At 37.2% G+C, this 288,358-nt stretch overlaps 20 protein-coding genes across 40 annotated transcripts in view; 10 read left to right on the top strand and 10 right to left on the bottom strand.

The window, feature by feature from the left end:
* Positions 1–3,052, bottom strand: part of lasp1 (LIM and SH3 protein 1) — a 21,081-nt gene extending 18,029 nt beyond the window's left edge. Inside the window, exon 1 of the mRNA XM_079413183.1 lies at positions 2,582–3,052. Coding sequence (XP_079269309.1) covers positions 2,582–2,650 — 69 coding nt within the window. The 5' untranslated portion in view covers positions 2,651–3,052. The remainder of the gene's footprint in view (positions 1–2,581) is intronic.
* Positions 3,053–8,495: 5,443 nt separating this feature from the next.
* LOC306862839 (ADP-ribosylation factor-like protein 5B) lies at positions 8,496–12,446 on the bottom strand. 4 transcript variants are annotated; one of them, XM_079405857.1, is made up of 6 exons: positions 12,120–12,446; positions 11,094–11,154; positions 10,840–10,987; positions 10,624–10,707; positions 9,493–9,644; positions 8,496–9,366 (listed from the first exon to the last, which is right to left on the bottom strand). In XM_079405857.1, the coding sequence occupies exons 1-6, from the start codon at positions 12,163–12,165 to the stop codon at positions 9,318–9,320; spliced, it is 540 nt and encodes a 179-aa protein (XP_079261983.1). In that variant the 5' UTR covers positions 12,166–12,446; the 3' UTR covers positions 8,496–9,317. The 4 variants fall into 4 exon arrangements, with proteins under 4 accessions (XP_079261983.1, XP_079261981.1, XP_079261982.1 ...); XM_079405855.1 differs by lacking the exon at positions 12,120–12,446 and having other exon boundaries at positions 8,690–9,366; positions 11,094–11,377; XM_079405856.1 differs by having other exon boundaries at positions 9,278–9,644; positions 12,120–12,302.
* Positions 12,447–14,943: 2,497 nt separating this feature from the next.
* cacnb1 (calcium channel, voltage-dependent, beta 1 subunit) lies at positions 14,944–52,535 on the bottom strand. Its single transcript, XM_079402714.1, has 14 exons — positions 52,232–52,535; positions 44,827–44,913; positions 30,277–30,396; positions 29,164–29,286; positions 28,821–28,957; positions 28,255–28,322; positions 25,126–25,154; positions 23,431–23,511; positions 23,260–23,318; positions 22,945–23,054; positions 20,527–20,678; positions 19,844–19,939; positions 19,350–19,535; positions 14,944–17,818 (listed from the first exon to the last, which is right to left on the bottom strand). Exons 1-14 carry the CDS (start codon positions 52,322–52,324, stop codon positions 17,348–17,350), a joined length of 1,812 nt encoding a protein of 603 aa, XP_079258840.1. The 5' UTR covers positions 52,325–52,535; the 3' UTR covers positions 14,944–17,347.
* A 1,585-nt stretch (positions 52,536–54,120) lies between these two features.
* rpl19 (ribosomal protein L19) lies at positions 54,121–59,026 on the top strand. The gene is made up of 6 exons (XM_079413369.1): positions 54,121–54,382; positions 57,724–57,830; positions 57,927–58,049; positions 58,249–58,369; positions 58,535–58,645; positions 58,833–59,026. Exons 1-6 carry the CDS (start codon positions 54,378–54,380, stop codon positions 58,954–58,956), a joined length of 591 nt encoding a protein of 196 aa, XP_079269495.1. The 5' UTR covers positions 54,121–54,377; the 3' UTR covers positions 58,957–59,026.
* Positions 59,027–59,029: 3 nt separating this feature from the next.
* Positions 59,030–62,925, bottom strand: bckdhbl (branched chain keto acid dehydrogenase E1 subunit beta, like). Of its 3 annotated transcripts, XM_079413341.1 has the most exons (8): positions 62,866–62,925; positions 62,421–62,557; positions 62,271–62,341; positions 61,857–62,183; positions 60,363–60,662; positions 60,000–60,272; positions 59,754–59,838; positions 59,031–59,575 (listed from the first exon to the last, which is right to left on the bottom strand). In XM_079413341.1, the coding sequence occupies exons 2-8, from the start codon at positions 62,429–62,431 to the stop codon at positions 59,476–59,478; spliced, it is 1,167 nt and encodes a 388-aa protein (XP_079269467.1). In that variant the 5' UTR covers positions 62,432–62,557; positions 62,866–62,925; the 3' UTR covers positions 59,031–59,475. The 3 variants fall into 3 exon arrangements, with proteins under 3 accessions (XP_079269468.1, XP_079269467.1, XP_079269466.1); XM_079413342.1 differs by lacking the exon at positions 59,754–59,838 and having other exon boundaries at positions 59,030–59,575; XM_079413340.1 differs by having other exon boundaries at positions 62,421–62,877.
* Positions 62,926–73,934: 11,009 nt separating this feature from the next.
* LOC306869119 (alpha-2,8-sialyltransferase 8F-like) lies at positions 73,935–85,162 on the top strand. Its single transcript, XM_079415733.1, has 7 exons — positions 73,935–74,698; positions 79,065–79,139; positions 79,454–79,534; positions 81,010–81,154; positions 81,239–81,351; positions 81,598–81,690; positions 82,611–85,162. Exons 1-7 carry the CDS (start codon positions 74,604–74,606, stop codon positions 83,089–83,091), a joined length of 1,083 nt encoding a protein of 360 aa, XP_079271859.1. The 5' UTR covers positions 73,935–74,603; the 3' UTR covers positions 83,092–85,162.
* Positions 85,163–87,878: 2,716 nt separating this feature from the next.
* Positions 87,879–96,289, bottom strand: gjc1 (gap junction protein gamma 1). Its single transcript, XM_079405196.1, has 2 exons — positions 96,168–96,289; positions 87,879–91,874 (listed from the first exon to the last, which is right to left on the bottom strand). The coding sequence occupies exon 2, from the start codon at positions 91,818–91,820 to the stop codon at positions 90,384–90,386; it is 1,437 nt and encodes a 478-aa protein (XP_079261322.1). The 5' UTR covers positions 91,821–91,874; positions 96,168–96,289; the 3' UTR covers positions 87,879–90,383.
* Positions 96,290–120,869: 24,580 nt separating this feature from the next.
* LOC306868968 (116 kDa U5 small nuclear ribonucleoprotein component-like) lies at positions 120,870–134,692 on the bottom strand. Its single transcript, XM_079415470.1, has 28 exons — positions 134,590–134,692; positions 133,992–134,101; positions 133,668–133,836; positions 133,507–133,585; positions 133,353–133,428; positions 133,163–133,228; positions 132,796–132,831; positions 132,619–132,709; positions 132,392–132,474; positions 132,043–132,209; positions 131,775–131,899; positions 131,599–131,662; positions 131,408–131,498; positions 131,208–131,343; positions 130,977–131,104; positions 128,792–128,985; positions 128,103–128,214; positions 127,873–128,013; positions 127,579–127,680; positions 127,406–127,488; positions 127,170–127,256; positions 126,725–126,851; positions 126,384–126,471; positions 124,547–124,665; positions 124,227–124,321; positions 123,893–124,046; positions 121,411–121,518; positions 120,870–121,314 (listed from the first exon to the last, which is right to left on the bottom strand). The coding sequence occupies exons 2-28, from the start codon at positions 134,088–134,090 to the stop codon at positions 121,219–121,221; spliced, it is 2,916 nt and encodes a 971-aa protein (XP_079271596.1). The 5' UTR covers positions 134,091–134,101; positions 134,590–134,692; the 3' UTR covers positions 120,870–121,218.
* Positions 134,693–151,537: 16,845 nt separating this feature from the next.
* Positions 151,538–152,806, top strand: LOC306866004 (ATP-sensitive inward rectifier potassium channel 12-like; the record flags this gene model as incomplete). Its single annotated transcript, XM_079410940.1, has 1 exon — positions 151,538–152,806. The coding sequence occupies one exon, from the start codon at positions 151,538–151,540 to the stop codon at positions 152,804–152,806; it is 1,269 nt and encodes a 422-aa protein (XP_079267066.1).
* Positions 152,807–159,758: 6,952 nt separating this feature from the next.
* LOC306868496 (uncharacterized protein) lies at positions 159,759–172,040 on the bottom strand (the record flags this gene model as incomplete). Its single annotated transcript, XM_079414696.1, has 23 exons — positions 159,759–160,146; positions 160,236–160,309; positions 160,394–160,499; positions 160,785–160,871; positions 161,134–161,241; positions 161,333–161,492; positions 161,607–161,712; positions 162,103–162,250; positions 162,337–164,775; positions 164,891–165,398; positions 165,729–165,838; positions 165,913–166,002; positions 166,088–166,156; positions 166,243–166,299; positions 166,461–166,683; positions 167,244–167,447; positions 167,517–167,610; positions 168,482–168,896; positions 170,469–170,550; positions 171,147–171,304; positions 171,621–171,686; positions 171,792–171,869; positions 171,918–172,040. The coding sequence occupies 23 exons, from the start codon at positions 172,038–172,040 to the stop codon at positions 160,141–160,143; spliced, it is 5,511 nt and encodes a 1,836-aa protein (XP_079270822.1). The 3' UTR covers positions 159,759–160,140.
* An 831-nt stretch (positions 172,041–172,871) lies between these two features.
* Positions 172,872–183,903, bottom strand: LOC306860927 (epidermal growth factor receptor kinase substrate 8-like protein 1). Of its 12 annotated transcripts, none has more exons than XM_079402958.1 (16): positions 183,854–183,903; positions 183,623–183,698; positions 183,466–183,503; positions 181,542–181,629; positions 181,079–181,137; positions 178,914–179,067; positions 178,733–178,821; positions 178,474–178,548; positions 178,082–178,230; positions 176,943–177,083; positions 176,745–176,853; positions 176,117–176,254; positions 175,903–176,032; positions 173,981–174,146; positions 173,764–173,896; positions 172,872–173,202 (listed from the first exon to the last, which is right to left on the bottom strand). In XM_079402958.1, exons 4-16 carry the CDS (start codon positions 181,627–181,629, stop codon positions 173,116–173,118), a joined length of 1,518 nt encoding a protein of 505 aa, XP_079259084.1. In that variant the 5' UTR covers positions 183,466–183,503; positions 183,623–183,698; positions 183,854–183,903; the 3' UTR covers positions 172,872–173,115. The 12 variants fall into 12 exon arrangements, with proteins under 12 accessions (XP_079259084.1, XP_079259086.1, XP_079259082.1 ...); XM_079402960.1 differs by having other exon boundaries at positions 183,623–183,675; XM_079402956.1 differs by having other exon boundaries at positions 183,466–183,698.
* A 7,896-nt stretch (positions 183,904–191,799) lies between these two features.
* LOC306865992 (sodium-dependent neutral amino acid transporter B(0)AT2-like) lies at positions 191,800–206,278 on the top strand. The gene is made up of 12 exons (XM_079410917.1): positions 191,800–192,037; positions 196,291–196,522; positions 196,600–196,757; positions 199,618–199,744; positions 200,716–200,891; positions 201,235–201,345; positions 201,454–201,695; positions 202,632–202,812; positions 202,939–203,140; positions 203,234–203,393; positions 203,496–203,658; positions 204,238–206,278. The coding sequence occupies exons 2-12, from the start codon at positions 196,291–196,293 to the stop codon at positions 204,565–204,567; spliced, it is 2,082 nt and encodes a 693-aa protein (XP_079267043.1). The 5' UTR covers positions 191,800–192,037; the 3' UTR covers positions 204,568–206,278.
* Positions 206,279–208,280: 2,002 nt separating this feature from the next.
* On the top strand, positions 208,281–227,381 carry LOC306869134 (vesicular glutamate transporter 1-like). The gene is made up of 13 exons (XM_079415756.1): positions 208,281–208,408; positions 220,144–220,396; positions 221,232–221,350; positions 221,776–221,890; positions 222,048–222,135; positions 222,337–222,423; positions 222,640–222,782; positions 222,947–223,096; positions 223,453–223,585; positions 224,371–224,481; positions 225,255–225,382; positions 225,477–225,546; positions 225,680–227,381. The coding sequence occupies exons 1-13, from the start codon at positions 208,347–208,349 to the stop codon at positions 226,027–226,029; spliced, it is 1,809 nt and encodes a 602-aa protein (XP_079271882.1). The 5' UTR covers positions 208,281–208,346; the 3' UTR covers positions 226,030–227,381.
* A 2,318-nt stretch (positions 227,382–229,699) lies between these two features.
* Positions 229,700–235,173, top strand: LOC306868820 (GTPase KRas). Its single transcript, XM_079415201.1, has 5 exons — positions 229,700–230,019; positions 230,639–230,750; positions 231,179–231,357; positions 231,953–232,112; positions 233,317–235,173. The coding sequence occupies exons 2-5, from the start codon at positions 230,640–230,642 to the stop codon at positions 233,428–233,430; spliced, it is 564 nt and encodes a 187-aa protein (XP_079271327.1). The 5' UTR covers positions 229,700–230,019; position 230,639; the 3' UTR covers positions 233,431–235,173.
* A 650-nt stretch (positions 235,174–235,823) lies between these two features.
* Positions 235,824–249,382, bottom strand: pold1 (polymerase (DNA directed), delta 1, catalytic subunit). Its single transcript, XM_079415228.1, has 27 exons — positions 249,255–249,382; positions 248,050–248,248; positions 247,707–247,820; positions 247,479–247,619; positions 247,260–247,385; positions 246,574–246,742; positions 246,358–246,472; positions 246,133–246,262; positions 245,304–245,470; positions 245,080–245,184; positions 244,775–244,915; positions 244,589–244,699; positions 244,282–244,473; positions 244,103–244,191; positions 241,608–241,724; positions 241,398–241,511; positions 239,643–239,790; positions 239,455–239,550; positions 239,245–239,382; positions 238,989–239,164; positions 238,639–238,791; positions 237,629–237,731; positions 237,418–237,550; positions 236,494–236,607; positions 236,351–236,403; positions 236,172–236,269; positions 235,824–236,054 (listed from the first exon to the last, which is right to left on the bottom strand). The coding sequence occupies exons 2-27, from the start codon at positions 248,234–248,236 to the stop codon at positions 235,967–235,969; spliced, it is 3,318 nt and encodes a 1,105-aa protein (XP_079271354.1). The 5' UTR covers positions 248,237–248,248; positions 249,255–249,382; the 3' UTR covers positions 235,824–235,966.
* Positions 249,383–252,969: 3,587 nt separating this feature from the next.
* On the top strand, positions 252,970–264,729 carry LOC306868831 (glycogen [starch] synthase, muscle-like). 2 transcript variants are annotated; one of them, XM_079415222.1, is made up of 16 exons: positions 252,970–253,057; positions 254,144–254,262; positions 256,184–256,365; positions 257,004–257,195; positions 258,079–258,264; positions 258,696–258,840; positions 259,061–259,178; positions 259,268–259,388; positions 259,499–259,605; positions 260,202–260,261; positions 260,339–260,531; positions 260,633–260,759; positions 262,375–262,470; positions 262,594–262,757; positions 262,898–262,978; positions 263,439–264,729. In XM_079415222.1, exons 2-16 carry the CDS (start codon positions 254,145–254,147, stop codon positions 263,649–263,651), a joined length of 2,103 nt encoding a protein of 700 aa, XP_079271348.1. In that variant the 5' UTR covers positions 252,970–253,057; position 254,144; the 3' UTR covers positions 263,652–264,729. The 2 variants fall into 2 exon arrangements, with proteins under 2 accessions (XP_079271348.1, XP_079271349.1); XM_079415223.1 differs by lacking the exon at positions 252,970–253,057 and adding an exon at positions 253,550–253,676.
* Positions 264,719–267,723, bottom strand: LOC306868832 (aspartate dehydrogenase domain-containing protein). 4 transcript variants are annotated; one of them, XM_079415227.1, is made up of 8 exons: positions 267,639–267,723; positions 267,270–267,320; positions 266,783–266,927; positions 266,556–266,640; positions 266,266–266,415; positions 265,842–266,065; positions 265,066–265,205; positions 264,719–264,852 (listed from the first exon to the last, which is right to left on the bottom strand). In XM_079415227.1, the coding sequence occupies exons 2-8, from the start codon at positions 267,316–267,318 to the stop codon at positions 264,815–264,817; spliced, it is 831 nt and encodes a 276-aa protein (XP_079271353.1). In that variant the 5' UTR covers positions 267,319–267,320; positions 267,639–267,723; the 3' UTR covers positions 264,719–264,814. The 4 variants fall into 4 exon arrangements, with proteins under 4 accessions (XP_079271353.1, XP_079271352.1, XP_079271351.1 ...); XM_079415226.1 differs by lacking the exon at positions 264,719–264,852 and having other exon boundaries at positions 264,888–265,205; positions 267,654–267,710; XM_079415224.1 differs by lacking the exon at positions 264,719–264,852 and having other exon boundaries at positions 264,890–265,205.
* A 964-nt stretch (positions 267,724–268,687) lies between these two features.
* tmem86b (transmembrane protein 86B) lies at positions 268,688–271,168 on the top strand. Its single transcript, XM_079402412.1, has 3 exons — positions 268,688–268,825; positions 269,123–269,366; positions 270,141–271,168. Exons 1-3 carry the CDS (start codon positions 268,775–268,777, stop codon positions 270,593–270,595), a joined length of 750 nt encoding a protein of 249 aa, XP_079258538.1. The 5' UTR covers positions 268,688–268,774; the 3' UTR covers positions 270,596–271,168.
* A 1,304-nt stretch (positions 271,169–272,472) lies between these two features.
* On the top strand, positions 272,473–273,276 carry lrrc3cb (leucine rich repeat containing 3Cb; the record flags this gene model as incomplete). The annotated part of the gene is made up of 1 exon (XM_079414683.1): positions 272,473–273,276. One exon carries the CDS (start codon positions 272,473–272,475, stop codon positions 273,274–273,276), a length of 804 nt encoding a protein of 267 aa, XP_079270809.1.
* Positions 273,277–282,897: 9,621 nt separating this feature from the next.
* LOC306866269 (uncharacterized protein) lies at positions 282,898–285,707 on the top strand. Its single transcript, XM_079411362.1, has 2 exons — positions 282,898–282,948; positions 284,575–285,707. Exon 2 carries the CDS (start codon positions 284,608–284,610, stop codon positions 285,490–285,492), a length of 885 nt encoding a protein of 294 aa, XP_079267488.1. The 5' UTR covers positions 282,898–282,948; positions 284,575–284,607; the 3' UTR covers positions 285,493–285,707.
* Positions 285,708–288,358: the final 2,651 nt, after the last annotated feature.

Here is a 288,358-nt window from a genome sequence, read left to right as displayed (position 1 = left end):
CAGAGATTCCGTTCATAACCTAAAATAACTACCCCCCGCCCCCACCTCCACACATGTACTTCAAAATGAAGTTTTTTTTAGGTATCTAGTCTGTTGCTAACATTTTACATGGAAGGAGCAGGGAAAATATAAGAAAACAGAACAGAAGCAGCACATGAGGGAAGATCTGTAGAGAGGTATAAGAGATTCCTAATGTATTACAATGGAATAATTAATGGAATATTCTATCTATAGACTATGCACTAAAAATAGCTTACAATTGTATAGCGCACAGTATTTTACTGATGGATAAATATAAAGCATTGTGCAAAATTGACAATCAAGTCCTTGAAAGTGACTGGTTATTCGTAATCTTAGAACAATGTGTATGATCTTCAAACATTTTCTGCAATGATCTTTATAATAATAATAATTTGTTACATTTATATAGCGCTTCTCTGGGTACTCAAAGCACTTTACATGGAAGGGGGGAAATCTCCTCATCCACCACCATTATTTCATGCTGTTCTGCATGGTAGCATCTTTGCATTATACTAAAAACATCTGCTTTAAGCCCACTAATACAATTTACTCATAAGTGCACTAGTACTGTGTACATTTGATATTCAGTTACACTACCATTCAAAGGTCAGTACAATTTGTTTTCATGTTTTCAAGCATCTTGTGCTCACTGAGGCTGCATTTATTTATTCAAAAATACATTAAATGCACAGTAATACTGTGAAATATTTTTAGTTTAAAATAACTTTTCTAGTGTCATTTATTTTAAAATGTAATTAATTCCTGTGATGACAAAGCTGAATGTTCAGCATCATTACTCAAGTGATCCTTCAGAAATCATTCTAATGTACTTATTACATTATTACACTCAAGAAACATTTCTTATTATCAAAGTTGAGTACAATTAGGCTGCTTAATATTTTTGTGCAAAAAAGTGTGATACATTTTTTTTAGGATTCATTGAAAGTTCAAAATAATTTTTTTTTTAATGGAAATATTTTGTAGCATTTTAAATCTGTTTACTACCATTTTAGATCAATTTAATGCCTCCTAGCTGAATAAAAGAATAAATTTCTAAAAAAAAAAAAAAAAGAAGAAATTTACTGACCTATATTAGTATTTTAAAATGTTTTTCTTTTTGAAGCTTGATATTCATTATCTACTGCTATTGTCTGGACATTCTCTTTCTGTGTGCCACACCAAAAATCCTATGCTTATTGAACAAGGCAAGGATAAGTTAATATTAATTTTTGGGGGGCACTCTCCCTTAAAATGACACAGAAGTACCCAGACCACCTCTCTTGCGGTTCTTCTGAGATGTTCTCCAGAGTGACAGCTGATGAGCTCAAGCACTGAAGCAGAATGACAAGCGATGGTTGGCCTCTCTTCAAGCTGAGCGAAGCATTGGCGTGCCTCAACAAAACTACAGTATGAAGCAACTTATGCGCGCGAGGCCTCTCCTCCAGGCAATGAATGGGAACTAACTTGTGTACGTGTGTAGGGTCAATGCTGTTTGTGACACAACATCTGTGGGAGGTGTGCCATCAAACGCCCTCACGTTTACTCTTACATACACTGCACGTCTCATTCACGCATTACAGGTCTGTATAGTCATTCCTCATGCTGCCTCGTTCAAGGCCAATCGATTAATGTGCTCTTAACGCCCATTACGCGCGTTATCACTCCGCCCCAGTTTCTCTCCCTCGCAAATACTTGCGCTGCATGAAAATAAATGAAGGCGACCCCACCCTCTGGAGCATCTAAAGCAATTCAAAACTCAAGATTTCATCACACTCAAAACCAGAGCGATAAGGATATGGGTTAAGAGGGGGTGGGGTCTGGATAGAAAACGTTTCTCAAGCGTGTCGAGAAGCAACACTTCCTCTGGCCAGTTGGTAAACATGTTAAATGTGCACATCATGTAAACGTTAGGGTGAAATTTAATCAATGTAATATTTTCCCTAAAATCGCATGTTTTTTTTTTGTTTTTTTTACAGGCCTCAACGTTATACACCCTCGAAGTTGCACATCTGCAAACCAGGCTGGATGACATCGTGCAAAACCCAAGCGCGCGTATAAACCCGTTTTGGGGCTGTTGTGATAGGAGTATAATATCCACGTTAGCTTTTGACATGACTTGGGCTGTTTTGGGTTTTTGGGTCCGTCCATGTCGCCCACAGGACAGACTGACACGTCATAAACAAACCTCCTCCTCCTCCTCGCGACAGAGGCCAAGAACAAGCGTTGGTTTGAAAAATAACGACTCCCGCCGCGCATTTCTGTCGATATCACACGATATTAGCACTGAGAAAAACCAATAAACCATAGACAACTTGTAGCGTGCTGTGAAGTTATCACAATCGAGGCTTTTTCATGGCTAGTCCGTTCGCTTAACGTTACGCGTTTCCGCTCTGCCTACATTCTCCCTACTCATCGGAAACGGTCTCTTTTACGACACATTTTTAAACAAATCTCTATTATACACAAATAAATCCACACACATATATATATACCCCATCCTCACAGCCAGGGGTGTAACGTTAAGCTTTGCTAGCGAATGCTAAGTTTCGCTTAGCCTTACCTTGTCAAGGCAATTCACTTTTTCCGTGGGATACACCACTCGGTTACATCTGCCACACAGTGGATTCATTTCGGAGGAATTGTAGGGCGACGGAACGAGAAGAGGAGCCGGTTCGCAGAGCACTGTTTGGGTTGATACCGATCGCTGTCCGTTGATGAAGTCCGGTTCGCACCGCTGGCTGACTGTCAGCGAACCAATCAGACGCGGAAGGCGCGCGCACGCACTGCCGCTGTGTCCTGCTGCGCGCGCCCGTGCAAGGGCACTCCGCGGAAGACTTTCTTATACTCTCGAGTATTTTCTAGAATTCGAAACATCATTCTTGAGCATTCGAATAGAATGCTAATGAGTTAAATGACTAAAGCTGATCTTATCTTGCATTTATCTTTGGCTTGATCTGTTTTAAAGCCACCATCATCAAGCGGATGTTAGTGATAGTGATAGACTTGTTGGGAGTGTACCTGCCCTCGCACTGTCTATTCAGTCAAACTATCACCTCCTAGAATAAACACTGGTAACATAATGTTTTTACATAATGTGCGTTCAGCATATTCAAACTTTGAGAAATACTGACACAGTTAAACACTTTGATCATCGTGGCGTATTTGCTGATGTTTGCTCATGTAAATCAGTTTTCACACGAGCCGTTCAAATTCTACCCAAAGCGGTGAAACACACCATTGTTTCGGTTTCGAATCGGATGCGCCAAAAATACTTTAGCGTAGTAGTTGCAGTTTATGTCGCCCTTTGTTCGAGCGATACCTGGTGGCTATATGTGCAACTACATGCATTTCAGTGCAAGAAGACCTACCTACATGGCCGTTTATCTCATTAACATCTGTCTGTTTTGTGTTTTTGTCATTCTCACGGTTCAGTAAATGTGGGTATTGCTCACTTAGCTAGTATATTTTCATTTGCATTTTCCTGTTGTAGGGGAGAGTTGTCACACAGGGATCTTGTCACAGTGGCTACATCTCAGTAACTATAAGGTTAAGGGGCTATAAGACAAACGTGTGTCATCTTTTACTTACTTTACTTTTACTTTTAGTCTTTTAGCAGACGCTTTTATCCAAAGCGACTTACAAATAAGAAAAAGTAACTAAAACTAAATGTTAACACTCTGTAAATACTCTATACACACCCATTTAAGAAAATACAGAAATTAAATAAAATTGACAAATGCATACAACAACAACATTTCAATAGTAAACATATAAAGGAAAAAAAATAAAAATAAAAAGCGATACTTATATCCTTTGCCGGTGTCCTAGCCCGGTGCCGTGGAGTCGCACGGTAGAGTCGATGGTCTTTAAATGATGGTCTGCTAAATGACTAAAAAGTGTGGTGGCATGAGCATGGCTTCCAGTGGTGTTTACTGATGACGTGACAGAAGACAGAAGCAGCCGGAAGAAACCTGAAGTGGATAGGGATATACTCTCTGCCCAGATTCAGTCAAATGGTGAGAGTTGATTGGGCGGAGCGTCATAGTACAAATGGATGATGACCCAAAACATACAGCAAAAGCAGCCCAGTTTTTGAAGGTAAAAAAGTGGGATATTCTGCAATGGCCAAGTCAATCTCTTGATCTCAACCTGATTGAGCATGCATTTCACTTGCTGAAGATAAAATTAAAGGCCCACAAGACCCACAAACAAACAATAGCTGAAGTCACAGCAAAGGCCTGGCAAAGCATCACAAAAGTGGAAACCCAGTCTCTGGTCATGTCCATGAGTTCCAGACTAAAGGCAGTCTTTGCCTGCAAAAGATTCTCAACAAAATATTAAAAATGAACATTAAATTTATTATTACATTTATTTGTCAAATTTTGAGCCCCTGAAAATGGTGGTGGGGTTGTAAATGGTTGTAATTCCTAAGCATTTTATGTTATATTTTGTTCAACCCCTTGATTTAAAGTTTAAAGTCTGTACTTCTATCAAATCTTGATTATTTTATTTCAAATCCATTGCAGTGGTGCACAGGCAAAGGCACTAAAACTCATATACATCATATATATCAGATCCGAAAACTTTCTGACCTGACTGTACATGTCAATTGTGTAAAGAAATAGATATTAACTGTGTAAAGGTATTTATTTCAGGACATGGGTATTTTTCATAAATGTCACAAAATTTTATAGGGACAATTGCCCTATCAAAAAATTAGGCCTTAAATTTTTGGATGTAGAATTTGTTCAGCAAACACAGATTGTGTTGTAATTTGTAATTTGTAATTGTGTTGGGTCATTTTTGTAAAGTTATTTATTATTCATTTATTTATTTTTTAGCAAAGATTTAGTGACCAATGCTGATCTTACATGGGGATAATGTGTGACAACTAGCCCCAGCCCCTTACCTGAAAAAAAAAAAAATTACAGTCATAAGTGGACAGCATAGCATATGGCAACACTACTGCATATTATCGTTGTTTATCAGATTTCAGTATACTTTGTGGCCTCAACCACATTCAAACGAACAAACAAAACATTACCCTGGTTATTACAGTCATTTCTGAGTATCGCAACAGGAGGAGGGCACACAGCTATATAGGCTCAGAACATACAGAAAACACACTCACACCTGCATACACACCCGTTATATACACACCGGGCCTGAGTGACTAATCATTTAACTGCAGATCAAGAGGTCCCCGGTTCAAATCCGGGTGCCCCCTCTTTTCCCCAGAACTCTTAAGAATTAAAAAACTTCTAGTAGAGCGTTTTCAAATAGACTTTGGGGATAACATAGGCCAGACATATGAAACCTGCCATGAATATTAATTAGCAATAACACAAAGACAGTATCTGCTTTGCTTACCAGAAACAAACCTGGATCCTTTCACAGCTGCATAAAGTTTTTTTCTCTCTCTGTTTTTTAGATTTTACTTAAAAAGTTTTGAAACTCAAGCCAACAGTTTGTTGTTGTTTAGGCTAAAAAGCACAATAGTAAGATAACAATGAAAGTTATGTGAATATTATTGCACAGAATCGAACCCGGGACAAACTGCTTTTCAAAAAGTAAACAGGCACAGGCAAACTCACTGAGCTAAATACAGTTAACTATAATCATGCACAACTTAATCTGACGAAAGTGTCATGAAATCAAAATATTTACTGTATTTCGAGAGGATTGGATGTAGTTGTGTATTTCGCCACTAGATGTCACCCCAAACAAAGTGAAACAGATCAGAGAACGCTGATTAGCAGGAATCTGGTGGAAGGTCTGAATATTAAAAAACAAATAGACGACATTTTATAACATTTTCACTTAATCTTACTTCAAGCAAGAGCTATTGGTGTGGCCATACCAGAGTAATCGGAATATTGCAGTCATTTGGCTATTTGCGTTGCTGAGGACAATGCAGAATAAAAGCTCAGTAATCTATTTAGGCTATCTAGAGGTTTTTGTAAACTTAAAGGCTGGAATACACTGTGCATCATAAATGACTGAGGATCAAACCACCAGACTTCAAGTTGTTCTGAGTACAACAAATTCTAAAGTCTAAAATCGCCCCAAAAATTAGATGGTCCTCACTGCAGAACACAAGATCCAGGGAGTGTGGCTGGATCTAGATTCAACTCATCCCACCTTACATGTACCTAAACCTACCCGTCTCCACCCCCTGATCCCTAAACCCACCCATGTCCACCTCTAAACCCACCCATCTCCATCCCTAAACCTACCCGTCTCCACCCCCTGATCCCTAAACCCACCCATGTCCACCTCTAAACCCACCCATCTCCATCCCTAAACCTACCCGTCTCCACCCCCTGATCCCTAAACCCACCCATGTCCACCTCTAAACCCACCCATCTCCATCCCTAAACCTACCCGTCTCCACCCCCTGATCCCTAAACCCACCCATGTCCACCTCTAAACCCACCCATCTCCATCCCTAAACCTACCCGTCTCCACCCCCTGATCCCTAAACCCACCCATGTCCACCTCTAAACCCACCCATCTCCATCCCTAAACCTACCCGTCTCCACCCCCTGATCCCTAAACCCACCCATGTCCACCCCTAAACCTACCATCTCCACCCCCTAGATCTTTGTTCTGCAGTGAGAGGCTACTGGAAAAAATATCAAACATGTTTGCTACACTGATCTATCTAATGATATAATAATAGGTATTATAGATCAGTGGTATGATATCATGTTTTATTTTTCAGTTACTTGAAGCTAAAAGTCAGAGTCTGTGCCATCATACTTACATGATGAAATTTTTTTGTGAAATCTGTTCACCATCAATCTGTCGACTGTTCCAGAGTCCGGACTGAAAATCAGGGTAAAAGTATTGTATTCAAGGCTTTACGTTGTCGTGCTTGAGAAAGGTGATCACAAAACAATGTTTTAGTTGGTTTCCTCATGTTTAGTGCGATTTACTTGCTCATTCTAACGCCATAAAAATCTCGGCCTTTATTATGATCTTACCAAACTCGATATTTAACTACACTAGAAAAGCTTGACTGTGACTGACATAAATGAACTGGATTTCTTGTCTTTTTGCAGCCAGTATTGCTGTCAGTATGCAGTATTACTTCCCAATATTGTCCCAATTGATATTTCCTGAAAAGATGTTTCACTCACATTTCTAAGTAGTATATTTTTTGGGGTCCTTGATAAGATGTGCTACTCATGTGGTCATGTTCACAGTAGCTTGTCCCGATAAAGAAGAGAATTTAAACAGGCAAGCATGCCATCTTTAACAGTAGATCATCAGTAGATGATCCTGAACCTGCAGGTCTGATAATCAGAACAGTGAATTGCAGCACAAATACCCCAAGCCAAGGTATTTCTGTAGCAGTGGTGGCCATGAAGACCAGATCATTGCAGGCCTCTTGCAATGATCTGGTCCTTTCCAGAGAGGAGTAACACACAGCGCTGAACTAGAAGAGTTTTAGGCCTGGAATCCCGTATTAATCTATCTGAATGGAAAGAAAATAAAACAAACTCAGACTGTCATACACCCCTTTAAATACATTGTTATAGATGCACCATTAAGGGACTGACCTGTGAGCTGTTATTGTGTGTGGAGGTATAGTTCAGTGGTAGAGCATTTATCTGCAGATCAAGAGGTCCCTGGTTCAAATGTGGGTGGCCTATATGCAAGACAAGCTCTTCTTTATAGTAATCAGACCACATGGTTAGATGCAAGAAACCAATAAGAATATGCATATAAATAATCCCAAATCTGAACAATAATATAAGCAAAGAACCTAAAGCCTTCCATGAACCTTCATGACCTTAAATCTCACCTACCAGTAACACGCAGATACAGGGTCACACACCCTAACTGACTACATAAGCAATTATTTCATTATTTTGCACTCACTTAATGACACAGCAGAAGGAGAAAGCATGGATAGACTGTCATCAGCTTTGCTCACTCAACAAGCCCACACTGTCATCAATAGGAGCAGCAACTCCCACTTATCCCATAGACACCTCATTTGAAATAATGAGACATGCTCATTTTAATGATTGTTCTTTAAGTTTTTAAGTAAACACTAAGTACAGCTTTATTTGTATGCATTTTATATGTCAAACGGTTTCATATTTAGTTACAATAGAATCTATGATATTTTGTGAGGGTAGGCATAAAAATATTGTGTCCTAATTTAAAGAGAATATATTATACTTATTACAAATTTTCTCATACTTATCAATGCTAATACATAAGAAAATGTATTTTGACTTTTGAACCATTCTAAAACAGAAAATCTGTGGTGCTCCTGTAAAGATTTACTAAGTTTAGCACATCACCTATAAAGGAGTGCAAATTAGATCTCACCTTTGTGAGGTATAAAAAAAACAAGCTATTCAGAAACCTAGATTAATATAAAACACTGGGCAGATCGTCCAATGACAATGATATATACCTTAAAACATTAGCAAATCAAAATGAACACAACATGCATTGCAAATAGGTCTATTGTTGGCTTTAATGCATTTGCATATTGATCTATAAAAGGTCAGGGCTGATTATCATCTGAATGATCAATGCAAATTGAGCTGTAGTCAGCTTCTGTTTGATCTGATAATCATCGATTGTCTTTCTCTCGCTTGGTCTGCATCTCTATTTTACCTACTCCAACAGTCAAAGGCATGTTTTTAGTAGATTTTTATTTGTACAAAACCTTTTTTTGTACAAAATTACATAAGAAAACATACTATGAATATCCAGTATACTTTCAAAAATAAAACACTTGCACACTTCTGCATGCTCACATCTCTAGAACATACACAAATCAGTTCCCTTTAAATACTTCAAGTAATGCTTGTTCAATAGCTTAGTGGCTCATCGTGAATCAGTACAGGAATGTGAACCGTCACCCCCCACCACCCCTTTGAGATGGATGCCTGTAGACAATAACTCCACGTGAGAAGCGGAGCCGTCAGCACAGCCGGAGGTGAATACAGTGGCGAAAACACATCACGATCAGGTCAGATCATTTCAAAAGTCAGTAATGTAAACAATGTGGACCTCTAGAACGGAGTCACATAATGTACAAACACAAACGTTTATACAGACACACACACACACTCTCTCTCTCACACACACACACACAGAGACAGAGTCTGTTCTGGTATCCAGAGTCAGTGGATGAAGCGTGATTCTCCAGGATTCAGTATTTGAAGATTACTCAGACAGAGGCACTGAGAGCTGGATGAAAGTCTTAAAAGTAGGCCTGATCTCTCTTTTAGCAGTTCCAGAGGTTTAAAAGAAGCACCGTTGCTGGACTAATTCTCCACAACACGGGAGTGCATCCAATCCAGACTGGCTGGTAAGCTGTAGGGGGAAGAGAAAGGCATGGGTACAAATTAAATACATAGGCTTTCACTCAGATCAGGGACTTGGAAACATTTTAAACAAGCAAAACACTTAAATATACACACTCCTAGAAAACACACATACCCTTCTCCAGTGAGTGCACAGCAGGCCTGGACATGCCAGGAGCGAGCGTTGAGCGAGCTGAGAGTCAGACTCTGAGAGATCTCTGCCGCAGACATGCTGTTCTTCATGTCCTGCTTATTCGCCAAAACCAGCACAGATGCATTCTGCAGATCCTGTGTGGACACATAGGACGGAAAAGCAATGAAATTAAACTGTTAACATTAAAGAATAATGTTCATACATCTAAGACTAGGGCTAGTCTCACTTAGGCTGGTCTAACCCAACCCGAAAAGCCTGATTCAATCATTTGTTTGCATATTTAAAAAGTACACAAAGTCCCTAGATGACATTTTAAATCACATGTTAAAATGTTGGCCAAAAAAAAAAAAAAAGTTTGTTGTTATATTAGTGAATATAAATGAAAAAATATGAAATAGCATACAACATTCTTTCATGTCCATTTAGTGAAAAAAACAACAACAACATGGAAACCATGCATTATTTGCATGGTTTTATCAAAATTGCAAAGTATTTTAGTACCAAATAGGCTATGGTTTCTCCTGATATGGATTATGCTTTCTCTGATTGGAAACAATGCCTTTTTAAGTAGAGATGTTATTTTGAATCAGGAAGATTATTGTTAAATAAAACTACTAATAACTTTTTTTTATTGAAATAAAGCTGAAATAATAATAAAACAAATATTTGATGGAAAAACAAACTAAATGAAAATGATAAACGTTGCTTTGGCAACTAAATGAAACAAGTTTAAGTTGAAGCACTAAAATGACTAACTTTAAATAAAGTAACTACAGCTAAAACTGAAATAAAAATAAATGAGCCCTAAATAATAATAATATAAAGAGGAAAACATTTTATAAAAATGACAAAAGCATGACAAAATTACAAAAAATTCAACTACAATTAAAACTTAGAAATATAAGTAACAATTCAAAATATTGAAGAAAAAAAAAACGATATAGTTACACTGTTTTGAACATACTCAAAGTCTAAATAAGTAAACTCACGTAAAATAAACAAACATTTTTTTATTAAACCCAGACCCTGATACTACACATGCAAAGTGCATGAAATACCCATCATGAAATATTCATAACAACTGTTTCATGAAGCAGCTGAATGCAAACTAACCTCATGTGCAAGCATGCGGTGAAGCTCCTCTTTAGTTATAGTCAGGCGTTCTCGGTCAGTGCTGTCAACCACCAGGATGACAATCTGTTACATTTAGAGATGCAGATTATACATTTTATAAAGACTATAAAGTTGCCTCTAAGCAGAAGGGAAAGAACAATCATGAGAATTTGACATATTTCCTGTCACACAGGCACGCAGGTTAATGACACACACCTCGGTATTGCAGTAATACGAGTTCCAGGTAGCTCGGAGACTCTCCTGACCACCAATGTCCCAGACGAGGAAGCGCGTTTTCTTTACAGCAATTTCCTCAACGTTGCTGCCAATTGTGGGAGAAGTCTGCACGGCTTCTTTGGTTAAACTGGAAAGAACACAGTGTACAAGGTTCAAAAGCTGAGTGGAAACAGGTAACATGTAATAACAGACTGACAAGAGTCATTATGCTTTCAAAAAGAAAAAACACTTACAACTGGTAGAGGATGGTGGTCTTCCCGGCATTGTCCAAACCGACAATAATTACTTTGTGTTCTAAAAAGAGAGAGAGAGAGAGAAAAGAGACATGTTTTAATCTATTCTGTATGACATTAATGTCACCTGATAACATCGACCCGGTTATCATCCATGCAATGCATTTCTAAGAACAGTGTTCAGTGATCTATATCTGTTTGAGTTTAACGAAGTCCAGAAAAGTTGGGTATTTTGTTCCAGAATACCTCTAAGTGAGCAAAGTACCTACGATCTTTGAACCTCACTGGCATGTACAATCTTATCTGACATATGTACAAACAGAACAAACACAGACTTGCATAAACATATGCATTTGTCAATGACATGTTATTAGTGCCACTAAAATGGGCTTTTAACATTCGAACCCGGGGTCAGTATTAACCCTGGGTAATCTTGTTTCACATCTCATCCTGTACTTTGCTAAAGTTGAAAAAAATGTACATTTATAAACATTCTGGATTTACTTATGTCAAGATCCGTAGCATCGACTGGACTAAGAGTACAATTAATGAGACTATATTAACTTATTATTCATATGTGAAAGTTTTAAGTAGAAGTCATTTTAAATCTGAAACATAACACAAGTTAAGACTAATTAGTGTCGCTGTTAAACAATAAACAACGCGTGCGAGTTTTAGAAAACAAACCAAGCTAATGAATATTCAACAAATACGAGCTGAGGGCGTTTATGATTGGTTGTGTTTCTAAACAAAATCGTAACCCAGTTAAAAGTGTCTACAAAATGACAAAAGTGAAACTAATGTTCACAAACACGTTAACCCACAATAACTATTAATAAAAGCCCTCAAGTGAACAAACATGTGAAGTTTCCCAAAAGCCAAGACAGATGTTACCTGTGACTGAAAACAAGTGAACCATCTCGACTACAGCCATAATAACATCGTATTAAACGCTGCTAAAATACTTGCCTTGCAAAATCAGAATAATAAAAAACATAAATGCACATCATTTTTAATTTGTCTCACCTCGGTCTCCGAACACAGTCATGAGTTTGGCGAACAGAAGCCCCATCTCCGAAGGCAGCGAGTATGTTTGTCAGTCGATCACACCGAGATTTCTGAACTCGCCGAGCGCTGGAGTGAATCTGATCTTCTGGATCCTTTCTGGGCTGTAAATACTTTACTAGCTTAAAACTACGATCGATAGTGTTCTTGTTGCTCTGTATTCTCACACAGATCGTTAAAATGCGCGAGTTTATGTTAGGAGAGTCTTTCCCTGAGCGTCTGGTGTCTGTTTAATTACCCCTCTGCTCCGATACAGTGAGTCTCGTCGTGTTTTCCGTGGGCGTCTGCACTCCGCGCATTTAAACGACGAGTGCTGACGCAGAGGGTAGACTGAACCACAAACCCTCATTGGACGCACATGGCGATGACGCAGTGTTCCGCACCGTTCCTTTTACCCGTATTTGGAACGGGGCGGGCGTTCTTCGACAGTGTGGCGTTTTATTTTCGCATTACAGGGGACTTTGAGAGGAAGTGTAATAGAACTCTAATCAGAAAGTAAAAGAGAGCTCAAGGAATTCCCTGGACTCTCTTTAAATTCGTTTCTGTCACGTGATCATCTTTCTGATATAAAATCTGATAGTGCCTTATATAACTGACTCAAATCAATAACCTTACTTGACATTGTCTTCTGACCTTCTGAGTGATTCTTTATCAACCCTTATACAACCAGAAATCAGTCACAGACAGAACAAAACACCAACCAAAACAATACTATTGACTAGTATATTGATTTGAAATGTTGAACTTCAAAGAACTAAATCAAATATATGTGACCATAGAACACAAAACCAGTCACAAGTTTTTTTTAAATTGAGATTTATACACAATTTTGGCCGATATACAACTATTTGAAAATGTAGAATCTGCAAAAAAAAAATATATATATATATATATATATAACATAATAATTAAAAATATATAATATTGAGAAAATCGCCTTTAAAGTTGTCCAAATGAAGTTCTTAGCAATGCATATTACTAAGTTTTGATATATTTACAGTAGGAAATTTACTAAATATCTTTATGGAACATGATTTTTACTTAATATCCTAATGATTTTTGGCATAAAATAAAAATTGATAATTTTGACCCATACAATGTATTGCTGACTATTGCTACAAATATACCCCAGCGACTTATGATTGTTATTTTTTGTGGTCCAGGGTCACATATTATCACCAGAATAGAGCAAGTTATGAAACCACATCGTTTCCACAATGTCATGTGTTCTGCTCTTTCTGTTCCTCTTGATGTGATCTGAGCAAGATGAGTTTCCTGTTGTCACTGTTCTTCTAAGAGTGTTGAGCTGAATCAGGTTTCTTGCACACCCATCCACCTGAGCCCAGGCCTTGTGTTTTCACAGAATGAGTCTGTGTTTTGATCACTTCGGGTAGCCGACTGAAATGCTATGGTATGTGGAATAATGTGACACAATGTGTGAACATCTGCTGCAGGAAGAACAGAAGCATGCAACGCACAGAGTGCATGCAGATCAACGCGCAAATGCACGAGTGTGGTTAAGTGTCTTCTGCACGTCTGGGCAAGAATTGTGTAAAGTCTTGTTGTGGTGTGGTGTTTTTTCATGTACCCACCTGTGAACAGAAACCGTTGTTGGTTCAGGTGAAGATGTTTGTGTTCAGACAAAATGAAGGAAGAAAATATCTCTTATGCATAATCACAATTTCCAGACAATGCAATCATATTTTGCATGTTATGAAATAAATATATTAATGAAAATTGTGTCATCATTTGTTCCAAACCTTTATGAACCAAACAGTAGCCACTGACTTCCAGAGAATTATAAAAAATAAAGTGGAAGTCAATGGCTACCGTCAACTGTTTGGTTACCAACATTCTTCAACATCTTCCTTTGTGTTCAACAGAAGAAAGAATCTCACACAGATTTGGAACAAGTGGAGAGTGAGTAAATGATGTCAATTTTCAGTTTTGGGTGAACTATCCCTTTAAGATGGTTTGATCAGAAACTTTGCATGATCAGTTGACTTGTGAATTTGACTGTAAACCAGGATTGCCCCCATAAATGAGAGGTGATAGCCATCTTTTCAGTACTTCTTCGCACCCCGCTGTCTCTATCCTGCATTGTTTCCTTGCTCCTTCCTTTTTGTATTCTTCCTGACCCCCCACCACCACATACTCTTTCTCACCCTGTCCACCCCCATCACTTCACACCATTACCTCAATACCCTCTATTTAATCACTTCACTTTGTCATCCCTTCTTCTCATGTTTCTCACAAGTCCCTAGTGGATATATACCAGTGTTTCTCAGCAACACGATATTTTAAGGCCTCCCCTGCATATACGCTAAGATACTTCTGGTATCTCTGTTGTAATTAAGACAAAGTTGCAGTTTTCATTGATATATTAAATGTATAAATGTGGCTAATTAGTTAAACATATTAAAATACTTAATATTTTATTTTTAGTATATTTAAAATTTCATGTAATATACCAAATTGCGGAACCATTATAATTCCAAAAGTTATATTCTGTATTCAACAACTGAATGTACTTCAATAAAACCAAAAGTTATTGAAGGAAAATAAAAATAAATTTGATTTCAGCTTACATCTTGATTTTTTTTTAGCATTTCAATTTGGATTAGAGTTTGACAATTTTATTATATTAATCTATAAGGTAAACTCATTTTAAGCCATCCTTGGATGTTCACCGAGGCCCCCTGGTTGAGAATTAATGATGCTTTTCATCCATATTTATAGGTGACCTAAAGAAATGAAAATAGCAAAGGCACAGGAAAAAATTGATCCAGATTAAAATCTTTAATTAAAATATGAATTTATCCACAGATTAAAAACAAAGAGTAAAATGGAGCTACAATCAGGCACCAAAGAATACATCGGTTTTCCTTATATTTTGAAACAATTGCGATAATGCAACAATAACATTATTTAGTAAGATATCTACTTGTATATTTAGCGATCTTTCAAACATAGGTGAGGGTAAAAAGAGGCTCAAAGACATTCACCAAGGCTCTGGTTACATAAAATAGTAAAGACTCCAGATGTTCTCCCATTTCATACACACACACATACATACAGTCCTGGCTTAGAAATTGGCCACAGAGATAACAACACAAATAGCAGTAGCATTAGCATGAGTTTGGCAGTAGGACGTGTGTATGTGCGTCAGTGTTGAGTTTATATTCAGCTTCTCAGCCTGTGAAGTGAATCCTTAAACTGTCATGCAATAAACAGCTTGTTTATTCTTCAAATGGCTAGCAGTGCAAACATGTTGCTATGATAAGGTAAATGCAGTGTAGACTACTATCACACAACAACAACAACAATTATATGTGTTGCACTGAGTTAAGACAACCCACCATGTTTATGGTGGGAGTGGCCTGATGAGAGATTATGGCACTTGTGATTGGTTGATGTGTGTGACTGACGTGCAAATAAGGCAGAACATGTTTCCAACGGCAGTGGTACACTAGTGGCACAAATGCTAAAAGCCCTTGAGCAGGCACAGAAGACGGGACAGAGCCTGTTACAATCAACACAGAGCTATTTGTGTTCGACTTTAGCGGTGGTCTCAAATATTTTGGGCTTTTAGTTCTAAAATTTGACCCTCTTAATAGTCTTATTTATATTTGCATATTAGCCTTTTAGAACTGCTAGCGGATCTGGATTAACATCTGTTGATGCACATTAGCGCTTATTAAACTATAGCACGTGAGCACCACAGCACCCCTTGTGGATTGGAGGAGTACACAGCAGCGGTGGAGCTCTGTAAAGGTTTTAGCAGGCTAAAATCTGGATAGACCTTTTGAGACTCAATAAATAAAATAAATAGAATCAAATACGAAACACAATCACGCTCTGCAGTAGTGTAGTCTGGGAAAACGAATTGGTGAATCACTCCCAAGACTACTGTGTATCAGAAAGACCCTGTTTAAGACTACAGAGGATGCACACGCACACACACACACACACATACGCACCCGACCACCGAACCATATGAACACACACATAGGTTTGCAAGATTTTGGTTATACATTCTGAATCGTGTTTAATGCTCAACAGTTACTGACCTTATAATGATTAGGAGTCATGCAGTACTATACAAAAGTAAAATAGAAATGAAGAAAGGTACTCCTGCTTATTCTCCTCAAACAACAGATTTAAACTTAATTAGGGTGACCATACGTCCTTATTTTCCCAGACATGTCCTGGCTGGGATTTCTAAAGTCAGATTCCGATATTTTGGCTTCAGACTATCATTCCATTCAGTAAGCGGATATCAAACATGTTTAATATTTTGAGTCAATTTAAAACAAAACAAAACAATGCTTTCATTTTTCATGCACCTGCTAGCAACAATGTGCGAGTTGATGCCTGGTTTTTCCTCTGTAACTATTTACAAAGTCGCCAAGTCTATGACGCTTACCCCCGGTTTCACAGACACGGCTTAAGCCTAGTCCTAGACTAAAATGTAAATCTGAGCTCTTTCAAATGAAAGAAACTTGCAATGACTGATCATAAACCATGTCAGTGCCTTTGTTTTGTCTCAAGATGCACCCCAGTAATGTTTTTTTCCTAAGCACGTTTATAAAAATGACCTAAATGTCCTAATTGAACTATGGCCTAATCCTGGCTTAATCTAAACCCTGTCTGTGAAACCGGGCCTTTGTGTTTTAAAATCTGTTCAGATTCTAAAAGTTGTGTAGTGTATTCAAGCCTTTATTTAAAAAATAAAATGTACTTTCTTTTTTATTTACTTTATTTAGAAATCCTGGCCAAACCGATAGCCTCGTGGTTAATGCATCGACATATAGCGCAACTTTGCCCACGGCGAACAGAGTTCGATTCCCACCTTGAGGTCCTTTGCCGACCCCACTCCCCTCTCTCCACCCAATACTTTCCGGTCATCTCTCCACTGTCCTCTCAGAATAAAGGCAGAAAAAAGCCCAAAAATATAACTTAAAAAAAAAAAAGATATCCTGGCCAAGAAGAAAGAATTGCAGAGAAAAAGAGGACATGAGGTCACCCTCAAATATGTAATGACCGAGAGCTTTGTTAGCGTAATGTGAATGTCGTGAGTGCTAGTCAATGATTGTGTGTTTCTCTGGGTTGTAAACAGATCCAACTATAGAGATTCTATTTAGTGTCGCTCTAAACAACTCCTCACCCTCGTCTCAGGTAAACCTGCTCTAGCGAATGTACACATCTCTGCTCCACTCCTCCTGGTTATGGTTGCGGCCCATCGTCGCTCCACCGCCTTCTGCGTCTTGAGAGTAGCGCTCTCTCAGCTTGCCTCGTCCACGCTGGTGCTGATTGGCTGGTGGTGGGACCATGTTGAGGTTCTCCTGGTCAGGCTCCGCCCCTTCATCCTCCCAGGAGGCCTGGCGAGGAGCGTGGTGGGCGGGGTTTAGACGGTACGAGCGGCACGGGTCCGGCTCCTCGTACGGGTCGGTCTCCATGTCGTCGGTGTAGGCGGAATCGCGGCTGCCCTGGGTCTCAGAATCGAATGTATCCTGCCGTGACAGACCTCGGCCACCGGTTTGCAACTGGCTGCGTGAAGAGCGCAGCGGCTGCTTGCCACCCAGGTCACTCTGGTAGTCTTGGATACTGCCACGTTCAGGCCCTTCCCTCTTCTGTTCTCCATGCACCAGGAATGGCCCCTACAGCAACCCCAAAACACACCACAACATGCCAATGTACATGAACACACACACACACAAAACAGAGCAAGCAGCATGTTAATACAAAGGTTAGAAGTCAGCTATTTACCTAACAAGTTATTTCAGCACAACCCAAGCAATACTATAACCTCAATACCAAATGGCATACATAAAATACATTCTTCACTCATGCTATTATGGGAAAAGGCCATTTTGGTAGTGAGATACAGGGCTCATAGTATTTTCTAAGTGCAATTTCTACATTCCATAAAATGCAATTTTAGTATGCGATCATTAATATAATTCTCTTGCTTTACTTTAAAATACCTTAAATACCGTTTTGATTTTCAAAAACAATAGAAAGTTAAATGTATCTGATAAACTGCTGACATAAACGCACACCATGCACGTAATGTAAAAAATATTAATCATGAGTGCCCTCTAGTGGCCATATCAAACACACCACACAATAAATACAGTTCCTTTCAACATTTATAGTGATGATTCAAAAATTTGGGGCTAGATTAGCTCATATTAGATAATCTAAATTAGATCAGTCATCTTTGGAGTTAAAAAGCATCTCATATTGCAACTCTCTTTTGAAAAAATTACGTACAAAAATATTGCCCAATTATATATTTTTTATAATAATAATAATAATAATACTATATATATATATATATAATTTAACAAAAAACTCTAATTAACAAGTGAATTCATTCAAATGTCTTAATATTTGAGGTGCCCTGTGACAAAAAGAGGATAAACTGACTTTTATTAAAAGAGCATCTCAAAGCTACATAACTTTGGTCTCCTAGACAACCGTGTAATGGTGAAGACTGAGCAGATGGATGCTCATTTTTTCTTGTTCAGATTGCAGTGAGATAGTTGCAAAAACGCACAGGCACTGATCTATCCTCGGTCTCCCTCACTGATTCACTTTTGCACTCGCTGTCTCTCACTTCTGCACGCAGACACACAAACACACACTTTTGTTTAACTTGGGTAAACAACACTGGCATCAATGCACATACACAAGCTTCTGTTAGAATTTCGGCTCAGTGTTAATAGGACAATGGAGATGAGTGTGTTTTTCAGAGCTGGTGCCATGGCAGCCTGGAAGAGGGTAGCGATCTGAACTATATTTCCCAGACAGCAAGAGGACACTGTAAAGTCCAGCAGGTGTTTCAAATGAGGGGACACTGTGTGGACTGTGGAGGACTCATGATTATGTTGATCACATATGGGATATTTTGTTCGTATGTATGTGTGTTGCATTATTTTTATCACTGAGAGATCAGTCAAAGGAGAGGAGCAGAGACAGACAACAGAATTACAGTCGGGCATTTCTATCTCTTGAGCAGCCATCGTTAATTTTCTGTGATTGGGAGACGGGTATGGGACCCTTCAAAATCCCATTGTAATCCTGGCCCTGTCTTTAGAGGGCATGTTCTTCCTGTTGCCCTTGCCCTGTAGCAGGGGAGCCATCGAGGAGCTCCAAGTTGCGACGTAGGGAAGTGAGCACCTGTACCTGCAGGTTGGAGACGGGTTCAGGCGAAGCTGCCAGGGCGGCCGTGGCCATGGTGCGATTGAGCAGAGGGTTGGGTGGGTTGCTGCTCGGAGGGTGTGTAGCCTTCCAGTAGGCCTCCAGATATTCAGCCAGGTGTTCACATGCATCCTCCAGTTGATTCTCATCTAATATTATGTCAAAAAGCTCCTGAAAAGAAAAAAGGATGTGTTTTAAAAAGAAAGCAAATATGCGGTCTACATGTTGGAGATAGTAACTTTGCATATGACTAGATAAGACTGAATCTATGAGAACCCAAATTTAAAAAATCCTGTATGTGCCTAAGAAACAAAGAATAAAGAAGGAATTGAAAAATAATCACTTGGGTATCAAACGTGAGCAAAAAGCTTAGCGCAGCTTTCACAACTTTCCAACCACATTAAAACCAAAAGCAAATTATCCAAATCTAAAAGTGTACATAAATGTTCATCAGTAGAAATCAAAAGTCATATTCTCACAGGAGGACACTGTGCAAGTTTATCAGCTGCCACCATTTGGACGTTGAGATGTTTGGCCTGAGATTTACCCCTGGACTTTATCAGCCTCTGCAACACCTGATCACGAGGGGGACACAGAAACACAAATATACATCCAATAAACATGTTCAAATACATTATGATGTACACATTGAAATGTTTTAACAAAAAAAAGCATATTTTTGAGACAAATGTACTGAAAACATAAAAAAAAATGCTGGGTTGTTTCAACTCAACTTTGGGTCAAATATGGACTAACCCAAGTTCAGTTGGGTTGAAACAACCCAGCATTTTTTAGAGTACTGTTTTGTGGTCAGTAAGTTTTTCTTTGAAAGAAATTAATACATTTATTCAGCAAGGATGCTTTATTGATATTAAATTGATCAAAAGTGATAGCAAAGACATTTATAATGTAACAAAAGAAAAAAAAAAGGTTCCAGAAAAATATAGGTTCGTGTGACACTGAGGACTGTAGTAATGGCTGCTGAAACTTCAACTTTGCATCACAGGGATAAATATATTCAAATAGAAAACACTTATATTAACTGTAATAATATTTCACAAAATGACTGTGAGCCATCGTGAGCATAACAGACTTTTCTTAAAAAACATTACACCGACCACAAAGGTTTGAATAGTAATGTGTATATTCAGCTAATATATACCTTTGGAGAGGCAATCTTGATGTAGACTATGATAGGTGCCAGTGACGTCTTGGCCAGTTGAGATGGGTGGTTGATTGTGTCGGCATCCAGAGCCACTAACTGGAGTGTCCGGGCCAGCTCAAAGATTCTCTCGATTTCACTCTGTACCTCAGCTGCCAGATGAAAGAAAAATTCATAAGAATATGTCATTATTAATGGATATACAATATATCATAACTACATCCAAGCACAGAAATCTCCACTTAGCGTTCAACTATTGCACATATTTGCTAACCAAAGTTCATTTATACACTGCAAAATTAATATTCTTGATTTGTATCTCGTCTTGTTTTCTAATTAAAATCCTAAAAGGATAATAAAACAACCGAGAAACCAAATTTTCTACTAGTATTTTCATTTAATTTAGCCATACGTCACTACATTTTTTTTGCAGTGTATAGCAGAGAATACTGAATGCACACACAAACACACCTCCATTTGTAATAAACAAGATGAATATCAGGAAGACTTACCTCACAATTCCATTTCATACTCAAAACTATGTTAGTATATATGTGCATGTGGGGGTTATTATGGTCTGCTCGAATATATGCATGTGTGAGCGTGTGCTCATGTGCTAGTTTAGTTCCATTTAACTTTAAGTAAATGGAACGCTGAACAGGATGACAGTAGTCTGCAGAAGAGCGGTTACATGCCATGTGCAGCTTTCTGCATTGATCTATGGAAGTCTGTAGAAAGCTTCAGTTATGTAGATCAGTATGTGTGCTTGCGTATGTGGGTGTGAAGTGCTATATGAGAAGTGGCATCACACTTCCTACAGTGAGTCACAATCTATGCATTCAGTTAATTTGAAAAAGCAGAAAGCCATCAACCTTTTTAGTCCAAGTTACATTTAAAAAACATAATAAAATGTAGTTGAACTACTTTGAAGCTATTTAAGGGGCATCATCTTTTAAACTAACCTATTACACATTTTACTAAAACTAAATCAGAACAATGTTTTCCCGAACAAAATAATGAAGAGCTCAATTAGGGTGACAGAATCATTAAAACATAAATACACAGCATACTAAGTACTACTAACTGCAAAACACCTTAATAAATAGGACTGAATGAAAAACACTGATAAACAACAGTGTTTAACTGGTCCCCAAGCGTATACACCATGAGAGGAACACCTGGATTCCTCAGAGAGTACAGCGCAATCGAAACACTCTGCACACAAACTGCACATATAATGAAAATATACTTTTCTGGTCAAATGCTATCCAGAATCTATCACTTAATTTACATATACACTAATATTTTTGAATGAAGATTCCTGGGTTTACCAAAACTGCATTTATTTGATTAAAAATTAAGTAAAACAGTAATAATGTGAAATATTCTTACAATATAACCGTTTTCTGTTGTAACATATTTTAAAATGTAATTTATTCCAGAATTTTCAGCATCATTTCTCCTGTCTTCAGTGTCACATAATTAATATTTTTTTGGAAACCAAAATTTTTTTTTTTTTTTTTCAGGATTCTATGATGAATAGAAAGTTCAGAATGCTGTCACTTTTGCTTAATTTAATGCACCTTTGCTGAATAAAAGTATTGATATTGTGTGCAACATAATGGGGGAAAAGCTACACCACTATTTTACACTGCCATGTGTTGGCAACAATAGCTTGTTATTAGAAAAACTAGTGTTTTCAAAACAGTTGAGCTACTGAAAAGTGCTGATAAGTTAGTAGTGTTCTTTTTTTTAGTTAATAACACCACAACTTTGCCAATAAATTAAGACTGTTCACTCCAAACTCAAGGAAGAGGGTTAAGTACAGGGACAGATAGATGGAGAGTTAGATGAATGGATGAGGACATGAATGAACTGACAGATGGATGGCCGCAAAGGGGAAAAGGGTGGGATGATAAGATACGTACCCAGTACGTCTGAGGAGAAGAGAAAGAGAGGAGGAGGAAATGTGTGGTGGGAAGGAGTGTCAGGAGAACGCAAGATGAAAAAGAGAAAAAAGGCAGATCAGACATGACATAACAGAGCAAGAGGAGGGAACACTAAGAAAAATGTTCAGGAAACAGAGAGAATGTGTACCAATGTACACTAGTGAAAACTGACAGGGCTTGACAAGTGAATTTTCATCCCTCCAAAAGTCGTCTAACAGCCTATTCGCACAGAGAGCGCATCTTTGCAAAACGTTTTTTTTGTCTACAAAATCAGAATGAATTTGCATTTCATTCATCCCAACAAACAGGCTATTTGTCCTGCTCTCGATGTGAATAGTTCTGTATTTTGAAATTTGCTTTGTTCAGAACATTTGTTATTTGTTGCTAAACCACATGTTCAGCCTGCTCCGGCTTTCTGCCCACATGAGGGAGCTCTTTCAGTAGCAGTGTGTGCAGGTGTGTTTCATACCCAGACTGGATCTGGTGCTGGAGCGCTCGATGATCGTGTGTTTGCTGGGGTTGTTTAGGACGGAACGTTTGGCAAGTGAGATGTCTGCTGTCACCCTGGTGATGGATATTCTGGGACAAACAACAAACCATAACCATGGTATGCAATTATAGCTTGAGCGTATTGTGATATTTCCAGCATTAATAATCTACACAGACCTTTGCCATTTATATTAACAGCTTCTTTAACAACAAATCTTGCCAAATTTCAAAACTATTAACTATTTTCTTTTTTAAATCTTTATTATATGACCATAACGTATATTTTGGTACCCACCTGCCTTCGAATTTGTGTTTTAGAAAATCAAAGAGAGCTTTCTGCATCATATCTGTCACCTGCAATGACACACACATACACACACACACACACACACACACAACTGAGCAAGATGAAGAACATTACTAAAATTTTTAAAATGCATTTTTTGAGAGAGATATATTGTCTTGCCTCGTAGCCTTTAAGGGACGGTCCCACCAAAATAATGGGTCTCATGGAAGGCACCACATCATAAGGAGGAACATGTTCCATCTGAAAGTTCAACACACAAAATAAAACATCTTCAGTGAAATCATGATGCATACATTTGCCAAAACTGCCCTCAAACATCTGGATTTAAAAACAGCATTCACACCCATGTTAAAGTGTTTTTTTCTTCAACTTATGCTTCAGGTTTTTTTTAACCGCTTTCTTCTTTGTTTTCCCTCTCTAACCCTCTCTGATATTCTTAGCAATGACGGTCCATGAAGGAATTTTCTGGGTAGCTGATTATTATAGGCTAATATATGAATTTAGTGTAAATTTCAAAACCTTATTTTGATTTTTATTTGATTTCTTATTATTTCAGTCATGAATTTTGTTTAAAATGTATGCTTATATCTTAAAATGGTCTTTATATATAATGTAGATTTAAAATTTATTATTATCAATATGTGTATTATATATATATATATATATATATATATATATATATATATATATAGGTTAATATATAATATATACACACACAAGTTAATTTAATAAAGTTATGGCTGTCAATATAAAAAAATATAAAAAAAGAGTGAACTTATAATAATATAGGTGGTTTATTTACAAAAGATTTAACCATTTAATAATATAATTTTTTTTCAACAAAGACAGTGTGTAGATGAACAAATCATTCAATAGACATGACAAAAATAGGCTTTAGGATTAATATACTGTGTTTACTTCCATATCATGTGAATAGCTCCTCATTTCACTTGCTTGGAATATGAAAAATACATTTCTAATAAAATATATCTTAATACATTATATGCAGAACTGAATTAATAAACGTCAGTTAATTAAAACATTTTACATGCCAAATTAAATCACACTTTTTTTTTTGTTACACTGGATGCTTAGCTTCTCTTTCCTCCTCAGACAGACCATCACTTTAACCTAAGATATGACCTCTTCATGTTCTGCTGAGTGTCCTACACTCCATGAAGTGTGTGAGAAAAACAGAGACAGAGATCTTTTGCTCAATCGACCCCATTTGCTGTGGCTCCTCCCACTCCTCTGGTCCCGTTATATAATACATAACTGACCAAAAGTTTCAGATGGGTAGCTAAAAACAATACATCTACAATCTAACGTCATCATTTTCAACTCTAATTCACCCAGTCGGGCGTCTGTGCATGTGAGATTGTGTGACGGTAGCCATTGTGACAGCAGTAACAAGCGTGGGCTACTCTCTATGTCACAGACCCATAATGGAAACGGAAACCGTGGAAACCTGTCAGGGTGTTTCTGCCTCATCGTGTGTGCATGTGCAAGAGGATGGCAGACTCCCCGTGTGCCTACACGAGTGAGTGGACACATGGGCCGGATTCATTCATTTCTCGATTCAATCTGAATGAGATGTGCGTGTCCTATAGAGCTAATAAACCCTGACAGTTTTTTCCTTTCTGAACTGTTTTTTGTAAACAGGACTGGTCCAGAAATCCTGTCTGTTGCCACAACAATTCACATTCAATCCTTTAGAGAAACAAACTAGCATAGAAAAAATGTGAAATATATGCACATGCTCAGCTGATGACAATAGCCTTAAGACTCAGACCTCTTCATAGCAATACAAAGACAGAAACACGAAACAGAAAGTTTCTTGTTGTTATGACTCACCGATTTCTGTTTCTGTTTGGCAGGCCCACCTATCATTCCACACACGCACACACAGCAAGAGAGAGAGGGCAAGCAAGCAAACAAACAGAAGCTTGTTAGTGACAAATTGTTAAAACATTTAGGATGCTGGGAGAGAATGAATCAACAAATCAGAGGTGGCCAAATGAAGACGAGATGGAACCACAAAGGTATTAGATAAACTTTCCTGATTAATCATCCAGGTTGATGTGTAGTAAAATTCTCCCAGCATGAACACGGTCTCATGAGGATTCATTTAAATGACTGGATTTGTGAGTTTAGATTCACCCAAGAATACACATTCTGTCATTATTTATTCACCCTCATGCCGTTCTAAACATCTATGACTTGCTCTCATCCATGAAACACAAAAAAATGAGAAAGCATCATTGAAGGACCACAAAAGTATTCCATATGAATTTGAAATATTATTTATCAATAAATCTCTTCTCTGGTGCAATTCTCAGATCTCATTCATGTCATTCACAATAGACCAAATATGAATATGCACATATTAAATTAAACAAATTGGATTTAGAAGCTAAAATGGAGTCAGTTTTTCAGTTTTCAAAATATATGGCTTCAACAGACTTGAAATTTTATAACTGGTGTAGTACTTTTGTGTTGTTATTTGCAGAACATTCTTCCTAATATCTTATATATTTTATATTTATTCAATATATTGTGTATATGTGTGTGTGTATGTATATATGTCTGTTATGGGTTGGTAGGGGAGCAATTGAAAATGTAAAATGCATTGTGTCTGTACAAATATATAAACTTATTCTTGCAAATAATCATACAGGGTGAGTAAATGTTAACACTAAATGAACTACCCCAGTAAAAAAATAATATATTTAAAATACATTTATTTCACACTAAGTATAGTTCAAAACTATTAACATATTAACTGATATATCACTCAAGTCTTACAGATATAAAAATCATAAACTTTATTTGGAGTAGGCCTACTACTAGTGAACAATGCACATTTCATAATATTATACCTGAGATGTCTTTTATGTTAATATTCTTTATATATTTTTATTAAGCATATAAATATGTAAATGTATTTGTAGTATACTTAGCATGATATAAATGTATTTCAAATACTTTTTAGTATATTTATTTTTCACTAGGATATACCTGTAATAATGCATTTACTTCATCCCCTGGATGTGAATTCTAACACAAACAAACACACACAAACAGCAAAGACTCCCCTAAAGCTTCGAAGACTCAGAAGGTGCTTGGTTAGGAACGAGTCTCTGATTATTAGTCACATCTGAAGGAGGCTGTCTATTGATGCATTCTGGGTTATCACCAGGGTTACCTTCTTAAAGAAAGGGAGGCGGGGTAGGTTGCCTTGAGGGGAGGTGACACTTCCGCCCACACCCTTTTGGTCACGGGTGTTGGCAGGCTCCACCTCCTCAACTTCCGAATCCGAATCGTCATAAAGCCCAGAGGACAAGTCAGCTAGGGGACCAATTGGGAGGTGGACGGGTTTTAATGAAAGGATAGAACAAAAGAGGATGGGGGGTGGAAGAGAGAAATAGAGAAGGAAACGAGGGTGAAAGAACAGGGAAACAAGGGTAACGGACAGAAAAGGAGAGAGGAGGAAGAGAGGAAGAACAGCAGCATGATGTACAGACTTCAGTCAGAAAGGTGATGAGAACAAAGAAGGTGTTTTAAAAAGGACAAGCAAAATTATAAAAGAAATGACCTTTTCAAGAAATGCAAACAAGTCTTATGGTTTAAAGTCCTTCTCTGAGTTGGGGCTTTTAAATTAATTTGAAATTCCAGTTTCATTTGATGTTTATGGTTTATGGGTTAAAGGAATATCATTTACCTACACTAACAAAAAGTAAACAATACTATATATTTTTTTCATTTAGTTATTTACTTATTAAAGCAATCCACATGGAAGTCAAGTTTTTTTTACACTGACTCCAAAACAGTAATAATAACTGAAAAACGGAAATATGTTTGTAATTTCCACAGAAAAAAGCTACAGTAAAACATGTCAACAACAGTAAGTTACCTCACTATATACTGTGAGAAACCGCAAATATTTTAACATTGCACTGTTTGTAATTTTACTGTGAAATCAAATGTACACCCCCCACCCCCAAGACATCCCTGGGTGACGCAGCATGATTCTATTTTACATAATTAATTTTGTTTCTCCTTATTGTGTACATTATTTGTACAATATTAATTCCATTACTTTAGAGTGATGTATCTACTACTTACGATAAACATACTTTCTATAGAAAGGCCACTTACAAATAACTCTGATTCATCATGTGGCTTTCTGTTTTACCACTGGTATCATTATGTTTGTTATTAGTACATTTCCAGGTACAACAAAGATTTTATTGGTATATTAATATATATTTAAAGTAATATATGATTATAAGTAAGCTATAAGCTGATTATATTTTACAGTGAATTTCTGGCAACCACAGCTGCCATATTTTTACTGCACTGTATATTTAACAAGATATTTTTTACAGTGTCAAGTATCAATTAAAATTGGCATTATTTGGTTTATACTTAAACGAAAGTCACGTTAAAATTAAATAAGTTAAAAGAGATGCTTCCCTCCTTTAAAAATGTACCTGCTGGTGTACAATGTTATTTTAGTAACCTGAATTATTGGCACACTCATGTGTGTTTTATTTTTGGGTACTGCTTTTGTTTTTTGTACTTTAAATTTGTCATTCAATTATATTATGGACCTCACTTGCCTCCTGAGAAAATGCCCCTGATTACAAATGAATCAAACTCCCATAGCTGACACAGCCATGACAGATCGCATAAACCACAGGTAGCTCAGTGTAAGAAAGATATGGAACTACAATTACAGATGATGATGAAAAAGAGAAAAGGAAGAAAAAAAAAAGACTGGAAGACTAGAAGAATGAGCAATAAGAGGGACAAGAGGACGGCAGAGGGGGTTCCTAAAGGGGCGCTCTAACTGTCATTGTGTTCAGTGACTACCCAGTGTCAAAGTAACGGGATTATGTTCTGTATATGTGTGTGTCTTGAGGGATTTCATAACCCATCCCAACAGAACAAAAACCTCACAGCATTACTGTCTGATCATACCTGTTCCAGGTGGAGTGGGCCTCCGGGCACCAGTGGCAACATCCAGATTAGAGCTTCCACCAGACTTACTAGTAAATAGATAGAGAGACCAATGGAAAGTAGTTAAGACAACAATATGGTCAGTGGCTACATACATCACCTTTCAAATGTTTCTGCTTGGTAAATAATGCTTACATATGTTTTTGAAAGAACTCGCTAATGCTCACCAAGGTTGCGTTTTATTTTATCAAAAATACATGAAAAACAATGTCATTTTGAAATGTAATTTATTAATGTGCTTTTTAATACATATATAGAAACCGTGATACATTTTGTTCAAGATTCTTTAATTAATAGAAAGTTTAAAAGAACAGCATTTATTTGAAATAGTTTTTAACATCATAAATGTCTTTGCTGTTACTTGTAATCAATTTAATGCATCTTTGCTGAATACAAATATTAATTTCTTTCAAAAACAATCATGACTGACCGCCAACTTTTGAATGGAGGACTAGCTCGTAAGGCATTGAGTATATGTGTGTTTCACACAGCAAAAACAGCATAAGGCTCATGTGATTGGCTGTTACCTGGAGCTAAGGCGGTTCTGTCTCATTCTCTGTTCTTGTAATTGACGGGTGCTCTCAAGCTTCACTGGACTGGGAATAAACCCCACCTCACACCCTTCCTTCACTAAACGCCCAATCCACCAATCATTATTATACTTCTGTTAACAGAAAAACACAAACACACAAAAAATGCACAAGCGAACAGTTTCCGCTTATTAGCTTTTGAATCATGTAAGCCAAAGGTACAGTAACCGTCCTTATGATTACACATACATCATCATACTGAAGATCTATATATTGTTGAAGGATTACATTATATATCAGATTACACTAACACTTTCAAAGGGAAATATGGCTGTCTGACCTCTTTGATGTGCAGGAAGTCTTTGGGTTCGAAAGAGATAGCCATGCCCTGAACTGGCACATCATCATTAGGGCCTGGGTTATAGCCAACATTTGTCCTCACAGCAAACGCTACAGGCTTGGTCTTCAGAGAGAAAAGGGATGAGAGAGATAAATGGGGAGAATTAAAACAGAGAGAACTGACACAAAAGAAAGAGAGCTCCAGTGAAATACTTCAGAGTGGAAGAAAGAACCATGGTCATGTGATCAGTTTTGCAGCTAACATATGGACTGATATTGTATGTATAGTCAAGAAGGTGGAATAATACTGCAGAACAGTATAATGCTTCTGAACTCATATCCCAGTGGAGCAGCAAGCAACATGTTTTGTGCGGCAATCCTCAATCAACACTTTTGATTATGTTGTTAATTCATTACAGCCAAATGATTTACCCAGGTGTTTCTCCATGACTGAGGTGTGGGACCACAATATAACCATTTGTAATAAATTACTGTCCTTTTTCTGTGAAAAAAGCCCTAATAAAGTTTAAGTACACTTTGTGTTTTTTAAAAAGTGTCCTTAAAGGTAAAGTGTGCAATTGTTAAGATTCTCTTTTAACATAATCTTATAATGCTTGCATTGATGTTCCTCAAACTTTCTGGTTAGAGAATAGTAAACTTCTGTTATTAAATAATAACACTCAGATGTACAAGCTTTGCTTTGTAGATTATTTCAGCTTTATGTTCTATAATTTGTATAGATCATAAAGGCTGAAATAATCAGTTTTTGTTATTATTTAAATTAAATTCAGTTTAAAAATGCCCAATTAACTTACAGATGGATTGACTGATCAACAGAGTGCCATTAAAAATTACAGCTGAATGTGATGACATAATCATAATACTGGATACTGAATTCTAAATTCAATGCTAAAACAAAATGTAACTTTAACTTTCACACTTTTTTGCTGCCTTGTGCCGTAACATTAATAAAGTCCTAATATTTCCATAAATCTAGTTAATCGTACAGGTATTTTTCAGGGGTTCAGCCTCTCAAAAAATTTAAATAACAGACCAATGAGAAATTGAAAGAAACTGGAACAGTAAAAGTAAGTAACATGAAAAAGTAAGACACCTTAGCCTTCTCTAGGGTGGCGAGAGCTTGTCTATCGGCTTCTTTCCTGAGAGCCTCAGGATCCTCCTCCAGAGACACGTCAGAGTCTGAAGGACGACTGGTGTAGGAGTCTGCTGAGCCCTGCCAAAGAACAGAGAGGGGGAGTGAGAGGGAGGCAGGGACGAGGGTGAATCTGTGTTAACACCCTTTGGCACAGTGTTTGAAAAAGCTCTTTTTTCAATTAGTATTCCTTATCTAAAATCAAACACAATAACAATTTTATATCTCTTCTTCCACCAGGCCAAAAGAGAAGTGGCACACAGTGAGTTATCGTACGACGTGCAAACAATTTATGAATGAAGAACAGGTTGAAGGAGAGGCCAGGAACAGTGTGGGAGGAAGTGAAAGGGAGCAGAAGGTACAGTACAAACACGAGAAAAGAGTTTCTAAGAATATAAGAGGAGCAAAACAGAAAGAAACAAATGTTTAGAGCAGCTGAATCAAAGGAGATGAGCTTCCCATGATTCTTACAGTTTGTGTATGTACAAGGATGTAAACACACATTCAAGATACTGGTGTGTCCTCAACTACATGAACTTGTTTGTCCCAGGGGTTGATTCTTATTTTATTGTTTGTTATATTACAATCATCATAGAAACTTTTCATCATGCCTTAATCATTTATTCATGCTATTTTTAAAATTCTTTTGCTTTTCATATGTAGGCATCGATTTTATGGTTTTCCCATTAAAATCCATCATAAGGTACAAGTGTATATTGTAATGATTACAATAAAAACACTGATCATTTAAAATTAAAAATGCTTTTTACATTAAATTACACATCACTCCCATCACGATTAACAAATTAGCAAATAATAAAGTGTGATCGAAGTTAGTGTTACCAAGGTGACAAAAAGAGCTTATATGACATGAGAAAATGTGATTAAAAAGTGAATGTGTGCAGACTATTTTTATTTCCATCATCATCATTTTCACTGCAAAATACTATCAAGCACAATATATAATTTGAGATTATGATTAAAATGGATACATACACACTGCTAAATGTTAGTCTACAGGGCCAGCTGAAGAAACAAACATATGTCTGTATTGATTTGTACTTTCTTTAGAGTCTGGGTAAGTTCACGAAGATACTAAAAGCAGACAAAAACACATACACAAATCGTCGTGGCATTGACTCTCACAGTACAGTAAGGTGTCAAAACCTTTATATAAGCCTCCCACTCCTCTCATCTCTTTTTTTCCCTATTTTCCTCTCGTTTCCCTGTCTATGTTTCAGGTGTCGAGCGGACTCTTATTCGTGGGAGGTGTGGACGGCGTGTAGACAGCTGCAAGAATGACTCATTGGATGGATGCGCTTTGCGTGTGTGAACATGAGTGCATTAGGTTTGTCACATATTTGTGAGTATGTGTGTGTGCATGTGTGTTTTAAATAGAAATGAGAATGTGTCAGGCTGACATATGCCATATGTAATGATGTTAAATTATTCATTGTGAAACAGAGGGTCACAGGAACCCAGCGCACACACTAAATATCACCGGCAGCAACAGATTGTACACACACACTTTGCCTGCCAGACTATCACTTTTACAGCAGAGATGTTATATTTGTAATTGTTAGTACAGCGGTCATAAAGAGGGCTAAATCCGAATCCTGGCAGAAACAAATCACAAACACACGTTTTTCAATCATGGTAGGGATTTTCCACTGACACCTACTGACCTAATGATATTTTTGTCTTCATATCCTAAACCAAACCTGTTCTGAGTGATCATTAAATCATAATTCTGTATGTTCATTAAGTAAAACCACATTGGATCTGTTGGCTGGTCCCACAATGTAAGTAATTTCAGGTTTATGATCCTTGCTGGGAAATTTGATGACTAAAATGTTGGGAACCTGACACACACAAATGTTTACTGAGCTATTTAAATGGGGACATTCCATAGATGTCTTTGATTTTAATAAACAGCAAGTTGAAAATACAATATCCTAACCCTTAGTACTAATCTGTCTCCAAAATATGGTTAAGTATTTTACTGTTTCAGTTTTGAAAAATAAAATCTGACTTCACAGGGCAAAAATATTCCAAATTACATTTTCCACTAGCAGCCAAACGTTTAAAATTTCAAATAAAACCATTTCCCTCAGACCAGAAGGTTGAGGACAATACAGTATCATATCACTGTATAACCAGTATAACCAAGGCTAAAGCAACAATTAATTAATTAAAAAAAGCAAATCACTTAAGAAGATATGCCTCTATTGTGACCACATAACGAGGAAATTCATTACACAGCAGTTAGAAATTTGTATTATTAATATCAACAGAAAAGACCTTTCAGGCACAGTGCTGAGCAATGCACTGTAAACTAGGTAAAGGAAAAGATCCAGGGAATTTATTTAGGGTATTAAGGAATTAAAAATCTTTCATTTAATACCTAAATTAATAGCACACTTAAACTACTTAATCGCAATTTAAATAACCCCAGATATCACTCATTTGCGGATTTTTGTGCACATAAAGGGATAGAACAAAAAGTATTCTCGTAGTCAAATCTCGTAATCAAATAGTCAAATGGACTATTTTAATGATGTCCTTACTACCTTTCTGGACATTGAATGTGTCAGTTGCATTGCTGTCTATGCAGGATCAGAAAGCTCTCAGATTTAATCAAAAATATCTTAATTTGTGTTCTGAAGATGACCAAAGGTCTTACGGGTTTGGAATGACATGAGGATGAGTAATTAAATGACAGCATTTTAATTTTTGGGTGAACTATCCCTTTAAGATTCTTCATGCATTCTCTCACTGCATTTTAATTCTGGTATTTGCACCTCAGTCCTGTTTTGTGTAACTGTCAGCCGCCTATGTGCTTGGCAGTTTTCAAGGTCGGTACCAGGTCACCTCAGTAAAGGTCTACGACATACATTCTCTTCAAACAGCACCAAGAACTTCACAGTAATATCACAGGCCTAAATGTTATGAAGTTCGCTCCATTGTAGTAGCAATGTATTAACAATAATATTAGCTTAGGTTCTGCAGAGCTCGTAAACAAAGTTGACATTTTCCGTCTTCCAGCGTGTAAAGTTCCCCAGGCTGTGTAGAAAGCAGCCGTGAACACAATACACATCAATAACATTGTCAGACTCGCGCTAGTCAAGCGGCGGCAAAACAGGAACACGGAGCGAGGAAGGAAACAAAAGACATGCCAGAAGATGATGGCTGATCGAGAGAGAAAAAAGCGAGAAATGGGACGAAATGAAAAGGACTGTGTGGGAGAGGTGGAGAGGAAGGATTAGTACTAGCTCTGAAAAAAAAAAAGAAAGTCTCCCACACACACATTGTGGGATGATCAACTGTAACAACTACGCCTCTCTGTATGAAATCAACAATAAATGACTGGCAGATTATTCTGATGTTTTTCCTCTTATAATTCCTTTCCCAGGTTTTTAATAAGACAATTTCAGTTTAAAGGAATGTTGTGTTCAGTATATGTTAAGATCAAAAATGCAGATTACATAAAATAACTTCTTTTTTAAAAAACTCATTGTTACAGTCCTTACAGTTATAATGGAAGTATACAGGAACATTCAAAACACATTACAGCCATATTATACATTATATAAGCTTCATATTTTTCCTTTTTTCTTCTTCGGGTTTATACTAACTAACAGTACACTAATGGTCAGCAGAAAAATGTTCAGTAACATTTTAGTATTGGGACCAATTCTCACTATTAACTAATTGGTTATTTGCATGCCTATTATTAACATATTGACTGTTTATTAGTACTTATAATACTAGCATAGATATAGATAGCATATATTCTGCATGATTATATTCAACATCCCTAATCATATACCTAAACTTAACAACTACCTTACTAACTATTAATAAGCAGCAAACTAGGAGTTTGAGCCAAAAATCTTAGTTAATGGTTTGTTAATACCATTAACTAAGGGGGGTGATGATGGCGCAGTGGATAAGACACATGCCTTTGGTGTGAGAGACCCGGGTTCGAATCCACTGTGAGACACCAATGTGTCCCTGAGCAAGACACTTAACCCCTAGTTGCTCCAGAGGCGTGCGACCTCTGACATATATAGCAATTGTAAGTCGCTTTGGATAAAAACGTCAGCTAAATGAATAAATGTAAATGTTAATAGCGAGAATTTGGACCTTAAAATAAAGTGTGACCAAATATACAGTGTAAGTTCTTTCCAAATAATATTTTAGTTATAATATTTCTGTTTTTCACATCCAGGTGGATGTTGCACACTGGTGATGGTTGAGGAGATTTCTTCCTTCAAAAATGTATAAAGCAATTTGTAAAGCAAAGTGTAAAGAAAAGCGCTATACAAACACAATGAATTATTATTGTTAAAAAAACACAAGTCAGATAATATGAAGTAAAACCAATATTATGGTTTATTCTGCTTTCTAAATAACCATCAAAAACACAAAAATCATAAGATTAATCACAATAATTTGAATCTATTGACAGCCATAGCTTTATGCTTCACTGAAGGTTTACCAGTATGCCGGTGAGCAAAAATATACAGTCATATTGTTACATTTTTCACATAAAAATGTGCCTTTTACAATTCAGAAAAGGGGGCATGTGTATCATTATATCTGGGGGTTCATAAGCATCAAAGTGTGTAAAACCCCCAGTGAATGAGAAAGAGAAAGTGCACCGTCTCTTTGATAAAAGAAACAAACCGAGGAACATACAACATATACTGCTTCTTTCAATGATTTTTAATATTTTGAATAATGTGGATGTTTACGTACTTTTACTGTTTACAGAGTTCAGTGAGTGTAACGTGAGAGAGTCACAAATGCATGTTGCTTCTGTGAATGTGCAACAAAGCCATATGCTTCTGAATTCATTTGTTCCCAAAGCACTACATGGATCAGAATATGCATTATTTGTCCTTAGGACAGCTGAATTGTTCAGGGTATTAAGTGAACAGTCTACACAGAATGACAAATAATGGTAAGCACAAGCACACAAGCAGATAATGTTCATGTATGAATGCATTGCCCCTGGAGCAAAGATTAGGATAATGTTTGCATCTGATACCATCCTCACAATCTGCATCAATCTGATCCTAGACACTCAAACATCTTCAAGTCACTTAAGCAATAAATCACAGCTTTATTATGCCACAGAATCTGACCATCAAACTTAAAAAGACACATTCAATGCCAGATCACATTTTAGAGACGTACTGTATATCTTACAGCTATAAATCTGACAAGCCAAATACCCTGCTGTGAAAACACAGTGAGACTAAACCTGTTGATGACACAAAAGACGACATTTTACACATTTTCTCTGCATATTTCTAATCACAAATGATGCCTATCAGCAGCCTTCAAATTCAACTGAACCACATAATTTTACAATTTACAGTGCCAGATATGATTCAGTCAACCAGTCATCATAACACTGATTTTTACCAAACACAGAGCTATTTTCCATCAGCATTTCACCTGCTCTTTCATATTACACAATTTCATATTATATTTTTAGCGTTTAAAAGCTCAAGACACTTAAGAAAGGCTCATCTAGCCTGAAAAAGCACATGCAAAAGTTAGGTTTTCACCCTTATTTCTTGTTCTACCTCCTCAAAAAGCTCCTTTAAAAGTTTATAATTTAAGAACATAATGAAGAAACATAATTAATCACATCTGATGCAGTTCCATGACAACTTTATGAATAACTCTGTTAGTTACATATAATTTGGTTGAATAATCACACTCCATGGGTGCCAAGACCAGACAGAAACCCCGACAAAGGGCCCTATGACAGGATGGCCAGCACCAGCAAGGTCCCTGAGCAGTGCTGGAGGTCTAATTTAAACCCAGCAGGCCTAAGCAGCTGCCCAGCCCAAAATGGAATCAAACGGCAGCATGAGAGAGAGAGAAGGAGAGAGAGAGGGAGAAAATAAAAGTAGAGAGAAGGTGCAAATAAGACATATGGATAAAAAAAGATCCATGTGTCTGAGGCATTTTTTGGACGCAGTCGTTAGTACGCTTAATTAACCACCACACAAACTCACACGCACATTTCCGGGTGTTTCTTACCATTGCGGGCCTCTGAATCCGTGCGTTGGTCTCCATGGCATTCGCTCCTTGCCACGGTAACACAGAGTCACACCCAAAGATCCGAGTCCACGCCGAACACGATGTGTGTGTCACACGAGGGTTTGTATTAATGTGTGTGTTGCCGTGATGGGTGTGTGTGTTGCAAAAGTTAGCCAGAGGATTATACGTGTGTCAGGGACTGACCAATTGCTCTGCTAACCTCATCACCCCCTCCTGGCTCATTCTTACACTCACAAACACACACACACACACGCAAACACACAGCTGAAACCTGTACTCAGTTTCTAAGTTGAAGGGGGTAAAGAGAGAGCGAGGGAATTGGGGTGGGGGGGTCAAATTGCAGGACTTGTGCTACATTTGCAGACTGAGGGGTTAAATTTAGCTGTGACAGGCAGCGGCAGATCTCCCTCTCTCTCAGCCTCTCTCGTGTTTAGCTCCGGTATAGAGTGGCGAGTGCCAGAAAGAGTGGGAATGTAAACGCCAAAGACAGAAAGAAAGACATAAAGATCGAAAGAAAGAATGAAAGAAAGACAGACAGATAGATAAGATAGATAGAGCAGCCGGAGTTAGTAAGAGACCCTTTTGAACAATCCCCTCTCTGACAGAAGGCCACTTGACTCATTGTGTCTGTTACCAGTGGATCCCACACATCCGTTTAGTCAGTCACTCCACCTGAGGTTGACTCACACAAGTAGAACAGCTTCATTTAGTTTAAAATCACCTGCGTGTGACCTTGTTAATAGTGATAAACTGATATATATATCGGTCAGGCTGATAACCGGCCAGTATTTGAACATTTTCACATTATCGGCCAGTAACTGTGCTTGCAGAAGTGTTCCTTCTTTTTTGTGCTATTTCCAAAATATACTAACAGGGAGGTCAATCAGTGGTTAATGCACAGTTTCGGTTTTCATATATTTTCACTGAAAAAAGTTTTTTTTTAAATTTCACCATATGTGTGTATATCTCAACTGCTAAACTGTATTGGTACACCACTGTGCAAAAGTTTGGGGTCTTTAATGATTTTTAAATATATTTCTTCTGCTCACAACTGATTTTTTTTTAAATACAGTAAAAAGTGTTATATTGTGAAATATTAGTACAATTTAAATTGTTTTTTAAAATATATTTTGAAATGTTATTTATTCCTGTGATGCCAAAGCTGATTTTTCAGTATCATTACTTGTCTTCAGTGTCACAAAATCCTTCAGAAATCACTCTAATATGCTGATTTACTCTTCAATAAACATTTATTATTAGTTTCAATGTTGAAAACAGGTTGCTTACAGTTTTTCTCGATTGCTAAAACACTATAACCAGGCTTTTGAGCTAAAATTTCAAAACCATAATGCCGTTTTTCAAAAAGCACACCCATTTTGCTGAACTATAAACGCTATTCCCCTGCTTTGACACGAGTCAGATTTGGTGCACTGTTCCTGCAAAACTCTACACACAAATCCCTACATTTCTCAGTGCTTACACCATGTGGTCATTTAGAAAGCACTAACATTCAATATTGTTCACTCAAGTCTGCACAGTTTGAGCTCAATTAGCATACAATTACCCAAGTGGAAAAACTAGGAGTATAAAACTTATCACACACCAATCAGAACCTTCGATGGATAAAGGACCAAAGTCAGCTTACAGTGTTTCTCAGAGGCTTTGGTGCATTTCTCGAATCAGAAATTAAATTCTCAAAACTACTCGTTCAACCTCCACATCATCTAGTCACTTGTGCACATCATAAAAAGTGTATTATTCTTTTGAACAAGTTGCGATTGCTTTGGTACATTCAAGCAACAGATTACTGAATGTACATTTGTCTGTGGTTTCCTACATTATCAGTTGCTTATGTCATGTTGCTCAAAATGTATAGTTCTCTGTGTTATAGACTTACCCCTCAAAACCTCAAGTCATTAGTTCATCGTATAAATCATTACGGTAAATGCAAAATGGTTGATCTAGTTGTCAAACATATTTTCTACACATTTCTATTAGACTTTTTATAAATTTGCCATGAATTGTTCAAGTGAATCTTGACTTTCACTAATGAAGAGAATATAGATCAACCAATGACAAACCAGTTCTCTGAAATAGCTCAAAGGTACATCTCATGAACCTTCAATTGGAAAGCATATAGAAAGAGGACAACACAAGACTTACAAATTCTGATAGTGGACTTTAGTGAACTCCAAACTGTTGCCATAGTTTACATCATGTAATACTAACTGAGTGCACTGTTATATTGACAACATGACTAAGCATTTTGCCTATCTTGTTTGTGAACAATGACACAAGGACATCAGGCATGTGAGAGGATTTTACCCCCGCTGCCTGGCCAGGGCCAGTATAGCCCGTGATGTTGAAGAGGTTCTTTGGCCTGTCCCAGACCAAAGACGGGATACTGGGGCAGAATAATTATTTTTGTTGTTTGCTGTATTGTACTGTACTCTACACTACATTAAATTGAGGAATAAAACATTTGGGGAGTACCACAAGCAACACTTAGTACCGGTTTTTGTAGTATTGTTTTGAATTTATCTCATCAGTGTGTAAAACTGTGTTGTAGTGTGTGTTTGTGTGTCATGTCACAAAGTTGTGTGTTTTGTGTGTCATGTCACAGAGCAAAGTTAGGTTTTTCAGCGAGATTGAGTTGTTTTGAGTGGATAGCTTCATTTTGACCTGAATACAGGAAGTTTGGGGAATTGAATTAGAAGTTATGGATTTGTGTTTACTGTTTTGATAATATGAGGCATAGTTTCAAGAAATGTGTTTAAGCAATCGAGAAAAACTGCAATATGTTTGGAAAGTGTTTCAGGACTCTTTGATGAATAGAAAGTTCAAAAGAACAGCTTTTATTTGAAATAGAAATATTTTGTTACATTATAAAGATATTTATAAATATAGTCACTTTTGAGTATTAAATTTGTTTTACTCCCCCTAAACATTTGATTGGTAGCGTTTATCAAATACAGTTGCAGGAAAACATTTGTTGTAGTAAAACAATGAATAATTCTTAGTCTTTCATGTTTTCTTACATGCATGTTTGAGGCGTGGTTAAAATCAGGCATTACTTCTAGAAAACAGCATAGTCAAAATTTGTTGAACTAAGAACAGAGTGAATCTGACCAATACCTGCAATCTTGTTTGGACTCCCAACTCCCGAAGTGTTCATGATAATGCATCATTGTTTTCTACTATCTGCTTAAGCCTATTGTTGTGAAGTAATTGAAAATCCTATCAAATTTTATATCCAATTTATGCAGAAATGTATGGTAAATCCACATCACATACCCACATTTTCTGCAAACCTCAAATGTTCACATAATGTTTCCTGCAACTGTGTATAATCTATCGCAGTCCAGTTACTGTCTTGTAATAGATTTAGTGCTTGTCAGCTGAACAAACGCTCACATGTAATAGTATCTGCTCAATGAATCAATGCAAATGTCAGCACCAATAAATAAAGGAAATAAAAATAAATAAATAAATAAGATACAACATAAATTTGAGCTTTAAGAGTCCCAGACACTGTTGCATATACTGACATCCTTAAGTGGTATGTGTTTGTCAGAACCACAAGAGGGCGACCTTTGACCCGCAGGAACAGCCTGTCCAGCACCACTCACCCACCCATCACCTCACCATAATACTCTGACTGTCACCACTCACCATCTTTGTTATGTTCTCTCGCATTTATGGCTCAGTGAGAACTCAGAAAAATGTTTTGTGGATATGTATGTTTGTGTATCCGTTATTAAAAACAATGAAGAATAAAGTTTGTTTTGATACAAAAGAGCTTGATGAAATATGAAAACAGACTTAAACTTGAAACAAAAATGACATTTAACATTTAAAGGGGCATATTTCTTAAAGGGGTCATGAACTGAGAAATCAGAATATATGAGGTCATTGAGGAAAACATCCTGTACGTTTCAGAACTCAAATCTTTCTTGTTAGTCTAAAAACAGCTTATATTGAAGCCAATCTGCAAAAACGACAGCTATGATGTAATAGTGTGGCTAAACACTGCCTCTGCAGAAGATCAAAGCCTGCTTCTACATCGCTGCCTGTTTAGCCCCGCCCACCAATTCATGACACGTATGTAGTGTAAAGGACAAAACTTAATTTGATGAACTGATGAAGTGCCAGACCGCATCAGTAAGAACTTGGTCCTTTGTTCACTTAATTTACCGCTGATTTCGTTCACAAACAAGGCAAAATTCGATGCTGTGCCGACTATATTGGATCCAACAGTAATGCTGCAACACACAAGTTTGAGTAACTGTTTTCATTACGTGATCACTATTGCTTTGTCTCTTGTAACAGATCGTTTGATATGTTCTGAGTATTTATGTGGTTTTGACCTAAAATCACAGCAGCGTCCATCTATGAGGAATGCAGGCAGTCAAACATACACAACTGTTAGCCAATCATAGCAGTGGGCATTTACTTCTGAGTCTACAATCCGCCACACCTATTCAAACAGAGCGTTCTGATGAAGGGGTTAAAAACAGGACAGAAAATATCCTATAATCTCTAAATCAGTGGTCGGCAACAGGCGGCCCGCGAGCCAAAAGTGGCCCGTAGCCAGAGTTTTTTTGATAGCGCCTGGTTCTGAAATAAATCTGTCATGACAGCAACCGTTACTCACAATCAAAGTATGTGAGCGGAGCGGTGTGATTTTGAATGGAGCGAGGAGCGGATTTTTTAAAAGTCGGAGTGTCTGGTTTTCACTCGCTCCAAGAGCGCTCCATCACCGCTCCATCACGAGTACAATTCATGCCAACGACCCGTAATATAACTGCACATTTAGCAAGAACTCACAGGTTAAACATATTTAGCTAGCTAGATAGAAAAGGATCACTCAAATCAGAAAGAATGTGAAGGCTATATGACTGCAGTGGACATGAGCGGGAAGTTATATTTCTGAAGGAATTTATTTGTTCCTTCTGAATTTTTCAGCTGACAGCTGACTTTTTTTCTCAGAATTGCGTGATTTAAACTCGTACTTGTGAGTTAAAAAGTTATAATTCTGAGATATAAACTCGCAACTCTGAGAACATATCAGTCTTTTTCCCCCGTCAAAACTGGACCTTATCTCGCAATTCTAACTTTATAACTTGCAATTGCGAGTTTATATCTCACAATTCTGTGGGAAAAAAAAGTCAGAATTGTGAGATAAAAAGTCGCAATAACCTTTTTTTTTTTTTTATTTAGTGGCGGAAACGGTCTTCCATAGAACTGATATTTCAAACATAATGAAATACTTTAGACGCGGAGCGGTGTTTCTGATATCAATGAGCGTGGAGTAATTATTAAATGCTCGGAGCGCGGAGGGGAAATTGTTGACGCTCCACTCCACTTACACACTCTGTTCGGACACTGCCACACAAATTGGCTTTTTGTTAATGACTGTGGCAGGATTTTAAACAGTAACAGCTCACTACCAGTTACAAAATACACGGTAACAGTCAGTCATAGGCAATTCTGGTTGCATTTTTCATACATTTTTCTTAAATTATTCTTTGACTATGTTCTGGTCCGCCATCTAGTGGTGAATTCTTTTTTTGGCCCGATGCCAAATTTACTTGCTGACCCCTGCTCTAAATTATGATGTTTTTGATGTAAATATCTTGATAACATTATAAGTGGACCTCAGAGAATAGTACAAAATAAAAAACAAAGACAGTTCATGACCCCTTTAAAGGAATAGTTCACATAAAACTTTCACTTCAACACGTTAAGTGATGGACTGGGCTTGTGTGGGTTATTGTGATTGTGGTAATTGTGATGTTTTTATCAGCTGTTTGGACTCATTCTTACGGCACCCATTCACTGCAGAGGATCCATTGGTGAGCAAGTGATGTAATTGCAAATTTCTCCAAATCTGTTCTGAGAAAGAAACTAACTCAGAGGTACAGAGAGAAGGTGGAAAGAAGTAACGTAAAACTAAATTATAATACAAAAACCAACAACAACTTCATAAATGGACCACAGGAAATCCTCTTTAAACCTGATTCAAGACATCAAAACATTCTATAAATCTTCCTTATCCTCTTTCATACACCTCCTGCATGCTACGCTTTTATTTTGTCCATGCTTGTATTTATCCAGCAATAAAACCATAGAAATAAACATAAAAATGCTACTCCAGACAAAACAGATATAACCCAAACAAACAAACAAACACGGTAAACAACTCGCGCAAACACACACACATGCACTGAAGCAGAAAGCACGCAGCGGCTTTTGTGTGGCATCAGGTGTGACCGTGGCATAAAGGGAAATGTGAGGGGATGTTCTGTTGTGCAGCTGCCATTTGAAGCCATGATCAAACACACCAGCCGGTCCCCAGAGAGCCAAGAAGCACTCAACCTCAGTGCCAAAACCCTGGAGGTCTGATCTAATGGCTCCCAAACTAATGGGAAAATTAGAAAGTGATCCATCAGGAGAGCCCGCAGGGATAAGGGGGTCAATTATTCAGGGGCCTCATCCTAATACACACTGGCTTGAGAGCCACACCCATTAACTCACAACACAATACTGTGTGTGTATGTGTGTTTGTGTGCACGTCTGACAGTGGGACTGATACACGACCCCGGCTGGTTGCAAGCACACATTTTTGTCAGCAATCAACACATCGGCCTGTACGCTTCCACACACACGCACGCACGCACGCACGCACCTATATACACAAGCACACTAATCCATTTGCCTCCTCCTCTTCCGACTGTGCAGCATGCTGCGGGGAGATTCGGGGCCCTGTCACCATGGAAACCTGGCCAGTATAAGAGCACAACTGTGTATGTGTGTGTGTATATTTGTTCATATGTGTATATGAGTGGGTGTGTATGAGACCAAGGCCAACACAGGTTTTCATACTTTCGGCTGCCAAAGTGGGGGCAGACACGCGCGGAAACGTACTATATAATCATAAATATTCATGAATCTTGTATGTCCTTACAGGACCATTTAATATCGTCATCTTTAAAAGGTACACAAGTTTCTGAGCCTATGTAAGAGGAATGGGGTGGGGGGTTAAAGGCAAGGAGGAGGTACTTCAGCATGAAACCCCTTGGTGGGCAAATGTCGTTCAGCAGAGGCTACGAGGAGGGCTTTGGGAGAGGACACATTTCAGCATGACACAGGAACCTTTCTTAAAATGTCAAGAGGGACATGAGGGGAGGAAAAAGAAAAACTTGATACTAACTATGTATTATATACTGCCTTACAGGACCTGATTACATTTAGGGTTGCAAGGATATTAAAATTCAGACCAAAATGATAAGCCGGTTATTATTTCCATGCCCGATAACTGATACAGGGCTCATTTAAAAATTCTGTTTTTTTTTTGTCTAAATAAAAAACCACAACCTTAAACCTAAAATCAATTGTTCAAAAGTTATAACTGAATTTATACATCGCAACATTATAAAGTAGTATGACAAATGGATATTCATTTTGAGATTTGCTGAAGAATGAGATAAAGAATGATTTAAATGAGATCCTATTTAACAGAGCTATTCAATTATTAATTAATTAAAAATAGGAGAAATAGGCATGCACAGTTATCCAATATTGATTGAAATATACTACTTTTCGAAGGTTTATACAAATATTTTTAGTAGAAGTGAATGCTCAATTAACGCATTAAATTGATCGAAGACATTTAAACTTTACAAAGGATTTAAATATAAATGCTGTTCTTTTAAACAGTGTATCACAATTTCCACAGAAATATTAAGAGGCAGATCTGTTTTCAACATAGCTAAAAAATAAGTAATGTTTCTGGAGCATAAAATATTAAAGAGATTTAAGAGATTCAAAAGATTTAAAAAAATCTTACCAACCCCAAACTTTTGAATGGTAGTGTACAATACCAAGCAATGCAGATAAAGTAATATGACATGTACTTTTGCAAATGGCAAGTATACCATGCATGCACAAAATTTGCATAACAGACAATATACATACTGCAAAAATAGAACCATATTTATGTTAGTATACTATTTCAAACATACCCACTGTGCGCTTCTCTGAACAACATATTTATTTGTTCCTATTTTAAAATAAATCTTGAAATAACATGAAACAACGAAAATAATGGCTGAACTGCATCCTGCAGACATGAAGAATAGAGATGTTCCAATGAAAAGGAGAAGTGCACAAACACCCACAGACCAACAGCAGAAACTACAGGCCAGTGCCTTTGACCTCACACTGTCCGCACAGGAAGGCTTGTATGGAGATGACTGGAGCTACTGTACATGCAGCTATAAGTTGGCATGTAACTGTTTTAAAATGGATGCTGAGAACCTGAAAACTAAATTTCATGGTGCATGATGGTTCCAAAAGGGGAATTATACCTTACAATGACTTCTGCGACTGAGGCAAGAGTGGAAGACACAAGACATTTGAGCGTCTTACCTGTCGGACGAAGCTGTTAGAGGTTGTGTCTGAGGAGGTACTGCCATCTGAACGTTTGAAACGGCTCTTCCTCTTTGCATACTTCCCCTGAATCACGAGAGAGAAAGAAATTAGAAAAGAACGGACACTTTTTCACTCACACACACACAGAAAATGTGGATACTGGGCCCTGTCTCTGTGTCCAGATAAGATTACCCATAATTACTCATGTCTGCCAGTGTTCTCTGGGAATCAGTAATCTGATTGCCCTTAACTTTGGCCAATGGCCTGGCTGCCCTCGGCAGGGCCCTCTATGTGGTATTCATAAGCGCCAGACTCCGTTGCCATGGAGATCAGAAGAAGGCTAATTGGGTTTGGTGGCACTAAAAGACCCCGATGGATCAGGCAACACTGTAATATCCTCAAAACCAGCATTCACAGCGATGCACACAAGCTTTCTGACATAAATGCTTGCAAAACCATTGTTTTTCTTCACCTGAGACCCACAACTCCTTCCCCTTTCCATCAGGCAATCAACTACAACAACCTGCAGACAGTTTCAGTTTAAAGTAAAATGTGCAAAAGTGTGTCAAATAATGATTGTTGTCAAATTGTATGACCTTGTATGACACCTCATTTGACAAACAGCTAGTGTCTCCCCAAACTCACACCATGCTATATGTTGGGCTGGTTGAGCTGCGCAAACAGACAGATCAATGTTTTGAATAGGTTTAGACCTTTCAGGGAATCAACTATGAATTACTTGCTTATAGTTCGGATGTGATAAAGCACTTTAACAGAAAAAAAAATTAACATCTAAATGAGACTGTAAAGTTATTATCTAGGGGTCATACAGGGTCCAGACTGTTAACACTGACATAATTGCTACATAGGGAAGAACATCTGAAAGGTGCCGAGTAATAATTTTGTGCTTGAATGCCTCCAATATACAAATATGAAATCTATTTTTGTGGTTAAAGGGTTACTCCACCCCAAAATGAACATTTTGTCATTGATCACTTACCCCCATGTCGTTCCAAACCCGTAAAAGCTTCTTTCGTCTTCGGAACACAATTTAAGATATTTTTGATGCTTTCTGACAGCTCTCTGACCCTCCTTTAGACAGCAATGTAATTAACACGATCAACGTCCAGAAACATAGCAAGGAGATCGGTAAAATAATCCATGTGACATCAGGGGTTCAACTGTAATTTTACGAAGCTACGGGAATACTTTTGTATGCAAAAAAAACTAAAATAACTTTATTCAACATTTTGTTTCCTCCGTGTCACCCTAGCACCATTTTGGAGAGTATCCAAATACAAAAAGTATTCTCGTAGCTTCGTAAATTCACGGTTGAACCCCTGATGTCACATGGATTATTTTTACCGATCTCCTTGCTACGTTTAAATTGTGTTCCGAAGATGAACAAAGCTTTTACAGGTTTGGAACGGCATGGGGGTAAGTGATTAATGACAAAATTTTCATTTTGGGGTGGAGTAACCCTTTAAGGAAATAAAATATATAAAACCTGTCTTCTGCTGTGTAGTTGATTTTGGGAACAAACGGACAGAAAACAAGTCTCAACAACAAAGATTTTATGCACTGGTTACTCTAACTGCTCAATATTAAGTTTACAGACACAAACCATGTTGCAAGCTTACTGGAAACTATTGAATAAATCAAACCACAATGCCATTGCTTTCCCAATATTGGTAATATCCCAAGTTCTTGCCTCGAAGAGTGCCAGTGAAATCATAAAATATTAATTTAAAACCATAGAGAAGGACAGAATCGCACTGCATTGCTATTGCGTCATCATAAAGGGTTCATAATAGACATTATGGTCACAAAAAAGGCATAATTGAGCACTGCCATTGCAAGTTACTGGTATATGTCAGACACAAGAAATACTTCTTTACCTTAGATAATGCATTTCAGTATTATTAAAGTCAACATAAAATAATTTAACCCAATTTACTTCCTTTAAGCACAATCCTGTTTTGCTGTGCAAGTGTGCATATCACTTGTTTGCATCATTCCCAGTAAAGAAATACTTAAAATAATGCAGAACTAAAATGTAAACAATTTATTAAAAATTTAAGGGGGGGGGGCCCTAATGCTATTTCATTCTGACTTATTTGCACTGCAAAAGAGATTTTCATGCGAAACATAACCAAAGTCTCAAAAAACGAGTTGGACGTGCCAAATACAGTTTGTAAATATAGTTTGTGTAAGTTTTGGAAAGTTTTTTTTTCGAGTATGGCCCTGTATGATGTCATAAAGGCCATAATTCCTTGTATGGGCACTTCTCCCGGAAGAGTGACACCCATCAACGTGCTTCATTAAGGTTACGGAAGATGCTGGAATCCGATTCTGGATAGAATATGGCCTATAACTATTAGCCATAGTTAATTTAAGTCAATAAACTTTTTGTTCCTGTTTTATTTGTGTCGATGTTACAGTTTGCAGATGATCTATAAGATTATCATGAGAAACTGAGTGTTATGTCCTCTTTAGAAAAACTTGAAATGCAACTACTTGACAGGATTCTTGTTTGTAATGATCCAATCTATTGCTACAGGATAAAATCAAGTCCTGCACTACATTTTCCTTCTTGAATGTGTTTCACTCAGAAATACATCTGATTATGGAAGTAAAATGGTTTAAAAACAACATTTGACATTGACTTTAGCCTGTTACGTTTGAGACTTGTTTTTAATTATTTGTTACTCTCTTGTTCCTTTTAATCATAACTGGTCTGGAACCTTATAATGTTATTTTAGTAATACTTACATAATAATAATAATACAACCTCGAATTAGCCTTTATGTTTATATCGAGTTTTTATTTTACGTTTAAGTCAAGTTTAGCTTTAGTTAAGTTTGTCATTTTGTTGTGTTCTTTTATCTATATATATATATATATATATTTTTTTTTTTTTTTCAGTTTTAGTTTCAGTAATTTTAGTTCTTCACCCTAAACTTGTTTCAGTTAGTAATCATTTTTCATTACATTTTTTAAGCTTAATTTTCATGTACTATTTAAATAATTTTATTTAATCTTTATTTCAATAACTGCAACAGTTTTAGTTCACAATAACAATACTGAAAATAACCTTCTTGTATTTTTGCCATCACCTGTACTTTTAACACATCATCCAAAGACATATAATAGACACACAAAATGGTTTAATCTAACAACCATCTTTAAACACCATGAACTGGTTAATGTGGAAGGTTTGTGAGAGGCTGGAGATGCTCGTATACTGCAAAACCAGATCTGAGAAAGGCCAGCAAAATGTCAAGGGAGGGAGGAGGGATGTATTGCTATGGTGATGAGAGATTTCCTGTTGACAAACAGCCTCTGAGGCTAATTAGGTAATTAAGGAGGAAAAGCTGTGCCACGGGGCAGGGAGAAGGATTTTAAGAGTTGCACAGTGGCACCACTCATCACAGGAAGAGAAGAGAAGAGAAGAGAAGAGAAGAGAAGAGAAGAGAAGAGAAGAGAAGAGAAGAGAAGAGAAGAGAAGAGAAGAGAAGAGAAGAGAAGAGAAGAGAAGAGAAGAGGCTTAATGAAGTTTAAACACAGTGTCCTTAATTGACCATGTGTGGCTAATGATATCAATCCAAATAAAAACTAAATTAAAAACTCACTTATGGTCTTATTCTTAACAAAAATTAAACAAAACTAGGAAATGCACTTTTTTCTGTACTCAACCGGTTTGCTCTCACACACATACACACTCGCTTCTCAACACTCCGCCTCCTCACAGCTATGTATAGACATGATTCAGATAGAGCACCTCTCCACAGCACAGGTCACACACATTCACACTACCGCATTATATAAAGACCATTATATAAATACAGCCCTAGCCATCAGAAACAGTACTGAAACATCCATCCACACAGCGCACGCAGTAATAAGCCGTGCTGAACAGGATGACTGAGTGGCCTGTATGGAACAGGTGTACATTCATACACCAACCGTCTTCCGAAAAAATTCACATACAGAAAACAGGGCAGAGCCAGAGAGAGGCATCAGTAAATGTTTTTTACATTTTGTAATAGTTGTGTATGAGTTCCTCAGTTGTCCTTTCGTGTAAAAATATGGATCTCAAAATCAGTCACTGATAAAGGGGTCAAATATGCACAAGATGCTGGAAAAACAAAGAATGTGCAGGACCTGGAGGATTTTTTTTATTTTCTGAAGAACAGCAGGCAGTTGAACTGCTCAGGACAAACAAGGGAGTCGTAAATAATTATCACAAAATATAAACACTTGTGGATCATCCAGGGGCCCGTTTCAGAAAAGAGGTTAAGTGAAAACTCTGAGTATGTTAACCCTGAAATGAGGGAAACTCTGGGTTTTCCGTTTCAAAATGGGAGGTTTATCAAACCCGAGAAAGCAGGGTAAGTCAAGCCCGTTTCTGAAAGAGAGGTAACTTATACTCAGAGTCAGTTACCGTAGTTAGTAACTTACTCTGTGAACCTAACCTGGTCAGGAGCAGGTTTTCTTCGGTAAACCCAGAGTTTCTTTCGGTCTCCTCCCCCTTTTTATAGTGTTAGCGAAGTTTAAATACCTTATTCATTCATTCGCCCTGCAAAATAGATTTTCTTACTGAGTATTTTTGTCTTATTTCAAGTACAAATATAAAAAAAAATTCTTAATATGCATTATATATGAAAATTGTTCTATATTTAGTCTTGTTTCCTGGGGGATTTTCCTTTTAAGTGCATTTTACATAAAACAAGTAAAATTGTCCGCCATAGAGTAAGAAAAATAATCTTAATGCAAACGGAAACAAGAATATTTTTAATTTCTTACCCCACTGGAAGATAATTTGCAAAATAAGAAAAATGCACTTTAAAACATCGGAGATGCAGAGCACATTAAGTCCGCTGTATACAGATTCTAAGGAAAGTGTGCATCCCTCTCATACTCATTCTGAGAATGTTTTCCTGGGCACAAATCCGTCAAAGAGGGGTTTCACAGGACTGTAAGTCAGTGGTGTAAAAATCGGTTTAAATGAGGCTGATCTGATAAATGACGTTCACTTCATAACATCTTTCTGTGACTTTTGGAAGTAACCCAATAATCAGAATTTCCTTCAGGATTTCCAGTGTGGAAGCTTGGATGCATTGATGACAAGCATGTCCCCACCATCACACCTTCTGAAAATGAAACTGATTACTGTATAGAATGGAAGGATGCAAGATGGAAGGGTAGTACAAGCCATAACCACCACCACAGCTGTTATATAAACAAATTATTCACCATTTTTTTGGTCATCTCTATTCCCTAATACAAAAGCAAAAGTTCTTTTTTTTTACTTTTGGATTTTAGAAATCTTCCAATACTTGACCATCTCCTCTTCATCTGTCAGTGGTGCTGGTGCAGGTTCTCCCTCCCTGCCTTCTTGCTGTCGACAAGTCAGTAGTTAATTTTATTACTCTAATTAAGAAATGTTGGATTAGAGAATATTTAATTATGTGAAAAGAATGTTAGACTATGTGGAAAAAGCTGCAGTGCATTGAAATAGACATTTAATGATATTTAATGTCAAATGTTTGTAAAGTCATTTAGGCCCCACACCCATGAACCTTTCATGTTTAAAGCTTTACCATGATTGAATTGTGTTTTTATACTTCATTTTTAGCTGCTGCCACGTTCTTGTTTCTTTTTTCTGTCTTTTTCCTTTTTTCTTTGTGGCCATGGGATACCATTAAAATGAATATCAATTCAAATATTTACAGTTTTCACCTCTGATATTATAAAAGTTATTAAGTTATTGGCAGTTATTAAGAATTAAAGTTACGCATTGCAGGAAGTACGCACACTGAAGGTTTTTTGACGGGAGCTGTTGCCATGGTGAATCATAATTTCGGCGCTCTGCTGATTGACTTTTCATAGTCATGGTGCACGCGCTTAACTCAGAGTCAACCTACTTAGAGTTGAGTAAACTAACTCAGTTCAGCTGTTCTGTAACCAAAAACTCAGAGTTTCCCATCTCAGAGTAAATCAACTCTGAGTTCAAGTTTAAACTCAGAGTTGGTTGAACCTACTTATTGAAACGGGCCCCTGGTAACGACTCAGTATTACTATTCAAGGGTGTGTAAACTTTTGATCAGGCTAATTTTTATAAATTCAGTTATTATTTTGTCTTGTGAAGGATATGTAAACATCTGAAATCGCTTATTCAGGACAGCGCCAAATAAAAAAATAACATGCAATCCCTCATATTTGGTAAAAAATAAAAAAATAAAAATTATTATTAACATTTTGCATATTCTGCAATGGATATGTAAGCTTGTGAGCAGAACGGAATCCAACTAAATGGTGATTGGGAAGCTGTTTGGGGCATTTTTGTTACTTTTTTGGCAGCAAATGGTAATTTTGCACACTTGCTGCAGTAAGAGATGATAGATAGATAGATTCCACTGTCCTTCAAACCACTAGGTTTTACCCATTTTTAGCAAGAAGTTTTTAATCATTTTAAAGTACAGGTCAGAATAAGTATGTTGTTTCATTTTTACAACACTGAATTCAGTGGCTACACTGAATGACGCTGGAACATCATTTCACCCATATTTTGACATTTTATTTTCACAAAGGTTATTTGAAACAGACACTTCACTTGCATTTAAAACGCTGTATATAAAATCAGTTTGGTAAATTTTATTAGATGCAGTTACCAAAATGGGACATCTGATCTTTCACCAATAGATAGATAGATAAAGACGATCTGGTAAATCTTATATATATATATATATATATATATATATATATATATATATATATATGTGCTATATGTGGGCGTGGTTTGGGGTAAAATCCCCGCGGACGCGCTGTAATGACATTACGTTTTATATCTTACGTTGACATCATCTTTCCAGCACTGTGTGTCAGACACCACTTTTAATCAACTTTAACGTTAAACGGCTCATGAGATCAGCCCTGCTCTAATATCAGTACTTTAAACTAAAAAAAAAAGAGAAAAGCGATCTTGTTTAACAGTGATGGTTCATAACTTATCAACAGAATAGACTGTCATAAAAAATGCAAGACTCTAGTAGGCCAGCTGTCTAGAGGGGCTAGGTGATGAAATAATGTTATCCCACTAATTACCAGAGGAAATGCACTTTATACCCCAACAAATATCCGTATTAAAGACAAAGTAGCTCATACATAAACAACTTTGAGTCGCAGCGCACTTTTAAAAGATCTTGTAGCGAAGAGCAAAGATGCTGTCTTGTTGCTAAGTAACCACTACAAGAGCAACGGATGTTAACGGCTAATCCTCGCCGTAAACAAAATCTGTGTTTTTCACTCAGTTATTCTTAAATAACGGACGGCGGGTTGTATTTTGTATTCTACTGGTTGCATGCACTCGTCTATGAGCAGTACAGTGTCTCTCTCTTACCTGAGCGTGAGAGCCGTGGTGGTCAAACATGTCCATTTGGATTTCCTGGGTTGAGGTGGAAGGCGTCCTGGACATAATACCCTCCTGTACCATTGATTTAAACTTTAAATTCGGTTTTATGATTTCATTTAGAGCCTGCTTTCATCTTATTATGCATTGTAAAATAATTAAAGGTAAAATAAAAGAGCCGAAGGTGGTTTTCCTCCTTCCTGTGGCTTCCAGATGGCTTGTCACTGCGCTGTTGCGCCCCCAGCTCTGGCGGCGTTGAGCTCAAACACTCTCCCTTTGCAAATACAACGAGCCTAGTCTCCAGCTGTTCAGCGGAGGGACAAGCCCCGCCCTCCTTCTCTTATCAAGCAATCAGATAGGGATGGGGCGGGGCTAGTTGACTGTCTGCGCACCGATTGGTTGATCGAATCGAAATTACTATGAGATGGACGATGGCTGCTCTGCTCCGCACTCTACTGTGCATAATGGCATCGGCACAATGCTGCTCCATATGAACGATAAATGACCACACCCATTGATTCTGTATATTAAGGAAAATCACAATATGCCATTTTTGCTGTTTTTATATACTATATGGACAAGTATTGGGACACCGCCTTCTAATTGACAGGTTTGACTACTTTACAAATCTTAATGCTAATAATGATATGCTAGAGACTTGTGTGCTTCTAATTTTACAACAACAGTTTGGACAGGACCCTTTTCTATTCTAACATGACAGTGCCTCTGTGTATAAGGCAAGGTTAAAAAAGAAATGATTGATTCAGTCAGTGTGGAAGAACTTGACTGGTCTGCATAAAGCAAAGTCCTAATCTCAGCTGAACTCCTCCGGTGTGATTTTAAATGCAGACCTTGAGCCGAAAACTCATCACCAAACACTATTGACCTGTATATGGGTACAGTCATTTTAGACTCTTCCAAAACTGTTGCAACAGAGATAGATGGAAAAAAGTTTTAAAGACATGAATTATGTTTCCATCTTTGTTGCCACAGTTTTGTTATTGCGTTCTTCTGTTCTATAGAAGGGGGTGTCCCAATACTTTTGTCCATATAGTGTACGTACAAGTCATTGGTGTGGTGATGAGTTTTGGGCTCAAGATCTGCATTTAAAGTCACACCGGAGGTGTTCAGCTGAGATTAGGACTTTGCTTTATATGCAGACCAGTCAAGTTCTTCCACACTGACTGAATCAACCATTTCTTTTTGAACCGTGCCTTATACACAGAGGCACTGTCATGTTAGAATAGAAAAGGGTCCAGTCCAAACTGTTGCAATAAAATTAGAAGCACACAATTCCATAGAATATCATTATATGCTTAAACATTAAGATTTGTACTTATGGAAATTACTAAAGTAGTCAAACCTGTTCATTAGAAGGGGGTGACCCAATACTTTTGGCAATATAGTGTATGCAATATATTATATTGTTAATCAGTCTAAGTATTTGGAAAACTGTATTCCTGTTTGCTAAAAATGGCTCGGTTATTGTAAGATTTTTTTTTGGTAGCCTAGTCTACCAACTTGGTTTCCTGCATTGCCCTTTCATTCATTCAACAGTCAAAGACGAATAAAAAGCGACTAAACAGAATATTCAAATAACCAGTAACCAAAGACGGAAACTACCCAGACTTTTCTAATAATTGGCACATTCTCATTCATTCTTCTAATCCTGCACTTTGCATTTATTATCTCATCATCACCAATCTATGTCAAATATGAATTCACTACAATATACTACAAGTCAAGTTCTCATTTTCCAACAGGTAAAACGCTGTCGTCGTGTGGCCTTTTCATGAAAGAGCGCTCAAAAATTAGCCTACAAATACCACTGCCTACAGTTCCCAGCAGTCTCAGTTGTGGACCGTACCATCATTCCTGTTGCCGAGGTAAGCATATCATGCCTTAAACATATATCATTACTCTTACCTGAAGACGTTATAATAGAATTGTGTAAAGTACTGAATGTACATCGAATAAATACGTTTAATAGCTTTGTCATAACCATCTACTTTTGTATTAATCTTGTGGTAATCGCTTCCCTGTGTAGTAGTCGCACCCCTCCTCCCCGGAATATAACTGTATAATCGCAAAGTCTCCTGCATTGACAGCCTCTTTCAACTTCCGCTGAGTAGCAGCCATGAGGTAAATTTCTTTACACGTGTAATACTCGATTTTTATCGTCAATCTAACTAAGAAAAACGTTCTATCTTGAGGTAGACGTTCTTTAAACTTTTTAATAAACAGGTAATGAAACGTCTGAAGACGATTTATGGTGTGAGGTTGCTATAAGCGTATAATCGCCATGTTGCGTCGTGGTATTAGCAATCGCCTGGATTCTGTTACACTACACACACTAAAAGGTTTCTCACGAACGTGTATCACTGTGTGTTACTTTGTTTTAATGTGCATTTCTTGTACATTACTATGTTGTATTTTTGTTTATCGGAGTCGGTAAAAGCCCATATTATCTGTAAGTTAGCCCAGTTAGCAAATGTGCTCAACATGCCCCGAATAAAGACTAGGGTCACTTCGACGGCCTGCATATCCTAAAAACAGGAGCAGATGCAAGGACACTTGGCCTCATCGTTCCATATTTTGATAGATTAGAGTTAGATGACTGGTTTATTTAGTTATATTCATATAATAGTAAATTTATAATAAATACCCTTGATACGTGTAGTGCGTTAGGCCAACTGAGACTTGTTATAGCACTTGCATATCATTGCTCTTTTGTTGATTTTGATTACTTTCGTTGTCCTCATTTGTAAGTCGCTTTGGATAAAAACGTCTGTTAAATGACTAAATCTAAATGCAATGCGGTGGCATGTTCATAGAAAGGAAAGACTTGTTAGGCAGTAGTGTATATTATGTTATTAACCTGTTACCCTGCGCCCCTATTTTTGAGCATTTTGTAAAAAACGATATAACCAAATAAAAATGTCTGTAGCTCTTGAACCCTAAGGTCTATATTTAAAAATCTGGTGTTGTTTGAAACTAGACACTTGATCCTTTGTTACTCTAGAGTCATAATAACTCAAAATTAGTATAGCAATAGAGTAAAACAAGGTAAAATATACATGAAATTGACTCGCGATATGTTTTAATGAAGCTCACTAAGGGAAAAATGGATGAGACTTTCATGCCAAAGGCCTGAAAACACCATAAAGATAAAGCTGAACATCTGACCATGTTTTGATTCAAATTTGAGGATGATACTCCCAAAAATGTAGTTTCTGTAAGCTTTTATTTAAAAAAAATCTAGGCGTCCTTTCAAAAAAGCCATTTGGAGACCCCAAATAGACACTTTGTAAACAAATGTCCAAATGAGTCAAAACTACATAATACATATATGTATATCAATTCAGAACTGCTCTGCCCACCAAAACACACAATAAAAAACTATTTCTGAACAGCATTTGTAGTGCTGACTCATTTAGTCATTTGGTTAGTCTACAAATGGCATTTTTGAAAAAAAACGCCTAAATATTTCCTGAAATAAAATATGAAATAATAATTTTTTTATAGGTAAAGACTTACAGAAAGTACATCTTTATGGTATTTCATTTCAAGAAAAGCTTTGGAAAAGTCATTTGGATATTTTATTTCAAGAAAAGTCTAGGAATCCTTTCAAAAATGCTATTTAGAGACTCCATAAGACACTGCATACTACATATGTATATCAATTCAGAACTGCTCTACCAATGAAACCACAAAAAAACACAAAACTATTTCAGAATTTGAACATAACTAAACAGTCTTTATTCTGAACAATTCCAATAATGAAAACAGTGAACCAAAACAGATTTGATCATTTTTGAACTAGTGAAAACACAAAACATGCAAAATACATTGTTTTTACAACATTTGTATTTTTTATTTATTTTATATGGTGAATATTATGAATATTACTATTTTACTAATATAGTAATAGATTACTATTACTAATATTACTAAATAATTAAAAAAAAAAACTATTTACAGTATTTACAGTGGAGGAAGACGCTCTAGCAGCCACTAAAATTGTTTTTTTTCTGACCATCTGGATTAACCAGACCTCTGAAAAGACAGGGAAGAGTGAGAGAAAAAGAGTGAGAAAGTGTGTAAGCAAAACAAATCAAACTTGCAACACTGTTTACATTTTGTACACACACACACACACACACGCGCGCACGCACACACACACAATAACCGGGACATACCCACAAACAAACACACCCACCCACCCACACGAACAAAACTCATGTAATCCCCTCATATTATCCCTCTCCGTTGTCATTTTTAGAATCTAAAACAGCTAACATGAAACAAAAGCTGCAAATACATGATAAAGACACATAAACATTCAAGAGGAGGGTGGAGACACTTACGTGCTAATGCTATCCACGCTTCCCAGCGATCTCAGCGCGTATTCGGCTACTAAATTAGCCATTTTTCTCCCCACGTCCTCCAAAACACCACCAAACGCCACAGAAACACTTCTCAAGTCGAAGATCCACGATGGAGAGATTCAGATGTGAGCTTTGGACAACATCTGTTCGCTGATAGCCAGTCTGTGTAGCGCCGCGACGCCATTATGTGTACGCTTCATGCGTAACCCGAGAGCGCACGAAAACACACGGACAATACGCCGAGCTATTCTCTAAACAATCTTACGTAAACTATTCAAACTGTCAATCACTTTAAACGTCCTTGTGGTTGGCTAACACTTCCATCCATCAAAACTGTGCTGGCGAGGCATTGGCTGGGTTCAAACACCCCTATTGTGATGTGTCCGGATTGACACCTCGCTGACCCATTCACGGACGCGCTTACTGTCCCGGGTTATAACAGCTCCTGCGATTGAAGGAGAGAGACGAGGGAGGGCTATTCTTACTCGGAAGAGACTATTCTGCTGGAAATAGATGGCGTTTCAAAGCTGGAATACGAATTATAATCGATATTTATTGGAAAATGGACGCTATCGATAACTATAACTCGAATCGCTTATGTAAACAAAGGAGGATCTATCGTGTTTTCCCCTATTTTTTCGTTGTTTTGGATTAAAAAGTGGATGCATTTTGAAGAGTGGACCCTTCTCTTGAAATGTATGCTGGTGTGTCTTGGAATAGTCTGAGCTGACCAGCGCTATTGGCGATCAAACGTGAGTACTGCGGTTCGCTTTGTTCATTTTAAATGGCCGGTCTTTCAGCATTTCTGTTAACCCTTTCCTCTCTGGTGTATTGATTTCAAAAACAAGCTCACATCGTTAATCTTGAGTGTTTTAGCTTTCAAATGATATATAGTTAATGATAATTGATTGAATATTGTTCTAAAACAAAGGTAATAAAAAGTCCGACCACGCCCGACCACGCCCTTCCGGCCCGCCCGCGGGCCGATGCGGGTTAACAGGTTAATGTTAAAGTTAAATTTATGAAATTTTGTACTCCATAACCCAAGTTTATATGATTGGTCTTTTTTTTTTATACATTTTTTTTCTTCTCCAGCATGCTCAGGCTTCAGAAGAGGTTGGCGTCCAGCGTTTTGCGCTGTGGCAAGAAGAAAGTTTGGTTGGACCCAAATGAAACCAATGAGATTGCCAATGCCAACTCTCGTACGTAATTAGGACCTCCTTCAGTACTTTTCTCTGCATTGTTGCAAACACAGTTTTTGGCATGGAGTAGTAAATTTCTTCCTTTCAATCTTTTAGGGCAGCAGATTCGCAAGTTGGTGAAGGATGGGTTGATCATCAAGAAGCCTGTTACTGTTCACTCTCGTGCTCGATGCCGCAAGAATACCCTGGCACGGCGAAAGGGTCGTCATATGGGCGTTGGTGTGTACTAGTTTAATTGCATTTTGTTATTAGTTACTATTAACATGAGAACGGGAATTATGTCAATCCAAAGGGTGACTTTGCAGTCTTGTGAATTAAAGGGGAAAAAGATAGTTCTGGAATCTAGGGCAGTAAAAAGTGGGCATTCATACTTGAGCTCTTTTCTGGCTGTGTTGTGATTGGCTGTGTTTGCATGCAGGTAAGAGAAAGGGTACGGCAAATGCTCGTATGCCAGAGAAGCTGTGCTGGATGAGACGTATGCGTATTCTGCGACGACTTCTGAGACGTTACAGAGAGGCCAAGAAGATCGACAGGCACATGTAAGCTCTTGTTTTCATTTTAAGTTTTATGCGGTGATACTCGGTAATTGTATAGCAGGATTTTATAACTACTATTGTGAACGCATTGATTTGGCAAGAACTAAGTGAACATACAGTCTGAAAATGTGGATCGATCCATAAATGTATAACAATTTTCTCCTTCAGGTACCACAGCTTGTATCTGAGGGCAAAGGGTAACGTATTCAAGAACAAACGTATCCTGATGGAGCACATTCACAAGCTCAAGGCAGACAAGGCCCGCAAGAAGCTCTTGTCGTAAGTGTCCAAATAACATTACCCAGTGTGCACCACATCAATCTACTGTCCAGTTGCTTCATCTCAAATTGTTTGAATTGAGTGGAAAATTGAGAAATTCCATGGCAATAAGCTGTAAATGTGTTAAAACATGGTCTGACTCTGCTGTAAAGAGCAGTGCTAATCTGTGTGTCCCTTCACCCTGCAGTGATCAGGCGGAGGCTCGTCGTACGAAGACCCGTGAGGCACGTAAACGTCGTGAGGAGAGACAGCAGGCTAAGAAAGAGGAAATCATTAAAACTCTTTCCAAGGAAGAAGAGACCAAGAAATAAGATCGTCGTCTTTTCCTGCCCCAAATGTTCTTCAGCTCACCTAAGTGATAATAAATACTTTGCTACAGCTCTTTGGTCTCCAGAGTGTGTTTATGGATGTATATGCATACGGAGGGGCCATTTTGAGGGTCAACACAGCATATTAAGCTTTAGAAATTCTTACAACACTGTCAAAGGAACACAATTTCCAAATGGCACAATTTTTTTACATAGAATTGTTACAGCACATTTCACACAGCACTGCTGCCCCTAAGAATTTAACCTTTTTTTAGATTAATCAACTTGGCAGGCTACCAGCATAAGAAATGACTCCACATCAGTCTAAAGCTCTGAACACAAACAACGGTATTAGTCATTTAAAGAAAGGTAGGCTGAAAATACCAGGAGGTCATCACCATTTTAAAGAATTACAGAACTAAACCAATTGTCAAGAATTTAAGTGCCTTATTAATCAGAGTCGAGCAGATCTCTGAAAATATCAGCATAAATGCAGTTCAAGGAAACCAGTCCAGTGTTGATTCATGGTGTTTTTATGTCATTTTCAGTGTTAAGTGTGTCTTCTCTTTCTTCGAGTGAGCTGTAGGGCACCTCTTCTAGTTTCTGGTGTTTTGCTTTCATCCTGCAGAAACAGCAATACATTGTCATGTTGAAGTGGGCAGTTATATTTGGAAATTCAAAAGTAATGAGATAATGAACAGAAATGCCTAATAAAAACCCTACATTGATTTTTAGTGTCAGCACTGTATGATAGCATTAAAAAGTTGTTATAAGCAAACTGAATGATAAAGACTACTTGCCCAAAATAAATCGCACATAATGTCAGTGTAATGAATAATGCAATCACCAGGCCTTTGATTGTCCACCTATATGCATTTCTAAGACCTATGTGACCAAAGATGCAAAGATTTTAAAACAGATCAAGCACTGGACATTTTAGATTAAATCAAAGAGAAATGCTAAATGTGTTTTGAGTAATATTGTAAAACAGTAGAAAAAAATCTGTTTTCCAGCGAGTTACCTTATTGACATTTAAATCAGCTCACCTTCAATGAAGTTGATTGGAAGAGTCATATTTGTCTGACCAAGGTAGTTTCTGCTGACACACATGACGGTGCTGTTAATTGTGAAGTTCACAACAGTCATTGTGAAGGAACTGCTTACAGTGGTGTACGATGCTCTGGCTTTAGTAAGATGGTCTTTGTTTTGTAGCAGAGGCCAGTGAATATCAGGCAAAGGCACTCCCTGACTGACACACACACAAGTGAGCTGATCTTTTTGCAGAGAGCATGCAGAGCTGTTCAGTATCTGAGGATGAACTGCAAGAAACACAATCATGAAATATTATCAGAGAGAGAGTTATCAAAAGCTTTTCAGTGTGATAAATCAGAAAGTGAAATACAACTCACAGTGAACCGTCAACATTGTTTTAGCACTTGCACTCAGATTTTTCCCAAACGTTGCTTCACATGTGATCTCTGCTTGATGATCCTCAGGTAAGGGTACATATAGGAGCTGTTCAGAATATCCTGAATTTTCATGCATTTCTTTTTTAGATTTTTGTGTTACAAGTGGTTTTGAGTTGAGCCCTGTCCAGGTTATTTTTGGATCAATACCAGGGCAGTGATTTGAAAGGCTACAGTTGAAAACAGTCTCCTCTCCAGCCAAAAGGTCCTTGGAATAAGTGCTTGGAGTCAGCTCCACTTTCGCTACAGAAAATGAAGACATACGAAGTTTATAGCATAATAACATTTAATTGTATAAACACTAAATAAGCAATATTAATGCAAAACACTGCAGGTGATTAGGGATTAAAATTTGAACTAATTTGAACATGTTTCCCCAGTTGATTAATCATAGTACTGCTGAAACGTTACATTTAAATATGTAAATGAAGCACTAATTAAATATGCACACATCTGCAATTATTTCGAACCCTAATCTAAACATTGGATAAAGCCAGATTCAAAATTCTTGTTTCATTTTGTTCACATTTTAGCATTAAAAGTTTTTACAGAGGGGATTTCGTAATTGTATTAAACATGTAGTATTAAAAAATACTGCACACAACCAGAAAAATACGCCATATTTTTAGGAATACAGTATTACATAAATCAGGTTAATGTTATTTGAAACGTCTTTAAAAACCTTCAGAATATAGACACGAATATAACTGTAAAGCAAGTGGAGATTTCTGGCTCAGTGCAAATATAGCTCAGAATAACTAAAAATTGACCAGTGCATCTTGCCTTCAAAATAAATTTGAAATACCTATAAAATCTTTGAAAATACCCATAGAAGAATTTTAAAATTAAATAATAATAGGACCTACATGACATAGTAATTTAATACACTGAAATACAATTGCCTACGAGTTTTTAAATGAAGAATTAATGCAATCAAGTCAGATTAAATAAATATATTAAATAACAATAAAAGTTGTTGTGGTGCTGTCAGTGTTGTCATATGTCAAAGCAATGCATGACTCAGCAATACCAAATTACCCTGCTGAAAATAGTAATAGAAACCATCACAGAATTTGTAATGGTTATAATGGGAATTGTACTGGTTTTAATGACAAATGGTGCCTGCTGGTCTCTTCTGGTAATTTGTCGCCTTCTATTGGTGGCTTGTTAAAACCATTAAATCTTAATGGAATATGTCCCAAAACATACTTTACGAAACCATTTTTTAAATGGGTTTAATGGTTAAAAGTTGATGGTTTGTAATGGTAGGCTATATAGTAGAAACCATTACAATTTCTGATGATTTCTATTGTTTTTTTTCAGCGGGGTACACAATTAGTAAACCGCCCCATGTTATTAAGTGTCAAACATAAGTAAACAAATATTCATGAAACATTATTAATCATTCAGACATTGTTGTAGTTTCCACTTACATACCAACACATGAGGCCACTTTAACCCTCTCAGGGAAGACGTGTCTTTCGTTCGCTCCCCATTCCAACATGAACCCGTACTCCTCGGGTGCGTCCCGCGCGTCCCGCAAAACAACGCTGCATTCTGATTCCGTGGAAATCATAGGTGTCATCAGTCCATGCTTCTTCTGCACCTCGACGGGGCTGAGGGGGGACTCAGGACTGCCTCTGAACCAGACCTGTCGGCCGGAGAGAGCTCTCATTGGAGCAGTAAACGCGCAGGGGATCCAAGCACGTCCTCTCTCAGTGCCGACAAGATTTTTTGTCAGTCGTAATCTGAATTTATAATCTCCTAAACACAACACTTAGTGTTAAAATGTTTTATAATGGACACAATTCGTTAAAAAGAGCAAATGCAAGATTTATGTTTTGGTCTCACCCCCTGGCGCTAGGCATCCATTACATAATCCAGCCAAGAACGGAACACAAAGCAGAACAGACAGCGATCTCCTGTAATGTGTTGTTAGAACAGTATTAGATTTCACACAGACTGAACATTGGCTTACAAAATGTCTAAAAATGTACCTACCATTTCATCATTTTTGTGCTGACCTCGATCTCTTTGACTTTAATGTGTTGTCTTCTTGTTGTAAAGAAAACTTTTTAGAAACCAGTTCCTCATAATATCCAGGCTTGTGAGATCATGTCCTGTGTCATCACGCATACCTTAACAAATCGTAAGGGTGAGAAGGAACCCTTCCCAAAACAATTAAATGCAAATATGCAGCAACATAAACTTGGTATACACAGGTCTGGAAACTGACACTTTTAAATCTACAATCTCAGCATGTCTCAAGAACCTCAGAAGAAAATGAAATATGATTGACCAGGAACTGCGTAGCTAGTGTTAATCTTAATTCAACAGTATAGACAACATCACTGCGTATGTATCAGTCATGACAAATCTAAGAGCAAATTACAAAATATATATAAACACAGTGCTATCCACTGGACTTAGTGTCAGCTTTACTCACCAGAATCAAGGGAGTGGACAACTGAGCCAGAGACGCATTATAACCAATCACACATGATGCTGTTGAGTTTATGAATGCAATGACCAATCAGAGGTGTTCAGATGAGTCACTTTGTTCACTTGCTCGCTGACTGAATACCTCTTTCTGGCGAATGCTAGAAACAACAACAGAGTGCAGATGTGTGTATGAATCTGTAAGTTAGATATTCATTTCACAGTGTAAACAGCTTCAGTGATTTTAATATGAGTTTTTGAGACTCTAGACTGTCATGTTCTGTGATAATGTAAATGTTCTTTGCTCTCTTTCTGTGAATGTGTTAGCCTAATTTACATTGTTTTTATTCACTTTCAATGTTAAATTCACATTAAATTTAAAGTCAGTCGTATTAAAACTATATTATGGCATGACACCCATATCTGTTACCTAAGTAAACAGACAGGTTTGTATGCATAGTATTAGGCTTTGGCCATCGCCCACTATAGATCAACATAATAAAGGTATCCTCATTGATAGTTCATGATGCCATAATCAGTGTTGGGCTACTTGGAAAATGTAGTGAGCTACAGTAACTCATTAAATGAAGCGTCATTAAAGCTACAGCCCTGGGAAATGTAGCAAGCTAAGCTACAGCAACATGGCAAAAGTAGTTTACTACATCCAAGCTATTAAAATAAAAAAATTAAAAATGATATCGATCGAACCTCAATGCTCTATCAGTGATCAATAAAACTGTCAGTCAAGCAGATAGATAGGCATAATAGTTCAGTTTAATTGTTTATTCAACAACTGTTCCATACCAATTTGGCAACAAAAATCAGTATCATGTACAGGGCCAGATTTACCTTATATTGTGACATACTAGGCAAAATAAATGTTTGCTGTCGGCCGGAAACCTCCTATTGGTAGTTGGTATTGTGGCTTTATTGTATACAGATACATTTATATAAATGGTAACACTTCACAATAAGGTTCATTAGTTAACATTAGTTAACGTGTAGTGAACTAAGAATGAACTACTTCTGCAGCATTTATTAATGTTAATTTCAACATTTACTAATGCATTACAGTTTTTCTCAGTCGCTTTGGTGCATTTCTCAGATCAGAAATGAAATTCATCGAGTCACTTGTGCACATGATAAAAGCAGTTTCTCATTCTTTTGATCAAGTTGCGATTGCTTTGGTACATTCATGCAACTGATTATGTACATTTGTCTGCGGTTTCCTACATTATCAGTTGCTAATGTCATGTTGCTCATTAAGTATTATATATTTCTCTGTGCAATAGTCTTACCCCTCAAAACATCCAGTCATTAGTTCATCGTATAAGTCATTAGATGCAAAATGGTTGATTTAGTTGTCATAAACTGTCAAGCACATTGTCTACACATTTCTATTAGTCTTTTTATAAATTTAAATATATAAATTTACCATGGATTGTGCAGGTGAATCTTGACTTTCACTAATGAAGAGAATGTAGATCAACCAATGAAAAATAAGTTCTCTGAAATTCCTCATACAGTGCTGCATGCAAAAGCAAAGCTCTGCCTGTGTTTGCCTTTCTAATTTTGTATTTTCGCCTTTGTGCCCATATTTCTTTTTCTTTTCTATGTCACAATGATGTTGTAATGTCAGACCACTAGTAAAAGTGTAATCCTATCCAGTCCCTTTCAATAAATATCCCACATACAGTAATGTGTACATTTGTACTTTTGAAATGGATATATGGCATAAATAAGAAGTACAGCCTTCTGCATTTCAGTACAGTAACTGTCATCCAAACTGTTGCCATATTTCTATCAGGTAATACTAACAGTCACTGTTATATTGACAACAAGACTAAGCACTTTGACTATCTTGTGTGTGAACAATGACTCAAGGACTTTTCATTCTCATGCCACATGAAAGGATAACAGTAGAGTTCCTTCCACCATATTCTCCATTCCTAAATCCAATAGTAGAGTTTTTTTCAGCATGGAGGTGGAAAGTATATGATCATAGACCACAAGATCAGATGTCTCTGTTGGATGCCATGAATGCTGCATGTCAAGTCAAGTCACCTTTATTTATATAGCGCTTTTAACAATACAGATTGTGTCAAAGCACTTAACAGTATCAAAGTGGAGGATGGAGTGTCAGTAATGCATAAAAATAAGATTAAACACTCAATTTTCAGTTAAGACATTTCATTATTGAGTTCAGAGATGTCAGTTTAGTTTAAATAGTATATGCAAAATCAAATTGACGATAATCACTAGAAATGAAGTGTCCCCAACTGAGCAAGCCAGAGGCAACAGCGGCAAAGAAACCAAAACTCCCTCTGTGACAGAATGGAGAAAAAAAAAACCTTGGGAGAAACCAGGCTCAGTTGGGGGGCCAGTTCTCCTCTGGCCAGGAGATAATTGTTTATTTATTGTTTTAATAAAAATTTTAAATGTATAAATCTATTTATTTCTATTTTATATTGTTGCAATTTCTAACAATAATAGTATTATGTAGTTAGGTATTTTATTATATGTTTAGTTATTTTCTTTTCTTTTTAGTTTTATTGTATTTAAGTCGAGGTCTTCACTGGGGGTATGTCCCCGGGGCTCATCCAGGTGTCTGGCCTCTGCCGATGATCAGGGAGACATCATCTCCCGGCGCCGATCCACCATCTGATCCGGACACGGACTGAGAAACAGAATAAGAAAGAAACAGACAAATATTAGCATAGATGCCATTCTTCTTACGATGTAACGAGTACATCGTGTGTTATGGGGAGCGTTCCTGGTTCCGGTTGATCTAATTAATGCAGTCCTTTAATGGATTTGAATAACAGAAGCGTATTAGTGTGTTATGTGTAAGCCAGGTTAAAGAATTGTGTCTTTAATCTAGATTTAAACTGACAGAGTGAGGACATCACAGCTGATGATTGCAGGGGATGGGTGCAGCATTCAAGGAGAATTTTTCCCCGGTGCATCAGATGTGATGTTGATGAAAATCTTTGGCCTGGCCAACAAGAGCGACAGGATGTCCACCAAGAATAATTTTTTTCATGGATGTTATTTTGTATTTTTGTATATTTGTGGTAACATAAGAAATATGAAATGTACAGTAATTGGACAAGCAATATTTCACTTTACATGTAATACATTCGTACAAAAATAAATGTACTGTATAAATACAAATGTTCATATACTTTTTTTTCTATGTACTATTGACTCTTCTCAACAAATATCAGATTTTTTTATAAAACCTTAATTTCCATGGTTGACTGTCATGGTGAAAAAACAACTTAACATTTTGACCAGTGTGGCTCACACGATGACAAAAATACTTTATATTTTGGTGGCCTTGGCCAAATTACTGACACAATAAATAGGTTTTGAAGCATGAATGAAATGTTTTGGGTGAGTAACTACATTTTGCAGACATGCAATAAAGTTCTGAAGTTCCAGCAAACAGTTGTGACATTTGCACTCACAGTTTAGAGAATGTTAAGACTGTTTCGAGAATGTTAAGACTGTTCTTTGAGAGATCAACTAAAGATTTTGAATAAGTTACAGGCTTTTACATTGTGTGGTGCTGTTTGTACAAATTGTTTTGAGAAATGCACATACTTTGCAAATATTAAGGATGATTCAAGAAATGCACGAAAGTGACTGAGAAAAACTGTAAAATCAAAAGTTGTGTTTGTTAACATTAGTTAATGCACTGTGAACTAACATGAACTACCAATGAACGACTGTATTTTCATTAACTAACATTAACAAAGATGAATAAATAGGCCTGGCCTACTGTAATAAATGTATTGTTCATTGTATGCTCATAGTTAATACATTTAGCAAACATGAATGAAATCTTATTGTATATTGTTACTATATAGATGTATAGGCCTGGCTACATTTATTTGTATGTGTCATAACATTTCACCAAAATCAAGTTCAAATGCAAATGTTTTTTTTCCCATCCTTACCGCCACATCAAAGGCATTACTGGCATCACATTTACATTTTCATGAACTTGCAGGTCATACAGTTTTCTGTCGCTTTGTGGGCGCTCAGTTTTTTCAGTTATTTGCCCAAAGTATCATATTATAAAAGATTCAGCGCTTCGCACAAGCTATTTGGCTGTGACTTGACAACAAATGCTAGACTAAGAAGCTTGAGCTTCAGAATGCTTTGTATAATGTAACGTTAGCTTTTGCTGACACTACCGCGCTACTTGATCAAAAAACGAGCTTCGCTACTGAAAAGCTATTTGATTCAGAAAACAGCGACGCTACCACCACGCTACTGAGAATTGTAGTTAAACTAGTAGCGCTACTGCCCAACACTGACCATAATGCATTAACTAACCTTAATAAATGGAACTTTATTTAAATTGTAACCAGGTTAACATCTTAGACAAAGTAGTCTTTGTCTGACATTTTCTGTCAAGTCTAAGGCATTGTTTGTCATGCAACCTACAAAAAATGGTCACGTGTCTCACTCTGAGTAATCTTGATACTTTCATAACCACAGATACTTCCTTAATTTTCCTTGCAAACCTAATGAGAAAAAATAAATAAATAAATGAAATAAATAAATAAAAACAGACAGAAGGGCGATAAATGCGGTCTTGGCGATGATTCTATGAGCAACGTAATTTTGGACACACAGTGTTTAATGTTTGTCTCCATCTTGTCGTTCTTTTTTTGTTACATAATCACCACATCTAAAAAAAAAAAAAAAAAAAACTTAACACACACTATAGCATCCTGTTTCAACAGACAACATTTCTTCTAGTGACATTTGGTATTTCTCCTGAGATTTGGCTGAAATTTCATGAAAATTTGAATACATGTGGACAGAATGTGATAAATTTTTACTAATGGTGCAAATAGTATTGTGGGCTTTAAGAGACACAGTTCAGACAGGCAGTAACATTTCACCATATAAAGCATCATGAGTGTCTGTGTGTTTGCATGAGCAACGTGTTGTTTTCAGTTCTCCATTTTATTCTTAGATTACCCATCTTATGATTCATCTTTTAAGGTAAACACATCACAAACACACAAAAATTCATGCTGGAACACTGAAATATGCCTCAAAACCAACTCTAAAAATACAACAGTGTCTGCTTATCAGCTGGCTTACCTTCATTCATATTTAGTGGAAGAGTCATATTTGTCTGAACAAGTTCATTTCTGCTGATGCACACTGGAGAACTGATTCTGGTAAGGTCCTCAGCAGTCATTGTGATGGTGCTTTTTACAGTGATGTAACCATCTGACGCTCTGACCATGTTCAAATCAGCATTGTTTTGTAGAGGCCAGTGAATATCAGGCAAAGGCACTCCCTGACTGACACACACTAGTGAGCAGATCCTGTTGCAGAGAGCATGCAGAGCTGTTCAGTATCTGAGGATGAGCTGCAAGAAACACAATCATGAAACATAATCAGCACAAGATGTGAAATGTATAATGGCACTCACAGTGAACCTTCAAAGTCACCTTTTTTCCCAAATGTAGCTTCACATGTGATCTCTGCTTGATCCTCAGGGACAGGTGTGTAAAGGAGCTGTTGGCTGAATATCAAATATGTATTCATTTTCCTGGGATATCTGATATCATAAAACTTCTTTGAGCTGAGTCCCTTCCAGGTTACTTTTGGATCACTACCAAGGCAGAGATCTTGAAGTTTGCAAGTTATAAAAGTCTGCTTTCCTGCTACAAGGACCTCGGTGTTCAGACTGATGTTCAGTTATACTGAAAAAATAAGAAGAGCTAACTGTTATTTACCTCAATGCAGACACTCACTTATATTGCAACATGACAACTAAATACAACCCGAATTCCGGGAAATGTTGGGACGCTTTTTAAATTTGAATAAAATGAAAACTAAAAGAATTTCAAATCACATGAGATCCAAATCACAAATCAAACCAATTATTGTATTTTATTTTTATTTTATTATAATTTAGGCGTGTCAGTCCTAAATTAAGGACTCTTAAATTTTTGCTCTAAGAGTATTTCACAAAGCATTTTAGCACTGAAACTTACTCCTAAATCTGTGAAACGTTAGGAGTAGTGAAGAGGACTCCTAAGTCACTAAGACCAAACCACAAACTATCCTAAAATGGCTGTTGCGGGCAATCTGGCTCTGAATGTAAACATTTTAGAAACATTTGATGATAACGACCTTTTAAAAAGGTATCGCCTTTGGTTTTGGAAGCTACCCCAACTCCAAATTTTCCCTTGATTATATCCTTTTTTTCATTAACCAGTTGCATCCAGGTTTTTTACATTTTTTAATTTTATTTAATTTTATTTTACTTTTGCATGTATTACTATCAGCTATGATTATTGTACTCTGTTAATTAAAAGGCTGTTTATATGCATATCTGCTAATTGTTGCTGAAGATATACTTGTTTAATTAGTGACACTAAGCCTGCATTTTAAAACCTTTATTTGAATATGGCAACATAATATTGCGCTCTACAATTTTTCAATGAATAAATCTCTGACAGAGACCCCTCCCCTATCAGTCAATCACTGTGTGCATAGTTAGTGTGCATGCTGACATCATCCATAGCAACGAGGTCAACCCCTCCCTTACTCTTAGTTAAGACTTCTCTCTATTCCTTAGTACAAGTTTATCTCAGCAGCTTTGTGAATAGGTTTTAAGAGAAAACTCTTAGCTAAAATCTTTTACTGCTATTTAGGAGAACTCTTAGTGGTAAGATAACGTGTTTTGTGAATACGGGCCCTGATGTCAATTAACTTAATTAGTTGCTAGATGTTCTCCCAGCTGAATCTTCAAAATTTCTTGCTTTTTCAGCTCTTTGTTGCCCCCGTGCCAACTTTTTTTTAAACCTGTAGCAGGCATCAAATTTGAAATGAGCTCATTTAGTGGATAAAAGTGTAAAATTTCTCCATTCTATTGTGAGTAAAATATTGGCTCATGAGATTTGAAAGTCTTTTAGTTTTCATTTTTCAAAAAACATCCCAACATTTCCGGGAATTCGGGTTGTAGCTGAAACATTTCTAAAAATGTCCATAAATAAAAGTGGTCAAGAATGCGACAAAAATTAATAGTCTAGTCGACACTGATGGCAGTCAGATTCTTTAGAGCCCACTGAAATCCCACAGAATAACGCTGCATTCATTTTCAGGGGAAAGTAATGACCACATCAAATGGTCCTTTTCCTCCACCATTGGTGGGCTGAGGGGGATCTCAGGGCTGCCTCTGAACCAGATCTTTTGGGCAGAATACACTCTCACTGGAGTAGTAAATGCAGAGGGTATCTGGGCACATCCCGCCATGGCAGTGATGATGAGGTTCTTTTCCAGTCGCAATTCAAAGTTATAAACATCTGCATAAAACAGTTATCAAAGCAAATCTGAAACTTCATGACTACATTGTGAATCATGGTCTCTCATTAAGTGACTGCTTGATTTCACCTCCTGGAGCAAGCAACCCATTACTTGATCCAATCCACAGGTGAACAAGGAGCAAAACCAGCCATGTTTCATGATGAACAGCTGGAAACTTCATCCTGTTTTTTTTTTTTTTTTAAAGAACAGTATTATGAGATTTTGCACTTAAGAAATTCTAAGGCTGTGTTGATCTTGATCTCCCCACACTGAACCTGGATATTCCTCTTTCAGTGCATACTGATGCTGGATTTCAGTTTGGTGGGCTGGAGATCAACTTATGTATGTGTGCATGTGTTTTTGAAGGAAGAGCTGCAAAGACCAGTTAATAAATAACTGCGCTTATGCGTCACATAGAGGTTTCTAGATTTAAATAAAAAGAGACATGACCTGACGTTTTATTCGTATCTAAAATGATGAGATGTGAATATCAGGAGAGCTGAACACTCTCGTGCAGTGCATGTTTCATTCACACTCGAAGCCAGAGGGTGCTCTAGCAGAAACGTTTGACGTGCAAGAAATCCCTAATATGGACAAACTCACACGGCTATGCTGTAGCTGAGCTGAATAAAAAGCAGAAACATTTTTACTGATGAAACGTGAAGAAAATAAACACACGATTGTAGCTCCTTGCTGCAGCTAACATTGTTTCCACAGGCTGCACACAGCAATATAAACAACAGCTGTGCATGATCTCTTCACGCCTTTCTCGTAACAATAATAATTCAATAAAAAGTTTTCACCCGTTAATGTATTGTGTATCCTTCTGGAGCATCAGTAAGCGTTTTTCACCTCCAGTTCTTGTTGATAATATAATTATAATATATGATCATAAACAAAATTAACAGTAGTTATTATGATTGATGTGGTTTGGAATTGGTAAAAGTGCTTAAAAAATATGATCAGAATATTGACTCGCCTAATAATTATGCATGCACTGTATATGCTTTTCCACATCATAAATGTTATCCATGGTTAACATTTTTTATTTTTCCTGTAATGGAGTAATTTTGTCCTGCTTTGTGTGTAACAAAGATAATATTCATTCTGCTTACTGCCCATAGGTGTGACGTATAATAACTGATATAACAGAAGAAAAGCAAGGGGAAAAATGCCACCTGTTTTATATATTAAAAAATACACAACTAATTGAATATTACACATATGTCATGAACGTATTGGTTTCATTTCGTTTTACAAAGCAAGGAAGGCAATGTTTAAGCCTTACACAAAAAAGTCACAGTTTATTAACATGCTCCACTGTGGTAATTAGTGCACGTGACATCATGTCATACACACTTCCTTGAATCACTGACTTGAGATGACAAAGGGTTTGCACCCAAATTACACACAGACTATAGCATTGCTAGAGGACTATGACTGTCATGACAGGTATATTGTTCAGGATTGTTCAGTCATGAAAATGGAATGTTACGCGGAATGTCATGGAATTTGTCAAACTTTGGATGATTTAATCAAAAGTAGGTCCTTTCATTTAAATCAAATTGGAATACGGACCAGTAGCATACGATAATTAAGCCGCAATAAGAATTCTTTATGTTCTGTGAGTCTCTGTATGAATGAATGGTGCAGAGGAGCTGTTTCGTTTACTACACTCATACTGAAGCCCGCGTGATGCTCATGGTGTTTTCAGCATCTGCCATCTCACTAAATCAGGACATAAATACATGTACAACATCTCCAGAATCACTCCATGAGCATTTTACCATTTCATTTGAGAGAAACTACATCATATACACTTACAAGGTATTCATGGCAAACCGTCAAAAAAAATAGGGCTCCAGTTTAGCTCCAACCCTAATTAAACTCCTGAACCAGCGACAGTCCTGAAACAAGGGTTGCATTTGAATATGCATGCTTCTGTTACAGTACATCCTACCTGTGTGTGTTCTGCCCCTGTATGCTGTGTGTAATTTGTTTGTCTGTTCATTGGACCACACCCACTTCCTCTTAGTTCCAATAGTAACTCACTGGTTCCTTTTGTTCTCCCTTGTGTATATACAGCCCTAGTGTTTCCCTTGACCTTTGTCAGTCATTGTTTCCTGTAATTCTCTTGTTCCCCTGTGCTTTTCTTGTTCTTGTTTTTGTTTTGATTTCATTTATTAAAATCCTGTGTCTAGATTCATGTCTCTGCCTGCCTTCCTTGCCTGCACAGTACAGCTTCCCTACTATACAGCAATAAAAGAGTAGTCTGAATTATACTATATAGAGTACATAAAGTATTTTTTTAATACAAAGTAAAAAGTTGTACTCAGAAGAATATGATTTCAGACACCCAATATCTTTATTCATTGGAACATGTGTTTATATTCATGTCTAAACTAACCTTGCATGTTTTGACAATTCAAATGGCAGCGTGGAAATTAACTAATATTTTATGTGTGCCAAAAACAAAAAGCAATTTATGTAAACTGCTTGTACATTCTGTTCATCGCTAAGCTTCTCTCATGTCTGTGCAACTGATAAACATCCTTCAGGCATCAAGGATAAAGAAACGCCAACTATAGAACTTCATAAAAAATTCTATTTAATCACCATGCATCTTTGTGCAACCAAAGAAACACTTTTTATTTTAGTTTAATTCACTGCTAGCCAAGATCAAGAACATAGCAGCAGCAAAAAGCTTGAAAAGCTGTTATGTGTGTGGTCAAGCAGATAAAAAATTCAAAGCACTTACTGATGGTTCACATAAAAGAAATATCATTCAGAATCACAATTAGGATTAATCAGTATTTGTACTGTGATGCAACAGGCTTTTACCAGGCTATTTATCAGTGACTTGTTTTAAAGTGATGGATTTTCTGAGGTCTCAGTGTGGTAAACTGTTATACACTCTTAGATGAAGTTTGTCGCATTGTCACACTGCTCAAAATATCAACCACTCAACATCAGTAAATTACGATTCAGTACAATAATTGAGCTGTACAGTAATTTCTGTTCTCTTTAACATTTTACCATCAGTCATGAATCACACGAAGACCACAAAGAAAATGTCTCACAGTGCGTCATGAGCTTTTCCTCCAGCTCACGCATACAAGAAGTTTCTTTATTCATTCTCAATTCTTAAGACGTATTCATCTAATTTTTTTTCAGCCTGATTGCATTAAAATCCATATTTATGACATCCATAGATATGACTTCCATGAAGGTCCTGTGTTTTCGTGGATAAGAACATTGATCCGATGGAATTTTTTCATCATTTAGCATCATAATTTACTCGCCATGTCTTTCCAAACCTATATGACTTTGCTTTTTTTTTTCAGTCTGAATATCATTTCATATAAAGGTAGTCAATGACTTGCATAGTATGGAAAAACTTATTTTGTGTTCAACAGAAGACAGAAAGTCAGAAAGGTTTGGAATGAGAAAGGTGAGTAAATGAATGGGTAAACTATCCCTTTAAGTCTCTAGTGTGCAATGCACAAAGTTTTATTCACTACTAGCACCACTGACTTGTTCCCTTTCTCAAATTCAGAAGAAAGTGAGGGAGCTGGGCAGGGTGGTGTTGGGGTCACATCAGACAAGCATTTGATTGGCCGCTGCCCTTTGCATTCTTTGACCATCATTGGCTAAAATGAAGGGGGAAAACCCTTCTCTAGTGCACACAACCCTTCCTCCCAGTCATGAGGTGCAGCCACGGGCTAATTCTGTACTCAGCACTCGTATTACCCAGAGAGAGAATGAAAAAGAGTGTGTGTGAGAGTGAGATAGCAGGGAGGGAGAGGCAAGCAAGTTGTGCCCAGGGTGAGCGAGAGGGGGAGGGGATTGAGAATGCAGAAGAAGCAACAGCTTGAGATTGCTAGGGAACCGGACGAAAGGAAAGTCTGAGCAGCTCCTACAAAACAAGGAAGTACAGAGGGAAGGATGAGTTGGAGAAGCATGGAAAAATAACAAAGAAGCCTTAAAGGAACATAGCGGCCAAGAAAGGAGCGGAGGAATTTGTTCTTGTGCGAGACAAGAAGACATGAGAAGAAAGTGGACTGATAGATTAAGAGAAGAGCAAAGCAGCAGAGAAGTGATAAAAAGCCAGGCCTGTCAGTAGAGAAAAGAGAGGGAAAAAGAAAGCAAGTGGAAGTTAAATTAAGAGGAGGGAGGGAGGGTGAGGAGATTAACAGTCTGAGAGAAAAAGAGAGAGAGAGAGAGAGAGTAAAGAAAAGGGTGCAGTAGTCAAGAAACAGACTCAGAGATAAAATTAGGAGAGGAAGGCAGAGCACAAGAGGAAGTCGTTGGGCGCGAGAACATCTGCATTTAAATGAGAGTTTACGAGAGCACATGCATGTCAGCGGCTATGTGTGCGCCAAAGCTTGTGTGTGAGAGTGGATGCGCGTTATGAGGACTCTTATGCTCTGGCTCCTTCCTATCATCCTTCTGTGTTCCTTCTGCAGTGTGGCCTTCTGGATATTCCTCTCTAACAAGTGAGTATATCCATTTCAGTCTGTGTGTGTATCTTATCTGTCCTTCTATTTGGAGAGTGAACTTTAAAAGGCCTGAGTGTTACAGCACATCGAGACACCAAGACTTCAAAATGAAGTTTTTTTTCTGTCAAGATAGTTACCAATAATTTTTAGTACGCAAAAGCCATTTTAATCTTTGTACTGTCAGACACATGCAGACATCTGATTTGTAAAAGATTACATTACTTTGTTACGAAGGGATTTTCATGAAAGCAAAGCAAGACGATACTTTTGGAAAAATGGTTCAATGTTTTAGAATGCTTGAAAGGTCTTAAAGTTGGACTTTAGATGTTTGTTGTTTACCCTGTTTCAGTAAAGTTGTGTATCACATTTCACATGAGTAAATAATTGAAAGTTTCTTTTGCTTGTCTGAACATTGATCTCAAAAATTCAAATGCTTATAAAGTCATTACACTTGATCACTAACTTTAGCTATTCAAAAGCTTCATTTATTCTTTCAGAGACATCTCTCTCTCTATGTATATACAGCCAAAATATATTGCATATAATGTGTATCAATTGTTAACGATTTAGTTGCCTTTTTAAACACCAACTGACCTTTAAAAAATAAATAAAAATAATAAATTTTGAATATTTAATAAATTAAAAGAACCTTTAACTCAATCCACAAGTAAATCATGATTTATAGGCTACAGGCTGCAATATAGTTTTGCATTTCATGTGACAGAACATTTACTGACTGAAACATAATCAATTCTATTATGAATAACTACCATCTTCAAATTATCCAAGATAATTAAATTAATAACTAAATGGCATCTATTACATGGCTCTCTGTAAAACATAATTATGATTGCATGGCAGTGCTGTAACTCTTGTTTTATACAAAAACAACTTGCATTTAATTTACTAATTGGAATGATATTCAGTATTAATATGAATATTATTAATTTAATATTGTTGCATCCCATCAAAGGTTTATTTTGCGATAATAACCGGCTGATTGCAAATGATCTCTTAACACTATAACAATAAACAGTGTATTTTCTCCAAATATTCCTATTTATGCATAATATACTGCAACTGCATGGGAATAAAAAGAAAATTAACTTAAAAATTGATGCATATGAATGCAGAACAGGTCTTCTGGCAGGATGATCTTAATTTATTTTGTACATTTGTTTTCTCAATCTTTGAGACAGCCTCTGTAACACATTGGGTATTATCACAGTCATAATAATCGATTATCAAGTTTCATAATAAATGTAACTGATTTACATTCTCGCTCTCAAGTCAGCTGGAACACAATACGTGACTGAACAGCCGATAAGCACGGTTTGCGTTAGGTTAGAGCATTCTGAATCTTGAAATGTTAATGATATGAAAATACTGTGAGAAGTTGGATCAGGCAAAAATAGAAAAGTTCAGTGAAGGTGGATCAGCTAAAAAATAGCTCTTCAAAGTAACATTTTCAGGTTACTATTTTGTCAGTCAAACTGACATTACATTTTGAAATGTGGTTTCTAGTGTAATATTATATTGTGTGTCTATTTCATAGCCAGTTATTTAACATGCTTTAAAACTTGCTTTACATTGCTTGAGGAAATATATAAATGATTATCTAGGGCATTACTGAGGGTAATGTTGGGCTTTGTTTCTGTCATGGCTGTGACCTTTCCCTTATTATGTGCTGTTACATTGCCAACAGCAGCCTTTAATCGCAACAAGGCATGCGGGAGATTAAGCTCGCTGAGAACTTCACGGTGGCACAGAATCATTGTGTGTTCCACCATAGGTAATGTGAATCAGGCTATTGTTATGTAGATGCTAAATTATAGGAAACAAACTTAAGTCTTTAATTTTTACTTGAAGATTAGTATTATAAAAGTGGATTTTGGTGAATCACCTCTGTAATGCTAAAATGTTAAATAGCTACATAGGCTTCATGAAGAGTAAATAGATTCTATCCTGAGTTTGGAAGGTCAAAGGTCACCTGTGGCACTCAACAACTCACAGTAGTTTGTCAGTAGTTTGAAGGTAATTTTAGGATTCTTTTCAACAAGGATGTTTGTGTTTAGATATACTTAAGTTTAGATATGTGAACTGCTCAAGAATTTTCTTTTTAAATTTTTTTTTAATACATCTTTCTTGAAATGTAAAATTAAATACTTCAAACTAATTTGCAAAATACTACATTTACACCACAGGATCACTCTCAGCTCTTATCAGCGTAGTTTAACCACGCTTAAGGGTTCAACTCAAAGACGTCTGACTCTATTTTGCAAACAGCGTGCAAGGGAGGCAGAAAGTGATATGTGTGATATCGGTGTTTCCTAGGATTTTTTCCGGTTGTGGTGGCAGGACAGTTTTCTGTGGATCACGTCTCCTTCCCCCTGGTGGTTAAACCTCCTCACCCTAGAATCACGTGCACTCAAACTCATAATTGATTTTATTTTAAATAAAAAAGACATGTAAAAAGTAAGTAATAAAACATTAACAAGATACAAATGAAACTAACAGTACTTTAAGTTTTCCAGGTAGGTCTAAAAGTAATATATAGGTACAGAATTACTACAATTCACCTGTAAAATAACACTGGATATTCTTCACTGTATAAATAAACAGTAATGACACAGACCGCAGCAGGTTTATTTAGGCTGCTGTCTCTTTTAAGACCTCATGCATGGATCTAATATACTGTTACACATGCGTATTGCTTCTCAATGATTTGCATTCACTTAATAGCCTATATACAGACTTTGTTTAATATAAACTGAAATTCAAGTCCTGCTTGGTCTCCTCCACTAATTACCTGACTGTGAATGATGTGAGCGGCGTCACTATGATGTCACTGAAAAGCTGCAGCCGTGGCTGGGATGATTTTTAGTGTGGCGGCCCGCCACGGCAAAATGAATGCAGTGGAAACACTGTGATATGGTGTAACAGAACTAAGGGACAGAAAGTGAAAACTAAGATAGGGAGATAAAGGGAGAAATATGTAGTGAGACAGAGACAGGTTGCCTGCAGCACACAAAATATTTGTGCTCTCTCACAGTCTGTCAAATTCAAGGACACGGGAACTAACTGTTGTTAATGCTCTCCTGATAAAGCCAATAGTTACTGATATTTTATCTGCCGTTATGTGAGCTGCAAACATGGCCGTAGCCAGGCTTTGATAATGAGTGAAGTCTGAGGTGGGGTTGAAAACTGTGCTAAAATAACCCCTACAAGTCAAGTCAAGTCACCTTCATTTACATAGCGCTTTTAACAATACGCATTGTGTCAAAGCAGCTTTACAGTATCAAATAGGAAAGTAGTGTGTCAATAATGCAAAAGGACAATAATAAACATTTAATTTTCAGTTAAAGGCAGTTCATTATTGAATTCAGAGATGTGATTGTCCAGCTCAGTTCAGTTTAAATAGTATCTGTGCAATCAAGTCGACGATAACACTGGAAATTAAGTGTCCCCAACTAAGCAAGCCAGTGGCGACAGCTGCAAGGAACCAAAACTACATCGGTGACAGAATGGAGAAAAAAACCCTTGCAAGAAACCAGGTTCAGTCGGGGGCGAGTTCTCCTCTGGCCAGACGAAACAGCAGTTTGTTCCATGCTGCAGCAAAGTTAGATTGTGCAGAGGACTTATCTGGTTCCCGTGGTCTTGTCCCAGTGGCCGTCTAGGTGACAAGGTCTTCACTGGGGATCTGACTCTGGGGCTCATCTAGTTGTCCTGGTCTCTGCTGACATTCAGGGAGTTGTATACAAATACAACTCATTACAGACATATAGATGTTTGTGAAAGATGTTTTCTCTGTTTTGGAGGGATGAACACTGTTAAATCATACCATATTTATTGCATCAAAATTTTTAATACTTTACTATAGGTTAGGGGTGGAAAATTTGATAAAGTGTTTATTATTCATGCAACAATACATAGACTATTACTGTTATAGTTTTCATAACCATTGCTTTATGATATCTTTGTCTAGTGCTCTTATGAAAGTTTTTAGCATGATTTTGTGAAAATCTTTTGTAAATAAGATAAGAAAAAGATATAGCTAACCATAAACTTAAACTTTCCACTTTATAAACTTTCTGAAGTGTCAAATTAAGTATAAAAGACAAGTCCAAAGACGTTTATCTTAACACGGTGGAGGATGCTCTCAAGACTTGTTCACTCCAGTGTTTCGCAGAGATCAGTTTCATTCCACGGCATGCCAAACATTCTTACGAACTGTCTAAACTGAATTATTTTGAACAGCAAATTAGTCATTCAGAGAACAAATTTTATGTTTAAACATGAAAATTTGGCTGCAAGCATGCAAATGTATCCTAAATGTACATTTTAAATCTCTTTCTCTCTACAGTAATGTAATCCTTCACCCTTCATCTAGGATTCCTCAAAAAAGCCCAGAAACACAATCTTGCAAGGGATGCAGCAAGTAAGCTTTCACAGCACATAATGTCTGTTTTTTCCACATAGCAGATACCAAACATAAATGCCTCCAGATCGTTAATGTTTTATACATTTTATTTATTTTCATATTTTAATTGATTAATTTCAGTCATATTAGAATATAATTATTTCAGGCTTGTGTCTATAAATTAATTGTTCATGTTTACATTTCTGTCATTTCTCATAGAAATTCAAGAAACAATTAAACCTGAAATCACTTTATGAATCTCTATCTCATGAAACATGTTTGTGAACCACCACAGTATGTCATTTCTGTTTGTATGCCTTTAATTCTTTCAGAGACAATGCATTAATTGCCAAGGCACTGGAGAACTCCTCACACAAATGGAAAAAACATGAGGCAAACTTTAAAAGATTCAGGTAAAACAGTAGCCCAGAGCGGACCATGAGATGTTCTCATAAAGGTTAAACTGAGGCATCTGTGGCAAAGCTTTCTTGGATAAGAGTAAAAGTATTGTTCTGTTGATTATGGATCACATGAACCAGACAAATATGCTACAGAAATGCTTACTTGAAGGGGTCATGAACTGAGAAACAAAAATTCCCTTGATTTTTTGCATATAAGAGGTCATAGATGTAAAACATCCTGTAAGTTTCAAAACTCAAAACTTTCTCATTAGTCTAAAAACAGCTTATATTGAAGCCAATCTGCCAAAACGACAGCTTGTGGAATGTGCCACTCTATTATGTAATAGAGTGCTAAACACCGCCTCCACAGAAGAAGAACGCCTGCTTCTACACCACTGCTTTAGCTCCGCCCACTGATTCATGCATGTATTGGAAATAGCGAGAGAGGCAAACGCAGGTCTACGCAGAAAACAAACGATAAAGATGCTCTGAAGACAACAAGCTGTACAGTGCCAAGTTGTGGAAAAACAGTCTTTGCATTGCCTTCCCTCTGATCCCAAAAGAGCTTTTTAATGAAGTTCCAGACCGTGTCACTAAGAACTTGGTCCTTTGTTCACTTAATTTTTTACCACGGATTTGTTTACAAACAAGGCAGCATTCGACATGGGATTTTCAGAAAGATTGAAACTAAAAGACGATGCTGTGCTTACTATATTGGATTCTAATAATGTCACAACGTTATTTGACATTAATATAAGACTATTGATTGGTCTGTTATTACAGATTGTTTGATACGTATTGAATATTTATGCGTTATTTGACCTAAATCAGTGGTTCTCAAACCTGTCCTGGAGTACCCCCAGTCCTGCACATTTTGTATGTCTCCCTCATCTATCACACCTGATTCAACTCATCAGCTCATTAGTGGAGACTGCAAGACCTGAAGTGGGTGTGTCAGATATAGGGAGACATGCAAAAATATGCAGTACTGGGGGTACTTCATGGAGAGGTTTGAAAACCACTGACCTAAATCACAGCAGCGTTCATCTGTGAAGAACGTTGGCTGTCAAACATACAACTATTAGCCAATCATAGCAGTGGGTGTTTACTTCTGAGTCTACGATCCACCACACCTATTCAAACAGAGCGTTCTGATGAAGGGGGTTAAAACAGGAGAGAAAATATCCTATAATCTTTAAATTATGATGTTTTTGATGTAAATACCTTGCTAACATTATAAGTGGACCTCAGAGAACAGTACAAATTAAAAAAAAGAGGCAGTTCATGACCCCTTTAAAGAAACAGTTCACCCAAAAACGAAAACTATTATCAAAGGATATGTTTCTTTGAGGTTAAAGTTTAAGTCTTTATTACACAAAAACACATGGGTATTTTCTGGCCTATAAACTATAAAGGCTTCTTTTTGTCTATTTATTCGATTTTCACATGACTGCAACACATCAGACTGAGCATCTGTTTCTTTCCAGGTCATTACTGAGTAGCAAATGCCATGCTGTGTCAAAGGCTGTGGTCACACAGAATAACACCCCACTGGGGTCAAATGTTATCTATGATGGAGAGAGGAGAAAGCCGCTACAGGTGACACAAGCCCTGTTCAACATCTTAGCTAAGGTAGTGTACCAGCATTAAAACACTGGGTGAATTACTGTATGGTTTCTCTAAATGAATGTGGAGTTACAGTGTGTGTGTTTGTAGGAGCAGCCCCTTGGAAATGCAACATGGGAGTCATGTGCCGTGGTGGGGAATGGAGGTATTTTGGCCAACAGCAGCTGTGGAGAAGAAATTAATTCAGTCCAGTTTGTCATTAGGTATGTATTAGATCAACCCATGTTACCTATTGGCCAGATTAGAGTCAAAATTATCAGAATATAAATTTACATTATATTATTCCTATAATATTGGTGGAACAATAATTATTCATGTTTTTATGCTCCTAAGTGTAGATACAAGACATAACACTGTATTTGATATAGACCACAGGAAAAAATGGTAGGTCTCTCATTTTATTTCAGCAACGATGGCCTAATCAATCTCTGTCTACCCTTGCATTTTAGATGCAACCTTCCGCCATTGGATAAGAGATATGAGAAAGATGTGGGCAACAAAACCAACCTGGTGACTGCAAATCCCAGCATCCTCCATGAGAAGTGAGTCTGTGATTGTGGGTTTGACTTTTAGTGACAAATAAGATGTCAATCTTTTTTGACAAAGAATCAGTTTCTTGCTGCTGTAAATGCAGCAGTGCCTAATACATCGTGAACAGGATGAATGATTATCAATCCGTGATTTAAACTCACTCAAAGAAGGGCTTTCCATGCTTCATTTTTCTATGCAATTTGTTCTGTGGACAGATGAATTACCGTGATTAAGGCTGAGCGATATATCAGATACGGTTTGTCGTACGTGTATTTTTCTCCTATGCAGACAGAAGTACTTCCTCTTATCTCACACTCCACGGTGCATCAACACTGACACTTATGAGCCAGTGAATCAAAACCTAAAGCTCCAAAAGCCTGTGTAGTTCAACTAAAGAACGAATGACCCTAAGAGCAGCTTGTTTTAATGAATTGTAAAAACGTATAGTGCAAACCGTGTACAATAACTGAAATGAGTCGGTTCCCTTTATTGAATCAAACACAGAGGTGAATTTAGATTAGTTTTGACAATTTTTGCCATCGAAATTAGTGGCTTACAACTATGGGATCAATTGATAGATTGATACTTTATTGATCGCCAAGGGGAAATCCTTTAATATCAAATTACCTGCAAAAAGTATATAAATAAATTATAAATATACATTATATTATAAAATTATAAATAGTGGTGTTGTGTTGTATGTAGTTAAGGCCATTTATGGCACCTCTAAAAAGTACAAGTCTTCAAAAAGTTTCTGTAAACACAATTTTTAATGTACTTATTATTGGGTTTCTCTTTGGCAATGAAATTGCATTTCTTTTTTCACAGATAGTTATTCCTTACTAAACCTAAATACTAAACACATTGTTAACAGGACCAAATTACTGCGAGAAATATTTAAGCTTTTCTTTCTCCTCCTCATCTGTTACAGGTACAGTGGACTGATGGAGCGCCGTCGTCCATTTGTGGAAAGCCTTCGTCCTTATGGACAAGCCTTATTGCTGTTGCCAGCCTTCTCCTACGGTCACAACACACCTGTATCCCTGCGTGCCTTTTACACACTGGAGGACTTTGGCAGCAACAGCCCACTGCCCGCTTTCCTGAATCCAGAATACTTGAGGAGGTTGTCGAAGTTTTGGCGTGAGAGAGGCCTTAACTCGGTTCGTCCCAGCACAGGACTCATCATGGCCAGCTTAGCACTAGAAATCTGTTCGAATGTCCATTTGTATGGTTTTTGGCCCTTCAATAAACATCCAAATGACAGTCGGCCGATCACCAACCATTACTACGATAATCGGGAGAGCAAGAAGAACGTGCATTCTATGCCGACTGAATTCGAACATTTATTAAAACTTCACAAGCAAGGTGTGATTCGCATACACCTGAGCGAGTGTCAAGCCACTCATAGTTAAAGGCCTTGCCTGCAGTGTACTGCGCACCCCTAAAGAATACCTCACAGTTTGATTAAGGACTACAACAGCCCACCTGGATGGGTGTCTGGAAAGACACAGCTGTGAATGCGCACTGAATTTATATTGCCTATATTGCTGTGCACATTTGCTCAAAGCAGCAACCACGACCATGCACAAAAAAAATCACGTTTTTTAAGTTACTTTGACATAATATTAGCTGAAAACGAATGTAATTATTTTAGCCTTGGTATACCGTGAAAAAATGTAACTAAGAAAACGACTTCTAGAGCAGCACCCCTAAACACTCCTTAAGCCGACTTGCCTTGCTTTTTCCAGCTCAGTTGCATTCATCAAGTGCCAGTCTGTCCTCTTTAGCAGTTGTTAGCAGTGAATGTGAATTTGATCTCAGGTGTGCAGAAACAGCTGTAATAGCAGCACTGGATTATAACTCTAGACCTTGAATCCAGGACTCACTGACTCATATCTCAGCAAGGAGATCACAGAAATGTCTGGATGATTGGAAACATGACGCTACATGAGAAACAATTAGGGTTGGTCCGAATACCATTTTTTGAGCTTCGAAGCTTCGGTAGTAATCAACACAGAATATTCGGAGGGAGGGGGCTGAACATATTGTTCTCTCTGATAAAAGCAGGAATCTCTGTGCGTCTGTCTGTCTGTTTGCATTTGTATTGTGTCGAGAACCGTAAACTTTTAATAAACTACAGAACAGCGCGAGCCGGAAGCGGCGCGCTTCACGCGGGCAGGGCTTATATGCTCCGAGAACAGACACTGCACTAGAGATACAAAACACACAGGTCTGTTAAGAGCAATACTTCTAATAAGGTAGCCCAGTGCTTCATTTGTAAATTGAGAGGGCCGTTCACATGTCGCGTCTTTTGCGTGCTTAAGTTCATTATTTCAAATGTAGATGTGCTGCAAGCGCGCTCATAATATGAAATAGATATGCATGCTATAGGTCAGCACGAACGTCTTTCATTGGCGAACGGTCTGTTGCTGGAGCAGATGTTCAGCCAGGCGGACAAGTTGAGAACCGTTTCGCGGGGGATGCCAGGTATTCGAGAGAAAGAAAAGTTGAATAATCGACTTAAAATAAAAAAAACTAATCGAATATTCTGGTCAAGTCCTAGAAACAATAGGAAGCATGAATGTGGGTTAGCATAACTAAGAGTAAAAATAGGAGAGTTGTAAAAGCTGACAATAGTGTCAAATTTCAAATGTGCCAATTTTGAATGCCCTGTCTGAGCACGATATATCCTCTTACAGCAATCACTGTAAAGTAAAATTTGCTTTGAATTATTAAATATAAATTTGTTTGATTTTTTTTCTCCTTTACCTTTAAACCTTGAAGGGATTTCACCCAAAAATGTATTTTTGTCAACATTTACTGCACCCTCATGTCGGAACATAAAATATATTTTGAAGAATGTTGGTAACCAGACTATTTTGGTTACCTTTGACTTTCAATATACTTGTTGTTGACTGAAAACACTCCTTGATGCATTTGTGAGTTTAGACATGAGTAAATGACAAAATATTTTTTTTTTCTGTGAAATATTCCTTTAAATCATCTGCAGAATTATTAGACTCATTTGTTCCAGTTTTAAAACTCATGCTGACTCTTTCCATTTGAAGGGGAACAAACACTGAGGCATTCAGGGATAGACTGATGACTTAGGCTTTTTGTGGTCAGATGTTCTCACTGGAGCTTGTTATGATAGAACAGCTTGGCAATTTGTGCCTTCTGAAATTCCTCTGTGTGTGAATAAAAGTGGGTGTTGACGGATGGGCCCCTATTACATAAAACTGTACCATCAAACTACAACGGACAAGAAACGAGTGGAAGCCCATTCTTTTGGAAAAGTTTGTACAGATAAAAAGTCATCGAAGAGATGCCTTTGCAGAATCAACTAATCAAGACTCTCAAACAGCAAGACACAATATACATCTGTGAGATGACAGAGTCAGTTTAATTCAATGTGTAATGTTGATTCCAAAGACAAAGAACAATACATTTTCATGAAAATAAGCAGTTTTGTTAATACTGTTTACTGCTGATTAATTGACTCTTTATTATATTGTTATATATATATAAAAAATGAATACATGAAAATGTACACTATGCACACAAAAATAATTAACTATTTAAAGGAATAGTTCATCTGAAAATGAACATTTCTGTTATACTCACCCTCATTCTTCCAAACCTGTATGAATTTCTTTATTCTGTGTAACACAAAAGAAGAACTGTTGTCCATATAATTAAAGTCAAAAGGGTCAACAACACTGGACCCCACTGACTTTTACTATACGGCCACAAAATTTTTAACTTTTTTAAATTGTTAAATATAAATTATTTTGTGTTCCACAGAATAAAAAATATTTTGGGGTGAACAATCCCTATAATATTTGAATATGTGTTGTTGTAACCCTTTAAAGGGATAGTTCCCCCTAAAATGATTAATGAGTTTGCACTTACATATAATCAGATGGAACGAATATGTATATTTGGCATGCCGTCTGAGGGAAGGGCTTCGAGCTCGGAATTCAGCCCGAACACAGACAACTCCCCCATATCCCCAAGCTGGAATAGGAATAGTTAGGAGTGAGGAGTTGGGGTGTAGGAGGAATGCCCACAAAATTAAAGATCCAGCAGTATATTTAACAGTGGGCATGGGATATTTTTTCATCTCTGTTTGTATTAAACTCATCTGGTGGGTTTGCTGCCGAAAAGCTTTTTTTCAGTTTCATCTGACCATAGAAGCCAGTCCCATTTGAACTTCCAGTCATGTCTGACAACTGAATATGCTGGAGATTGTTTTTGGATGAGCTAGGAGAATTTTCCTTGAAACCCTCCCAAACAACTTGTGGTGATGTAGGGGATGTTTGACATATTTTTTTAGGTTTCTAAAATTCTCCAGCTGTGATCCTTGGAGAGTCTTTAGCCACTAAAGTTCTCCTCCTCACTGTGCATTAGGACGATATAGACACACGTCCTCTTCCAGGCAGATTTTTAACATCTTTAGTTGATTGGAACCTCTTAATTATTGCCCTGATGGTGGAAATGGGGATTTTCAGTGCTTTAACTTTTCTTACAGCCACTTTCTATTTTGTGATGCTCAACAATCTTGTTCCGCACATCAGAACTATATTCTTAGGTATTACTCATTGTGATGGATGATTAAGGTAATTGGGCCTTTGTGTTCCTCATATTTATAATCCTGTGGAACAGGAAGTCATGGCTAGATAATTTCATGCTCCTAGTCACCCTGGTGTACTAAAAAATGTAAATATGAATGGGAATATACTTCAGAGATATTTTACTCATAAGAATTTCTAGGGGTGCCAAAAATTGTGGCCAAAACTCACTGGAGAAAAACATTTCATCATGAGATTTCCCCCCACTTTCAATTGTTTTACTTCAATGATAGGTTGGAATTTTGTGAATTCTTTGAGTGAAAGATCAAAAAGATAAACAATGCAGATTTATTTTCACAGCCGCCTTTGCTCATATTTATAAAGTGTGCCAATATTAGTGGAGGGCACTGTATATTTATTTATATTAGTGCTGTCAAGCGATTATTCACATCCAAAATAAAGGTTTTTGTTTACATAATATATGTTTACTGTGTATATTTACTGTATATATATATATGAAACAAAATTTGAAATGCAACGCAGGGAATTCTTGGAATTTTTTCCCTGTAAATTTTACAGGAACTTACTGTTAACTCAACAGGTTTTTACTGTAGCATTCTCACATTTTTTTTTACTGTTAAAATCACGGTCATTTTTTACAGTGTAGGATTAAGGATGTAGAAGATGGTCATGCAGAGTATGCGCTTTAGAAGCAATAATAAATAGCTAATGATCATTATAACGCATGCTAATAAGCAACTACTTAATAGTGAGAATTGGTCCCTATTTGAAGTGTTACCAGAAAATCGTACAGGTTTCGAACGATGAGTAAATGACAGATTTTTCATTTTAACACATTTTTAGGCAGTGTTGCTAAAAACAGGCAACAGAATTTCCTTGAATTAAATCTTGTGTGAAAATTTCATTAAATTAAACAAATTTATGTATTTGTGTCATAATATTTTGGCCAACTCAAGCAGATATTCGCTGTCTACAACTACGGGAAACATATCTGTTCATCAGGTGTGTTAATTAGGCCGAAGATGAGAAACCTTCTGCCCCCTTCTTCTAATATTATCTCTCCTCCTAACTCTTGTGCTCTGTTGTCTGTGTTTTATCAATTTGCTGTCAATTTCGCGACCCTACAGAGGATAAGCGGTTTGGGGAATGGATGCACTGTGTACACTTTTGTTTTCTGAAATGTTTTGCAAGCTGTTCTGCACACACTCGGATTCCACTCATGTTGGCCCAGCGACCCGATTTTTCTGCATCTGTGTTACACCCTTTTAAGGGAAAGACATTCCCATTGGGAACCACATTTGACACTACTGTTTTTTTTCTCCTATGACCTGTTTATGGTTCATCAGCCAATCTGATGCCTTATGGAATACATTCCGAGAGTAAACCTGCTCAAATAAATTCCAAGAAACAATGTTCTGGACATGAGTAAGAGTGACAAACGTGGCTCGCCCCCGTGTTTCTCGCGCAAACACATAATCTGTAAAAATAGAGATGAATAATAGGCTGACTCCTTCACAAACCATCAAAATCACTCAAACAAAGAGACAATCGACACAGGTTCCTTTAAATGCCAAATGCACATATTCTCTCTCAGACACACAGCATTGCCATTTATCTCATTTTATTAACAAAATAGCTCTGAACATGCATTTTCAAATCCAAAGAGAGGGTTTTCCAAATTTGGAAATAACTGTACATTGCTGGACAATCCAGCTTGGCACATTAAAAGCTTTTTTTTTTCTCCCTCATTTCAAACACAGTGACAACATTTATAGAAACACACACCAGTCAGGACAAACAAAGGTCTTATAAAACACATAAGTGGCTTGATGATAACTAGGAAAGGGCAATAAATAGAAACGCATGCTTCCACATTCACACATGCTCGTCAGTAAGAATGCCATCAGACATCATTGTGACCTGCTGAGAAGGCTTGCTTTCAAAGCGATGTGTCAAACTCTGAAGTAAAGTAGCTTACTGCTTCAGTTTCTTTCTCAGACAGCTGACAAAAGTACGAGAGTTTTTCTTGAGGATCGCCTCGGCTAACCCCGACTCCGCAAATGCTCACACATTAAATGTAAACATGCGCAGTGGTGCTCAGATGTGGGGCAGAGGGGTCTCTTATACTCACTCCATCTGGAGCGCTCCAGTATACAGCTGTTAGAAACTCCAACACACATCCACACAGAAAATGTCAAAGTAGTTCCATTGCAGAATCCTTTCTGTTTAGAGTTTTCCATTGGAAATTGCCCTAAAACATTCCTATTTTCCCTCCCATGCAAAATCCTATTCGATCATGACTAGGAAAAAAAGGATTCACTGAGCACACTGGGAAACATATTTGCACTGATTGACTACAAATACATCACATAAGTTGTTTTTACTACGAGTAAAGGCAACAAAATAAAAATAAAAAATCCTAAAAAAACTATTTTGTAATAATCAAATCATACGGGCACTGTTGAATAGAATTCCGTGTATTAAAAAAGGTAATAAAAAAGAAACCAAATCAATGTTTAAAAATACAAACAAGTCAAGTCTAGCTTAGAAACCACAAATCTAATGCCACAATCTTCAGCATCAATAAACACTGCTGAAATGCTGATATGTAAAGGGTTTTTTCTTTTCTTTAATTCATTAATCAAATACTAGTCACATGCACTCATGCAATCACTCCCCGCTGCCTCGTTCTCAAGTGCACACACACAGGCACACACAATGGTGTTCTATGGCGTGTTTTCCTCAGTCCGCATGACTGCATAGTAGCTCGATGTCGTGACAAACAGTATTTGGTCTCCCATGGCAATTGTCACAAATTGAAACATCCTACATAAAGGCAAAAGTCTCACAAGTTGGAATGTGGCAGTAAGAGAGAATGGAAGACTCTTCCCTCAGTGAGTATGAATCTGTCTGTGTGTACCTTAGATATCTACATTGTATGATCTGAAGAGTGTCACGGTTAAATTTTCAACTTCCATTTGAACCAAGTTAGACCTGCTACTTGGATTGGCTATATCAAGTCTGTTAGACCCAGAGGATGTTCCTTCCTATAAAAACAGGTTCATAAGAGCAGTACCAACTATACACCGTAAAATAGTTTCATATGCACCTAAAAATGACAGGATTTCCACACTTTATGTGCAATGAATTTCCATGATTTTTTCCTCAACTTATTCACCATTCAATTACTGGATAAAGAATTTTAAAAATTATTTCATAATGACTGAACTCACAAAGAGTAATTTATATCTAAAGAAACAACCAAGAAAACTGAGCAATGAAATTAATTGACCTTTCTTTTAATTTTTAAATTAAATTCCTCTTTTTTTTCAGGTCTGGAAATAACACTTTGAAAATTCAATATTATTTCCAGGACTGTGGGGACCCTGTATATATTTATATGCCTTATAAGACTAGACTGCAAATGCTTTCTTCACCAGTAGGGGATAGTACAAGAACAGAGTAGGATAGTGGATCCATCAATGGAATATCCCAAGTCTTGGTGACTAGAAATACAACAGAGAAAATTAGAGAATCTCTAGAACTGAAAGACATTGCACTGCTTCCTCAAACACCCATTGCTATGAAAACATTTGCACTGGATGTGTTTGTAAATGTAGAATTACAGCTTATTTCACAGGACTATTTGTTGGGTCTTAAAGACCACAGTGTACCACCACAGAATTGGTGTGGCATTGCATTGTTATAGCTTGGCATCATGATGCAAAAGTCATTGTTTAACACTGGCAAAAGGAAGACAGCTGGTTTGGAATCAGATTGTAGCGTCATCACTCTTACAGAAAAATACGATAGGAAGACTTTCTCAACTCACTGAATAGTTCTGAACTTTGAAAACGGATGGGTTTTTATGGATTATGAGGGAATGTTTTTAGAGCTCGACATAATCTTGAGCGCACAAGATTATTTTAGGAAGATCAAGAAATAGTACGAAAAAAATCCATCTCATTCATGGAGTTTCTTTAAGGCACCGAAATCACTTAAAAAAAACAGCATTTTTCGAATCACGTGTTAACATTTTGTGTCTAAAAAACTTGCAGAAATGGATGATAGTGTGCACCACTGAGTGTAATGTTCAGGTATGCGTGCAAATGTCAGATCCAGACAGATGGTTTGCCTTCTCCGGACTTGCTGCTGCTGCTGCTGCTCCCAGCGCTTCCAGATTTTCCATGCTTGGACCGTTGCTTTCGCTCCTTCTGTGGTGCAGTGGAGATGTTGCTCTGAGGCTTCTCGTCGATGTCATTGGTGTCATTCATCTCGTCGTGGTTATTGCTAGCATGGTGCTGCAAGGTATAGGCTTGAATCGCCGCCTCTAATTGTATCACATCTTTGTTGATGGGAGGCGGTCTCGCCTCACCTGCAGATGGGAAGTTGTCCTCATTGGAGCCGTACTGCTGCTGCTCCTCCTGGGCAATGTTGGCACGGTTTTGCTTGCACGCCATCTTGGCGTTGCTCAGGTCTGTGTACGGCATTGTCTCGGGCTTCACCACAATGTTATACCCTGGCGGCGCAGAAGGAGTATTCCAGGAGAAGGGATAACCAACATAGTCTGCTTCTCGCACGCCGCCCCCAACTCCGCCTCCTGGTTCCCCTTCGCTGAGCGAAGGCCCACCAACACCGACGGACACGCCCCCTGCCGCAAGCAAGCCAAGCTGGTACTCATCATCGGCGGCTGATTCGGTTCGTTTGCGCAGTGCATCACGGATAGTTCCCACTCCGAGGTGAATCATTTCCCACAGGTTTAGCAGCAGGCAAAGGCAGCTGACACCGTACATGATTCGGAGGAAGATGGTTTTTTCGGTGGGGCGTGAGATGAAGCAGTCCACATGGTGCGGGCAGGGTTTATCCGAGCACACAAAGATCGGTTGCACTCGAAAGCCATATAACAGGTACTGTCCTGCCAGAAAGCCCGCCTCCAATGCGGATCGTGTCAGCAGCTGTAACACATACACTCGCATCAGACCATCGTCTCGTATTCGCCGGCGCCCATCGTGGCGCACTTTGGGTTTGGGACGTGGTGGCACCAGCTCACGACGTCTGTCGTCTATCTCAGGCACTTCATAGATCATGGGGTCGTCCTCGCGTTCCTCTTCCCCATCCTCATGTCCTGGCCGATGCTGCCGAGCACCAAAATACATCTTTCTCGGTCTACGCTGGGTGTATCCGTCCCCCGCTGTGTCACTTGCGGCTGGAGCCCCGGCTCCCGCACCGCCCCTCAATTCCTCGTTGTAGGAGATCTTATTGGCCGCGTAGCCCATATAGAGCAGTGAGGGCATGGCAGACAGGATGATCTGAAAGACCCAGAATCGTACGTGCGAGAGTGGCGCGAAGGCATCGTAGCAGACGTTCTCACATCCGGGTTGGCCCGAGTTGCAGACAAACTTGCTTTGCTCATCGTAGTATATGGACTCGCCGCCCACCGCAGTCAGTACGATGCGGAAGACAACTAGCGCAGTGAGCCAGAGTTTCCCCACCGACGTGGAGTGGTGCTGGATCTCCTCCAGCAGACGCGTCAGGAAGCTCCAGCTCATGACGTCTGATGACAACGGGGCAGACAGCGTCCCACACTACACAGCTCACAGACTCTGTGGACAAACACAGAGAGTTTCAAATATAATTAAAAGTACATACCTTAAAACAATTACATACAGTGCATTGACGGTTAATAAAATATATATTGTGCAAGAAGGACATTTCATTAAAAACAACCACTCAATATGGTAGACGCAGGAATGAAAGTCCAATCTTTTAACTAAAAGAGCCATTAAAAGAACCAGATCTTTTAGATATTAAGCTATAAAGGAAAAATGTATGATACTGATTTTCATTGTCATTTTAATGATGATTTGACTAGTTATTGAAACATTAGCTGGGTTTTCATCCAAATGTGAAGCAAATATTTTTTAAAAACAAAAACAAATTCGAAAGTTGGAAACCGCCAACTTGTTTTGTGGGTTTAATGTTCACTACGTCAATTTATTTGGTAAATATGTTTCCATCTCCCATTATTCGCATTAACTCTTTTTCTCACAAGTCAAAAACTACCTCAAGCGAGCATAAATTCAAGCGATGCTTCAAAATGCACATAAAAACAGGGTGATGGAAACATAGTTATTGTTTTGAATATTACATTTTTCTAAATTAAATATTAAAAACTAAAATAAACAGTTTTAAACGCTACAGGCCTCACACCATGACAGTATAGGCTACATTATGAAAAATAGATATTAATTTTGAGATTTGCTTAAGATTATATTAAGTGTCTTTAAAGTATAAAATTAAAGTGTTTTTAAAGAATAAATTAGTGAACGTTGACATTCGTGACGTCGTTAGTGACAACAAAGTCAAAATATCAATTTAGCACTATTAAATATCCAATAATTTTATATCCAAAATGAGAATAAGACCGATAACAGACATGGTACCAATATATACCAATATTAATCCATATATAGTTCATTGTGTATTCTGCTAGATATATTGTTCGATAAAAGGTCAACCTAGTGTTAACAGACTCAATGAACGGAACTCTCTCTTTCTCACACACATACAATTATCTTGAGCAGTGAGCCTGAACCACACAAATCTTCCCTGAGGGAGAACAGCTGTGGTGAGCGGGTGAGTGTGTGACCTCTCAGGTTTGGCTCTTGTTTTGTTTTTTAAATGAATGTTTGAATTTCTTCTTCAAGCAGGTAGTGATTGTTAGGACCATATTAAGGGGAAGTCGTGGCCTAATGGTTAGAGAGTCGGACTCGTAATCGAAAGGTTGCGGGTTCGAGTCCCCGGCCAGCAGGGATTGTAGGTGGGGGGAGTGAATGTACAGCGCTCTCTCCACCCTCAATACCACGACTGAGGTGCCCTTGAGCAAGGCACCGAACCCCCAATTGCTCCCCGGGCGCTGCAGCATGGCTGCCCACTGCTCCGGGTGTGTGTTCACTGTGTGTGTGTGTGTGTGTGCGTGCATTTGTTCACTACTCACTGCTGTGTGTGTGCACTTGGATGGGTTAAACGCAGAGCACCAATTTCGAGTATGGGTCACCATACTTGACAATACGTCACGACTTTTTACGACTTATTAGGACAGGTGGTGATGGCACAGTGGATAAGACACATGCCTTTGGTGTGAGAGACCCGGGTTCGAATCCACTGTGAGACACCAATGTGTCCCTGAGCAAGACACTTAACCCCTAGTTGCTCCAGAGGCGTGCGACCTCTGACATATATAGCAATTGTAAGTCGCTTTGGATAAAAGCGTCAGCTAAATGAATAAATGTAAATGTATATTAGTCCACGTCTTAGCAAAGACAAGGGAGACATATAATATTATAATATCTCATTTAATGTGCCCAAGTATTAGTATGCATGTTTGAGAGAAGAGAACAGACTAATTTATTTCTTCTCAAAGGTCACCGTTATCCAACTCAACAGGACCAGAGGGTCCAGGACTTTCCTGTTCCTCCTGCCCAGAAGAGGACCTCAACAGTGGGCATGCGCTCATGTGTACTAGCCCTTCACCTTTAATCTGTGTCTCACTATGCTGGTAGAGGCACTAGGGGTGAGGAACATAGACTTAGAAGGTGACTCATACGTAGGCACACAAACAAAGTACACACACATACTGAAAATACAAAAGACGTACAGAAAACGAGAGGGATCCACTGGTCACTCTGGAGCATCTGTCCTTGAATGACTGCTGTTGCTGTTATGCCCCCATCATCTCACCATCACTCTTTTATTTTCTCTTTCTCTATCATGCTCTCTCACTCTCTCACTCTCTCAAGGTTGAAATAGCACTCACTCCCAAAGGGAATAAAGGACTTTGTTTTGTATCTGTGCCTGTTGAACACACTCACACACACACAGGCTTTAGCCACAGGGACTCGACTAACAACCATAAAAATAATAGAAAAATGTTCCCGTGTGAGTATTAGACATGCTCAAACAAAGTAAATTGTGCCTCAGCATTAGTATTGTGTCACTTTTCTGATATGTCAAAGGACTCTCGGGGGCAAGACATCCCTTTTGGTTTCATGCCAAGTTCAAAAAAACTCTCTTTGTTTTGCTTTAATTCATAACATTACCTAATAAGAGCTAAAAGTTATCTATTGTAAAAACAATTATCAACATAATTTTTTCAAATTATTTTTATTCAAATAAATTATTACTTGTTTAACAAGGACGCGTTAAATTGAATTGATCAAAAGTGTCAGCAAAGACATTTGCAATGTTACAAAAGACTTCCATTCCAAATAAATTGGTTTCTAAAAAAAAAATAATCAGGACAACTATTTTCAACATTGATAATGTTTCTTGAGCAGCAAATCAACATATTGATTTCTAAAGGATTATGTGACACTGAAGACTGGAGCAATGATGCTGAAAATTCAGATTTGCCGTCTCAGGAATAAATGACATTTTATAAAAAAAAAAATATTAAAATGGTTACTTTAAATAGTAGTATATTATAAAATATTATTATAATTTTTACTGTATTTTTGAGCAAATACATGCATCCTTGGTGAGCATAAATGGTACAGACCCCAAACTTTTAAACAATAGTGTCTATGTTTTTTTCCTATAGAAAGAAAAAGCTCATGCCGCACAAAGCAAAACATTTGGTCCTGAATACATTAAGGCATTCCTGCTATAATTGTTGATCCTATTCACTGATTAAAGCCTGAGTCCCCTCTTACTCATGTGGTTTTCTAGCTCCACACACACACTCAGTTCTCATGCCCTGCCCCTTGGCAGGGCCAGACAGTGTACAGATTCAGCAAAATGCCCCTGTGACCACGTCAAAGCCAATCTATACCCTTCATCCATCCATCCATCCACACTCCCTCTCTCTCGGTCTGCCATCTCATTTGTTTACAATGTGTCCCAGCCTTTTTGGCTTATGTTTTCAAGAGCCCCTTTGCACCCCTTCACAAATTTTCATCCAGAAATGTGCCCTTTTCATTACATAACAGTGAATATCATTTAGTATTTTCATTAGTATTATTACAAGATTAGTTCACAAACAAATAAATCCTTTGAGAGCTCCAATATTACTAAAACTGTAAATTTTATTAATATTGTTTTATAGGATTGGCTGGGTTAATATTTGATGTAGTCCAAACATTAAACCAAAAAAAGTGTTAATTTTGCCAATTATACAGTTGATATCATTAAGCATTTTCATTATTATATGAATAGTTCACAAACTAACAAATTAAAAACAATTCAAACAGACAGAAAGCGAGAGATGGATAGATGGATCAATAGATCGATAGTTATCCTTTGACAGCCAGAATTTTAATAATGTTTCATAGATTTGGCAATTTTACCTCATGATATAGTGGATATCATTTTCATTAGTATTATTATAGGAATAGTTTACAAACAAGTAAACAAAGAAAGAAAGAAATTTATAAAAAATATATCATTTGACAGACCTAAAATTATAAACCTCAAATTTTTTAATAATATTTTTTCACAGGTTTGGAAAGGCAAAATAAATCCCAAACATTAAACCAGAAATGTGCTCCTCCTGCCTCATAATATAATGAATATCATTTAGCATTTTCATTAGCATTATTACATGAATAGTTCACTCATAAATAAATAAACAAATGAAAAAAAGAATCCTTTGACAACCCTTACATTATTAAAATACTAATTTTATGGTTTTGGGAAAGCAAGATGTATCCCCAGCCTGGAATTCACTGGTTCACAGTGAGCAGTGTCACATACCATAACACATGCCATATCTACAGACACACATAAGGTAAAAGTCCCATCCAGTTCACAGAAATACTTGAAGTCAAGTCAGGTCAAACAGCACTGACGTATTCGCCTGTTATAGTCACACAAGCACATGCCGTGAAAGTTGTACTCACACATACTCAACAGCCTGTCTTTCCCTGTCTGCTTTCCCTCTTCTCATTTCTGTATCCTCCTCCTTTCTTCTCTTTTGAAGAGCAGCCCTGGAATCAGAGACCACTGACCTTACAGCAGCACCAGAGACCCACTCACACATACTGTATGCGCACATAAAGCGTGTGTCGCCATGAAGAATGCGCGACGGGGAGACTCTCAGCAAAGCGCACAATAGCCCTTTACCCCAAAATCTGGGTCAAAGAGGGTTGTGGTTTGAGGGGGGGAAGTGTTATGGTTTTGATGTGGGAGGCTGGGTGGGTTAATATCCCTGACGGCAGGGGAACAGACAATGATGAGGGGAGAACAAGAGAGGAAAGCCAAAATCAAGGGTGATGTTCAGCGTGTAACAAGAAACCAGAAGATTTCCACAACCTCCTTCCTCAACGCATACACACACACAAACACAAAGACATGCACACTTGTCATAAATAAGCGAGTAAACAATATCTCTCCCATAACCTTATCGCCTACCCCCTCCACTTCCTCTCTGAAACCCCCCCCCCCCCCCCTCCTCTCTTTCTAGCACTTTCACAGCACACTGCTGGAAGGAAGGGAACTTCTTAATGCTTGCTCTTGTATTCATCTGCCCATCTTTGGTCATGGCTTAAATTAGAGCTTCCAGTGATCTCCAGCGCTCACATTCTTATCCATACCGGGTTTTCCCTTTCGTTCTTATCGCTTCCCACTCTCTCTTTATGTGTTTCTCTCACAGTAAAGAGTGAGGCGAGATGACAATCACAGGATTTCACAGCTACTTCCACAGTGAGTGGGAAAAATCTAATTCAAATTCGACACACATTTCCCAAGTGCGATAAGGAAACAATCGTTTAATGTGACTACGTTAGTTTGTAAAGAGAGAGAGGCATTTCTGTGCTGGAATTTGCAATGATAATTAGCATTTTCCCAGTAATTATGATTTGTTACGGAAGAAGTTTGTTGTAGATTATGGCTCGGGTATCGATGTGAAAGATTTCTCTGTTAAGTCAACGTGAAATATGATTGATTAATTTATGACAGAATCTGAAAACAGCCTAAGGTATCTTCATTTTATCCTGCACAATAAAGATCTTAGGTTTTGCTCATAAAGTCCCTTGTTCTGTGTGCTTGTGACTCTTTGGGAGGACCATCTCTTTAAATTCGAAGCTCTTAAAATAAGCAGATGCAAAAAGACTTTGAAATTAAAATTCAGTTGGTGAGTTCAAAGTTTAACTTAAAACAATCCTTGCACAGTGTAGAACTGCACAGTCAGAAAAACCAAAACCAATAAAAATTTATTATAAAAATATATTATTATATAGAAAACTAAAATACAAATTAAATAAACATTAAATTTGTATTCATTAATTGGTATTCATTTGTATTTATAAAATACTACTGACAAATAAAAGTAATATACATATGAATTACACATTGTTAAATGATCAACAAGATCACTAAAAACCAACTAATTGTCAAACTCTTAGTTATTGGACTGTATTGGCCACGGTCTGTGCGTCCGATTCTGAACTGACTCAACACTCATTGTGGTGTATGTTTTTGATTTAATAACAACTGGAGTCATTCTGTAATTGAACTACCAACTACACTGATGCAAGATTAAATAGCAGTGTTGCAGCATCACTGAATAAGTACCTACTTAATGGTATAGGTGATGATTTAGGACACAGCCTAAGAGTGTGTCAGTTCATAAAGTTTCATATTAAGTTTATTTCTACACACTGCAAGTAAGGTACAGTGAAATATGTATTTGATATGCGCCAGTTTGAGTCAGCTGTAAATTTAATTGTACAGCCTACTATGCACATGAACACAATGTAAAAGCCTTAATTTAGTGTTCAATCGTCCAAGGTGAACCTTTAACATATATGTTATTTTGATAGATGACGAGCGCTGTGGTTGAATCAGGTTTAGACTAGTCTTGAATATACAATGCATGCTTATCAGAGGGAAATACTTTGCATATGATTATGTATGTATAGGGAGGTGTACTGGAGTGGAAACAATGTGTTGGAGCACAGCTTGAGGCATTTGTAAGTGTCATGAATACGCAGTTACTCACACATAAACCTTGCTAAATACATAACTAAGAGAGAGAGAGAGAAAAAGGTTGTCATACCTCAACCTCCCCAGGCATCCCAGCACCCGCCTGTGTACCGAACACTTTTTAATTAGTGGTGGGAGGGCAGATATTTAATTAGTTTTAAGAAGGCAGACAGTGCTGTGAAGAACAAATTGGGAGGTAAGATTAAAATGTTTACTGTTACGATAAGAGATAAATGCGGCATCTATTTTGCGATGAAATTAATCTGAAGGAAAGTCTTATATTCTTCCCACAGAGGCAAAAAAAAGAGTCATTTTAAATCTTAACATTGTGTCATATTTTCCATATAAAGTTAATCTGACCTGAAGAAGCAAACCCAAGGACGCAGATTACACCTATATGGGGGACGGGGAAATTGCATAGAATAATTTACCAGCATTTGGTATGGAGGCTTGCTAGCATGGTGTGCTTATTAAGGCACAATTAAACCAGCTGGAGTTTACTGCTAGAGCTCATTACCATGCACCACCTATTATGTGTATAATCCCTGATAAAACCCACAGCACACAGCAGTTAATCATAAAGCGTCTTGCAGCTAAATTAGAGGCAGGATGTTAAAACTTTAGAGTCTAATTATAGGCCATCAGTGTATTCAATCATCTAATGTTAATTTAATGATTAAAACAATATACATGCAGAGAAATTCTACAGACTTTCTTTTTTATGTAAGCAAGAGGCACATAATTTTTCCCTTATTTTGTTTATACAATAAGGTTCATTAGTTAACATTAAGAATGAACAATACTTCTACAGCATTTAATAATCTTAGTTCATATTAATTTCAGCTAATGCATTATTAAAATAGCAAGTTGTGTTTGTTAACAGTAGTTAATGCTCTGTGAACTAACAGGTACAAACAATGAATGATTATTTTCATTAACTAACATTAAAAAAAGATTAATAGAGTAATAAATGTATTGTTCATTCATGTTAATGTATTAACTAATGTTAACAAAATCACACCTTATTGTAAAGTGCTACCAAGTATTTTAGATTTGTTTCTTCCTACTAGCTAAAATATTTTGATTGTACTCACTAAAAGTCTATAAAAGTTAAATTAAAAATGAAAAGTTTTTAAATGTCTATATGTTAAGATTTTTTATTTTTTTGGTTGTGCTTTTAACCAGTTTGTTTATCAAACTAATGATATGCTTCTTTCCAGACCACCCTGTAAAACCTACATTAATGCTATTAGTCTTAATTAGACAGGGAATTTGGGTAAAATGAGACACTTTCTAACAGACTGTGATTTTTTTTAAAGAATATGATTTGTCTGTATGCCATACCAGTTTATTATTACCTTAAGGCATTTACATTTATAATAATGATAAATGATTAACCTTAAAGGGATAGTTCACCCAAAAAGGAAAATTTGCTTATAGGATGTAGGTTACTTTTTTCTTCAGTAGAACAGCAAGGAAGATTTTTAGTAAATTAACAACAACTTTTCATTTTTGGGTGAACTATCCCTTTAAGTGTCCCACCCAATGCAGCCTCTGCCCAAAGAGACTTCATTACATTGAAAACAGCAGTATATGTGAAAGACTATATTGTGCATTAAATTATCCCAAAGATTTATTCAAAAAGATATTAGCTTTTTTGGCCAGATTTATTTCCAAATGACATCAACCCTTTTATCGATTTCGCCTTAAGTATATTGATGCCTTTATACTTGGTAGTTAAAACACACACACACACACACACACACTCTCTCATTCTCCTTTTTCTTGCTCTCTCTCTCTAACACACAGATACTTGCAAAAAATTTTAGACAGAATGCCAAAGATGTCATCTGAACATTTATTGATGACTTTAAAAGAAGTAAATAGTAAACCCTTCCCAGAAAACATTCTTTACACTTCAACACTATGAAATGAGGTGAGATATTAGGTACATGTTGACTATAGCAGACACCTCCACACTGAACCTAGAAGATTAATGAAAACGCCTTCAGAGGAAACATAGCTGTAGATTACATCATGAAAATACCTTATAAATGGCAATGGTTGAGTCAGCTAAATGCATTTTTCTTCAAGAAAGACTATTTTTCATACTGACACCCTGACAGCCTTGATTACTGTGGGGCTTTTAGGCAAAAAGATATACATATAGGAGATGAAATTATAAAAGTGTTTAAGGGGAAAGGAGTCAGAGAATGAAAGGGGAGATATCTTGAGCACAAGCGTGAAAGGGAGGGGTAGGCATGCTGGAAAGGTGAGATAAAGAGGACTGGCAGAAGGCGACAATGCACAAAATGAAGAGAAAAAAGATGAAGAAAAGAACATGTTGAAGAGCATGCAAATTCTCTGATGCTTGAGGCTGTGTGGTCCACATTTAGAGTCCCACTTCTAGCAAATATACCTATATGTTTAGTGACTCATCTATGAAAGCTGGTTTCTGCCACAGAAAAAAATAAAAAGGTAATTTTGATTTTTACCGCATAATTCTAATGTTCTTGTTTAGAATTGTAAGTTTATATCCAATGTGTTTTCATTTAAAACGATCGATCAGTTCCAGAGAGAAATACAAAACTTGTGTTAATTTAAAGAAAACAAGCTGACAAAATGATCCAAGATTTGATGATTTTTAAAAGGTCGCCCATTTTTGAACAGGAACACCAAATTAGGTATAGGATTTTCAGCACAACACAAGGGTTACGTGAGGGCTGCAGATAAGAAGTGAGAGGTGTTGCAGTGGAAGTTCTCATTAAGGATAATCAAGATCTTTTTGTGTGGGAACATCTGCTTGGTTTTACCTAATGTAGGGTTAAAGTGATTAGTGATCCCCTACGGGAGTTTTGCGAAGTCACACACACAGCGTTTACACGTCTGGTGTGTTTTGTGTTCCACTGTTGTATGCGTAATATGCTGAATCCCCTAAGAGACACTGTTAATTAAACAGACAGTCTGGCATGTCCTGCTGAAGCTCTGGGGGAAGCGGGAAGTGTACAATGTATCATTGCACAACTATGTGAATGGAGTGCCGTAAACCGGAAAGAGATCCAGGATGCAAATCACACATAAGGCATAAAGCGGTGTTGAGAACTCGCAGAGACTGGTTGTGCCATCAGAGAAAGACGGCGCCACAAAGTAATAAAAAGAAATTAACACAACCGTCTTTCACATTGTTCTGGCTAAGTGTATGATAAACAAACATGTGCTTCTGAGGCCAGTTCTTTTGAATGAATTTGGTTCACAAATCCGTCTGAATCAAACTCATGAGTTTCACTGGTCTGAATCGTGGTCTGATTCAGTCAGACTGAATCATTGACCGAATCAACTCAGAGAGTTAACAACTGACTAAAGATATTGGCTGTGTCTGAAAGCTGATAGAAGTTGCCTTCTGAGGATGCACTGCCAGGTAGGAAGGCATCGAGGCATGTCCGAATCCAATGTCAGCTTCACTTCCCCTCTGAGATGCTTTCATCTGATGGATTTTTGAAAGCAGCAGAGATGCTAAATTAGAGAAATCTAATTTAGTCATTTAATATTTGCTTGGTTATCACCAAAACTTGTTCTATTTTGTTGTAGATTAAGCCGTCACACTGCCTCAGAAGCCTGTCCGAAATCCGTTTTGTGAGGTTCCTTTGTGTACAAACACTGCCTGCGAAGTCATTGCCTGATAAAGCAGTGAGGCAACAAGCCTAAGGTTTCAGACCCAGTTATTTCCGACTTAAATTGCATCAATGACTGTTAATATTCCTTTCTAAAAGTAACAATAAATGCAACAATAGAAGCGCTCTTCATTTTGTGTTAATATCACAAAATATATATTTTTTTGTTTATTAATTTAATTTATTCAAAGCATTTATTTTATAATTCCTGATGTTACGCCACTGAAATTAAAATATGACTACCAATATCTTTCCAATATTTTCTTATTTATATTTGGTCATTTTTGGTTTAATGCACACCACACTACAGTTTAAAATTTTAGCTTCAAATTCTTTTATTCAGCAAGAATTTATTAAATGAGAAAAGTGACAGTATAGATGTTTATACTGTCATAAAAAAAATCTATTTTAAAATAAATGCTGCAAGAGCAGTAGGGGTGTGCAAGGCACAAACTAATGCAGGGTTAACAAACATGGTTTAAATATTTGGCCACAGCAAAAGTACATTTCTGACATTTTTCTGTAAATATTTCATCTCAGTTTTTAGTGTTCATTTAAAATGAGAAAAATCTCTCGCGTGTTACAACATGCCATTCAGATATTACAATGCACCCCACCTACGGGGCATGTTATCACATTTCAGTTCCATTCTTTTGGGGTAAATAAAGAAACATATACATTGCAATGATGAAAAAAACATGTATTTGTACTAGACAAGTGTGAAATTAATGTGGGAAAAAAAATTATACTCTGAACCCCATGTGGATTTACACAAACCGAGAAAGTCAAAATGTGTTAGTGTTATGCCCCACTCTCCCCTAGTGCTCTTGTGGTTCAAAATAACTAGCTTCACAATCATTACACTTGGAAGTGTGTGTACATGTGTTTGTGTGTGTTTTTGGAAAACCCAGCTAAGGCAGTGTGCTCTTTACAGCTGAGCTCCTTCAGGCAGAAGATTTAAATGGCATAATTCACATTACTAAACAGAAAACACACACACACACACACACACACACACACACACACACACACACACACCATGCATCCAGGCAGTTTTTGAAGCTTTGTCGTACAGCTGCTGAGTCCATTTGTAAGACAGCAGTGAGGTGACAGAGGCAATCCAGAGGCAAGAGGAGAATGCCAGCACAAGCGCTCCAGAGGAGGATTTGTTATAAATGAATGCAATAATAATGTTGCCCAGCATTTCTATGAATGGTAATGTACTCTGATGAAAAAACAAACAAACAAATGGCCTGCAGAGATGTCCTTTTTAAACACGGAGTGGACAGAGCATGGGCGAAGATAGCAGAGAGGTCAAACCCACCCTCGCTCCCTCATCTATCAATACACACACACACAAACACTGTAGCATATTCATCAAACCATGCAGAAATTGTAAATGACTTGAGGGAAGAGAGACAGACTGCTCTGAATACACACACGCTACAGCCATTTACATACAATACTGCTCACATTCATGCACAGTACACAGAAAAGGCCAGTATTTCACAATCTTCAAATGCATCATACACATATACGTGCTTCATCTTAAAACTGTTGAGAAACGGATCATAGACTGTTTATGTGTGTGTCCATGTAAAAGGGTGAACGGGATTAATCTCCCCAGCAGCCCTTCCCCCAATCCTGTCTTTCCCTCGGCTCTCCATCTTCTCTTACTCATCTGTTCATCTGCGCCTGTGTGTCACTGTTAACTTCATCCATCCTCATCCTCCCGCCTTCATCTTTTCCATCAAACAGGATTTTTGGGGGTTATGCCAAGCATGTTTGGTAGCTTCTCAACTGAACTGTATAAGTCAAATTATAGACACTACACTTTCCCCAAAACCCTGAGATTACGAGCCCTTCACCCACTTTTCAAATCCAGTTTCCTACTGTTTCATGATAGACATCTATTGATGATACAGTGAATGACCAGTGTAAGCACATCCCAAGAAGGTGTGCAGTTCAGCAAAAATATGACTTGAACGAGTAAGAGAAAAGAGATTACAACAAAACAAAAGTTCAGACAAAAGCCACTCAAAAGGATATCCTCATTACACTGTGAGAGCCAACATAATTCATTCGTCTTTAGCAGGTTTATATACATACACTGCTGTTCAAACGTTTAGGGTCTTGGGATATTTTAATGATTTGAAATAAGTACTCACCAAGGAATATTTTATTTGATAAAAATACAGTAAACATTGTAAAATATTATACATTTAAACAACCATTTTCTCTTTTAATGTTTTTATATGTAGCTAATTTATTCCTGATGCAAAACTGAATATTCAGCGGTCTTCAGTGTCACATGATCCTTCAAAAATCATTATAATATCCTGATCTGCTGCTCAAGAAATGTATTATGACCCAAATTAAAACTAGTTGTGCTGCTTAATATTTTTGTGAAAACTGTGATATTTTTTTTCAGGATTCTTTACTGACACTCGGAAATCTGACTATTGTAATTCACTATAATGTTACTATTCTAGTGAAAAGTCAATCCGTTGTTCATCCTCAAAGACAATTTTTACTTGCATTTGGCACTTAGGATGTGTTAATCTCAGACCCTGTTCACGTCCTTCATCTTCATCATCCTATCTCACCCTAGACATCTATTATCATCTGCAGCTCCACCCTGACCTCTGCCTCTCTGATCATTATTCAGCCACTTTAGACACATACTGTGGTCTTATCAACTAAGAGGAACAGTTCATTAATATATACAGTAGGCCTATATGTGCATGTCTTTGTGCCTCCAACTTAAAAATGGATTAACTGTGGGTAGGATTTTAATTCTTATACATAAACTCAGGTGCTATTATTGGAGAAAATGGTTCATGATGCAAGGATCAAGAATACACAAACACTTACAGAGATTATGGTATTGATTGCTGTCATTTCTGGAGTTTTCGTCTTTATTAGACTGCTGTTAAATTAATGAGAATCAAAGTGATAATTGTTACCGGATATACTTTTACTTACTTACTTTACTTTTGTCATTTAGCAGACGCTTTTGTCCAAAGCGACTTACAAATAAGAAAAAGTAACTAAAACTAAAAAGTTACAACTCTATAAATATTATCTACCCACATATTTAAGAAAATAAAGAAATTAAATAAAATTAACATGCATATAACAACAACATTTCAATAATAAACATATCAATGAACAAATTAAATAAAAAGCTACTACTATCCCTTGCCGGTATCCCTGCCCGGTGGAGTCGATGGTCTTTACACTCTTTACTTTTTTACTTTTGTAATTTAGCAGATACAAATGCACTTAAACACTCACACTGCTACACAAGCTGGTGGCTCCAATTTGGAAAGCCCAATGTTTGAAAGTATTAATATGGTAAATATAATAATACAACATAATCCTCTTGTAATGATACACATGCAAGCATTTGACATTATGTTTAAGATCCATCATCTCCTAATTACAGATTTAGAATAAATTGCTTACAATACTGCCCAAGTATGTGTTCAGAGCCCACTGCATGGATTAAAAGGATGAGATCATTCTTTTTTCAGATTGCAACATCATACCCTTATATTATGCATAAAGAATGAAATAAGCAAACATAGTTTAAATGATCCGTAAAAACTAATTGATCTTTTAATCTACAAGTGTAAATGAGGAAGGTTATGAACTGCACCGTAAAATTGTTACTGACCTGAGAAGCCATTTCTGACACCCCATGAGTTTTTGACCAACGGGGCTGATGAGACAGAACAAAAAATGTTGCTGTAGTGAGTCAACAAGCTATTACATCACCAATTTAGTATATAAATATGTATATTAAAATCTGGCCATAAAAACATGCATGAACAGCAGGGCGATAAAGCTTAATTTTTTGTGAATGTGTATCTTTAACCACACAATGGTCATTCACTACTGTTCAGAAATCTGTCAGTAAATTGTTTCTTCAGCACAGATGCATTAAATTGGTTGAAAGTGACAGTAAAGACATTTATAAGATTTAGCTATATTTCAAATAAATACTATTTTTGAACTTTCTATTTATAAAAAAAATTAAAAGATCATGTGACACTGAATACTGGAGTAATGATGCTGAAAATACAGCGTTGCCATCACAGGAATAAATTACAACTCAAAATACAGCAAATTACAATAGACAACATAACGTCATAATATTTTACAATCTCATTAAATCAATACAGCTTTGGTGAGCATGAGAGACTTTTCAAAAACATAATGTTACTGGCCTAAAACAAATTAAATGAGTAATTCATTCGACTGATTCAATGCAATAACTTCTAGGTCTTTTTGGAGTGATGCAGTAAAAGAAATGGCTAAAAAGAGTCATTTTTTTATAAATCAGACTAATGTTTGAGCACAATATTTTTGTATGCAGCCAGTAAAGACATGTTTCTTATTGACTTCGTATTTTTTTCTTGAGCTATACTCATCTCATCACATTCAACTTGGACTGCAAACATACAAACTGGGTAATATCTTTTTTCCTTTGTCGTGGCGTAGCACTGCCACTAAATAGCGATGTAGGAAACAATGCTGTATATAAACCCATGCACACATAATTAATCAACACACACAGGGAGTGAATTAACTCAGGGGAACTGTGAATATTACCTCAGCTCACCTCATTATCTCTCTTCTTTTACTCACTCATGGACTCTCTCTCTTCTACTTGTCACCTATGCTTTTGTTATTTGGCCTGCCTATTCATTTCTTCATTCCAGTCTTTTTACACCTGGAATTAACATCTGTCTCAGTTGATCAGAGTGGCCAAGTGGTCAGCTGAAACAGATTTAATTTACACTTAAAACAACATGAATCTCAAATGCGCCTCTGAGTATAAAACCTATGTTTCTGAGCAGTGATTACATTACGTGCTAAGCAGAGGTGACACTAAAGCTTTAAACAAGCTTGTGTTCACCAGTTCATGATGGAGTAAAGATTTATTGAGGGTCCACAACTACAGCTTTGCTTTGAAGGCAAATTCAGCAAGACTGCACTATGTTTGACAATCTATTCTGCCTTGCAGACTTAAAATAAATAAATAAATAAATTCTCCACTGGACCTTGTGCATAAATGTGGCCAATAACCTGATATTCCAAACACATTGTTGGAAATATTTGCCCTTGCACGTCAACACTAATATATACACAGCGTGGCCATAAAACATCTTTCACACAGATGTAAACAGTAGAGCTACACATGGCTGTTTGCCTTGACCTCAAGCCGTAGATGCTGGTCTAAAACACACAGCGCCATTATTGGTGACATCATCTTCTAGTAGGTACTGCAGGAAAGCCCCCTGCTGAAGTAGGATAATAATATTTACAGACATTTTTCACCTTTGTACTAACTGCAGGAAAGAGCAAGTCAGGTCTCTGATGATCCTCTACACTTTTGTGAGGTAAATGATATGGAGCACATCAAATCCCAAACCCGTAGACTCCACAGATACATGAATTATGTATAAACTTAGTGTGCCATCTTGCACCTTGACTGCTAAAGCAAATCCTCAGCTGAAGCATATTAGTGCAGCATCTGCTGGTTATGTGACATATTAATGCTTGCATGTGCTCTACCGCACCTTCCTCTCAACCTCCATAACGGTGTCTTAAAGCTGATTCTTGCTCTAAAGCTTCTTATGCTGAAGTATCTGTCACAGGTGTTTAATATTCAAATTGCATAAATCCATTTTTATGCCTTGCTAAATGAATAAAAACATTGTCGTTTTGACCTGTCGGATCTTCCTCTTTCCAGGTGCAAAATCTTCCAAGAACACTGCAAAAAATAATTTTCTTATTCATTGTCTTGTTTTCCCATACAAACATTTAAAAAAAAATTAAAACATACGCTGTAAAAATTATTTTTCGAAGCTTATTGGAGTGTGTTGTAAAGAAAATACAATTTCAGTCTATTTCAATAAACAATGACCCTCGTACACCTGTAGGTAATCGATAGGCGTGTAGGAAAAACGACCAAAAATCAGGTCCAACCTCAAAACAAAAAAATAATAAATCCCACACACTACCCACACCTGCAAATGTTTCAAAATATGAATTTATTCACTCACAACGTTTCGAAGACCATCCTAAATATTTTTGGTGTACATTTATTTGAGAAGCAAACTTTTTATTAAGTTTTTATACTTAAAATAAGAAACAATATCTGCTAGTGAGGTGACAAAAAAATAAAAAAAAACGTTTGTACTGCACCTGTTATGGCTAATTTTTTCTTAAGCATAAAGTCACTTAATTAAATTTTTAAAAAAAAAATAATTGTTTTCTTACGTTCACTTGAGATATGAAATAACTTATCTTCATTTAAGATACATTTAAGATAAAGATCATTCATTTAGATATTTGTGCTGGAAAACAAGACAAAAATACTGAGTTAGAAAATCATTTTTGCAGTGAAAGGATGAAGAGAAGAGGAGGAACATAACAGTAACATGAAGTGAGAAACAGCTTAATATGAGTAAAGGACAAATATTGTAGTCTCCATGGAAACGATGACTTGCCAAAGAGGAGATTTCTCCCAAATCTGAGCTTTAAGCCTTTGATCAAGGTGTGTGCGAGCATGTGTGTCTGTGAGCGTGTTTGAGAGAGCGAGCGCTGCAGCTATGTGTTCCTCCACTGGCGACTCACAATGCCATATACCTGCAGATGATCCCACAGTAAATAAAAACCATGTCTGAATAAAAACTGAGATTAGACTCGAACAATGGAATTCCATTTCCACGGACACAATCATTCCCAAAGGCAAACAATGCAATTCCATTACAGTTTAGAGCGCATTAAACCCTAGGAAAATTCAGTTGTTGGCCTGAAGAAAAAAACCTTTACAGGAATTGCCCTCTATGCTGCAATAAATCCTCTGGCAAATGCTTTCTTTTTATCTCTTTCCTCTTTACCTTACACACTCTTAGAGCATAAACACTCTGGCAGACAAACATTGTTGATTTATATTGTAGGTAGGAGAAACTCCACGGAATACGTCTCACCTCATTTTCTATTTTTAAATGCTGAGTTAAAGGTTGTTTGTCAGAGGGGCACTTGTCCTGTTTCCTCTACTTCTGTCCATCTTTCCTTTTCCCTCATTATTCTTGTCTTAGGAATAAACCAAGAAGAAAAAAGTGACAACATAAAGAGAAGAAGAGAAGAGAAGGCCAGGGAGGAAGAGCCGTGGAGCAGACGCAAAGATGCTGGGTTAGCGTTAGCACGCTAGCATATGTGTCGCCAGCGGGCTTTTTCCTCATCTGGAGCACATGGTGGCCCTGCGCTCTGATTGGCTCAGTCCTTGTGGCCATGGAAACCCAGCCATGGGTGAACGATACCCCCTCTGAACATGACTTGGGGAAAAGACAGGAAACAAGGACATCTCTCTCTCACACACACATCCAGTCCAATATTTTCTGACCTGTGTTGGGAGGACTCATGTTTCGTGTTGATGATGTAACCAAGGGCTCTGTCACTGCGCTCATGGCAGGATCACTGAGGGAGTGTTAGAGGTGAACGGAAAGGAGAAACAGATCACACAGAAATGAAAAAGTGCAAGAGCAGCTTGTTGTGCAAGACTCCTTTCTTGTACTTTGTTCTTGATTTACTCTTGCTGTAAAAGGAAAGTGTTGAGCTAGAAGAGACAGCCCCAGTAAAATACTAAACAAAACAATACTTTTCCTTTCATGGGCCAGTTTTCAGTCACGTTCAATTCAGGTGTAAAACTAACAAAAGAAAGTCAGGGCTTCAGATTCTGAGGAAACACTTTGGGATACATCAAATTGTCACTTTAACTATAAAACATTCTTTTTGTTGTGCCTCCAATTGGGTATGAGATCTACACTCCCAGGCAAGAGAGGAAGAAATTGAGCCCAGTATTCAACCTAGTAGATGTCCTTAGTGTTTCTGTTTTCCTCTGTCTGTCTCTCACAGGACCCAGACCTGGCTGGGTCAACAGAGCCCATGTACTTGTCTTTGACACAGGTTGTGTGTCAGCACAGAGACTTGTGCACGAGAAAGAGAAAGTTTTGAAAAAGATGATGTTGGGCAGGCCATGGGAGGGAAGGCTGTAAATCAGGATGGCTTGTGTGTGTGTGTGTTTTATGTGGCCTCTGTTGTCTCCATGTGTCCTGTCTTTGTAGTCATCCCTCGCTGTCACAAAGCATTAATACTGACTGCAGATTTACTCACTCAGCCACAGAAGCTGAGAACGCACACTCACGTGTGTGTTTGGATGGCAAAGGTTCACTTCAGCACTGAGCTGTGTGGAAGAAAAGAATCACATAAGACTCCTTCCCACTGGGAATGTCACTGAGGATCTATAACCACACGCATACACACAAAACAAAACAAAAAACATGCTGTGTGCATCACACAGAATGATGGAGTCATTATGAATCATCATAATGATAAGGACAGCACTCCTTTGTAGAAAACACGAGTACACACGCAAAAACCATAACACATCATTAAAGACTCTCTTTATATGTGTGTGTGTATGGGTGAGGTTTTGCTTAGACTGTGGTTGCCAAATGTTACAAATCTATCGTTCAATGTTTGCCACCATTCATTTGAAACTCCATATGGATAACAGATTGACAGACTTTGCAACAGACTTACTGAGAGGCTTCAGAGCCTCCCCACTTATCTGATGCTGTCTCGATCTGGGTGGTCAAAACTGGCCTTGACCAGCCGGAACGAAGCAGTCTGTTTTGTCTCTATGTGTGTGTATGTTCACATTAGAAAGCTGTACACAGGCCAGGTTCCTCAGATCAGGCTCCTGGACTTTAGCGCATGAGCATGTGTGTAATTGCATGCCAGGCAGAATGTGCTCCTCATCGCTCTTTCTCCCAGGTGAAGCACAATTCCCATTCCTTTCTTTACTATTTTCTTTCTGCCATTAGGTCTAAATGTCTACTGTGTGCGTGTAATAAGTCACATAGAAACACTGTTGTATCACACACACATGCCTAAAAAACTTGATGAAAGAAGTTTAATAGAAAGCGAAGAACAGAAAATAGGATTTGGTGAATGCATGAAAGAGGGGGTCTTGACATGCCATCGGTGACATGTCAAAAACATGACATTTAAGCACAAAAAGTAAAAAAAACAAAACAAAAAACCTTTTTAAAAAGGATGCATTTGAGAAATCCAGACATAAGGCATCTACATAGCAACTTCACAAAAGAAGAGAGAAAGAATGCAGAATAAAAGCACAGGCATCCTTGGAGTGAATGCATGATTAAAAAACTATAAAGTATCTACATCTTACATTGGACTATTTCAATATCACTCTCCAGTGTAAAGACACCATGTCAAAACACCTGGAATGTTTTTGATGGTTTTAAGATGACTGATTGGGTTGTAGTTTCCTTGAGTGTCTGACATATTACAGACTGATATGAATTTGTATAATTGTACTAAATCCTATTAACAGTTGTTTAACAAAAAAAAAAAAAAAAAAAAAAAAAAAAAAGTGTTACAGTACAAAAGCATTACACACAAATGCTAGAAAACGTTAGTAAAAACACTCTGTACATCTACGCATCACCTCACCTCTACTAATGAAACACTTTATGCTCTAATATCAGCTAATTGCTTTAATCAGATGTTTTGGTGCATAATTGTGACAAATACCTGCAAGGCTTGTTGCTGTGGAGCAGTGAGCCGAACAGATACAGTACAGCGTACATTTAACTGGAAAACATGGTGTCCGCTTAGCAGACATTAAACAGACAGACTTGGACCAAACACTGAATAAAAATAGCTGGACACTAACAGTATGAAAGCAATACAAAAAATACATTTAACTGCCAGTCCCAAGACAATTTCAAGAACAATCCTCTTTAAAACAAAGATGCTTTTATGGACATTATCTGATCCCAGTGTAGCTATAATCTGATAATAGTGAAGGAGGGACTTTCCTGGAGATCTCTGCTTTTTTGAGGGTGACTTTAACAAGTATCTTCTGCTTTCAATCATTACTTTTTTCAGCTGTTTGTTTTTATGCTTATCCTTTATAAAAAATAAGAAACAAAGAAAGGAGAGAAAAAGAGACAAATATTGTCTTATTAACTACTTATTAGAAGAATTGAACTACATTAAGGTTAGTGATCAATACAAATCATGAAGGCTACAAACACGTTCAGTTTCATCAGGAGTCTTCGCTTAGGTTCACAATTAAGAAAACCGTTACTAAAACCTAACCTAAATCCTCAATGTCAGCTTTGCCTGGTTAAAACCAAACAAAAGCAATGCAGGCAGAAAATGTGAAGTCTATTGTTTCTGTCAGCAAAAAACGCTGAACCAAACCAGTGGATAAAAGTGTCATTAATTCCGCTCGATAAAGTCTCACAGTTGTGACCACACTATCAATGTGCTGCTTTTTACACAAAAGCACATGCAATTGTATTACATTTTAAGCATTAAGTATCTAATTGATTGACACTCATTATAACCTCGCCAAAATATGGTACGCGCTGCAGTTCTGTCATGCACGTGCACACAAAACATCTTGTTAGTAAAACACAAATGTGACTCTTACCGCTCTGCGAGTCTGTGATGATTATTTAAAGGAGAAGGATGCCCGGTCAAATGACGGAAGGTCCCAGAGTCTTAATCGCTGCCCAAGTCCTCCGTTAACGGGCTCGCCTCCGCCTCTGTCTCGTCTTCGCTGAAGACTTCACGAGACCTCGGAGCGCGACTCAAATCGTCCGATTTTAACATGCTGCTCGGTAACAAATGCGGTTTTATTGCGAGTGTTGTTGATATTCGCTTGCAGTCGGTAGTTCTGTTCATAAACTCAGCTGGATAAATGCAGTCATTGAGAAGAAACGCTCAAACACTCGCCGCGGAATTAATTTTTATTTAACGTTACCTGGCGAAATATTCTCGCGCGCTTGCGGTGTCGTTTTCAATCGCGCGCCTGAAGTCACCCGTTACAGCGAACACGTGCGAACCGGCCATCCTACTATCTGTCAACAATAAATGACTGCGATTTCAAGCTGTGTCCGCGTCTCCGTCCTCGTGGGGAGGCTGGGAGACGATGACTGCTTCCGCGGCTCACCCACGCGACTTTTTTGGTTGTTTATCAATGTGAAAGGCGAAAGTGCACGACCTTGTCTGAGGGATGCTACCCTGAGGGAGAAGCCTGACGGATGCTTGCTCACTGACTAGAGGAATTTCTGACGCTCACAGAAGGCGAAGGATGATCGACTTGCGCGCGCGAGCTCGCTCTCATGCGTGGTTTTCTTTGGACATAAAAAGGCATTCTTCTAAGCCAGTGGTTCCCAACCCTGGCCCTGGAGGCACACCAACACTGCACGTTTTGAATGTCTCCTGAATCAAACACACCTGATTCAGGTCATCAGCTCATTAGTAGAGACTCAAAGACCTGAAATTGGTGTCACACTCTTACAAATAAAGGTGCTTAAAATGCTCTTCAAGCGGTGCCATAGAAAAACCATTTTTGGTTCCACAAAGAACCGTTCAGTCAAAGGTTCTTTAAAGAACCATCTCTTTCTGACCTTTTTATAATCTGAAGAAACTTCATTCGCCACAAATAACTTTTTGTGAAACAGAAAGGTTCTTTATGGAACCATTTAGCTAAAAAATGTTCTTCTGTGGCATCGTGAAGCACTTTTATTTTTAAGAGTGCAGAGGAGACATTGTTGGGGTGCCTCCAGGATCAGGATTCGGAACCACTGGTCGAACCTAATGTTAGCCTAATATATATTTCGATAACTTCTTTTATACTTATTTTATTTTAGACATAAAAAGGATATGTCAAGAAATAAACAGTTTTAATATTAGAAGCTCTGTAGTGAAATATAAGACAAAACGTGGAACATGGACCCTTTTCATAAGTCTGTGATGATGTGTTTAACAGTCATCAGCATTGTAAATCCTCAAGTTTTTTTTTTTATATTTAGATTTTTTTTTAATGTATGTACATATATAACACTATACTTTGTACTATATCACCTTTGCATTAAATTACAAAAAAATAGTTAACGCTAATGCGAGGGTGTTTCTAATGCAGCGTCTGTGGGAGGGATAGAAATTTGACATCATTCTCTCTTCTGATTGCCGATATCAGTCTCTCAATTTTTTTTCATTTTTTTTCAAAGACGTGAAAATACTATCGTACAGTTTTTTTTTTTTTTTTTTTTTTTTTTTTTTTTTTTTACTATTTCAGCAAATGGGAATGCAAAAAAAAATATTTGTGGTACTCTCCCATTCACTGCTCTTGTAACCCAACTATGATGACTTCTGCTGCCGAGAAACCCAGAAATGTGAAAAAGGTCCATTGGATTGGGTTTTTTCCAAAACCCCTAAATTTAGTTTTTACGATAGCTTCCTACACTCACTTATTGGAGAATCTGCTGTTTATTAAAGCTGAATTTTTATTCACATCAGCCCTTCAACTTATTTAAGCCAGACTTCTAATACCTGCCCAGCCCTGTACCCTCTTACAAAATTTGAGTTGATTGTTCTTACCCTGAAACCGTGTTCCATCAGCCTGAAATCTGAAGGAGCCATTATAACCTCTCTGTCTGCTCTCAACTCTGACATTCAGACACTCTGACAGGAACTTTGATGGGCGGACTGGTTCAGGTGCACAGGCTAACATCTTATACAGACAGTGACATTGGAAATGGGGTTTCCTCCTAACCAGAGGCATCGCTCTCTCTCTCCCTCTCTTGTCTTTGTGTTCTGTCTCTCTCTCCATTTCTCACTTGTCAAATGATGGCATGGCTTAGGCTGGTTAGAGTCCAGGAGCATGAAATAATTATGGATGCTATGGATGGCATGGATCCGATCAAACTGTTCTGATAGTTGTGACTGGGAGGCAGGGGGAAATCAGGCTCCCAAAGTTTGTGCACTCTGGGTGGTTTTGGTTTTCGGCATATGGTGCTCAAAAACAGCCTGAAGTGACACAAAGTGCTCCAATACTTCTGTTTGTCAAATCATCTCATGGTGTCTGCCAGAAATTCCCTGGTGTCCTGTTTAACTCAAATCTCTCGCTCCAACTTGTGGGAAAGGAGAAGAGTAACACTGAGCTGTCGGATCAAGATGGTGACAATGTCACATTAAATCAGTCCCTTAATCAGTCAGTCAGTGTGATTGAACAAATGATCGGACAGCCACAACTCATTATTTTCTCACTATAAGAGACTTTTCAGTCAGGATTCAGAAAACTTCACAGTACTGAATCTGCTCTATTGACAGTTACTAATGACATTATGCTGGCTACAGATAATGGGTGTGCTGTTGCTCTGGTCCTTTTAGATCTCAGCTCAGCTTTCGATATGGTTGATCATACAATTCTTATTTCCCGACTGGAAAATCTTGTAGGCATGCAGGACACAGTTTTAAAATGGTTTCAGTCCTTTTTAAATAACAGGAAGTTTTCTGTATGTATTGGAAAACACACTTCCCCAGCAGCACATCTCTCCTGTGGTGTTCCGCAGGGATCTATTCTTGCTCCAACATTGTTCTCTTTATACCTGCTGCCATTGGGCTCCATCTTTTTAAAATATGGCGTATCTTTTCACTTATACGCTGATGACACCCAATTGTACCTGCCCTTTAAACATAAAGATTCAAGCTCCATAGAGGTCCTGCTGGCCTGTTTACAGGAAGTGAAATTATGGCTTACACAAAATTTTCTGGCCCTAAATGATAATAAAACCGAAATAGTACTGTTTGGTCCAAGTGATTTCTATGATTTAGGTGACCTTGTCCTTGGCGACTTAAGTTCTTATGTCTCCCCATGTGTGAAAAATCTGGGTGTGTTGTTTGATTCTGGTCTCAAGTTCGATAAACAGATTAATTCTGTTGTGAAGTCATGTTTTTATCATTTACGACGTCTCACAAAAGTTAAACCATTTCTTTCTCTAAAGAATTTTGAAATAGTTATCCATGCATTTATTACTTCACGCCTTGACTACTGCAATTCACTCTATTATCACTTTTTATTATGGAGCTAACCAATCTTCGATTAGACGCCTTCAAATGGTTCAAAATGCTGCAGCCAGGCTGCTGACTGGTAGTCGCAAATTCGATCGAATTTCTCCCATTTTAACTTCTCTGCACTGGCTACCAGTTAAACAGAGAATACAATTTAAAATTTTAGTTTTTGTTTTTAAAGCATTACGCGGCCTCGCTCCAACTTATTTATCAGATCTTTTGCACTTAGATCCGGCAACCTTGGAGTGCTTTCTGTTCGTCGATCGAGGTTAAAACATCGTGGAGACCGTGCTTTTGCGATAGCGGGTCCTAAACTCTGGAATAGTCTCCCGTTATCAATCCGAATGGCGTCATCACTCTCCTCTTTCAAATCTAAACTTAAAACACATCTTCTGATTGTGGGTTTTTAATGTATTACTCAAATTTCATGTATGCTGTCTTATAAATAGTTATAGATCCTGTTTTTTATTTGAGCTTACTGATCTGTACAGCACTTTGGTCAACCTTGGGTTGTGTTTAAATGTGCTTTATAAATAAACAATGAATGAATGAATTAGAAGAAACTTTTTATTTAGCATTGTGAACACAAAATGCCAGAGTTAAGAACTAAAACTTTTTTCAGTCACATTACGGTGAAATTTCATTTAATATCACAATATACTATAGTCATCATAACCCATATTTTAACAACATCACCTTTTCTTTCAATGCCTCTAAAACAGGTCTGTTGCTAGCGATTCACAAAGTTTAGCAATTCCTTTCCACTGTATTTAGGATAGACTTTCCCTTTTTCCATTACTTCTGTTAAACATTAGTGTCTCTTACATAGACTGAAAATCTGGTCTGACTTGCCATGCTATTGATTCTTCAAGAGGCTTTTTGAAAATTTTTGGATTAATGGCAGTTTTTTTTTCAACTCTCAATTTCCCCTGAGATTTATCTATTGTCACGATCAGGAAGTCTGAGTCTGATTCATGATTCCACTCCCTGCTGCTGCTGCTGTGGAGTGGCAGTATCATGTCTGTGTTTATGTACTGACTGCATGACAATATCCAAAAAAGCATATATGATAGTAATCATACTATTATTTGAATATATATCCTGCACGTTTTCTTCCATTTCTAGTATGATGAGTTTTATTGGTTGTGAGAAACGCTGCCCTCATGTGGTGTCATGACCTGGTTCTTTGCCATTCTTTTGACAAAGAGTCATGAGAAGGTTATGGTTTGAAAGTGTAATGGGATGACGTATTATTTTGTTCCAAACATGGAAAGGAGTTAGCATTTTAGCACTTCCAGTTCCATCATCCCAAAGTCAATACATTTTTTTAAATATTATTATTTATTGGTTAAATGCCTGAAATAAAGTCTGTGGTTTCAGTACTTTTAATCAAGCTCAAGATATTTTCACATTTTATTCTATCACATAAAATACATCTGTAATGAAAACTTGTGATAATAGGCTGTTTTGAAATAGGTGGTTGCTAACTGGGACTACAGAGGTTGTCACACACACACACACACACACACACACACACACACACATACACAAAATCTACTTTTTACATCCTTGTGTCTATAATCACACTCTTGCAAACTGTTCTAACTCAAAGCTTAACAGTGGTGATATAATAATAGTGTAGTTTGTTTATAGTCTTCATTTAGCTGTTTACTTCTGGTGATTTATTTAGGCTTCAAAATTGTGTCAGAAAATTCAACTTTTGTTGGTAGAGCATATTTTCTGCAATAATCCAAAACGAATGGAATATTCCAATTGGGTTATTGTTGAGGAAACCAGGATGATGCTAATTTATGGGTTGGCCTATCAATAAAACAAGCTCCAAAAATGACAAAAAACTAATAAAAGTCAGTAACAGCAGCACATAATTACTGCACTTATACAGGTCATATAATCATACAGGATTAGATCATAATGTTGAGTAAACAATGACAGAATTGTTATTTTTTGGGTTAAGTATTGTTTTAAGCAGATACTATGAAATTCTAATACCAAGAAATATGAACAAAAAAACAAAAAATGAACCAAAAACCAATACCAGTTGGGCAACAACATGCTCAAAAGAGGTCACTTTTGATTCATTGGGATGGAGCAGAGGTGACACTTGAGTAACCAAAGAAAACGTCTGGAGCACGTTGCCAGAGATAAATGTGGCTGCCTAACAGAACATGCTAAAATGATAAATCTTATTAAGGCATCAAGGTGAATGTCTATAAAGTCAGTATTTGGCTTAGAACTCAGAAATAAGCCGCATGCACATCTTTTGATGTTGTGGCGATCATGAAGTGTGTATTACAAGATTTCTGACTCATAATGTGATTGTATTATGACAGTTTTCTGACTCTGAGGCAGAATGTGTGTGTGTACATGCAGTGTGACTGTGCAGAGCCCACGGCATCTGGTCTGATGGCAGCGAATGTGAAACATGCCGAAACACACACACACTAACACAGACATTCACACAACCTTTGAGCACAATTTGAAAATCCCTGCTAAATATAGAAAAAACACACCAGTAAGCCAAGACCTTGGGAGAAGACTTTCACTCAGAATATTATTTCACCATTTATTCTGCTAGAAAGGGACCCTGGTATTCAGTCCTTCCTCCCCTTTCTCTCATTATCCTTTTGCCTTGACAGGCAGGTTAGATTTTCAATAATGAGACCACCTCTGAGCTGTCTGACAATCTTAGCTGAGTAGCAAAGTACTTTCTACAGGAGCATTATGTATTTCTGTTTGGTGAAATTAAGATTACCTTGTTTAAAAAGGAGACACGTTTCTGGTGACTATAGCTTTAAGTGTTGACAGATATATTGTATTATGCAAGTGGTATGTGATGTGAATGAGAGCATCACTTAAAAATCCTGTCACTCATGCTGCCACAGCCATCTCACATATTTATATCACACACACACACACACACACACACACACACACACACACACACACACACACACACACACACACACTTCATCAAGGGACTCAGCAATGTAGTCCTAACTGATTTTTCATCACTATTTTACCCACAGACATGCGTACAAACACCCGTTTCTGAATTAAAATTATGATTCCATCTGACACACACAAACTTCAGCCAGACTTTGATTAGATAAATGTCAGAAAAGTTCTGAATTATATAAAACATTTGTGTAGTTTACTATTTTTAGGCTATACTTTTGTTTTTCTAGCATTCCTTTTTATTTTAGCATTATCGTTTATGGGATAGTTAAAAAAAAGAAAAGCCATTATTCCCTTATTCTCATGTTGACATATGACTTACCCCCCGGTTTCACAGACAAGGCTTAAGCCTAGTCCTAGACTAAAATGTAAATCTGCACTGTTTCAACTGAAGGAAACTTGCTCTGACTGATTTTAAAACATGTCAGTGCTTTTATTGTGACTTAAAACCAGTAATGCTTTTTTTCTAAGGTGTGTTTATAAAAATGACTTAAATGTCCTAATTAAACAATGGCCTAATCCTTGTTTAAGCTAAGCCCCTGTCTATTAAACCGGGCTGTTATGTTTTTTAAATGCAATCCTTTAAATGTTAATCTGGCACTTGGTGCTAATTTCCTTAATTATATGACAAACCCTATTTAACTGGCAGCATTCCTCCAATGTTCACTGCGATTGCAAGATGGCGGGCAGGAGGTGGTCCAGCTGAAGACCAAGGGATGAACCTTTCAGCCACTGCAAGAGAATTTCCAGATCTGTGATTTCTCCAATATTACAGGTTTACAATGACACCAATTTATTGAAGTCCCACCAAAAAGACTCTCATTGGGAAATGGGTTCAACACTGCAGCTGGAATTGCTTGCTAGTTCAGGGCCGAAAGGGGTATGGATCTATCTCGGGACATTTAAGAGAACTGAGACTGAAAGCACTCTCTAATGACCAAACCTCTCATCAGCAGAAATAATCAAAAGGCTAAGCTCACCTTTGCTGAGGAGTATATTATGTGGAGAGAGAACTGCTCCAAAGTTCACTTTAGTGAAGAAAGCAAGTTAAATTTATTTGGGTTTGATTGGAAACATTCAAACTGGGGAAAGACTGAAGCCCAAGTCCATGAAGCAGTCAGTGAAAGGTGGAGGAGGAAGTGTCATTGTTTGAGGGATGTTTTCTTCAGCAGGAGTTGGGCCTCTTATACAGATACATGGCAGGTGAATGCAAATGTTTATTGTAACGTCTTTCAGCAACATGTGGTACTTTCCCTACAAGCATCCTCCAAACCTTTTGTAGTAATCTTTCGTGCAACAGTGGCTACCGTTCTCAAATTTTTATCACCGTTTTCCACAAAATAAAGGTTTTTGTTGAAATGTCTTGGATATTTTGTCAAACATGTTAGTAGTACAGTGGCATACCTACAGCTAATACATTGAGTAAAGATGAAATATTTACAGATTCTGTCATTTTGATCCCCACTGTGTGTATGTATTTATAACAGTTTTTTATTATAGGGATAGTTTAATCAAAAACAAATTATGTATATTCATGAATAAACTTCTTACATTTTTCCACTTTATTCCTATATATTTCTTAATTTCTGGTTTAGGTTATTTTAAATGTTAAATTCAGAACTGAACTGAAGTATAATTTTTTTTTTTAAGAAAAGGGCACAACAACAAAGACATCTGTGACATTCACTAAAATGTCAGACTTGTGTCTGTTGAATGGCCTTCACTCATGTCAACTTTACTTTGTCTATTATACGGATCTGTTTTACCTGCATGCATGCAGACGCATGTCTCCTGCCCTTTACATGCTCTTCACGTTTATTCTGTATTATTCAGTGAATGTTCTCGAAGTTTCCCCTTCTTTGAAAATTCTCTTCCAAAGTTTGAGCATACTTTCATACTGCATACCAAAACCATCTTTTCCTTCACATCAAAGAGTCCTCAAGCCTTGCGAAGTGCTATGGCTATCACCTTCAGCAATATCATAAAGAATGTCCTCAACCTCAGATCCACAGGCCAAATCCTTTTAATCACACTTACACAAATGCAAGATTTTAAAAGAGATTTCAGACACGTTTCAAAAAGACTTGCATGTGCTTTACATTATCTTATAATACAAAAAACTTGTCAAATATAAAAATAAAGAACAAAATTATAAGGGAGCTCCTGGAGGTCACAGGTTAATTTAGGAAAGTCTGTGACAATAGTAATCGATCTGGATGTTTCTAGCACTTTACATATAAAAAAGAGATGTTTTTAAATTCCATCATACAGAACTGCATTGATTTGTAGAAGGGGCAAGTCTGGTGAAGCTGAAGGGGAATGATGGGACGAGTTAAGTTCATTTGTCGCATCACATTGGGTAATTGAGCACGACATCTTGTTTGGCCAGCTCCAACAACATAGGGTCATCAAAGAACTTGCTGATACTGACATCCTCGCTCAAACCCTGGAGGAAGAGAGAGATGATTATGACGATGATATAGGATGCATATTGAAACTAAACAAGTTGATTGACATTTCAGAGATCTCAAACGTGTCTTACTTTGCGCCTGCGGGTCTTGATCATAAACTCTCTGGCCAGATGAGGGGCCGGCTGAGGCTCTAGAGGACGAATCACAATGCTCTTATCCAGAGGATCACCGGGAACAATCTAGAGTGAGGGGCAGAGACAATAATTACTCAGGACAGTGGCGAAAATCTAATACCATGTGACAAACACACACACACACACACACAGTGTTAAAGGCAAGGGAGTCCAAGATAAGCTGCTGCTGACTCAATTTTCTGCTACTCAACATCAAACACATCAGAACAAATCCACTCAAACACGGCTGAATCTTACGCAAGTCACATTTTCCCCCAAATTAAAAAAAGATAGAAGATATTATATTTTGCATAAATTAAACCAAGCTTATTTTTAATTAAATACTAATTGCATTTTTACATTGTAAAAATTTTTTTTTTTTTTACATAATTCTTAGATTATCTGTTTAAAATACTGTAATAATTAATAATGATTTTAAAAATTTTAATCACCAAACATTAGAGTACAATAAATACTATTGTGTCTAAATACATTGCTATATTTTCTTCCCCAAATTCCCACTTTTTAAATTCACCAATTCAGATTTTTTTTTATCATTAATGTTGAATGTTAAATCTAATTATGAGTAAAAACACTGTAATAAAACTTTTAAATGCAATAATTCATGAATTAATTTAATAGCAATTTTATTAATAATTTACAAATTGAATTTACAAAATAAATTAATAATTAATAGGCTTTGATTTCTTTAACCAAATTTTCTATTATTAATTTTCAAAAGGTGATCAATTTTTTTCCCCAAAAAAACAAAAAAACAAACCAAATAAGCATACATTAATCAATTTATAAATCAATTTATAAGTTATATTAATAATAATTTTACTTAATTTTAACAAATTAATGTAAATATAATTTCTTTATATACAAATCCTCACACTACTGTATTAATTAAATGCAATTAAAATAAAAAATAATGAAAAAGCCAATGGTCGCAAAATAAAATGAAAATTAGAAATCATATTTTGCTAAAAGAAAATGAAAAATATGATTTACTATTTTAATTTTCTTTTCATTGTAAGGTGAAATGTGACCTGGTGTGTTTTTGACAGGTTTTGTAAGATTCACTTACACACAATACTCTTACCCTCATTTAAACACACATACACACAAGAAAGGAACAAGAAAAAAAAAAAAGATATGTGGGTGCGTTTGTACCTGCCAGTAGGGGTGGGCGATATGGGAAAAATATCATATCACGATTTTTTATAGAAATATCACGATTCACGATTTTTATCACGATTCTTTGTTAGTTTTACTATTTTGGTTTTACAAGTTGTCTGAGCATTACAGCCAAACTAGAAAGACAAAGATGCATGGCAGATATTTAGGCCAAAGTGGGCGAAGATAAAAAATCTGTCATTATTTTTGTTTTTCTTTTTAAAAAATAAGAACAAAGATACACATTACAAATACACATAATATACAAATAAAGCAAACAGTGCTTTATTTCCAGGTACAATAGGTGTATTTAGCAGAGCATTCAATGAAATTGAATGAACAAATATAAAAATAAAACACTAGATAGACTGATTCCTAAAGCAACTGTATTAAAGTTTTTCAGTCAAGAATAGTGAGTGATTTTTCTCTTTTGCGTTTTGTTGTTTTGTTAATGTTAAATGAATAGTTCCCCCACAAATTAATATTCTGTCATCTGTCTGTCAATTCTGTCATAATGTTGTATTTTTATATCATCATTTACTCAAAAGTTGTTTTAAACCGGAATGAGTTTCTTTCTTGTGCTGAACATTTATAAATGCTATTTTGAAGAAGCATTTGCTGGTCCTCAGTGACTTCCATAGGATTTTTCTTTCCTACTATCAAAGTCAATGTGGACCAGCAACTGTTTGGTTTTCCACTGAGTAAATAATGACAGAAATTAAATTTTAGGGTGAACTATCCCTTTAATGACAGTCGACAGCACGTTTAGTGTCCTGTCCCTTTAAGAGCTGCACGCATCTAATATACAGTACAGGCACGCATCCGTTTCTCTCTTAACTATTTACTTTCATTTTAGAGATAACCAACTCAGTCTGTATGTAAACCTTGTGCGTTTTGACAGTATTAGCGCAAAATATAACTTAGTTGAGTAATCAGGCGCTGTTAGACAGGCGTTTTAGTGCGCGTGCTTCAGGTGTATGCGCTCAGAACAAGCGCACGTCAAACCAGCGCGCGAATTAAACATTTAACCAGCAAGGCTTGTGTGCAAATAATGTACTTTTGCGATCGCGAATAAGTGCAGTGTCCTGTCAGAGTAACTCTACTGCTGTTTGTCGTGTTGTACAGTACATAGAGACGGCGGCGCCAGAACTGTATTTGACAATGTGCGCGGTAGCGCGATACTACGATATTTCTTAAAAAGCAGATCGTGGAGACATTTTTATCGTCCACGATCAAAAATCGTCATATCGCACACCCCTACCTGCCAGTGGTGGAACACACTGAGCGCAAAGGCCTGGCCCTGAGTGTGTGTGCGGAGATCAGTTTCAAAGCCAAACGAGTCAATAGCAGGAATGAAAGCCTTGATGGCGTAGAGAGGAGAGCCAGGGATTGGTGCATCCTGCGTCACATGACCTCTACGGGACACACAGACAAGAGATCAGTCAGAGGCTTGTTCTAAAAGGAGACTTCTTTATTAGAGACTTGCTGACTTTTGCTGCCTTCAGCTCCAATCTGCTTAATGTGAGTGAGTGAGTGTATGTGTGTTAAGAGACGAGGAGTCAGCACTGTCCTCATTCTGTTTGTGTGCATTGTACCTCCTGCGTGCCAGCACCGTGTAAACAGCAGAAACACAGTCAGCAGGGGCCTGAACCTCCACAAAGTAATAGGGTTCCATCAGCCTGGGCGTGGCCTACAGAAACCAACCAATCACAAAGCGAGGAAAATGAGAGCGTGAGCAAGTGAGAAACCAATTACGATAATCAACTTAATCTACTGAACTGAGCTAATGGATCACGTAATTGAATGAAACAATCCAATAAGACTAATGGAAACAATGATTAGGCAGAGAAAGGAAACGGAGGAAGATGGGGGAAGAAGAGAGGTGGCTAAATAGACCTATGGAAGGATAGATTACCATCAGGAAGGCAGAGTACACGACTCTGCGAGCTGTAGGGATGACCTGTCCTCCTCCTCTATGCAGCGGTTCCTGTGCGATCACTGCGTCCAGGATCTTAAACTTCACGTTGCGGATTGCTGAATGCAGGGAACAACAAGGAGATAGATTTGTTATTTGGTACAAACACAAACTGTCGCCATTTACAAAGAGGTCATTTGCATATGAAAAACTTAAAAGGCACAGTAGCAAAAACAGACGTTTTAATTGTGAGGGTAGAAGACAGCAATGAAAGGAAAAGAGGGGAAGAAAATTTAACGCTACAAATGTGCAAGTTTCGTTAAAAATTGAGATCCATGACTTTAACTTAGTCATGCACTGATATTAACATTCTAGACGATAATTACTGTCATTTTATGGCTGATAAACAATAAAATTGCTAATACAAAATTTCTTTATGTCGTCTAAAAACGTTAAAGGCATCGAAAGCTAAAATCACTAATTCAGCTAAAAGTGAACCTAAACATCACAACATTTTAATGTATGTTACGAAAAATGGACATTCATTTGGAAATTTGATAAAGATTACATTTAACAGTGTTATTAAATGATCAGTGTTTTTAAAGTTTAACTTTATGTGAGCGTTCAATGACGGCAAAGGCAAACTAAATGTAAAAACATAAAACATCCAATGTTGGCTTATATTAAGGTCCAATTCTCGCTATTAATGAGACATTAACTTTTGCTTATTAATAGTTAGTAAGGTAGTTGTTAAGTTTAGGTATTGGGGAGGATTAGGGTTGTTGAATATAATAATGCAGAATCTCTGCTTCATAAGCACTAATAAACACTCAATATGTTAATAACAGGCATGCTAATAAGCAACTAGTTAATAGTGAAAATTGGTCCCTACACTAAAGTGTTACCTTGGCTGATATATATCAGATATCAACCGATACCAATATACAGAGCAACCTAATTTAAAGTGTCACAAAACCCCCGTTTTAGCACTGGTCATTCAAATTTGAAAAAGACTCAAGAAATGGGCGTGTAAAACTGTGGAAACGTGACAGTGTAGAGGGTGGGAAGAGGGGAGAAAACACCAATAAAACACAGACCTACAACACATTCATGAATATTAAAATGTGAGCAGAGAAAGAAAGAAAAACCATCAACAACGGAGAGAGGGGCACACAAATGACACGTCAGTTTTAAACAGAAAGAATAAAGGCATAGTTGCTTAACGTTCACTCTTCTTTGAATTTGCTGGGTGATGGTTCATATTTGGAGCACGAGAGAGTATGAAATATGTTCACATAACCTTAAGAGACGCTTTCTCCTGTCCAGATATGATCCGTGCAGCTAGTGTTGTTAAACTCATTGCGGCATTCAGCGCAGAAACCGCTCTCTCATGCGAGCTCCACGTGTTGTCATATTAAATATTGTTATGGTTATACTTACAGAGGTGAACTGACAGCGTGATAAGAGTTCATTCTCATAAATAATGCTGAGAAAAGCTCAGAAAATTGATGAGGCAGACACATACTCTCCAGCCACAGCAGCCAATCGCCACTGCAAATTAAGGCATGCGTGTCACTTTTCGTGACACTGGTTCAACTTTGCTTTTTGAACCGGAAGAACAAAATTGCTCCAAAAAAAACAGACATAATGGCTGCTATTATTGGTTTCAATGATGTGCAACGTGTACATATATGTATTTCAGGGTTTCGTGACCCTTTAGATAAGTAAATTTACCCTAAGAACAATTTATTCATTCTGTGGTGCTTTTTAGAGTGTTCAGCCTTCATAACCATTGAAAATTCTCAAATAAAATATCATGCACTGTCTATTGTCTTACGTTCATCACACAAAGGACCCTCGCGTGTGCCCCACTGGAAGCCCTGTACAATGCTGTCCTTCACTGAGCTGAGAAGAGCTTTATCTACCTACAACACACACAGAAAAAGAAAACAGATCATTTATCAAGTTATGTAGCTGTCAACAAGTTAAGTACGCCAGTGCACGACCTCTCACAATAACAGACACACCGTGTCACATGCAATCATATGCGACATGCCAATTTTTTTTCACACCTCTTATTGCCTGGCAAGCACACACCAAACAATGACACACCAACACATTCTTACCGACCGACCTACCCGACCTACCCTGATTAATGTCTGCTTATATGCAAATTACCTCAGAGGGCAAAGTGTCATCTACTAAAATGTTGGGTCCGGTTGTGTCAGGTCCAAAAGCCCAAATGGAACGAGCTGCTAGCAAATCCCAGTCATACTTCGTCTGGAAAAACTCTCCCAACTTTTTTCTATCGCAAGAAAAAGAGAAATACATTTATTGGTTTTAAACAGTCTTGTTGGTTGAACTGCACCACATAACCAACCACTTGAAAGTTTAATGTGGTCGTTAAATATTTTAATGTCTCTTATGCTCACCAAGGCTGCATATATGTGATTAAAAATACAGTTAATACTATGAAACATTTTGGTGATGATTTGGTGCACAAGAAACATTTATCATTATCAGTGTTAAAACAGTTATGCATCTTAATATTTAATATTAAGAAAGACATCTTTGTGTAACATATAACCCATAAGTTCTCTACAGTTCTGACATGTTATTTTACCTGTTCCATGTGATCTGCACCACCTCATTCTCAATGTCTTCAGCTAGACCCTTCTCCAATGGCTCGGCAATCATGGTAATCTTATTCCTGCCAATCACACACACAGAGTTACAAATCACACATTCTTATATAAACACTGATGCATGTCAAGACTTTTACAGGTCACATTTAAAAACAAATCTTCACAACTCAAGTTCTAAATGGTGGTGCTGAGATACAGGAAGTTTGTTCCTTACTTTTTATTGGGCGTTTCGGCAAAACACTTCAGGGAAGACGTCTCTACCACAGTCTCACAGAAGGTCACTACTGGATCAGCCACCTATTGTGAGAGATCAAAGAGGAATCACATTAGCACAAAAAGCATAGGCAAAAAGAGAGGAAAGAAATTTGTATGACAGCAAAAGAGCACCTTGATATCGATCTCAGAGTACATCTTCCGCAGGTCGTGCATTACACAGTCCAGGTACAGCTCACCTGTACCAAGAATCACATGTTCGCCTGACTCTTCCACCTGAACACACACAAACCAGCACAGATTAATAAGAAACAAGTTAGTAAAAATCTCATGAATCTTGATAAAGTGACCCTGCTGATTGCCAGTGCAAGTATATGTAACATCTGGTTTGGTTCAGAGGCTTAAAACATGAAAAAGATATGGTTTTAAAACAAAATTGGTACCGTGGGTTGTTCTAGGGAGTGTTACCTTTGTTGTAAGTGACGGATAGCTTTTGTTGACTTTTCTGAGTCCATCCAACATCTTGGGCAGTTCTGAGGGATTGACCGGCTCCACAGCAATTTTTATCACTGACGCGGTATTAAACTTCAATGGCCTGAAGATCTGAGCCTACTCACACCAATACAAAGCACATTCAACTTCCAAAGTCTCATAAAGAAAGACTGCTTTGTTTTTGAATAGAGATCTCTCTTTCCTACCTCTTCATTTCCACGGGGCTCTGTGATTGTGGCCGTTTTAACAATAGGCTGGTCGCATCCTTCGATCAACACCCAGTTACCAGCAGGGACACGATTCACTTCAATCTGATACCTTACATAAACACATAAAACATAACATTTATAAAGACTACAGTGGAAAAAAACTGATATATGATTTACTTTGAAACAATTTTCACTCGGAAATAGTCAATTTTTTTTAAAACATTACAAAGAAACAACAAATAATACATTGAAATAAGCTTGAAATGTTTAAATAGATATTATTGGAGTACGTTTTAAAAGAAAATACTATCTTAGTCTTTCTATTTTACTTTTATCTTTGGATCTCAAGATAATAGACATAAAATGATTTACAATAAAACAAAACAAGCATTATAATAATAATAGTCTTGAAGAACCCTAATTTTTAAAGTGCGACTTCTAGAACCAAATTAATAAAATCATATAACGGCATGGGCATTTTTATAATAATATAATTTTTCGCTAGTTATGTCAATCTCAATTTTTTTATGGGGTATACACTGAAAACAGGAAAACTGAAATCCTTATCCTTAAATCCTCAACAAATAGAAAAGACACGGGGCCTTAAAGTATTTTTGTGGAAAATGGGGGACTAATAATGCTAGCAAAAAAAATGACCAATCAGAAAGACAGAGTGTGACGGACACCTTGCGACAGAAATCCACAGGCGTCCGATAGTGCAGATCTGTGAGTCCTCCTCATCCTCCAGGCTGTAGTTCTCTCCCAGAACCTTCACCGGCTGGCCCGCCTGCAGGGTTCCACTCAGGACTCGACCAAACGCGTGGAACTGCACGCCGTCATCTGTGCTGTACATCTTGGTAGTGTGGCACATCAGTGGACCCTAAGAAAGAATAAAGGAGTTTGACTTACTTCTCTGGGCCTGTGTCAATGAGCTATTTACATTTTTAGGCTTGTTAGAGGTGGACATTTTTATTTGGTAAGACAATATGTCCAATTCTAAAATGCCCACCAAAAAAAGTCATGTGAAGGAATAATTCATTTCATTTCAGAGTAGAAAAGAAAACATTTTGCTTTGGTCATTCTGAAATGCCAGAGCCAAAGCTTGTTATCAAAATGATCGTCTACTCCCAGAATTGTCTGACACACTGTTGCTCCCAGACATAAAGCATCTGCGAGACCATTTTGTCTGTATGCTCTAAACCGCAAGTTATCTATTATTATTTATCTAATAAAAGAACTACAGTGGCAATGGCAACAACTTCTATTTCCATTTATATTTTGTGCCGGTTCATATTCATGTATACACTACCATGCAAATTTTTGGGGTCAGTAAGATTTTTGGTAACGCTTTAAAATAGGGAACACTTATTCATTATTAACTATGACTTTTCCCTCAATAAATTCCTAATTTGCTACTTATTAATAGTTAGTAAGGTAGTTGTTACTTTTAGGTACTGTGTAGGATTAGGGATGTAGAATAAGGTCATGTAGAATAAGGCTTTAATATGTGCTTAATTAGTACTAATAAATGGCTAATATTCTAGTGATATGCATGCTAATAAGCAACTAGTTAAGAGACCCTAAAATAAAGTGTTACTGATTTTTTGATCACACTTTATTTTAAGGTCCAATTCTTGCTATTAACAAACCATTAACTATGACTTTTGCCTGAATAATCTCCTAATTTGCTGCTTATTAATAGTTAGTAAGGTAGTTGTTAAAGGGGTCATATGATGCGATTTCAAGTTTTCCTTTCTCTTTGGAAGCTGTTCATGCATAGACAAGATCCCTGAAGTTGCAAAGACTAAAGTCTCAAAACCAGAGATGTTCTTTATAAAAGTTAAGACTCGACCACGCCCCCCTAAAACGGCTCATTTAAACACGCCCCCACATGTCTACGTCATGGTGTGGGGAGATTTGCCAAACACCGCCCAAATGTTTATGCAATGAAAGAGGGCGTGATTTTTAATCTGGCTGTAGTATTGTTGCTGCCACCGGTGCCATGTCGTGGAACCTGCGGACTATTTCCTGAACCTGGGAGCAGCCTGCCAGCTATGCTCAAATAAAGTCACTTCTATAAAGTGGGGCAATTCCAACTTTGTAAGGACAGTCTGGCGCTTCTGACTCACAGCCTGTAAGTACGTTTCTGCTACTGACGTTTCAAACGCGAGTTTTGAGCAGTGTAGAGTAGTGCTTGTTTGTCGTTTCTCCGATCACAAATGCAGACATGGTAATGTTTACGCAGCGCAATACAACGTGACGCGTAAAAAAATGCACGAGTCATTATAATCATTAATTATGTCCCCACTGGATGCAACAAATGCCTCGTTTGTAATGGGTTTTATTGTTTTAGTCTCGTCGCGCCGGGACACAGCATCACAATACGGTGAGGGGCGTAACATTTCCGTCTCACGCTTGCGGTATTTGGCCAATCACAACGCACAGGATAGCTGGCCAATCAGAGCACGCCTCGTTTGTCGAACGATGAGCTTTGTAAAAATCGGCGCGTTTCAGAAAGGCGGGGCATAGAGGAGTAATAATAATGTACAGTATGTGGAAAATAATGTGTTTTTTGAACTTTAAACCAAAAGACATTGCATTACACAAAATTCACAAAATTATGTTCTTTTTAGCAACATCATATGACCCCTTTAAGTTTAGGTATTGGGTAGGATTATGGATGTAGAATATGATCATGCAGAATATGTGATTTATAAGCACTAATAAACAGCCAATATGTTGATTATGGGCAGGCTAATAAGCAACTAGTTAATAGTGAGAATTAGTCCCGATCTATTGGTACCTATTTTTTTTTTAAATAAAAATAAAAGAATACTTTAAAACATTTTACAAGCTGAATGTCACACTTACATCAGGGTCACACTCAGACATTGTCTCTCCGAGGTCTGAGTCCAGTCCACCCGTGTAGCTGTGCTCTATCTTGGCTCTGGCACCTCCCTGAGGAGATGGTATGTGTTGCACACACATGTCCACAAAGCCTGTTGAATTAGCACATATTATTAGATTGAACGAACCTGACACGTGTGCTAGAATTATGATTTATTGCAACAACACAAGAGCACAAAAATAAAAGACACTTGCCTGTAAACTCTCCAAAAAAGCGGTTACAGACAAGGCGCAGCAGAGGTTTGATGTTGAGCTTTAATTCCTCTTTAGTCAGATGAATGCCGAGCTCATCCAACACACGAGGCAGAGACGTATCCACATCCCCTACCACCTACAGACACCACAGTTATACAGCCTGCTTGTTTGACTGCCTATGTCTGCAGTGTATTTCTCACCTGTGAAAGAATCTTGTACAGCGGCTCTAGTACGAACTCAACAAAGCTGCGCTGAGAGTTGCTGTTGGGGGCCTTCTTTGTGAATTTCCTCCTGACATGCACAAAACATGACAGTTACATTCGAGAATTAAAAAAAACACGCTGTCATTCAGCAAACTGTCTGTGAAATAAAATTAGCTTGAGATTCTCACGTTTTAGGGTTGAAGTAAATGTCTCCCCACAGTCTTTTAGCAAACTCCATGTAGTTGATGTCACCTGTAAAACAATTGAGAGTTTAAAAAAAAAAAAAAAAAAAAAAGTTTATGTTTTTAGACAGAAGCATTGAGGATGCATTTGAATTAGTTTTTTTTATTTGTGCGTGTCTCACCGTAGGTGTCTGAATAGATTTTGGCAAAGGAGCCAAGAGTGAAGCAGATGCTGTATTTTGAGGAAGCAAAACACACATTCCCCAACAGGGGAGACACAATCAGAGACTCATCGGTGGAGTATGTGCTGCCAGAGAGAGAGAGAGAGAAAAAAAAGTGTGCTAAAAACAATTATCAATAAGCAAGTTAAAGACAAACAGTAGATCTACGATTTGTCTCAACATCATGTTGAATCTACAAAAACCTCTTCCTTTAAACACAGTGGGGTACCTCAGCAAGCCGTTGACCTCATCCACAATGTGGCGCAGTTTGTAGTAGGCATCAGTAGGGGGCAGCTTGAGCTCCCCGATCAGACGATCCACTTTATTAATACAGATAGTGATGGCCAACTTCTCCTGCACTGCATGCTTGATCAGTCGCTCAGTGTTTAGCATCACCTAAACACATTCAAATGTTTATACTTGCATAACAGTTAATTTAATTTGACAAATATAAGATTACAAAAAACAATATGTTAAGACAGTGATTTACATAAACAGTGTATTACGATGACAAAACATAAGCAGTCCTGGAGCCGAAAGCCTGACATTAGCAGTAGACTGTGTATGTGTGAACTCACCCCCTCAGCAGCATCAATAAAAAGCACAATGCCGTCAGACAGTCTGACTGCTGATGTCACCTCATCAGAGAAATTCACATGACCTGAGGACAAGTTCAAGAGATAAATCTCCTGCTTTTGCACAGCAAACTGTGTGCTCTCATATTTTTCTAAGTAATATTTTAAACATATGTCAGCTATTTTTTAATGTGTGAAAAGATGAGCACAGGGAAGAGGGCAGGAAGTACCTGGAGTGTCCATGATGTTAAAAAGGTAAGATTTGCCCCGGGAGTCAGGCAGAACCATGGTTACAGGTGCACTCTTGATGCCAACTCCCCTCTGTGAGAAAACACAAAAACTTACATGAGATAAATGCTCTGAATGCACAGCTTGCTTGTGATCAGACGCTGTAGTTGATTTCTTACCTCTTGCTCGGTGAAGAGGATATCGGTGTATCGTAACTGTAAAAATGTAAAAGATCATTATTGTAACATATTCAGTGTAAGTGTAGAGCAAAATAAACAGTGAATGTCATCTTGTCTGCTCAACAAAACACCTCAGTCTGCATGTGATAAGCTATAGCAGTGTTTTTTTTTATACACAGACATATATACACATAATAGGAAAAAAGTTACATATACACATATACATATACATATGCACACACACACACACACATGCAGTATATTTATTTATTTATGTACACAACTGAAATTAAGTGCATATTTTTGTCATATTCATATGCTTAATATAAACAAAAACACTTTTAATATTTAATAACTATATACTTACGTCAGAGTCATCTCTCTTGCGGATTTCAGGATGTGTCTGTTCAATGAGGCAATCCACAAAGCAAGTCTGTGGGGACAAACAAATGCATTTTACTTTGTCCTCAAGATTAATTTAATCAAACTCAGCACATATAGAAACCACCACATTATGCACATTTATTTATTAGACAAAACTGAAAAGTGTTCTTTACCTTTCCATGGTGTAAGTGTCCACACAAGGTGACATTTCTGATCAGTTCTGAGCTGTCCATCAAATCAGCAAGGAACCTGCAGACAGACATGCATGTAACAATATGCAATTCTAACAAACAGGAAGAGAGAGAAACAACACAACAGTGAACTCACTCCATGTCATAGACGGTGGCGGGAAGCTCTTGCTCCATCAGAGTAAACCGCTTCATCTTCACAGGTTTTATGATGGGCTCTGAGGAGGAAATTAAATGAGATACACTTGATTTTGTGCAGATGTAGTACATGTACTAGTATTCCACCAGCATGTCTGTTACCTGTCAATGGTTGTGTATCTTCTTCTTGAACGATAGTCTCCACCTCAGGACCATAAACTTCCTCAGCTGTGGGATAATACTTTTTATCCTCATGCAGAACCACCTCCATACTGCCAACATCCTCCTCATCAACCTCAGCCTGGTCTTCATCATCCTCCTCCTCATCCGCCTGTAATAAGATAAACTGCACTCATATCCCACTCATACTGTATATGCTGCAACTTGCACAAAAAAAAAGGTTTTTGGGGGCAGTTTCTAGATGATTTGTGTAATTTACAGGTTTCTGCTGTAATAAACACAGGTGATAAAACATCTCAGACGCACCTCATCAGCCTCCCGGTCGTCTGCATCTACTTCATCATCATCAGAGTCCAGCTCTGGTCCAATATAGTTTCCAAACTCATCATAAAGATCTGCCTCCATGCTGACGAGCTCTGATGGGACAAAACAGACTGGAATGACATTTTCCTACCAGCCCTGATACAGAGAAGTATGCAGCATGCATGAAGAACGTGCAAAGCTGTAATCTCTAGACAAAATGTGACTACTTTGGAAAAAAGTTTAAGTATAAGATGGTTTTACTTTCACTCTCATGATTCTATTTAGGTTGTTTAGGTTAGATTATTGCTCACAATGCTATCTACAGCAGCTCCACGAGTTTATTTTAAGAGCCTAGTAAACACTGAGAATATCACAGACGCAGAATGTGCATGTGCAACACGATGAAACAAATTACCAACTTACTGACAATCACAATACATATAAAAGTTAAGGATTCAGAAACGCCTCAAATAAAGCTGTTAGCACATCTAAACGCGCAACAGACGTCCGACAGAATATGAATGAATGGCTCATTTAAATAATCTTTACTTTCTGTCTATCACATGTAAATGCACTATGTAACGTTATAATAGCTGTATACCTGTATGCGACTCTTTATGCCTGGGGTGACTTTATTATCGTTTCAAAGTTATTCCTCGCACTGTTTTCAAACCATGCACCGCGAGGTCCTCCTCACTCTGAGCAACGTATGTCGTACGTTGTTGACGTCAGCGTCAGTAGCCCTGTACATCGCCCGTTCGAAAAACAAATCTCGGGTACAAACGGGTGTTATGTAAGTTTAAAAAAATTAACTGCTTTAAATGTATACATTTATTGTAGAATTATGTTCGCTCTTGTTACATGTTGGTGTAAAACACTACAGAAATTAATGAGAACATTCAGTGTTCAATACATAATGTACACATGCACAAAAGTGCAAAAAATGTACTTCTTGGCTTCAAAAATTATCATTATGATTATTAAGGAATAGGATTAATGCATTTTATTTAATAATTGCATTATAATTTTGGTTAAACTCCATTTGCATGTTACTAATAGAAACCCCAACTTCATGGTAGGCCATTAGAGACTCTTTGATTAAGACTTAAAATATTTCTCATATATTTTTAATATAAAAATAGTGCATACTTCTTTCCACAATTAATAAGATATATCCTCTCAAGAAAACTATCCAACAGGTCAAATAATAAAATGTACTGACAGAAGATGGCACCATAACACTTGTGTGTGCTTGTATGTACAGAATATCTTAGTTCCTCTTTGGGTTTCACTCATTGGGCATCTCTAATATTTTCAATCCCACATAGTTTACAATGTCCTAGTATGACTCAGGCTCCATTTGTTGATACAGGGGTCTCATATGGCACTTGAACATTGGCAGGACTACAGAGGTCAACATCCACTGTTACAGACTAGGCAAATAGCCTACAGGTACATGTTAATGTTCAATTGAATACAACTGACATGTACAATAGTGCTGTATTCTCACTGCTAACATATTGTATTCAAAGTTCTGATGAGGAAATTCATAGGTGCAATTTGCACAGAGACAAACATTTACATAAAACTTACATGATACTCACAATTTACTGTGCTTTTAGAATGGTTATCTCAAAAGCCTTCTGAAGATGACTTTGTTTATAGTAAGAAGGGGATTTTATTTATCAGTCCAAACGTAATATCAACAGTCTCTAAAGACACTCTTTCCTTAAAAGAAAATTGAATGCGATCTTTTATGTGTAAGAGAAAGCCAAGGAGAACTTACTGGAAGAAAGGAAAACAAAAGGGAAGTCAAACATGATGCTGTGAGGCGAAGAATTGCTGAGAAGAACTGTATGTCGATACAGTTTAATTGAATTAATTAAATGAAGAAGAAGATGAATAATAGGAAGATATTAAGAAATCAGAGAAAAATAAATATTTGTAATTTTAATGTACAATGTTACAGTAATAAAAAGTGAATTGGTAATCATTACCCGACATAAAATATAACATTAGAATTAAATTGGATGCAATAGTTGGAATTTTACTGTAAAATAACATATATTTGGACAATAAAATGCATGAATTATTACATAAATGTAAATGTATTCTACTGTTTAAATGTTTGGGACCAGGAATGTATTTTTTCTGAAAGAAACTGATAATTTTATTCAGCAAGGATGCATTAAATTGATCAAAACATATATTAAAGGAGAACTGTTATGCCCTTTTTACAACATGTAATATAAATCCCAGAATGTGTCTCAAAATACCCCACTGATCATTTATTATACAACCCGAATTCCGGAAATGTTAGGACATTTTTTTAATTTGAGTAAAATGAAAACTAAAAGACTTTCAAATCACATGAGCCACTATTTTATTCACAATAGAACAGATAACATTGAAAAAAAAATTAAACTGAGAAATTTTACACTTTTATTCACTAAATGAGCTTATTTCAAATTTGATGCCTGCTACAGGTCCAAAGTTGAAGATTCATCTGGGAGAACATCTAGCAACTAATTAAGTTAATTGACATCAGGTCTGTAACATGATTAGTTATAAAAAGGGATTTCTTAGAGAGGCAGAGTCTCTCAGAAGTAAAGATGGGCAGAGGCTCTCCAATCTGTGAAAGAGTGCGTAAAAAGATTGTGGAATACTTTAAAAACAAAGTTCCTCAACATCAAATCTCATCATCTACAGTGCATAACATCATCTAAAGATTCAGAGAAACTGGAGAAATCTCTGTGCGTAAGGGACAAGGCCGAAGACCTTTGTTGGATGCCTGTGGTCTTCAGGCCCTCAGACGACACTGTATCACTCATCGGCATGATTCTGTCATTGACATTACTAAATGGGCCCAGGAATACTTCCAGAAACCACTGTCGGTAAACACAATCGGTAGCCAACTAAAGCTCTATCATGCAAAAAGGAAGCCATATGTGAACATGGTCCAGAAGCGCCGTCATGTCTTGTGGGCCAAGGCTCATTTAAAATGGACTGTTTCAAAGTGGAAAAGTGTTCTATGGTCAGACGAGTCCAAATTTGACATTCTTGTTGGAAATCACAGACGCCGTGTCCGCCGGGCTAAAGAGGAGGGAGACCTTCCAGTGAGTGATCAGCATTCAGTTCAAAAGCCAGCATCTCTGATGATATGGGGGGGGGGGAGGGGGGGGGGGGGCATAAGTGCATACGGTATGGGCAGCTTGTATGTTTTGGAAGGCACTATGAATGCTGAAATGTATATAAAGGTTTTAGAGCAACATATGCTCCCATCCAAACAACATCTATTTCAGGGAAGGCCTTGTGTATTTCAGCAGGACAATGCAAAACCACATACTGCAGCTATTACAACAGCATGGCTTCGTAGTAGACGAGTCCAGGTGCTGAATTGGCCTGCCTGCAGTCCAGATCTTTCACCTGTAGAGAACATTTGGTGCATCATTAAACGAAAAATACATCAAAGACAACCACAAACTCTTCAGTAGCTGGAAACCTATATCTATAACCAACACCAAAACTCCAGAAACTCATAACCTCAATGCTCAGACGTCTTCAAACTGTTTTGAAAAGAAGAGGAGAAGCTACCATGGTAAACATGCCCCCGTCCCAACTATTTTGAGACCTGTAGCAGGCATCAAATTTGAAATGAGCTCATTTTTTGCATAAAATTGTAAAATTTCTCAGTTTAAACATTTGTAATGTTATTTATGTTCTATTGTGAATAAAATATTGGCTCATGTGATTTGAAATTCTTTTAGTTTTAATTTTATTCAAATGTAAAAAATGTCCCAACATTTCAGGAATTCAGGTTGTATCATTTTTAAAATGCCTATTTTGAGTGGAAGCAGAAACGCATTGTTTTCGTGCATTGTCTCTTTAAATGCGAATGAGCTGCTGCTCCGTGGCCCCTTTTCCAGAATGGGACTGTGTCTTTACAGCTGGTAACTCATATACTCTGCTAAAAAACACACATTTGGTTTTGATTATCATGTCTATTGCGCTGAAATCATGCGTTTTAAATCATATCAGTTTAAACTTATGACATAGGGTTTTCTGAGCGCACACATCTGAAGCACATGCACAGAAAGCGGCTGTCACATGGCATGTGAGTACTAAACTAAGCTCTCTTTCATGTCTTATTGTGCATAAACTGTCAAATACACACACGTTTATGTTAAAAACAAACAAGTTACAAAAACAGTCGGTTATGTCTGTGAAGGGAAAAACAGGTTTTATATTAGATCTGTGTGGCAGCAGCGTAATTATACAGTTAAGAAATCAATAGATCCACTGCTCTTGTCTCCTCTGAGGCTAAGACTCTAAATGGTGTTCTGTACTCTACAGTGCAGCCAAAGACAGAACAGTTAGCAAGCTTTGCTCCAACTTTTGCCATGGTGTTAGAACTGGTACACTGTTGTCGCTTGCAAAAACATAATGGCAGCACTATAATAAATAACTGTAATATTGTAATAAAATTCTACGTCACGGGGGGTGGGGAGGGGGGCGCTCATCAAATCTGAGCGGCTCATTTTTTCATAAGCTTGCAGAGAAAGGCTTACCAAAACAAAGTTACTAGGTTGTCCTTTTTCATGTTTTCTGTGTTGGTAGATGCACCGGAGACCCGATTATAGCACTTTCGTGATATGTCACCTTTAAAGACATCTACAATGTTATAATAAATCCTGTTCTTTTGAACTCGCTATTAATCAATGAATCTTATAAATTCATTGATTAATAGAAAGTAAAAAAAAATACGTAACAGTTTTCACAAAAGTATTAAGCAGCACAACTATTTTCAACATTGATTATATTACTTAAGCAACAACAAAAAAATCAGCATATTAGAATGATTTCTGAAGGATCATGTGACACTGAAGACTGGAGTAATGATGTGGAAAATTAAGTTTTGCATCACAGGAATAAATTACATTTTTAAATATATTCAAATAGAAAACAGTTATGGTAAATTATATTTATATGAAATATTTAACAGCATTACTGATTTACTGTATTTTTGATCAAATAAATGCAGCCTTGGTGAGAATAAGTGACTTCTTTCAAAACAGTTACAAATCTTACATTGTAAAATCTTATTAAAATTGTTCCAATTTTTGTTATTTGCAATTGACAGTAAACTTGTGAAGCATTAAATGTGATAAGACAAAGTAGCTGTGTAGTGCTTTATATTACACTTGTTGCATTGTATGTCTATCAGCAATTCTTCATGGAAATGCCAGTTTTAGTTCCATTTTACCACCTGTACTATTATGGTGGTTATCAGTAAATTTTATTAAACGGAGCAGCTTTTTGTAATTGATGTTGATATATTAACGCATAACAATTAAAGAAATACACATTTCTGTACTGTAAAATATCCAGGCACCAAACTGCCACCCCAGAGAATTTCTGGCATAGTTGCCAGTTTGCATTTAACAGGATTTCTTTTACAGTGAAGGATGAGGCAGAGAGAGAGAGAGAGAGAGAGAGAGAGGAGCCTACACAGAAATTCGTTCTGATCGTGTTTCATGAATGAGTCCCAATGTGTTTCTAATGATAGCAGTTGGCCTCAGTGAAGCATAAAGCACCTTACTGTCCATGTTTTCTGAGGAAATCAAACTGAACATAATCTCGTCCATGCAGTTGCATCACTTACAAAATGCAGGAGAAACAAATAAATTCACAGAACCCTCTTCTGTATGAGTGCATGTCTTTACAAATCAGCAACATGTTGCATAACAGACTTTATCATGTAGTCTTCAACATTATGTGACACTACATGGCAAATATGCATGAGTGGTTTATACTTTATTTTCAGGCTGAATTAACAATCACATATCAACTGCGTATCTTAATAAAGCTATTGTTATGTGATGACATCATTCATGCAATATAATATGTGTCTACGTGATAGCATGTGACCCCTCATATCTTCAAAAATAGATCTCTGCATGGAATAAATCATTTTAAGTGCACGGTTGGAATAACAGATGATGTTTTCCACCAGCCCGATCTGTTCGTGCAGAGGTTTTGGAGCGGGTCGATGCTGAAACGTGTGTAAGAAAGGAAGCACCCATGCTTATTTGCAGCAGGGCTTATGTGTACCATCAAAAATCTATCTGAGGAAATGGCGAGGAGACCTAAAGACCTCTTAGGTGCAAGAGATCCATTTTCCAGGGGCTTGATGCCAAATGTCACAAACACAAACAGAATGGTGCCAAATGCACAGACCATGGATCATGAGCGTAAATACTCTGGCATAAAGAAGAAATTTAGAAATGCTGTAGCAGACATAATGGACACACAGGGTTACTGCAGCTAAGCTGGTAGAGGATGGCGCTGCAACACCAAGTTCATGGGTTCAATTCCTCTGAAACGTGCAAACTTTCTTGAATGTATTAATAAATATCTTAATTCAAGTATTTGCCATAAAAATAGCTGATGCTCTCTCCTTCTTAGCAGAAGTCTTGTATTTGTTTTATAATTCTGTTTTGTGAGTTTTGTGTTTGCATGCATGCATGGTATGTGAGGATATTCTCTGAGGTGCTGCTCTACTAACTCGCTCATTACTCATTTTGATCCACACACCTGGGCAGCGGCAAAAATAAACGACACACTTTCCCCCGTGGGCAATCCCACTATTCTGTTCCGTATCAAACACTAATGTCTGTTCCAGTACAGCTACATGTTCATTTTCTGTTGCTTCTGCCTGTCTTTGGAGCAACCTCATCTCTAACATTATGTATATAGGATACAGTAGATTTTGGTTTATATCTCAGATCGCTCCATCTACTGTATCAGGATTGATTACTTATGTCTGTGATGTATCTACTCAATTACTGGACACACACACACACACACACACACACACCTGTTAATCAGCAGTTGGTCCTTGTGCTGTAGTTGATGAGACTCTTGATTGTCGGTGGAGAGCGAGGAGAAAATAGCAGAAGAGCTCGTCAACCCCCATTTACATAATGAAAACACAACAAGAGGCTCAATTAATGCTTGTTATTTCATTATTTTGTGAAACTGAGGCATTATGTAAAGCTATTTTGTGTATTTTGCGATTTCTATTTGCTTTACTACCTCTAAACAGAAACACAGTATACTGAATTCTCCCTAATTCCTCTTTTTCCTTTTTAAAATAGCCTGCCGCTTATATGCACTCAGAAAGTCTTATGGACTTTCACACAGAGATCAGTCACTAGTGGCAACACAGCATTTGTCCACTGGATTTAAAAAAATCATTTCAGATTTAAGAAGCGTTTCAACACTGCATCAACAACTGATGAACACATTCATGTTCATTTCATTTTTATGATTTAATTCATTTTTAGCTTTTAATTAAACTCACGACCCCTCTGCATTTTGGGAAACCTTTATGCAATATAATGTTTAATTGCACTTCATGTTATTAATAACAACAAATGGAATATATTTTCTTGCTGTTTGTATTTTTGTATCAACATGGTAAAAGAATATCCTATTTAAATCAATGTGATAAACAAGTTAGGTCAGAGGTCATCTAAAAGTAGTCTGATTATATTACCTAAAATGTGTAATAATGGATTATGTTACTAAATACAATTTTTGTAATGTAATTTGGAATCAGCCATACACCATACTAGACTTTCTTTCTTTCTTTCTTTCTTTCTTTCTTTCTTTCTTTCTTTCTTTCTTTCTTTTATTCAGCAAGGATGCATTAATATGATGAAAAAGTCTGACAAAACGACTCATTTATGTAAATAGATTTATAATGTCACAAATGGTTTCGGTTATAATTGATCTTTCTATTCATCAAAGTGTCCTAAATTTTTTTATCATGGTTTGCACAAAAATATTAAGCAGCACAACATTGATAATATATTATAGTATTATTATAATAAGAAATGTTTCTTAAGGACCAAATATGAGTATATTAGAATGATTTCTGAAGGATCATGTGACACTGAAGACTGGAGTAATGATGCAACCTGTAATTTTTTTTAAATATATTGAATTAGAAAACAGTTATTTTAAATTGTGCTTATATTTCACAATATTATGCTTTTTTTTTTCGATAAACAAAATGCAGCCTTGGTGAGCATAAGAGACCTCTTTCAAAAACATTACAAAATCTCATAACCCCAAACTTTTAAACAGTACTGTATGCTGTATGTGTTTTAAAACAGTAGCACTGAAACAATGACCTTCATTTTTAGTAGAAAGAAAGAGAGAGAGACAGAAACAGATACAGTTAGAGACTTTGTTGCACTTAGTGTTTTGCGTTTATGTTGCACATTTTCGGTTGTTATTCCTGCAGATGTAATTTTTTACTTATGATTAAGCAGGATGAATGCAGGTCTGTCAGAAAGATGGAGAGAAAGATGAATGGCAAACAAGGTGTGAAACTAGTTTACAGGAAGGAGGAGAAACAGAACAGCATATTTGAGGTCACGCACTCACACACTTCTCTACTCTAAGTAGATCACGCTCAGTGCACTCTGTGTGTGCGTGATATTTATCAAATTCACATTGTATAAATGGGTCTGTGTGCTCTTTAAATTTGGTATCATTCCCTGTGTGATGCATACCTACTGTACTCCATTTATCTTTAAAAAGAAACATGTGAGAACATCTCAAACAGGGCTACAGTGATTAAACACACAGCAAACAAAAATGAGTGTAAGTGGCAACACATAAGAGAGTCTGTGGCCTAAATTCCAAACATGATAAATATTGTCCCATGTGCCTCTGTATGGCATCAACATGTGTGTTGTGTTTGTTTGTAACGACTACACAATAAAATCACACAAGCTCCTGTAAAAAGGCAAACAACTCAGTCAACTGACCCTTGACTAAGCTTGGTTACTCTTGCTAGTTCAGGCAAGCTTTACATTCCCATAGGAATGAACGCTAAATGTCTAAAAGAGCAAAAAATTTGCTCGAGAAGTGGAAAAAAAAATTAATAGATATTCTTGTGTGGGCTGGAATGAAGCATGACATTGGCAAAACATCTTTATCTGCCATTATTCTTTAAAGAAATTGGTAGATTACACAGTAATATGATTAAAAGGTGGTGGCTGTGAATCAAAATGGAAGCAAATGGTTATTTAAAGCCTCATTTAATAGCAGTAACATTCATGTAAGTGACCTGAATTAATATGTAAATTAATTAACATAATTTAGGGCTTGATTAACAATTTACCTTTGAGAAAATAGGTGTGATATTACATTTGAATTTGGTAATGAAGGAACCCACATAGTTTAATACAAAGCAAGAACATTTCATGATTTATTTAAAAATCCTGAAATGGGAAAAATACTATGCAACAATGTTTATGCATATGGATAATTGTTTTTAAACTATACTCCATATATTTTCAGAAAAAAGCTGTCAAGTGCAAAAGCTAAAAGATACATCTTTGTACCTGATTTTCCCTCAAATGGTACATATTAATATCTTAAAAGTACCTGTTATACTTCAAAAGTACTGAAGTATACATATTAGTACCTCAACGTTTTTGTTTTTCCTAAAAGTGCAGACTTATATTATAAAAGAACAAAAGCTGGACTAATAAAGCAGACGGCAACAGTTGTTAAGGTATAATTGGTCAACAGCTTTTTTTGAGGGAGGACATTTCACTGAACCCATACACACTCACTTTTGCCCATATCTCTTTCAATCAGCCTATTTTCCACTCATTTTATTTTCATGCTCCATATGGCATAAAGTTAGAAAAAGGGACACACACACACACATACACACACACAGTCACTTCGATTAATAAACTCTCCGTGTTTAGATGCACAGAGCTTAAGGAGGACAACATATAAAAGTGAAACTTCTTTCACATCTGCAGAGGGCCAAGATTATCTTCACAGCAGTAAAACATTCACACTGTTATTTCATTGATAAAAAAGGACTCATTGACATAATTGAGTTTATGTGTGTGTCTCTACAGTAATAATTAAACTCTAGTCCATATGGACCCTTGAATTTCCACAACAGACATCTGTTTCTCTGCCTCAGGGTCAACATGCAGACATGTTTCCTAATAAATATTACAACAAAAGTACATGCACACAAGCACTTGACACCCTGGAATGACATTAGTCTTCATAGCTTTGTGCAGAATAAATGAGCAATTATGCAAAGGCTGAATTAGGCTGAATAGGTGTGCTTTAATGCATAGTGTTCACACATTGACCATTTTGGCATGAGCACTGGTGTGAAGATAAATGAGCATTCATAATTTATAAAGAGCTGAGATTTGTTATTAACTACACCATTCTGCATGCAAAAAGTGTTTCTCCATTGATGGCCATTTAAAGTTGTGTGCATTTTAATTACTTAAATTTTGGTTTGTTCCTCACACTAAGTTATGATTTTAGAGGGCTTGGAAAATAGTGCACAAGTTGTATGAACAACTTTTATAATACAATGAAAAAGACCGTTTCAATTTAGAGATTGCTAGTAAATTTCACACACACACACACACACACACACACAAAACATAAATAAACGGAAAGTAAACTTTTAATTAAAACAATTTGAAGTAGAAAGTGTGAAATAATATTTTACTGTAAAACATACTCCAATGTTTGTTTTGTTTCAAAAATTCATCTTTTCTGTTCAACAGGAGAAAGACTTTAAAATAAATATTAAGAATGGCATGCAGATGGGTAAATAATGACACTTTTTCTCAATGATCACAGAGGCTCTAAGGCAAACTTGAAGAACTCAATAACTGATCAAAGAAAAAAAAATGAAGAGAATGAATTATAAACTGTAAAAGGGAAATAATGTATGATGCAAGTGTAATGCAAATAATACACATGGGGGTTTTACTGTCCAAACCCATTAGTTATAATTATCAGCATTCAATTAACTGTACAGGAATAATTAAGAGGCCAACACGCTCTAATAATGGTACTCAAATTAGTCAGCATGCAAATAAATAGCATGACGTCACAAACCACAGGCTGGTTAAATCACAGTCAAATCTAAAATCATTTTTCTTCACAAATAATATAAAAAAACAAAAAATCATTATTTTTGGGAATAATTTACTTCTCAAGTAAATTATTATTCTCATACACTATACTATTCAAATGTTTGGATTCAGGAAGTTTTTTTTATGGAAAGAAATTTTATTTAACAAGGATGCATTTAATTGATCATAAGTTACAGTAAAGATTTGTAATGTCTAAAACGATTTTTTATATATAATAAATGCTCTTTTTTAAAACTATTCTTTTTTTAAAACGATTCTATTAAACTTACTATTCATTAAAGAATCCTGATTATTATTATTTTTTTACTGTATCATGGTTTCCACAAAAAAATCAAGTAGCAAACAACATTGATAATAATAAGAAATTATTTCTTGAGCAGCAAATCACCAAGGATTTCTGAAGGATCATGTGACACTGAAGACTGGAGTAATGATGCTGAAATTTCAGATAGAAAACACTTATTTTAAATTGTAATAATATTTCACAACAGTTTTTACCTGTATTTTCGATCAAACAAATGCAGCCTTAGTGAGCACAAGTAACTTCTTCCACCTCTTAGCAACCACAAATGTTTGAACAATATTGTATATTGTATTGTAAAATATAGTAAAGCATGCTTTAAATTAATTTCTTCACATTCCATTCATGACTCCACACAGATCCATTAGGACTGTTTGTTGTTTAGTCAACTCTTCACTCAATGACAGATCAATAGCAGTCCTTGTAGAACAGTTCCAAACATAGCAACCAATGCAAAACATGAAACAGTATCAGGACAAGCCACAGCAACTCAAGTTGATATCACAGCCAGAGAGCCTCAGTATGTTTACGATGAGAGGGCAACACATGGCTCTATCTATATATCTATCCATCTATCTATGGCAGTTAGCGAAATCTTTTCACATAGACACTTATAAAGGCACATATACATGCACACAGGTTGGAGTCGGATTAATTAGCCAGCGTGACTAGGCATGAGAGATGAGCATATTCGTGTGTTCATTTGTAGAGGCAAATGTCCTGGTTCTGTCACCATCCTTGCATGTGCAACCCAAACCAAAGAGCCAGCCTCTTAAAAACGACTATTCATCTGAGAGCATGTTCACACACACACACATACACTAACCTTATGCAAACACTATGAAAAACAGTGCGCACAAATCCCTGTTCCCAACTAACAGAAACCCTCAAACACTAAGGATTTTTTTTGTCAGTTGTCAGTCTGTAATGTATTCAGCCAACGTAGAGGGCAGTAAAATGTACTTATTTTGGGTTTGAGCATGAACACCAGGCGGCTTTTCAAGAGCTCTGTGTTTGAGGTAGCATCGGTGAGACTGTGGTCCCTGCAAATGCCAACTTCAGAGAGAGAGAGAGGGAGCAAACGAGAGAGCGAGAGAGTGTGAAAAACTGCAGCAAAGATCAGATAGCAGACAAGGGTGAGAGAGAGAAAAAAGGAGAGAGAGAGCAGTGTTTTAAACGTTCAAAGAGAGAATCATTGGCAAGGTGTCGCACTGAAACATTATGGAATCACTGGACATGCCAGACCCTGAGGGATGACCGAGGAAGATTACTGGAACATCGGAATCAAAGCAAGGGAACGTTAACGGAACATTCTGAGGCTGTTAGCTTATAATCTGCAGCCTTTAGATAAGAACCTCCTTCGAATACATGCGTACATGTGTGCGAGTTTCCATCTGTGTATGTGACGCTAAAGATGAGGACCTCGCTGGACAGTCAGGATCCCTTTTTTTTTCTTTAAAACAGGGATTTTTCCTGTAGGGGAACTGTGAGGAATTGAATGGAATCATGCTTTAGCTCAACTTCAGATCTCTTTCTTATATATTTCAATGCACGCGAAGGGAAGAAAAAAGGTAAGCAGAATGTGTATGTATTCTTTCAGCTTCTGTCAGCTCTGTCTCACTCGCATGGACAGTCTACAGGTATTTTCTGCAACCTGTAGGCGTTTTTTTTTTTTTTTTTATGTCTGCATAAAAAAATTTTTTGAGTCACAATGAGAATGTGATGGTGATCATCATTGCATATTCTGTACTTTCCACTGTGTCATCAAATCAATGAGGGGACTGTCACACCCAAGACAGCATTCCCACAATGACAGATGTCCCCTGAATGCTGGAATGTCTGCACATGTTGAGCTCTTGCTTGATTTTAAAGCTCTACGAGAAAAATCATGCATGCATTTCAATGGAAATATAAATTCAAATGAAGTCTAAATATAGATACGGTCAATGTAATCCAAGTGCTGATTGTGTAAAGGCTGTACATTCAACACACAGGCACCTGTTTGGATGGATATAGCATGCCAAAACAAATCAAATCATGCAAACCTTCTGGTTTTTGAAAACCTGACTGGCAAAAAAGTCACTAGACGCAACTGCATTTCAGCACTGCGCATATGGCGATGGTGATAGGAGTCGAAGTTCATAAAGTTTATTAAAGGAGACTGATGCAGCTCTTCAGGGGCTGTGGAAATTGGTGCAGTAATATCTGAAGTCTGTCAACTGCCTGTCAAAGTTCTTACAATCTGCCATCACTTTAATTCCTCATCATATTTGCCATTTCGGGACTGGAGGAGCTGTGGGATGGGTAGAAAATGTTAATTACGTTCGAGGATTGAAATGACAGCTGTCCCTTTTGATTTTAAGAGTGCATGAAAAGCAAAAAGGAAACAGAATGTCCTCTTCAGATGAAGTTTCCATCGAACACCGCCATAGGGCATAGGTATATTCTTTTGCGGGAAGTCGTGGCCTAATGGTTAGAGAGTCGGACTCGTAATCCAAAGGTTGCGGGTTCGAGTCTCGGGCCGGCAGGAATTGTAGGTGGGGGGAGTGAATGTCCAGCGCCCTCTCCACCCTCAATACCACGACTGAGGTGCCCTTGAGCAAGGCACCGAACCCCCAACTGCTCCCCGGGCGCTGCAGCATAAAATGGCTGCCCACTGCTCCGGGTGTGTGTTCACGGTGTGTGTGTGTTCACTGCTGTGTGTGTGCACGTTGGATGGGTTAAATGCAGAGCACGAATTCCGAGTATGGGTCACCATACTTGGCTGAATGTCACTTCACTCACTATTTACGTCAGAAGCCCATAAGCGAAATTATCTTCTATATATCAGAAAATATCTATACCCACAACTCTTTCTGAATGCAACAAAGTACAAAACCTTTTCACAATTAATATTTTTATTGGTGCAAAGGAACCCAATTTATGGCATTATTTTAGTGCAAAATGTTCAGTGCATATTTGAGGGTTCAGAGCACAGATCATTTTGAAATTTTAGTTTTAGCGCAAAATGCTTAGTGCATAAAATAAATAGGAAATAGATCAAATATTATAAATGAATAAATGTTTAATTCATATTTGATTGAATTCATAATTCATATTTTTCAAATAAATCTTCAAATTATCTCTGGAGATTTACACACACACACACACACACACACACACACACACACACACACACACACAGTCACTTTGATGTATATATATATATATATACGATAAAATAGAAATATGATATAGATAGAATTTAATTTTAATATATTTTAGATTTAAAATTACATTTGGATATTTTATATATGTAATTTAATTTTATTACATTTCAGAACTACTGGAAATCTCAAGAAATTCAGTGGGTCTCGAAAACATGAGCAAAGAGACAAGAAAAATTGATAATATAGGAGTTAAATATAGCAGAAATACTGAGGACCGAGTGTTTGTTAGTTGTCACCTTTAGCTATCACAGAACTTGGATTAGTTTATCTTTACTCATCATAGTACTGCTATCGAACCACTAAGTGGTCACTGGATCTGCTGACATTTAGATTGGAATTAGCTGACATCACATCAGGACGTAGTGAAGATACCGACCCCACTGTCTCCCCTCGAGTGGAAATCTACTTTGTATTCTCACAGCTATCATTGAAAAACTTATTAAGTGCTCAGCTGTCTCTCTCTCGTCTCTTCTCTCAATTTGGAGTGATTGGCCACCTGGATGATGATGACTAAAATACCACCGCATAAAGCCGACAGTCACCCCTCAAACAAACACACACACCTACACACACACAAAATTTCTACCAGACAGGTTTCCATGGAAACCTCTATATCCCAGTTTTTCATGTGATTCTTTTAGTTTAGAGTATTGTAGAATTATGCTGCATTTTTGTGCAATCATGGGTATGCATAAAGAAAATGATATGTTTTTCTTATTATCACTCTCGTTGAATCTGCGGCTTCTTAACTATTTGCACTCACCAATATAGCAGCACCTGACACTACCCAGCCCCCAGTGTGTGTGTCTGTGTGTGCATGGGAAGTTTGTGTGTTTTGATGTCTCTCTGTCAGTACAGTATGTCTTGGAGCACAGATTCTTGCAAATGTGTGTGTGCGTGCAGTAGGCGCACTGAGACAGGCATCTATTATTAGAAAGACAGATCACTTGACACAGGCGCTGGCTAGACGCCTAAATCTGGACCCCACTGGCAGCTCCCGGCTCAGAGCTCTGTCAAAAAAAGTGCAGTGAGAAAATTCGGATGATAATCATGATAACCATAACAATAAGGCCCGCAGTACAGCTCCTCTCGGGGCTATGAGGTGTGCACACTTCAGCACTTCACTGCGCAAAGGTGCGGAGTTTCGCAGCAAAAGTGTGAAATTACTTTAATTAGCTACATCTGCTGTGAAAAAAAAACAAAAAACAGACGACGGATCTGCACATCTTGCTCGTTCCTCGCTCACACTTACAGAGTAGCACTTTTGCACACACTCACGCAATGGAGTAACACACGTTTTTAGCTGCAGTGAGAATTTAGAAGATTTATTTTAGGACTATTTTGGCCTGCATCACTTAGGTTTCCCTTTCATTGACTTTCGATGTTTATTGTATTTATAAAATGGAGAGTTCAGACTCCAAATTCTGATTGGATGAGACACATTCAAAGATAAAAAAGATGCAGACACAGACTACTGTAACCGCATGTTTTATATTAATGTGCAAAGATGATACCATAAACAATCTACAGTTAGAGCAATCAACTAAATTACTTAAGGGGTTGTTTATTTTAATTATTATTAATAGATCCTGATATATGTTACCATTTTTCATCATACTGCCATTTTCTAAAAGCATTAAGCCACCTGAGGCCCTGTGTTACAGTGATTTTTACCATGGAGGCTTTGCGTCTTTCCAAAGAACACCTCTAACCACCTCCCATGGCTTATTGCATTCGTTTTACATTTTATTTAAATAATTACTTAGTTGTCCTCAAAATATTACATACACTTAGTAAAAGGTGGATTTAAAAAAAAAACGTTTTAGCAAAGTCTCTTATGCTCACTAAGGCTGAATTGATTTGATCAATTAACTGTAAAAACTGTAATATTGTGAAATATTTTTACAAGTTAAAAAGCTTTCCTATTTTAAAGGTGCTGTAAGTTTTTCACTCTACTAATGCATAAAAATACCATAATATGTTTGCAGATATTTAAGAAACATGCTAAGTTAACATACTTGTTTATCTGAAAAACATGCTACAGTCAGTTATTCTCCTTTGAAAATGTGCGTTCTGGGCCGGAATGTCGGTCTCTGTTTTGGTTTGTGAAACCCGCCCACTGCCAGTTTACCCAATTGTATTTCGGCACCCCAGGTTGCCAGATGGTGGAAAACAGGGCGTATTTCATGTCATTCATCGTCATGTGCGCTCGTTGGTGTCATTAATCTGGCAACCTGCGTGTGCATCAAATCTGAGGAGGAGGGGCCGGGTGAAAAAAACCCTCTCCGATATTTTGAATTTGGACTGCAATACTTAGTTCAAACTTGTCAATCCTTCATACAGTACCTTTAATGTATTTTAAAGTGTCATTTATTCTTTAGATGGCAAAGCTGAATTTTCATCAGCCATTACTTCATTACTGTTATTAAACAAAATATTAAGAAACTTTTAAACTTTTTTTTTTAATTTCTGTAAATGCATTTTATCTGTGGAATTTATTTAAATATGTGTTATGCAATCCTTTTAGGGCACTACCAAATAAGAGGGATAAGATTTTATCCAATTTATTTGGTAACACTTTAGTATAGGGACCAATTATCACTGTTTACCAGTTGCTTGTTAGCATGCCTATTATTAACATATTGGCTGTTTATTAGTACTTAAAAAGCACATATTCTGCATGACCATATTTTACATGCCCAAGCCTACCCAATACCTCAATTTAACAACTACCTTACTAACTATTAATAAGCAGCATATTAGGAGTTTATTGAGGCAAAAGTTGTAGTTAATGGTTTGTTAATAGTGAGAATTGGACCTTATATTAAAGTATGACCATTTATAAAAAAAAAAAATAATAATTCTGCAAGGGGGTTGAAAACATGAGCATAACCATATGACAAACGATATACAATGAACAAAGACTGCATGACTGATCTTTTTTTTGCTTCATCTTCAGGCAACGCAAACTGATCCAAAGTTGCTTTGGTACTCTCTCTCACTTACGGATTGGTTCTGGTCGGGCAGAGTGGCATGAGTGTGGGCAAGCCCCACCACTACAACATCGTGTCATCGTCGGAGGAGGACGTGTACCGGCACGGCAACATGCCCGCCCTCGGCAATGGCTTTGGTAACGGCAAGATCCAGACGCGCCGGAAGGTTCGGAGCCGCTTCGTAAACAAGACAGGCCAGTGCAATGTCAGTTTTGCTCACATGGACGAGCAATCTCAGCGCTACCTCGCCGACATCTTCACCACCTGCGTGGACATTCGTTGGCGCTGGATGTTTGTCCTTTTCTCTCTTGCATTTGTCCTGTCCTGGCTCGCGTTTGGTTTTGCCTTCTGGCTTATTGCTCTTGTCCACGGTGACTTAGACTGGCCCATTAAAGATGACTTCACACCATGTGTCATGCAGGTCAACAGCTTTGTTGCAGCGTTTTTGTTCTCAGTTGAGACGCAAACAACGATCGGCTACGGATTCCGCTGCGTAACTGAGGAGTGTCCCTTAGCGGTGTTCATGGTCGTCTTCCAGTCCATCGTGGGCTGCATCATTGACTCTTTCATGATCGGTGCCATCATGGCCAAAATGGCGCGACCTAAGAAACGGGCAGAAACGATACTGTTCTCACACAATGCTGTCATCGCAATGCGCGACGGGAAGCTGTGTCTCATGTGGCGGGTTGGGAACTTGAGGAAAAGTCACATCGTAGAGGCTCACGTGCGGGCGCAGCTTATGAAGGCCCGAATCACAGAAGAGGGCGAATACATACCGCTCGATCAGATCGACATCAATGTGGGTTACGACCAAGGTCTCGACCGGATCTTCTTGGTTGCTCCTCTCACCATCCTCCACGAGATAAACGAGGAGAGTCCTCTGTATGGAATCAGCAAGCAGGACCTGGAGACATCTGATTTTGAGATTGTGGTCATACTGGAAGGGATGGTCGAGGCGACTGCGATGACGGCTCAGGTGCGCAGCTCCTACCTGGCCAGCGAGATCTTTTGGGGCCATCGCTTTGAGCCCGTGGTGTTTGAGGAACGCAGCCAGTATAAGGTGGACTATTCGCACTTTCATAAGACCTACGAGGTTCCCTCAACGCCACGTTGCAGCGCCAAAGACATGGAGGAGAACAAGTCCTTGGAGTCCGCCGCCAACTTCTGCTATGAGAACGAGTTAGCCTTCATTAGTAGGGATGAAGAGGAGCAAGAAGAGGATGGGGGTGAGAGGGGGACTGAGCTAGAGACCCTTTCAGCCAATCTGAACTTCGATCAGAGATCATATCACAAAGAATCCGAAATATGATCCTTGATTGTCACCTTAAAACTTTGCTTTATCGTAGACTCAGCCTATTCTTCTAGTGTTGGTTGTAACGGTTAGCTACAGAGCATTGCAAGTGCCATATGAAACCTTGACCCACTGTCCTAGAGCCATGCTGTAGTTGGGGACAGGTCAGGAAAAGAAAGTGCTTTTTGTAGTTGTTGGAAAAGCGAGGCCTTCCTGTAGGAAAACTTGAAATCTGATTATATGATTCATACTGTAGTTTGAAGTGATAGCTTTAAGTAGTATCATTATGCAATATTAAGCTAGCCTGGGTGCCATATTGACTAAATCTCTCTCTTGTTAACAGAATTTGTACAAAATAGGTTGTCAACCACTAGTGTGTTTGCTTGGATATAGAGTAGAACATGATACACTCTTGTTTTGGTGTGATTTACAGCAATAAAGTGACTTGAAGACATTTATCCATGCTCTCCATATTCCACTGATTTTTTTCCCTTTACGTCAGAGCAAAGACTGCAATGTCTGATAGTTTTATTTTTACCATGTAATGAGGTACTACTTTAGAGGTGTGCGAAAGATAATTAACACCTACACAGACGCCGATTTACTGCTAACTGACAATGAGCAAAATGGTTCCCAGGCTAGCAAATAGCAAAGACAAAAAGTTATCTATTCAGTATTAGAAAGTGAGTAGAAAATATATACTGTGTGAGTGGATGAATGAAAGATAAGGCATGATGGGATACAGTTAAAACTTTTTTTTCACAACAAACCATCATTCAACATTCATGCTCAGGCCAGACACCCTTAAATAAAACCGCTTGTATACAATGACAGTCAGAGGAAAAACATCAGTTTCATGTCGCTTCAGTGCCATATTAAACCCATAAGTTATGGATTTCTACGTGTTGTAGCCAAATTTTGAAGCTCTAAAACAAGATATTAACAACATTACATGTTTTGCTAAAGCAACAGTTACATTGTGCTAGTGTATGTGTGTTTTATGAGGTATGAACTTCAGTTTGACCTTTCTTTATTGGTGTTTCTTTCCTCAGTATCAAAACAGCTGCCCACTTGCGAATGTGAAAGGAAATGATCAATACTATAAGCTACTTCTATGGTAGATGTTAAAGAATGAAAAGTCAGTATTGGCTTAAGGGCACACTGCAAAAAATATTTCCTTCATCAGTATTTTCACCTTATAATTAAAACAATATAATTTGACTTGAAAAGTAAAATTGTGTAACATTATGAATATATTTAAATGTTTATTTTTATTACCTCAGTAGTATTTTTTTTCTTTAAATTGAAAGTTGTAAAAGAAAGTGAAACATTGAGCATAATACGACAAGTCCATTTAATTATGCAAGTAGTTTTTTAACCCAAGAGCTTTTAGAAATGAAGTTCAACATGCAACTAACAACAGACCAACACCAACCTCTGGTTTCTTATGCGATAATTAGTGATCCTGACAATCTCCCTCCTTTTCAAAATCAGAGCAAAGTGAATGGAAGAGGTGAGAATGAAAGACAGAGACAAAGAGGGAACAAAGGAGAGAGCGTTCTCCCACTCACCTCATCCATCACTTTGCTCTGTGGGGGAAAATAAGTGTGCCTGATTAAATAAAGAAGGCATTATATAAGATGATTTAAATAAATTAATCGTTTCATCAAGGTAGATTATAGCCAAAGTCATCCTCTTTCACAGAGAAGAGAGGAAAAAGAGATGATCCTCTCGACATCATCCTCTCCAAAAATACAGTACCACACTAAACTACATCTTGAAACCATCATATAACCCACAGTCCCACAGTTTATTGTTTTTAAAAGTCCGTCTGGTTATGAAAGGAAAATGAAGTCATTATTCACACTATTTTAATGCAGCCGCATGGCTGTTTTCAGGTCATGTCCTCATAACCTCTTCAGCTGGGTTTCTGAGGGTGAAAGTGAGTCAGCTCATGGTGATTTCAGCTCTTCAGAAAAGGCGGCAAGATAGATGTAAAACAGTGAGGTACTTTATAGCAAATGAGCTTAGCCCTGCAGGAAAAACCAGGCCATACCAGTTTTAAGCCCGGTACACACCAAGCCGACGGTCGGCTGTCGGGCAGTTTTTGTTCGTCGGCCGACTAAGTTTTCCCAGTGTGTTTCGCACCGTCGGCTGAAATTGGTCCTCGACGGCTTTTTTCGGCCGATTCGACATGTTGAATCAGCGTCGGAGCTCGTTGGTCAGTCAGGCCATCTGATCATTCTGATTGGCTGTTCAGCTAGCGAACCAGTGCACGTGAAAGGCACAGAATAAACGTGCTACTTGGCTGTCGGGTGTCGAGCGTCGGCTTAGTGTGTCAGGGCAGCTTTGGACCTAGACGCTGCAGACGTGAGCCAACCCCGCAGTCTGCTTCTGTCGCCACTAGTTCATCAGCGTCGGCTTGGTGTGTACCGGGCTTAAGGTGCTCAAGCTGCTCAAACTTTTGCTGGTCTAGAGAGGTATACCAGCTCTAACCAGCTTGAAAACATGTTATAACCAAGACCAGCAGGTTTTCCGGCTGCATAGTCAACCAAGCAGCTTTTGAGTGGGTTAAAAACCATTAATGATAAGCTTGGACCAGATACCATATAAACCCACCTACGACAAGATCTGGATTTTCCAGCAGAGAGGAGAAAAGGTGGTGATACAAATAAAGACAACACAGAAATTCAAAATCTGAAACGCAATAAAAATTTTCTTCTCAGCAATAGGATTCAGAAGTGTACCTTACTGAATCAAAATACACGATTTAGCTACATTCTAATATTGAACATAAATAAGTAATAAACCCGAGTAGAGATGTGCAACTTTGTGCATATGTATGTTAGATTTGAGGTTATTTGTAGCAATGAGTTCCAGGTAAATAGGTGCAATGTATAACCATAAAGCATCAAATCTCACCTCAAGCTGAATGAAGTAACTGAATTGCATAATTTAAACACGGGGAGAGAGAGAATCAGGAAAACAATTGAACACTGGCATGGCATGAGGGTACAACTGAGGAAAAAACTGATCAAACATCAGTTTAAGTACAAAACACATAGATGAATCATATTGTGTCAGAAGCTGTGTAATCTAGCATGAAACAAATGCCATTGTAATGCGAGAGAGTGAAGTGTGAGAATTCAATGATTAATATTTCGACACTCTAATATTCAACTGTATTTAAGCATAAAAATGACTAAGAAAGAAAGAAGAGTGAAACCTAATTTGAGCAATAGGTGAAGCTCATATGACTTTACAATCGTAAAAAAATTTAATGCTGTTTTATTATCTTAAAAAATAATAATTATAAATGCTGTTAAATCTTGCTATTGAGCTATGGATATCCTGCTGTCTGTCATTGGAAGAGAATCATAATTCATAACCATGGTGACAAATGTAACCATGGAAACGGTCTATTTATTTACTGGACGTATCCACCTTTTTCTTGCAGTAAAAATGGGCCATTTGTACATTCTATGGGTCTAACTTCCGCTCTCATCCATGTCCAGCTATTTTTAGCTGTACAAAACAGTTCGTTTTGCTGCTTGATATTGAAAATTTGTGTCTTACGATATTATTTTAATGTGTTATCTTAATTATGAACATTGGTTTGTAGTGCAAACAGTTTTACCATTTACTGCACGTTGTTATCCTTCTCGTTATTTATCTATAACGGCTAATGAACCGGAATTCTCACCCATAGGCTTACTTCTGCATTGAAGAAAAAGGTGGATAGGCCTATCTATAGATTTGTTTCTCTGGTGTTCCACTGTTGCACCTTAAAATTACACACATTTATTGTGCAACAATGTTTTTAATTAACAATAAATGCAATTGAATAATAATAATTCCACTCAATACAAAGCAAATGTCAATTGACAATCAACATTTGATCTTTAAACAACATAATAATTATGGATTGTAATTTTAAAGACTAAGAATTAATTAAGGGAACATCCAATATAGGCTACATACTCTGTTCTTATGGCCAGTGGGAGGGAGAGGAAGTCCACATGCACCACTATCACCGGTCAACGTCTGTGCTTTGTGTTCTACCCCAGGGAATGTCTCTAATTGCCGTCTCTCTTTTAGTACATTATAACTTTGGGAACCAGAAGCATGTGTGCCCTATAGGTTCAAGCCTAAAAGCTTTGAGAATACTTGTCACACACAAAGGTCAAAGAGATCATGTACATTTTCCTTCTGAGAAGAGTGGTAATTAATGCCAAATATAACATAAAACCAGGAGGGGAACATGTATCCACGGATTCAGCATTTCCACGTCTACATTTTGACATTATTGTTTTAAAACTACTTCATGTGAACATTAAGTTTTGATATTGAGCCCAAGACTTATGGAATGACAAAACGATCAACATGCACATCACAGAAAAACAGCACACTATGATTTCTTCTCAGCAATAGAACCCAGAAGTGCACCTTAATCAATCAGAACCGCACAATCAGGGGATTTACATTCTAAAATTAAACAGGAAAGTATTAAACCTGAGTAGTTACGTCACTGCGTGTAGCTGGATGAAAGAGAGAGTGAAAGCACACAACTCTATCATACATTATTTATTCACCACACATACTTATTTTTTCTTTCAAATTTGCACATATCAGACCTGTACACACATAATTGTCTATATTATATATTGTGTTTTTGCTGTTTTGTACATTGCCTATTTGTATATTATTCTTTATTACCCGTGTCCTGTGCAGCTGCTGTCTTTCTGTTGCACCGTGGAGCTTCTGTCACTACAACAATTTCCTCGTATGTGTAAACATACCTGGCCAATAAAGCTCATTCTGATTCTGATATATACACCACTGAGCTCCAGGAAAACAGGTGCATTTTACAACCATTGATCTGTATCAAACCTCACCTTCAACTGCATGAAGTCTTAAATTATGAAGTATTAAATTATGTGATTCCTGTACTGTGTGTGTACACGTGTTGTGTGACGTTTACTGACGTGCTACTGATACAGAAACCAAATTCTCCATTTAATGACCCTCCTTCTTTGCTTTACACACAACACAAACACACGCTTATTTAGACTAAGCTATAATATTTCCACTGGTATATTTTGCTCTAAATATGATAAAATGCTCTAAATATGCTTGTTTTCCAATGTTTATTAATATTGGTTAATTAATATTACACCATAAGTTTTAAGTAAAAATATACATCTTATTTATATTTATTAGCATGTGATTTAGATTATTTTAACTGAACTTATTAATAACTTATTATTTTAACAGAACTTAAATCATTTTAAGTCATGCTTTGGCACCCTAGTGAGAACAAATGATAGTATGTTTATTAAACAGGCTTTCTCATAGGTACCGCTGGCTGGTGAAGATATTTTGGTCTACTTATTTATATACTCTGCGATGTTACATAACCAACCCACTATTGCATTATATATTCATTGTCTACAAAGTTTAAAATGGGTATATTTGTAATATGCATACATAAGTTTTCTAAGAGCCAGACAGAAAAAAAGGGCTGGCCAGACTAAAAAGAGTTGACAGACGAAGTAAAAGTTACACAAACAAAATGCACAGAGCATCTGAGGTAAGCTTTGCATCCCTAACATGGCCTCTTGGGACGAGGTTTAAGCAAGTCAGTACTTGACAAGTTTTTTGTTTTATTTTTCTTCAAAATATCAATTTCCCCGTTATAAAAACAGGACTTCTCTTACCCTTCCTGTAAAACGATGTAAACATGGTTCAGCTGGAGGAGCTGAGAGCTGAATATGTAAATACTCTTCAAAGGCAGCACAATGCTCTGAAACGAGCTGAATAGGATGGACACTCACACACTTTTGGTTAGAGAAAGAGAGAGAGAATTAAGGGATTGTCATTTTTTCAAATTAATCAGTGTTTTGAAAATTTAACATAATGAAGAGATCATCGTTTCAAAGCAACATGCATTATTCATAAGTAATTACTGACAAAGAAGCCGTCAGAAATTTAATTAGCAAGTGCGCACACCTGCCGCGCTCCCCTCTCCCTCTCTGTAGCTTATACACAGACCCCAGACATGAAAACACTGCTTTACTGAGACGTATTAGCCAGCAAAACATTTCAAGACTCATAAAGGATGTGAAACGATATGGAGCCCGTATTAAATGAGGGAAACCCATCCTCATGTTCAGATGCTATTGTTTTTTGGGCTAAATGCTTTCGACGGTTTTGCAGACGGTTTTGCACATAATGAAACGTATTAAATACCTGGGTCAAACAGGACTCCTTAAATCTCCGACAAAACGTCCGACAATATAAATAGTGGTAGGGTATCTCTTATTTTTAACTGAGCAGAAAAGAAGCAGGTCAAGACTTTTTGCACTGGCAACTTTGTGCTGAGGTGAATCACGACATCTAGTGGTTATAAAGGCACTACAGAGATATTGGCCGCCAAGTGACTTCACAGAGATTTTAGTTAGAAGCAAATGCGAAGTAGCACTTAAGTTACATACTAAATAAATGAGCTTTTATAAGTGCTGTGAAAAAAGTCAGGAAAAGCTTGGTAAAGGAAGATGCAGTGTCATTTACAGTTTAGAACTGTTTATGAGATACCTTAAAGGTTAAAAATAATCTGCCTTATCTAAAAATCCTAAAGGATTCTTATAGGACTTTTTTTTTTTACTGGGATCCACTGGCAACCTAATTAAATAATTCTCTTTAAAGAACATTGTCTCAGCAAACAAGCTACTGCAAAGGAAATGAACAGGATAAGAATGAAATCCTTTGTCCAGAAAGTCTTAGATAGGAATCTTTTAGGAATGGTTCCAAAATATGATAGAAATTCTAATTGGAATTCTGTACAATTTTCTTATTGGAAATCTTTAGGATTTTTGACAAGGGATAAATAATGATAACCTTTCTAATCCAGCGTGCAGTATTTAAAATCTTCACATATGGATTGAAAAGTTACACAAACAAAAACTTAAAAGATTGGAAAAGCTTGACTTTATTCATAATTAGAGATGAAACAAATCGAACTGATGCTCAATCAGGCATAAACATGTAAATATAAACAAAGACAGTTTAAGATTTAGAGAGAGACAACGTCATATAAAAAATTCTATAGTCTAAAGTAGTAAAGAAACAAGAATTAAAAAGACTGACATACACACACACACACACACACACACACCTGTGACTAAATGTATAGTTAGAATTCATGGCGTTATAAAGATATACAATTAAATAATTTAACCCACATTAAAATGCTCATCTTTCTCTCTCTCTCTATCACACAGACAGACACTCAAATCTTTTGTGTGCTGGTTAATTCAAAAAGCTTCATCCTCTCCAGAACAGTTAGTCCATCTTTAAGACTGTGAGAATAAAATGAGAGAGAGTGAGAAAGCTTAAATTTTAGGGAACGTCAGTATTTTGTTCCATGTAATGGCAGAGATGATCCCACCTTGGATCTGTCAGGTTGCGTAAGTGTAGCATGGTCCTTTGGGAAGTCCGGGTTGCTCCTGGATTTCATCAGATCTGCAACAGGCATTTACAAATTGTGAATAAGTGCATGCTTATGCACTTGATCTGTTTGCCTTCACAGTAACATGATTTTCTTACCATATTTTAAACTCTGTTGTCTTGCTGGCACCATCCTTAGTTTAGTGAAGTCACTTTGACTTTTGACTTCTGAAGCAACCAGCTCAGAATCTAGCTCTTTAAAATACTAAAAACAACAACAACAAAAAAAACACATTTAAAATAGAAATACAGAAAAAAAGTTTAAAAAACTTTAAACTTTGAAGTGGAAGTGTATTCTCTATGTAAGCATTGGTTGAATTAGCTTATTTGGAAACTGTTATGGTTAACATTTGAGAATAAAACAATAAAACTTACACAAATGTGTCACACTTATAATTTTTACTTATAATAATACAGATTTTTGTATTAATTGACTACAAAATTACTCAATATTCAACGATTAATTTGTTTTAATTGAAAAAGGTGTTACCGTATTTCCTGCCTGCAACTCCAGTTTAAGTGAGTTGATCTCCTGTTTTAGACACTTAATCTCGGATTCCTTTACTCTGAGATTTACCTACAGCATCAAAGAACGAGACAGAGCACATCTGTTTTTACGCACGTATACTTTATAGCACCTTTGATGGAATATACTCTGACATCATCTCATCTGAGCAGTAATAAAACCCACAAGGACTTCTTTTGTGGAAGCCGATTAAATGTACTCAACCGAGAGTGCAGATAACTTTAATCTGTGTTCAGTCAACCATCCCCTGCTAATTTTAGTAGTACAAGTCAAATTTGGGCACTTTGCCATATGAAAGGGTGTCAAGTTTTACCTCCAGCTGATACACGTCTTTCTCCTGAGAAGATTGGGAATGTTTCACCTCCCCATTCATGCGTGAATGCATAAGGGATAATTCAGCAGCCAAAAACTCATTTAATTCCTTAGAAAAATATGTGATACATATGTAAGACAAGCAGTGAAGCAATGGCTGTGTACATATGCACATTTTTTGTGTGCACGTGCACCTGTACCTGGTTGTGAATGCGAAGCTCCTGGTTCTCTCTCTGTGTTGTACTCGATGCTTCCCTTTCTGTTCCTATAGTCCGATTCAAATGAGTATTTTCCAGGCATTTCTGAGAATACTGCTCTGACAACACTTCCAGCTCCCTGTGTAATGTTTTTAGCTCCTCACTGCAGAAATTGCACAAAGAGGCATATGGTTGATATATAGTTCTGCAACCATAAATAGATTTTTGATGTTGTGCCTGACAGTTCTCAGAGTACTGACAGACATATCACACGCACTTGTATTGTGCACGAAGCTGGCGGATGTCCACATTGGCTCCATTTTGCAGGGCTTTCTGTGTCTTGTCCATTTCCTCTTTATGAGCTTTCCTCATAGCCTCAATGGCTTTGAAAACAACAAATAATATAAAAAATGGTCAGACAGAACTGTCAAGACCAAGAAGCAGAGAAGCTAGATCGTCATTTGTATGTCTAAGCATACACCGAGCAAATTTACATTTATTAATTTGGCAGATGCTTTTATCCATAGTTAAATACAAGACAGTAGCACAAATTTGTAACAAACCCCATGTACTGTATGAGTGCTTAAAGGGACAGTTCACACAAAAATAAAAAATTGTAATTTTCTCAACCTCACGACTTACAAATCTGTTTGACTTCTTATGAGGAACTCATAAGTAGTTACTTAGCAGAATGTCCAAGCTGCTCTTTTTCCTCACAATAACAGTTATTGGTGACCACAGCTGTCACTGGGAGCTTGTGTTGAGAGTAGTACCTGCAATGGTGGCATTCGTCTCTTCCTGCAGTACTCTTTCTCGCTCCTCTGTCAGTCTCTCCACCTCTTTCTGATGCTGCCTCTGCATCTCCTCAATCACTCGCTGGTGGCTGTCTTCCATAATGCTGAAACCATGCTCATACGTGGCCTAAGACACACAAATACATGGCGTATCTTCATCTTTGCGTATAATTACATGTTAATCTCACGCTGTAACAAGAAGGCTTTGCATACCTTGATGGTTTCTAGGTCAAGCTGGAAGGCTTTGACATCCTGGTTGCTAAGATCCGCCCTCAAACAAGTCACCTCAGTCTCAAGCTCACTGATTCGGTCTTGCAGAGCAGTCGCAGAAGCCTGCTCAGTCTCTTCATCCTCCTCTAGTTCTGAGAGAGTTGCAGCTTTTGGCCTTGACAAGTTTTGAATGTAATATTCATGGAGATGGCTCATCTCATCTTCATGGATTTTCTGGAGCTCTTGGAGCTTCTCCTCAAACTCCAACTGCAATTTTTCAGCTTCTTCCGTCCTCAACTGAGCATTGGTCTCCGCCGAAACGCGCTCCTGCTCTGCCTTTTCAACAACAACACGCTCCTCACGCAGCTTCTCTTCGTGACGCTCCGTCTGTTCCTGGAAAAAAGTCTCCATGCTACGACACACAGCACGACACTCGCACTCAGCCTGCTCTCTCTGCTTGCGTAGGGCACTCATCTCCTGCTGCAGGGCCGAACGGAGACGACAGCCCATGTATGCCAAAGTGGCCTGACAAATTGCAGCCCTCAGGATGGCTGAGGGTAGTTCACCAGGAAGGTCGACCTCTCTAACATTAGACTGTAGCTGTGTTGAGAGGTTCTGCACTGACTGGGCCTGAGCACGGAGCTCTGCCACCAGACTCTTTCTGCAAGCAAGCTGTACCTCGGAGCCCTTAAGGAGAAAATCGGTTGCCAGCTCGTCGTCCATTTGTTCACTGTAAGGTGCAAGTTCTGGTGGGCTAATGTCAGCAAGTCTGGACCCCTGCTTCGAACAGTATTCCATTTTGGTTCCAGATGAGGAACTCTCTGGCCAAGGCAAGACATAAAAAAGCTCAGATCCCTTTCGCTCCTGTGAGGGATGAGTACAGAGAGTATGTATGAGGTATGTCATCTCTGCTCTTACACACAGTCTATGGATTGCACTTTCACTCAGCGTACTGTCTACCAGGTCTTGCTCGATAGGGTCCAAAAAGATCTGGGTGTAACTAGGTTCCACAGCCTCATTATGACTGCCTCCTTGAGCCGTCCTAAGCACCTGGACATGCACCTCTGACAAATTATTAAGCAACTTTGAGCTGGGATGCTCAAGTGCTGAGGCAATCCTTTGGATAATCAGTGCCTCCAGTGACAAAACTCTGCTGGCCATCTCTAGAGCTTGATTTCTCCCTGAACTCTCGCCAACCAACCTCCAGCTTCCAGGTTTTCCATCATCATAAAGGGAGATTTTAGTTTTGTCTGAGGTTCTGTCTAAAGCTGTTCCCTGCAAGCTATGCAACGTTTCAGTAAAACTTGGCAGAGCATCCACAGAGTGTCGACCCTCCGGATTCTGGAGGGAACTGTGCGAGCACCAAGAATCATTGAGTGCATGCGGTCCAGTGTTGAATTGTTGCTGTTGCTGAAGATGCATGGTAAGCTCCCGGAGTCGCTCTTCAGTGTCACATAACTTGCGCTCAAGTGCCTGGATCACGGAGATCACTCTATGTGACTTGTCTGCCTGAGTAGTAGGTTGTATTTCCGAATCACTCTGCCCTTTCTGTCTGCATTGTTGTGGCTCAATCAATGCCTCACAGAGAACATTAGCTTCAGAAGAATGGGTTTGAGCTTCCTTAAGCCTTTGTTCCGTCTCCTCTAGACTACTGCCCAGGATGGCCATCTTAAGAAGCACTTCCTGTAGTTCTCGTTCCTTCCTGTCTAACTCTTGCTGTTGCTGCACCAACTGAGTTTGAAAGCGCTCCTCACTTACCCTCTCACAGTCCAGCAGAGCACCTCGCAAACTCTGCATCTCCTCACAAGCTCTTTCATAATCATGCTCCATGTCATAATAAAGAGTCTCTTCAGTTTGGAGGCGTGCCTGCAGACGACAGACCTCACTGTCTGACTCTTCCAGCTGGTTTTGTAGTTCCTGGCACCTTCGCAGAAGTTCATCAGTAACGTCACCTGTTGGCCTTTTCTGCAGCTCAGCCTCTTTCTGCCTCAGATGCTCCTCTAGTTCCTTCGATCGGTGTTCTGATTGGTCGAGGCTGTCACTAAAGCTCCTCCTTTCTCGTTCCTGGCTCTCTTGCAGGAGGCGCAGGTGCCTCTGTAGCCTGACCTCTTTCAAGGCTTGCGCCTCTTCGGTTGCTTTAAGACGACCCGTTACCTCCTCCAACCGTCCACGCAGACTCTCCAGCACCTCGTCACGCTCCTTCAGAAGAGTTTCTGTCTCTTGAATCTTTAACTCTGTCCTCTGAAGACATTCCTTGCTCTCATTAAGCGCAGCTTGGAGTCGGGCCTCACTGAGTCTTAACTCACTTTCTTGAGTGTGATTCCTCTCGTGCTCAGCCTTCAATTCTCTACGCAGGCTCTGAAGCTCCACATCCCACTGCCATTCTGTTTGCACTGAAGATGAATAGAAGGTGACTGGCAATGGAGATGTGGAGCGATCAACCTGTAATGAATTGTGAGACTTTGTTTAGAACCATGACAAATTATATGCAAACAGTGCAGGGGAATTAAGTATGTAGACAATGGAATATCACAACCATATTTGCTTGTTATGCTACCTGCTTTTCTTCTTTGGGTTTAGCTTCTAGTAGTTCACCACAGCCGTCAGAGTGGACATACACAGTTCCTGCATCAACCTCTAAGCTGTCTGGGCTGATTGATTCTGGGGAGGTTCGACTGGACACTGGCATAAGTGATAAGTTTGATGGTATATCAGCAGACATGATATTCAAGCTTTGCCTCTGTGAGATTCTTTTTTTCTGAAGATACTCATTCTCTGATGCCCCAGAGGCCGAAGGTGTGATCTGCTCTTCAGGGGATGGTGCAGGTGCAGGAGGCACCGAGCGCTCACTGTTATGGTTCCACTGCCTTCCGGATGGATCATTTAACAACTCCTCTTTGTGCTGTTTACAACTTAATTCTGCCCAATCAAAGGTTTTGTAACGCCCCTCTCTATGGCGCTCACGGATGCGACTCCTTTGCTCTGCCTCCTGGGGAACTGTACTGCATTGGCAGGAGCTTGTACGAGCATGTGCACTAGTCATTGACACCTTTTGAGGAATTGAACTAAGGGAAGAAAAGAAGTGGCTATGATTGAACTATTATAAATTATATCACTGATATTGTAGTTGTGTGTGTTTTGCCATACACTTCATTTAAATTAAAAAACACTCTTGGTCATGAAAACACATTCAAACCTGGGTTTTATAGCAGGATTTTTCCTTGTTTAGCATGGGGAAAAAGATAAAAGGCAGAAAGAGTCAACCCACTAACATGTTATGCTGTTTTGTGAGAAAAATACAGCAATATATGTATTAGGCTTTGATATCAATATACAAAATATGTATAGTGGATAAAATATATTTTTGGTAATGGCAGTTAGTTTTGATGTTGTACCATGTGACATCAGGGGCAATGGTGGGACGAACATTTTTCATTACTGCCTGGACCCAGTTGCGTCGTATCCCATAAGTCATTGCACAGAGGGTGAAGACACCATCCTTTGTCTGTTTGAAAAGAGTGATGAATAAAGTCAATGCAACAGACAAATAAGCTTAAAATTTAGCTAATATACACTCACATGAATCTGAAAGCCATAGTTCCTTTGTACAGGGTAATCTGTAACATCGAAACAAGTAGACAAGTTGATCTCACCATCCACATCAGCTGCCTAAGTCCCAAAACACAGAAAGAGCTCTTAACTGAAAATGGCAAATCAATTTTTATGATGATTCTTCATAGACCGAACACTTTACCTCTTCTGCTGCAGAGTCACGATAGAATCTCAAAATCTGGTCAGTAAGAACAAACCAGTGTTTCTGCCACTAGAGACAGAGAACATCAGACCACTTCACACAGAAAAAATCATGAACAAGTAGACTGAGATCATGCACTCAAATCTCAAAATCACCTTTCCATCTTCTCCCAGTCTAGACATCCATCCCTTTTTGAAATTAAGGAGGTCAGGCTGAGAGGAAAAGAGCATTACTGTAGCAATAACGTGTGATATGATCAATTATGATTAATTTGTCGCCACATCCCATAATTTACTGGATTTAATTTTATAATCAATTTACAGCCATAATAAAAATTCACATTAGAATCATTCTTTGTATTGGTTGTACTTACTGTGGGAGTGGAATCAAGCGGTCTGCACTCCAGCGATTTGGAGCGGAGACTACATGACATTAAATGCTGTGAGTGATCAGGAATATCATTAGGGAAGGAATCCTGAGATGTACTGACAGTTGTCTTATGGTCATTTTGTTCAGTAGAGGAAGTAGTGAAGGTTGAGGGGGGAAGCTTGGTATCCAGAAATGAACCCTCTTGTTGAACAGCTTCCTGAGACCTCCTAGAAACAAGCATGCAAACATATAAAAGACAGTGGATATCAATTTTAGATTAAACTTTGAGCTCTACAAAATAAAAAAAATAAAAAAGTTCAGAATGTAAATATAGAAACTACCGAGAGGGTAATATGCAATACGGCCATTTAGAATTCAGTATGCACACATTATACTGGTTTCATCAATGTCGAGAGATATATACAGAAAACACACAGAACACCTAAAACTGAACTGATTTACAAAACTGTTTGAACCAACTGCAAACATTTGTTTGAGGAGCATCAATGCAGTGATGCCAAGCATTTTAACATTTAAAGATATTATAACTTTGACAAACATAACATAATATATTTGGACTAAAATGGCAAATAGGAATGCAAGCAGCCCGGTTTGATTTGACTGATGGCGATGGGATGAAGTCTCCTGAAAGACGAGCAGAGAGGAGTGCTTTTGACATGCTGTCGAAGGAATGGCAAAAACATAATCACTAGAGGGAGCCACAAGCATTATACATAAAAACCAACTCTGTGTAAAGAGAATCAGGAGCAAAATTAACCTGTCTTACCTGTGCCGATTTCCAAACAGCCGGTGTACTTTTTTTCTTGGGCTGGGTGATTCATGTCTGAGTGTGTGTGTCATGGATGTGTGTGATTCCCTCTCCCCATTGGACTCCAAACTTCTCTCCCAAGAGAAACCTACCACATCTTCAGGAACAACCTCACATGCCCCCTGTGGATTGTGATGAGTTGGTGGAGGGAAGGGGGAGGGGCTAAGGGACATTGAGGTAGGATACATACACGGTTGTGAGGCAGGTGAAGAAACAGAATAACAGTCACACCTGGAGTCAGTGTGTGCTTGTGCATCCACAACACTTGGACTTGTCTTCTCCAGAGACGAATAGCCGCTTTCAGTACCCAATCGATTCTTAGTACCTGATAGAGCAAATAAAAGCAAAGTAATGGGCTGAAGTTTACCAGGAAAAAAAAAGAAAAAGTTAAGCAGTAATATATTTGTCATGCCTAGTAAAATTTGCAGAATAGCATAGAAGTAAACACACACTTCACACAAAAATAAAGTTCTGTCATCATTTTCTCTTTACCTTTTATGACTTTCTTCCACGGAAACAAAAACTTCTAAGGAGCAGATGCCATACTGAATTTTTAAACTCAAAACCTTCAAAATTGCTAAGAAACCCAATTTTGATAAACAGTTTTTGCTTAAAAAAGTTGCTTTAAAACTGTTTTGTCAGCTGAACAATTGGCATGTTGTTAAACAGTGCAATTGTTTGAACACATTTTACTTAATCTCTCATAACCTTATTTTCATAACTGTCCAAATTTGTATATGGCGCTACCCTGACAAAGGTTTATGCAACTCCACTAAATGAATAATGGAGCTTTTACGTTTTAAAAATAACAAATATATGAGTTATTAAATGTATGAATAAAGCTTTGGGTTAGAAACAGATTGAAATATGCCCTCGTTGTCCTTCAAACAGAAGTCATCAGATGTAAAATTGATAAAGAATCATTTGAGCTAATTTTGTAAACCTGATCGACAGATTCGTTAAAAATCACTCAAAGGAACAAACTGATCACATGTTTCACAGGTTTAGAATGATGACAGAATAAAAATTCTCATGCAAACTACTCTGAATTCTTCACTAGAAAAATGTATATACTTAGCTACTACAGTACTTACCTTTATTTCCTAAGCCGACAAATCAGTAACTACTACAACCATAAACAAGAACATCCAGTTCAAGTCACAAGTACACACATAAAGGCCACTCTGAGGTCATACCTGACTGACTGAGCGATGAAGAGAGAGAGGACCCAAGCTTGGTATCGAGTGATGAAGCATTACCACTGCTGGAAGGATCCCCGACTTCACCACTGTGTGATTCCTCCTCCAGCTCCTTCTCTAAGGAGAACATCAAAACCTCCTCCACCGTGCTCACCACACTACCTCTTCCGTCGGTGGCCCCTTTAGTACTACTGATGCCACTTCTGCTATTGCCTTTAGTGGTACTGCTGGTACTAGAGCCAGCATTGTCGCTGATGGAAACTTTACAGCTTCTATTACTACTAGAACCGATGCTGCCTTGTCTTTTAATGCTGCTGGTGAAACTATTTCCAGAAGTGCTACTTTTCTTAGCAGCAGCACCACCACTGCTACTACTGCTGCTGCTGCTGGAGGTTTGGTTTTCTGCTGTTTGCTGAGAGAGAGGCAGAGAATATAGGCGAGTAAATCAGAGATTGACAGGCTCCACACAAGCACTCGGCCAGCGAAATCCAATTGGCACGGGTGGTATAGGAAAAGCCTCTCTTTCTATATACAACCTGCCTGACAAACAAGCACACATGTCTTTTGCACTCTGCTCCCACTTTGCAAACTCTTCGCCCTCCCCATGGGGGGATGCTCAATAATCCTGTCCAGATCACTTAGGTTAATTCTATTAAACTTCTGTCTGACTAACGCTTCAAAATACACAAAAACAAACACACAAAATACAGGAACATAGCATTTCATGTACATGCTGTTAATTGTTGCAGCACAGTGGAATGGCACTTGCACACACTAGATCAATTTGTTCTGTTGTCAGCAGAAAGAATATGCAGAAGGGAGATAAAGAGGGATTAGTAAATCAACCAGACAGAAAGATGGGCACAGCACTTAGAAATGTAATTAAAGTAAAGAATAGGGGTGGAGGAGGAGCACATTTAAAGGAGCAGTACTCCAAAACTGCATAATTCTTTCAACATTACTGTGACCATCTAAAAACAACCATCTTCAGGACGAAATGACAAACTAACTAGCGTTTTTGCACTTATTTAAGTCTACTAATCTGTAACAAATAACTTATATGATTATTTATATACAGAAATTGATAAATCAATTAAATTATAGAAATGTATCTTGGTATCATATGGTATTCTAAGTGTGGTCTGAGATATTGTGATCTCCAAATCTGGATATCTAATCCTTTTAACGCTGAACAATAGAACTAAATCTTGCTATATGTTTAGTGCATCTAAACCTTGCAGATCACAAATGAAATACTGACAAATCAGAAGACAAAAAAATGGAAATGAGAAAAATCTTTTGATTCTAAATCTTTTGCGCTAAAATATAATTCTGGCATAAACTGCTGAAGAAAAAACTGAGAAAATAAATATACTAAAAAGTATTTGAAATACATTTATTTCATGCTAAGTATACTACAAATAGATTTACTAATTTACGTGCTTAATAAAAATACCCTGCAATTGTGGTTTTGGTACTAAACTGCTATCCTTAAAGTCTCCTAAACTGGAACAACTAATTATGTACTTAATGCACTTTAGTTGAGTGAAAGTAGTGCTGAAGTCCATCTAAAGATATACCAAAATATATTTGATTGTGCCAAAATGGAACTATTGCATGTATACTTTAGGTTCACTAAAAGATCATACAATCCTCATCAATAGTGACATTAAAACACATTTTAGGCTTAATATTAAGAAATGTGCATTGTGCACAAACAGAACTCCAAATTAAATGTAATTACAATTTTTATATCAGTAAGTCTCAATTGAAATGTTAGTAAATACGTTAATAAATTTGAACTATACTTAGTATTAAATATATTTTAAATATATACATTTTTATAAAGTATACTACATTAAATGTTCAATTTATTCATATTTTACCAAAGGAAATATGCTGCAAAGATATTAGAAAGGATTCTGGCATTGCCTGTCACAGAACATGATTGTATGAAATGGTATTTAATATGAACGAGACTCACTTGTGGTGGGTGGGCTGGATCCTTCTTCTTCTTCTGATTTGATTTAGCAGCTTTGGGGTAAACAATCAAATTTTCTTGCCACCTAAACGAAACAAACAACCTTAAATTCAAACACACGGCAGACCCCAAAAATGACCAAGGCTAGAAATTGCACGCATATGCAAACTCAAACAAGCTTTCAGATTTCTCTTACTTCTGCTTTCTGGACATCACGCTTCAAGACTAAAAACCACCAGTTGCAAGGAAATAGAGAATTACAAACAATAATAGAACAACCCTGAACAATCCCAAAAGAAACAGTTCTAAAGCTGGTGTTCTCAACACAGACAGAAACACACACACACACGCTAATCCAAGACTCCTTGACACCTTTTATTACACTCTTAAGGGATTAGATCAACCTTGCTGAGATTTAGTGATTTATAACACTTAAGCAGAAACAGAGGGATGAGACTGAAGACAGAGAAAAAGAGAAGATTTCAGTTAAACTATTGAACAGAGCTCAGATTTTGGCACAAAACAAGAAATATATCAACTTGGCTTCACCTGTCTTGTTGCGTTACATCACAACATATGATTGTATACTATAATGCGTATCAATTGGGATAGAAAACAACTAGTGACAAAGTAGGAGTTATGTGTGGCCAAGTTCACACCACAGGTCAGGGAGTGCATTACCTACTGATGCTGAAGCTGTCTGTGCTCTCTGTTCGGATGTAGTAGTCTCTGTCAGTGAAGCACAGCCTCAGACAGTTCTGGAAGCCAGTTTGAGATGAAGCATCAAGAACCTCACAGCATTGGGACATATTTACACTTCCTTGGGGCAATGTACCTGGCTAGATGAAAACAGTCACTCTGTCATTCCACAGAGTGGAAGGTAAGATTTTAATAATCATACATTTTTGATGCACAATGCAAAGGTCAATGGAAAACCCTAGAAGGTGAAGATGTATTATTGTAGGCCAGCCTGGAAGTTAGTCTTCAAAAACACTCTATTAATGATAATGCAAAATAGAAATCAGTATGAAAAGAGTTCAAATAAACACATTTCTGGTCTGGTGTCAATGATAGGGATACTTAAGCTTGGGCTAGTCAGGTACATAAGACAAAAAAGGTTAGGAAACACTGCATGAAAAACAAGTAAAACCTCACCATCTCATCCAGAGAGTATCTTAGAAGCCCATGCTCGTAAAGCACAAAATATCTCCTCTGCCATTTCTATAACAGAGATGGCAAAGAAGGATAAGGGCTAGAGTTAAAACATAGCTACATATCAATGGCCTGTATCTGATGGAAAGGATCTCTGGAAATGCCAGTCATCACCCGTTTCCTGAGGCCACAACTGCTGAAGTCAGTGTCCTCTGGGTCCAGGAGGAGCCAAACCACCTGAAGAGGCCTAGTCTGAGACAGGTCAATGTCAATTAAAAAGTCAAGAAATGATATCCTCACCTGGAACAGCTCTGCTTCGCTGAGTTTGTGCGAATACACGGTTTTGAAGCAGTTTTGACATTTACTTTTATTGAACATGTTGGCCTGAAAGCGATGACACAGATTCTCGCGTGCAGAAAACATCGTTTTGGAGGTGAATGGTGAGTGTGTCGACAACATTTACTTTTTAAGTAAAGTAAAATGGCTAAATAACTCATTTCAAGTGACGATTGTGTGTTTACTTTCTTAAACCCAGTAGGTAGGTTCTCGATGTCTTAATGGTGTCCGTGCCGTTCATCTGTTGTATCTTCCTGTCTTTCAATCATTTCACTGATTGTTACAGATTTGTGGAGTCTAAGTAGAGGGACACCTGAGCGATACACGGGTCTAAATGAGATATTAACACATGATGGAGAGTTCAGCTCTTCTTAAACCACTGAGCGAGCATGGTTGTCAATGGCGTCCCATGGCTGTCCTGCTAAATAATAGTGCTTTCCTTGGTAGGGATTTTGATTCATATCAGCGATTTGATTCTTTTGAACCCGTTCACCAGAAAGATTTATTCAGATTCGTTCAGGGACCCTTTATTGTTTTTGTAAAAACAGATTAGTAAAAACCTGCAATCTAACTTTTGTTGATACTGAAAAGTTTAAAACCCTGTAGAAATACACATGTGCATCTCTTTTCCTTCCTAAGGGGGCATTTTTTTTTATGTTTTCAAACTTTACATTTTTATACAGTGTGGTATGCTGCCACTTGACCTCATTGCATTTTAAATTTATTTCATCAAGTCATGTCCAGTTATCATTTTTTTTTTTTTTGTGAAACTGCCCTGAACTTAATCAAACAATAAATAAATAAAAAATTATAAAATCACTTTCAGTTCATCAAACTAACAATAGAAAGGTGAGGTTGTGTGCAGTTGGATTATGGGGTATGATTATGATTAATAAAATATGAAAACCATTAAAATATGAATACCGTCAGTATTTTAATTAATTTTATTTATAATTAAAATACAATACATAAAGGAATATACAGGTTTGATTTCTATATGATGAGTGGTAATGATGAAATATATCTATTATCAATGACGTAAAACCAACAAATTTATGGTTAAATACCATTATGGTTAAAAATATCTTAATTCATGCCACACCTGTCTGTTAAAGCCTTAGCATAAATGGTTGTATGAATGTGTGAGCGAAAGTGATATCCATTAAAATTCTCCACCCTCTGCTTTCAGATCAACTTTCATCTTCTGTTTCTTCATTATGGCCTCCAGCTCAGTGACCTTCCGCTTATCCTGAAACAGAGTGATGAGAAGATAGACATGAAGAGAATCCTCATTTATTTCTGCTAATATCCTTCTGTTTGTTCAGTGATTTCAGTCACCTCAAACATTCACTGAGACAAATCAACTTTGAACAGTTTTGACACATGACTTTTATACTGTTAGTGAAAGTGCTTCTGTTTCGCCATATTTTAATTATTGACATATTGATGCAGCATTTTAAAATGCGTTTGCTTGAATGATCTAGATCAAGATTTCATTGTAATGAAATGTTCCTCATTTTAAGTCATAATGTTTTTTGTTTTAATATTTTAATTTATCAAAATCATAAAACTGTTTATTTCTGATCTTAAATTAAAGAGAGAGAGAACTTTGAAATTTTTTTCCCAATAAAGTTTTAAAGTGGTCTCAGACATCACCATAACAATGAACAGTAACTATCCCCAGTCGAAGCTGACTGACAGAAGAGCCCTTTTCTATTAATTGAGGTCTGACAACTGAAACTGCCAGAGGGGAAAATGAGAAGGCATGAGAGGTATTTTGTGAGAACATGTCTGGGAGTGAGTGATTTACCTCCAGCAGTGCTTTCTGCACCATGATCTGGCTGTAGACTCTGGTTCCCTCTTCTGGACAAACAGCACGCAGCTCCTCTTTATTCAGAGAGAAGAGCTGAGCTCCCGATAGGACACCCAGACTCTGTACAGTGCTGAGACACAGATAGAGATTACAACATGAGCAAAGGTCTTACATCAGTTTCAGTTCCAGACTGGGATGTGTGTATTTTACTCACTAATCATTGAAGCCTTTGGCCCTGAGCCACTCCTGAACCTCAGCTGGAGGGGAGTGATAGTCCAGCGGTGCGGTTGTCTCATTTGCTTTGTTAATTACCACTGGGCGTATCGATGCTGATTTACCATTGGCCAATCGTTGCAAGAGCTCATCATTCATCAAAAATACTGTTAACACATATAAATATTAGAGTAAGAAATCAAATAAAATATGCATTTTAAAAGTGGACATTTATGACATTCTCTGATGTGATGTATGTGACCCTGGACCACAAAACCAGTCATAAGTTTTCCATTGATGTATGGTTTGTGGACAATAATTGGCCGAGATACAACTATTTGAAAATCTGGAATCTGAGGGTGCAAAAAATCTAAATAATGAGAAAATCGCTTTTAAATCCCTTTTTTTTTTTTTTTTTTTTTAAAGTTGTCCAAATGAAGTCCTTAGCAATGCATATTGATTGAAAAATGTTGATTTAATTTTTTATATTTTGTTTTTATATATTTTGATATTTGCGGTAGGAAATTTACTAAATGGAACATGATCTTTACTTAATATCCTAATGATTTTTGGCATAAAAGAAAAATTTATAATTTTGACCCATACAATGTATTGTTGGCTATTGCTACAAATATTCCCGTGTTACATATGACTGGTTTTGTGGTCCAGGGTCACATATGAGGGATAATGTACAGTAAGTCAGTCATTATAAAAAAAAATCCCAGAGGGGTCTCATATCATTCAGTGTTGTTATTTTTCACGAAAACTATGAAATATAGTTTTTGTTAATAAAAATAAATATATGCATTAATTGAAAAGCATAAACTTAAAACACTGTTGCCTTGGCACCTAACTGCAATAAATGTTAGTGAAGTTGAAGTACTAAAATTCCAAATTTAAAACAGAAATAACAATGAATTAAAGCTATATATAAATAATTTAAAAACAAAAACTAACAAATTTCTTTGAATAAAAAAAATTAAAAATCTAATAATAAATGCTAAATTAAAATATGAATAAAAACTATAATAGTATATGAATAATACTAAAATAAAACTAGTATAATTCTGAGTTTATTTTATGATACTGATCAGATGTCTTAAAACAACCATTTACCAAATGCATAAATGCATACATATAAATAATACCTATTATTTAAAATCGATATTTATTACTGCTTACTATATAATAAATACTAATATTTGAATTTAATTAATATTAAGATATTAATTAATATTTAATGTAATAATTTAGTTATGTGAAGAGAAAATAATCCACAGAATGCTACATGATACTAGCAAATTGTTAAAAAAACATTTGCAAAAATGTTCAAACATACAGTTTAGTGGATATAGACATAGGCCATTTCTCAAACGGAAGGCTGCATCCTCCGGAGGTCGCATTTGTAGGCTGCATACGTCATAAAGAAGATCTTATTTTAGAATATTAACAGTTATAAATGTGACCATAATTCTTAGCTATGTGTAAATTGTTGTAATATGCTTTTGACTCGCAAATGTAATGCTCAGTTAACTGAAATAAACCAGGCTTGATGATGTATGCAGCCTACAAATGTGACCTCCGGAGGATGCAGCCTTCCGTTTAAGAAACGGCCATATTTGCCTGAAGAATGTTACAACTGACCAATCAAAATCAAGTATTCCAAAGAGTCAAATACGAATACTGGAGAAAAATCAGGCAGATGTTTATGAATAAAATGCAAAATAATTTTCAGAAGGACACAAAGCTGTTTTTTTGCTTGCATACAATACTGATAAATAATGCCTTCACCATCCTCCATAACCTTGAGGTATTTGACTTTTACTCCAGAAGCATTGTCTTTGTAATCATACTTTGAATAAAAGGCATTTATTAAATAGTTAGAAGTGACTAATTTAGAAATAATGTTGTAAGAAACAATACCTTTGTCTCCGTTGTCTCCAATTGGTGGCATACTGTGGGGGCGTGGATCAAGGTGGAAAGCATTTTTGCCTGTGGAACTGGGTAGAACACAGGAGACTCTGCCTCCCCCCGGGGGAGGAATAGGAACTTTCTATGAAAATATGATAGGAATTAGTTTATGAATTAGCATGTGGGTTTGTTGCTAGCTACATATGTGAGCGCATGATGCCTTTACCATGGACTGGTTGCGCATTACTACGTTGGACGTGTCAACTTCTGCGTGATTGATTGGCTCGAGGATATTATGTGAAACAAAACCAATTTGGCCGTATTCATTCTTACATTTCCACCATCGCTTTGATGACTCTAACACCTAAGACAGAGAGGATAAGACACAGAGACAGACAAAGGGTAAAAGGAGTGTTTGTCAATATTTAAAAAAAAAAATACGGTGGATAAGAACCCATCCTTATGTTGCTTGTCAACTTGACATTTTACATTTTAAATATTTTTATATAATAATACATATTTTAAATATTTTATATTATAATAACAATATTTTTTATAATAAAATATGTTCACCAAACTACTTTTTAATACTGTGAAATAATACATTTAAAAATTTAATTTGTTCCTGTTATAGTAAAGCTGAATTTTCAGCATCATTACTCCAGTCTTCAGTGTCACATGATCCTTCAGAAATCATTATGATATGCTGATTTGCCGCTCAAGAAGCATTAATTAAAAAAATCTTACTAACCCCAAACTTTTGAATAGTAGTGCACATGTGAATTAAAATAAGTACAAAATATAAATCAAAATGGAAAGGAAGCCGTGCTTGTGTGTATGTCAATGCAAGATACCTCCAAAGTTTCTCCATGTAATACTGAGAGTTCACTACTGTTTCGTGCCACAAAGTCATAACAACAACGGTACTGCCTTTCTTCATGAGGAGGCAGGGAGTATTCCATCCTAAACCAAAATCACACACACACACACACACACATAATGAAACAAAGTGGCATCGCAAAGACACACACAGCTGACTGGTCAATACTAACCCGTCATGTTCCTCCTGGTATACAGTTAGACGTGGGTCTACGGGGTCCTCGATGGGCTGTCCATGCATGTCTATGGCCATCGGCTGCCAACCATCCAGAAAGACAGGTTTGTATTGAGGCACAATCTCGCTGAGTTGAGAGCTGACAAACACACACTGGAGTTAACTAACCAACCTTTAGTTAAAGCCTTTCCTTTGCAAAATTGAGCACTTAGAGAATTTACACTTTTTATAATGTGCTTTTCCTTTCTTTTTGAAGCTCGTACAAACACTCCTTTCCCGTTAAATATAATACTACACCACCCTGCATCATATTTGCTAAATGAAATCCAATACTTGTTTCTTATTAATTTTGGGGTGCTGATTCCAAAAATAGTGCCTGTTTTGCTCTAGCATGTCACACTTTCTCAAAAAAATCGGAGCTTTTCATAGCATTTTGCTTTCATTAGCAGTTTGTAAGGTGAATAAGTCTTAGCCAATAATGACCAGACATGATTCCTATCTTCCTCTGAACCATGTTGCAACTACAGTATTTGTTCAATTCCCAGCCGACATGTATGAATGATTATGAAGACATTACTTTATGCCTATTCATGATTTCAAAGTTAGAATTACGACCTGTGACAGAAACAGAAAATGACATATTTTGTGAAAAAAACTTATTTGGTCATGTTTATGTAAAGTTATTTGACATTAAATGGAGTATTTGAACATATTTTTCCACTCCTTTGCAGATTGTAAGTTAAATGATATATTTTGAATACTAAATTCGACTAATTTTGTTATTTTAATAAGTGCATTAAGGCTGATATGTATTCACATTATTTAATTTATATTTTAGACAAAATTTTTATATATATATATATATATATATAGTTTAATTTTTTTAATATACATTTTATTTTTTTTGCATAATCAAATAAGGTAACATAAAGCCCTTTTTTTGTAAATCATATATATATTTTTTTTTTTTAAAGATGCAGTTTTCAGGTTTGGAACAATATTAGGGTGAGTAAATTTTTTTTTACAACTATCCATTTATAAGTGAGGTTCAAACTCAAAGCAGGAATCTGTTTGGCCATGTATTATATAATAGTATAATTTCCATTCAAATTTAAATACTATAATTTTGTTACTGACTATGGCACGGTCCAGTTTGGGCCGAGTGACTTCCACAGTGGTTTCTCTTGTTCATTAAGGTTCTGCTGTAGTAGGGAGATTGCTCCACTGGTCATAGCGGGGCTGGAGACTGTTGCTGCCAACTCAGGACCACCTGTGGTCTTTACCATCTGGTGAACACACAACAAATCTTATCCACCATATGGCAATTACATATTCATTCCTTACTTGGAAAAAGTAACCTCTGTTATCTTCTAAATTAAAGTTAGAGAAAGTTATTCCTATGTTGCCAATTCTGTGTTCTAATATTCTAATAGATTTTGAATTAGGCATATGAATGTTAGAGTTTGGGTGTGTTTCTCTGTATGTCTATTGTGTGTGTGTGTGTGTGTGTGTGTGTGTAATACTCTTACCAAGTGCAAAGGGATGAAGACATGGTGCAAGAGTTCTTCTGAGGTTGGCTCTGAGATTTTCATCTTCAGGCGATCCTACAACAAAGACACACACACGGGTCAAGCACAGCAGTTTTATCAAGTTCTTAAATATGTCATTTCTACTCTACTACCCAAGCAACCAAACAAAACTGCAAAACAATAACTGGAGAAAATATTCTCCAGGTTTGGGGGGATGCAATGCAAGATTTAGTAAGATTTGTCAAATTTATCACCTTACCAGAAGACAGAGAGAATATTTAATCTTCTGAAAAATATCCACAAACTCTTGTTCTGATGGCGGCATCACCCTTTGTGAGAGAGGGCCATCTATAAACATAGATGCTTTATGATTTACTATGTTTCTGAAGGTCTCTGATAAGCTTGTGAATAATGGAGATTATTGGGGGCATCTCTCTCACCATCCTGCTCTTTCTTCTTCTTTGTTTTCTTCTTTCCATTCTTCTTGCTGTTCTTTTTAATGCTCTGTTGCTCTAGAATGTTCTTAGCCTCTGCTGTCTCCTGCAGACGGGCCATGAAACGCTCCACATCAGCAAAACAGTGATTCACCAACTCCTACAAGAGCGGGATATGAAAAAAGAGTAAACTGTAAGGTTTTAAGCAATAAGTCCAGTTACGAAAACGCAGTGCTACACAGTAGTTCAAGCACTTTCATTAGTCTTTTCACTAAAACTAAAATACCAGTAACATCATCTTTTTCAGGTCAAGGCAGGTTGTCACAGGTTTTAAAGTGACATCTTACCCCATATACCCTAATAGTGGGGCCTGTTGTCATAAAATTGAATGTGCATTCCATGAACTGTACTTTTTTTTCTGAGCAACAATCTTGAAAATGATTGCAAAATATTTTAGGGTGTGTTTAAAACCTGTTAACGTTCACCAGAGCGACCTCGCACTGAACGATCTTTGTTTGCATGTGTCATTGTTTTCTAATAGAATAAATGAAACGGGACAAAGTTAATCTTGTCAAACTATATATCATTCTGAGGGTCTAAGCCTCAAGCATCGACGACAGATCGCTGTTTTTCGATGGAAAGCTTATAAGGAATGAGTGGCACAAATTTGCTACATTTGTGTAAGCAGTACACATCCAAACACGCAGAATAAAAAAGCAGTAACGTTACGTACCTTTATCATTGTAATAACGAGCCACAAACGCGTCCACTGCTGAAATCCCAGTTTAGTTAGAGAGGTAAGGGTCCACAGAACAACATCCCAGCGAGCACTTTTAGTCCAGCGAAACAATAACGTTGTAATAAGGATGAATATTCCTTTGTTTACGTTTCATTTCTTCAGAGAGTTATTGTTCGCGTCCGTTATGGAATAAATTACGCTCAAAAACAGCGTCTTGGTGGTAAAAAAAACAAAACGATGTTACAGCATACGGTTTTACAAAAATAATGAGACCGTCTACGGAAAAAAAAGTATCAGAAAAGCGGAATATAGATTATTTGAATTTGGCGCTCCCTCCTGCGAGCTCTGACGCGGGCTATGACGCTTCTGTCATCTGAGCGGGGCGTAACTTAGCGATCTGCTTTATCCATAAAAAACTTTTTTTTTTTTTCTTCTACATTTTTTATATGTGTGTGTGTGTATTGTGTGGGGAATGTGGCCGTGTCTGCATGATTATAATATGTATGGACGCACATCAGCGTGTTTATTAGCGACTCTATGACGGCTATCATTGTGATTCATTGATCAGCTATTATTGATTATATGGCCCATCTGTTTGATTATAATCTGAATGGAAGCACATCAGCGTGTGTTTACTGACTCTATGACCATGTCTGGCAATATCACTTCACGTCTGGCAGTGATATTTATCATTGTAATAACGAATAACGAAGAATACTTCAGTATACATACTATATACAAAGCATTTTTTTTCTATTTTTTTTCCTTTTTATTACTCAAATAATTATTTTTGTATTTTTTAGTGCTCAAATAAATCTGTCTATTATTTTATAATTGAAAAACTATGCAGGAACATGTATAATGACTAAAATAGCTTGTATAATTCTGCAATCCATTTGGTGGTTATTTTTCCTCAAACAGGGGGGAGGGGGGGACTATAAATAGTTTCAGAAAATATTGCAGGAATCTCATTTTTCATGGTATCTTCTTCAAATTTGAAATATGAACTCATGAGACCAGTGGCTTTCGATCCATTACTTTTCTGGATTGCTCCAGGACTTATTTCATGTATTTGTATATGAAATAAAAAAAACATTCAGTGTGGAAAAATATTTTTCAAGGCACGTCAGTGCCTATAACTTTTTATCTTTTTGAGCATTATCAACTCTGGATGATAGATAGTAAAGCCCAGAGTCTCTTCTTTCCAAAGATACCTAATTTGTTTGTGTAAGCACACTTTGTCACAAACTGTTACCATTTTAATTTAGGTAGGTTATTTTCACCTGCGAGGCCACAAATGGCAGTAAAGGTTAACAGGTTTAAACAACCTAAATTTAAACTATTTTTGGTCTCCTCTATTACAAAACTAAATTTGTCATTTTTCAGGTCTTCATTCTATTCAACAAGTGTCCTATTTAACAGTCATACTTACAACTTCTCTCTGCGCATGCATCAGATGTGTATCTGTTTTCACTCTGTCTCCTCCATTTACTAAGATAAGCAAATATTGAGCAATGAAATATAGTATTTATATATAAATATATATACATATACATGGGTATGACAGAGGTATTACAGTGTGAAGGTGGTTTATGAGGACACTGCCTATGTCCCCATAATTCAAAAGGCTTAAAAACATACTAAATTATTATTATATTTTTTAATCTAAAAATGCAGAAGGTTTTCTGTAAGTGGTATAGGTTTAGGTGTAGGTCAATAGAAAATACAGTTTGTTCTGTATAAAAACCATTATGCCTATGGAGAGTCCCCATAAACCACCAATACAAACGTGTGTGTGTGTGTGTGTGTAAACTTACATAAATAGTCAAAAATATGTATCGTCAATACGTATACATTTAATAAAACAGACAAACAGAAAATAGACGTATACACACTTGCATTTACACCTTTGGGATGTGAGTTAGCAGCTGTGTCGTTTGTAGACTTAGACTGTCTCCTGGGGATAACTTGGGGAGCAGCCATCTTAGCGAAATAATGAAAATGGAAAAGACAAAAAACAAAGGAAGTTATATAGACAGTGATAACAATTCCTGTCATCCAATTGACATCTTCACCTGCTCACACACAGTCAATGTCAGGTCTGGTTTGGCTCAACACTGATGAGTCACAAGAACAACAAAACCATGGAAAGCTTGGACAGGTATGTGGCTTTTTAAATGTATTTAAGAGAACAAATAATGTCTGAATTTTTAAATCTACTTAAATTTTATCTGCAGTTCCTTGGTCACCACTTTACGTGGGACTAAACTTTCAGTTAAACAGCATTATGCAACCACAACCCAATTATCAAAGAGGATGATTGAGTAGTGGACTATTGGGGAGAAAACATCAGAAACTGAAGACAGAATTTCATTTAACTGAGCTGGCAGGCAGACAAAGAAGTGAGACTACTATGCCAAGGAGCCTGAGAGAATCTCTTTATATTGTTTGATGCTTTAGGACTTGGGCTGCCACAACTCCCTATAATTAAGACACGCCTGTTCAGATTTTTATTTTGCCAAACAATCTCAATGAATGGAATTTTTTTTTGCAAATCTGGTCTTGGCAGGATTGCTTGAGAGTTTCACTCCTTTGTTATTTAAGACTCTGGGATAGAGAAGGTTGACATTCCACACATAACCAATACATTACTGCACATTAGCTCAGTCACAGCTATGGCCTCCAACTAGCAGAAACCAAGAAGCGTTTGTCAGATCTTTACGATCAATTAGGCTAGCGTCTTAGTTGTGGGGGTACACCAGAGCTGTTACAGTGTCTCTTAATATTTCTTTTCAGGATGTTAACAGTTCAAAAAAACAATAAGAATAGTCATTAAAAATTTACAATTCAACTTTTACAGATGGATTTCAAAGTCTGAGACCACTTGTTAAAAATGATGTTCTTATTTTCCTGTTTTAAATAAATAAATAAATGCCATATCTCCACAGCCCTATATAGGACAAGCAGTTTGCAAAATTTATGAATGGTTGGAAATAAATAAATGAAAAGATATAGATTATAAACCGCATAACAGGTTTGTGCAAAAATTAGTGATCATGTTCTACAGCATGATTTGAGATGATCCATAGAGCATTGTATGCTTCAGTGGAGACAAGAACATCTTACTGTCTATACAAAATGGCACGATCTATAAGTCATGATCAATGTCACGAATGTAGTTATTTGATTAGTGACCTAGAAATAGTGTAGAATCTAAAACATTTGTTTTCCATTTCATGTCATAATAATTCTTAAATTAATGTTTGAAATGTTTCAAAATCCTAATCCTTTTTATTTCAAGGTTTAGATTAGATATTGAATCCCTGGTTTCCAACGTGGTCTCAGATTTTTGGACCCTGACTATATTCCTGAAAACTGCAAGTAGAAATTTCCAAGAACCCACCAAAATCGCCATGTCAAAATCATTGCATTTACTAAACACTCTTGTGTTGTTTAGGAGGAGTGGCAGCATCTATGGCCAGGATTTCCAACACAGCTGCTATTATTAGCAGAGATCTATTCAATGACTTGTTTGAATTCACACTGTCATGTCATTGTATCGCCGAAGAATAGGTACAAGGCACAAAATATAGCTCTTAGATATGAGATTACAATGCGTTGAACATTGCTATAGACGAGTGAATACTTTTCAATCCTTCAGGGGAAAGCATTCGTTACCAATGTGCATCGTAACTAGCATCTGCATTTGACCATAAAATCATAATATACACCTGTTGCCTAAATTGCTAGTATTAATATAAAGTGTCAATTTCCATGGCATTAATATAAAGATTTAAATGTTTGGTTTAAAAGTCTTACTGTGTGTTAGATGTGTGCACCTCCTTCTGTCATATCTTCTGTTTACACCGAATAGAGAAATGCAAGAACAAGAAAAACAAGTTGATCTGTTTAACTTGAAGAAAGCCTGGACTCCCTCTCTCTCTCCTGAGTTTCAGCGTATGAAGAGCATAGAAACCTGGGTGGAAGTGTGTTAATACATTCTGATGACTGCATTCCTCTTACATTCCTCTGTGAGACAATAAACACAAGATCTTCACAGAGATAAGATTTTTATAAGAAACTTTGAGAAGCCCAATATAGATTATAGAATATATATATATATATATATATATATACATATATAAAGTGTAAAACACCACATAAACATATGTATTCACACATAAAGACACATAAATTGAATACTCACAGAGCCACAGAGTCTTCGGCAGTGCATCGGTCACTGCTTCAGTGCAGTGTGTTCAGGCTAAGCTTGTTTGTCTAGATCTGTCATTCTTCTCATGCCCTCCCACTTTCTTTCTTTTTTTTTCTCTTCCACTGATCCTGTCACTCAAAGGTGTAAAGAAATGCTGTTACCTCAGTGTTTAAGCTATTTGAAGTACTTCATAAGTCTAGGTCAATTTATGCAGTGTTTGCTGTCAGCACCCAATACATTTAGAGTGATATTATCTTACTGCAAAGCTTTTGATGCAGATATTGTATTTGTATTAGTCATATATAATTGTATTAGTAATATATAATGCTTTGCTTTTTAAACAATTCTATCTCATTGTTATGAAATATGTATTATTCTTATGAAACTCTGTAACTTGCTCAGTTGTTGGAAATTGTGCAAAACTATCTATTTATTATTCATGCTAAAAATAAGGACATCTATTATTAGATATTAGGTATAGAAGAGGTATAGAATGTATATAGAAGAATTTCTCAAAAGTAAATAATGAACATACACTCCCAGTGATTGTGTCATTTTGATATGAATTCTGTCTGTTGCCTCAGACGCTTTGCCAAGTAAATGCTGTTCATCCTACCAGGAAACGTGAATCAAGTTTCACAAGACACTTTTTGTACCTGCATTTCCTCTTTCCTCTCATTCAAAGTGCTACACTGTATGAATCTGCATTTTGAATCTTTACAGTGACCATTAATTAAACACTTAGTCTGCAGTCTCTAAGTAGATTTGTAGATGCACAACTTTTTATAAAGTTAAAAATGCGAATAGCGAACAGGTTGAGTGAATGATTCAATGATTCACTCAAAAAGACATGCTTATCTCCACCTACAGTGGAAACATGCAGAATTTATTAGGCCAGCAAACAGGATATGATGTCACACTCCGTGGCTTTTGTTCATACATTTATTAGACTGTGGCAAGTACAGTCTTTCATCAATTCCATTTTCAGAACTGGGTATTAACTTATTACATGTCATCTGGATTGCATAATCAGATTCCAAAAATTAAGTACTTGTAATTAGATTAAATTATATTTTAAAATACTCAGACTTGTCAGCAGATAGACACAGGACACAGAGGTAAGTGCAATACAATCAACAGGTTTATTGAGAAGCAGCAGAGGGGAATGAGATGAGCAGAATGTCCAGGTAAGCAGGCGGGGAATGGAAATGTCTCTAGAGGCTTATCTGAGGGTGAATGTCCTTTTTCCTTTTCCAGGGGATCCGGAGGTAACAGTGGAGCGTGGAGACGGTGGAGAACTGGAGCGGTGGAGAACAGGGATAGGAACACTGGAGCAACTGGTAAGCCAAGTAAATTATTTCAGGTTTAAGAAGTATTTCAACATTGCGTCAGCTACTGACGAACACATACATTTTTATTTAAATTAACACTCAGGGAGATATTTAACCACTATAGCTTTGAAAGGCTTTTTTCTTTCAAATCCATTAAAATGCACAAATTCACGTTATTTCTTAAGTTATTCAGGCATGTCTTGGTACACTTGTATAGTTTGTGGCCCTGAACATTATCAGAGATGTCTAGAGGTTTTACCAAATGTTGTCTGTGATACATTTGCATGTGTAAATTAAGTCAAGTTGGTTGCCTGATTTGTTAGTGCTTGTGATGGTAAGCCATTTCAGATCGAATGGAGTGGAAGTGGAAGTCTACAGTTGTAAGGCTTTTCAAGATGCATTTCGAAGTCACCAAAGACTACAAGTGAACTGCCATCCAAAGAGAATGAGGATAGCAGCCCATCCAGCTCCTCTATAAAGGTGCCCAGTTGACCAGGAAGGCGATAAATCATTACAATATGAAGTTTAACAGGAGCTGTTACCATAATAGCATGACACTCAAAATAATTTTTATTGCATAGGGAAGAGTGGGTTGAGTATTTCCAATTATTAGAAATGAGAAGACCAGTTACCTTCCAACCTGACGGGGGGTGTGAGAGAAAGGGAAGTTGTTAGAGAGAATAGCAGGGGTTGTAGAGTCTTCTTGACAAATCTAGGTCTCAGTCAAGCCGAAGATAAGTGTAGATTGAGAAGCAATGGCCAGAATGAAGTTTGCTGACAGCTGACTCACAATTCAAGAGACCAACAGAAAATGACAGAGGTGCAGCAGAAGAGGTGCAGATAGGACGCAGGTTAGCAAGATTTCATTGCTGTCTGCGTGTGATGTTACAGCATTGTTGAGAGAGAACAAGAATGCATTGGAAACATACTACCCTCTACCCGACTCTGCCTGAGAGGTAAGGAAAAATACACTATGTTTCTCCAGTTAGGTAAGCACATTTTAGTAAGACAAAACACCATGAACATTCATACGTGAACACCATGAACAGGCCTACGGATAAGCCCAATTTATTTGCCTTTCTATTATGATTTATACCAGCTTATGAAAGTGATCTGAATGTTGTATTAAGTTGACATCCAGCCAGAGTTGTTGGCAGTAATCACATGCAAGTGAAGATGGATGAACCCAGCAACTAGACAATTAGTATCAATCAGAATCCACGATGACCACATTATATTAAAAGTCTGTAAGATTGACATTTGATTTATTCCATAAAAAAATGATTATCTAAATAGGTTATGCAGCTTAATACTGTAAAGGGTCTGCATGAAAAAGGTCCAAAATAAACCTATGCACAAAACCTATATAAACGAATTAACAAAAAAATGATTGCAGTAAAAATAATTGTAATCTTTTAATAAACATGATTTACGAGATGAAGATGATATGAAAAGTTTTTTGAAAAGTCCGTATATGAGCATTAGTGGGACTGAAGTTGTCAGAATAAACCCGAAATACACGTCGTTGTTGTCATGTGGTGAATTTGGCCAATTGTGAAACAGCTGTGTCGTCATCAGCGCTCCCGCAGTCGCTCTGGAGAAATTGCGCCGGCTGGTTCAGCCGGCTGCTCTCGAAACGATATCGCGGAACTTTGATGCCACACGTGACAGTGACGTGTGGTCGGCGCCGGTTCAAGTCGGACTAAATTTCTAACCGGCATGCACTGCTTCAAGTCAGCCGCCGATCGGTCTGCCAAGTGCTGCATGAAGTCGAACGCACCTAATGTGTATGGTAATTACTTGATTGATTGTTTGGCATCAAGCCAGTATTTAAGTCATGTGATGTGTTGCCGTGTGTGGTGTATTTGAAGTAATGTGTATGGTAATTACTTGATTGATTGTTTGGCATCAAGCCAGTATTTAAGTCATGTAATGTGTTGCAGTGTATGACGGATGTGTTCACCGAAGTAAAGTATGTTGATGGCATTGGTTGGTGGTTTGCTTCGTTAATATATAACATAAACCGGCGACGAGGAAAAGTTATGTGAATGTGAAGAAGTATGGCCCAAATTGGAAGACTGGATGAGTATAAACCAGAAAATGAATCCTGGGGCCCATTTCAATAAGGAGGTTCAACCAACTCTGAGTTTAAACTTGAACTCTGAGTTGACTTACTCTGAGATGGGAAACTCTGAGTTTTCGGTTACAGAACAGCTGAACTGAGTTAGTTTACTCAACTCTAAGTAGGTTGACTCTGAGTTAAGCGCGTGCACCACGACTATGAAAAGTCATGATCAGCGGAGCACCGAAATTACGATTCACCATGGCAACAGCTCCCGCCAAAAAGACGTCAGCGCGCGTACCTCCGTCAATGCGTAACATTAATTCTTAATAACTGTCTATAACTTAATAACTGTTATAATATCTGAGGTGAAAACTGTAAATTATTGAACTAATATTCTTCTACCATTTTAATGGTATCTCATGGCCACAAAAAAAAAAAAATGAAAAAGACTGAAAAAGAAACAGGAACATGGCAGCAGCTAAAAATGAAGTATAAAAACACAATTGAATCAAGGTAAAGCTTTAAACATGAAAGGTTCATGGGTGTGGGCTAAATGACTTTACAGACATTTGACATTAAATATCATTCAGTGTCTATTTCAATGCGCTGCAGCTTTTTCCACATAGTCTAACACTCTTTTCACAAAATTAAATATGCTCTAATCCAACCTGTTACATTTCTTAATTAGAGTAATAAAATTAACTACTGACAAGAAGGCAGAGGGAGAACCTGGACCAGCACCACTGACAGATGAAGAGGAGATGGTCAAGTATTGGAAGAATTCTAAAATCCAAAAGTAAAAATAATAACTTTTGCTTTTGTATTAGGAAATAAAGATGACCAAAAAATTTTAATAATTTGCTTATTTAACAGCTGTAGTGGTGGTTATGGCTCGTATACCCCTCCACCTGGCATCCTTCCAATTCATACAGTAATCATGCTTGTCATCAATGCATCCAACCACACTGGAAATCCTGAAGGAAATTCTGATTATTTCGGGTTACTTCCACAGGTCACAGAAAGATGTTATCAAGTGAACATCATTTATCAGATTAGCCTCATTTAAACCCATTACTACACCATTGACCTACAGTCCTGTGATACTCCTCTTTGATGGATTTGTGCCCAGGAAAAAATTCCCAGAAAGAGCGTGAGAGCGATGCACACTTTACTTAAAATCTGCATATCTTATAATGTGCTCTGCATCTCCGATGTTTAAAAGAAAACTACCATTTCTTAACATGCATGGTACCGCTCAAATAAATATGCACATGAATACGGTGTAAAAAAAATTATAATAACATAAATAATAGGCTATAAGGTATTTAGTCTTGTTTCCATGAAGGAAAAAAAATAATTAAAATATTATTTTATTTTCCAAATTTTGCGGCGTGAATGAATGAATGAGGTATTAAAACATCGCTTACACTTTAAAAAGGGGGAGGAGACCGAAAGAAACTCTGGGTTAACCAAAGAAAACCTGCTCCCGACCAGGTTAGGTTCACAGAGTAAGTTACCATGGTAACTGACTCTGAGTATAAGTTCCTCTCTTCCAGAAACGGGCTTGACTTACCCTGCTTTCCCGGGTTTGACAAACCTCCCATTTTGAAACGGAAAACCCAGAGTTTCCCTGATTTCAGGGTTAACATACTCAGAGTTTTCACTTAACCTCTTTTCTGAAACGGGCCCCTGGTCTGCATATATCGAGCGAGTGGAACTGTTCATGATTGCTAATGATGTGGATGATGCGAAGCAAGTAGCGACGTTGCTTAGTGTTATGGGAGCTTCTACGTATGGATTGGTACGGAATCTGGTTCAACCTCAAAAACCAAAGGATAAAACTTTTAAAGAAATTGTTAGTATCCTGCAGACCCATTTTGAACCAAAGCCATTGATAATCACTGAACGCTTCCGATTTCAGCGTTGTGTACAAAAATCCCATGAAACGGTGTCCCAGTATATTGCTGAACTCAAACAATGTGCGTCGAAATGTGATTTTGGTACAAGTTTGGATGAATCCTTACGTGATCGCTTTGTGAGCGGAATTCAAAGTGAAGCATGCCAACGGAGATTGCTTTCGGAGGACGCGCTCACTTTTGTACGCGCATGTGAAATTGCTCTTAGCCTGGAAACAGCTGATCGGGACACGCAACAGCTGAGGAAAAGAGATGATTCAGTGACAACGGTGCATAAGGTAAATGAAAAAATGATCCACCACCAGAGATATGCATGCTATCGTTGTAAAGGCAGAAATCATAATGCCCAGGAATGTTATTTTAAGAATGCTAAATGCCATCATTGTGGGAATACGGGCCATATAAAAAAAAGCGTGCAGAGTAAAAGAGAAGTCACATGTGAATAAATCTCAGGAGCAACAGAATAGGCATAAAACTACGGCCTATATGTATGCTGAGGAGCCAGAATTGGAAATGTTCTCACTGTTAAGTGATACGGAAAAACAAAAGTTCCAGGTGAATTTTACTGTGAATCAGCAGGATTTATTGATGGAAGTTGATACAGGAGCGGCTGTGAGTATTATTTCACATGCAAGATATAAGCAGTTATTCGCTCATGTGCCACTGGAGGGAGCTCGAGTAAAGTTAAAAACGTATACAGGTGAAAACTTTCCAGTTTTGGGCCAATTCACAGTTACTGTGCAATATGAAGACCAAGTAAATGAGTTGCCGCTAATTGTAGTGGAAGGAAATGGACCAAATTTGTGTGGTAGGAATTGGCTCCAGAAAGTTAAGTTGAATTGGAAAGAAGTTCGATATGTGAGTCAAACTAAACAGCCTGGGTCTATTCAAGAAGTGCTTGAGAAATATAGTGAAGTTTTTAAGAATGAATTAGGCACTCTAAAGGACATTAAAGCTACAATTTCAGTGAAACCAGATGTTTCGCCTAAATTTTATAAAAGTCGCCCTCTACCTTTTGTTATGAAGGAACGTGTGGAGAAAGAAATTGATCGATTGGAGGAAGCAAATATTATATCTCCAGTCAAATTTAGTGAGTGGGCTGCTCCAGTCGTCCCAGTCGATTAAAAAGGATTCTACAATTCGTTTATGTGGGGATTATAAAGTCACCGTTAATCAAGCTGGACAAGGTGAGGGCTATTCAAGATGCACCAGCACCTGCCAATGTGAAAGAACTACGAGCCTTTTTAGGCCTGGTAAATTATTATGGACGCTTTGTTTGTACCACACCAGAGCACCGTGCTTGCTCCACTGTATAGGCAGTTGAAAGAGCAAGTGGTTTGGCAGTGGGGAAAGAAAAAACAATGTGCTTTTGATGAGTGCAAAGAGCTGTTGACCAGCGACAAAGTGTTAGTGCACTATGATCCTCAGTTATCTTTGACTTTGGGATGTGATGCTTCAGCTTATGGAATTGGTGCAGTGCTGCAGCATACGATGCCAAATGGTGAGGAACATCCTATTGCATATGCTTCCCGTACCTTGTCTCCTGCGGAAAATAAATATTCACAAATTGAGAAAGAAGCATTGAGTGTCATTTATGGAGTTAAGAAGTTCCATCAATATCTGTGGGGAAGATCATTTAATTTGATGACTGATCATAAACCTTTAGTGACTTTGTTTGGAGAACATGCGCACTTCCCAACGATGGCTGCGGCTCGCATTCAGCGTTGGGCTATTATTTTGTCAGCTTATGATTACCACATTTGTTATCGTAAGTCGGAAAATCATGGAAATGCTGATGGCTTGTCAAGAATTCCTTTGCCTGAAATTACGGATGGGGGCACAGAAGCTATTTCAGCACATATCAACTTTTTTCTGACTAATCATCTGCAAGAGGCCCCTCTTAATGCATTACAGATCGCCAGTTATGGGGTTATATGACGGATGTGTTCAACGAAGTAAAGTATGTTGATGGCATTGGTTGGTGGTTTGCTTCGTTAATATATAACATCATCCCAGACATGATGTAAACCATATCTCCCGTCCCACAATAAGACAGAATAATGCCCATATCCGTAAAACTCTAAGGCATTTCAGTAAAGAACTATGATAGCAATAATAACACTGATAATGCACTGAATAGCCTATTTGAGAAAGCCACGGGTATGGCGCCCTCGTGTGTTAAAAAGTGCAATGGGCCTTCTTGGCAAGAATGAGTGATGTTATGTAACGCCTGTCAACATTCCTCTTCTTAGAAGAACCAGTCTGTGGGTATCTATGCGTACCCACAGACTTTCTATAGGCTATCAACGCATATGAACAACAATGTGCTTATTCAAAATATAAACAAGAGGCGGGAGGTGGAGCATGCGTTACCATTCATAACTCTCCTTTTACTGTCTACAGAAGCTCCCTACGTGGAATAATATCATTTTAAGGGACTTTATACACTTACTAATTTGTAGGTGTTTATACAGGTGGGTTTTCTGTTATAGTTGTGGGTGTTTTGATATTAAAGAGCATGCAGACGCCTACAGGGGAGCTCCGCGTGTTCTGTAATGTGACACAAAGAGCTGTCAAGAAGGGGAGGGCACGTTCAACATAGGTAAAAAAGTTCATGAGTTGTTCCCCAATCACAGAGGTCTGGGGTCTGGCGTTACATTTGCCTTTTACCAAAGTTGTAGCTATACAGTCCAGCTTCCAACGTGGCGCGGTTCTATAATCAACCCAAGAGCGGGGTAAAAATACTGCAGTGGGTCTGAACGACGGGATTTTTAGCTGAATCGATAAACACAGAGGCTGCAGTCGAAGATTAGCGGTTTAAGCAAATTAACTATACAGGGCAACTCCCCCTGAAACGGGCTGCAAGGTAAGAGTCAAAGAACTGCTGCAAGCTTTCTCATCAGCTGCAAACGAGAACTTTTCGACTGAATTGCAACAGTTTCCTTAACATATGTGCATGTGTGGATTGGAGCTGGATGTTCTTATTTTCTTACCAGGTTCTACCAACAAACGAGTAAGAAACTATCAAATTGTGTCCAATAAATTGCATTTGAGGCTTTGCATAAACCAGTGACTGAGTTAAAACTTTTTGGTCTTTAATATATTCAATTGGTTCTATAATCAATTCTGTCTAATTTATTCAGTATTTACTGTTTATTTACAGGCTGAAACAAAGAGTGTAAATGCATTGGTGGTGTGTGATATATTCCTGGTTGGTTGGTTGGAATGGTATGATCCTAAAATACCATCAGCTGCCAATTGGGTATATTAATTTAAACTTCAAATCAAAATATATATTTATATAGCACAATAAAAGCAACAGAAGTTGACACAAAGTGCTGCACGGTTTAGAAAATCATATAGAATATTTATACAAATTTTATTATATCAAATAATAAATAAATTTGACAGTTTCAGAAACATTAATCATATTTCAAAAGCAAAGATTAATGGCCAGCTTTTGTTGTAGACAACATTTTGTATAATCATAACATTGGACTTGTAGTAGTTGTTGTAATACATGAAGTTGTTTCTTATCTTTCTTACCCTGAAACACAAGTAATATTTTGCTTCTTTTAAGCTGACAAATATAAACAGTGTTGGTTCCCACACGACAGCGAGAGCAAAAGAGAGGGTGTCTATTTCAGTATTTCAATCAGTGGTGTTGTTACTGTCTACACGCATAGTCATGTGTTCTCTTGCACAGTTGCATAAATGAAATCAAATGAGACTGGCACAGAAAAAATAGCACAGTAAGTCAAATAACTGGTTGAGTGGGAAGGTCACTGGCACTTGTAGAAAAGGCACTCGGAGGATTAACAAAGAGCCAAAGAAAATCTTTTCAGTTTCCAATAGGTTCAGTTAGCTTTTGTCTTTTTTTTTTCTTGTGTAATTGGCAGAGTAGTCGTGTCAGACAGCTACCTAGACATGCAAGGGCACGGAGACAAGAACAAGAGAGGGATGAGATGTTGTTTACTGTTCCCCTGTCACGAAATCATCATAGAGGCATCGGACACCTTGAAAACTTTCCACCTCACAAAGTCTGCTTGTCAGTCAACTCAGCTCTGACGCAGTGACACACCTCTTTCTCCTTCTCTCACATGCTCTCTCACTCTGTCTTTGCTATAGAGAGGGATCAGGACATGTGTATTTTTCCACTCTCACAGTGGAGAGCGCTTAGATCCCAGATGAAGACCCAGGGCTGTACAGTGCGACGCACATGCTACGAAAAACTGGTCTGTGCGATGAATAAATTTACCACTGTAGCACCAGTGCTATGTGCAAAAAAAGTTAACGTACAGCCCTTTGCAAGACCCCTCTTTCTATTAAACATATTTTATTGGACTGTCCCACTTTTTTAATGCAAGTAGACCACATTTTTATGTAGTAAGCTCACTTAGGGACTTGTTTAGTGAGATTTTACCAGATAATGTTTAGATTTTTTTTTATCATATGTAAATGTGAAACATCTTGTATATTCTTCGTTTTGTTAGTTTTTATGCAACACTTGTATTTTTGTAACTCATGAAATGCCTCAGAAGCTGACATGCTATTAAGATACTAGATCCCCCAAGCTGGGCCCTTCTTCATACGGTGAGTAAATAGTGCTAGACCTGACTCTTTCAAGTCAACGTTTACCCGTATGGCCTTTTTAGCTGTGAAACCGTATGCAGACGCATGACTTTGTCATGCCCCAGTTCAGGGGTTTTCAACCTTTTTAAACCCTTTTAATGCCTGCAAATATGATGATCCCCTTTTATGAATATAGAGGCAACTATTTACATTTATTTTCATGCATACAGAACCATTTATACTTAAAGCATTGAATTATAAAGACAAGTCTGTCATTTATCAAAATTATTGAAAAAATGTGGAAAATATATTTACCCAACATTAGAGATTTTTTCAGTTAAAAATTAATTTTATAAAATTTCTTTCTTTAATTTTTATTTGTTCATTGATAATCATACAAGGAAAAACATACAATAACCAACACAGGCATTTTTTTTTTTTTTTTTTTTTTTTACAATAAAACAAGAACAAAATTGTTACCAGATATGTATGCTGTCAGTCCTGGAAACTATTTCTTTCATTTTCCAAATGCTCTGTATTGTATAACACTTTTCATAATAAATAGTGTAATAATGAAAATAGATCTTATGATGTAGAATAACTCACTTGACTAGAGGTTACATAAACATTTTACAGTTTATAGTGCAGTATTTGACGTGCTTTTCACTTTAAATATGCCAACTAAATTAGTTACTATAACATTGTCAGTAAAATGTATTTGAATATAAATTAGATTTATAATAAATTTTAACAGTGATTTTATATGGTGCTACGGTATGAAATCTTTCCACATTTTTTATATTTAGAATACAATTTTTTTTTTTTACAGCTGTTTAATTATGTCAGTGTCATACTGTGCTTCACATACTGTAATTTATTTCCAAACATTAAGTAAGTTCCCATCTGTCTGGAGCCTTAACATGGAAACGAGATAAATCTCTTTTTGATTTCTAACATTTGGAAATAAACAGTAATTAACTGGCCTAAAGTTTCTTGTACAGTCCTGGTTGTGTGTATCACAATCACAAGGAGGGCCTCTGTATGTTGATAAATCTCATGTGAAATACAGTTTTTGTAAAAATTAGTTTTGAACCAACAAGACTCTGATGCTGGAATTGTGTTCGTGGGCTGTAGTTGTGGTTGCCTTCTGTTTACTTTTAAATATTTGGCCCGATCTGTATGCAAACATTTATTATTTGTAAAATTAACAAGACCATTTTGAAATACACACTTTATATGTTTGTCATTCGCTTGTGTTCAGATGAGCTCTTTATCTCCACTGGAGAACGTCTGGATTATTTCTAAGATAAAGAGATTTAGATGTACTGTACCTGTTAGTGACGAAGAAGGAGTGAAAGTATGCTATCAATAAATAAAACAGAAATTATAAACTGATTTTATATTAATAAAATAAGAGATTAAAATAAATTAAATGCATTATGTTGAATAAAACAAGTACATGGACCTATACATAATATAAGGCAACTAATTAATTTAGCCTTTCTACTCTCTTCACTCTGGTTTTCTGCTCTCAGTGTTGTTCATTCTGCACCATAATCTTCTGTTTACCTTGAAGTCAGAAGAAAAGTGATAGCTGGAGGGAAACGGAGATGGCAAGTTGGTCTTGACTTTTTTTACTTTTTTACTCACTCCAACTTACATAAAGAACACAATGAATCCTTTCACTTCTCTCCAGGGAAGAGGTAGAGAGTCCAAGAAAAAATGAGAGAAGTAAACACAGCGAAGTGAAGATAGATGGATAAAGAGAAATAGAGGGTTAGCGGTTCCCTGTGGTTTTCTGCAAAACGGGTGTACTTGTCCAAGAAGGTGCCGTATGTATTGTGACCATCATGTTGAACATATTCTTTTCTCTTGTATGTCACTGTTTTAGACCTTCTGTTGACAATATAATTGCTGAGAACCTGAAAGGAACATTATAAATAGAATAAAGAGTCGTTCACCATTTTATCCATGGTGGTAAAAACAAAGAGCTACGCTGGAAGCAGTGTTGTTACTGGTAACTATAACTATTAAAAATTTGATTTCATTGTTGGCCCCAATAGCCTTGTGGTTAGCACGTCAACATACAGCACAACTGGGCTCACGGCGACCCGAATTTGAGTCCCGTCACGAGGTCCTTTGCCGATCCTGCCCCCTCTCTCCACCCAGTGCTTTCCTGTCGTCTCTCTACTGTCCTATCTATAAAAAACATTTAAAAAATTGATTTAATTAATAGAAATAAAGCTTAAATAAAATTAAAAATAGATTAAAAATGTAACAAAAATTTAAATGTAGCTAAAATAAGTTAGTTGAAGTAGTAAAATTGCTAAAGCTGAAATAAAATGAAAGATACATAGAAATGACAATGAGCACATAACAACATTACTAAAACAAACTAAAATGAAAACAGAAAATAACTAAATTAAATCTGATTTCAAATAGTAATGAATAAATACTAAAGTAGAATATGAATAATACTTAAATAACACTGACTGGTCATTGTTCATGTTCTCCAACATTTAGTGACAATTGTTGTGTCCTCTCTAGATGGAGAAGCTGCCGTTGCCCAATGATGAGGATGGCAGTGTATTGGCTGAGAGTCGATCAGACGCGGCTCTGGTGGCGGCAGATGAAGAAGGATCTGCAGGTGTTGATGGGCAAGGGGACGACAGGCCAGCGTGGGACAGTAAGCTGCAGTATGTGCTCGCTCAGGTGGGCTTTAGTGTTGGCCTGGGCAATGTCTGGAGGTTCCCCTATCTCTGCCACCAAAATGGAGGAGGTGGGTATTTTTGTTCATTGTATGTGTGTGTGAAATTGAAATGTTTGTTAACATAATCAGACACTCTCTGTCTTCAGGTGCCTTTATGTTACTGTATGTGTTGCTGTTGCTCATTATCGGGGTTCCTCTGTTCTTCATGGAGCTGGCTGCTGGGCAGAGCATCCGTCAGGGCAGCATCGGGGTCTGGAAGCACATCTCACCTCGCCTCGTTGGCATCGGTTACTCCAGCTGCATGGTAAAACACTCTCTATATGAGAATAACTATTTTAGTACTCGAGGAAAATGATTTTATTGCATTTTAACATTGCGCTTATGAAGTGAAGTGACATACTGCCAAGTATAGTGACCCATACTCAGAATTCGTGCTCTGCATTTAACCCATCCAACGTGCACACACACAGCAGTGAACACACACACCGTGAACAGTGGGCAGCCATTTATGCTGTGGAGCACGGGGAGCAGTTGGGGGTTCGGTGCCTTGCTCAAGGGCGCCTCAGTCGTGGTATTGAGGGTGGAGAGAGCGCTGGACATTCACTCCCCCCACCTACAATCCCTGCCGGCCCGGGACTCGAACCCGCAACCTTTGGATTACGAGTCCATCTCTCTAACCATTAGGCCACAGATAGATAGATAGATAGATAGATAGATAGATAGATAGATAGATAGATAGATAGATAGATAGATAGATAGATAGATAGATAGATAGATAGATAGATAGATAGATAGATAGATAGATAGATAGATAGATAGATAGATAGATAGATAGATAGTGTGGGCTTGCTGGTGTGTTTGGGATCATTGTCCTGCTGCATAACCCAAGTGCGCTTGAGCTTGAGGTCACAAACTGACGGCTGGACATTCTCCTTCAGGATTTTCTGATAGAGTGCAGAATTCATGGTTCAATTAATTATGGCAAGTCGTCCACGTCCTGAAGCTGGAAAGCAGCCCCAGACCATCACACTACCACCACGTTTGACTGATGGTATGATGTTCTTTTTATGAAATCTTGTGTTGGTTTTACACCAGATGTAACGGGACACACACCTTCCAAAAAGTTCAACTTTTTTCTCATAAGTCCACGGAATATTCGCCCAAAAGTCTTGAGCATAATCAAGATATATTTTGGCAAATGTGAGATGATCCTTTGTGTTCTTTTTGGTCAGCAATGGCTTTTGCCTTGGAACTTTCCCATGGATGCCATTTTTGCCCAGTCTCTTTCTTATTGTTGAATCATGAACACTGACCTTAATTGAGGCAAGTGAGGCCTGCAGTTCTTTAGATGTTGTTCTGGGTTATTTTATGATCTCCTGGATGAGTCGTCGTTGCGCTCTTGGAGTAATTTTGGAGTAATTTAAATTTGGCCGGCCACTCATAGGAAGGTTCACCACTGTTACAAGTTTTCTCCATTTGTGGATAATGGCTCTGACCGTGGTTTGCTGGAGTCCCAAAGCCTTAGAAATAGCTTAATAACCCTTTCCAGACTGATACGTGTCAACTATGTTGTTTCTCATCTGTTCTTGAATTTCTTTAGATCACGGCATGATGTGTTGCTCTTTAAGCATGCTTCACTTAGTCAGACACGTTCTATTTAAGTGATTTCTTGATTCAACAGGTCTGGCAGTAGTCAGGTCTGGGTGTGTCTAGTGAAATTTAACTCATTTTTCTAAAGTAATGTGGTTAATCACAGTTCTTCATTATTTAACAGGATGGGGCAATTAATTTTTCACATAGGGGCCCGGAAGGTTTGGACCGCTTTTTTCCCTTAATAAATGAAATCATTTAAAAACTACATTTTGAATTTACTTGCATTACCTTTGTGTAATATTAAAATTTGTTTGATGATCTGAATCTTTTAAGTGTGACAAATATGCAAAAAAAAACAAAGGGGGCAAAAACCTTTTCACGGCACTTTTTTTATATATATATATATATATATATATATATATTAGTATTACAGTGCATAATAGACATTATAACAAAGATAGACAAAAATAGTGTTGACATTTTTTCAGAGATATTACTGGTGAGTTTATATTTTTTTCAGAGATATTACTGGTGAGTTTATATTTAAAACAAGCTGAAAGGTATCGTGTTTCATCTGGTAGTTACATGACATGGGAATATTTTAATTTGATTTCTGTAAATGCCTAGATTAGTTGCAACAGGAAATGTGTCTGTGTACAGGCAAAAAGGCCACAAATATTTTGTGGCTGCTGATGCAATAAAATTAGAAAATTGAGAAAATATTTGTACGGTGGCCGGTCTCCAACTTCAGAAAACACATGCAAATAGAAAAAGCACCAGCAAATCAAGAAAACATCTTCATAATTTTGACAGCAGGTGCTGCAAATGCTCACAATGCAAACAAATAAAGAAACTGTTACAAACACAAAGGGACCCAGAGGCAAAGGCAAGTAAAACAGTTTATTGTCCACAAAAACGAACTCAGGCAGTCTTTTGTTCGCTAGCCGGATCCACAGGAGACTGTACTGTCCGGAGGGAACAGCTGAGTCTAGGAAGCAGAGCAAGAAATAGAAAGGAAAAGAAAACTGGAATCAAACCCGGCTCATGACAGTAACAAAATGCTCACAACACAACCAAATAAAGATTTTTATTTGCAGCGCGTTTCTTTGTTTGGTTGTGTTGTCAGCATTTGCAGCGCGTGTTGTCAAATTGATGAAGTTGTTTTCTTCATTTGCATGTGTTTTTTCTATTATTATTCTGAGGCAGCTTTAAAGCACGCAGCCAGATTTAATTCACTGTTGTGAAACGTGTTTCTAAAATAGCTACAATCTAGACATACATGTTGAGATATATTCTGTGTTTGTATGCGAGGACTGGAAGTATTTCCTCTCTGTATGAGAATATAAGAGGATTTCCTTTGTGCTTTTGCATATGTGTGCTTGTATGATAACAGTATCAGATTGTCAGTAAGACCATAAGTTCCATAATGTTGGTATCTTACACGATATGTCAGGTTATCGGAGTTTGTCTTTCAGTAACAGAACCAGTAAAGATAATGACAATGACTATTCTGTTTGGTTTAAAATGATACATCTACACAGGCGTTTTCATGCTGCTCTTGTTTTTCTCAGGTTTGTTTCTTTGTGGCCCTGTACTATAATGTTATCATTGCCTGGTCTCTGTTCTATATGGGGAATTCATTCCAGTATCCATTGCCATGGGAACAGTGTCCTGTAGATATGATCTCAAACCAGACAGGTATGTTGCTCACAAACACATAATCACTTGAAATGGCCGTTTCAAGTCATTTTGTAGTCATACACACAAAATGAGTAATTAGTTTACCATATTACTATGAAGAAGTTTGAGGTCAGAAAGTATTATTATTATTTTTTTAAATAAGTTAATACTTTGAGCAAGGAAGCATTAAATTGATCAAAAGTGACCGTAAATAAATTTATAATACAAAAATTAAAATTAATGCTGTTCCTTTGAACTTTCTTTTCATCATAAAGTCCTGAAAATAAGTAATCACAAAAATTTAAAGCATCATCGCTGTTTTAAACATTGACAATTGTCAGAGAGTCACTGCAGTCTCCACCAACGACACTCACCAGATCCCAATCCCCTGATTTCTGATCACCGCCACCTGTCAGCACTAATCAGCAGCACTATATCCCTGCACTCCTCCCATTCACAAACATTCCTTGTTGACTAACCTGACCCACTTACCTTTTGTCTGCTTACCATTTGCTCCAGTGTTCCTATCCCTGTTCTCCACCGCTCCAGTTCTCTACCGTCTCCACGCTCCACTGTTACCTCCGGATAACGGATAAAGGAAAAAGGACATTCACCCTCAGATAAGCCCCTAGAGACATTCCCATTCCCCACCTGCTTACCTGGAAAAAAAAATTAAATTAGGAAAATTAAATGCACAGTATGCAGTAATGAAAACATCAAGTTTTTAAAATAACAGTAAAACCCACTGCATTTACAATTTTAGGTCAAGGGTTCAATGGAAGAATAAGTTTCGTTGTTGCCTAAGGCAAAGGCACAAATGAAAATCAGTTTTTCTATTCAAGTATGGAAGAAAATTGAATAGTGTTAGCAATCCACAAATGAGCACTCACGTACATCCCTGATAATTACACTCTTTGTATATTGCGTGACTTTGATATAAAGGGTTTAAGTACGGCTGTGTTGTAACACATCTCATCTTCCTGTCTTAGTGAAGGAATGTGCAGCAAGTTCTCCTACCTCATATTTCTGGTTCAGAAAGGCTCTGGATATCTCAGACTCCATAGATCAGTCAGGAGAGTTTAACCCCATCATGACTGGATGCCTGTTTGCCGCCTGGGCTATAGTGTGTCTCGCAATGATCAAGGGCATCAAGTCTTCTGCCAAGGTACAACATTCACATGTTTGTTTCGCTATAGTGGTAGAGACTTTTCTTGTACATTTATTGTTTGTTACTGAGCTAATGTTATTTTCTATCCCCTAACCTCAGATAAAACTTTTTACATTGTAAAAAAATAAAGAATTTTATCAAGCCATTTTCTTTGCAGTGTTGCTATTTTTGTGATGTTTTTTTTTTTTTTTTTTTTTTTTTTTTTTGTGTTCTTTAAGGGACATTTGGGTCGCAGAGTGTTCAAAATCGTTGCCAAAACTTGGAAATGAATGGAATCAACAGATGAAATTAAAACATAAGAAGTTAATCCAATTAATGATCTATCTTTTCTTTTCTCCAGGTGATGTATTTCTCCTCAGTGTTCCCTTATGTTGTGCTGATCTGTTTTCTAATCAGAGGGCTCATGTTGGACGGCGCTATAGAGGGCATCAAATATATGTTTTACCCTAAGGTGACAAGAGCTCACACTACTCCCATAAAGGGCAATTCAAAGGCACGTTGAATGCAGTATCTAAATGCGATTGTGTAATCATAGTCTATTTCTCCCTGTCTATATTAGCTGGAGATTTGGGGGGAAGTGCAGGTGTGGCGTCAGGCTGCTACACAGGTGTTCTTTGCACTGGGTCTGGGTTACGGCTCTGTGATCGCTTACTCGTCCTACAACCCTGTGCATAACAACTGCCACTGGGACGCCATCATGGTCTCAGGCATCAACTTCATGACCTCAGTACTGGCCACTCTGGTTGTCTTTGTGGTCCTTGGTTTCAGAGCCAAGACAATTGCTCTGGATTGTGTTGCAACGTAAGAGAGAATTCATTTTCCTCCTTTTTTGCTTGAAATACAATTGTATCCAATCTCTCACCTTAATTTATGAAAGTGTTATGAAAAGAACATGAATCACTGTTCAAAAGTTTGCGATCAGTAATTTTTTTTTGTTTTTGAACAAAAGTCTTAAATGCTCACCAAAGCTGCATTTGAACAAAATCAGAGTAAAAACAGTAATATTGTGACATATTATTACAATTTAAAATAATAAAATATATTTTAAAATGTAATCTATTATTGTGATGCAAAGCTGAATTTTCAGCATCATTCCTCCAGTCTTCAGTGTCACACGATCCTTCAGAAATCATTCTAATAAGCTGATTTGCTGCACAAGAAATTTCCTATTATTATCAATGTTGAAAACTATGCTGCTTAATATTTTTATGAAAACTGTTCACATTTTTTTCCCCAAAATTTGTAGATGACAAAATTCTAACCTTTTATTAAAGTAAAACAATTGAAACTGGGGGGAAACACACATTATGAAATAAATGTTTTTCTCCAATGCATGTTTGCCACAATTATTGGTACCCCTAGAAATTCTTCATAACTTTTATTTCAATATGACATTTTCCCCCCACTTCCCATTGTTTGGCCCGGAGTTGAAAGATCAGATGTATAAAGATGCAGATTTATTTTCACAGCCACCTTTGCTCATATTTACCAAAGGTACCAATATTAGTGGATGGCACTGTATATACAATAGAATCCAGATAATAGTTTTTCTGTTACTAAAAACATTTTCAGAATTTCTTTATATTGATATTACATGTAATGTTAAAAGGATAGTTCACCCAAAAATGAAAATTCTGTCATCATTTACTCACCCTCAAGTAGTTCCAAACCTGTATGAATGTCTTTGTTCTGCTGTTTCATTTTTGGGGGAAATTTCCCTTTAATATCACTCTGTAGTAATGCGGCCAGGATGGCAGGAATGGCAACAACAGGTTCGACAGAACATTGGTGGCCATGGTTCAACATTTCAGACCCCAAATCTGTGACTCTTCCAGACTACAGAGAATGGTACAGCCACTATGGTAGCCTGCTAGGGTCAAATATCACTGACTGTGACCTGGAAAGAGAAATGAGCAAGGTGGGATTCACAAATATACATGTGTTTCAGTGCATATTCAGTATCCAAATGAGTCTCACTATCATAATGAAATTGTTTCTGGTTGTGAGTCCATCTATCCATCTGCGTTGTTCCTGTTTCTCTTAGGGTGTGGAGGGCACAGGTTTGGCGTTTATAGCATTTACAGAGGCGATGGCATTCTTTCCTGCAAGTCCATTTTGGTCGACTTTGTTCTTTCTCATGCTGCTGAATTTGGGCCTCTCCACCATGTTTGGCACCATGCAGGGGATTCTTACCCCACTCATGGACAACTTCCGAGTGCTGGGGCGCCACAAGACAATGTTGATGGGTACACACAAATAGATGTGCTAATACTAAAGGATATTGTGCCGTGGTTGTAAATGTCACATAACTTGGCTGTATCATTTTGTATAATTTGCAGTGTGTAGCTGTATCCTTGGCTTCATCATTGGCCTGCTGTTCACTCAGAGAAGTGGCAACTATTTTGTGACCATGTTTGATGACTATTCTGCCACACTGCCACTGATCATCGTTGTGGTTTTTGAAACCTTCAGCGTGGCGTGGATTTATGGTGCTGATCGGTGAGATGATAGATTTCTAAGATGATTATCTTGGGGTTAATATGGTTTGTGTAATCGGCCATGTGTAGTTTTTTCATGCTCATTGTATTTGCTGTTCTCCAGTTTCTTGGATGATGTGGAGGTGATGCTGCACTGGCGCCCTCCGGTGATTTATTGCTATTTGTGGAAGTATGTGTGTCTGCTCGGCATGGTGGGACTGCTGGCTGCTAGTCTTCTCCGCATGGTCTTCAAACGGCCCACTTACACAGCTTGGAACCACACCACGGTATTATACACTCGCAAATAAGATGGACCATTATAAACTAACTTCAGTGTAAAAAAAGAATAATGACTGTAGATACCTTTAAAGGCATAGTTCACCCAAAAATTTAAATTGTCATTAATTACTCGCCCTCATGTCGTTCCAAACCTGTAAGACCTTTGTTCATCTTCGACTGCATTTATTTGATCAAAAAACAGTAATTATTATTATTATTAACATTAACATAGAAAACAGCTATTGTTAATATGTTTTAAAATTGTATTTATGCCTGGGCTTTAAAGCTGAATTTTAAGCAGCCATTACTCCAGTCTTTAGTGTCACATGATCCTAGTATGTTTATTTGCTGCTCAAGAAACATTTCTTCTTATCAGTGTTGAAAACAAAATGTTTTCGTGGAAACCTTGATACATTTTATTTTTTAGTGTTCTTTGATGAATAGAAAAAAATTGTAGTAGTTTCTTTAAAAACATTTTGCGTGGTGTTGTACAATGAGAGTCAAGGGGCTACAATGTTGTTTGACCCCTTTGTCATATTGCTACAGTTTATCTACCCAAGTATGGTGACAGTATGTCTCTTTGTCAGGGATCTGAAACTAGCCTTGAGTATCCTGGATGGGCTCTGGTCATGCTCTCCATGCTAATCATCGTAGCATCTCTCCCTGTGCCCATTGGCTACCTGCTCTCCTACTTCAGAGGTGGACGGAACCTACCAGTGGAGGAGGGCGAGATTGAGCCTCCAAGAGAACTATACTCCAAATGCAATTCTGCTGAGCCAGAGCCGAATGACCATCACTCCCCACTGGATGAAGACAGGAATCGGCCGCTCTCCACCTTCCTTCCACTGGGTGCTGAACACTACAGGCTGCTCCCGCAACAGGAAGAGGGAGAGGAAGAGGAAGACACTGGGCTGTAAGGAAATGCAGGGACAAAATTTAATTCAACAGGTGTTTGAGCAGAAAACGACAAGACTATTTATTGATCAGAATTGTTTTTTTTTAATTGAGTGGAGGGAGGCGGACTCCATTTATATTCATTATGCTAATGAACATTCATGAAAAATATTAGTCAATCAAGGCCTTATTTGAGAGGGATGCTTTTTGCAAGTGCACCAATCACTGAAGTGCTTTGTTCTTGAATCCCTACATGTACATAGTGATGTGCTCTGTACCAAAAGTGCCTCTTAAAGGGACAGTTCACCCAAAAATAAAAATTCTGAAACTTTACTCACCCTCAGGCCATGCAACATGATGGACAGGAGTTGTGTGGATTATTGTGATGTTTTTATAAGCTGTTTGAACTCTTATTCTGACGGCACCCATTCACTGCAAATCCATTGATGAGAAAGTGATGTAATGCTAAATTTCTCCCAATCTGTTCCGACAAATAAACAAACTCATCTACATCTTGGATGGCCTGAGGGTGAGTATATTTTCAGCAAATTTAAATTTTTAGGTGAACTATTCCTTTAACAGATATGCACACTTAATATTAATATCAGCTAAAATGACAGCATCTCCAAAGGACAGCATGATATTACACTCATGCCATACTGAAAATAGTTGGTGGAGGCTGATTGATAACCAGAATTATCAATGTTACTAGAATACTAATATTTTTGTATACTTTTCTGCAAGGAAATGGTATTTAGAGGTTAAAAGTTTCATTGAGTATGAAACTATTAGTCGTTAACTTTATTAATGAGCTAGTTTTAGCCTGGAAATGGTTATAATATCAAGAGAAAATTGTGTTATATTATTAATAGAGCTACATGAAAAGTCAACCGTTATGTCAGACATAAATTAAGTACATAAATTATTTTGTAGTTTTCAGTGATAGTAAAATACTACAATGATTTTAGTAAAGCCACAGATGATAGTATAAATGATCTATCAAATGCCATGGATTGCACAAATACTGTATTAGGTTAAAGCTACTTTGTCAAACAGAAAGCACAGCTCATGATTGAGCATCACCCACCCACTCCGAATATCTACATATAATTAAATTTTCCGGTTTGTACAACCCCACTGGTACATGTAATACAATGCAATTTAAGCCATGACTCCATAATGCCAAACTTTGACTGCACAGGAAGAAAAGGCTTTACATTTACAGTGCACAGTTTGCAGTATCATTGAATTGTACTGTGATATCAGAAGAACAATGCCAGAACAGTTCAAATAAATGACTGCTATTTGGATCCTCAGCTTGAATCAGGTGTGCGAACACAAATAGTCCTTTGATGGTTATTAGGGGTGGGGAAGCTCATCTTTTGGTCAATCTCAGACCAGAAAGATTTTAATCTACATTTTAGACTCATCAAGAGAGGTTTTAGTCATTAGACTAAACATGAAAGCTTTTTTAAAAAAACGTTTATGCTGTTGATCATACTTGGGTTAGTGTGTATACATTATAGGGGTGTTTGCATGTTTACTTCATTTGTGAGTATTCTTTTTATTCATTCACATCTGTTGTAATGTAATATAATGGTACATATATGGATACTTTAGAGTAAGGGTTTGTGTGTATGCGTGTTAAAAACAAGATTTTGTAATTACCATCACAATTTGTGCCATGCTGAAGAGTCACAGTTTATAGTCCCAAATAAAAAGTTCTTTGGTCATAGATGTGAGAGCACGTTTCTTTCATTAATATGTAGTCTGTTTACCAGCATATTGTCAGTCCTGTGTTTTTCTCTCTCTATGCCCTTGTATGGTCATATGTTCTGTGTTTCATTAATTATCTCATTTACTCCTTGTTTAGTTCTTTTACTTAAGCCCTGTGTTTCCCTGTCTCCAGCGTCCGGTCTTAAACGTCTCCTGAGTTTGGATTAATAAAGACAGTTTAGATAACTCCTCGTGTCCTGCTCCTACGTATTGTGACGCATAAGTTTTTTCTGTCCTGTCATATATAAAACTGAAGATTATAAGTTCACTTAAGGTCAATTCCTCACATAAGTTTAATTCAAATATTTGTACAAAACTGTACAAATTTTATAATTTTCAAAATATTGTTCCAGAGGGGTTTTAAGACAGAACTGATTTCAGACCAGAATTTATAGAAAGTAGAATGAAACGGTAATAAATCAAGTCAAGTCACCTTTATTTATATAGCCCTTTTAAGAATGCAAATTGAGTCAAAACAACTGCACAATATCAAAATAGGAAAATAGTGTGTCAATAATGCAAAATGACAAGATTAAACACTCAATTATCAGTTAAAGGCATTTCATTATTGAATTCAGTGATGTCATCATCCAGCTCAGTTCAGTTTAAATAGTATCTGTGCAATCAGGTCGCGGATAACACTGGAAATGAAGTGTCCCCAACTAAGCAAGCCAGAGGCGACAGCGGCAAGGAAACAAAACTCCCATCGGTGACAGAATGGAGAAAAAAACCTTGGGAGAAACCAGGCTCAGTCGGGAGGACAGTGAGATCCCCTCACTGGGGATCTGTCTCTGGCGTTCATCTCGGTGTCCTAGTGATCAATCCTTTAACTGATTTGAATATTAGAAGCGTATTAGTGTGTTATGTGTAAACCAGGTTAAAGAAATGGGTCTTTAATCTAGATTTAAACTGACAGAGTGTGTCTGCTTCCCGAACAGTGTTTGGTAGATTGTTCCAGAGTTTGGGCAAAATAAATTGTTAGTGTAACCATCCAAAAAAAATAGACAGGTTGATTCAGTTTGTTTTCATGATATTAAAATAATAATTTGACCTGAATACTGGTTGAATTACATTCAGATTCAAGATTTTTATTTGTCACATACACAGTTATACAGAGTATAACCAGCAGTGAAATGTAAGGCTGCTGGTTATGCAGATGTTATGCAGATTTCATGCAGATGTTAGGCTGGTTCTCTGGCAAACAGTTTTAATTAAACTGTATAAGCTATTCATTATTAATGAATTGCCAAATTATCAGAATGATTTAAATCGGCAAACATCACTAAAGTAAACGCAAGGTGGCGATAGACTGCACATAAACTTTCACACAGGGACCTCAGGGACCATCACATGATGCTGAGAAACTCTGCGCCCAAACACAACTTTTATTTACAGGTGACAGACGGTGTGATATAGCCTACTGTAGAGTATTAAAGGTTAGTTACATGATGAATGTAGCAGCTAAAAAAGCTTTTATTTATTATATATAAATATGTCTTCAATAAGTCTTCATGCTTTACGAGACATCTATTGTTTTAGCATTTTCTTATGTGTTTTAGCATTTTCTTATGTGTGTGTGTGTGTGTGTGTGTGTGCGTGCGCGCGCGCGCGCAATTATTGTACTTATTTTATGTAATGTGCAGTTGAGTAATTGTTATTGTGTGTTGTTCATAAGTTCAAAATGCAAAAAAAATTTAAATTTTAAAAAATAATAATAATCAAGTTCTACCATAGTAAAAACAGTGTGTGTGTAAACACACACACACACACACACACACACCTATATATTCTGGACCACGAACAGAGAAAAAGAAAGAAAGAGCGGGGGATGTTCGAGGGATAACTGAGCTACAGATAGTAAGGGAAAACTGTGTGTGTGTGTCTGAGAGAGAGAGAGAGAGAGAGAGAGAGAGAGAGGGAGAGACAGAGAGAGAGAGAGAGAGAGAGAGAGAGAGAGAGAGAGAGAGAGAGAGAGAGAGAGGCGCACGGGACAGGAGCATACCGGTTGGACTCGGAAGTCGCGAGGATGGAGATCCGTCCAGACCGCTTTAAGGCTCAGGCAGGAAAAACTTTGGGGAAAATACACAGGTGAGGAAGTATCTTACTATCCTCAAAGCATTCTGGTACTTAAAGAAGTTTTCCTTTAATTGTTTTATACTTCTCTCTTGGTTTCTGCGTATTCTTGTTTAAAGACGAAACATGGTGTTCAAAAGTGATTTACATCGAAATTGATGTGTTGAGAAGATATCTGGAATTCAAAGGCGTTGAGTTTATGACAGTGACCGGATCTGACAGCATTTAGCTACTGAGGGAAAATGCTGGTGGAACCGTATTATAAGGTCACTGTACCCAAAAAGTGTTTGTGTTCCCTTCTCTGTGTATGTGTATCCTGCCTCAAGATGTCAGGTGTAAACCCTTGTCGTGACTGACTCTCAGTCAAAGGTGTTCTTATGTAATCAGTTTGCACGTAATGCGTCCACTCAGTCCGATTGAGGAGATTGTCCAGATGGATCAGATTAGTTCGCGGCTAACCCTGTGCCACAGACATCCGACGCATGGCGTTGGTGGCTTGCTCTCTCTAGTATCTGTGCGCGTGAACGAGTTCATATTTCAAATGAACCTTTTTATTCCACCTGAGCGTCAGGTAGCGTTGCGCATCACCGCACAGCTCGCGCGTCCCGGGACATCTGCAAGTTCTGATTCCACGCACTAGATAACAGTGGCCAAATTTGGTCTCAAAACACCATGAGTAGCCTACTTAGTACTAAACTAAGTTCCATACAAAAAAAAAAAAAAAACAAGTAGGCTATTTTATATTAGTAATAAGAATGAATGATAAATAAAGACATTTATTTAAACTAAACTAAATAGTTTTTATGTTTGTTTTTTTACAACTAGTTAGGAAGGAAGGGACGAAGTATTTTGTCATGGGAGATTTGGTGTTGAGCACATTTGGCTGGCGGGGGAGCGTTTTAAATACCTTGTTAAATCTTGTTAACTCGATATTTTAGGCGCATATTCTGACAGGATGGACTGCTCAAAGGTCAAAGTACATCCCTTTTGAGACAAAGTTCATCTAATGCCAGGAAAAATGTTTTATTACCACTAAAATCGATGTCTTGTTTTATTAAAGTAGGCTGTATAAAATAAATTCAACTTTTTGTAGGCCTAGATCATCACACAGTCAAGTCAATATCCAATGGTGAAATAGTTTGGCATAACCGTGCGCTTTTTCGCATAGGCTACTCAATAGATTTTAGGTAGCAACGAAACGTTTAAGTCCAGCTCGAAAATAGCCCATGAGAAACACATTGACACCCACACACAGCTGTCGGCCCGACAAATCCCTGCACGCCCCCTCCCCATCACTTCCTCGTCTCTGCGATCTCGCTGGATTAAGTGAAGGGCGGCACGCGACTCGTGGTTTTTAGCAGCGCTGCACGTGCGCAGTAGTTTCCCCCAGAGAGTGAATTTAATATAACTTTTCGAATAAATCGTGCTTTTGTCTGCATAATATATGTCTTATATCTAATAATCTGTGCATTTTAAGTGCAGTTTGAAACTAAAGTTTGTGTTAAAAGTAAACAGCTGATCTGGATTTCTGCCTCTCATCTTTAGCTGTGACTCTGTCCCTGAAAATATTTTAGAGAAAGCATCAGCAGCTGATTAATCATTTAAAGCTCAGCAATGCCTCTCCTTCTCCTACTGTTTCAGCCTCACACAGGCCAGCAAGCACACACCTCACACCTGCAGTTTTCCCTCTGTCATCCCTACTCCATCTCTCCACCTCACTCTGCTCATTCAGTCATTCCTCATTGAGGAATAGATGCTTTATCGGACATGTGGGTTTTTTAATATAGTAAATTCTCTTAAAACACACATTTCACTGTATATTGACAATGGCCAACATACTGCTCACAGGTAAATTCTAATGTTTCTTCTTATCTTATCCACCAACATTGTGTTTATAACGGTCTGTATACATTGTAAACATTTTTATTTTGATCATTTCATAGCTTTATGATCCTAAATAGACAACTCAAATGCTATTTTTACACACAGTATATAATTGGACAAAATTACAGTTTGATAAATTACAGCAATTCTGTTTATTGGGAGCTTGTGGGGATGGTTCCTGACATAGGAGTAGATGCTGAGAATTCAAATGAAACAGCCACACATATTTTTCTATGTAAAAATAAGAAAATAGCACGATGGTCGCCGGAGCTCGGCAAAAATGTGCCACTTAGGTCGAGAGCATCATGTGACTCCAGCTATTCAGTTTATAAAATTATTATTATTTTTTAGTTTAAACGTGATCTTTACTTCAGTGATTTTTACACATCACATCTTATACTTCAAAGCATGCGCTTAATATCTCTTTCATAAGCAAATACACTAACTTTAAAAAAAAAGGTAGTTTGTGATGGCACAAGTTTAGATTCTCATAATTTAAAAAATTAAATCATTAACATTTTATTATTAATTTTCATAGTTTAAAATTTAATTGTTATGAAAAAATTATTAGTTTTAATAACAAGTAAGCAAATGTGTTAGTGCCAACACTCAAACATCTTGTACTCATTAATATCTTTGTTCCATAATGAATTCGATTTTTGATCAGATTAGACAAACATTTAGGTCTTAACTAAAAAATAAATTAAAACTTGCATTTACAATTATAATGTGTGGTAAGATAATGTTTCCTAACTGTACTATCTTGTTGTTCTTGACTAGACTGCTTATCTGAAAGCATGTGAAGGTCAGGCTGCTGGGATGTGCATACGTTTGCATGTGTGTGTGTCAGGAGGGGGGAAGTATCTCCCCAGGTGACACGGTCCCACTGAGACCCAATCTGTTCAATAGACGCAGGGGAGGGTCAGAGGAGTTTGGCATAAAAATCATAGAACAACACTGATGGTAGAACAGAAATAAATATGTAGGGGAGGGGCAAAAGAGATTTGTGGATAAATTTTAATCTGTTAACTTTATACAATATCATCAGAATTTTTCATGAAATTAACCAAACAAGGTCAGAATGGCGAGTAGATTCAGAACACCTCTCTGTACATGAAACAATAGGAGAGTAGTGAGACAAGATGATAAAAGGATGAACAGAACATAGGAGAGAGGGGGCTGGGAGAGAGAACTGTAGGATTTTGTCATTTTTTTTTACTGTTGTGCCTTCATCCTCTTACAGCAAGATTAAATGGGAAAGAGTGCATGTGTGTCAATGTATGTTTGATGTGTCTGTGTGCATAAACGACCTTTGGTGTCAGCAGAAATCTACATGTCTTACCTCTTAAATACAATTTTCAACAGTAATGAACCATGTAACTTGATCTTGCACCACAATATGAGATGCAGTAGAGCATGATTTGTAATACTGCATTGTTTTTTGTTTTAATCTGTGATGGTCATACGGTGTAATACGTATAAATAATCATAACGCTGTCCTGCAACATGTAAATATTGTAAAACTGTCACTGTTCATTGTTGAATATTATGTAAGCTAAAATGTCTGAAATCACATACTCTCTTTTGAATAAATACTTTAGTTAGTAAGCACTTATGTTAGTACTATAGTATGAATGTGTGTAGTGTGAATGCAATCTGGATGTACTACATTAATTATATTGTAATTTTCATGTATCAGCATCAGTTGTTTCTCCGCATGGTCATTCACAACTCTACTGAATGCACACATAATCTTGCTGGAAGTATAGCTCATCCGGACACTATTCATCTACTGTTTTATCAATACTCTTAATTTGGACATACAACTCTTTTCATGCATTATTTTGTCTAGTATGGAAGTATGCATAGTACGCATGAGCCAATATCCATAAATCATTAGGCGAAAAATACACGGATAATATACTACTTTTGCAGAGATGATGAAAGTCACTTAAGTACTGCACAAGGCCATTGGAGAGTAGTCTTAAGTTTTGAAAATATTTAGAATTTAATATAATTTTGATATTTTATGTTTTCACATTAATTTACTGTCATTTTTATTATATATATATATATATATATATATATATATATATATATATATATATATATATATATGTATGTGTGTGTGTGTGTGTGTGTGTGTGTGTCATATATATATATATATATATATATATATAATAAAAATGTCTTCAATAAAATGTATTTATTAGTTTTAGTTTATTTATTTTTAATTGTTTTAGTACTGTAATTTTTACTCAATAAAAATGATAAATGTTCCTTTGGCAAATAGCTGAAATAAATATTTTAGTATTTTATTTTATTTTATTTTATTTTTTTATTAGCAGTTAACGTTTATTTATTTCAAGTAATAAAAATGGTTCTTAATGGTTTTAATTTTATTTTTGCTACTAATAACCTTTGAACATTCAAAGCAAAATCAAAGCAGTCAATGCTGATGAGAAAGTGAAAGAGAATTGTACACCTGAGCAAGCTTGAAACAGTCATTTGATCAATCTATAATATGCAAATGAGATCAATAAAAACTATTATACATTTGCTGATATAGTGCTGTTATAATGAGTATGCATGTGTTTGTATCTGATCCAACTTTGGTAACTGTGTGAGATATTTATAATGTGCTGACATAGAAATACGTAGATGCTATTGGACAGGATCCTGTTAGCGTGTCTTTTATCCATATAAAGTGTTTGTCCTAGCAAGGTCCTCATACCACCCCCTTCTGCTGTACACCTGTCTCTTATTAGTCTCTAACCACACACACATATACACATACAGGTCAGCGGGTGCGTCATGAACCATGGAACAAGATGCAAAAGTGCATGATCTGTAATCCCGGATTTTTTTTTTTTTTTTTTTGATCACATGGTTTAAAGAGGTAAAAATGTACTGTAATATAAATATTAATTACAGCCAACAGTCATTCTCATTAGTAGGTAGCATATGTGCTGCTGTTGGCAGCAATCTGTTTTTAACTAGCTTTAACCTTAATTACACATCTTCCTGAGTGAATGTGTCTGCATTATATTGGAGACAAACACTCACTTCTCTCATCTCTTTTTCTCTCTCTCTCTCTCTCTCTCTCTCTCTCTCTCGTTCCAGAGAGTCACTCTTTTTTTTGCTCATATTTATCTCCGGAAGTCTATAATTTTTGTAATCCTAATCTGAGAGTGGGGCCGCAGATTATCAGTGGATAAGAGATGGAAGAGGGAATGTGAAGGCGAGGGACATGCATGATTCATGAGAGTTATAATTGAAACACATTGCTATTTTATAATGTCCATGAGACACCTTTTAAGTCTGTGTACAGCACATCATGGCTGCAGAATTAATCTGCTCCTCAACATACAAGCACACATGTGCAATCATCTCACCTTCTCTTCTCTTGTCTCTGATTGTGTGTTGTGTGAGGCTGAGGGGATTATAAGGGATCTGCTTTTGTAGGAACAGTGATAGAATGAGAGAAATATAGAGAACGAAGTATAGAGGGAGAAAGCGATTAAGACAGATATTGTGATATGTGTATGAGATTTAAGAGTTCAGAAGAGTTCTCTGTATTTGATACAACTATATATTACATTTTAAGGCTGCATTTATTTGATAATTAATACAGTAAAATTTGTATTATTGCAAAATATTATTATAATTTAAAATAACTGTTTTCTATTTTAATATGTTTTAAATTGTAGTTTATTCCTGTGATGAATTTTCTGCATCATTACTCCAGTCTTCAGTGTCACATGATCCTTCAGAAATCAGTCTAATATGCTGATTTGCCGCTCAAGAAACATTTACTATTATTGCTGTCTTATTGTTACTTTATGTAAAAACCATGTAACATTTAGAAATCGTTGATTTTTTTCTTACATTCTTGGTGTGATTTGTGAGAATTACACATTTTGACATTATATAGTTACACTGAGGGTGTCTGTGTGTAAAGGACAGATTTAATAGTGAGCATTAATTTGGCAAGCAGATTTAATGGTGAGCATTTTCTCTGCACATTAAAATCATATACTTATTGTAAGCTTCAGAGCATATGTCTGTGAAAGTGTTTGCGTGTGTGCTTCTATGTAAGCGTGTTTTATTGGCTGTAATCGTTGCAGACAGGTTTCATACCCAGATGGTCTCTCTTTAGGTCTCTGCTGGACTCCCATGTACTGCTATCCAGTGAGACGCCTCATTCTTGTTCCATGTCCTCTCTCCCTCTGTGTCTTCCCTCTGCATCCCACCTGCTTTTAGGTGTGATGTAGTTTCATGATTTATGAGGGTTCCCTAGTGGATGTGACTTCACAGCCTAGCTCCATACCTGTTAAGTGTAATAAAACATAGTTGATCTGTCTGGTTCATAAAATATTTTAATAAACAAAAGCTAAGCACGTGGCGCATTAACACTTAACATGGCTGCAACATTTTTCATTAGTGGGTGAACAGTAACCAAAATTAACTTTGTTTGACCCCACAAGGAGCAAGACGTAAAGATACACCATTGTGTTCTTGAGTAAGACACTTAACCTCAGATTAATCCAGGACTATCCTCATAGTATGTGGCCTAAAAATGGCTTTGGATTAAAGTATTTTTGACCTTTGACCCTCTAAAGGGCTTTTCACACCTGAAATAGTTAACAATGTGCCAGTCTAAACCCTGGCTAAGGGGTATTCAAATTCATAATCTGACATTTCACACAGCAGATTTATAAACCCTGGGTTAACATTCTAATTTGCATTTTTGTGGTGTCCTACAATACAACATTTTGGGGCATGTGCAGTGTCGTCTTCACTCCAATTTACGCTTTTTCCTACACGATTTGATAATTAACCCTTCATACACTGAAATTACTGTTTATACAATACGCTGTGTTTCCATGAATGTCCAAACTTATATCAATATATTGAGCTGAGCATCTAGCCAGGGGCACCATTATGGGGGTGCAGAGTATGCTAGGCATATGGGCCCAGGATGCTAGGGGGCCCCAAATTATGACTTCAGATCTTCTTTTTTAATTGTTGTAAAATATAATTCAAATATGTGAATTATAGAAAGTGAGGAGCAGGGGCGTCATGCACTTATTATTTTTGAGGGGGCCTCTTCATGCTTGTCATGTGACACACAGCAGGAATGACAGCACTGCATAACTGGCTTATTGGTTTTATTTAATTTTTCCTTTTTATTCAAAATATTGAAATATAGAGATTCTCCAATATGTATAAGTAAATAATGCATTTTGCAACTTTATTGATTATTTTAGCTGATCTATAAGGGGCGATGGGCAAAGTATGTGAACTTAATAAAAACATTGTAAGTTACTAATTATAAAACTTTCATTGTACAGAAAGAGAGCAAAGAACATTTATAATGTCAAAGAACATTATAAAAGACTGAAGTCTAGCCAGAGTTCAAGTGCTCTCAAAAACTCCCATTATAATCACTGAAGCTGTTTACACTGTAAAATGAATCTCTGACTTACATCGTTCGCACATCTGCACTCTGTTGTTTCTGATGAGAGAATTTGCCAGAGAGCAGAATTCAGACAGTGCCCACACTCACTGCTGACTCATCTGAACCTCTCTGATTGGCCACTGAATTCATAAACTCAACAGAATCGTGTGTAATTGGCTATAATGCGCAGCGCTGTAAAAATGCATCTGTCTCTGGCTCAGTGCAGCCAAAGCGTGGATGCAGATTTGAATTTAGTAGCTGGTGATGTGCCGACTGTTCTACCTCTGTGAACGTATTGCATATAAAAATATATTAATGAGTTATTTTTTGTCTTTTGGAAGCTGTGTTCAAAATCCACTTGCCTCAAAAATCTGAGGGGGCATGTGGTTTGAATGGACATGATGCCTCTTGTGAGGAGTCAATGTGAGCACGCTCTGGTCACTTCAAAATACGGTGCATGACGTTAACTACACACATACACAAAAAACACTATTTAAAAAAACCTCACCATAGATGGAAAGTAGCACCTGTCAGGAGTACAAAAGCAAAAACATAAAAAAGGACAAAACTTTAAAAGTATTAAAGTATATTAAAATTTCCCCTACGACTTGGGCCCTTACAAATAAGAATAAACAAAATATTGGAAATGGTTGTGGAAAGATTTGACATGCTAATTGATACAATATGGCCGCTATCAGAGAAACAGGACAGCAGCAATATCTGCAGAGACAAAACAGTACGAAAAGTCAGTAGCCTATTCATGTCAGCGGCAACACCAGCAATGACGACCTCAGAGAGACAGGACAGGTTAGCGAACTTGCACAGACTTTGAAATGTTGAAAAATGGGCAAGCATGAAAACAACACGTTTTCAGATTTAATTACCCTTATGTCTGAAAAGTTTAGGACAAGAAGCTCTTAAATTTGCTGGCTACCAGTTCTTTTTTTTAATGATGCGATTTCATGTTTTCCTTAGTCTTTGGAGTGTTACAAGCTGTTTGTGCATATAAGATCTGTAAAGTTGCAAAGATTAAAGTCTCAAACCCAAAGAGATATTCTTTATAAAAGTTAAGACTCTGCCACGCCTTCCTAAAACGGCTCATTCAAACACTCCCCCACGTCTACATCACGGTATGGGAAAATTTGCATAACACCGCCCCAAACTTATACGCAATGAAAGAAGGCGTAACTTTTATTTGCGCTGTAGCTGCTGCTGCCACCATGTCGTGGAGACGCTGTGTGTTTCATTGCGAAACCGAAACTACTTTGTTTGGCCTTCCAAATGAGTACACAACTAGAAATCAGTGGTTAAGTTCTATTCACGACACTGTTCCAGAACAGTACAACGCAAATAGTCGAGTGTGTGTAGCGCAGTTTACAGAGAATTATTTCCTGAACCTGGGAGAGAGTAGCCTACAATGTGAACACTATGAATGGCTGTGAACACTATAAAGTGGGGCAATTCCAACGTTGCAAGGACAGTCTGGTGCTTCTGACTCATCAAGTATAAAAAGGGTAAAGATAATGATATTGCTGATTCTCTGTCAAGAACTTGTTCATAAACATGAAACTTTAATCTTGTGTATGGGGGTGTTACCTCCCTTCTGTTCTTTTTCTCTGTTTTCTTTTGTTTGGGAAGTGTTTGTGTGTCTTCTGTCCAAGAAGAAGCCCGATTGGTTCCTGCAGACTAAATTGGCCACACCCTGCCTGGTCAGCTAACTCCTTGCTGCCTATAAAGACTCCGTCATCACTTCCTGCTTCAGCCTTGTGCTCACTCGCTGTGGTTGCTCTGTTTTGACTTTGTAGTTAGTTAAAAAAAACCATGTTAGTTAGATTGAGAATATCTGTGTGTGCTTAGTTGAGTGTTCTGAGAGAGAGAGAGAGAGAGAGAGAGAGAGAGAGAGAGAGAGATTGATTGATTGATTGATTGATTGATTGATTGATTGATTGGTTGATTGATTGATTGTTGTCTGTTAGTTTGCTTTGCCATTTGTTCGTATTACTGACTACCGCCTGTTCTTTGACCTTGTTTCTGGATTGCCCCTGCTTGGACTCGTTTGCTATCCACTGTCAATAATTGTATAAAGTAACTTTGGGGAGGTAGGGAGACCAATGCCATTTTTGTTGGAACCTTTTTCATTGATTGCTTTTGGACAAGGAGTTAGGGAAGTAATTGTATTTTATTTCATTTTCTTTTGTGAACTAGGGAATTTAGAGGGATATATTAGTTGGTATTTGTTTATTGTTTTGGCGTTGTCGGCTCCTGAAGCTAAAATACCCCTATTTTATTGTTTAAATCATTGTTCTCATTAAACTACTGTTCATTTGTTTTCCAAAACTCCTCCGTGTCCTTATACTCTTTCGTGTTGCGCCTTTACCCTTAGATGGGGCGTAACAGCCTGTAAGTACGTTTCGATATTTAAAGAATTTGCTACTGACTATTCAAACACGAGTTTTGAGCAGTGTAGAGTAATGCTTGTTTGGTGTTTCTACGATCACAAATACAGACATGGTAATGTTTGCGCAGCGCGGCACAATACGTAACAAGACCGTATGAGTTTGTTGGGAAACCCCATGACATAGTGACTGTAGCTCCACCCACTGTTGACAGCTGCAGCCTATTCTGACTCCAATTAGGGGCCTTTAAGAAGGGTTACTTCAGAGCAGCAGTCAGTTCACTCCTTGTTTGCTGCTCTGGATTTCTTTCATATGGTGTTGTGGCTGTGTACCAATGTAAGTGCATTGTTTGTTTGGATTTTATGCAATTCATTGATTGTTTAATTTATTTATTCATAGTTTTTTTTTTATTTAAGTTCAGAAACCAGTCTGATACACCTATGGAGAGAATGATGTACTGACATTGGTGAAATAAAACTTGCAAATGGATGTTGCCTCAAGGTGTTTTTACTGTCATCCCATTGTTATGCTCCCCCCTACAAATAAGCTGCCACCTAAGAGTCTTTTACTGAGTCATTATAATCAGTAATTATGTCCTCAGCAAATGCAATAGATGCCTTGTTTATAATGGGTTTTATTGTGTTAGTCTCGTTGCGCTGGCCCGGGACACAGCATCACAAAATGGTAAGGGGGCGTAACAACATTTCCGTCACATACTTCAGGTATTCGGGCAATCACAATGCATCGGATAGCTGGCCAATCAGAGCACACCTCGCTTCTCAGAACGATGAGCTTTGTAAAAATTTGTACTCCCAAAGTGAGTCCCGAACTGAGTTTCTCTTTCGCATCTTGCGCTTTAACAGACAAATACACCTTGCCAATTTGAACATCCAAGCAACGTTAACCTATTCAAGTGCAAGAAGATGTGAATAACTCCATTCAGTAGGTGCGTTTCCATTACTTATATGCGCAAAACTCTGGCGATTTATTTTATAAGTGTTGATAAAGTATTGCAAAATGACGGTGTTTCCATTACCCAATGTTATGCGACTAAAACATAAAATCTTGCCTCTCGCGATAAGTAATGGTAACGGATTTTGGTGGGAATTTGGCTATGTTTATTCAAAGGAGGCGTATGCGTGTATCTTTAGAAAAGCAGCGAGGAGAGCCGTTTCAGTAACGTGTGGCACGGCTGTTTTAAACAAGAATCGATAACCACCATGTCAGCGTAAACGTTTTTGCAATATATGGGAGTTTTTGCGAAATTGACTCGTTTCCATATTCGCAATTTTAATTTGCGCAATTTAATTTAAACAACACGCAAACCCTAAATGGAGTTTTAATCTGTACTTTAAGTTTCTTTCTGTACTTGAAAAAAACCTAAAGCATCTTTAATTTGTATCTTTTGTTCTACTTATTTGTGCTGTTGCTTGTAATTTGTTGTTTTTGTTTTTTTTTGTTTTTTTACTGACTGTTCACTTGTCTTTAATAATGTTTGAACTTTGTTAGGCTAATAGTTTTTTTTTTATTTTTAAGCTAAAATTAAAACTTAAAAAAAAAATTCACTACTTGAAATAAAATATTTCTATGTTGCCTGAAAAAATATAAATGATAACTAATAAATTATTTCAATTTCTTATTCTAATTTAGTTTCTTTTAATTTCTTAAGCATCCAAAAAACAACAAAAAATAAACATTCATCTGGAAGAAGGGGGCCCAAATTTCTGTCTTGCATACCCCCCTTAAAACTCTTCTTGGCGCCCCTGCATCTAGCTGTAACACTGTGTACTTGTTTGTCTACACTGCAAAAGCGGCTCTAAGCCTCCTCTGGAACAGATCTAAAAAGTGATGCTAGCCCTGCTTATAAGTTACAATGTGAAGCATTCCGTTAGGGGTTAAGTGCAGCATTTAATGTTTTTGTATGAATTGAGAAAATCTTTAAACACTGTTATGATGTATTTATTTGAATGTAACTTATGTTGGCCTTTAATTACTGTGTCCACATCCAGACTCCTGGAGAAACGGCAGCAGAATGGCGAGACTATTGAGCTGTCAGCGGAGGGCCGCCCGGAGCTGGTGGAGGAGAAGGAGCTTCCCGTCGTGGACTGCACGTGCTTTGGGTTGCCACGTCGTTACATCATCGCCATCCTGTCAGGCCTGGGCTTCTGCATCTCGTTCGGCATCCGCTGTAACCTGGGTGTGGCCATCGTCAGCATGGTCAACGACCACACCATTTACTACGGAAAGAAACCTGTCATAGTGGTCAGTGTCACTGCTGGAATTCAACTTAATAAAGAGCATCCATTCGAGTTTAAGAAAATAAATAGAAACAGAATGAAGAAATTGTTGTATTGGGCATTTTTGGGTTTATTAAGGGACAATTTGTATTTTTTTTAAATTTAAGATACAAATGAGATTCATTAAGCATGGATAGATACAACACAGGTTTATAAGAAATAAACGTACAACAACATAGAGCCTACTGTCAGTTTGATATGCTATGTCATTGTCAATAATGCCAATAACATCAATGTCTAAATACAAGCATACATAAATATATGCAAATTGACTCGGTCACTTCAAATCCCAGTTTACTTTAGATTTTTGTCTCCGCACACTGTGAGGTTTCCCTGTAGAATTTCACACAGCAATGCAATTGGCCCACAAATAGATTGAGAAAATAAAACTGACAGAGAAAATAAGAATTTTTATAATTATATTATTTAAATATGTATTAGTATTATTATTAAACTAATTTTGATCAATTTATTTTATGATCTGTTTATTATTATTATTAGGCTATTTTATTATTACTTGTATATTTAGTTTTATATTTTTTTATTTTACTACTATGATTATTTTACTTCTTTCTCACCCCCCCCCCCCTTTTTTTTTTTTTTTTTGGTAAATGTAACATGACACAGAAAAAGTGACTGAGGTTAATTCAGGTTATTTGATGCTTTGAAGAATAATGCATAATATTTTTTTTTTATTGATTAAAACCTGAACTGACTAAAGTATTCTCAGATTTTGCCCAGAAAGCTTTTGAATACAAGTTAGATGCGAGGAGTTTGATTCTCTCTCGCTTCCCATCCAGGCTGCTCAATTCACATGGGACCCCGAGACGGTAGGGATGATACACGGCTCATTCTTCTGGGGTTACATCGTCACACAAATACCTGGGGGATTCATCTGTCAAAAGTTTGCCGCTAACAGGTAATGTGATGAACGAACTGATGTTTTGAAGTGTTCTTTTTCTGAAGAGTTTTATTAATAAAAGTTTGGTATTTAAGTGGAAGGAGTCCAATTGAGTCAAATGTCCAGTTATGGAAACGTGTGTTGACTTTTGATCTGGCTGTTGTTGCATTGTGGCAACCTACCCCATATATAATGAGAAAAATTAATTATAATAAAATTATAAAATGACACTGTGTTCAGCAAATGTTAAAAATTAAACCTTTTTTGACCCTGGTGGACTTTAAGGTTTGCTTATATACAGAGATTGACTTTCAAAAATAATAACCAACCCTGATAAATTTTCAGTGAAAAATGACAGCCAGCCCCATGTGGTGTGATATTAGCATGGTATTTAATTGGGATTAGGTCTCAGTTGACTTTACTGCATGTGTGTTTGGTCTCAGGGTGTTTGGCTTTGCCATCGTGGCCACGTCGACGCTGAATATGCTGATCCCAGCAGCAGCAAGAGTTCACTATGGGTGTGTTATCATGGTCAGGATTTGCCAGGGGCTTGTGGAGGTATGCCATCTGTGTGCATGCGTGGATTTGTGTGGATCTGAAGTAGTCTGAAATATTAATGTTTTATTAGTCCAAATGCATGGCATCACACTAAAGATTTTTTTTGTTACCATCATAGTTACATATATATTAAATCAGTTTATTACTCTACTGGAAGGGTGTGTCATATCCTGCATGTCACGGCATCTGGGCCAAATGGGCTCCGCCGCTTGAAAGAAGTCGATTGGCAACAACAGCATTCTGTGGTAAGATGTCTATCGATCATTTGAATCCATAAATTATATAAACCTTCTGATATAATCAATAGAATTGATATAAATATAATTTTTTTTTGTAATTATTTGAACCCTGAATCAAGTTCTGATTTTGTACAAAGCTGACACTGATGATAATTTAAGTGAATAGCACTAATAAGAGGAAGCATACTAAGAAACTGTATGGTATAGGTTCATATGCCGGTGCTGTTGTTGCAATGCCTTTGGCTGGAGTCTTGGTCCAGTACACCGGATGGTCCTCAGTGTTTTATGTGTATGGTAAGTAGCATATACATGTCATTTTAATTATATACAATAATATTTCATATCAAACATTTGTTTATTTAATAAACCAAGTAATGCTAAACAATTTAATATATATAATATACACTCTATCACTCAAACGTAACAATTTAGGGTCTTTAGTGTATATATAATATATAATTTTCATTATATATATATAATAATTCTTATCATCCTTTTCTCTCCTCACAGGGAGTGTTGGGATATTTTGGTATCTCTTCTGGATTTTAGTTTCCTATGAGAGTCCAGCTGCTCACCCAACCATCACACCAGAGGAGAGGAAGTACATTGAGGATTCCATCGGGGAAACCGCCGGCCTGGTCAACCCTCTGCAGGTACAAACACAGGCATTATTTTTCTTTCTTAATCACTCTTTCACACATTCCCCACCCTCTGTCTCACACACACTCTAAATCTTCTCTCATTTCTCATCTCTCTAATTGCTGCTTGCTGCACTGTTCTGGATATGTTCGACCTCTGGTTTTTCGCTACCCTGCAGAAATTTAAAACTCCCTGGCGGCACTTCTTTACCTCCATGCCTGTGTATGCCATCATCGTAGCCAACTTCTGCAGAAGCTGGACCTTCTACCTGCTCCTCATCAGCCAGCCCGCTTACTTCGAGGAGGTGTTTGGCTTTGAAATCAGCAAGGTGAAACACACACACACACACACTTAAATTGGTGAAGCATTCACGACACTCTACAACAGTGCTTCTCAACTGGTGGGTCACAACCCAAAAATAAATCACATTATGAAGGGTTGCAGACTGCAGGAAAAAGCAATGCTAAATATAAACAATAAAATGCAAAAGCATATAGTAATGTGTAAATTTGTAGTTACCTTTAAAGAGTTTATAAGTAAAATGTATGTCCTAAAACAAAACGAGTTGAGAAACGCACATAATATAGGTTTTGTATGCACACATATAATGCTGCACATATATTGTGCAGGTGGATGAAGAAGTTTTGTTCAATAACTAATCTTTTTGTTCCTTCTGTTGCTCAGGTGGGGCTGGTGTCTGCACTTCCTCATTTAGTGATGACCATAATCGTGCCAATTGGAGGACAACTTGCTGACTACCTGAGAACACACAATATAATGACCACAACGAATGTCCGTAAACTCATGAACTGTGGAGGTAAGATGTATGTATATACATATGTATATGTATATATATCACATTATTAATTTTACACCCCCTCCCCCCCAAAAAGTCATTATTTACTCACTCTTGTTTTTTGTTTTGTTTGTTTGTTTACCTTTTAGCACTAGGCCTCACTAAATAATACCCATAATATGAGAGAATTTATTTATTTATTTTTTTTTATTATTTTTTTTTTATTCATTTAGCTGACGCTTTTATCCAAAGCGACTTACAATTGATATATATGTCAGAGGTCGCACGCCTCTGGAGCAACTAGGGGTTAAGTGTCTTGCTCAGGGACACATTGGTGTCTCACAGTGGATTCGAACCCGGGTCTCTCACACCAAAGGCATGTGTCTTATCCACTGCGCCATCACCACCCCACATTTTATTTTATTTATTTTGTTTGTTTGCTAACTTCCCCTATTATACATGTCATAAATGTAGAATCCAGCACACAAAGTGTGTTTTAATTAACAAAGCGTGTGCAGAGTCAGAAATGTTATATGCGTGTGAGACGCAAGCCAGATTATCTGCCTATTTTTGCTTTGTCTGGTCCTGCAATGGCAGCTGGGGCCATAATCACTGACGCATCAATGCATGACACACTCACTCTCTCATAATCATCTGCACACACAACATACAAACATGCATAACACAGAGACGGATGCACCAGAGCATGCAGGAAATGGATGGCACAGGTATACACTGACCCACAGTAAACCTTGTATGTTGTTTCCAAGAGACGTTACTGTTGTGTGTGTCTGTGTGTGTTTTAGGGTTTGGAATGGAAGCCACTCTACTCTTGGTTGTTGGTTTCTCACATACCAAAGTAATAGCTATTTCTTTCCTTGTACTGGCGGTTGGTTTCAGTGGATTTGCAATTTCAGGTTAGTAAAAGAAAAGATTAGCTTTGTGCACACTCCCATTCAAAAGTCTGGGCTCAATCTGATGAAAAATGTTTTTAATTTCTTATGCTCATCAAGGCTGCATTCATGTGATCAAAAATACAGATAAAACAATTTTCAAATTTTAAAACTAGAATAGTTTTCAAATGAGTTTTGAGCATCGTTACTCCAGCCTTCAGTGTCACATGATCTTTCAAAATGCTGATTTGGTGCTCAAGAACCATTATCTTCTTATCAATGTTGAAAACCGTTGTGCTGCTTAATATTTTTGTGTAAACCATGATACTTTTTGTTTCAGGATTCTTGAATAGAGAGTTTGGAAGAAGCATTTTATTTTAAACAGAAATCTTTTGTAATATTATAAATGTCTTTAGTGTCACTCCTGATCAATTTAATGCATCTTTGCAGAAGAAAAATATTAATTTCTTTAAAAACTTACTTCTCAGGTACTATATCTTCAATGGAAGCCTATTTCTGACTTTTTTTTTTTTTTTTTTTTTTACTTTAAATAAAAGTAATTGTTGGATAATGAATAAAATCAAAAATAAGTGACATTGTAACATATGAAGAAATATTCTGAGACATAGTCACAATTACAAAATTTAAAGTCACATTAAAAGAAATAAAGTGTGATTGTGAGATATAGGGTAACAATTATGAGAATTAAAGTTGCAGTTTAGGCAAGATATGAATTTGCAGTTTTAGATACTTGTCAAGATGCATTCATGAAAAATACATTTCTCTTTCTCTTACAGGGTTTAATGTGAATCATCTTGACATTGCTCCACGTTATGCCAGCATCCTGATGGGAATCTCCAATGGAGTGGGAACTTTGTCAGGAATGGTGTGTCCTCTCATAGTTGGAGCCATGACCAAACATAAGGTACACACTAATACCACACAACCTTCACATGTCAAATAACTGATTTCTATAGTCTATACTGTTGTTAATTGGGTTTATGTACTTTTGCCTGTAGACACGTGAAGAGTGGCAGTATGTCTTCCTCATTGCGTCACTGGTGCATTATGGGGGTGTGATCTTCTATGGTATGTTGTGTTCAGCAAATGATAATTTCAACATGCAAACATGTTAAATCTCTTTTTATTTCACATATAATGAATACTCTAAATTATTTTTGTAATTTCTCTCCTGATATGCCGGATTTGACTATGTTCTCAGGGCTCTTTGCATCAGGTGAGAAGCAGCCGTGGGCGGATGCTGAGGATACCAGTGAGGAGAAGTGTGGCATTCTGGGAGAGGACGAACTGGCCAATGAAACGGAAGAGCTGTACAGGACTGGAGGACAGTACGGAGCTATAAACAATCCCCATGCTGGTGGTCCGAATGGAGGAGGTGCTGGAGCAGAATGGGTATCAGATTGGGATAAAACAGAAGAATATGTTCAACCTGTCGGGACAAATAGTTATTTATATGGCGACGAGGGAGAGAGAGAGAGCTCACATAGTGGGAAGAAACCGTCTATATCTAAGAGTTTAAGGAATAAAGATCAATACGGAGTAATAGAGTGAGTGAGTGAGTGTGTGAATAAGCAACAGAGCAAAAGAGTTTCCAAACTGATGATCAGGTTATTTGAGGATTGTTCTATAAACATACACACTGAAGTGAGTGTGTTGATGCGAGTCATTTGTGTTTCAGATTGAGAATACAGTGGTGCTCTGTGAATTATATGTTCAGTATTTTAGGCTTCCTGCCAAAATCACTGTAATGCACTTAATATGACAAAGCGATATTAGACATGTTGATGGTTGTGGTGTACGAGTATAGTATATGAGCTTCTGTGTGTGTGTGCTCATGGTGAGTGTGTATGTGTAAGTTTCTATATTGTGCTCGGCTCCTTTTGTTTTATCCAGTGCTTTAAATGGTAAAAGGGTTCAAGCAAATCTATGGACGTGAAGACATTTATTTGATCATAAGTTTGTGCACTTGTACAAGTTATCCTTAAAGGGACAGTCACCAAAAATATACCTATATTAAATATTTTAAATATATTTTAGAAATATGGTTAATAAATAGTGATTGAATTTCTATTTTGGCCTAAACTATTCCTTTATACATGACTGAAAGTGTGTGCGAGTTTAAATGACCCAGATCCTCATCATTGGGTCAGTGCACAAGCATGTTTTCATCTTTTGATGTACTATAGTATTCACATATGTTTTCACAAGCTTACACACATATTCAATGAATCTGTGGATAAATCTATTTTACGCATGTCGAAGGTTTACTGATATTACTGCCAGGCAAATTTGTTATCATTTACACATTACATTTACATTTATGCATTTGCCGATACTTTTATCTTTTAGGTATACATGGGAAGTGAACCCAGGACTTTGCATGATTATTTACTGATGCCATGAGATCAAATATATATCGACACACACAAACACAGAAAAAGCCATGTGAATTACAAGGTGTAAGTGCCGAAAAGCTGATGAGTAGTATTCTCAGCATATGCAGATTTCATCATGTGCATCCATTTCCGGAGACCATTCAAGTCAGAGTGCAGTATAATCTTAGGGAATCAATCAGAAAACAGCGTTAGGGAATGGAAAGAGGATGATTAATTAGTGACCAATTGATTCTGCCCTTTAATTTGATGTTATTCTGCTTCATGTTTTTGTACATGAAGCAGAATGTACAAAAACATTGAATGTACAATTTTTTTGTGCTTAATTCCTGAACCTTTAATTTGTTTCTTTATTTTGTTTTCCTAAATGCAACTTGACTTGTCAGCACAATATAAACAAAACAAAATCATGTTTTCCCTTTGAAGGAAAAACTGAAATAATAATACTAATATAATTAAAAAATGTGTACAAATTGTATATGTGAACATTCCCTGTGTACAATAAAACTAAATGTATAAACGGTGTATTATTTATTCTTTGCACTAATAACTGATCAAACAGGCACAAGAGACAGCAGACTTGTGGTAGGCGATGTGTTTGTATGAATCTGCATTACAGTACAAGCCAAATTTCCTTTTTTTTTTTTTTTTTTTCCAGCATCACTCTGATTACTTGCCCACGTGCACACCACACTCATCTTTTTTTTCTTTTTTTTTTCAGTTTATACCTTTATTCACTCTCCTCTAATGCTCCTCTCCACCCACAGAGGGCATCTGCTGTCCTCTAATCTTTGCCGAAAATCACCAAAATAATCCCTCTATCCATCTGTCATCCAGAGAGAGAGAGAAAGAAAGCATTTTTGCACCAGAGAGGTTGTTGTGTTGTCAGTGACATCTAGTGGTTAAAATGAGTAAACTAAAATAAGCTAAAAAATTAATAAATAAAAAATAGCGCTTTAAAATTGGTAAAAGGCGTTACACTGCCAAACCATTGGTAGCAATAAATTATAGAAAGACATAATTACACATATTAAAAAATAAATAAGAATAAATAAGGAAAGGCAAAAACATTACACAATTTGCACTTACTCTAAAAAAATTATTGTATAAAAAACGTATAAAAAAATCTCTAAATGTATTTTCTGAGGTATATTTTATGTTCCTTTGAGACCCATTTTGATTTTGCTTGACGTGCATCTCTGGACTTTTAATTAGGGATGGGCGTATCGATCCTAAGATAGTATCGATACCAACGTTGGTATTGGTATCGGATCGATACTAGCCTGATAAGATGGATACTTTAGGTAATTTTTTTCTCCTATACACTTAATAACATTGCTTAATACATACAACACAGTGTAGACATGTCTGGGTGCATATGCCGGTCTTTTCACATCTCTTATGCAAACATTGCTGCTCCTCTCCTGCTACGCTGTGTTTGGTTGTCATGCCATCACGTGACTCAGCGGCTCCGAGCGCGAGCGGATACAGTGAGAGATGGAACGGAACTCCGAGCTACAAACGAAATGAAAAGGGGAGGAAGGAAATCCTTCACATAGTGCATATTATACCTGTATACCGAATTTGTCCTTTTTATACAGTATCACTGTAAGGTGTGGACTGAGTTTAGCTTTTTAAAATTATTTCTTAATGCATTAAGACACTTTACATTTTCATTATAATGGTTTTCTATGGGAGTAAAATGCTTAACATGTTGTTTAGCATGTTTGCATATATATTCTGGTCTCAGCTGCTTGCAACATATTATATTTTATTAAAAAGCTGTATACCGAATTTAGTTTTTATTTATTTATTTGGTCTTTATCACTGTCTTCCTCCATTCATTAATTGCACCATATTAAATGTTTTTATATTGCAATTAGAGAAAATTAAAATCAGCGTGTTGCATTCATGTTCTGGGTTCATCTGCTTACCTGTACATGCATAGGCCTATATATTTTTATAAACTATACCGAATTTGGCCTTTTCATATCACAGTTTTGTTTTATTGCGATAAAAAACAAATATTACAGTATGTATAAAACAAACAGAAAATACAGTACGTACATAACATACTAAAATCCTTTCAATAATAAACGAGTTATAGTTTAATAGTTCTTTTTCATATCAATGTCTTCATTCAATAAGCCACTTACGTTAAACTTTTCTTTATAATGTTTTTTTTTATGGGAGGAAAATACATAATGTGAAAACTTTGAGCGTTGCTTTCATATTCTGGGCACATCTGCTTACTTGTATATCTAGTTTGCAACATTAATAAGGTGTATACTGAGTTTTGTCTTTTAATATTACGTTCTTCATTTATTAAGCCACATTAATTATTTTTATAACTCTTTTCTTTGGGAGGAAAATACTTAACATGAAACTGTTTATTGCTTTCATGTTCTGGGCTCCTCTGCCTGCAAAGTCCTTTTAGAAAGGCAAATAATATCCACGTAGCTTTAAGGTGAATATAATATTAGTCATATCAACATTAGTATTGTTAATTTTTTTTAATTGTTGTTGGTCATTTAAATTTATGTTTTTTTTACATGACAAGTATCGGTATCGGTATCGGCGATACTGGCCCTGTATTTACTTGGTATCGGTTCGATACCAAAATTTGCAGTATCGCACACCCCTACATTTAATATGTAAAACGATTCCAATTGGTCCATATTCAAGGGGCGGGACATGAGAGAGAAATTGGAAAGAGGCATTACACTACCATTGGTCAATTCTAACTTCCGTTTATTCCTCGCCCAATAGAATGTAAAAATCCGACGCGCCGGCTAAATCTCATTGGTCATCTCCTCTGTTGATCCCGCCCCCTCCTCGCCCTCAGTGAATCTGGGAGAGTCTTAGCCGAGAGGAGCTAATGCCTCTACGGGTGGATTTATGTGGGTTATCGTAAAATTTGAACAGACTGGAGAAACATAGTTAAGATAAGAATAATTTTTGATGTTTTTACGGGTGGATTTTCATCAGCCCGAACACTTCCCGCCTGTCTTTGACTCTCGGGAGAGTTAAGTTTGTCTGGTCGATCGTAATGTGGCTCAGGGGCTAATCCTTGGACTTCATTCAATACTAATTCATCTCGAAGCGCTTCGTTTGGGCGAGCCGAACTGATTCAACAACCACTCACGAGGTAAAACACACAAATAAGACGAAAAATAACTTCGTACCTGTTGATAGAAGTTGAGATAAAGCTATAAAGAGCTTGCCGGGTAAATAAATGTGATAGGAACTGATTAAACCTTATCTTAAAGCACAGTCTTAAATGTCTTTAAATATGATTTGTTGACATAACGCAGCAACTTAAAATCTCAGTCGACCATCTTATGTAATATGTATGTTCTTTTCCGGTTATTAAAGGAACAGTTCACCCAAAAAACGAAAATTATGTCATCATTTACCCACCCTCAAGTTGGTTCAAGCCGTGGATCTAAAAAGGAGATGTTACGCAGAATGACAGCCTCAGTCACCTTTCACTTTTACTGAGATTCAAGATTTTTATGTGACAAATAAAAATCTTGAATCTCAGTGAAAGTGAAAGGTGACATATGTTAAAAAAAAACTGAACACAAAAAAAAGATAAGCCACTCTTAATTTTCACTGTATGGAAAACAAACTCCGTGAAAGTGAATGGTGACTGAGGTGACTGTGTATCAGTCAGAGTGGGAAGCTTGTATCTGTAAAGGTTATGTTTTTCCCAAGTTAGAGACTGCTATTTTCTGTTTCTAACCTTCTCTCTCTCTTCCACCCAGAATGACAGAATACAAGCTGGTAGTTGTTGGGGCTGGTGGCGTTGGGAAAAGCGCTCTGACCATCCAGCTTATTCAGAATCACTTTGTAGACGAGTATGACCCCACTATTGAGGTAAGAGTTCACCTTCTTTAAAAAGGTAAAAATGAAATTTGTCATCTTTTACTCCCCCTCAATTCAATCATGTATGAATTTCTCTCTTCTGCAACACAAAACAAGATATTTTGAAAAATGTTGTTCGTCAAACTGTTTTGTTTCCCGTTTACTTCCATAGTATGGACAAAAATATTATGGATGTCAATGGGAGCCAGAACTGTTTGGTTATCCACATTCTCCAAAATACCTTTTAAAGGTTTGAAATGACATGAGGGGGAGTGAATGAGGAAACAAATAAACTTTTGGGGTGGACTGTCCCTTTAAGATAATTTAGGATTTTTGTTTGTTTTTATTAGTTTATTCAGCTAATACTTTGTTGATCATCATAGCATGTGAAAGCTCAGATATGATTGAGCTCAAGTTCTTTTTACGTCTATTTCATGCAGGATTCTTACAGAAAGCAGGTTGTGATTGACGGAGAGACGTGTTTGCTGGACATCCTGGACACCGCAGGTCAGGAGGAGTACAGTGCCATGAGAGATCAGTATATGAGGACAGGAGAGGGCTTTCTGTGTGTGTTTGCCATCAACAACGCCAAGTCCTTTGAGGACGTACATCTATACAGGTACATAGCCAAACACATGTGGACAAACTGATATACGTAAACAATATTCAGCATCGGTTACCATCAAATAGTCTTTCGGACGATAGGATAATCCATCTGAAAATGAATATTGTCATTATTTACTTGACTTATTTTCCTCTGTGTAACATTAAAGATATTTGGAAGAATGCTGGTAACCTGACAGTTTCAGCCTGACAGCTTGTTGTATGGACAAAAAAAAAATGCAATGGAAGTGAAACATTTTTTGGTGGACTGTCCTTTTAATACTCCTATATTATATCTGGGATTTGTGGACCTAGACTGCATCATCAAGATGGATAGGTTGGGTCTGTGTCGAGTAACTGCAAATTTCCTTTTTCCTTTCCTTCCTGAAAACTTAGAATATGATCAAATGTTTTGCTAGACTGATTTTAAGCTTAAAAAAAGAAAAGAAACGTCAATTCAGCAGGATGACGTCACTGAACTGCGTTAATATACCAGCTTCCTTTATGTGATTTAAAGTTGATGAGTAAGGAAACCATTGTTGGACTAGAGAAAGGCCTAATAGAATTTCACAAATCACTCTGTGAAAAAATTGTGCTTTGTTTCTGTGCAGGGAGCAAATAAACCGTGTCAAAGACAGTGACAATGTCCCGATGGTGCTGGTGGGGAACAAAAGTGACCTGGCCTCTCGTACTGTAGAGACGCGTCAAGCCCAAGAGCTCGCCAGAAGTTACGGGGTCCCGTTTGTTGAAACATCTGCCAAGACACGACAGGTTTGTGCCACTGATTTTAAAGTTATACAAAACAGTTTTTTGCATTCCACTGGTCTGCTTTTTTTTTTTTTTTTTTTCTGTGTAAACTTCTTCTAGACAGGAGCATTTGACCATTGAGCTCACGCCTTGCGTCTTTTGCAGTATCTCGCAAATGACGCACAATTCTGAAAACACAGCGCTCAAGATAAAATAAGTTCAAAAACATGTTTGTAGGCATTTTATGTCTATTTAATGCAGGATTCTTACACAAAGAAGGTTGTGAGTAATGTTCATTGAACTACTGTATAAAATAAATATCACACTCACAAATAATGCTGTTGGTCTGAATACCATCATATCATTCAGAACAACAGCAATCTACATAGAGGTGATTTACACAGAACACTCTTTTTTTTTATTCGTATTTTGGGTGTTTTTTTTTTTTTTTACTTGGTATAGGATAGTGTAGAAGTGACAGGACTGAAGTGGGGGACAGAGAAAGGGGGGTGGGATCAGGAAAGGTCCTCGAGCTGGGATTCGAACTCGGGTCGCCGGTAACGCCACAGAACACATTTTTGCATTTTAAAAAACATACGAGGGACAGGACAGTAGAAAGAAAAAAAAATGCAAGGTCTACACCCAAACTGTTTATTACAGTGGGCCAACTAAAATGAAACTAAATATTGCATTATATGAAGTTATATTATATTACGTTTTTCATACATAGTCATATTTTCTACATTTCAATGTAAAAATGAAACCAAGAAAAAGGTTAAAACAAAAAGATAAATTAATAAGGCTGATGTGCTTCTATGAAAGACTTTTCCTTGTTTTTCCCCTTTCTTGTGAAATGGCCTAGTGGGCGAAGTCAAATTCTTTTTCTTTTTTTTGTATGTAAAGTTGTACTACTTGCTCGAGTGCTGTGTTTTTAGAACACGGTGGTGTCATGTGAGAGATTTTACAAAAACAATGGAATAGCAGCGCAGTGGAATGCACAAATGTGTTCTGTGTAACTGTTCCTTAATGTATTAATGTGGCTGCATTAGATGATGAAATATGGTTGAGAAACTGAGCACACTAATCAATTTCACAGCAGTTTGATAAGATTTGAGATTATAAAACAGACTTCAGTCACGTGCCCTCTCCAAAACCCAAAACCAAAACTTTTGTGATTTCTCCATAGCACCATTATTTCTAAATCTGTCTGGTCTTTTTCTGTCTTCAGGGAGTTGAGGAAGCATTTTACTCTCTCGTGCGGGAGATCCGAAGATACAAGGAGACAAACCGTAGCAATAAGAAGAGCAAAAAGCACACACAGAGACGCTGCACTCTTTTATAGCGCTACACATGTACAGCCTCGCACTGCACCCCTGTGATAGCAATGCACTCAAGGTCTCACACACACACACACACACACACACACTACTGTAGCATTACACATACATACACACCCCATTTCCTTTTCTTACCATTATCTCTTACGCCATCAGCCTTTGAGGAATAGGAACCTGACTGGCTGTTGTATGTGTTTGTGTGTATGTGTGCATGAAACCTCAATAGGAATCGAGCAACTGTGGAATTGCTTTGGAAAAGACATATTTTCAAATTCGTCTAGTCTCAAGTGGACTCGTCAAATTTGAGCTGCTGCTTCCCCTTCTGTGCTAAAAGACCTGATGTTACAGTCGTATTTAGAGGCACAGCAGCAAGGAATCCTGTTTATAACAAATTAAAGAAGTGGTGAAGGGAAATACTTTAAGCTGGTAATGGGTAGCTCTTTTTAAGTAAGCCTGATCATGTCTCATCTCTTGTAAACTTTGTGAGCCAGTCAGCACATCCGTGTGGTTCTGTTAACGGTGGTCGGGGAATGAGGAAGCTCAGAAGTCCCCTAAAGTTTTTGTGACCTGTGAGAAAGCACATTAGAGCCACTGATATAATGTTTTGTACACCTTAAGAAGTGTTTCCACCTCATGCATTGTGGGATTTATTCAGAATTTTTTTTAGCACTTGCTAAAAATGTATTTCATCATCAAATGGGGTTTCTGTAGCTGTCACCATGTTTTTCTTTGTATAAAATTTACATTTGATCAATTTCTCCCCAGGTTACTATTGTTGTCATGGCCTGGACTAAAACTTGGCTGTCCTACTCGATGTAGCCATTCTATAATTATGAAATTCAGCAAAAAATCAAGCTTGCTTTTTTTATTTTTCCTAGCAGTATTTTATGGTAAAATCCTGTATGTTTGTAACCGTTAATATTGAACCATTTCAGTACACATACCAGCATTGTATTGGACATTAACATTTCATGCATTATGATGAACTGTGTAATATGCCAGTTGTTCCCACCTGTGATGAGGCTTGGTTGAGAGGACGAGACTTTTTTTTTTTTTTTTTAAGATTGACAGGAGAGACTGTAATAGTTTTGGTTCTGGCTAAACGTGACCAAAACTTGTGATTGATGCATTCCCTTTACCACATTTATAACTAGTTATATGTTTTGTGAATAAAGAGACTTTTGGCTAGATGACTGTGTTATTTCTTCTATATTCAAACCTCCAATTGTTGTTGAAACTTAACTTTTCAGTTATTATATCTGCTTTAAGTGTTACAACAGGTATATAATGTGCCATTATGGTCATACCAGGGCAGTCGCATCAGTTTTTCTTAATATAATCAGAAAGGCCGATCTAGTGAGTTTAAGTTATTTTTTATGTCATTCTCAAAAAATCAGAGGTGTGTTATAAATGGCCACATGTACAGTAGTATGTGCTCTTGAGTAATACACGTTTTTGGCCAAAAGTAGCTTTAAGAGACAAAACCAGTTGCTTAAGTTAAAACAAGGTTGCCTGAGAAAGATTCTTGCTCTGGTTTTATGCATGTGGGATTTCAAATACCTGTATGTAACCCCTAATATAGCTTGGAGTTAGGAATACAATGACAGAAACCAAAACATGCATGAATGCAATGCATGGGAATGGGATATATAAAATATTGCCTGGGGTGATGTTTGATTTTTTTCTTCTCTTTAACCTTATTTTCTGAACCTTGTTGAACTGAAAACAAATAAACAAAAATTAGTTACAAAAGTAGCTTTACGGTAAAGCGTCACTTTTAAGACAAAAGCTATGGGTTGAATCTCACCATTACTGCAATTATTGGACAAGCATTTTTTTTTTCTGATAAAAATCTGAGATTTCACTCATAAAAATCTATTTCTATCTAATGATAGCATTACAAACATTTTATTCTACAGGGCCGTTAAATGCTTGAATCTGATTGGCTGATGAATGTTCTAAGATGTACAATTATTTTCAGGGAAACACACGGCGAACATAGTTCCAGGCAGGTCTTGAACACATTACATGTCCATTTCACTTCGCCAAATGATTTCAGTTATTTCAAAGGTAAACAATTCTATTGTCAATATGTAAGGAATTGACTACAGGCCATTGAATTATTAGAAAAAAATCCACACCCGCGGCGTAATGGCATCATCTCAGGTGTGCATTATTTTTCTAATAAAATTCAATGGCCTGTCGTCAGTTATTCCTTACATATTGACAACAGAATTGTTTATGACTTGAAATAAATTAGTTTCTCATGACTATGGGAACAGCTATACCCTTATCTCACACTTAAAATCTGTGATGAATAAAATTTATATAAAAAAAAACAATATAAAATATTTAAGTATAATGTTAAATCAAGCCAAGAGAAGACAACCATTCTATAAAAAAATGCACTTTCTTTATTTATTAAGCCACTAGAAAAGGATGATTCTTTACAAAATGAAGTGAGACAGACTGTCCTTCACTGAGGTAAGATGAGGAATGAATGTTGAGAAAGCTGAAGGCAAAAGAAAAGATCCTCGTCCGTCACCAACCAAAACGGGAGATGAGCTTCTCCTGATCGTCTAAATCTTTCTGCACTTTCTTCCTCATGTAAAAGATGGGACAGTCTCGACTGAAAAAGAAAGAAAACAAAAAACTGTTTTATTCACTGGTATATTCACTATCACCAACAAAGAAATGATACTATAGAGAATATTTGATATATTGTCCAGGCCTAGTGTGTAAATACCTGGTACACAGCACATCTTCATGCAGTGAACCTTGACAGCGCTGACACTGAGTCCACAGACGAGAGAATTTCTCCTCCAGAGTCGACAGATGAGCGATCTAAAGGACACACATGAACAATCTTCAGCCCCATGAGGACAAGTTTGCCATGATTGATACATATATAAACACAAAACACACCTCTTTCTGATAAAGCTCAGACTGTTTTTTTTTGCAGAAGTCACATACAGCCACTGTAGAGAAGAAAATGGTAAGTACGTCAGTTTTGTGATTTGTGGTATTACTGAGACCTAAACACACGCACACACACGCCTAATACATACCATCACTTTTGAGCACAGCTCGGCAGCCAATGCAAGTGCTTCGTTTCTGAGCAAAAGCCATGAGACCACCAACTCTAGACGTCAAGACCGTCTTACAACGTGTGTGATCGCCCTCTGAAACAGCACAGAAAAAGCAGACGTATTAGAATCTTTTCGGAAAGAAATCCTTTTTTACTATAGTTTGCAGTTTAAAATGAATTTGATGAGATAAAAAGTTTACAACAAAACAATATAACCGTCTTTCTATTATGAAGTTCATTCTGGCTGCATTTAAAAAAAAAAAAAAAAATTGACAAATAGTGCAGTTTCACAAATAAATACTCTTGTTTTAATGAATAATTCATAAAGGCTCATAAAAGTCTTGAATCAGACTGAAAAATCCTTCACTGAACAAAATCACTGAATTGGCCAGAGCGGGAACTGAATTAACGTCTGGCTCACTTAAAGTAAGGTCACACATTTACTGAATTTTTCGCAGCCCTTTCAATAGGATTCCATGTGATTGGGAGTTTTATATGGAGGCCAGATTCTGCAGCGGGTCACAGAGAGCTGCTTTGTTTGAAAGTGACTTCTGTGTGAGCTGTGCTTCATTCATTGCTACACTATTGGCAATGAACAATGGACCTTTTTTTGCACACAAAATTTCACCTTTCATGAAACTGCAAGTCATTACTTTGAGTGATGTCTAACTTGAAATGAAGCAAGAACTGCTCTGCGTACTTAAGATTTGTGGAATTTAAATCATCGTTATAACTGGCAAACGTCAACAGAGAGAAGTCTATTGTTTCACAAAACATCTTTATCCAAAGTAAGTTCCAAAATAAAACATGAAATAATCATTCATTAGAAGATCTATAACATGCATTTATAATACATATCATTTTCATTTCACGCCAACTTCAAAGCTTAATAGATGATACTCACTCAGCAACACACTCTCAGCTTTGGTCTCGCCCAGTATGGGTTCAAAGATGCGCAGTAAAGGTTTGGACAGCTGCTGCTCCAGGTAGTACTGTGTGTCTATAGGGATGTTGTTCTCCAGCACATAGATGGGGTCCTGAGAGATATAACTCAACCTAAACAACTACAGTACAGGATATCCGCCACATAAAAACAGGCAACACACCACACTGACCTCTGATTTCATATATGCTGCCACTCCCTTTGTTGCTTTGATGATGACGTACGGGACTCGATCTCCGAGGTTTGGAGCACTACCGGCATCACGCTTCCGCATCCTAAAACCCACGTTTTTCATCAAAAAATGTATTGAAACAAGCAGCTGCAATCATTTCGGAAAATTCGCATTTTAGAATAGAACTCCATGTTATTAAGGTTTGCAACATTCCTTAAAAAAAAAAAAAAAAAAAAAACACCAATGTCTATGATAACATCCTAAACTGTAAAATTACCAGAAAAACTTTTAAAAAGCTTTAAACAAAGTTTAAATAATACACATTTCAACAAAAATAAACCAGTGTCGAACCACTGTTAATTTAGAATCACTAATATAGTTTTTGTTAATATTTAGAATTTTATATTTTCTGTTTCTCACTTTAAACGCAAAATTTTTAGTAATTTGAATTCTTGTCATTTTTATTAGTTTTTTATATAATAATTAACTATATTATAAATATATTTCATTTAATTAACACACTATAAACTAAATATAGTTTTTATTTATTAATTTAGTTTGAGTTATTCTAGTATTTCTAGTTAAACTGAAAAATGATAAATATGTTACCTTGGCAGCTGGCTGAAGGAAAAAATAATTTTTAAATAATATTTTAATTTCCATTTTGTTTTATTTGAAGTAACAAAACTGTTTTCTCGTGGTTTTAGTTTTAGCTAACGAACCCTGTACTGAACAAAAACTGCCATCTAAATGAAAATGCAAATTTCCACTCTGACAGTAGGTGGCACTTATTATCCCTGTGCACAAAGCAGCTGTACTTATAAACACCAGGCATCATACAGGGGTATGCCATCTTAACCTTTCTATACACATTTCCCTTCAGGTAGGCTACTCATAAATTAAAAACTCCTCTTATTTGTCTCAATCCCGTGAATGGTACATTTCAGTGCCAGAATGGAGAATTTTGCACTTATGAACTAACAGTCCAGATGATAAAAACAAACACGCACCTCTCTGCTAGCTCGACGTGGGCTTGCTTGCCGGCATACTCCTGTGCGGTACGTGTGAGCTCTTTAGTTATGACCAGCTGACTGATATCAATGCGGTTGCACAGAAGGTCAGAGATCACCTCTTTAGCATGAGCTACTGCTCCATCAGGGTCTCTGAAACACAAAACACATCATTTTATGTGAATTAATGTGCGTGTTGGTATATGCAAGGTATGTAGCAACCACAACATAAACAAAAATGGCTTTTGTTAAGGCTTGTAGTCATACCTTCACTCTTACACATGTTAGTTTGTGCGTCACTGTTGCGTATCTGAGCACATGGGGTTTTCTGAGTGTGGCAATGTTTGTACCTGTCAATGAGGATGTTTTGGAGGCATGTGTTGATAAGATTGGCCACTAGAGGGCAGTTGTCTCGTCTGACGGTCTCAATTCCTTTGCAATCCATCTTATCATGATGTTCAGCATTAGAAGAGAAATACAACCCGGCGTACCGCTTTTTATTGATCAGCAGATATGGGTAATACACCTGAAAAAGTGTGAAAGAGATTATTAAGCTTATTAGGAATAATATTTGCTAGATTCTGTTGTGAAATCTTGGAGTTATACCTTCTCAAACTCTAATTTGATTGGCGGAACGAAGTGGGAGGAAACCCAATCAGCAGCCTCCTTTCCCAGATTCATTGTTTCCTGCACTGTGGCCACACCTAGTTTCACCATCACAGAGTCAGTGTCTCCATAGATGACCTGAAACACATTTGACTTGCATCACTGCATGTTTTTAGTGCAAGGTAAAAACACGTTCATGTGATTAAATACCTTTGCATCTGCCTGGTAACCATTAGAGATGGTGTATCTTGATTCCACAAGCTGTTTGGTCTGTTCAATCATCTGCCTACCAAAGCCAGTGACGCTCTGCAGATAAAAAAGAAAAACACTGCCTCTTAAAGCATCTCTGTTTGAAACCATCTGACAGTATTTGTCCATGTGTGAGTGCCGAAACTGACCTGAGAGATTTCCAGACAGGGCAGTTTGCCCACCTGAGCCCCGGTGAACCCATACACGGAGTTTGCACTGATCTTCAAAGCCAACTGCCTTCCGTCCAGCACCTGCTTTTTAAAGGGGTCTGTCTCTTTCTTCAGCTCTGCCTTCGCCCTACAGGCACATCAAAGGGTCATGAGTCAAAATCTGAATATTATATATTTTCATATTCAAATCCTGGTAAATGAATGATGTGACTTGACGAGTTAATGATGTGATGTTAAAGGGATAGTTCACCCAAAAATGGAAATCATGTCATTAATTACTCACCCTTATATCATTCCAAACCCTTCGTTCATCTTCAGAACACAAATTAAGATATTTTTAATGAAATCTGAAAGCTTTCTGGCTCTGCGTAGATAGCAATGCAACTAATGCGTTCAGGGCCTAGAAAGGTAGTGAGGACATTGACAAAATGGTCCATGTAACAGTGGTTCAACTGTAATGTTAATGTTACACGCATGTGCCTTGTGAATGGCGGCATAGACTGACACAGAACTGAAGAAATCTTTGAATAAAGTCGTTATTATGCAAAAAGCATTCTCGTAGCTTCATAACATTGCAGTTGAACCACTGATGTCACATGGACTATTTTAAAGGGGTCATCGGATGCAAAATTCACTTTTCAAGTTTGAACATAAATGTGTGTTGGAAGTGTGTGTACACATCCATCCTACAATGATAAAAATCCACCCATTGCTTTTTTTAAATCCCTATTTAAAAATTCTCTCTCTCAAATCAGGCCTTTCTGAGGTTCCTGGCAGAATGACGTAGTTCTGCACAGGCCACTCCCACGAGTGTTGATTGACAAGGCCGTCTTACCTTAGACCCGCCCTGAGTGAGCTGAGAGCTGTCCGCCTCCGGAGCCGGGGAAGACAAGATGTCTCCGATTAAGCGATTGAGGTGTTTAGTTGTTGGATGTAATAGTGAACATAGCAGTTATCATAGAGCCACTGAAGATGCAGAGGATTAACGTTACTTTCGTTTTGAAGTGAATGAGCCGATCCCGATCTGGCTCAATGAGTCTATGTTCGCACGAATCATTCATGATCCAGCTTTATCAACAGAAGTGAGTATAAGGGCTTTTTATGAATCTTTGCAAATCGCCTTTCCAAATATGTGCTAGTTAGCCAGTTTCGCGGCTAAAGTAAACAGTACTGCTCGTCACCCCACAGAAGAGAGGGGCGGGGTCAGCAGGGCTCATTAGCATTTAAAGCAACATGGACTAAAAAAAAAAAAAACAGAAAACAGATCTGATTTTGACAGGGTAAAGAAGGTGTTTTTTACACTACCATTGAGAAATTTTAACCAAAGTCTGTTATAGACTTTTCATTAAGACCCTAAAGAATCATATCAATTTGTAGAAAATGAGCATGCGATGACCCCTTTAATGATGTCCTTATTACTTTTCTGGGCCTTGAAAGCGTCAGTTGTGTTGCTGTATAAGGAAGGTCAGAAAGCTCTCGGATTTAATCAAAAATATCTTAATTTGTGTTTCGAAGATAAACGAAGGTCTAACAGGTTTGGAACGACATGAGGATGAGTAATTAATGACAGAATTTACATTTTTGGGTGAACTATCCCTTTAAAATAAGTATATAAATACAGAAGACACAAAAATTTGAGGCAAAATAATACATTATTAAATACACTGAACTATTCATCATCAGCAGTGAATAGTTTATTTAACAATCTCCACTCCTTTTAATTGTTGAACTCACTTTTTCCTGGCACTCAGCAGGTTTTCCAGGATCTCAGGGAGAAGGCCCTTCCTCACCGAGCTCTTCACAAACAGATCACCTGTTGGGGTCTTGATGAAATCTCCTGGAGCCAGACTAAAAATGTGCACATACACACACACAGAAAATAAGTTTGAAGAAAGTATCACTTCAACACTTTACATAACACACACACAGACACATTTCTCTTACCCAAGTTTGTCCACCTGGCTTTTCTGCAGGAGTGTAGTGTAACATAAATTATGAGCCATCATGATGGAGGGATACAGTGAGGAGAAATCCAGAGTCGCTATAGGAACACTGTAATACCTGTAAACACACACACACACACACACAGTTTCCACATTGATGAATCAACTACAAAGCAAATCAACTGCAAAATCTAAATGTTGTTTCAACTTTCCCACCTTATTATTGCATTTTTACATTACATAATACACTAAATATTAGTTAAGGTCATTTTTTTTTATTAGCTATCAGAAAGAAAAGACTGCAAGAATCTGTTGTCAGCCACTTGAAAGTCTTTGGAATTAATGAATAAATAAATAAATCTCTCTTAAGCACTTGTATTTATTGACACCACGGGTGAAAATTTTGGCATTAGAAATATTTTTTTAAATGTTTTTGAAACAAATTTCATATGCTCACCGAGGATAAAACAGTAATATTGTAAAACATTACTACAATTTAAAAGAAACATTTTCTATTTTACTATTTTCTATACCAATATCCTGTCTTAAGTGTCACATGATCCTTCATAAATCATTCTAACATGATGATATGGTGGTACTCAAGAAACATTTATTTTTATTATCAATCTCGGGGCTCGCAAAATCGCTAGCCCGACGTCCCGGGGCTATTGTGTTTTCCAGTCGGGCTACCAAAATGCAGCACCGCCCTGCCCGGCGGGCTATCTTAAAATACAGGGCTCCCACAGGTTCTTAAAAATTCTTCAATTTCTGATTAGGCCAGCAGCCATATCACCCTGTAGCCCAAGACCGGTTGCCCACTGAAGCCAAGCAGGGTTGAGCCTGGTCAGTACCTGGATGGGAGACCTCCTGGCAAAACTAGGTTGCTGCTGGAAGAGGTGTTAGTGAGACCAGCAGGGGGTGCTCACCCTGTGGTTTGTGTGGGTCCTAACGCCCCAGTATAGTGAGGGGGACACTATACTGTCAACAAGCACCGTCCTTCGGATGAGACGTTAAGCCGAGGTCCTGTGGTCATTAAAAATCCCAAAAATCCAAATTTACCCATTGGCCTCTGACCATCATGGCCTCCTAATCATCCCCATACACTGATTGGCTTTATCACTCTGTCTCCTCTCCACCAGTAAGCTGGTGTGTGGTGGGCGTTCTGGCACACTATGGCTGTCATCGCATCATCCAGGTGGATGCTGCACACTAGGGATGGACGAGGAGATACCCCCTTGTATGTAAAGCGCTTTGAGTGCCTAGAAAAGCGCTATATAAATGTAACGAATTATTATTATTAATTTAGTTGTATCAAACTTAAGGCCATAAGAAGTTTTAAATACGTTAAATGGTATAAGAAATGTCTTAATTATCATTTCAAGAGGTCTTACAGTTGGGGACGGAAAGACAAGAATGGTGATACGGCTGGATTAAACTTCAAAAGGCAATGATATCATTGAATAAATATGAGCGTGCACGATGTGATGAGATGTGGATGTCTTTATGTGAATGTATCTGAAGGGAACCGATTGTTCTCAGAAACGTGTCGTTGCCATTTTTATTTCATCTTACCTATAATGCTTGATAAAGCAGCGTTTATGAGTACGGACGGTGCTGCTTTGTGTCCACTCTCTAACGTGGAAGCCGCTCCTAAAGCACCACCTCGTGGCAAGAGAATGAATTTGCATTTCCAATAAGCCTTTCTTGCTGTTTATGGTCAGACCAATGCAAATATCGAACCATGTTTTTAAGCAGTAAACAGATAGAGTTGTAAATGAGAAAGACGTTTATGTGCCTTCTAAAAATCTAAATAATTAGACAGTAATATTTATTCGTTTTAATTTAATCAAATAATTTATATGCTTCATTTATCCCTTTTCATAAAAATTACTTAAGGCTGAAATGCTGTTCTATAAGATTTTTGTTTTTGTGAAAGCCTGTATCTGAACTGTATATCATGTCATTTTATGGCTTAATACTGTATGTTATCATAGACATTGTCCAAGCCCTTAAAATGGGTCATAAATTGCCTTAAATTTATTTTTTTTAACTCTGCAGATACCCTGTAAAAATGTTTGTTGATATTTGTGTATTGAAAATATTTTTGATTGACATATAGACTTCTATATGATTTTCTGTATTTAAAAAAAGGGTTTATTTTTTTATTTGGGCTAGTTAAATAAATTTTCGGGCTACCAAAATTAGAAAGAGTACTGCCCGAAGGGTTACCAGGGATTTAGAAATTTTGCGAGCCCTGAATATTGAAAACAGTTGTGCTGCTTAATATTTTTATGGAAAGTTCAACACACAAACGCTTCATAACTTTATGTGTGTCTTTTTATGTCTGTCACGTTTTATCAGACACCTAACTTTTAAACGATTGTGCATTTATGTGAATTTAGATGACCAATTTTTATTTTAGTCCTCAAGATATGCGATTTACATGCCCTCTGATTTGAGAATGAAAATATGATCACACAGGAAGTGGGTACAAACCCTTTCTCTGGTTCTATGACAGTGGCTCCAGTGTAGTCCTCCCCACCCTCTGTCCTCACCACTGGCATCACCAGATCCTGCTTCATAGCCTATAATTAAGCATAATGCATAATACATTTAAGCATAATGTTTGCTAGGTTTGTTATATTAACATGTGTTACAAAGAGACTTGCGCAGACCTGTCTCAGGAGTTGTGAAACCACTTTAATCTGCTGTCCACGAGAGAGCAGATAGGTCAAGGGCACCCCAGTAACTCTGGCCATTTCCATGTAATTAATGACGCACATTAACTTCTGCAGCAAGCGCAGGGGCAAATACGCATCCTTCAGACAGTACACAGCCAAACGCCTGCGGGTCTGCTCATTCCCATTCTAATAATAAAAAGGCAAGATAAATGAAAGATTTTTTTTTTAGATTTACTGCTTTAGATGGAGTTGAAGGATCTGATTGGCTATAAGAATAGGACAGAGATCTGATTGGCTGTACCTGTAGGTCTGTGATGATAGAATGCTGCACATCCTCCTTCTGCTCCTGCAGAAAATGGAAACTGACGGCGTTTAGGGTGTAAGAGCGCAGTTTATAATCCCTCAGCAACACCTACAACACAGAAAAACAGCATGTGCAGTCATGAATCAATATGATGCCACAATTTGAGAGTTTAAGTGTACGTACCTGTAGTAGGTCAAACTGCACACGTCCCTCCATATTGGTCGTTTTATTCTCTCTGCGGCCCATCTGCTTGCTCTGGAAGCTAGAGTCTTTCAGGACCGATTTAATGCCCCGCACACGGCCTAGATACGGGAACAAACTCGCCTACGGAGAGAAAAGTGGCTCACAATACCATTCACCTGCCTGAATTATAATATAAAGCCTTCTGCCATGTGCCACCACTAATCCCACTGGGTTTGTGTTCACTTTCCATCACAAAACATAACAAAAGATAAAAATAAGTAAATCTTGGTGTAAAACCAAGTTACCTTCAAGGTCGCAGCTCTGTTGAGGAGGTACGGAAGATCAAAGTTCTGGATATTGTAGCCAGTGATGATGTCAGGATCCACTGTTCTTACAAACTCAGCCCAACTCTGAGATAATCACACATATACATTAATTATTATCGCACCGTGTACATTTACATTCAAAAGAAAATTCACACGTAAGCATTTCAGTGTATGTATAGTTGCGAGAATCTGTGAATATGTACCTGCAGTAGCAGTTTCTCTTGAGTAAAGCAGAGAATCTGGGAGCCCACTATACTGGCACAGCTCTGTAAGGTGAAGACCGTCCGGATAAACGGCTCTTTCTCTCCCTGACGCTGCACCATAGAGGCGATCTGAATCACAGGGTCGATCTCTGGCTCCGGAAACACACCTGTAACACACACAAACAGTTCAGTTATTTACACAGCAGGCTATAATACAAAAGAACAAGCACACAAGTGGCACACTGTGGCTACTACTAACTACTTGGAAAGTTAATTTGGTAATTCAAAAAGTGATAAAACCCAATTTGGTAGAAATATAGTTGGGTGGAAAGTATAACGTTAGTTTTATAACTATACAACTAATACTTATACTAAAGTATACGCATTAGTTGTATAGCATTTTCAATAGGATAAAATGAGTTTTTAGATTTGTAGATTTAGATATTTGATTCAGGGGAAAAAAAATAAGTAATTTTAACATTTTTAAATTTTTAACAATAAAAATGTCTGTCAAATGTTTTGGTAATTAAATATTACAAATATATTTGATTGTTAAAAAACATATTACCTAAATCAATGAAAATGTGAACTTGTGGATTGCTAAAGATTGATAATACTGATACCAAAAATTCCAAAAGGAAATACTGAGGTCCATCACAATCCGTGTGTCAGATTCACAACTTCATACACAACTTTCTACCACATGGTTTTAAAGAAAAAATAAATAAAAAGGCTACCACTGAAACCAATGCATCAAACACAGAATAAGCTAAACTAAAAGACCCTAAACAAAGAGAGAAAATGAAACAAAACAAAACCGCAGACAGACCTTTTCTTCCAGCACACTCAATATCAAAGCTCAGGACTCTGAGAGGAGCGATCCTCTGCCACTCTCCTTCAGCTGGATGACTGACCAAGTGATTCCACGCCACATCCACCTCATACTGACACAGCGACACCTGAGAGGGAAACACAGTAAAGACACACCAGATGAGTGCTGCCATACCCACTTCCATCGCTCTAATGCCTTAATTGATTGCTTTTATATTTGTACCTTTCCTGGATATTTTGAGTCTGTCTGCCCTTCACTCCTCTCTTCCCTCAGCCTGTACTTTCCTTTAGGAAGCTCAATCCAGCAGCAACCGACCACATCACTGTCCACCATGAACCTGCCATCACGCGCACATACAGCAAATCTCACATGCTTTATCTGGTCGAGCAAACAATGTCCACCACACATCACCAGTTTCAGAAACTTTTAAACACGCACCTGATCTCAAAGTCAATGTTGGCTTCATAGGCCTGGTAGCTCTGGGTGGCGAAGTTGGCAAATTTAAAGCCTTGCTCAAGAAGACGCTTCGCCGGGGCAATCAGACGTGGCATTGCCATGGTGATGCGCAGGAAGTCAAGAGGTTTGTTTCCATGGTAGTGATACATACCTTAGCACAAATAGAGGAAAGTCAGTCAGCTGTAAGACATCACAAAAACTTGCAATATTGTTAAAAAGCTGGGGTCATTTAAGATTGTTAGTTTGAAAGAAAGAAACTTAATAAATTAATTACTATTAAATAAAGAAATCTACTGCAAGGATGCATTAAATTGATCGAAAGTGACATTAAAGCATTTCTAATGTTACAAAAGATTTCAAATAAATGCTGTTGTCTTGAACTTTTTATTTATTAAAGAATCCTGGAAAAAAGGATCACGTTTCTACAAAAAAAACTTTTTTCAACATTGCTAATTAGAATTGTTTCTTGAGCATCACATCGTTATATTGATTTCTGAAGCATCATGTGACAATGAAGACTGGTGTAATGTATTGAAATAGAAAACAGTTATTTTAAATTATAATAATATCACAAAATATTATAACTTTGACTGTAATAAGAAAATCTCACCAACCCCAAACTTTTAAAAGATAGTGTATACACACAAATTTACACTAAGACGACTTACTTTCCTTCTTGGTGATGTCCACTGCCAGCACAGTGATGCCTATATTGTCTTTATTGGACCGCATATCCTTCAATACAGCAGAGTTCAGCTCTCTCTTAAACTCAGACAAGTGTGCATTTGTAAAACCTAAGAAAGACATAGACATACCATTGAAATCATGAAAGATGTGTTTAATACATCTCAGTGACACTGAGCAGATTCCCGTAATTGGCAGCTCACCGTTGGGGGCGGAAACATAGAAATACGGGGCGAATCCATGAATATGGCAGCACACGCTATTTCCATTGTCCGTCACACCAAACATGCGCACTATGGGCACTTTGCCCTGCACCTGCCCGGGCATTCCCGCCACCGCAGATCCTAAACACCGGACAACAACACACTGAGGGAAAGACCTAGATTATGGATTTTTATGTGTGCATTTGTGACAGCGCATGTGCGTCTCACCCAAGTAGTAATCCAGGTCTATCTGCTGGAATATTAGTGTGTCTGAGTTTGGCTGTAGAGGAGGCGCGTGAGGTCGTTTCCAACGTGGATTAAGATCAGTAGAGAATAAGTCACCTGAGCAAAAGAGGGTAGATCATGTATGTTTTTTTTTTTTTTTTTTAAGTATGTATAGGTTAGAATGTTGTTCTTTTTTTATGGGATTGGCTTAATTTTTCTTCTTTGTTTTGTTCTGTAACTGTATTCATGGGTTAATATTTTGTTTTGGATATTTTGCAGACAAACCTTTTTTGTGTATAATAATAAATACAATTCAATTAATTACAAAGAAACAGACTAAACATACCCACTGGAATGACATCATGACCTGCTTGCCCCTCCTCTGACTCCGCCTCCATTTCCATTTCATCAAATAGAGCGAGTTCCTCTTCAAACTGGGAGGGGCTATCCTCCCATTCTGTGTTTATTTTCCCCTTCTTGGCCTGTGAAGCCCCGCCCATTGCAGGGCCTCCATTGCGTCTTTTAAACTCCATTCTAAAGCAGCCCTGCAAAAATAATGTCAGCTTTCTATGAGCAGATCATACTCTTACAAACACTCACTTCTATCTTGCCAGCTGAATGTGTGTTGAACACAGTATGGGTAACAACGTATTTATAAAGGAATACAATAAAGTGAAGATATAGCACACGTCACATGATTAAACGTCTCAAAAATAAAGAATAACATAAAAAAAACCTTAACATATAAATGTGTATGTGTATATATGTATGTATGTATGGTTGTACATATATATATATATATATATATATATATATATATCGGTTTTTTTGTGTGTTTGGCTTAGTGTTATGTTAGAATCATTATTATACTCATACCTTTTGTTCTTTAATATTTAGAATTATTTTTAGCTTTATTTTAGTTTTTCATTTAAATGTTAAGTTTTGAAATTTTGTTGTATGCATTTGTCATTTTTATTTAACTTATTTTTAAAATGTGTATAGGTAGTATTTATAAAGTTTTAGTTTTGGATCTGTTTTTAGTTGTTTTACTACAATTGACTGCTTCTGTTGTCCTCATTTGTAAGTCGCTTTGGATAATAAATATAAATAATAATTAATAATAATATTGTTTTTGATGATCTGGGTATCTTTAGTTTAGGTCAAAATCATTATTGAATTGTGCATAATCAGCAATATTTCGTTTTACCAGCAATATACACAACGTACAGGTTATTAACTTTTGCACACAAGTAACGTTATAATTTCGCTTATAATTAATCTCGATGGATAATTGAGCAATCAAAACAAGCATTTATTCAGCAACAGAACGATCGCATAAACAAGATTTATGCTCAATGTTTAACTTCACATTGCGCATTATTAAATGCTACACTAGGCGAACTGGACAAACAAGAAACTTAGCAAAACATGTTAGCAACATGCAAAACAACAAAGAGAGGCAGCAAACTCATGCTACATCGCAAAATGAGCTGCGTCAGGCAATGTAATATAGGTGAACTCTAGCGACTGAACAAATGCATAATCTTTCACCTTTTATTCCAGCTGGATCGCTATTACTCCACATATGTACTTCACAAATCTCCCGCCACTTCACAGTAGTGTCAGTTTCCACCGGACCTGAGCAACATCCGTTTTCCCGGTAAAATTGCGTGTGTTCCACGAAGGACTGCAATTGGTCGAAATGTAGGAAGTGAATCGCTTGAATATGGACGACGATTACTGCCATGTTGAGAAGGTCGTGTTTGAGAAGAGCGATGAAAAAAGTGTTTTAATAAATAAACAGATCGAATGTGAGTCAGAATTATGGGCCACAAAATAGACTTTAAAAAATGTAATGCAGCCAAATAGCTCTTTGTACATATGGCATAATAATTCATTCAAATATTTACTTTACATCTTTATCATACCATGCAAGTCCTTTAACAAAGTACTTTATTTAGCATGATTATTTTACATACAATATTGGCAAAGCATACGTATATACATTAATAGCTGTCATAGGGAGGAAAAAAATTAAATAATCTATCAGTCATGTTAATAAAAAATAACAACAACATAAAACAATGATAATACCTATATATATATATATATATATATATATATATACATATATACATATATATATATATACATATATACATATATATATATATATATATATATATATATATATATATATATATATATATATATATATATATATATATACATATATATATAGTGGTGTGAAAAATTGTTGGCCCCCTTCCTGATTTTTTATTTTATTGCATGTTTGTCACGCTTTAATGTTTCAGATCAAACAAATTTAAATATTAATCAAAGACAACACAAGTAAACACAACATGCAGTTTTTGAATTAAGGGTTTTTTTTATGAAGGTAAAACAAAATCCAAACCCACATGGCCCTGTGTGAAAAAGTGCTTTCCCCCTAAACCTAATAACTGGTTGGGCCACCCTTAGCAGCAACAACTGCAATCAAGTGTTTGCGATAACTTACAATGAGTCTGTTACAGCGCTGTGGAGGAATTTTGGTCCACTCATCTTGGCAGAATTGTTGTAATTCAGCCACATTGGAGGGTTTTCGAGCATGAACCGCCTTTTTAAGGTCATGCCACAGCATCTCAATAGGATTCAGGTCAGGACTTTGACTAGGTCACTCCAAAGTCTTCATTTTATTTTTCTTCAGCCATTCAGAGGTGGATTTGCTGGTGTGTTTTGGATCATTGTCCTGCTGCAGAACCCAAGTTCACTTCAGCTTGAGGTCACGAACAGATGGCCGGACATTGTCCTTCAGGATATTTTGGTAGACAGCTGAATTCATGGTTCCATTTATCACAGCAAGTCTTCCAGGTCCTGAAGCAGCATGTGGGTTTGGATTTTGTTTTCCCTTCATAAAAAAAACTTTCATTTAAAAACTGCATGTTGTGTTTACTTGTGTTATCTTTGATTAATATTTAAATTTGTTTGATGATCTAAAACATTAAAGTGTGACAAACATTAAAAAAAATAAAAAATCAGGAAGGGGGCAACACTTTTTCACAGCACTGTATATTAACAGTTACTTTTGTGTCGACAACAACTCCTCTTCCCAAGATTCAAGAATTTCTGTGTTTGTGCTTTTGCATTATCTGAAACATAATGCTGTAAATACCCACTCTGCCCTTTCAATTTAAAATTTAAAGTAGCCTTAAAAAAAAATCTGTAATATACAGGTACATCTAAAAAAATTAGAATATCGTGAAAAACTTTTTTGCAACTTATTTCAAAAAGTTAAACTTTCATATATGTTTTTTTTTTCTCTCTTTATTTATAAAGGGACCATGCACAATTTTTAACATAAAATTTCCATTTCATGTATTGTACCGGATTTAGCCAAAGGCTATTTTTCATCCGTAGTCCTCCAGGCAGGTCAACACTAAAACAACATGATTTTACATTTATAACATATAAAGTAAGTCATTTCAAAAGTTTTTTAGTTTTAATTTTGATGATTAGAGCTTACAGCTCATGAAAGTCAAAATCCAGTATCTCAATATATTAGAATATTTATATTTGAGCTTCATACAATGACCATCCCTACAGTATAAATTTAGGGTATGTCTTGTTCTTTGAAACCACAATAATGGGGAACACTGCTGACTTGGCAATGGTCCAGAAGACAATCATTGACGCCCTTCACAAAGAGGGTAGTCACAGAGGGCCATTACTGAAAGGTGTGGCTGTTCACAGAGTGCTGTATCAAAACATATTAAATGCAAAGTTGACTGGAAGGAAGAAATTGGGTAGGAAAAGGTGCACAAGCAACAGGGATGACTGCAAGCTTGAGAATACTGTCAAGCAAAGCTGATTCAAACACTTGTGAGAGCTTCACAAGGAGTGGACTGAAGCTGGAGTCAGTGCATCAAGAGTCACCAGCTCAGACGTCTTCAGGAAAAGGGCTACCAAGCCACTTCTGAAACAGAAACAACATCAGAAGCGTCTTACCTGGGCTAAAGAGAAAAAGAACTGGACTGTTACTCAGTGGTCCAAAGTCCTCTTTTCAGATAAATTTTAATTTTGCATTTCATTTGGAAATCAATGTCTGGAGTCTGGAGGAAGACTGGAGAGGCACAGAATCCAAGCTGCTTGAAGTCCAGTGTGAAGTTTCCACAGTCAGTGATGATTTGGGCTGCTGTGACGTCTGCTGCTGTTGGTCCATTGTGTTTTATAAAGTCCAGAGTTAATGCAGCTGTCTACCAGGAGATTTTGGAGCACTTTATGCTTCCATCTGCTGACAAGCTTTATGGAGATGCTGATTTGCTTTTCCAGCAGGACTTTAACACCTGTCCACACTACCAAAACCACTTCTAAGTGCTTTACTGACCATGATATTACTGTGCTTGATTGGCCAGCCAACATGCCTGACCTGAACCCCATATGGAATCTATGGGATATTTTCAAGAGAAAGATGAGAAACAGTCGATCTAACAATCCAGACGAGCTGAAGGCTCAATAGTGCCTCAGCAGAGCCACAGGCTGATCGCTTCCATGCCATTCCTCACTGATGCTGGAGATTGTGCTAAAGGAGCCCCGACAAAGTATTGAGTGCATAAATGAACATACTGTAAAGAACTTGAACTTTTCTGCTTTGCAAATCCTTTTTTTGATTGATCTTAGGAAATATTCTAATATATTGAGATACTGGATTTGGACTTTCATGAGCTGTAATCTCTAATCATCAAAATTAAAACAAAATAAACTTTTAATGTCTCACTTTACATGTAAAGAATCTAAAATATATATGAAAGTTTAACTTTTTGAAATAAGTTACAAAAAAATGCAGTTTTTGACGATATTCTAATTTTTTGAGATGTACCTGTATGTACTGTACATGCGGTTATATTGATCAAGGAAGTAGTTGGTTTCTGAGGGTGTGCAGCTATTGGAAAATGCACACAAAACGCAAAAGCCAGCGGCTTACTTTCCCTGCAAGTTGCAAGAGGAAAATAGCAGCCAGGGATGCAATTTTTTTCCCAACATTCTGTTTGGTCAAATCAAATTCTTCATACAGGTAAACGCCTATCTCTTGGGGAAGTGAGAGGTGAGGAGGAGACGCTACTTCTTCATTTACCGAGAGATCAAGGAGGAGGAGTCGGCGTCAGATAAGACACGCCCACATTTCCTGACGTACCCTGACGCGTGCGAGCTGTCACCCTGACTGACAGCCGAATAGTCCTATAATACAAGGCTAATTTGCGCAGGAGGCCCCGCCCACTGTCAAATCATCCTCCTGGTGATTGATTCCAGCAGATGTGAGGCTTGCTCCGCTGAGCGAGGAAAGACGCTACCGCAGAGTGAGTGCATAAGTTACTGCTTTTGTGTGTTGTCAGTCTGAAATTACAAGTCCGTGACTATTAAAACCCGTAGAGGAACATTACCATCCATCTGCAAAGCCCGTGATTCCTGTCACGCGCGGTGCTCTTGGTTTACCCGGGTCAAACCCACTTTTACAGCCTGCGCTCGACTGGCCAGTCCGTCCTTCCTCGAGCGTGCAGAGGAAAAACTTGCCACTTTTATGCATATATGCATATTTATGTCCAGGAAACGCTTTACTTGTTCTGTTGTTATGGTGACTGTGACGTTCCGTGTTCGACTGTTCCTGTGTGGTCCGCGCGCACGTACGCTCTTTCTGCGTCTGAGTGAGAGAGAGAGAGAGAGAGAGAGAGAGAGAGAGAGAGAGAGACTATTATATACTGCGTCTCAGATATGAATGACAACTCACTACCACCGAGGAATACTACATAGGGGCTTCATAATTCATGTGAACTGCGTGAAGGTGTGTTTATGTTGTATAGTGGACCTTAAAGTACCGTTATGTCATTCATGAAGCCTCTCTGGGTTTATAGGGACTATAAGCCTCATCTCTCAATCACTTTCTGTCTTTCTCGTGAAACAGGCCTCATGTTGCTCAAGGTATGTTGTAAGTGGAGGGTGTGTAAGTGATGGTTTGAATGATTACATGGTGTTGTGATGTATAAAAGGCACAATGTATTTGTAGACATCTCAACTTGTATGATTTGAACATGCACTTGCTCATCGTACTAAATAGGCTTTTTCTTATGTGTTTGTGTGTAAATCCGAGAGCAGGAAGAGCTAATGAGCAATGTTGGAAGATGAGTCACTTTGAATTGCTGTTGATATAATTTTGTGTCAGGAGAGAATGAGGAAGTGTGTGTCTGTGTGTGTGTGAGGTGCATGCTTGACGGTCATATACTGATGTCGATGGCTTTTGGCAGTGGTACATTCAAGGTTCACACTTGTATGATGGATATAAGCTAGGCCTGCATATTAGTTTAGGAGTATGTCAGGAGTTCAATACAAATGAGACGATTAATATAAAAACATGGATAGATTGATATTATTGTAATTTTATTACCCAGCATGCCACTGGCGCGCAGTTTGTCAGTCACCTCCCTGTCCGGCCTGGAGGAATGGGATGAAGAGTTTGATCGGGAGGATGCAGTCCTGTTCGAGATCGCATGGGAGGTCGCTAATAAAGGTGTGTAATAAAGGCATGATGCTTTTCTTGGATATGATGTTTAATTGCTAATGTGTCATCATAGACATTTGCACTCATACCTTTCAAAGATCTACACTAACATTCAAGGTTGGGGTTGGTAAGATTTTTTAAATGTTTTTCAAAGTAGTCTTTTCCACAAATGCTCATCGAGGCAGCATTTATTTAATTAAATATAGGCTAGTAATATTGGGAAATATCATAATAGTTTAAAATAGTAACTCTGTAACATACTTTGGTTATAATTTCTCAATGGTAGTGTTAAAAAAACACCTTCTTTACCGTCAAAATCAGCTCTGTTTTCAGCGAGCTGTTATAGTCCATGTTGCTTTAAATGCTAATGAGCTCTGCTGACCCCGCCCCTCTCTTCTGTGGGGTGACGAGCAGTACTGTTTACTTCAGTTGCGAAACTGGCTAACTAGCACATTATTAGAAAAGGCGATTTGCAAAGATTCATAAACTTTTATACTCCCTTCTTCTGTAGATAAAGCTGGACCACGAATGGTTCGCACGAACATAAACGCATTTAGGCAGATCGGGGATAATCGCATTCCCTTCAAAACGAAAGTAACGTTAATCCTCTGCGTCTTCAGCAGCTCATATGTCGGGAGTAAATGACGACTGCTATATTCAGTATTACATCCAACAATTAAACGCCCCAATCGCTTAATCGGAGACATCTTGTCTTCCCCTGCACCGAAGTCGACACAATGGCGGACAGCTCTCAGCTCACTCAGGGCGGGTCTAAGGTAAGACGGCCTTGTCAATCAACACTCGTGGGAGTGGCCTGTGCAGAACTACGTCATTCTGACAGGAACCTCAGAACGGCCTGATTTGAGAGAGTATTTTAAAATAGGGATTTAAAAAAAAAAAAACACTGGGTGGATTTTTATCATTGTAGGGTGGATGTTTACACACACTTCCAACACACATTTATGTTCAAACAACATATAAAGTAAATTTTGCATCCGATGACCCCTTTGACATTTATAGCATTGTTACAGTGACATGTCATGTTATGAGTGCACTAACAAAAAAAGTGCTGTGCTGAATTATAGTATGATACTATAAAAAGTATCATATCATAGTTTTCTTTGGGCATAATATAATGTTTGTTTTGAGCATGGACTTGATATCTGAAACCACCTGATGCCATTTACTCTGAGCACAGAAAACAAATAGGACTATAGGGAGAATACTGTAAGAATGTATTGAAAGTATATTTCCAGTTTATTCTCCTGACCTAATAAAATTTTTAAAACTGTTAATTGTTTTTTTTTTTACACACTGTTAGAATTGAGCACGGAGTGGGAGATAAATAGTTTAAGGATTATAATATTTGACTCTTTGCAGTTTATCTTCAAAGCTTCAGTAACCAGAACCAGACTAGTAAACAATTCAAATTGCATTTTACAAAGACTAATGAATTTTCAACAGAAAGTGTCAATATACTCTGTAAATATTTGAGACCAGAGGTTTTTGATATAATGTAAGTATTAACCAACAATAAAATGTATAAAAAACACGATTAAAAACACCAATGTATTTTTAATCCCAATTATTTTGAAGGACTTAGAGTTATTAGGTTGAACACGGTCTACAATCATCTACAATTTTGGAGATAGGAGAAAGCAGATACTGTTGTTGTTGTCACAACACAAAAACCTATACACCACATTACTCAACTGCCAAGCGTTCACAGATACTGTATCCACATACTCAGGGGTGCAAGAGTCATGTGACTCTGGTGTTGGTATTTGCTGCACTCTGTGAATATTATATATTATTGACAGTTAGATTAGATAAAGGTCAAGGAGGTCGAGTTCAAAGGGCTGGGTGGCCTTCTCTTTCCTGGACCTAAACATCTGTTAAAGGTTAACTAACCACTCTCGTTTTGTGGCAGTTCGTGGCATTTACACTGTGATCCAGACCAAGGCGCGTCTGACCTGCGAGGAATGGGGTGAGAACTACTTTCTGGTGGGCCCGTATACGGAGTCCAATGTCAGGACGCAAGTGGAACTGATCGAACCCTGCAATGCGGCACTCAGGAGAACCATTGATAAAATGAACAGCAGTGGGTGCAAGGTATACGAATTGACACACTTCAATAAATATTGAAAAAAGCATTTTCTAGCTTTAGGTTTGTACACCTCTCGTTTATCCACACTAATATGTGCACACAGACACCACGCTACCCATTTGAATCTGCTCTTATCCACAGTGAAACCCTAAACCTTCATTCTGGAGAGTGGTTGTGTGACATCTCTCTAGTGTATGTGTGTGCACGTTAAAGGCTATATCAGTGTCCCAACAGCCAGACTGAGGTCTATTTCAGTTCTTTGAGGAAATTTCCCCCTTAGAGATGCTGTGTAAATTGGTGCCTGAGTTATTGCAGAGTCACTTTTCCGTCAACAGAAATGAGTTTGTTTAAATCAAAGCCACACATCCAGGTTTCTCTTAGAAAGTATTAACTAAAAATGTTTGCTAACTTGTCCAAGTGGCTTCATCTGTTGTTGATTCACAGTGATGTCTTCAGACTAACAAACCAGGAGTTGCCTTCCCAATAGTCTGAATTGTGATCATTGAACAATTGAGGCGAAACTGTATGAAGATTGTATCGATATGTGCAATCTCAGTTTTCAGAATGCTATTTCTGTTGAAAGGTATTATTTTAAATCTCTAGCGAAGTGACAAAGTTTCTAATTTCCTTCCTCCTTCTCTAGGTATATTTTGGTCGATGGCTGATTGAAGGCTCTCCATATGTGATTCTGCTAGACGTGGGCTTCACTGCCTGGTCTCTGGACCGCTGGAAGAGTGAACTCTGGGAGAATTGCAGTATTGGTGTGCCCTGGTTCGACAGAGAGGCTAACGATGCTATTCTCTTTGGCTTCCTCACTGCATGGCTACTGGGAGAGGTGTGCAGTTAGGGCTGTGCAATTAATCAAATTCGTTTGTCATGCGCATCTCGTTAGTAAAGCCGGTTTCTTGATTAGTAGTAAATCGCCATCACTTGCTTTCAGATGGCGCGGCATTTACTACACAGAGCCGTAGTTCACTGACAAGCTAGGCAATATCGCGTTCATAATCGAAGGTGATGGCGATTTACTACTAATCAAGAAACCGGCTTTACTGACTAGATGCGCATGATAATCGAATTCGATTAATTGCACAGCCCTATGTGCAGTTTTGTTTTAGTATTATTTATATACTGTTGTAGAATTTATTAATATTTTTGAAATCGCTTTTTATTTTTGTATTTTCAGTTTTCATTTGAATTTTAGTTTTTATTCATTTTGTAATGTCTTGTTTTATTATTTTTTTTCATGTTTATTAAGCTTTAATTTATTTTTAATTGAGTTTTAGTTGTAGTAACTTTAACATTAAAATTATTTATTTTAATTTAAGTTTACGTTTTTCATCAAATGTATATGATTTTAATTTACAACATCTTTTTTTAAGCGTTTTAATTTGAGTTAACTATAGCAACGGGGGGGGTGTGTCATTCTGTCTTTTTGTAATATCTATATTAAAATTAATTTTGTGAGTGTAAACGTGCATGTTATTTTCCCAACAAAACTCAATGGGGAAAAAAAGTTACAGTTATTTAATAGAAAGTAAATAACCATGTGCTTATGCCTATTTCCTATTTTTTGATTATCCAGTGAATTAAATTTTTTGTAAAAGATACATCACCTTGGAACTTGGACCCCCCCCCCCCCCCCCACACACACACACACACACACACACACAAAATATTGTTAATTCTCATTCATTTGAATATGTTTGAATATTTTTCAGTATGCAGCTCAGTGTGACGAACCACCTCACATCGTAGCGCATTTTCACGAGTGGCTGGCAGGTTTGGGGCTCGTCTTATGCAGGCAGCGTCAGTTACCTGTAGCGACCATCTTCACCACACATGCCACACTGCTCGGCCGATACCTGTGTGCCGGGAACGTTGACTTCTACAACAACCTCGCTGAGGTTTGTTTGAGAGAATGTGTTTTTGTGGATATATGATACTTCCTCATTACTGTTTAACCCACACCTCCTCGCCAGATATGATCAGATTTCTTTTGAAAATGTTCCTGTTTTTTAAGCACATTTTGGTTTGGCACTAAGATGGTGCTCTAAATTGGGGATAGGCAACGTCGGTCCTGGAGTGCCGATGTCCTGCAGAGTTTAGCTACAACCTTGAAGAAAAAAACCTCACCTGCCTGTAGCCCTAGTAATTCTGAAGACCTTAATTAGCTTGTTCTTGTGTGTTTGATTAGGGTTGGAGCTAAACTCTGCAGAACAGCGGCACTCCAGGACTGACGTTGCCTATCCCTGCTTTAGATGGATAAACAGATAGTTCATGGAGTTAATTTAAAGAAAGCTCCCTGAAGTGTCTGTGGTTATTTCTTCATGCACAGTTTAATGTGGATAAAGAGGCAGGTGACAGACAGATCTATCACCGGTACTGTCTGGAGCGCTCGGCAGCCCGTTGTGCACACGTCTTCACCACCGTCTCTCAGATCACCGCCATTGAGGCCGAGCACTTACTAAAGCGGAAACCAGGTGACTTAAGTTCCTGCTTGTACTGTTTTCTCTACATCCTAATGGCAACAAAATGCAGTCATGAATCAGTGCAGATTGATCTGTTATTAGAAAGGGATTCTGGCTTCATTTCATTACTGTGGATGCTTGTTCAGAACTGGACTTTTGCCAGGAAGCTGCTGCTTTTTGACCCTATTTGGTATATTTGCTAAAGATACCCACATTCATCTTTCTCTGTCAGATATTGTGACTCCAAACGGTCTGAATGTGAAGAAGTTCTCAGCCATGCACGAGTTCCAGAACCTCCATGCTCAGAGTAAAGCACGCATCCAGGAGTTTGTCAGAGGCCATTTCTACGGGTCAGAGCTCATAAGACATGCAATCATATTCATATGTCCATATGCAAAACTCTCTCTCTCATGCATGTTTTTTCTTGTTTTGTGTGCAGGCATTTAGATTTTAACCTTGACAAGACAGTGTTTCTCTTCATTGCTGGACGCTATGAATTTTCAAATAAAGGAGCTGATATCTTTCTTGAAGCATTGGCCAGACTTAATTACCTGCTGAGGGTAAGTATTTGTGTTTTAGGATGTCTATTTGAACACAAAATGTTACAGTATGTCACGATGAAGAATCTTTTTGAAACAAAAGATTTGAAACAAAATTCTTGTATGTCCAGGTGAATCACAGCGAATTGACCGTAATAGCATTCTTCATCATGCCTGCTCGTACCAACAACTTCAACGTGGAGACCCTGAAGGGCCAAGCCGTACGGAAACAGCTCTGGTAACCATGACAACTGCACTGTGAGGACTGCTAACCTGAATGACACTGTTTAGCTCAACCTACTCGCTTAATATAAACAACCAAGTTCAATTAAGTTGTTGAAAGCCGATTTATTTTAGAATTATTTATATACTGTTATAGTATTTAATAACGTTTTGAATTAGCTTTTATTATTTATTTTAATATTAGTTTAAGTTTTAGTAATTTTGTTTTTTGGTTTAATAATTTTAGTACTTATTTTTTGTCAACTTATTTTCAGTTAGTTACCAGGTTTTTAAGTTTAAGCATCTCCTCTAATAAATATTTTCAGCATTAAAAAAAAAAATAATGAAAACAATGTAGAAAGGAATTAATTAATCAGTTTTTGTTCATTCATGCATTCATATTTATTTTATATATTTAATAAATAGCAGTCATAATGTCACCTGATTAAATAAAGCATTGATTTTTTAATCATTTTAACTACTCTTTTCACTCACACTCACATTGTTCAAAAACCCATATACAATTTTTTTCCAAATTTTTACTTGGACTCGGGGACTGTTGAAACGGTGAATACATTTTGTTGTGACATTGCATCTTTGTTGTATTGTCAGGGACACTGCTCAGACTGTGAAGGAGCGCTTTGGGAAGAAACTCTACGAATCACTTTTAGTGTGAGTTGGTTTTTGTCTTTCGACTGTATTATGTAATCTCTTCTGAGGCGTGACATTGCTCTCTTTCTTGATGTTAGAGGGCAGCTGCCTGATGTGTCTAAGATGTTAGATAAAGAGGACTTAACTATGATGAAACGTGCCATCTTCGCCACCCAGCGCCAGTGCCTGCCCCCCATCTGCACTCACAACATGCTGGAGGATAGCAGTGACCCTATCCTCAACTGCATCCGCCGTATCGGCCTCTTTAATACTCCTCAGGACAGAGTCAAGGTACACAGACGCTATACTATAATGGATGTATTCAAAGGTAATTTGTTTTAAGTAAAAAAAAATACTTAATACACCTTTAATGCCTCATATTCTTCTGCTAGGTGATCTTCCATCCAGAGTTTCTCTCCTCCACTTCTCCTCTTCTGCCGATGGACTATGAGGAGTTTGTGAGAGGCTGCCATCTTGGAGTATTTCCATCCTACTATGAGCCCTGGGGATACACACCAGGTAAAACTACACACACTACCAGTTTACCATGTGTATATATATTTACATTTAGTCATTTAGCAGACGCTCTTATCCAAAGTGACTTAGAAATGAGGACAATGGAAGCAATCAAAATCAACAAAAGAGCTATGATACGCAAGTGCTATAACAAGCATATATATGTACAAACATGCTCCACGGTGTATATATACCATTTAAAAATTTGGTCAGTAACATAGTGTAAATTTTTTTTGCATATAAACAAGAAATTATATATCTTGTTTAGGGGTGTAACGATTCATCGATATGAATCGATACATCAATATGATGTCTGACGCTACGATGCATCGATGCCACGCGTAAAATATCTATATCTGTAGTATAAATGGGCACCTTTATTTTGGCATTACTGACAACGTGTGCATGCTCGTTCAAACTCGCGTATCAGAACTCTATTTACTCGACCATAAAAGATGCTCGGGATTGTTGGCGGAGCTGTCGAGTGCTATGTGAGAAGTTTTCAGCCGTGTCTACACTGCGCAAATACTAAATTGAGCTCTCTTCCGCTTTTTTGTGCATGATGAATAAATAGACAAAATTACATCAAAATGCGCATTTTGGCGAATATCCTAGTAAACCCAGTCGGTTAGGCATATGTCTTAACTTGAACAGTTGAGAAAGAAAACGCATGTGTATCAGTAGGCCTATATTAAATCTGTGCTTTCTTCTTGAAGTGAATAAATCTAATGCTGTCAAAGAAAAATACAAGTGCTCAATGCTCCTGACTTAATAACCTTTGTAACATCAAAAATGATTAATCTACAGTGAAGACTATGCAGTTATTTTACATGTGATTGCGTACCTGAAAATTTCTTTTAGCCTGAGCTGAAAAACCTGAAAAGCACTGTTTATTGAACTTGTGTCTTTGTTCTATTGTATTTATTTTCTGCTATTGCTTGTAATTTGGTAATCTGTAGAAATGATTTTTAGCACTGAGCCCATCGTAGCAGCCAGAATTGTTTTTCCAGTTGTTTATTTCCTTTATTAAAAAAAAAAAAAAAAAAGGTTATTTTTTGAATGTCCCAATTGAGGTACAGGATGTGAAAATTTCAGATAAATGTTCATTATATATTTTGGTTGCATTTGTGAGTTAATAAAAGTGTAGATGGTTGTTTAAAATGGGTATATAATATCGATCGATATACTTCTGTATCGAATCGTAATCGTATCGTTGATTTTTTTTTTTTTGAGAGATCGTTTCGCTGGGTATGAGAATCGATATTGTACCGTATTGTGACGAACCGTCCGATTTACACCCCTAATCTTCTTATAGTTTAAAAAAAAAAAAAAATTCAGAAATTATGCATTAATGTGAGAGTAAATGCATCACTTTTGTATAGTTTTTACATTGAGAATAATAAATGTTTCTTGAGCACCAAATCAGCATGTTAGAATAATTTCTGAATGATCATTTGATATTTTAAAAACACATTATTTCACAGTATTACTAGTTTAACTGTATTTTTAATACAAAGAAATGCAGCCTTGGTTAGCATAAAGAGACATTTTGAATGGTTGTTTGTGAACTCTGTATTAATAACGTCCACTCAACACAATGCACATATCTTTCTCTCAGCTGAGTGTACAGTGATGGGTATCCCATCGATCTCCACTAATCTGTCTGGGTTTGGCTGTTTCATGGAGGAGCACATTGCTGACCCGTCAGCTTATGGTGAGAGTTGTACATATACAATGGAAACGATGAACAGCAGCTACAAGATTCTCTCTTTTTTGTTTGAATCAGCTTTTAGTTTCATTGTGTAATGCACATTTTTCTTAACTCCCTCCTTTTCAGGTATCTATATTCTGGATCGGCGGTACCGTGGGGTGGATGAGTCCTGCAATCAGCTGACGTCTTTCCTGTTTCAGTTCTGTCAGCAGAGCCGCAGGCAGAGGATCATTCAGAGGAACCGAACAGAGCGCCTCAGTGACCTGCTAGATTGGAGATATTTGGGCAGGGTCAGATACCACACACACACACACACACACACACACACACACACACACACACAGTTGTGTCCAGTTAACTTTCTGTATCAAAACAACAAAACTAACAGATTATTGTTCATGAACTAATATAGCATATTTCTGTTTCTTAGTATTACATATCTGCCCGCCATATGGCTTTAGCAAAAGCTTTCCCGGACACATTCATCTATGAGCCTCAAGAACCCACCTCGGTAAGTTAAAATGATGAAGGGTGAAACTGAAATTGTTTGTTCCTTTTATTTTAATAAAAGTGTGAAGTTGAATTATATAGACCAGTGATTTTCAACTAGAGGGCCAGGGCCCACTGTATTCAACATGACTTAAAATGATTTCAAATAAGACAACACAAGCATTACCATAAGCTAAAATAGCTATAAGTCAAAATATTTTTTTCGTTTTAGTTCACCTCCTCAATGTATTTTTCATTTGAAAACCCTGGGTATGAGATTATATAAATGGGATATCTGATCGCATTTAAATGAATAAAGTCTTATTTCCATGCTAATTTCAATGTTTAAGGAATTTATAATTTCTTATGCCAAGCTGTAAAATAAAAAAATAAAAAAGAGGACCTCTGACGCCTCTGGACAGCTGTCTAAAAACTAGATGTAAATTTTTGTTGACATTTATTCTTTCATTTACATAATTCAGGCCACAGGCTTCCGTTACCCGCGGCCAGCCTCAGTGCCCCCATCTCCCGCCCACTCGCTTCACTCGTCTCCTCATCACAGTGAGGCTGAGGATGAACAGGAACCATATGATGAAGATCTGGAGGCGGAGAAAGACCGGGTCAACATCTGCCAACCTTTCAACATGCCGAACCGGAACAAGAATCAGATAGTTGGTCTTCCTGAGAAAAACTAAAACACACCCCTACATGCATACCTACACACTCTGTAGCTTATACTGTGATGCACTTATATACACTGTGACACACACACACACACACACACACAAAACACTCCCCTAAAAGTGAACGTAAAGCCTGCAAACAGTGTGTCTGCATGTTGGTTTTCTGAAGAGAAATAAATAAGATATTCAAGTATTTGGTGAGCCATAGTATGTGATTCTAAGACTTTCTGTTGAAAGATTTCTCTGGTGTCTTTCATATGAAGCATAGTAAAAAAACAACAGAGCAAAGGAATAAGTGGTAACTAGAGTTATTCATATGGATTCATACCAAATTGTCATCTAGCTGTGTGCCAGTGATGCCAATTTAAAGCTGACGGTCAAATGACCACTGTTAAAAGACTCTATAGGTATAGTTTAAGAAAATGATTTATACACTCTTTAAAAGAGCTGTATGACTTTGTTCTTCCATGGAACACAAAAGAAGAGGTTTTGAAGAATGCTCATGTTATATTTCTATATACAAAATTAAAACAGGGTGATCAGGGCCAAAACATTATTATACGAGTATCATACAAATAGTCCTTAAAACTCGAACTTTAAGTCCTCTAAAGTCATAAAGTTTCTTTATATGAAGAACAGACCCAAATTGAAGCTATTTACTTTAAATCATAGTTTGACAGTCATAGTAATTATCACTTTCACAGTGCAAATTTCAAAGAGCTAAACTTTTCCTTGTGTGTTTCACGAAAGCAAGAGATTTTTTTAAATGACTTTAGATTACATAAATGACAATGTACTGTGTTTTGAAAACATTCTTACAATGCTTTACTCACTGCCAGATTTCCCTTCACAGTGTTATGTACTGTCACAAACATAGTGACTATCCAGAACTTTTCTAGAGTTATTTAAAAAAAAAAAAAAAAAAACGTGCAAGTTAAATGACAAGCAATGTAGCTAAAGTGAACCAGCCAAACGAATACACTGGAACATCATTGGTACTGTAATACAAATATACACCAGCACTGTTAGAGTTTGTCATGTCTGTCACAGCTGGAAAACCGAAATTAAAGTCTACAACATTATTAACATGACACTTGTTTTATTAATTCATCATGTGCTACATCATGTGTTTTTCTTCAGTTAATTTGTACACTTTCTGCAGCAATACACTGATATCAACACAGATATACCCTCCCTCCATGACCCTTGCAGACTGAAAAAAAGACAGACAGAAATTCAGATAAATAATAAGAGAGATATGTAACCGCGTATTCATGTACCATTTTGGACTTTTTGTTAAATTTGAGCAGAACAGAATACAAAGAGGACAGTTCCAAAAGAGATCTGCTTAAGGATGTTCAGTGCATACTGGGGTTTTTGGCAATGCACTGCATCAGTTTACTCCATCTGTATTTCTTATACATACCCAGTAAGCTGCTCCAGAAGGAATTGTATGTGGCATTTCCTGTTACAGCTCCCAGTTTGGCGGGGTTTTGTCTCACTGTTTTCACTGTGAACCCATCTGGACCAGTTACCTCAACCTCCACAATATGGTAGTCTGATAATCTGGAGAGAAGGGGAAGCTCATAACGGTTAGGGATTTGAACAAAACCCAAAGTATTACATTTTCTTTATTTGAGCCACCTAGCAACATAAGTCATTCTGAATCCTTTAGATATTACAGGACACAGCAATGCCCAAGCTCCACCCAAAAATTGTGGTAAGCGTCTCTCCAATTCATATAGGAAAGCTTAAAAATCTGTTTTTGATCTAGTTTCTACAATGAAACCGAAGTAGCGACATATCTTTTCTTCTGTATTGTGTCATACATCCGAGTGGAACAGATTATCAAAAAAAAATAAATTATAGGGCGTGGACTATCAAATGGTTGTTGATCAGAAAGCAGATCTGAATGCGAGTCTACTGTCGATTGTAAGAAGGGAGCAGAGTTTAAGCTAACTAAATGATTGGAGAAGTCTGGCATTTCACCATATTTTGATTAAGAATTACAAGCTTGAATAAAAAAGAAAAATAGAAACATGCATGAATGAGTCATTTACAGTAAAATCAATGCGTTTTAATTTCAAGCCTACTTTAAAAGTGGCCTGATCTATGTATGGAGGCAGTTTTATGGAGTTTTCTGTGTAAAGAAAAGGTTATGAGTGTTAAAGTCAGATTTTTTAGGTCCAGATTGCGACTCACGCAGTGTCTGAGACTATTTCTCCGGTAACCCCATTGAAGCCCAACTTTGATGCGGCTATGGCCGCAGCTGCCATAGTGTTCACATTATTTGGGGCGATGGGGCAGAGCTCTGCAACTGAGCCGTGGTACAAGACCCGCCTACCCTCTCCCTCCGTCCAATCAGTGAGCAGACCACCAGTCAGCCGAAAGCAAGAAGGATGTTTAGACATTCGGATGGAGAGAGCCTATAAGAGAGACATTTGAAATGTATTTCCATATATTTTCATGTGGCAGGGACAATGGAAATTATATTGAACTTTTCTTGGATAATATTTAGTATTTTTATTTAGGCAGTCCACCTCTTGGAGATAAATATTTTGTATGGACAGTTAGATTTAATTTTAATTCCTTGTATTTAAAAATAATTATAAGAAAATAGTCTTACCTGTAAAGTTCCACTGTCATTCATTTTTTGAATATCTTGGCCACCCCATAATGCACCACTGGGCACATAAAGTGTTTTCCCATGTTGTTTTGCAGTAGTGCGAAGATCTTGCTCAAGCTGGGGGTCAGAGAGGGCAGAAGGGCTGCCCACCTGAGGAAGGGAAAAACATGATTAGAGACAGTTTTAACAATTGCTTAGGCAATACAGCTAATTATCATCATGAAATAAATGTAAATACTAAGACAAGACTGGATTTCAGGTGATAATATAACGGTAAACAATTAAGTTACCAGGAAGTGAGCATGTGACAGAAATCTGAGCCCAAACTCTTTAGCTATCATCGGATGGCACACCTCCACTATTACATCAGTGTCTCTGAAACACCAAACATACATAAAATGCCTGTAAGTGCCACAGGAATGGGCTCTGTTTTGGCGTCTCTCTTCCCTTTAAACAAACATTCAACATGTGCATACAATATATATACAAATTATATAAAATATATATACAAATTTACCTGAGTGTGAAATCTGAGAGGTCATGTAGAATCAGCTCTTTGGGCAGTGAATCTCTAAGTTTGTCTGCATTTCGGTTCCAAACAAAAGCTAACTGCAGCCCCGCCTCGGGCCCTTTCTTTTGGATCTTCTCAACAAGAAACTGGCCTGAATAAGGAGAAAAGATTAAATACAAGCTTCATGGTCTGACAGAACACGAACTGTTCACCAATGAATTTCCATGATTTTTCAAATCAATCAAATTGAGACAGATCTGTGAATCAGTTTAAAAGAAAAGAACAGGCTCAATAGACTCACATATGGGACATCACTACGGCTTAAAACAATCATGAGCAATATCTATCAGCTGAAATATTAATGTGCAGATCATATGTAAAACTGCATAGTCACTATATACTATAGACATTTTTATGACTTTTTATAATTTATGAATTTCTATGAGGCCAAATTTTTTAAATTCCCAGAAGGTTTCGTTGGAGAAGAACTCACCTAAATGTCCATATCCCACAATTCCAACCTTTAAAGCTCTATCAGCCATATCTACAAAGTGAGATAGGGATTCAGCAGATGAAACATGAAATCATTTTTCTTATTTGTTGGTCTGCTAAAGAAGTTCAAGAGAGCTTATTATTATTCACATCTACTCAATAACAACTGTAATTCTGTAAACTCTATAACTTCAAACCAGCATGCACTAGATTTGCTTTTATATCCCTCCACACATGCTCTTGAGTCAATCTTTGGCCCCTCCCCTTTTCCATTTTCTCCACCTCTCTGTCAGTGTCCAACTATATACTCTCCTTTATCTCGAACACATTGATCTCACCGACACAATCTGTCCTCACAACCTTCACTTACCTGTTAATTCCTCACCTTTTCTCTATTTATTTCTTCTCGATGTCCGTCGATCTCTCTCTTCGCTGTTTGAAGTTGAGAGACTGTGGGAAAGAGCAGGTTAAAGTGCATGACGGCCAGGATTGTTAATGATTAGACTCTGTGTGAATCCATTGGCTTTCGGTATTTCAAAGGAGCACTGCCTATTATTCATGATGGAACAGTTTTTAGTTTTTTTTAGTTTCAGGTAGTTTAGTACATCATAATATATATATATATATATATATATATATATATATATATATATATGCATGTATGTGTGTGTGTATGTATATAGACACAGGCTATTTTAGGCTATTTTAAGTAACATAAAAATCTACATTTCTACACCTCTCAAATCACACTTTGAAAAAATATATATATTGTGCTTTCAGTGACAAAAGTATGACAATAATTCCCTCTTTTATATCATAACACTGCAGCTCTGTGGCTCCCTCAAGTGGGTAAAAGTGGGGGAAATGGCAATTTCTCCAGAATTGCAACAGATTTTACAACCATGCTGTTAAAACCACTAACAACTGAGAAGCTAATCATCAATAAGAATTAGACCGAATAAGTATTATAGTAATTATTAGAATAATTACAAGATGTAAAAAAAATACATATTATCTTTATAAAAATTATATGTGTTGTCTATCCTTACTGACACCTACACGTACATCACAAAAAGCTAATAAAGTGAATGAGCTGAAAGAAGCTGAAAAGACATAGAACAGACTAGGAAAGATCATTTTCTAGCATTAATAATAATAAAAAAGACCCAGAAAATGTATCTCTCTGAACTTGTGTCTCAATCATCAAACCTTTGCTCTTAGTGATGATGTCACTACAGGGTAATAGGCCATAATGCAGAGAGAAACAGGCAGAGAGAGAGAGACAGGCACAGAAACAGGGAGAGAGAGTGAGGGGTGTACGTTTTTTTTTATGACAGAACAATCTGGCAGATAACGCATCACTCATAATGGTCCAAAGTCCAAACCAGTCAATGAAACACCCTGGCATATATAGTTGACAGAGGCATTACAGATCTCCCAGCTGTGGAACAGGTGGCCCACATCTGAGAACGCTGCGTGTAAGACTGTTTAGGCCAGAAGACAGAGATGGACATCCTGGAAACAAGTGCTTACGACCGCAAACAACGCAGGAACACGGTAATCACAGCAGACACACACACACACACACACACCTGTGTTCTGCTCTTGTGGGCTTATCTGTGCACCTCTATTACATCCAGGTTACTCATTTAGATCCACATTTAGTCACAAAATCATTTTTCTAGCTTAGAAACAATCATATCCTGTGAGATATGTTTTTAATAATAAACGTATTTGCATTTAATGTTTATAAAAGTGTTGTAATACTGATTGAAATGAAGATTGTTTTTGTTTTTTAAAATAAAAATCATGCCTGTATTGTTTTCATTCTTTTCTCCATCTCTTCTTTTCCAGACCTGTGTGCTGTTTCTTTATCTCCTCCCTTTTTTTGCATCCTGTGCCTTATACTTCTACCTGTGGATCCCAGACTCCGCCCCCTCTCTTCTGGCTGCTGGCATTAAGACCACTCCCATCCTCTGTCTGGTCCTTCTGGTGCTCAGCTATAATGGGGGGTGGAGTCTAGTGGGCGTGGCTGGAGGGTTGCTGCTCTCAGCGGGCGGAGACTGTTGCCTTATTTGGCCAGAACTTTTTATCCATGGTAAAGGTTATTTCGTCCTGTCCCATATCTTTATTTAAGGCTATCAGGGTTACTGATACAAAGCCTACCAAAACCTCCAGGTCATATTTCACTATTAAGTCAAGAGGGGAAAATTTTTTTCTTACTTTTTGTTCTTTCTTACTATGTTAAGACACACAAATATATTTTTTATTATTATAATTTAAATTGTGAAGTATTTGTGTATCACATTATTAATTTTATTCTGTTTTAATTTTAAGCCTGTGTGTGTGTTTGTGTGTATGTGTGTGTTTGTGTGTACACTATTACAGTAATAAGAATAAAATGAGAATCACCTTTCAGAATAATGGAATTTTCCAAAAAAAAAAAAAATAATTATAAAAAAATTATATTTTATATTTTTATTAAATATAAATTTATATTCATATTTGTTTTTATATTTTCTTTTTGGTTTGCTTTACATTTTATTTCCATTTTAATATACACTTTACTTATTAATTACCAATTTTTCCATAGCAGTGTTGTTGTAGTATTAATAGTTTGAATTAGTTTTTATTTTTATATTTTTTTCAATTTAATTTTAGTTATTTTTTTTTAATTGTCTATATAGTTTTTATTTATTTTTATTTGAGTTATTTTAGTACATTAAGTTAAACCAAATAAAAATGAGAAATGTTTCAATGGCAAAGATTGTGTGTGTGTATACACAGTTTTTTATGGTTGTAGTTTTAGTTAACTAAACTCTGCCTCACAGTCTTATCTCTGTCATATTTATTTTTTAATTTTTTTTTCTAGGAATGGGCTGTTTTGCTCTGGCCCACTTGCTTTACTCCATTTCCTTCCTGTCCTCTCGAAATTCTGCAACATCTACGTCTTTCTCATTCTTTATCCTCTACCTCATCCTGTGGTTGTTCGGCATTGGAGTGTATGCTTACCTGGTGCCCTTCCTTCGGCTCGATCCAGAAGCTGACCTTCTCGTCCCAGCCATAGGGGGCTACATGCTGCTCATTGTCCTCATGGCCACACTGGCTGCTCGTACACGGCGGCCGCTCATCCTGCTGGGCAGCCTGGTCTTCATGGCTTCAGACCTCACGATTGCACTGACAAAGTTCAATGTCTTTGATGTAGAATACAAAAAGCACATTATTATGACCACATACTACCTGGCACAGCTGCTGATTGCATTGGGTGACGTGAAGGCAGTGCTGGAGGAGGAAGCTGATGATATCCACAAGTGGAAGAGATCATAAGACTGCTGTTGGTTCAGTGAAAGGTTGATCACTGTATAAAATGGGGCCACCACTTTGGATAAACCTGCGTCTGTTTTACAGTAAACGCACAACTACTGTGTGAACATGGCTTACTGTGCATTACTAAATATAAGAAATATTACACAGTCTGACCTATCAACTAAGACTTTCATCTAGCTTCACTACAGTAGAGATGAACTCAGCCTAACAGACAAACTGATCTGATTACATTTGAAACAATTGTATGTAGTTTTGCATATCTTTGAGACTTTGGAGTTTGAATGGATTCACTGTCGTAAATACCACTGTCGTTGTTGCTGCCGTAAAGCAATCATGATTTATTCCCAGAACAGACGTGTGAGAAAGAAACACAATTCCTTTTGCCTTATTAGAAGTCAGAGTGTACCTTCAGAACGAGTCTGAAACTAGCATTTCAATGTAATAATCTGAAATACAGTTGCTAAATGTATTAAATAATTTTTTTTTGTCCAACACAAATATTTATGCTCCACACTGAACCCTTGCTATATATGAGTCTGTCGAACTTGTGCAGAAATAAAGCAGATAAAGATTTGTGTTTATTGACTGATTCGTTGTACTTTCGTGGTGTAGGCAAAAGAAAAATGTCCAAATATAATTCTGTTGACTTTCTGTGATGAATATAGTCTACCAGTAGACTTATATAGGCCTAGGGCTAACATCATGGAATGTTTTTGTGTTTTATAACTTATATTTGTAGCATGCAATGGGGTCCAAAAGTAGGAGACCACTTTTAAAATAAAACAAAATTAAATAAAAGCATAGCGAGAAATTCTCAACTTCGTTTTTTTGTTTTTTTAAACCATTAACATTTGGTAAATTTTATAATAGAATTTATTTGGTAAATTTTATAATAGAATTTGTAAAATACCAACAAAGTAAACAAGCATTATAGTTTGTGGGGCAAAATAAGTTAATGTAAATTTATAATGTTATTAACAAAAAACTTGAAAGAACTGCAAGACAAAAAAAGAAAAGAAAAATCAATCTTTCGCATAGCGCCATCTGTAGTTAATGTTGTGTATGAGAGAGTTCCCAAATCACCAGAACTGAGAGGCTTCTCCGCGGTGAAGTTGGTCCTCACGACAGGAATGAATTTGTACCCTTTTAATCTGTGAATGAATCATGGACATTTTGTAAACATCACAGGCGAATTTGGGTAATGAAGAAACGTTCATATCCCGACGCTAGGAGGATATTAGTGAATAAACAACAACGGGTGAGCAAATTTTCAAAGGAAAATTGATAGAAATAATCTCTACAATATAAATACAACATGTGTTTATGCTTTCAAACCACCAGCATTTATAAAGCGAGTTTTCATCTTTTCTGTCAGGTAAGTAGCCCTTTTCCTATTAAGTTCCTAAACTAATTAAAACATATTTATTGAATATAAAAAAATAATATAGCCAAATAGATAAATATATAGATTACACACACACACACACACACACACACACACACACACACACACATATATATATATATACATACACTGACTTAATTAGTATTTGTATAGAGATAATGAATGATATAATTATTGGACTGTCAAAGAATGATACATTGAACAAAGCAAATAATCTAATCAGATGTGTACCGATCGTTTTGTTATTATTTATTATTCCTGTACATCTGAAAAATATAGGCAAGTGTGTGTCTTAACAAAATCAGCAGTTGCTTGATAGTAATTAACCTAACAAGTGCCCATTTATCCTCAAAATAGCTCCGCAATCAGCAAGAATAATGATAGCAGGGTGTCAGTTGTAATGACTTGTTGTTTTCTTCCTGTTTCCTTTTTGTTTTTGGAGGCTTGAGCTGGTGTGCTTTTCCTCCTCCTGATGTTCAGCTTCCTCTGGGAGGGTCGTGCTGTGGCCAGCTGCCTTTCTCTCACTTTCATGCTTCTTCTGCCCATCTTGGATGTGTGTATGTCAGAGTCCCACCATGCAGAATGCCCAGAGAGCTGCTTCTGCTCGGAGAGTGTCGACGGTGGGCTGATGGTCCGTTGTAGCAACATGAACTTAATAGCGGTGCCACATGGCCTTCCGAACAACACACAACATCTATACCTAGACAACAACCTGCTTCTTACCATATCATCTGATTCATTTATAGGACTCCCACTGCTGTTCAAACTAGATCTTTCCCACAACAGGTTGGTCCATCTGGAGCCTGGAGCCTTTCGAGACCAAGCAGACTCGTTAAGCAGCCTGGACCTTTCTTTTAACCTACTGGAGACACTGGACCCCGAGGCATTTGGTGACCTCAGAGCTCAGACTAACCTCTCTCATAACCCCTGGCTGTGCGACTGCCGTCTGCAGCTGGCTATGCCACAGCTGCTCTTAGATCCCTCCTCCCTTGCTGAGGTGGTGTGCAACACTTCTGAACCTGAGGAGTTGGGAGCTCAAGGTATGCCCTTCATCCTGGTAGCGACTGATCTTGACTTCTGTGCAGCACTCCGGAGGACCACTGACGTTGTTATGCTAATAACAATGTTTGGCTGGTTTACAATGGTTATATCCTATTTAGTGTACTATGTAAGGCACAACCAAGAAGATGCTATTCGCCATCTAGAGTATCTCAAGTCTCTCCCAAACAGACAGGACAGATCTGGGGAGTCCCTGACATGTAGCACCTGGCTGTAATGTAAATAAGAAAAAAAAAATACTGAAACTACTTTAAAACGTTTTTAGAGCTATAAGATGAAAAATAAAGATTCTTTCATTGTGCTCATTAAGGGGTTAGTTCACCCAAAAATGAAAATTCTGTCATTAATTACTCATCCTCATGTTGTTACAAATCCGTAAGACCTTTCTTTCATCTTTGGAACACAAATTAAGACATTTTTGATGAAATCCAATAGCTTTCTGTCTAGCTTTCTCCATAGACAGCAAAGCAACTGACACGTTCAAGGCCAAGAAAGGTAGTAAGGACATAATTAAAATAATCCATGTGGCATCAGTGGTTAATTCTTAATTATATGAAGCGAGAATATTTTTTTTCTGGGTACTACTGCAGAACGCTGGCTCCTGCGTCAGCAGCACCACATGCATGCATGGTAATGTCACGAACATGCGAAGACTGACAGAGAAGAGAAGAAATTGTTGAATAAAGTCATTATTTTTGTTGTCTTTGCGCATAAAAAGTATTCTCTTAGCTTCATAAATTTAAGGTTGAACCACTGATGTCACATGAACTATTCAACGATGTCTGGGAACACGTCAGTTGCGTTGCTGTATATGCAGGGTCAGAAAGCTCTTGGATTTCATCAAAAATATCTTAATTTCTGTTCTGAAGCTGAACAAAGTTCTTATGGGTTTGAAATGACATGAGTAATTAATGACAGAATTTTCATCTATCCCTTTATTGTATAATGTTTCAAAAATGCTATTTGAATGCTTGGATTTGTGTCTTGATTGTTTGTGCTGTTTTTGTAAATCACTTTTATATGTGTCTTTAGTAAGTTTGAAATATGAATAAACAAATAATTAATCGTTTTTGTGTTTTTTTTTTTTTTGCTTTTTAGTTTATATTTGTTGGCTTTGAGTCATCTGTAATTTCTTAATGTGGATGAAATTTATATTTGAGCAGATATACACCTTTATGTTCTCTTCTATAAAACAGACCAAGATATTCAAGACTCATCCTGCACTACACAGATATCATAAACTCTCAAGAATGAAAATGTCACTCCCACAAATACAGCATGCCATTGACTAGCAGTAGCAGCTAGCAAATCATAGCTCATGGCTTCATGTTAAAAAGGGAAGATCTCTTTGATGTCCTGACAACCATAAAAAAGAAAAGAGTAAATAGTAAAAAAAAAATTAAAAAAAAGTCTTTAATGGTCTTGTGCAATATGCATTGAAAACAACTGAGAATGTTTGTTCATTCTTGATATTTTGATACTTTGTTAACCATTTCTTTCGGACAAAGGACCAGCTGAAAAAGAAGTATAGTCATGCTAATTTTTAGTGGAAAAGTTTTTCTTCAAGGCTTCCTTTGGTCAAAGAATGTGCCTTTCAAAATATTAAACACATGTTACATATATTAGATCCTGAGAGGTTTTTGTAGGGTTTTGTTTCTCTTGCACAATTTAGACTTCAGTAACCCTGCATGAGATTATGTGTATCGTACTGTATCCAGTTGAAATATAGTTAAAAACTGATCTGGGCTTGGGTTCAGTACTTCTAAGAAGAGTAGGGAGAGTTGGATTGAGATTACATTCAATAACTACATCACATTTGCAATCAGGACTCTAACTCTCTAACACAGCCGGAGGAAGTGTTTCTCTGTGTTCCCCTGAGAGGAAGCCCTGAGACTTTTGGAGGCGCAGATATCTGTTGGAGGGCAACACTTGACTGAGCTTGAGCGCTTCAGATGTCAGCAACATTTTTTGTGACTGTTGTTTAGGCCTGCTCCCCATGTGTGACTTCTACCATTAATATTATTGGTTGAATATGTCAGTCAAGGTCTTTATGATATTTAGGCCAGCTTAAAGGATTAGTTCAATCCTGAATGAAAATTTCCTGATAATTTACTCACCCCCATGTCACCCAAGACATTCTTGTCTGTCTTTCTTTAGTTTAGAAATTAGGGTTTTTGAGGAAAACATTCCAGGATTTTTCTCCATATAATAGACTTCAATAGTGGCCTATGGGTTGAAGGTCCAAACTGCAGTTTTAAAGGGCTCTACACAATCCCAGTTGGGGAATAAGGGTCTTACTAGCAAAACGATTGGTCAATTTCTAAAATAAATAAAAATATATTTATTTTTTAACCACAAATGCTCGTCTTGCACTAGCTCTGTGAATAAAAGCCTAAAAGCGAAAGTAAAACGGGCGGACATGAGACAATTAATCATGAGACAAATTTAATTTTAAAATTAGGAATTAAAACTGAAAAGAAATTTGGGACAACATCAGCTGGGTGAAAAGCTCTTTTGGAGATCTCTACAGTGTTCTGCGAGCTGCAAACAAGTGAAAAGCTATACAATGTGTGTTACAAACATTCAACGATAGCACTTTATTTTACGGTCCTGCTACTCATGTACATACTATATACTTATTATAGTAATTTCAATAACTAGGTACTAACCCTGATCCTACCACTAAACCTAACTCTACGGCGTGTCATGCTCGAGACACTGTAAAAGACTCGAGCACAAAGGTAGAGCAGTAAATTGTAAAAGCTTGTGAAAAGTCTATGTCAGGAGTTACTGCAAAATTCATTGCGACATTGTAAAGTGATGAAAACCATTTTCATAGGTTTAATATCACAGCAACTGTTGACTTCTCTTCTGACAAGCACCTGTTTGATCTGGGCTTCACTCGTGTGGATGAAGACATCAATCGCGGTGCTGGTGGAAACTATGTCTTCCTATGGTATCGCCGCTGAACCGATAAGAGCAAAGCTCTTACTGCTCTTAACATATCCACCTCCCTCCTGGAGGAAGGGAAGCTTCAGGCTTTAAAATGCTCAATGTTAATCTCAATGAAGGAACCGGTGGAAACAATGTCTATGCATGGTACAGGAAAGAAGGATGCGAATCACAGATCCAAGCCATGGTTCTACTGATCAACCCTGATGCCTGGAAGGAGTATCAGAAAGCTGGCATTAACATTGTCGAAATAAATCTCAATGACGACAACAAGGGCTGGAAAATTTACATAGCATTCAAGTAAAAAACACAAAAATATATACTTCCATCATGGTATCTTTTTCAATAATCTAACTGTATATTGCAACTATGAGCACACTTGTTTGGAAATTTTAATGTGTGATTTATAAAAGTCTCTTCTTTAAAGCATATTGTGACTGTGGCTGTTGTAAAACTCTCAACCACACACATTTGGCTTTTGTTTTTATGTGATAATGCATTATGAAATAAAGCTGACATTACAACAAATGCTCTGGTGAGATTTTTGTGACATTTGTGTACCTTGGGACATAGTATGTTATGCATGCACACTACAAAACAAATAATAGTGATTTATGAATACAAATGAATTCAAAGGCTTCATATCCTTCTTGTATGTGCATTCCAGAAAAGTTCTTGTATGACATTATAATTAGGAAATTAAAGCTTTTCTGAGAAAAAAAGTATCTCTTGGCATTATTGCTACTTAATATATTAAGTATATAATATTATCAATATTAAAAACACTAACCTGGTATAGTTGTGTTCAAAAGGGAGCTTAAACAATGTGCCTTTTTAAGTGGGACACACTTGTTGTACATACCATATTACATGAGCCCTTTGTGAGAGACAATATCCCTGAGATTATGTAAAAAATATTATTAATATTCTTTCTAATTTGAAAAACTGATCTGGGCTTAGGTTGCAAAATTGAGGCAGCTATGAATATTATTCGGAGAAGATGTCTACTTTTAAGAAGAAAGTGAGAGTTAGATTAAAATTACATCTAATCACCTTGCAATCCAGACAATCCAGAAATCTTTTCCATCTGTTCCCCCGAAAGGCACAGATATCTGGTGAAGGGCGACACTTGACTGAGCTTGAGCTCTTCAGATGTCACTGTCATCTTTTATCACTGTTACTCTGGTAGACATGACAGAGCAACACCTGCTCCCCATGAGTGGCATCTGCTAATAATATTAAAGTCTGAATATGCTTATCAAGGTCTTCATGATTTGTAGGCCCAATAGCTATACTCTGTATGGAGCCGTTTAATTAAGGGACATTCTGTTTAATTTATAGTCTTTTTGAATGGTTTCATGTATCTCCTTTACTGATCTATTGATCAGCTGTTTTATACTAAGGGCTAATAGGAGGTATCCAGTGTCCAGCTTCTGGATTTGTTTAAAATTGTTTTTAGGAAGTGAAATATTTTAGGTTGATAAATTTATCAGCACTGAATTCCGGATAATATTTTTATAACATCTGAAACCTGCTGTGCTCAGCGTAAGTTACAATAGCATGTGGCAGATCAGATGACAATTTACTGTATTGCTTAGGACTTTCCATCAAAATGTGATGTTGTTGTCATTTCTTAATTTATTTTTATTTCTGTGACATCTGTATACAAAAAAAAGTATTTCCCACTAAAAATGGTTTGTGGCAGATTTAATGCCCTTTTTGACAACTTATTGTTCTTGACTTTTCATCAAATCTGTGACAGTGTTGGCTTTAATGGCTTGTTTTAATCTGTCTTTTACTGTCTGTCATTTGACAAGAGGTTATAGAAGCATAAGGCATCCTGGCAACGCTGACTGGCTGAAGGCACCAAAATAGTGTGCACAGTCTCAAGCACTTTATTAATTAATAAAAGTCTTGTGTCCAAAAAGAATCAGGCACTAATAAGATATCTACTACAACAGTACATCTAGATTGCTTACAAAAAATGAACCAAAACACAGAAATAATAGATATAACAGAAAAAGTTCAATTCTATGCAAAAGCAAATACCTTTTTGTGCACATTTGAAATATCCCCTTGCACACATACTGTAGAAATAGGCACAATTACAAAACCATTTATATAGGCTTGAACTGTCTTGGAGCTGTCATATTAATTTGTGTAAGTGCTTTAGAATGGAGTGGTATGGTAGCGCAGCTTGCCAATGGCCCAAGATGCTGAGATAGGCTCCGGCACCCCTGCTGTTTAGCACAAGTGCTTTGCAAAATGGATTGGTCTTTTAGGAAGTGATTTTTTTTAGATTGATAAACTGAATAGATACTGATACTGATCATTTTTTAAACATTTGAAACCTGCTGTTCTCAAGTTAAATTCATTCCAAAATCAGCACATGGTTTTTCCACAACATATTCCTCATGACCTTTCTCAAAACTGTGATGTTGTTCTTTCTTTCTTTTTTGATTTTCTTGATTTTCTTTCTCTTTCTGTGTCATCTGGTAATTTGTCTACAGTAAAACAATAAGTATGTTTCCACTAGACAAAAAGTAAAAATGAAGCAAGTTAAATTGGTACTGCTTTTTTGTTGTTGTTGCTGGTTTATTTATATTCCGCATGCAAATGTATCATAAGTGATATCTGTCTGTTTGTTCAAACTTGATATAGTGAGAGGTAAATGTTTCTTTATGACACACCAATTGAAAATGTGTTACCTTTATGCTATATAGCATTGAACTGCCAAATCAGATTGTATTAAATGTTTTAGATTGATAAACTGAACAGCTCTTAATATCTGATTATTATTGCAAAACCTGGTACAGTATGTGACAGATCAGATGACAACTGTCTACAGTAAAACTAAAGGAATTTGCTGACTGACAAAGAAAATGAAATGAGAAATTAGTTCTGCATAAGTTCTTTTGCTTAATTTGTTCATTTGGTTTTAGCATGCAAATGTACAGTAAATGCTATTTATCGGTTTGGACCAAAATGAAATACGGAAATAATTATTATTTCTTTTTTTTTATTAGTGTTCTTTTGTTTACTGTTTATAGAAACGATAAAGATAATTGTCATGTCCCTCTGAGTTTTCTAAATGGTTTTGTGTGATTAGGTGCTTTAGTGATTCACAAAATTCCATTATCAGGTATAATAAAGGCTTTAGAATGTGTCGTTACTGTTACTATGCGGTGTCTGTTACTATGATTCAGCTTTGATATCAGTTTTAATTAAAATGTGTTTTAGGAACTTAATTTTTGCTAAATTAGCTGAATAGCTCCGAATTCCGGGTAATATTTTTTTAACATCTGAAACCTGCTGTGCTCAGCGTTGGTTACAGTAGCATGCGACAGATCAGATAACAATTTACTGTATTGTTTAGGACTTTCCATCAAAACTGTAATAGTGTTGGCTAATGGCTTGTTCTTAATCTTTCTTTCTCTATGTCATCTGTCTATAGATGTAAAACAAAAAAAATATTTCCCATTGAAAAAATGTAAATGAGCCCTTCTGTTCATGCAATGGAGGCCAGCTAGTAAGTGTTGTACATGTGAACCTGCTGTACATGTAAACCGGACTAGTGACTGACAGTAGAGGCTATGGTCTTTAGCGTCATTAGTGTGCCCATCTCCCGTGCCGGTTGTTGCCGAGTCAGGTCCTGCTTGGAGCAAAACCAGACACATGAGTGCCGTGACCTTGATGGGACCTGAGGTTTAGGTATGAGTGTAATGGAGGCCAGTTGGTATGAGCTGTGCAAGTAAAGGTTTTGTGTAAGTCTTTCCTGACCTGACAACATATAGAGTGAGATAAATTGAAATTATTCAGTTCATTGCATGAAATACAGGTGGTTTTATCATCTAATATTTTAATATACAGTCATGGCCAAAAATATCAGCATCCTTGGTAAATATGATCAAAGAAGGCTGTGAAAATTAATCTGCATTGTTAATCCTTTTGATCTTTTATTAAAAGAAATTACAAAAATCTAACCTTTCATTGAATAATAAGGATTTAAAATAGGGGAAATATCATTATGAAATAAATGTTTTTCTCTAATACACATTGGCCACAATTACTGGCATCCCTAGAAAGTAAAATATCTCTGTAGTATATTCCCATTCATATTCACAATTTTGAGCACTCCAGGGTGATTATGAACATGAAATTATCCAGCCATGGCTTCCTGTTTCACAGAAATTCAATAATGAAATGCCTTTAACTGAAAATCTTTTTTTAATCTTTTCATTTTACATTATTGACACACTATTTTCCTTTTTTTTTTGATATTGTGCAGTTGCTTTGACACAATTTACATTGTTAAAAGCACTATATAAATAAATATAACTTGACTTGACAGAAATATAAATAGGAGGGAAAACAAAGCCCAAATTCCCTTAATCATCCATCACAATGAGAAAAAACAAAGAATATATTTCTCATGTGCAGCAAAAGATAAATGAGCTTCACAAATTAGTGAAGTGGCTTTAAGAAAAGAGCTAGAGCGGTGAAAATTTTCATTTCCACCATCAGGGCAATAATGATGAATTTCCAATCAACAGAAAATGTAATGAAACTGCCTGGAAGAGGACGTGTGTCTATATCGTCCTAATGCACGGTGAGAAGGAGCGTTTGAGTGGCTAAAGACTCTTCAAGGATCACAGCTGGAGAATTGCAGAAAATAGTTGAGTCTCGGGGTCAGAAAACCTTAAAAAAAATATTATCAAACATCCCCTACATCACCACATGTTGTTTGGGAGGATTTCAAGAAAAATTCTCCTAGCTCATCCAAAAACAAACTCCAGCATATTCAGTTATCAGACAGGACTGGCACTTCAAATGGGACTGGCTTCTATGGTCAGATGAAACTAAAAAATGAGCTTTTTAGCAGCAAACAGTCAAGATGGGTTTGGTGAACACAGGGATAAAACAATGAAATATACTGCTGTATTTTTGATGTTGTGGGCCTATATTTCTGCTGGAGGTCCTGGAGATCTTGTTTAGACACATGGCATCATGGATTCTATCAAATACCAACAGATAAAAAAATCAATAAGTGACTGACTCTGTTAGAAATCTTATAATGGGCCATGTTTGGATCTTCCAACCGTTCAATAATCCAAACACAAACCTCAAAAACAACACAAAAATGGGTCACTGAGCACAAAACCAAGCTTCTGCTGGCCATTCCAGTCCTCTGACCTGAACCCTGTAGAAAATGAGTGAGGTGAACTGAAGAGAAGAAGCACCATCATGGAGCTGTGAATCTAAAGGATCTGGAGTGATTCTGGATGAAGGAATGGTCTCTGATCTCTTGTCAGGTGTTCTTTAACCTCATCAGGCATTATAGGATAAAATTTAGAGCTGTTAAACTGGCAAATGGAGGTTTCAAAAAGTATTGAATAAAAGTGTGCTGTTAATTGTGGTCAATGTGTATTAGAGAAAAACATTTATTTCATAATGATATTTCCCCCCCATTTAAAATTCTTATTATCCAATGAAAGGTTAGATTTTTGTGAATTTTTTAAATAAAAGATCAAAAGAATTAACAATGCTGATTCATTTTCACAGCCTTCTTTGATCATATTTACCAAGGGTGCCGATATTTTTGGCCATGACTGTATGTCGTTTAAAAGAATGTGACCAATTCCTATGAATTTCACTGATTCTAATTACCTAGTCTGTGACATTATATTTGTGTCACTTAATTTCTAGTGATTATCGTCAATTTGATTTCGCAGATTCTATTTAAACTAAACTGAGCTAGACAATGACATCTCTGAATTCAATAATGAAATGTCTTAACTGAAAATTGAGTGTTTAATCTTATTTTTATACATTACTGACACCCTATCCTCCACTTTGATACTGTTAAGTGCTTTGACACAATCTGTATTGTTAAAAGCGCTATATAAATAAAGGTGACTTGACCTGACTTGACTATATATAGAAAACACACTGGAATATGGATTTCATTTTATACTGTTAAATGTTTATACATAAAAGCTCTATTGTCTGGCATATACTTTTCCCTACTGTTTAATTCAAACTATCTGGCTTCTTAAATCTCTCTATTATTCTTAAAGTTAAAGAGTTTCTCTTTTGTTTTTAACTCTTGAAAGTGTTAAGTTATAACAATTAACTAATAGTCAAACTATTCTAATTTAGGCAAGGTCAAATTAAATATTTAATTATCAACAACAACAACAAAAAGCTAAACAAACAACAATGAATATGAAACATTGAGTTCAACAATGAGGTAAATATGGATAAATGGAGAGATTGCCAGTGTATCACGAAAAATCGAATCAACTAAATATACACTTTAATTTAAGCAATATGAAATTCTGTTAACTGTTAACTTGGAGCACAGACAAATAATAATAAAAAAACAAGAAAAATTTGGTAATTATAAATCAAACACAGGAATAGAGCAGATTTATTTTACTTTAAAATAACATTTGGCCATGTTTTCCTTGTCAGCGAAGATGGAGAGTTCAGTCTTATTCTGTACAATAAAGGGACGAGTAAGAATGTTCCTTTGTTCCCATTATTGTCTTAAACTGCCGACCAATTCAACAAGATCAGTACTGTATAAAGGTTAAAGAAACGTAAAGCACCAGATCTAGACAAGACATAAAACCACATCTTTACTGGAATAAGGAATTATCACACCTAACCTGTTTGGACGTTTTTAAGGCTCTGTAAATTTCTACACTCTCAGAAAGACATTTCTGTAACCACTTCTCAATGTTAATGGTTGATCATGAGCTAGGTTGAGAAATAAGTTGGTTAATGACGATATACCAGCACGGGGCGTGTGAGGAGCAGATTATATAATAGAGCTAAGTGAGAGCCCTATAAAAGCTCTTCAAAAATCTGTTCTGTTATCATCAGCCAAAATCTGTGTCTTCTTCAACAAGCAAGACAGGTCCTGTATTTACTGGTAAGGTGGTAATGTATTGATCTGAACTGAATCAACATTGAACTGATTTGAGCTGAATAATGACACTATTACCTTCTGTAGAGCTGCTTTAGAATTGAATTGAATTTGTTTCATAATTGATGAACTTTGCAGCATTGACACTGTTATTGAATTAACTGAGTTGAATTAACATTGAGTTGAATAATTACTCTATTGTCTTCTGTAGAGCTACTTTACAGCTGAAATTTAAGTATTTCATATCTGATTAATTGGTAGAACATTACAATAATGTTTAATTTGTTAGTTAAGTACATTTAACATGAACTAACAATGACCTATACTTCCACAGTAATTATTAATATTTGTCAATGTTAATTTCAAGATGAAATTGTAAATTTCTAAAATCAAAAATTGTATTTGTTAACATTAATTAATGCACTTTGAACTAACATTAACAAAGACAATAAATAAATCCTTTAAAATGTATAGATCATGGTTAGTTCATGATAGCTAATGCAGTTACTCACCTGTATGCTAACAAATGGGACCTTACTGTATACCAATTTATTTTGCAACACTGTTATTTTCCTGTTTATTAAGGTGAGGCTGCTTTGAAACAATGCGCGGCACTATATACTTCAGATGAATGTGACTTTTCTTACAATGAATTTTTAACATAGTATTTTCTGTAAAAAATCCAACTTTCGAAAAGTTCTACTAACCAATGTGAAAAACAATAGCCTGAACAAATCATTTTTAGTAGAAGTCAGTTTAATTTTTTTTTGTGAACTGAACAAAAATACTCTAAACATGTTGCTAGCAAAAAAAATAAGTTTACCTTACTTAGATACTCAAGTATTTGTTCACAACAACTTTTCAAATTGAGTCATCTGAACAAACATTTTTACATTGAACAAAAGTTCCCAGCATGCATTGTAGCTTGAAAACATTTTATGTTAATTATTATTAAAATATTATCATTGTTTTAAATTTTACTGGCTTAATTTACGCTGCTACTGCTGTTGTCACTGTCAGTTAGCTCTCATGTGGATCAGCGTTCATATTTTTACTGATTTAATCGTGTGCTGAGGTATGTGCATCTCATTGCATTATGTTATATGCATTTGTCTTTCAGCATAAATGTTTGTCTTTAATTTTAAGATGCAAATACTACCCGTATTATGTAGAAGGCTTTGAAACAAACATAAGTCTAAAGGAAAGAGGATTGTAAAAAAGATTAACATTGCTAAATGCTAAAACATCTTTGGTTGCTCTGACAGATCTTGTAGACTCAGTAGACTGACATTTATTCATTAGATGAACTAAAGTTATAAGTTGTCGGTTGCTAGTTGAGTTAAGGCGATAGGTTGCCTTATTTTTTTTGAGTTAGGTCAACTTTTTTTATACCTTTAAATACTCTGAAGTAGATATATGCAAATATATGTAATGTGCCAAAATGTATGTGAAGAGTATATATTACTCTAAAAGTACTGAAGTGCTTGTGACATTAGCACTAAAACATTTTTTTTAATAGCAAAGATTTGAAAAACTATGCGTGTCAGAAATGAATACAGTGAATAAAGTATTTATATAGTTTTCTTATTGTGTAATCAAGCAATAAATAAACAAAGTTCCCTTTTTTTGTAGAAAGTTAACCTAATTCCTCTGCGAAGAAAAAAAATGGCAACACATCTTATAACAAAGCTCAATGTCTCCACCACTAAGGATGAGGAGGAAATACTGGGAGCTCAAGGTTATCAGCTCATCAATAATGACCTCAATGAAGGAACTGGAAAAAAACGCGTCTTTCTTTGGTACAAGAAAGAGTGTGGCTTGAAACCTGTGACCAGGATCCAGTTTTCATTCAATGATAAAATGAAATCTGGTCTGGATGATGCTGGGTATGAGCTGGTGGACAGAGATCTGAATGCAGGAGCTGGTGGAGATCCCATCGTCTTGTGGTACTTCTACGGCAGCACTGAATCTGACATTCCCATTACGAGCCTCGAGGTAAGCAAAGATGCCAAAGAAGAACCTGCTCTTCTAAAGGATGGCTGGGAGAGACTGGGCTGTGATCTGAACCGTAAGGTTGGAGGGAAGTTCATCTACCTGTGGGTGAAAAGAGAGAAGCCGAGCTACATCTGTGAGATCACAGCAACTGTTGACTTCTCTTCTGACAAGCAAAAGTTTGATCTGGGCTTCACTCGTGTGGATGAAGACACCAATCGTGGCGCTGGTGGAAACTATGTGTTCCTCTGGTATCGCCGCTCAACCGATAAGAGCAAAGCTCTTACTGCTCTTAATGTATCCATCAACTTCCAGGAAAATATAAGGCTTCAGAATGAAGACTTCAAAAAGCTCAGCATTAATCTCAACTCTGGAACCAGTGGAAACGATGTCTACGCATGGTACCTGAACGAAGGATGTGAATCACAGATCAAAAACATGGTTCTGCTGATCAACACTGATGCCTGGACCGTATACCAGAAAGCCGGTGTCAGCTTTGTTGACAAAAATCTGAATGAGGGCAACAAGGGCAAGATAATGTACTTAGCGTACCAATAGTGCTGTGGCTTAATTAATCTAATGGGTGCCACTAGATGGCAACTATAAGCAAAATTATTGGAAATGCGTGACTTAAAAATCGCTCTTTTAAATCCCTTTGTGACTTATTACACATAATGTTGACTTAATGATGTAACACATTCAATCAAAATCACTTCATTTGGCTTTTGCAGTTTTGTTATGATGCACAATGAAATAAAGGCTTCTTTAACCACAACAAATGTTTGGTGAGATTTTTATATTTCTGCACCTGTCTTTGGGACATACAGTATCTAGTAGCACTAACCCCTTTATCATATAGGCCTACTCATATTTCAGGATAATTACCCTCATACTGCCAAGGAATTCAAAGTGATATAACTATTAATTAAAAAATGTTTAGTCTTAGTCCCAAAAGGGCTTAAATAGCAGTATTAGCTTTTCTGAATTAGATCTTTATTAGGTTCTTGATATTAATCAGAGCTGTACGTTAACTTTTTTTGCACCTCTGGTGCTACAGAGGTTGAGAGTTTTGTAGCACAGAAAACAAAATTGTACCACAAGAATAAAAGATGTTCCCATCTCTGAAAACAACCACAGGCCGTGCAGTTCATCACTTAAACTGGCATGTGACTATCAAAGGATATTAATGTTCTTTCAGACAAACATTTTCTTTATTTGCTAAACATGATACAGAACACTAGGTTTGTACTTGTTTGTAGGGCTGCAGAATTTGGCCAAAAATGTTGTTTTTATACATAAATATGATTAACAATAATTATGATGATGATGATTAAATAAAGCATTAAGCAAAATCATTGTAACGACACTATTTTCACTTTAATTATTATTATTATTGTTTTACAGAAAACAGAGGGTAGTCTCATGCAGTAGTCCTTATGTCCTAACTTATGTCATTTCGGTAAATTTTAGTAAATATTCGGCTGTCGCTGTAGTTTGATAAAACTGGATAAAACGCAGATAGAGATTTTTAACTGATGAAACGTGAAGACAATAAACATGTGATTGCGATAACATAAGTTTTCTCAGCTCATTGTCCATTATGTCCACTAGGTGGCAAAAACACTTTACTTTTGAGTTCAGGTCTCTGTGATGAGAACAAAACAGGCAGGTCAGTCCTGGCAATCCAGAGTCACAGTCACAAGAATATTAAAAAAGTATGACATGCTTTTATGAAACACTACTTCATTTTTGTCATTATTCTGAAGGTGAAATTAAGGACTGAATTTCATTTCATTAATTTTGTATATACATTTATATATATAATTCTGTCCTGGTCAGCTATACTCTGCTGGCATTTTTTATTTTAATCACAACATGCTCTCTTTTTCTCATCCCCATTAGAAATATACACCTTTTGCTGAAGTCTCATTCTGTACCCTTATGAAACAGGCTCATGGCCTGGTTTTAAAGGCATCTTCTGTGCTGCTGCTGCTGTTGGGAGTTTTTTAAAGTGGAATTTCCTGCCATTTTGCAGTGTTCTCTCTGTATGTCTGAGATCAGATTGGCAGCTGTCCCGCTGTGCTCGGGAAAAAATAAGAAAAGTCTTCAGCTGCAGGTTAGAGTACAAAACAATGGCGAAATCACCACAGCGATGTCAAGCAGTGATACGTCTATAGTTTTTAGGGAGTGTATGTAGGGTAAATAAGGGCATGTAGTGTATGCATTTTTTACATAGAATCTTATCAAGCAGACTAACATTCCCATTTTATCAAGTTTCTCCTCATTTGACAGCTACTCGTCCAGGAAAGCAGGATGGTACATATCACATACTGACTGATTAAAATGATCAGATTGACATAAATGAAAGTAGATTACTTTCATGATGCTCTTTCAACCTGTGTAAAATAAAATCTCATGACTGGCTAAATTAAAAGAAATGTGTTTGATCATCAGTGTCATCTGAATCTGCCTCACCAGATGGTTTCCAACAGAAAACATTTGGATCATAAACTAAGTAGTGGAACAAAACACAAGGGTATGCTTTCAGTTTTGGGATTGTCAGCTGTTGGCCCTAAATTATCAGTGTTTTTGATCTGTACCTGCAGACTATGAGAGATCGCCACAGCGATCAAGTTACGCAGATATCTGTCTTTATGTTTACACCTGGAACTGCAAGCCATTACATTAACACACAGAGCAATACTGGTTATGTACCGCATTTGACAGTGAGTCGGTGTGATATAATGCTGATTTCCAGAGTTTAGGGATGATGGAAAGGACTGAAAGTAGAAATCTGGGCCAGAGGTTGAAATATTCATCCGCAATGCGCTGAAGCATGGGCCTCAATTTAGCAAACGCAACTAACAGGAGTATACAGGAGTCTTGTGTGTGCGTGTGTGTGTGTGTGTGTGTGGATATATGCTTGGAAATACTCCAGTGTTGCATTTTTCCAGCATTTGTCAGCACAGGGCAACTGTGGGTTTCTCTGGTAAAGTCATCAGGGTGCGACCACAGGAGATAAAGGAATTTTGTCCTGATCAGGTCATGTTTTCGGTTATGCATGATTGTACATGTGGGAATAAAACTGAAATAAATAAATAAGTATATAAAATAACCTTAAAAAATAAAACTTTTCCTAAAAAGTTGAACTATAAATGCATAAAACTATAAATTTTTCTTTTATCTAAATCAACTGACATATAGCTTTTATATAGAAGTTTTTTCTATTAGAAATGATTAGCATGACAACTTAAGTAAAAGGTTGAAAAATGTATATGAATCTCAGAAAGTATTCATATTTGGGGTTTTCTCCCTTTTGCTTTAATGACAGCTGCACTTATGTAAAATGTGTTGATTCATAATTATAGATATAAATCAAATTTCCCCCCTAATTTTTCATATTTCTTTTCTTTTTAGTACTGTA

The sequence above is a fragment of the Barbus barbus genome, assembly GCF_936440315.1.
Source record: "Barbus barbus genome assembly, chromosome: 4".
Lineage (NCBI taxonomy): Eukaryota > Metazoa > Chordata > Actinopteri > Cypriniformes > Cyprinidae > Barbus > Barbus barbus.
This window is presented reverse-complemented; position numbering and strand designations above follow the sequence as displayed.

What these genes read in the sequence shown, in the direction of transcription:
- LOC306862839 (XM_079405854.1), bottom strand. Translation starts at nt 11,245, where the DNA reads ATGATAACCGGGTCGATGTTATCAGGTGACATTAATGTCATACAGAAT. An exon ending in CGTATTACTGCAATACCGAG is followed by an intron (nt 10,708 to 10,839) that starts GTGTGTGTCATT and finishes TAAATGTAACAG; the next exon opens with ATTGTCATCCTGGTGGTTGA. An exon ending in ACCGCATGCTTGCACATGAG is followed by an intron (nt 9,645 to 10,623) that starts GTTAGTTTGCAT and finishes GTGTCCACACAG; the next exon opens with GATCTGCAGAATGCATCTGT.
- cacnb1 (XM_079402714.1), bottom strand. Translation starts at nt 52,324, where the DNA reads ATGGTACAGGAGGGTATTATGTCCAGGACGCCTTCCACCTCAACCCAG. An exon ending in CAGAACCGCCTTAGCTCCAG is followed by an intron (nt 28,323 to 28,820) that starts GTAACAGCCAAT and finishes TCTATTTACTAG; the next exon opens with TAAGTCTGGTGGAAGCTCTA. An exon ending in AAACACAAATTCGAAGGCAG is followed by an intron (nt 23,055 to 23,259) that starts GTGGGTACCAAA and finishes TGTTTGTCCCAG; the next exon opens with AATATCCATCACCAGGGTGA.
- rpl19 (XM_079413369.1), top strand. An exon ending in AAGAAGATCGACAGGCACAT is followed by an intron (nt 58,370 to 58,534) that starts GTAAGCTCTTGT and finishes TTTCTCCTTCAG; the next exon opens with GTACCACAGCTTGTATCTGA. An exon ending in GCCCGCAAGAAGCTCTTGTC is followed by an intron (nt 58,646 to 58,832) that starts GTAAGTGTCCAA and finishes TTCACCCTGCAG; the next exon opens with TGATCAGGCGGAGGCTCGTC.
- bckdhbl (XM_079413341.1), bottom strand. An exon ending in TGGATGCCTAGCGCCAGGGG is followed by an intron (nt 62,184 to 62,270) that starts GTGAGACCAAAA and finishes TGTTGTGTTTAG; the next exon opens with GAGATTATAAATTCAGATTA. An exon ending in TAAAGTGGCCTCATGTGTTG is followed by an intron (nt 60,663 to 61,856) that starts GTATGTAAGTGG and finishes CATTTTCTGTAG; the next exon opens with CGAAAGTGGAGCTGACTCCA.
- LOC306869119 (XM_079415733.1), top strand. Translation starts at nt 74,604, where the DNA reads ATGCGCGTTATGAGGACTCTTATGCTCTGGCTCCTTCCTATCATCCTT. An exon ending in TGGATATTCCTCTCTAACAA is followed by an intron (nt 74,699 to 79,064) that starts GTGAGTATATCC and finishes TTCTCTCTACAG; the next exon opens with TAATGTAATCCTTCACCCTT. An exon ending in CCCAGCATCCTCCATGAGAA is followed by an intron (nt 81,691 to 82,610) that starts GTGAGTCTGTGA and finishes CATCTGTTACAG; the next exon opens with GTACAGTGGACTGATGGAGC.
- gjc1 (XM_079405196.1), bottom strand. Translation starts at nt 91,820, where the DNA reads ATGAGCTGGAGCTTCCTGACGCGTCTGCTGGAGGAGATCCAGCACCAC.
- LOC306868968 (XM_079415470.1), bottom strand. Translation starts at nt 134,090, where the DNA reads ATGGAGGCAGATCTTTATGATGAGTTTGGAAACTATATTGGACCAGAG. An exon ending in TTATTGATGCTGCTGAGGGG is followed by an intron (nt 132,210 to 132,391) that starts GTGAGTTCACAC and finishes GAATGTGTTTAG; the next exon opens with GTGATGCTAAACACTGAGCG. An exon ending in CTTTTTTGGAGAGTTTACAG is followed by an intron (nt 131,105 to 131,207) that starts GCAAGTGTCTTT and finishes CTAATTCAACAG; the next exon opens with GCTTTGTGGACATGTGTGTG.
- LOC306860927 (XM_079402950.1), bottom strand. Translation starts at nt 181,629, where the DNA reads ATGGCTGCTCCCCAAGTTATCCCCAGGAGACAGTCTAAGTCTACAAAC. An exon ending in TGCATGCGCAGAGAGAAGTT is followed by an intron (nt 179,068 to 181,078) that starts GTAAGTATGACT and finishes CCGCTCTTGTAG; the next exon opens with GAGTTGGTGAATCACTGTTT. An exon ending in TACATGGAGAAACTTTGGAG is followed by an intron (nt 176,255 to 176,744) that starts GTATCTTGCATT and finishes TCTCTGTCTTAG; the next exon opens with GTGTTAGAGTCATCAAAGCG.
- LOC306865992 (XM_079410917.1), top strand. Translation starts at nt 196,291, where the DNA reads ATGGAGAAGCTGCCGTTGCCCAATGATGAGGATGGCAGTGTATTGGCT. An exon ending in GCTCTGGATTGTGTTGCAAC is followed by an intron (nt 201,696 to 202,631) that starts GTAAGAGAGAAT and finishes ATCACTCTGTAG; the next exon opens with TAATGCGGCCAGGATGGCAG. An exon ending in CCACAAGACAATGTTGATGG is followed by an intron (nt 203,141 to 203,233) that starts GTACACACAAAT and finishes TATAATTTGCAG; the next exon opens with TGTGTAGCTGTATCCTTGGC.
- LOC306869134 (XM_079415756.1), top strand. Translation starts at nt 208,347, where the DNA reads ATGGAGATCCGTCCAGACCGCTTTAAGGCTCAGGCAGGAAAAACTTTG. An exon ending in CAAAAGTTTGCCGCTAACAG is followed by an intron (nt 221,351 to 221,775) that starts GTAATGTGATGA and finishes GTTTGGTCTCAG; the next exon opens with GGTGTTTGGCTTTGCCATCG. An exon ending in CAGTGGATTTGCAATTTCAG is followed by an intron (nt 224,482 to 225,254) that starts GTTAGTAAAAGA and finishes TTTCTCTTACAG; the next exon opens with GGTTTAATGTGAATCATCTT.
- LOC306868820 (XM_079415201.1), top strand. Translation starts at nt 230,640, where the DNA reads ATGACAGAATACAAGCTGGTAGTTGTTGGGGCTGGTGGCGTTGGGAAA. An exon ending in GAGGACGTACATCTATACAG is followed by an intron (nt 231,358 to 231,952) that starts GTACATAGCCAA and finishes GTTTCTGTGCAG; the next exon opens with GGAGCAAATAAACCGTGTCA. An exon ending in CATCTGCCAAGACACGACAG is followed by an intron (nt 232,113 to 233,316) that starts GTTTGTGCCACT and finishes TTCTGTCTTCAG; the next exon opens with GGAGTTGAGGAAGCATTTTA.
- pold1 (XM_079415228.1), bottom strand. Translation starts at nt 248,236, where the DNA reads ATGGAGTTTAAAAGACGCAATGGAGGCCCTGCAATGGGCGGGGCTTCA. An exon ending in AAGAGAAACTGCTACTGCAG is followed by an intron (nt 245,185 to 245,303) that starts GTACATATTCAC and finishes TGATTATCTCAG; the next exon opens with AGTTGGGCTGAGTTTGTAAG. An exon ending in AGCTGAGAGTGTGTTGCTGA is followed by an intron (nt 236,608 to 237,417) that starts GTGAGTATCATC and finishes GTGCTGTTTCAG; the next exon opens with AGGGCGATCACACACGTTGT.
- LOC306868831 (XM_079415222.1), top strand. Translation starts at nt 254,145, where the DNA reads ATGCCACTGGCGCGCAGTTTGTCAGTCACCTCCCTGTCCGGCCTGGAG. An exon ending in CTTACTAAAGCGGAAACCAG is followed by an intron (nt 258,841 to 259,060) that starts GTGACTTAAGTT and finishes TTTCTCTGTCAG; the next exon opens with ATATTGTGACTCCAAACGGT. An exon ending in GCCCTGGGGATACACACCAG is followed by an intron (nt 260,760 to 262,374) that starts GTAAAACTACAC and finishes TCTTTCTCTCAG; the next exon opens with CTGAGTGTACAGTGATGGGT.
- LOC306868832 (XM_079415224.1), bottom strand. Translation starts at nt 267,318, where the DNA reads ATGGCTGATAGAGCTTTAAAGGTTGGAATTGTGGGATATGGACATTTA. An exon ending in CTCTCAGATTTCACACTCAG is followed by an intron (nt 266,641 to 266,782) that starts GTAAATTTGTAT and finishes TTGGTGTTTCAG; the next exon opens with AGACACTGATGTAATAGTGG. An exon ending in TGTCACATGCTCACTTCCTG is followed by an intron (nt 266,416 to 266,555) that starts GTAACTTAATTG and finishes TCCCTTCCTCAG; the next exon opens with GTGGGCAGCCCTTCTGCCCT.
- tmem86b (XM_079402412.1), top strand. Translation starts at nt 268,775, where the DNA reads ATGGACATCCTGGAAACAAGTGCTTACGACCGCAAACAACGCAGGAAC. An exon ending in GCAAACAACGCAGGAACACG is followed by an intron (nt 268,826 to 269,122) that starts GTAATCACAGCA and finishes CTTCTTTTCCAG; the next exon opens with ACCTGTGTGCTGTTTCTTTA. An exon ending in GCCAGAACTTTTTATCCATG is followed by an intron (nt 269,367 to 270,140) that starts GTAAAGGTTATT and finishes TTTTTTTTCTAG; the next exon opens with GAATGGGCTGTTTTGCTCTG.
- LOC306866269 (XM_079411362.1), top strand. Translation starts at nt 284,608, where the DNA reads ATGGCAACACATCTTATAACAAAGCTCAATGTCTCCACCACTAAGGAT.